This window comes from Staurois parvus, unplaced genomic scaffold (assembly GCF_062004578.1).
Source record: "Staurois parvus isolate SC_StPar_1 unplaced genomic scaffold, SC_StPar_1.0 ptg001422l, whole genome shotgun sequence".
In the NCBI taxonomy this organism is placed as follows: Eukaryota; Metazoa; Chordata; class Amphibia; order Anura; family Ranidae; genus Staurois; species Staurois parvus.
Genome location: NW_028319218.1, coordinates 683,502 through 964,209, shown reverse-complemented (window position 1 = coordinate 964,209; position 280,708 = coordinate 683,502). Strand labels below are relative to the sequence as shown.

The following is a 280,708-nucleotide window of genomic DNA, read 5'->3' as shown; positions in this document are numbered from 1 at the left end:
GGGGTATGGCGGTGATCAGGACGCCGGTATGGCGGTGATCAGGACGCCGGTATGGCGGTGATCAGGACGCCGGTATGGCGGTGATCAGGACGCCGGTATGGCGGTGATCAGGACGCCGGTATGGCGGTGATCAGGACGCCGGTATGGGGGTGATCAGGACGCCGGTATGGGGGTGATCAGGACGCCGGTATGGGGGTGATCAGGACGCCGGTATGGGGGTGATCAGGACGCCGGTATGGGGGTGATCAGGACGCCGGTATGGGGGTGATCAGGACGCCGGTATGGCGGTGATCAGGACGCCGGTATGGGGGTGATCAGGACGCCGGTATGGGGGTGATCAGGACGCCGGTATGGCGGTGATCAGGACGCTGGTATGGCGGTGATCAGGACGCTGGTATGGGGTATGGTGGTGATCAGGATATTATGCGAGGTTCTGTGTAAGCTCCACCCACTGACACCACAGTAGCATGACAAAACATGACTTAGTACTTGGTGGCAAATCCCTTGTTGGCAATCAGAGGTCAGACGTTTCCTGGAGTTGGCCCCCAGGTTCGCACACTTCTCAGGAGGGATTTTGGCCCACTCCTCTTGGCAGATCCTCTCCAAGTCATTAAGGTTTGGTGGATGACGTTTGGCAACTCGAACTCTCAGCTCCCTCCACAGATTTTCAATCGGATGAAGGTCTGTAGACTGGCTAGGCCACTCCAGGACCTTCATGTGCTTCTTCTTGAGCCGCTCCTTTGTTGCCTTGGCTGTGTGTTTTGGGTCATTGTCATGCTGGAACACCCATCCACCACCCATTTTCAATGCCCTGGCTGGGGGAAGAAGGTTCTCACCCAAGATTTGATGGTACATTGCCCCGTCCATCGTCCCTTTGATGCGGTGCAGTTGTCCTGTCTCCTTAGCAGAAAAACACCCCAAAGCAGAATGTTTCCACCACCATGTTTCACAGTTGGGATGGTGTTCTTGGGGTCATAGGCAGCATTCCTCCTCCTCCAATACGGCGAGTTGAGTTGATGCCAAAGAGCTGGATTTTGGTCTCATCTGACCACAACACTTCCCACCAGTCCTCCTCTGCATCATTCAGATGTTCAGTGGCAGACTTCAGACGGGCCTGGACATGTGCTTTCTTGAGCAGAGGGACCGTGCGGGCACTGCAGGATTTCAGTCCTTGTCGGCGTAGTGTGTTACCAATTGTTTTCTTGGTGACTGTGGTCCCAGCTGCCTGGAGATCATTGACAAGATCCTCACGCGTAGTTCTGGGATGATTCCTCACTGTTCTCATGATCATTGACACTCCACGAGGTGAGATCTTGCATGGTGCACCAGACCTAGGGAGACTGACACTTGTTTTGTGTTTCTTCCATTTGTGAATGATTGCACCAACTGTTGTCACCTTCTCACCAAGCTGCTTGGCCATAGTTTGGTAGCCCAGTCCAGCCTTGTGTAGGTCTGCCATCTTGTCCCTGACATCCTTGGACGGCTCTTTGGTCTTTGCCATGGTGGAGAGTTTGGAATCTGATGGTTTGATTGCTCCTGTGGACAGGTGTCTTTTATACAGGTAACACAATGAGATTAGCAGCACTCCCTTTAAGAGACTGCTTCTAATCTCAGCTTGTTACCTGTATGAAAGACACCTGGGAGCCAGAAATCCTGCTGAATGATAGGGATCAAATCCTTCTTTCCCTCATGAACATGCAGATCCGTCATCATTTGTTAGACGCATTTCTGCTGAATTTGTTGTTGTATTCTGTCTCTCAGTGTTACAATACACCGAACATTCGATCTTTATGATTTCTTTGTGAGGGGCGAACATTCAACATCAGCAGGGGAGCAAATACGCATTTCCTTCACTGTATACTCACACATAGTGCTTAAGCAAAAAAAAAAAAAAGGGACCATAAAGCACATCACTTGAAATCAACATGTCCCAGAAATGTGCCATCAATCAGAAGGAATCAATATGAATTACAGATCCCTACACTCTGCCAAAGAACAAACGGAGGGGAGGGCTGTCTGAAATCAGCAATTAGGAAGAACATATCATTCAGGACCAACGACAGCAATCAGAAAGTACTGTAATTACCTTCCATTAGAGCCCGGTATTTCTCTCCCTACCAGCGATGACATGTCTGCTCTCAGCTCGGTTTTATGTCCAAAAAGGTCATTTTTATCCTCTTACGTTAGGAAACCTTTTTAATCGTATTGCGCTTTGTAAATAATACCAATTGCTGGAGCACGGTGGAGGCAGCGATTTCGGAGGATGAGAACGTTCTCCGGGACTGAAAACAGCAACACTGCCAAGGTACAGAGACGTTCTACATATGGTCTTCATGGGAACACAGCCCAGTAACCCAACAAGAATTGGTGAAGTCATAGAGGCACAGATGTTCCTTGCAGACGGAATGGAGGCCTCATGGACATTAGAGCAGCTAACAAAACGGTTGCCTCCACAGTTGGGGTAGAGTTACTAGAACTGGAGCCCTCAGAAGCTGATTGGCTACCGTGCGCAGGTGCCCCAGGTTCCACCAGGTTCCACCGTGCGCAGGTGCCCCAGGTTCCACCGTGCGCAGGTGCCCCAGGTTCCACCAGGTTCCACCGTGGACAGATGCACCAGGTTCCACCGTGGACAGATGCACCAGGTTCCACCGTGGACAGATGCACCAGGTTCCACCGTGGACAGATGCACCAGGTTCCACCGTGGACAGATGCACCAGGTTCCACCGTGGACAGATGCACCAGGTTCTACCGTGGACAGATGCACCAGGTTCTACCATGGACAAATGCACCAGGTTCTACCGTGCACAGATGCCCCAGGTTCTAACCAGCTATTTCAGTGAAGCTTTGACAATAAAACCTGGAAGCTGATTGGTTTCTATGTAGAGATGATTTAGTACTCTCCAGTTTTAGTAAATAACCTCGTGTGCTAAACGCATGACTACATCTATGGGGCAACCATGCTGTTTATTTGCTGCCTGGTGACCGTGAAAACGTTCCCAATGGGTTCCACATCCTCCGTGCACAGTCATTAGGTCAGGAATACATGCACAAAACATGAAACCCCCAAAAAAAAGATATCTGTGTGCATGTCAAACCATTTCCTCAAACGTATTCTCCCCAAAACGGAGCACCTTCCACCGTACTCCCAACCCTGACCTTTCATTGAAGATCACTGGCACACCCATCAGTCACCTCCACTCATGCCAGGGTGTTGGGTGCAACCCTAGACTCCTATCTCTCCTTCCGGAACCACATCTAATCACGGTCCCTCTTCACCAACGATACCACCGAGCTACTAATTCACTTCCTTCTGATCTCTCACCTCGACTATTACAACTTCTTCCTCGTTGGCCTCCTGCTACACAGGATAGTTTACCTTTGGTCTATCAAGAATACTGCCCGTGTCCCCCAACCGTCTCTGCAAATCCCTCCACTGACCTCCACCCCTCTCTGCCAATCCCTCCACTGACCTCCACTCAGTGTCCTCCACCCCTCTCTGCCAATCCCTCCACTGACCTCCACTCAGTGTCCTCCACCCTTCTCTGCCAATCCCTCCACTGACCTCCACCCCTCTCGGTCAATCCCTCCACTCACCTTGCTCAGTGTCCTCCACCCCTCTCTGCCATTACCTCCACTGATCTGTGCTCAATGTCCGCCACCCCTTTCTGCCAATCCCTTCATGGACCTCCGCTCAGTGACCTCCACTGGCTTCCACTCAAGTGTCCTCCACCCCTCTCTGACGATCGCTCCACTGACCTCCATTCCTCTCCGCCAATCCCTCCACTGACCTCCACCCCTCTCTATCAATCCCTCCACTCACCTTGCTCAGTGTTCTCCACCCCTCTCTGCCATTACCTCCACCTTTCTGCCAATCCCTTCATGGACCTCCGCTCAGTGTCCTCCACCCCTCTCTGCCAGTCCCTCCACCCTCTCCGCCAATCCCTCCACTGATCTCCACCCTCTCCGCCAATCCCTCCATTGACCTCTGCTCAGTGTCCTCCACCCCTCTCTGTCAATCCCTCCACTGCTTTGCATTAGGCCAACACACAAAAAAAAAAAACCCTCAAAATACTAACATACAAAGCCATCCACAACCCTGCCTCAAGCTACACCACCAACCTCATCTCAAAATACCACCCACACAGCCCTCTCTGCTGCTCCCAAGACCATCCTGCTTTCGTACTCCCTCATCAACTCCAACCATGCTCGCCTCTAGGACTTCTCCAGAGCCTCTTCCACCATCTCTGCTTCTCCCAAGACCTCCTGCTCTCTAAAAGGTCCATCATCACCTCCTCCCATGCTCCCGCCCAAGTCTTCTCTACAGCCTCTTCCATCCTCTGGAACTCCCTACACAAACCTTCTGGATCTCTCCTACTCTATCCATCTTTAAGTGAACCCTGAAAACTCATCTCTTCAGAGAAGCCTATCCCGTCTCTACCAAACAATGAACTTTTACTTTCTACATCAGCTCATCCTTCCTGAAATCCACACTGAAATTTGTCCACCCTTGTGTTAAGGCCCTAAATCAATTCTAAAAGGTTTATATTTTTTTTTTGTAAAATAATAAACATGTTTATACTTCTCTGTGTGCAGTGGTTATGCACAGAGCCGACTGGATCCTTCCCTTCTCGGGTCCCCTGCAGGCTTTCCTGGCTCCTCCTGTCTGTTGGGTGCCTCCACAGCAAGCAGCTTACAATGGGGGCACTTGCTGCTCCATGTGTGGCCCTGCCCCCTCTCCTCATTGGCTGACTCGCTGTGATTCACAAGCTCCAAGCCTCGGCCAGTAAGCTTTCCCGATGCTTTACAGATATTAGATCTTTGGTTGAAGGGACTTCTAAAAGACTTCCAGACATCCGAGAACATTCTCCTAATCCAGCCTCATATGGTTAGAGAAGGGAACAGTGGCTGATGTCCATGGGTACCCAGTCTATGGGTACCCCTCCCCCAGTCTATGGGTACCCAGTCTATGGGTACCCCTCCCCCAGTCTATGGGTACCCAGTCTATGGGTACCCCTCCCCCAGTCTATGGGTACCCCTCCCCCAGTCTATGGGTACCCAGTCTATGGGTACCCAGTCTATGGGTACCCCTCCCCCAGTCTATGGGTACCCAGTCTATGGGTACCCAGTCTATGGGTACCCCTCCCCCAGTCTATGGGTACCCAGTCTATGGGTACCCCTCCCCCAGTCTATGGGTACCCCTCCCCCAGTCTATGGGTACCCCTCCCCCAGTCTATGGGTACCCCTCCCCTCCCTCCATAGGCACAGGCCTGCACAGTCTTGCTGCCATGTTTGTACAACGATCTTTCATTCAGAAGATCGGTATCAGGCAAGGTCTGGCAATCAAAACGTTAAAACTGATCACACCGACCTGAAATTGCCAACTTGCTGCGTGCCGGATAAAAAAAAAAAAAAAAAAAAAAAAAGAAATTTACGGCTCTTTGACTAATGAAATTGGCAGCATTACTGGAAAATCTGAGCCATTGGAGGCCAAGTCCAGATAAATGTGCGCACCGAGTTTACACTTCAAGTAGCTCTCATTCAGATGGATTTGAGGGTTTATAAATCGCAGTAACAGTTTAGAGAAGTAAAATGTAAAAGCGGAGCGCCAATGATGGACTTCAGGCACCAGACACCCATTCCTGACAGTCACAGCCGCGCAGGGTGGAGCTTCAGTCCCGTGTTTCGGCGAGAGATGGCCACGCCTGAAAGGAAATACTGCTGTGCTGACTCTTTAGCTAACTCACGGGGCTCCATTATTTATTTCAGGTCCTTATATATCGCCGTCAATGTACGCAGCACTTTACATATATAGTGTACATTCACATCAGTCCCCGCCCCCGAGGAGCGTACAATCTAAGGTCCCTAACTCACATTCATACATACACATACTAGGGCCAATTTAGACAGGAGCCAATTAACCTCCCAGCACGTCTCTGGAGTGTGGGAGGAAACCGGTGTACCCGGAGGAAACCCACGCAGGCACAGGGAGAACATGCAAAGTCCAGGCAGATGTTGCTGTGGTTGGGATTCGAACCGATGACCCTAGTCACTAACCCTCAAGGGGCGTACAATCTAAGGTCCCTAACTCACACACACACACACTAGGGACAATTTAGACAGGAGCCAATTCACCTTTCTTGTCTTTGGAGTGTGGAAGGAAACTGGAGTACACGGAGGAAACCCACACAGGCACAGGGAGAACATGCAAACTCCAGGCAGGTGGTGCTGTGGTTGGGATTCGAACCAATGATCCTAGTCCCTAACCCTCAAGGGGTGTACAATCTAAGGTCCCTAACTCACATTCATACATACACATACTAGGGACAATTTAGACAGGAGACAGTTCATCTACCAGCATGTCTTTGGAGTGTGGGAGGAAACCGGAGTACCCGGAGGATACCCATGCAGACACAGGGAGAACATGCAAACTCCAGGCAGGAGGTGCCATGGTTGGGATTCGAACCAATGACCCCAGTACTGCCAAGCGGAAGTGCTAACGATTAATCCCTTGTTCACATCTATTCAGCCGTGTGGGCCGCGTTTTGCACGGACTTTTGAATGGACTCCCGTGACACGCAGGGAAAGAAGTCCCGGCACTTCTTCTGAAAACGCAGCCGAGGTTCCCAGTACAGTTGCGTTTTCCAGTGCGGGCGGCGTGCCATTAGAACTAATACACCCGCCCGCGGGTCCGCAATTCTCTGTGTGATGGATGCGGATCCGCCGCGGCACCACCCGCATAGATGTGAACCGGGGGTTAGCCACTGTGCTGCCCATAAAAATCATATATCAAGTATTCAAAAAGACTGCTAGGTATGAATATTGTTACATAGTTGCGTATGTCCAGCTTGGAGCAGGCATGCATCCATACCAAGTTTTTTACAGCGATTACCGATACCAAATAATCGATACTCCCTGGCAATGGTTTCGTTCCCACGAAGCCGCGCAGACAGCTGAATGAGTGATCAGTTATAGAGGACACGACAGCCCCGCTCTTTAACCACCTCGACTCATCTGTTCACCCCCCCGATGGACCAGAGCGATATTTACATTTCTGTTATGGACTTGTTTATTCGGTGATGTCATTACTTATGTAAGATATATATATATATATATATTTTATTTTTTTTTTTTTTTAAAGGGCAAAGATCCCTTATCGTGAATAAAAAAGTTAACTAACAAAACAGACAAAAAAAAAAAAAAAAAAAAAGAAAAAAAAAAGGATGACAGTCTATAAATTAGAAGAAAAAAAAAAAAAAAAAAAAAGAAAAAAGAAGAAGGATGACAGTCTATAAATTAGAAAATGGAAAAAAAAAAAAAAAAAAAAAAAAAAAAAAACGAACACAAAAAAAACATCAGCAGGAAAATAATAATTAAATGGAGAATAAGGAGTTAAAGGTTTAATTTAAATTGCTACATTTCAGCCTTTTAGGGCTGTTTATTTCTTCACATGCTTTCTATTTTCGGTATTATTCCACATCTACAGGATTGATGAGTCAGAGAGTAATTATATGGGGTGATCCACTGATTTTGTGGCATTTTTCTATTTATGTATGAAGTTCCGCTTTAAGCCTTTGTCCCCATTAAGGATTGTCACCTTTGGGGAGCGGGGGGTACCCGAATTTGACAAATACCCGCCCCCACTTCCGCTGCGATCGTCTAGCCCAGTGGTCGGCAAGCCGCGGCTCTTTACACGCTTTAATGCGGCTCTTGTGTGCCGGGCGCCCGCTCCCCTCCCTCCTCCTGGGGCGGCAGGGACTCTGCAGCGTGATCCAAAAAAAAAAAACACAGCCAGGGCAGCGCACTCAAATGCAATGATTGGCCAGTCTCGCTGCCACTCACATCCTGATAGCCAGTGATTGGCTGTCAGGATGTGTGTAGGCGGGGCAGCGTGACGAACGTGAGAGGAGCTAGGCTCCTCTCTCACAGTCCGCCCTGAAGACCGGAACGGCGCGGGAACACGGCGAGAGGAACGCGCGGAGCAAAGGTAAGTGAATTGACACAGGGGGGACTTGGCTTACTACTTGCTACTTATTACTACTACTATATGAGGGATGAATTACTATAGGGGGGATGAATTACTATAGGGGGGATGAATTACTATAGGGGGGATGAATTACTATAGGGGGAATGAATTACTATAGGGGGGATGAATTACTATAGGGGGGATGAATTACTATAGGGGGGATGAATTACTATATGGGGGATGAATTACTATATGGGGGATGAATTACTATATGGGGGATGAATTAATATATGGGGGATGAATTACTATAGGGTGGATGAATTACTATAGGGGGGATGAATTACTATAGGGGGGATGAATTACCGTATTTTTCGCTCCATAAGACGCACTTTTTTCCCCCCAAAAAAGGGGGGAAAATGTCAGTGCGTCTTATGGAGCGAATATAGAGCGGCCGGTCCAGTATTTCCACCGCCGCCGTGTCAGAATACCGGGCCGGCCGCTCAGCTCTGCAGCGGGACCTTATGGAGAGGACTGCTGACCTTTGGGGAGGTGGGGAGCGGGTACCTGAATTGGACAGGTACCCACTCTTACTTCTTTGTTCTTACCTGTTCCTCTATCCAGCGGCGCGCTGTCTTCCCGGCTTCTGTAGTGTGGGCATGACAGCCGGGTGCCAAGTGCACATGCGCAAGAAGCGGTGCTTTTTGTGATTGGTAAGGCGGTACCTGGGACACACGACAGATCCCAGAAGCCGCCGGACCAATCACAAAGCGCAAGTGCTTCTCGCTCATGCGCACTGGTCACCTGGCTGTCATGCCGAGCGCCATTACAGAAGCCGGGAAGACAGCGCGCGGCAGGATCGAGGAACAGGTAAGATCAAACAAAAACTCTGCAGAAGTAAGAGTGGGTACCTGTCAAATTCAGGTACCCACTCCCCACCTCCCCAAAGGTCAGCAGTCATCTGTGCTGTCCGCAGTCTCTGGTCATCCCTGTGCTGTCCGCAGTCTCTGGTCATCTCCTGTACTATGTCTGCAGTCCATTAGTTCAGAATTTTTTTTTTCCTGTTTTCTGCCTCTAAAACCTAGGTGCGTCTTATGGAGCAAAAAATACGGTACTATATGGGGGATGAATTACTATAAAAACTTATTGAAACTAAAAACAGTGTACCATCCTATGTATTTTCAGTTTTAAAAATGTGGCTCTCAAAATAAATTTCAATCGTGGTTTTGGCGAGATTTGGCTCAGTTGAAAAAAAAAGGTTGCCCACCACTGGTCTAGGCGATTGGAAGCGGATGTTGTCCTCCCCCCCCATAGTCTTCTAGGACACGTGACAGGTCTCAGAAGACTATGGGGCCATTCACAAGGCGCAGCACTTCTCACGCATGCGCAGAGGGCACCCGACTGTGAAGCCGCAAGCCATCACAACCGGGTGCCCACACTGAAGATGCCGGCGCCGGGGAGAGAAGACGGCCGGTGAAATCAGCCATGGTGAGGACAAAGCCGAACCGAGGGACAGGTAAGTGGCTGTATTTTAAAATCAACAGCTACAGTTTTTGTAGCTGCTGACTTTTATTTATTATTATACAGGATTTATATTATTATTATTATACAGGATTTATATTATTATTATACAGGATTTATATTATTATTATTATACAGGATTTATATTATTATTATACAGGATTTATATTATTATTATTATACAGGATTTATATTATTATTATACAGGATTTATATTATTATTATACAGGATTTATATTATTATTATTATACAGGATTTATATTATTATTATTATACAGGATTTATATTATTATTATACAGGATTTATATTATTATACAGGATTTATATTATTATTATACAGGAATTATATTATTATACAGGATTTATATTATTATTATACAGGAATTATATTATTATACAGGATTTATATTATTATTATACAGGATTTATATTATTATTATTATGCAGGATTTATATTATTATTATTATGCAGGATTTATATTATTATACAGGATTTATATTATTATTATTATACAGGATTTATATTATTATACAGGATTTATATTATTATTATACAGGATTTATATTATTATACAGGATTTATATTATTATTATTATACAGGATTTATGGCACCAACAGTTTGCTCAGCACTTTACAATATAACGGGAGATAATACAGTCACAATACAGTTCAATACAAGAGGGTTAGGAGGGCCCTGATCCTGGGAGCTTATAATATATTTTATTTTTTTTTTCAGCTGAAACTCTGCTTTAAAAATACCACCAAAAGAAAGCTTTATTTGTGTGGAAAAAAATGATAAAAATGTCATTTCGGGTACAATGTCGCATGACATGAAAGTGCGACAGCGCTGAAAGCTGAGAAAATTGGCCTGGGCAGGAAGGGAGGAAAGTGCGTGGTAGACGAGTTCTGTGCGGTGTTTCCCAAGAACATGCCATATCAAGACTTGATATTGAGGTGCGTTAAAAAAAAAAAAAAAAAAAAAAAGCCCACAAAATCTCATCTCTTTATCTCATCTATTTTACAAAAAAAAAAAAAAAATTATAGGAGATTATATTTTGCTTGTATGCAGCATTAGTTTGAGTGTAACACACACACACACGTTTTACTTTTTAATCCGGTATATTCTACCAGTCCTTACAACCACCAATCAGCTTCACTTGTTGACTTCTGGTCCTAAATTTTATTTCCCCCTCATTTTAAAATATGAATATTTGAGGGATGCGTGTGTGTATATTAAGAAACAAAAATACAGATGTGGCATAAAAAAAAAAAAAGAAAAAAAAATAGCAAATGATAGAGATAAATATATATACATATATATATACACATACATACATATATATAAACACACACACACACATAATAAAAAACAGTGTATTTTATTTTTGTGAAAACAGAGGACCTGTAGATTAAAATTGTGCATATATATATATATATATATATATATATATATATATATATATATATATATATATATATATATATATATGTATATTCATCACCATTTTATTCCACATTTCCTCTGTTTTCACAAAAATAATAAAATATAATAAAAAAAGTGTGTATGTATATATTATTATTATACAGGATTTATATAGCGCCAACAGTTTGCTCAGCACTATATATATTTTATTTTTTTTGTGAAAACAGAGGACCTGTGGATTAAAATGGTGCTTTTATTATTTTTTTTTATCATCACCATTTCAATTACATTTCCTCTGTTTTCACAAAAATAAAAGAAAAGTGTGTATCTCTCCCTCTCTCTCTCTCCCTCTCTCTCTCTCTCTCCCCCCCTCTCTCTCCCTCTCTCTCTCCCTCTCTCTCCCCATCATAGATAGAGAGAGATCCATCATCCATCTCTATCATTTGCTATTTTTTTTTTTTATGCCACATCTGTATTTTTGTTTCTATATACACACACACGCATCCCTCAAAAATTCATATTTTAAAATGGGGGGGGAGGGGGAAATAAAACTTAAGACCAGAAGTGAACGCGTGAAGCTGATTGGTGGTTGTAAGGACTGGTAGAATATACCGGATTAAAAAGTAAAAACAAATTTTAAAGCGCTCGCTAAAATCATTAAAAAAAAAACAAACAAAACAAACCTACGCCATTTAAGAGAAGAAATGAAGCGTTGGATTGGCCCGATTGGCCGCGGGCGATGAAACGCGGAGAATACGGCAAGGTCAGAGTCTCCAGCTACTTGTGGAAGGGAGGAGCTGTCAATCAAACGTTGGCGTGTGTCAGCCGGCGACCTCCTTCAATTACTCAGACGGCTCATTTCCATAATAGATGGCTGGAGAGCATGCTGATCATTTCCCTGCGAATGGAAGGATGAATAATTATCTCATCGCTGGGACATGATACGCGGCTGGTTTTATGGTGCGCCATCCGCTGGAATCGGGGTGAAAGGTGCGCCGTAAAAAGGCCGTCACCGACTTGAAAGGGGCTGATGAACATTAAAGCTGAACTCCGGGCAAACCGCTAATTACACACATAAAAATACATAGAGGGGAGCCGATTGGCCTGTTAAAGGGTTAAGAATCTCTCCACATCCAGTCCTGAGATTTACACAGCTCTGCCACATAGCACAGCCCTGCCTGGCAAGAGGAAGGACCTGATCTTTCCATACTGCAGTTTCACTTTCACTTACAGGTTCCCACCCCATACCTGTGACTGAAGAAATGAGTGCATCTCTCCATCACTCTGCTCTCTCCTCCTATTAGCATGCTCTTTGCACTTTGACACACCTGATTGGCTCTTTGCTCTGCTTCTCCCTCCCTGAGCTCTGCTGTACAGGGGACCTTGAGAGGCTGACACCAGGTCCAGTTTGGAAGTGGGGGGGGGGGGGGTTCTCTTCCCTAGCATGTGCACTACTGAGCTCAGAAATTTAAGGGCGGGACGACCACAGCTCCCCTAATCAGGGCACAGCACCACGGCAGCAGGTTCTACTACGCATGCGCCCCCTGCTGCACACGTGCCCCCTGAGCAAGACAACAGGAGGCGGGAGTGAGCACACCGGGGTGACACCGGACAGGCACTGGAGACACCCTATAGGTCACAGGTGTCAAACTGCATCGCGCCAGCTGTTGAACTACAAGTCCCATCATGCCTCTGCATTTGGGAGCCATGCTTGTAACGGTCTGCCTTGCAACGCCTCGTGGGATTTGTCATTCTGCAACAGTTGTCAGGCTGCAGTACAACACCCTTCCTATAGGTGGAAATGCAACATCGGGTGATCCAGCCAGCCAAGTCTGTATTTCAAAAGCCCAAGCTCTCCGGCGGAATGTCTCAGTTTACAGGGATGAGACAAACCATTTACCACTGGCAGGGGTGCTCACAGTCATCAGCTTTTATTTATTCAGGCAAAACCTTTATTCCAAAAGAGATAAAAAAAAAAAAAAAAACCCAAAACCAAAAAAAAAACCCAAAAACTAAAAAAAAAAAAAAAAAAAAAAAAAAACAAACAAGAAAACAAAATAAAAAAACACAAAACAAAAAAAAACCAACAAAACCAAAAAAAAACCCCAAAAAAGAACCAAAAAAAAAAAAAAAAAAAACAGATCAGAAGGTGTTAGCTGGAGCTTGGTTTCAATTTGTTAGTGTATCTAAATCTGCAAGTCATCGAATACTCCCCTCCCCCCCAGTAGGTTGACATTGCTGATGTGCCTCCTGTGCTCCTTCATCCAGAGTGGGGGCGCTCTAATGCAGGATGTGTGTTACTGGCCAGATCACCGGGTGAAAACCGAGGGGGGAGGGGAAGCCTAAGGGTTGGTTCACACCATAGAAACGCAGTCCAGACGCGCTCCAGATGCGTTTCCGCATGCGCATTTTTGACAAGTTCCGTTGTGTTTTTTATGCTTTCTAGTTCCCCCCCCTCTCTTTTTCTTCAATTCAAATAGGGACATGTGTGTTCCGGTGCATTTTTGGTGCGTTTTACTGCATTCCAGTGCAGCTCTGTGCAGGAAAAATGCAGCCTGTTTTTTTTTTTTTTTCTGCACCCGGAACCCACTGGAACTGCAAGCACTGATGAGAACGATGACTCCGACACCCAGATCACCGACTTTCTGTGCGTTTTGGATGCAGAAAAAAAAAAAAACCCAAAAAAACAACTGAAACACATGGAGTGTGAATGGACCTTAAAAAAAAGAAAACTAATGCAGCCACATCTGATGATTAGTAAGCTGCGACGTTTGTTGGGTTGAAGACCGCTTTGATAGAATCCTCTCTGGGCTGTAAAGTCAGCCGCGCTACAATGAGAAGCAGAATATCTGGCGAAATGGATGGTTGGGGCTGAGAAGAAAACTAATGCAGGCGGCGGCTCCTCTGCTTCCCTACAAACCGAGACGTACGTCCCCCTCCCCCACCCAGACTGGGAATACAGAGCTCCATAGCAGAGGAGGCGTGAGACATGGAAGGATTCCAACAATCGCTCCATTCACTGCGCTCAGCGTGTCGCCCCCGGATCACATGACCAGACTGTCACGCCCGGATCACATGGCCACACTGTCGCCCCCGGATCACATGACCAGACTGTCGCGCCCGGATCACATGGCCACACTGTCGCCACCGGATCACATGGCCACACTGTCGCCACCGGATCACATGGCCAGATTGTCGCCCCCCGATCACATGACCAGATTGTCACACCCCCCCCCGATCACATGACCAGATTGTCACCCCCCCCCCCGATCACATGACCAGATTGTCACCCCCCCCCCGATCACATGACCAGATTGTCACCCAGATCACATAACCAACAAACCTCTCCTGGGCTATAGCCGGCTAAAAGGGAGATCAGGCGGCCAATCACGTCATACATTACAACTAGGGATGCACCCGCATATCGGCCAAAACTAGCGCCATCAGCATTTTACTGATGGGGGAAAAAGCCGAAAACGAGCGATTTTACCACGTTTAGGGTGCGTTTTTCATAGGCCATGTGATGCAAACGCATCAAAAAACACAACACGTGTGCGTTTTTGATGGCTTTTCAATGCATTTCAGGCCTGGTTCGCACCAACGCAGGTTGTGTTTTTGCACCTGTGGAGGGGATTGGAGCCCCTGAACCACATGATGGGGAGGGGATTGGAGCCCCTGAACCACATGATGGGGAGGGGATTGGAGCCCCTGAACCACATGATGGGGAGGGGATTGGAGCCCCTGAACCACATGATGGGGAGGGGATTGGAGCCCCTGAACCACATGATGGGGAGGGGATTGGAGCCCCTGAACCACATGATGGGGAGGGGATTGGAGCCCCTGAACCACATGATGGGGAGGGGATTGGAGCCCCTGAACCACATGATGGGGAGGGGATTGGAGCCCCTGAACCACATGATGGGGAGGGGATTGGAGCCCCTGAACCACATGATGGGGAGGGGATTGGAGCCCCTGAACCACATGATGGGGAGGGGATTGGAGCCCCTGAACCACATGATGGGGAGGGGATTGGAGCCCCTGAACCACATGATGGGGAGGGGATTGGAGCCCCTGAACCACATGATGGGGAGGGGATTGGAGCCCCTGAACCACATGATGGGGAGGGGATTGGAGCACCTGAACCACAGGATGTGGAGGGGATTGGAGCACCTGAACCACAGGATGTGGAGGGGATTGGAGCACCTGAACCACAGGATGTGGAGGGGATTGGAGCACCTGAACCACAGGATGTGGAGGGGATTGGAGCACCTGAACCACATGATGTGGAGGGGATTGGAGCACCTGAACCACATGATGTGGAGGGGATTGGAGCACCTGAACCACATGATGTGGAGGGGATTGGAGCACCTGAACCACATGATGTGGAGGGGATTGGAGCACCTGAACCACATGATATGGAGGGGATTGGAACACCTGAATCACATGATTGGGAGGGGATTGGAACACCTGAATCACATGATTGGGAGGGGATTGGAACACCTGAATCACATGATTGGGAGGGGATTGGAACACCTGAATCACATAAATTTGAAGGGCGGGGCCAATACTTTTGGCAATATCGTGTATATTAATCTGGCTTATGCAGGCCATACACGGGTCGAATTCCGAACAAATTTTCTTTAGAAAATAAAAAATTTTATGCGTTTTGTAATCCGATGGCGCCACCATTAATTTAGAAATTCAACCAATCAAGCCTTCAATTCCCCCCCATGTTGCTACAGAAAAGAATTTTCGTGACCAAGAATTTTCTTTTGTTTCCAGGTCGCGGCTCATTTAGTTTTCGTTTATATTTCCCGCACGATTCTCCCATCATGCATTCGAAATGTGTTCGTTTTCAAACAAATTTCCAACATGTCCAATCACTCAAATTCGATGGTCACACAAAAATCGGCCGTTTATGTGATCCACTAATGATGGTCACGCAAGAACTACTTTAAAAATCGCACCGCAGCAAATCGCACGTGTAGACACCGACATTCACATTCATTAGATGTGATTTCAAGGTTTTTTTGGGGGGGGGGGGCATCAGTATTCTCTCCCTGCAGGCTCCTGAGATGTAAACCCGGCCCTGGGAGTATCACAGAAGTAACCGAATTCCATCCTTTATTATCCCGGGCAGAATCCAGCTCGCCTCGCAGTCTATGGGTCTGACATCGCCCATCAATGGGCCCTCCTGTCTGCGGCCGCTCTTCATATTTACATTTCTCACACACATAGAAAAATGAATCCAACAAAAGCCGCCTGTTCAGCGGAGGGTCCCGGGGACATGAGGAGCTTCAGAAAGCCGCCTAGGGAGGCCACAACAGTATAAATATTGCTGAAAACCAGAGCCCCCCCCCGAACTGATCCTTAAACATCCTAACACAAAATAAATATTTTTATTATTATTTTTGTTCAAATTTGAGTGTTTATTATTTTATCATTATTATTAATAATAATTTATTTTAGTGTTAGGGGTTATAATTGATTTATTATTACTTATTCATTTATGGATATTTTTATGTGTGTATTTATTTTATATTTATCATCATTGTTATTACTATTATTAATTTTAGCGTTAGGGGTTATAATTTTTTTTATTACTTATTCATTTATGAATATTTTTATTTTACATTTATCATCATTACTATTATCATCATTATTATTATTAATAAATTTATTTTAGGGTTAGGGGTTATAATTTATTTATGATTTTTATGTGTGTATTTATTTTACATTTATCATCGTTATTTCTATCATTATTATTATTATTATTATTATTATTATTAATAATAATAAATTAATTTTAGCGTTAGGGGTTATAATTTTTTTATTACTTATTCATTTATGAATATTTTTATTTTACATTTATCATCATTACTATTATCATCATTATTATTATTAATAATTTATTTATTTTAGGGTTAGGGGTTATAATTTATTTATGATTTTTATGTGTGTATTTATTTTACATTTATCATCGTTCTTTCTATCATTATTATTATTATTATTAATAATAAATTTATTTTAGTGTTAGGGGTTATAATTTTTTTTATTACTTATTCATTTATGAATATTTTTATTTTACATTTATCATCATTACTATTATCATCATTATTATTATTATTATTATTATTATTATTAATAATTTATTTATTTTAGGGTTAGGGGTTATAATTTATTTATGTTTTTTATGTGTGTATTTATTTTACATTTATCATTGTTATTTCTATCATTATTATTATTAATAAATTTATTTTAGTGTTAGGGGTTATAATTTATTTATTACTTATTCATTTCTGAATATTTTTGTGTATTTATTTTACATTTATCATCATTACTATTATTATTAATAATAATAATAATTTATTCATTTTAACGTTAGGGGTTATACATTTGTTATTAATTTATTCATGAATATTTTTATGCGTGTATTTATTTTACATTTATTTGTTCGTATCTTATTACAATTTTTTTTTTTTATATACACGGTTTCATTTGAGCCAAAAAAAAAACATAAATCATGCATTTTGATCAATTTTTATGGAAATAAAAATGCTCAAAAACACGCAAATCTGCCCGATTTGAGTGATAACAAAAAAAGCTCCAGAACTTGTTTGCGCTTCAGGCAACTTCTCCATGGAGAATGATTATTTTTCTCCTAAGGCATTTCGAGGTACAAGCCGCCCGGGTGAGAATGGGGCCCTAGAGCCGGTTCACACCACATGCAGCGAGATGCATTTCTGGCTGCACTCCAACTGCACAGACCGCCCATAACCCGGGCTCTGTGATTGGCCCCAGTGCAGCACGCCGCACCTTTCTGCACAGAACACTCCAATGGATTGCAGCCCAACGCAGCGCAAATAAAAGGCCAACGAAGGAGGAAGACGGACCGGAGCGCAAAGGAAACGGCAAACTTAGGAATAATCTGCTGCAAATGCGTGTCGCTGCCCGAGCAAAAAACACGCAGTGAGTGCGCAGATTGTGGTGTGAATGGGCTCCTCATGTCACACGGCTCGTCATACGAGGTGGCGGGGGATTATTCTGCCTATCTATGTACCAAACGCAGCCGGATATCACCCCCCCCTACAAAGAAGAAAGCTGCGGGGAGACTTGTGAAGACAAGCCAGAGCCCCAACCAGACCAACCACCTGATCCCACATACTGTGTACTCTGCAGGTTCTGACAAGTGCTGATCCGATCCGAGAGGACAAACACCACCGACTGCTGACACACGTCTACTGAGATCAGTCATATTACACATCATACAAAGCATGACATCACAGCCGACATATAGAAAAGGGGCGTCACCAATGTACAGTGATGACATCACAGCCGACATATAGAAAAGGGGCGTCACCAATGTACAGTGATGACATCACAGCCGACATATAGAAAAGGGGCGTCCCCAATGTACAGTGATGACATCACAGCCGACATATAGAAAAGGGGCGTCACCAATGTACAGTGATGACATCACAGCCGACATAGAAAAGGGGCGTCACCAATGTACAGTGATGACATCACAGCCGACATATAGAAAAGGGGCGTCACCAATGTACAGTGATGACATCACAGCCGACATATAGAAAAGGGGCGTCACCAATGTACAGTGATGACATCACACCCAGTATTTAGAAAAGGGGAGTCACCGATTATGCGCAGTGATGACATCACACCTCAATCAATCATCCGGAGAAACCCAGAACTAGATCTCAAACATTCCTTCATCACCTCTGACCTTTAGAATCGTCACAACAGAACCCCTCCCCCATCCATACTGGGCAAACCATGTCTCCCATACACAGCCGGGATCACCACCAATCATGGACTTCACTGTACAACCAGATCCTGCAGAACACACTGACCTCAGATCTCTACTGGAACCCACCACTCAGCACCTGCCCCACAGGATCCCTACTGGAACTCAGCCCCCGCCCCACAGGATCCCTACTGGAACTCAGCCCCCGCCCCACAGGATCCCTACTGGAACTCAGCCCCCGCCCCACAGGATCCCTACTGGAACTCAGCTCCCGCCCCACAGGATCCCTACTGGAACTCAGCCCCCGCCCCACAGGATCCCTACTGGAACTCAGCCCCCGCCCCACAGGATCCCTACTGGAACTCAGCACCCGCCCCACAGGATCCCTACCGGAACCCACCACTCAGCCCCCTACCGGAACCCACCCTCCCGCTACCGGATCCCTACTGGAACCCACCACACATCGCCCCCTACAGGATCCCTACTGGTACCAGCAACCCATTCCCCCCCTCCCCAGGACCACTACTGGAACCCACCACCCATCCCCCTACAGGACCCCTACAGGAACCCACCACCCTACAGGACCCCTACTGGAATCCATCACCCATCCCCCTACAGGACCCCTACAGGAACCCATCACCCATCCCCTACAGGACCCTTACGGGAACCCATCCCCCTACAGGACCCCATCACCCATCCCCCTACAGGACCCCATCACCCTACAGGACCCCATCACCCATCCCCCTACAGGAACCCATCACCCTACAGGACCCCATCACCCATCCCCCTACAGGAACCCATCACCCAGCCCCCTACAGGACCCCATCACCCAGCCCCCTACAGGAACCCATCACCCAGCCCCCTACAGGACCCCATCACCCAGCCCCCTACAGGAACCCATCACCCAGCCCCCTACAGGAACCCATCACCCAGCCCCCTACAGGAACCCATCCCTTTACAGGACCCCTACTGGAACCCATCCCCCTACTGGAACCCATCACCCATCCCCCTACTGGAACCCATCACCCATCCCCCTACAGGACCCCTACGGGAACCCATCAACCATCCCCCTACAGGACCCCTACTGGAAGTCAATAAATCCCCCCACAGCAGGATCCCTACCGGAACACCACCCATCCCCCCTACAGGATCCCTACCATCCTCTGATCTCACCCCACCTCCACCTGTAGAAGTTTGCGGATCTCCATCCGGACACAACCCTCCGCAGATCAGGGTGGGGCCACACACATCACTGAGGGGCCGACTCCAGTAACAGATCATTTTGGGTTCCCCAGCCAATATCCTTCAAAGATTACAGAGGGGGTCCCCAACCAACCCCCTTCCCCCCCGCCAGTCTCTTTACTGATCACTACGGGGTGCACAGTCATTTCCCCGGGGTGCACAGTCATTTCCCCTCCCCCCTTCACAGAGCAGTGTGGACCCCATTAACCCCCAATACTTTTGCAGCATACAGGGGGGTCCCCAACCAATGACCTTCAAAGATTACAGAGGGGTCCCCAACCCCCCCCCGTCTCCCTTTACAGATCACTGTAGAGTCCCCAGACAACACAACACTCCCCTTTACCAAACTAATGCAGGGTCCATTCAGAGACAGGGGCCCCTAGCTATTACCCTTCACAGATCCCTGTGGGGCCCCCCAGCCAGATAATCTAGGGGGCCCCCCAATCATTCATTTTCACAAGTCACCGGGGGACCCCTCAGACACTTCACTGTGGGACCCCCTTCACAGGTCACTGCAGGGCCCCCAGCCTTTCCCATTTACAGGTCACTGAGGGGCCCCTCAAACCACCATCACGGGTCACCGCGGGGACCCGAGTTATTCCAATCATAGATCTCCATGGGGACCCCAGACATTCCCCTTCACAGATCCCTCTGGGGCCCCCCAGGCAGCCCCCTTCATAGGTCACCACAAACCCCTCAGACACTATTAAAAGATCACTGAAGGGCCCCTCAAACCCCCTTCACAGGTCACCAGGGGTCCCCAGTCATTCATCTTCACAAGTCACCAGGGGGCCCCTTAGCCACTCCTCTTAACAGGTCACAGAGGGGCCCCTCAAAACATCTTCACAGGTCACTGCAGGGACTCAAGCCATTCCGATCATAGATCTCCAAGGGGCCCCCAGACATTCTCCTTGACAGGTCACCAGGGGGCCCCCCAGACAGCCCCCTTCACAGGTCACCAGGGGGCCCCCCAGACAGCCCCCTTCACAGGTCACCAGGGGGCCCCCCAGACAGCCCCCTTCACAGGTCACCAGGGGGCCCCCCAGACAGCCCCCTTCACAGGTCACCAGGGGGCCCCCCAGACAGCCCCCTTCACAGGTCACCAGGGGGCCCCTTAGACACTTAACACGTCGCTGTGGGGGTCCCCAAACCCCCTTCACAAATCATCGTCGGGGACCCCGAACCCCCTTCACAGATCATCGTCGGGGCCCCCAGCCATTCCCCTTCACAAGTCGCCAGGGGCCCCCAAACCTCATTTACAGATAAACAGGGGCCCCCAGCCATTCCCCTTCTCAGGTCGCCAAGGGCCCCCAAACCCCCTTGACAGTTTTTCAGGGGCCCCTCAAACCCCCTCTACAAGCCACCGAGGGGCCCCCGCTCCGCCCCCTCCCCATCGGACACCTGTGGCTGGGAACGGATCTCCGTCCAGCCCGCCGTCCCCGGTGCTCACCTCCGTCCCCGCTCCGCTCTCTCCGCCGGCTTCTCCTCCCTCTGTCTCTCTCTCTCCCTCTCTCTCGGGCCTCGGATCCCAGAAGCAACCGCACTCCTCCCGGGGGAACCCGCCAACCAATCACACAGCCGCCTCCCTTCTACAAAGAAGAAGTCCGTCCAATCGGCTAACAGAACGAAAAAAACGTCTAGAGCCAATGGGCGGACGGAACCGTCGTTCACGTGGGGGAGGTGTCTCACCTACGTGCTCAGCCAATAGCAAGGCGACAAAGACACCTGTTAGAGACACTAACCGCAAAGCCCCGCCCTCCGAAGCCGGAGAAGAGACCAAAGAGAGGCTTGGCCCGCAAACCGGAAGCGCGAAGTGAGAACCGGGCTCTGCTGACCCCTGTGCGCCGCACGGCCCGTGTCCGGGCTTGTCTGCGGATCATGTTCAGCTCCACCCGAGTGGAATTTAAATTTCTGCTGATGTGTATGGAAGGGAAGAGCGTGCAGAGACTTGTGTCAACTGTCACTGAACACGTCATCAATAAAGTTTAACATTTCTCACAATAAAATCCACATTCCCCAGTGAACTTTATTAACCACCTCAGCTCCAGAAGATTTGAACCACTTCATGACCCGGCCATTTATTTGCTATTCGGCACTGCGCTACATTATCCAGCTCCAGTCCGGGCGTTTCTGCAGTGTTTTGTTCACATTTAATATTTATTTCAGGCACTTAACCCCTCGCCCTCCAGAGGATTCCCCCCTCCAAAGGATTCCCCCCCTCTAGAGGATACCCCCCTTGCCTTCCAGAGGATTCCCCCTTCGCCCTCCAGAGGATTCCACTCGCCCTCCAGAGGATTCCCCCCTCGCCCTCCAGAGGATTCCCCTCACCCTCCTGAGGATTCCCCCCTCCAAAGGATTCCCCCCCTCTAGAGGATACCCTTCTTGCCTTCCAGAGGATTCCCCCTTCGCCCTCCAGAGGATTCCACTCGCCCTCCAGAGGATTCCCCCCCTCGCCCTCCAGAGGATTCCCCTCACCCTCCTGAGGATTCCCCCCTCCAAAGGATTCCCCCCCCTCGCCTTCCAGAGGATTCCCCCCATTGCCCTCCAGAGGATCCCCCCCTTGCTCTCCAGAGGATTCCCCCCTCCTCGCCCGCCAGAGGATTCCCCTCACCCTCCTGAGGATTCCCCCCTCCAAAGGATTCCCCCCCTCCAGAGGGTTCCCCCTTCGCCCTCCAGAGTATTCCACTCGCCCTCCTGAGGATTCCCCCCACCTAGAGGATACCCCCCTCGCCCTCCAGAGGATTCCCCCCCCCCTCGCTCTCCAGAGGATTCCCCCTTTGCCCTCCAGAGGATTCCACTGCCCCTCGCCCTCCAGAGGATTCCCCCACCCCTCGCCCTCCAGAGGATTCCCCCACCCCTCGCCCTCCAGAGGATTCCCCCCCTCGCCCTCCAGAGGATTCCCCCCCCTCGCCCTCCAGAGGATTCCCCCCTCGCCCTCCAGAGGATTCCCCCCCCCTCACTCTCCAGAGGATCCCCCCTCGCTATCCAGAGGATTCCCCCTCGCTCTCCAGAGGAATCCCCCTTCGCCCTCCAGAGGATTCCACTGCCCCTCGCCCTCCAGAGGATTCCCTCCTCGCCCTCCAGAGGATTCCCCCCCCTCGCCTTCCAGAGGATTCCCCCCTCACCCTCCAGAGGATTCCCCCCTCGCCCTCTAGAGGATCCACCCCCGCCCTCCAGAGGATTCCCCCCTCACCCTCCAGAGGATTCCCTCCTCGCCTTCCAGAGGATTCCCCCCCACCCTCCAGAGGATTCCCCACTCGCTCTCCAGAGGATTCCCCCCTTGCCCTCTAGAGGATTCCCCCTCTTCGCCCTCCAGAGGATTCCCCCCTCGCCTTCCAGAGGATTCCCCCCCACCCTGCAGAGGATTCCCCCCTCTCGCCCTCCAGAGGATTCCCCCCTCTCGCCCTCCAGAGGATTCCCCCCTCTCGCCCTCCAGAGGATTCCCCCCTTCACCCTCCAGAGGATTCCCCTTCCATCACCCTCCAGAGGATTCCCCCCTCGCCCTCCAGAGGATTCCCCCACAAGTCTCAGCAATTGGAACTGTCAAGTAAAAAAAAAACAAAAAACAGCCTGACAATGTTTATCAACAACACTGCTCAGCCAAACCAGGAAGATACAAAATGAAACAATGTTTCTTTTTATTTTTAACCCATTTCCCTCCAGACGATTCGGCCAAAATGTATTCTGCTCCGTGTCTTTGCTATAAACAAATCCCAGTACGTGTAAATGAATTGGTTTATGGGAAAGTTATAGCGTCTACAAATGGCGGTATAGATACTGGGATTTTTTTTTTTCATTTTTACTAGTAATGGCGGCGATCAGCGACTTATAGCAGGACTGCGGCGGGCATTCTGACACTGGGGGGGGGGGGGGAACTGACTTGGTGTCACTGATATCCCCAGTAACACTAATACAGTGATCAGTGCTAATAAAAAGCCCTGACACTGTACTAATGGCACTGGGCAGGAAGGGGTTAACAGCTGAGGTGATCAAAGGGTTAACTGTGTGCTGGGTGTGTTTCACTGTACGCATGCTGCTATGCAGAGCCATACAAAGCAATGTGCAGGAGCTGACAGGGGAGAGATCTGTATTGTTTACATACAGGTCTCTCCCCCATCGGAAATCCTTGGAGATCATCGGGTGCCAACGGGAAATCACCAGCCAGGACCTAGTGATTGACGGCCGAGGCCCTGAATGGTGGCGCAGGTAGTCAGGGGCGTCCCTAGGGTTGGTGTCACCCAGTTTGGTAACACTTGGTGACACCCCCTCCGACGATCCCCGCTGAATGGATCGGATCTGCGGATTAAGCATAATGGATCGGACTCCGATCCATTATGCTCCCCAATCCGCAGATCCGATCCATCCTGCGGGGATCGTTGGCTTGCTTTACAACTTACCTTCTCGTGGAGCGGGTCCGGTGTCACCCCGTATAGGTTGCATGTCGACCATTCCCGCAGGATGGATCGGATCTGCGGTTTGAGCATAATGGATCAGAGTCCGATCCATTATGCTCCCCAATCCGCAGATCCGATCCACCTGACTCTGAAATCGTGCGACTTCACTGTAAATCGTACGATTTCAAAATCAGCTTTGATGTGACTCGGGGTGTTATGGTGCTAAAGTGCAGAGCCTTTCTGGATGGGCCGGGAACGCATAGCTCCCAACTAGACAGGTGCAGAACAAAAGAAAATTTGTTTTGTTTTGTTATTTAAATAATTTTGTTTAGTTAAATTCATTTTCTAAATTCGTTTCCTTTATTCGAATTCCAATTTTCCAAATTCAGCTGAACTGAAATCAATTTGACCAAATTCTAATAAATTTGAGTTGGCAGTCGAATTCATGTTCATTCTATTCAAAATTCGAATTTCAAAAGACAGTTATATTCTTTCTATTTTAATCTATTCTATTGTTTTTTTTCTATTCTATTTTATTATTTTCTATTCTATGCTATTGTGTTCTTTTCCATTCTTTTCTTTTCTATTCTATTCTATTTTATTCTGTTCGAATTCAAATTTATTCTATTCAAAATTAGAATTCCGGAAGACAGTTATATTCTTTCTATTTTATTCCATTCTGTTCTTTTGCTTTTGCTACTCTATTCATTTTTATTCTTTTCTGTTCTATTCTAATAATCTTTTCTATTCAAATTCAAATTTATTCTATTTGAAATTAGAATTTCAGAAGATTGTTATATTTTTTCTATTCTATTCTTTTCTTTTTTATTCAATTCTATTCTATTTTATTCAACTCTATTCTATTCTATTTTTTTCTTTTTTATTCTATTTTATTATTTCCAAAATTCAAATGGCCAATCAGTGATCTCATGAATCGGGACCTTACACAGAGGTCCCGTACAGCGATCTGTGTTCCACCGGATACAGCGGGCACAGATCATGGTACTGCACGCTCCCAGGCAGCGCGCGCAGGCAATGGATGTGGGGGGACATTTAGAAACGCCACCACGCATCGGCAGCGTTCCTGTCCAACCGTTTATTGGCGTGCGCCGGAAGGGAAGAGGTTAATACTCCTTTAAGGGGGTGTGGCAGGGGGGTGTCCTATGCCTACATACTTTTGCTAATTGGGAGATACGTATGGGGGCACCCGTACATGCGCTCCCGAGAAGGGCTGTGTGCATCCATTGACTCACACAGCGCTGGTAAGCCACGCCCCTGCTCCCTCCTCACAGGAGTTTGACAGCAGCAGGAGCCAATGGCTTTCAGTGTGTCCTGTGAGACTGGGAAGAGAGTAGTGCGGTGCTACAGCTGGGACAGCGCTGGAGCCAATGTATGTCTCTGGTCAGTGGTTGTCAGTGGAAAAAGAATACCTTAGAATTGGTGGTCAGTGAAAAACAGAATGCCCCAGGATTGTCAGGCGGTGAGAAGAGAATCACCCCAGTATTGGTGGTCAGTGGAAAGAAGAATGCCCTAGAACTGGTGGTCAGAAGAATGTCCCAGCATTAGTGGTTAGTGGGTGGAATAATGCCCCAGTATTAGTGGTCAATGGAAAGAGAAATGCCTCAGTATTGGCAGTGAGAAGAATTCCTCAGCACTAATGGTAAGTGAGAGGAAGAATGCCCCCACATTGGTGGTCAGTGGAAAGAAAAATGCCCTAGACTTGTTGGTCAATGAAAAACAGAATGCCTAACACTGGCCCAATGTTGGTTGCAAGTGGAAAGAAGAATACCCCAGTATTGGTGATCAATGGGAGGAAAAATGCCTCAGCATTAGTGGTTTGTGGGTGGAAGAACACCCCAGTATTGGTGGCCAGTCTAAGGATGAATGTCTCAGAATTGGTGGTCAGTGGAAAGAAGAATGCCTCAGCCCTATTAGTCAGTGAGAGGAGAACTGCTCCAGCAATGGTGGTCAGTGAAAAGAAGAATACATAGAATTGGTGCTCAATGGGAGGAAGAATGCCCCAGTATTAGTGGTCAGGGAGGTAGAATGTCCCAGCATTAGTGGTCAGGGAGGAAGAATGTCCCAGCATTAGTGGTCAGGGAGGAAGAATGTGCCAGCATTAGTGGTCAGGGAGGAAGAATGTCCCAGCATTAGTGGTCAGGGAGGAAGAATGTCCCAGCATTAGTAGTCAGGCAACAAGAATGTCCCAGTATTAGTGGTCAGGGAGGTAGAATGTCCCAGAATTAGTAGTCAGGCAAGACGAATGTCCCTGTATTAGTGGGCAGGGAGGAAGAATGTCCCAGCATTAGTGGCCAGGGAGGTAGAATGTTCCAGTATTAGTAGTCGGGGAGGGGGGTAGAATGTCCCAGTATTAGTAGTCAGGGAGGAAGAATGTGCCAGCATTAGTGGTCAGGGAGGAAGAATGTCCCAGTATTAGTGGTCACGGAGGTAGAATGTCCAAGTATTAGTGGTCAGGGAGGTAGAATGTCCCAGTATTAGTAGTCAGGGAGGTAGAATGTCCCAGTATTAGTAATCAGGGAGGTAGAATGTGCCAGCATTAGTGGTCAGGGAGGAAGAATGTCCCAGTATTAGTGGTCAGGGAGGTAGAATGTCCCAGTATTAGTGGTCACGGAGGTAGAATGTCCAAGTATTAGTGGTCATGAAGGTAGAATGTCCCAGAATTAGTTGTCAGGCAAGAAGTATGTCTCAGTATTAGTGGTCAGGGAGGAAGAATGTTCTAGCATTAGTGGTGAGGGAGGAAGAATATCCTAGTATTAGTGATCAGGCAGGAAGAATGTCTAAGTATTAGTAGTCAGGCAAGAAGAATGTCCCAGCAGTAGTGGTCAGGGAGGAAGAATGTCCTAGCAATAGTGGTCAAGGAGGTAGAATATCCCAGTATTAGTAGTCAGGGAGGAAGAATGTGCCAGTATTAGTGGTCAGGGAGATAGCATGTCCCAGCATTAGTGGTCAGGGAGGAAGAATGTCCCAGCATTAGTGGTCAGGGAGGTAGAATGTCCCAGCATTAGTAGTCAGGGAGGTAGAATGTCCCAGTATTAGTGGTCAGGGAGGAAGAATGTCCCAGTATTAGTGGTCAAGGAGGTAGAATGTGCCAGTATTAGTGGTCAAGGAGGTAGAATGTCCCAGTATTACTAGTCAGGGAGGTAGAATGTCCCAGTATTAGTGGTCAAGGAGGTAGAATGTCCCAGTATTAGTAGTCAGGGAGGTAGAATGTCCCAGTATTAGTAGTCAGGGAGGTAGAATGTCCCAGTATTAGTGGCCAAGGAGGTAGAATGTCCCAGTATTAGTGGTCAGGGAGGTAGAATGTCCCAGTATTAGTAATCAGGGAGGTAGAATGTCCCAGTATTGTGTGGTCAGTGGAAATAGGAAAGCCCCAGCATTGGTGGTCAATGTAAAAAAGAAGGTGCCAACATTGGTGGTCCACATCCTGCTCTTCTAGCTTGGCTTATTGACATCAGCGCCGGACGTAAGCAGGGTAGCCACCACCAGTTTGACCTGAATTCCAGCCGGTGAAGCTGAACTGCTGCAGGTGTCCAGATCCATCGACCTTCCCGGATCTAGACTAGGGCCAACCAGGTGATCCTCCAGTTCTTTGGTCATCTGACCCTTCCTACAGGTACAGCAAGGCATCTGCACTCCTCTACCGATATACATTGATAGGATAGGTTGGAAATTCCCTTTAGAAAACATTTTCAATATTCAACATCTTTTTTTCCTCCTCCGTGGTCTTCTTCGCTGATCTGGTCGTACCATTCATCTGTTTCACCGTTTTTCCTAATTAATTGAATAATATTCGTTCACAATAAAACGAACATTGGTGCTCAGAAGCCCAGACCCCAGACTATTGTGTGTTTATCCCGTTACTTGCCTCCAAATAAATGTTTCATGTCTCGGTACACGGAGGTGACAATCTTTCAAGACGTATAGGTCGCGTCACCATGGAGACGGGTACGCACCTACCCTCTTCTGCCTACATATCTGACAGGTTAATAAGCGGGCCTCCTCGGCGGCAGCGCTCAGGTTATAATTATGTCCGTCTCCCCTGTGAGCTTCCCAAGCTGCTGAAATCATCGGGATCATCCGCCAGCGCAGCTGTCATCGCGGAGGTGGCCTAGGCACGGGCTGCCTTCCCATATGGAAGAAAAATATATTTGAAATATATACTTTAAAAATATTCTTCCCAAATATATTGCCATATATTTGAAATGCTACAATTTTGGCCGTATTCAACATATTTCAAAATATATATTTATTGAAATATATTGAATGTATATAGATTTGCATTTTTAAAGACATACAGTATATTTGAAAAGGATTTTAAAAAATATTTTTCATAAATTTTGTAATAAAACGCATTTTCAACATGCAGTATATATATATAAATACTGCGTGTTGAAAATGCGTTTTATTACTAAATATATATATATATATATATATATACATATATATATACACATATACATATATATACACACACATATCGGCCGATTTTCGCACCGTTAATGGGTTAATTGGTCGGCCATTTTTCTGGATTTTCTCAGATTTTTCGATCAGTAAAGTTGGAAAAAAATCGGCCGATTTTGCCGATCGGACGATTTTCGCAGCAATGATGGGCAAATCAGCCGATCTTTTTACTGATAAAAAATCTGCACATGAGCCGTGACCTGCAAGAAAAAGAAGAAGAAGAAGAAAAAGAAGAAGAAGAAGAAAAAAAAATAAGAAGAGAAAGAAGAGGAAGAGAAAGAAGCAGAAGAGAAAGAAGAAGAGGAAGAAGAAGAAGAGAAAGAAGTAGATGAAAAGAAAGAAGCAGAAGAAGAGAAAGAAGAAGAGAAAGAAGAAGAAGAGAAAGAAGAGAAGAAGAGAAAGAAGAATTCCAGTCCGCTATTATATTTGACATTAAAAAGTATTGCGGTTGCAACAATGTATCTAGTTGTATCCGAAAAACATCTGTATCCGAAATGGATACAAATAGATACAATGTTGCAACCGCAATACTTTTTAATGTAAAATATAATAGCGGAGCTCTCTGCAGAGTCAGAAGTAATTAAATGCCGGCCGTAGACGGGAAGAAATCGGACGATTTTTTTTACGGTTGGTGGTAACGTCGGCCTATTGAACGACCGATTTTTCGTCCAGTTTTCTCCCCATCTATGGCCTCAATCTGTCTGGTTCAGTAGGAATCACAATCATGGGAAAGACTGCTGACCTGACACCATCACTGACACCCTCCATAAGGAGGGAAAGCCTCAAAAGGTAATTGCAGAAGAAGTTGGATGTTCCCAAAGTGCCGTATCAAAGCACATTTATAGAAAGTTATGTGGAAGGGAAAAGTGTGGAAGAAAAAGGTGCACAAGCAGCAGGGATGACCGCAGCCTGGAGAGGATTGTCAGAAAAAGGCCATTCAAAAGTGTTGGGGACTTTCACAAGCAGTGGACTGAGGCTGGAGTCAGTGCATCAAGAGCCACCAAACACAGACGGATCCTGGACATGGGCTTCAAATGTCGTATTCCTCTTGTCAAGCCGCTCCTGAACAACAAACAACGTCAGAAGCGTCCTACCTGGGCTAAAGAAAAACAGACCTGGTCTGTTGCTCAGTGGTCCAAAGTCCTCTTTTCTGATGAGAGCAACTTTTGCATCTCATTTGGAAACCAAGGACCCTGAGTATGGAGGAAGAATGGAGAGGCCCAAGGACCCCGAGTATGGAGGAAGAATGGAGAGGCACAAGGACCCCGAGTATGGAGGAAGAATGGAGAGGCCCAAGGACCCCGAGTATGGAGGAAGAATGGAGAGGCCCAAGGACCCCGAGTATGGAAGAAGAATGGAGAGGCCCAAGGACCCCGAGTATGGAGGAAGAATGGAGAGGCCCAAGGACCCCGAGTATGGAGGAAGAATGGAGAGGCCCAAGGACCCCGAGTATGGAGGAAGAATGGAGAGGCCCAAGGACCCCGAGTATGGAGGAAGAATGGAGAGGGACAAGGACCCCGAGTATGGAGGAAGAATGGAGAGGCCCAAGGACCCCGAGTATGGAGGAAGAATGGAGAGGCCCAAGGACCCCGAGTATGGAGGAAGAATGGAGAGGCCCAAGGACCCCGAGTATGGAGGAAGAATGGAGAGGCACAAGGACCCGGAGTATGGAGGAAGAATGGAGAGGCCCAAGGACCCCGTGTATGGAGGAAGAATGGAGAGGCCCAAGAACCCTGAGTATGGAGGAAGAATGGAGAGGCACAAGGACCCCGAGTATGGAGGAAGAATGGAGAGGGACAAGGACCCCGAGTATGAAGGAAGAATGGAGAGGCACAGACTGCAAGATGCATGAAGTCCAGTGTGAAGTATCCACAGTCTGTGTTGATTTGGGGAGCCATGTCATCTGCTGGTGTTGGCCCACTGTGCTTCATTAAGTCCAGGGTCACCGCAGCCGTCTACCAGGAGATTTTGGAGCACTTCATGCTTCCTTCCGCAGACGAGCTTTATGGGGATGCTGACTTCTGACTTTTCCAGCAGGACTTGGCACCTCCCACACTGCCAAAAGCACCAAAACCTGGTTCAATGACCGTGGGATTACTGTGCTTGATTGGCCAGCAAACTCGCCTGACCTGAACCCCATAGAGAATCTATGGGGCATTGCCAAGAGAAAGATGAGAGACATGAGACCGAACAATGCAGAAGAGCTGAAGGCCGCTATTGAAGCATCCTGGTCTTCCATAACACCTCAGCAGTGCCACAGGCTGATAGCTTCCATGCCACACCGCACTGAGGCAGTAATTGCTGCAAAAGGGGCCCAAACCAAGTACTGAGTACATATGCAGCTTCTACTTTTCAGAGGTGCGATATTGTTCTATGTACAATCCGTGTTTTATTGATTGCATGGAATATTCTCATTTTCTGAGATTGTGGATTTGGGGTTTTCATGAGCTGTAAGCCATAATCATCACAATGATGACAAATCACGGCTGGAACTATCTTGCTTTGCATGGAATGAGTCTCATATATTAGTTTCACCTTTTAAGTTGCTGCACTGAAATCAATGAATGAATGCACCAGATTCTCATTTTTCGAGTTTCACCTGTATATATATACTGTGTATATATATATATATATATGTGTTTATATATATATATATGTGTGTGTGTATATGTGTATATATATATATATATATATATAAAAATATTTTTCATATATTTTGTAATAAAATGCATATTCAACATGCAGTATATATATATATTATTATTATTATACAGTATTTATATAGCGCCAGAAAGGTTTGCTCAGCGCTGTACATTATAGTGGGGGACAGAACATGAGACAAGACAGTAACAAAACAAAAAACGAGGGATTCAATGGCCCTGCTCTTTCGAGCTTACAATCTAGGAGATATATATATAAATATATTTCTTTTAAATATATTGTTTAGTTTTTATAACATATAAAAAAGTCAGTTTTACTTATATTTTTACATTTTTAAATACATTACAATTTAAAAAAAAAATACTTTTCAATTATACTGTATGTCTTTAAAAATACAAATCTATATACATTCAATATAATTCAACATATATATATATATTGAAATGTATTGAATACGGCCAAAACTGTAGCAGTTCAAATATATTTTTCTTCCATGTGGGATTGTTCACGTACAGACTAATAAAGTTGTACTAGGATATTCAAAAGGAATAACATCGATTAAAATACTTTAAAATAACGATCTTTACCCTTAGGGGGTCTATTTGTAAAAAAAAAAAAAAAAAATAGCTTTGGAAAGGTCTCATCATTCGAGCAAAAGTAATTCAATCGATATTAATAATGATTCAAGCCAATACTAGCTATAATGTAGCAATCTGTGTGTAATAAGTAAATAAATGTCACTTTCTGTTTCCCGCCTCTTGCGGGGCGAATGTAACACCCCCTAACGTTCGATCCGAAGAGAAAAAAAAGCCTTAAGAATATTCGTCTAGAAACAAATGAAGGTGCGGTGTTCTCGCTGGGGTTTTTCAGAAAACGATGCTGTGTTTTGTGGGGGGAACACAGTTCCGGCACCTCCAGCACTGAATGTACGTCATGGCAAGGGGCGCTGGGGTGTGCTGGCTACTGGGAGATCTAATGTCGCTGGGATGGGGGATCTATTGTTGCTGGGGGGACTTTTGTTGTTGGGAGTGATCTACTGTACAGAGATGGGTCCATTGTTGCTGGCGGTTGGGTGGTCTATTGATGTTGGCTGCCGGGAGATCTATTGTTTCTGGGTAGTATGTTGTTGATGAGAGGATCTATTGTTGCTGGGAGGATCTATTGTTGCTGGGAGGATAGTTTGTTGCTGGGAGGTCTATTGTTGGTTGCTGTGGAGGAGGATTGTGTTGCTGGGAGGGACTTTTGTTGTTGGGAGTGATCTACTGTCTATTGTTTCTGCCTGTTGGAGGGACTATTGATGTTGGCTGCCGGGAGATCTATGGTTACCGGGGGGTATTTTGTTGCAAGGGGGGTATCTAATGTTGCTGGGAAGTATAATTGTTGCTGGGGGGACTTATGTTGTTGGGAATGGTCTACTGTAGAGAGAGGGGTCTATTGTTGATGGCTGTTGGAGGGTCTATTGATGTTGGCTGCTGGGAGATCTATTGTTACTGGGTGGTATGTTGTTCATGGGGAGATCTGTTGTTGCTGGGGGATTTATTGTTACTGGGGGGGATCTTTTGTTGTTGGAGGCAGGGGCGGAATGACAACTCATAGGGGATCATGGGGCCCCTGTGTCCTTGCCCAAACTCAAAAAAGCCTATGATAAAGGTACCAGGGGCATCTCATGGGGCCCCCTACTGACCCCGGGCCCTCGGGCAGTGCCCGAGTTTCCAAATGGTCAGTCCGCCCCTGGTTGGAAGTGATTTACTGAGTGAGGGGTCTATTGTTGTTGGCTGTTGGAGGGGATATTGATGCTGGCTGCTGGGAGATCTATCGTTATGGGGGGTCTGTTTTTGCTTGGGGGGATCTATTGCTGCAGAGAAGTCTGTTGTTGCTGGGAGGGTCCTTTGTTGCTGGGGATGCTTTTGTTGTTGGGAATGGTCTATTTTTGTTGGCTGTTGAAGGGTCTATTGATGTTAGCTGCTTGGAGATCTATTGTTACTGGGGGGTATGTGGTTGATGTGAGGATCTATTGTTGCTGGGGTGTCTATTGTTGCTGGGGAGGAGGATTGTGTTGCTTGGAGGGTCTGATGTTGTTGATAGTGATCTACTCTAGAGAGAGGGGTCTATTGTTGCTGGCTGCTGGAAGATCTATTGTTACTGGGGGTATTTTGTTGTAGGGGATGCTGTTGTTGCTGGGGGAATCTATTGTTGCTGGAGGTATCTTTTGTTGCTGGGAGGATCTTTGGTTGCTGGGGTAATCTATTGTTGCTGGAGGTATCTTTTGTTGCTGGGAGGATCTTTTGTTGCTGGGGAGATCTACTGTTGCTTGAAGCGGTCTTATGTTGCTGGCAGTCATCTAGTGTAGAGAGAGGGGTCTATTGTTGCTGGCTGCTAGGAGATCTGTTGTTACTGGGGGTATTTTGTTGCAGGGGGTCTGTTGTTGCTGGGGGGATCTATTGTTGCTGGGAGGGTCTGTTGCTGTTGGGAGTGATCTACTGTAGAGTGATCCCTTTCATGAATTTATTTCTTATAATCATCAGCACCATCTAGTGGCCATAAGGCGGCATCTTCCTGATTGAGGTGTGTCAGAAAATTACCGCAATATGGCCACTAGATGGCGATGATGATCATTGGAAACACATATCAGCAGATTGATGGGCGGGCGGATTGATGGGCGGAAGGATTGATGGGCGGGAGGATTGATGGGCGGGAGGATTGATGGGCGGGAGGATTGATGGGCGGGCGGATTGATGGGCGGGAGGATTGATGGGCAGGAGGATTGATGGGCAGGCAGATTGATGGGCGGGCAGATTGATGGGCGGGCCGATTGATGGGTGTGAGGATTGATGGGCGGGAGGATTGATGGGCGGGAGGATTGATGGGCGGGAGGATTGATGGGCGGGCAGATTGATGGACGGAAGGATTGATGGGCGGAAGGATTGATGGGCGGGAGGATTGATGGGCGGGAGGATTGATGGGTGTGAGGATTGATGGGCAGGAGGATTGATGGGCAGGCAGATTGATGGGCAGGCAGATTGATGGGCGGGCCGATTGATGGGCGGGAGGATTGATGGGCGGGCAGATTGATGGGCGGGAGAATTGATGGGCGGGCAGACTGATGGGCGGGCGGATTGATTGGCGGGCAGACTGATGGGCGGGCGGATTGATGGGCGGGCGGATTGATAGGCGGGAGGATTGATGGGCGGAAGGATTGATGGGTGGAAGGATTGATGGGCGGGCAGATTGATGGGCGGGAGGATTGATGGGCGAGCAGATTGATGGGCGGGAGGATTGATGGGCAGGAGGATTGATGGGCAGGCAGATTGATGGGCGGGCCGATTGATGGGTGGGAGGATTGATGGGCGGGAGGATTGATGGGCGGGCCGATTGATGGGTGTGAGGATTGATGGGTGGGAGGATTGAAGGGCAGGAGGATTGATGGGCGGGAGGATTGATGGGCGGGAGGATTGATGGGTGGGTGGGTTTTTTTTCCCTCATATGACGTCCACCTGGTCAGGCCGCTCTCGTCCCTCAGACACAATGACGTTGGCCCTTTTCCATGTGATCAGCTGTGTCCAATCACATCTGGTCACATGTAAACAAATGCTGGTTATCGCCAATTTCTTTCCTCAGCGATAACCGACTTTCCTGTGACACGGGACATTTACACTGATAATGGGGGCACTGATCATCAGCGCCCATCAGTGCAGAATATCAATGCAGCCCTATCAGTGCCCATCAGTGCAGCATAAAAGTTCCCATTAGTGCCTCTTCATCGGTGCCCATCAGTGCTGCCCTATCAGTGCAGCCCTATCAGTACCAATCTATGTCCATCAGTGCAGCATATCAGTGCCCATTAGTACCTCTTCATCAGTGCCCATCAGTGCAGAATATGAGTGCAGCCCTATCAGTGCCCATCAGTGCAGAATATCAGTGCCGCCCTATCAGTGCCCATCAGTGCAGAATATAAGTGCAACATATAGGTGCCCATCGGTGCCACCTTGTAAGTGAAGCCTCATTAGTGCAGCTTATCAGTGCCCATCTGTGCAGCTTATCAGTGCCCATCTGTGCAGCTTATCAGTGCCCATCTGTGCAGCTTATCAGTGCCCATCTGTGCAGCTTATCAGTGCCCATCTGTGCAGCTTATCAGTGCCCATCAGTGCTGCTTCGTCAGTCCGCATCAGTGCCAATTCATGTCCATCAAGCATCATATCAGTGCAACATATAGGCTCAAGTGAAGCCTCATCAGTGCCTCTTCATCAGTGCCCATCAGTGCAGCATATCAGTGCAGCCTATCAGTGTCCATCAGTGAAGAAGAAAATTTAGCTATTTGCTAATTTTTACAGCAGAAACTAAACATTTTTGGTCTTTTTTTTCGTTTGTTTAGCAAAAAGTAACGGATCGATTTGTTAACTTGTTTTGTTTTGTAACATTTGTAACAAAAATTAGTTTTGTTGAGATTAGTTTCTTCATTTTCCACCGGACTGAAAATTTACCAATGGATTCAAAGCAATCGAACCGAATTCAAATCCAAACTATCGAATCAATCCGAATTCATTGCTGGTTCTATTCTATTCAAACTTCGAATTTCCGAAGACGGCTAGATTCTGTTCTTTTTTTCTAATCTATTTCCTTCTTTTCTGTTTAATTCTATTTTATTCTATTCTATTCTTTTTGAAATTCAAATATCAGAAAATGGCTATAGTCTATTCTTTTCATTTCTATTTTATTCTTACCTATCCTATTAAATTCCCCTGTTTTATTCTATTTCATTATTTTCTGTTCAATTCTATTCTACTCTTTTTAAAATTCAAATTTCAGAAGATGGCTATATTCTATTCTATTCATTTCTATTTTATTCTTACCTATCCTATTAAATTCCCCTGTTTTATTCTATTTCATTATTTTCTGTTCAATTCTATTTTATTCTATTCTATTCTTTTTTAAATTCAAATTTCAGAAGATGGCTATATTCTATTCTATTCTATTCATTTCTATTTTATTCTTACCTATCCTATTAAATTCCCCTGTTTTATTCTATTTCATTATTTTCTGTTCAATTCTATTTTATTCTATTCTATTCTTTTTTAAATTCAAATTTCAGAAGATGGCTATAGTCTATTCTTTTCTGTTCTATTCTATTCTTTTCATTTCTATTTTATTCTCACCTATCCTCTTCAATTTCTTTTTTCTATTCTATTTCATTCTTTTCTGTTCAATTCTATTTTATTCTATTCTTTTTGAAATTCAAATTTCAGAAGATGGCTATATTCTATTCTTTTCATTTCTATTTTATTCTTACTTATCCTCTTCAATTTCTTTTTTTCTATTCTATTTCATTCGTTTCTGTTCAATTCTATTTTATTCTATTCTATTCTTTTTGAAATTCAAATTTCAAATGATGGCTATTTTCTATTCTTTTCTGTTCTATTCTATTCTTTTCATTTCTACAGTATTTTGTTCTTACCTATCCTCTTCAATTTCTTTTTTTTCTATTCTATTTCATTATTTTTTGTTCATTTCTATTTTATTATATTCTATTCTTTTTAAAATTCAAATATCAGAACATGGCTATATTCTATTCTTTTCTGTTCTATTCTTTTCATTTATAGTTTATTCTTACCTATCCCTTTAAATTACCCTGTTCTATTCTATTTCATTATTTAATGTTCAATTCTATTCTATTCTTTTTAAAATGCAAATTTCAGAAGATGTCTCTATTGTGTCCTATTCTATGCCTTTATTTTCTATTTTATTTTTTTCTATTCTATTCTGTTCTATTTTACTATATTCTTTTCAAAATTCACATTTTAGAAGATGGCTATATTCTATTCTTTTCTGTTCTATTCTATTGTTTTCTATTCTTTTAGTTTCTATTTTTTTCCTATCCTATTCTATTCCTTTTTTTCTATTCTATTTCATTCTTTTCTAATCTATGTTTTACGATATTCTTTTCTGTTCAAATCTATTTTATTCTATTCTATTCTTTTTGAAATTTGAATTTCCGAAGATGGCTATATTCTTTCTATTCAAATTATTAAATTTTTTTCTCTGTTGTGTTCTATTCTATTCCTTTATTTTCTATTCTATTTTATTGTATTCTTTTATTTTTCTGTTCTATTCTGTTCTGTTGTACTCTGTTCTTTTCACAATTCAAATTTAATAAGTTGGCTATATTCTATTTTATTCTTTTCTGTTCTATTCTATTCTTTTATTTTCTGTTCTATTCTTTCCAATCCTATTATATTCCTTTTTTTTATATTGAATTTCATTCTATTCTGTTCTGTTTTATGGTATTCTTTTCTGTTCTGTTCGATTCTGTTTTATTTTATTCTATTCTTTTCTATTCTATGCCTTTATATTCTATTCTATTTTGTTCTATTTTATTTTTTATCCTATTCTATACCTTTTTTTCTATTCTATTTGATTATTTTCTTTTCTGTTCTATCCTATTATATTCTTTTTGAAATTTGAATTTCAGAAGACGGCTGTATTCTTCCTATTAAATTTTTTTCTCTATTCTATTTTATTATATTCTTTTAATATTCCATTCTATTGTATTCTGTTTTATACTTTTTTTTCTAAATTTGTTTTTCGTAAGACAGTTATATTCTTTCTATTTTATTTTATTCTGTTCTATTTTTTCTATTCTATTGAATTCTTTTTTATGCTATTATTTTATTTTCTGTTCTATTATTTTCCAATCTATTCTATTCTCTTATAGTCTAATTTGGATTCCGGAATACAGCTATACTAATTCTATTCTATTCTTTTCTGTTTTATTCTTTTCTATTCTATTTTTTCTCTGTTGCTCTTTTCTATTCTATTCTTTTCAAAATTCGGATTTCAGAAGACGGCTATATTCTTTTCTATTCTATTCTTTTCTATTCTATTCTTTTCTATTCTATTCAAATATATTCTATTTCTTCTCTGTTGTATTCTTTTCTATTCTATTCTTTTCTAAATTGGAATTTTGGAAGATGGCTATATTCCAACACTATTACACACAGTCTTTGAAGGAAATCGGCAATATGTTTATATTTTGAATTTGTTTTCATATTCGATTTAATTTATGAATTTGATTCAAATTTCGGACAAAATTAATTTACTTAATTTATTTAAATTCATTACTATTGTAATTTGGAAATTTGTATACATCCAAATCTCCGAATGACAAAAATTTTGTCCGAATTTTGATTTGTAACGAAAAAAACGCACGTCTACTCCTAACCGCACTTCACACATCACATGGAAGCGAGCCCAGCAACTGCAACAAGGGCCGGTTCACACCATAGAAATGCAGTCCAGATGTGTTCCGTGTGCATTTCCACATGTGCATTTTTGATGCGTTTTTTGAACGTGCTCCGGTGCGTTTTAGATACTTTCCGGTTCAGTTTTCACCCCCTCTCTCTTTTTCTTCAATTTAAATAGGGACATGTTCATCCCAGTGCGTTTTTTATGCATTTTTTTGATGCGTTCCGGTTTATTTTTCCCCCCCTCTCATTTTCTTCAATTTAAATATGGACATGTTCATCCCAGTGCGTTTTGGTGCATTTTATTATGCGTTTTTTGACGCGTTCTGGTGAGTTTTTGATACTTTCCGGTTCAGTTTTCCCCCCTCTCTCTTTATCTTCAATTTAAATAGGGACACGTTAATTCCAGTGTGTTTTTGGTGCGTTTTTATGCGATCCAATTCTACACATCGCACTGCGTTTTGTGGACCGCTTTCAGGGTGTTGTTAACCACTTCAAGTCCGGACACTTTCCCCCCTTCCAGTCCGGACGCTTTCCCCCCCCCTTCCAGTCCGGACGCTTTCCCCCCCCTTCCAGTCCGGACACTTTCGCCCCCCCCTTCCAGTCCGGACACTTTCCCCCTCTTCCAGTCCGGACACTTTCCCCCCTTCCAATCTGAACACTTTCCCCCCTTCCAGTCCAGGCCAAATTTCATCTTTCAGCGCTATCACACTTTGAATGACAATTGCGCGGTCATGCAACACTGTACCCATATGAATTTTTTAGCATTTTTTGAGACAGATAACGTTTTATTTTGGTGGTATTTATTCACCGCTGGGATTTTAATTTTTTTTTTTGCTATATAAATGAAAAAGTCCAAACATTTTGAAAAAAAGTGTTTTTCTTATAAAATTTTGCAAATAAATAATCGTTCTTCATAAATCTTGCCCAAAATTTATTCCGTTATCTTTTTAGTAAAAAAAAAAATACAACCCAAATTAGTTTATAACCAAAATTATAATTTTTCTAACTTTTTTTTTTACATTTTTATTTTATTTTATATTATTATGTGTGTGGTTTTTTTTTTTACACTGATTGCTTTTACACCCATAAAGGCTGTAAAAGCAATCATTTCTCCTTCTCTCTGGCTGCATTCTTGCAGCCATTGAGAACTACTGTGTGAACTGTGATTGGTCACAGCTTGTCACATGGTACAAGGCTGTTGTGAATGGCCCTGTACCATGAGATCTCTGATCATTCACAGATTTCACACGTAGTAAGCAATGATGGCAGAAGTGACATCTTGCTTACTACTGTTCATGTGATCACTGATTGGCCAATCAGTGATCACATGATAGGGACCTCGCACAGAGGTCCCGTGCAGCAATCGGTGTTTGCGGTGCCGCACGCTCCCAGGGAGCATGCATAGTCCAAAATGGTGGCCGCCATTTATGAACAGCAACCCGCTCCTGCATTGCCACCATCCGGGCGTTTATATACGTGGGCCGGACGGGAAGCGGTTAACTTAACATACTGCAGCGGTTCACATGAATAGGGTGCGATTTTGATGCGGTGCGGAATTCGCACTGAAAACACTGCGAATTCCGCATCACATCAGTCTGAACCCGGGATAAAAGATAATAAACATTTTTTTTTTACTTGTCATGAAAAATGTATTTTACACAAAGCAGAGAAGTACACAATCAATCAGCGAGGACGGTATGTCTGCTGTACAGTTGTCCTTTTATTCGGCTCGTCACAATCGTGTTTGTAGTTGTCATTGTCACAATCAGCGGTCATACAGAATGCATAAAACAAGAACTGCTAACCAATTCGTTCACTGAAATCTCCTACCTACCTCATCACACCCTTTAGGGTCACCCACAACTCTGTCTCCGCCTGTCAGGACCCGGATCTGAACCTGCAACCTCTGCTGTGCCTGGCAGTATCTCTTATTGCTGAGCCGACTGAGATACTGGACAACTCCTTGGACCTTGTTTCTGGTGAACCTTGAACCTCCTCCTCCAAACTTCCTATTTTAGCCATTCCTTTGCACATCTTGTTGGCTAAATTATTGTGCCCTCTCCAGCCAATATCCTGTCACTCCTCCTGCTATCCGTATCTTCGCTAACGCTCATTACCGACCTTTGGCTTGTTCGTTGACTATGCTTCTGCTTGATCCCAACCTGCTATGCTGTATCTGCTACTAGACCCCAACTTGCTCACCTCCTGGTAGGGTGACCCTGAGGACCGTTACCTGGTGCTAACACACCGTAAAAACTCTCCACCATCAGGAGCTCTGGTGAATACGGGTTAGTGCTTAGACCAGGGGCGGACTGACAACTCATGGGGCCCCCGGCAATAGGGGATCATGGGGCCCCTGTGTCCTTGCCCAAACTCAAAAAAGCCTATGAAAAAGGTACCAGGAGCATCTCATGGGGACCCCTACTGACCCCGGGCCCTCGGGCAGTGCCCGAGTTTCCAAATAGTCAGTCTGCCCCTGGCTTAGACCCTGCACCTCTGGTGAGCCTGTGTCATCCGCCAGGGCGACCTTCCTGTATAGTTTGGTTGGTGGGAACCTCTCTACTGTTATAGCTATTGGTCTCCAAGCCTGGGGTACGTGACACCTCTGCTTCTCTATATCTTTCTGTTGAGGTTCCCCAAGGCTCTGTTCTTGGTCTCCATCTATTCTCTCTCTGCACCTCTTCCCTGGACCAGTTCATAGCCTCCCATGGCTTTCAATACCATCACTATACTAATGACACTCAAATCTATCGCTCTGCTCCTCAACTTACCCCTTCAATTTCCTCACACATCACTATCTCTGCCAACCTCTCCATTGGCTTCCACTCACCCAACGTATAGAATTCAGAACACTAACCACGGCATACAAAACCATCCACAACCCTACCTCAAGCTACATCACCAACCTCTTCTCATCTCACCAATCTCATCTCAGCTACATCACCAACCTCATCTCATCTCAGCTACATCACCAACCTCATCTCATCTCAGCTACATCACCAACTTCTTCTCATCTCACCAATCTCATCTCAGCTACATCACCAACCTCATCTCATCTCAGCTACATCACCAACTTCTTCTCATCTCACCAATCTCATCTCAGCTACATCACCAACCTCATCTCATCTCAGCTACATCACCAACCTCATCTCATCTCAGCTACATCACCAACTTCTTCTCATCTCACCAATCTCATCTCAGTTACATCACCAACCTCATCTCATCTCAGCTACATCACCAACTTCTTCTCATCTCACCAATCTCATCTCAGCTACATCACCAACCTCATCTCATCTCAGCTACATCACCAACCTCATCTCATCTCAGCTACATCACCAACCTCATCTCACCAATCTCATCTCAGCTACATCACCAACCTCATCTCACCAACCTCTTCTCATCTCATCTCAGCTACATCAGCAACCACATCGCATCTCACCAACCTCATCTCATCTCAACTACATCACCAACCTCATCTCATCTCACCAACCTCTTCTCATTTCATCTCAGCTACATCAGCAACCACATCTCATCTCACCAACCTCATCTCATCTCAGCTACATCACTAACCTCCTCTCATCTCACCAACCTCCTCTCATCTCACCAACCTCCTCTCATCTCACCAACCTCTTCTCATCTCAGCTACATTACCAACCTCATCTCATCTCACCAACCTCATCTCATCCCAGCTACATCACCAAGCTCATCTCATCTCACCAACCTCATCTCACCAACCTCTTCTCATCTCATCTCAGCTACATCAGCAACCACATCTCATCTCACCAACCTCATCTCATCTCAACTACATCACCAATCTCATCTCATCTCACCAACCTCATCTCATCAAAGCTACATCACCAACCTCATCTCATCTCACCAACCTCATCTCATCTCACCAACCTAATCTCAGCTACATCACCAACCTCATCTCATCTCACCAACCTCATCTCATCTCACCAACCTAATCTCAGCTACATCACCAACCTCATCTCATCTCACCAACCTCATCTTATCTCAGCTACATTAGCAACCTCATCTCATCTCACGAACCTTATCTCATCTCATCTCAGCTACATCTCCAACCTCATCTCATCTCACCAACCTCATCTCATCTCAGCTACATCACCAACCTCATTTCATCTCACCAATCTCATCTCATATCATCTACATTACCAACCTCATCTCATCTCGCTAACCTCATCTCAGCTACATCATCAACCTCATCTCACCTCATCTCAGCTACATCACCAACCTAAGCTACATCACCGACCTCATCTCATCTCATCTCTTAGATTGTAAGCTCCAAGGAGCAGGGCCTACCCCTCTTGTATTGAACTGTATTGTTGCTGCATTGTCTCCCATTATATTGTAAAGCGCTGAGCAAACTGTTGGCGCCATATAAATCCAATCTCATCTCATCTCACCAACCTCATCTCATCTCTTTTAAACCCCTGATGTCTCATTAAAGAGAACCCGTCACCAAAAAAAAATTAGAGGAAATTTTTTAACTCTTTCTCATGAAAAAAAAAGTCATACCGAAGCACAACTTGTACCAAGTACCATGCTATTTGGACGTGTCCCGAGATCAAACGTTTTTGGCACTCAGTAGTGCTCTAGCAGACTTGGTAAACTACCTCCACCCTTAACCCCCGAATGGACCCGTTTTGGTTTAATCAATATCCAAGGTATCAAATTATCGAGAGGCTTCAAACAACATTCTATTGTTATGACCTTTGTGGCACAGAATGCTTTATCTTCATCAGTGGATTTACCTGGACCCCCCTCCCCCCACCAGTTCTCTGTTCATGGCTACATTATCTTATGTTTTCCGCATGGAATGGCTGGAGACCTCCTTAAGTAAGGACTACTGGTCCAAATCCTTTAATTGAAACTTTCCCTTAGTACAATGTTTCCAATACATCCAGTGGTACCAAACTATTAACCCCCCCTCCCCCCCCCACTTAACCCATAATATGTTTTCTAATCTATTGACTGAGGACTCCCCAATTTTCTTCTACCGGTTGCCGTCCGTCCAAGTACTTCTTACCGTTCACCCCGGACCCAGTGCTGCTATCTCCTCACCAAGCTGTACATTGTTATCTTGTTTTATTGCCCAAATGTTGAGGCCTCTCTTAATTTCCATTGGATTCTCGCATTAAAAATAATTTTTAAAAAGTCACACTAAAGCACTGAAAACCCCCCAACCCCATAAAGATGTATGTAGGAACGTAGATACACGCGTCGGGAGGGCCTGCGCAAAAAAAAAGTCGATTGAGCTACATGTGTTACATATTGTTGCGCACACTGGAGTGAGTGATAATTATTGGCCCGATATTCAAGGTTAACTCTAAACTGATGACCCGTAGGGGCCCCTAAAGCGTAGCTTTGGAAAATATAGGGTAGTGAAGTTTGTTGCAATTTTAAGGCTTGACTTGTTGGGTATCTATTCACTCGGTGCAACCTCATCCTTTATATTTTACTTATATTATATCTTATATTTACATACACTCAGGGGCGGACTGACCATTTGGAAACTCGGGCACTGCCCGAGGGCTTGGGGTTAGTTGGGGGCCCCATGAGATGCCCCTGGTACCTTTTTCATAGGCTTTTTTGAGTTTGGGCAAGGACACAGGGGCCCCATGATCCCCTATTGCCCGGGGGCCCCATGAGTTGTCAGTCCGCCCCTGCATACACTATATTGCCCCAAGTATTGGGCCGCCGGCCTTCCCACGCACATGACCTATAATGGCCTCCCAGCCTTAGTCCGTAGGGTTCAATATTGAGTTGGCCCCGCCCTTTCCACGCACATGACCTATAATGGCCTCCCAGTCTTAGTCCGTAGGGTTCAATATTGAGTTGGCCCCGCCCTTTCCGCGCGCATGACCTATAATGGCCTCCCAGTCTTAGTCAGTAGGGTTCAATATTGAGTTGGCCCCGCCCTTTCCACGCACATGACCTATAATGACCCCCCAGTCTTAGTCCGTAGGGTTCAATATTGAGTTGGCCCCGCCCTTTCCACGCACATGACCTATAATGGCCTCCCAGTCTTAGGCCGTAGGGTTCAATATTGAGTTGGCCCCGCCCTTTCCACGCACATGACCTATAATGGCCTCCCAGTCTTAGTCCGTAGGGTTCAATATTGAGTTGGCCCCGCCCTTTCCACGCACATGAGCTATAATGGCCTCCCAGTCTTAGTCCGTAGGGTTCAATATTGAGTTGGCCCCGCCCTTTGCAGCTATAACAGCTTCAACTCTTCTGGGAAGGCCGTCCACAAGGTTTAGGAGGGAAGGTGCAGAATTTGCAGCGGATTTCGCACCGCATCAGAATCACACCCCGTTCACGCGAACCACTGCGGGTGTGTATGTTAGAAACACCCCAAAAGCGGTCTGCAAAACGCGTTGCGATGTGCAGAATCGGATCTCATAGGTGTGAATAGCCATGCGATCCGATTCTAGTGTGGACCCAAAAAAAGGGTCCTGCATGTTTTTGGTGCGGTGCGATTAGAGTCATACAGAGTGTACAGCTCCGATCGCACCGCACACAGATCACGTGATCTGCTCAGTAATGCAGTGCGGTTCCGGTGCGCATCACATGCGATATACCGCACCGCATGTATGTGAGCCCAGGCTTACATTGAAGTCGCACGATTTCAAAGACGGGGACGTGCCGATTTGAGGGGCGATTTGCATAGAAATCAGACGCAGATGTCTATGCAAATCGCAGGAAAAGTAGCGCATGGACTACTTTGGATATCGGTGCAGATCCGACCAAGTCAGAACCGCACTGATATGATCGCTCTGATTGCGGACAATCGGGTGAGACTTGGCAAGTCGCAGAGCATGTAAATCGCATGCCAAGTCGCACCCGATGTGACCGGGGTGTTAAGGACAACTCTTACCAAAGGCGCAGTTGTCCTTCAAAAACAAACCTTCCTTATGCAGGCCATACATGGTTTGAATTCCAAACGATTTGAAAATTGAAAGTGTTGTTCGCTCGGTAATCCGATGGTTGCCATCAATGATTTTGAAAATCGGCCAACCATTTTTCACAAATTTTCCAACATGCCTGATCACTGAAGAGGGGAGGAACCATGAAAATCAGCCGGTGCCATTGACCCCACTGACAGAGCGAAAAGCAGCCGAAAAATCGGTCAAATTTTGACTCGCATATCGCCGGCCTTCATGGTTTGAATTCCGAATGATTTTTTTGTCTGAAAATCAAAATTGTCGTTCGCTCGGTAATCCGATGGTGCCATCGATGATTACAGAGTGGTGCAAAAACGAAAAACGCAATGCAGAAAAACATTTGTGTTTTAAATCTGCCTAGCAACAAGAAACATGTAAAAAAAAATTTCGAAAATCGGCCGACCGAGTCATAAATTTCACCCCATATAACAGATGACACTTCTGTTCCTTCCAGGTCACGGCTCATGGCACATATTATATTCGAAAAAACGATCGTACGATTTGACCGTCATTGAGTCGAAAATTGGTTGTTTTTCACAAATTATCCAACATGCCCGATCACCGAAAAGGGGAGGAACCATGAAAATCAGCCGGTGCCACTGACCCAACTAACAGAGCGAAAATCAGCTGATTTTTGACCCATGTATGGCTGGCCTTGATGTGACCATCCTCTAATATTTGCAGCTTCTCATCGAACAAAAGACTAATGCAGGCCATGGACGGGTCCAAAATAGGCCAATTTCCGCACCGTTAGTGGGTTAATTGGTCGGCCATTTTTTCGGGGTTTTGGCACTTTTTTTTTAATCGGTAAAGTTGGAAAAAAAATTGGTCAATTTTCCCAGCAATGATGGGCAAATCGGCTGATCGTTTTACCGATAAAAAATCTGCGCATGAGCCGTGACCTGGAAAAAGAAGAAGAAGAAAAAGAAAAGAAGAAAAAGAAGAGGAAAAAGAAAAGAAGAAGAAGAGGAAAAAGAAAAGAAGAAGAAGAGGAATAAGAAAAGAAGAAGAAGAGGAAAAAGAAAAGAAGAAGAGGAAGAGGAAAAAGAAGAAGAGGAAAAAGAAAAGAAGAAGAAGAAGAGGAAAAAGAAAAGAAGAAGTAGAAGAGGAAAAAGAAGAAGAGGAAAAAGAAGAAAAAGAAGAGAAGAAGAGGAAAAAGAAGAAAAAGAAGAGAAGAAGAAGAAGAGGAAAAAGAAGAAGAAAAGAAGAAGAAGAGGAACAAGAAGAAGAGGAAAAAGAGAAGTAAAGAAGAAGTAGAAGAAAAAGAAGAAGAGGAAAAAGAAAAGAAGAAGTAGAAGAGGAAAAAGAAAAGAAGAAAAAGAAGCAGAAGTAGAAGAAAAAGAAAAGAGGAAAAAGAAAAGAAGAAGAAGAAGAAGAGAAAAAAGAAGAAGAAGAGGAAAAAGAAGAAGAAGTAGAAGAGGAAAAAGAAGAAGAAGTAGAAGAGGAAAAAGAAGAAGAAGAAGAAGAAAAAGAAGAAGTAAAAGGAGAAGTAGAAGAAAAGAAGAAGAAAAAGAAGAAGAAAAAGAAGAAAAAGAAGAAGAAAAAGAAGAAAAAGCAAAAGAAGAAGAAAAAGAAGAAGAAGGAGGAGAAGGAGAAGAAAAGAATTCCAGTCCGCTATTATATTTTACATGAAAAGTCTTGAGGTTGCAACAATGTATCTATTTGTATCCAAATATAAACATCTATATCTGAAATGGATACATTGTTGCAACCACAATACTTTTCATGTAAAATATAATAGCGGAGCTCTCTGCAGGGACAGAAGTCATTAAATGCCGGCCGTAGACGGGACGAAAATTGGCCGATTTTTTTTACCGTTGGTGGTAACGTCGGACGATCGAACGACTGATTTTTCATTTTTTTTTATATGGCCTACATAAACAACTAGAAATTTTCCTTAAAGAATTTGAAGTTGAACTCTTCGCAGCGCGCCTTGATGACTTTGGCCAGCACCGGGGACCCGCAGAAGAACACTTGCACCTTTCCTTTCTTCTCCCGCTCAATCTTCTGGAACACCTGAAACCAAGAATACAAATTGTGAATTGATTTTCGACATTCTCTGTAAGTCGACCCGGAAAAATTCGTCTGTGGCTGAGGGCCTTGCCTTGTTCCAGTCTGGCCGCCCCGGCTGAGTCCGAGTCCTCAGGCCTGTGATGGAGTCTTTTTCTTCCTTTTTGGCCAGAAGGTCCAGAGCCATCTGCAGCCCGATGGCCTTCATGTCGTTCTTGCTGAGGGCGGAGGTCATGTACATGTGCATCTCCAGGAGTCGGCCTGCCATACAGAAACGCATTGCTCAGCAAATTCAGAACGATCGTATTGGAGTCAGATTTAGCTGTTTCCCTATTTGCAATTTTTGCGCTTTTTAAAAGGGGCGGGGACTTTTTTGAACGCAAAAAAGTAGCTTTTTTGGTTCTATAGACTTCAATGGAAATGCTGCAGAAAATCATGTTGTGCGTTTATGCTGCATTTTAAATCTGCCTAGCAACAAGAAAAAAAAGCAAATCGCATCAAAAACAGGTGGAAAACGCACGTGCAAAAACACAAAAGCATGTATTGCATTTTTGATGCGTTTTGCATTTTAACTCTGCCAAGCAACAAGAAAAAAAATTGAAAAAAAAAAAGCAAAAATGCATCAAAAACATTTTAAATCTGCCTAGCAACAAGAGAAAAAAAACGCATAAAAAACGTAGGTGCAAAAAAACGCAAAACACAATGCAGAAACGGTTCAAACGCAACCTGCATAGGTGTGATGCTAGCCTTAGACCAACGGTTCCCAACCTCAAATTTCCTTCACCCCGGGTTCACACCCAAGTGTTTTCCACTGCGTTTTGCAGAAACGCACAGCAGTCCATTTGATTTCCTATGGAACACGTTCACATCTCCGCGTTTTCACCCGGTGCGGTTTTTTGGGAAGGGTCAGGGACTTATTTGAAAGCAAAAAGTTGCGTTTTGGGTTCTATAGACTTCAATGGAAACGCTGCAGAAAAGCATGTATTGCGTTTCTGCTGCATTTTAAATCTGCCTAGCAACAAGAAAAAAAACAAACCGCATCAAAAATGTGTCAAAAACACAGGTGCAAAAAAGCCAAGCAAAACGCTCAAACACAAACGTCATAGGTGTGAACCCGGCCTTACACCCCGGTCACATTGGGTGCGACTTGGCATGCGATTTGTATGCCATGCGACTTACAAATGGGCACCCTATTGTCCGCTATCAGAGCCGTCATATCGGCGCGGTTCCAATTTGGTCAAAGTCGCACTGATTTCTAAAGTAGTCCATGCGCTACTTTTGGTGCGATTTGCGTAGACGTCTGTGTCAGATGTGTTGCAAATCGCACCTGAAATCGCGCGTCACCCGATTTTGGAATCATGTGACTTCACTGTAAGTCGCACGATTTCAAGATTGGCTTTGATGTGACCGGGGGCCTATTCGGCATCTTCCCGGCTGGGTAAATGCTCTGACCACCTGATACCAAGCGGCGTACAGCTTCTTTTTTTCTTTTCTTCAAACATTTTTCTGTGGGGCCCCTTACACCTTCTGGGGGCCCGGGGGAAATTGAACGGTCTTTTCGGCAGCACAAATGTATTTCCCGGCCGGGTCTCCTGAGCCCGCTATGTGAGCGATCGGCGACTGACAGCGACCCTGGAATCCATGATTAGGATATGTGAGAGCGAGAGTCGTCATTAATCACTGACAGTTTCCCGCACAACGCACGCCTCTGACTGCGCACTGCGCGCTCCGGGAGCGCATAGACAGGAAACGCGGCGTTCCGCAATCATCACAGGGAAAGGAGTGTTAAGGCTTCTGCAGAGAGGAGAAGATTGCCGACAAATCGCATCTCTGCCTCCACCATAGAGTGTTACTGAACCCGCAACTGGAAAATCAGTCTGTAGATGCAGTAAAGCATGCTGGTTATACTCACTGTGGAACCTAAGGGGTTAATCCTCTGCATGGTGTAAAAAAGGCTGATTGATCCTGTCTTCTCTGATCCTCCCCTTCTTTTACTGTCCCCAATCCATCTGCTGATAGTACAGAGCTCTAGGAATCACTCTGTACATGCTCAGTTTGGTGTGTATTGCTATAATTTTTTTTTTTATTATTTGGGAGAGTGCATGTGATCAGCACAGTCCAGACAGAGGGTCAGGGGTCCTGCAGCCTCATAGGACAATCAGAGGAGACTGATAACTCCTCTTACAAGATTAACCAGTGCTCTGCCGGAAACTGATAGAAGTCACAAGACTGCTCTATACTGCTGATGGGAAAAGGTATTTAGCAGTTTATATTTACAAAAATAATTAAATTTCCATGTTCTGTGTACTGTGAGAGACCAGATATAGTGAATGCGGGGTCCGGGGAGAGCGGATATAGTGAATGCGGGGTCCGGGGAGAGCGGATATACTGAATGCGGGGTCCGGGGAGAGCGGATATACTGAATGCGGGGTCCGGGGAGAGCGGATATAGTGAATGCGGGGTCCGGGGAGAGCGGATATAGTGAATGTAGGGTTCGGAGAGAGCGGATTTAGCGAATGCGGGGTCCGGGGAGAGGGGATATAGTGAATGCGGGGTCCGGGGAGAGCGGATATAGTGAATGCGGGGTCCGGGGAGAGCGGATATAGTGAATGCGGGGTCCGGGGAGAGCGGATATAGTGAATGCGGGGTCCGGGGAGAGCGGATATACTGAATGCGGGGTCCGGGGAGAGCGGATATAGTGAATGCGGGGTCCGGGGAGAGCGGATATAGTGAATGTGGGGTTCGGAGAGAGCGGATTTAGAGAATGCGGGGTCCGGGGAGAGCGGATATACTGAATGCGGGGTCCGGGGAGAGCGGATATAGTGAATGCGGGGTCCGGGGAGGGCGGATATAGTGAATGTGGGGTTCGGAGAGAGCGGATTTAGAGAATGCGGGGTCCGGGGAGAGCGGATATAGTGAATGCGGGGTCCGGGGAGAACGGATATAGTGAATGCGGGGTCCGGGGAGAGCGGATATAGTGAATGCGGGATCCGGGGAGAGCAGATATAGTGAATGCGGGGTCCGGGGAGAGCGGATATAGTGAATGCGGGGTCCGGGGAGAGCGGATATAGTGAATGCGGGGTCCGGGGAGAGCGGATATAGTAAATGCGGGGTCCAGGGAGAGCGAATATAGTGAATGTGAGGCCCGGGAAGAGCGAGTATAGTGAATGCGGGGTCCGGGGAGAGCGGATATAGTGAATGCGGGGTCCGGGGAGAGCGAATATAGTGAATGTGGGGTCCGGGGAGAGCGGATATAGTGAATGCGGGGTCCAGGGAGAGCGAATATAGTGAATGCGGGGTCCGGGGAGAGCGGATATAGTGAATGCGGGGTCCGGGGAGAGCGTATATAGTGAATGCGGGGTCCGGGGAGAGCGGATATAGTGAATACGGGGTCCGGGGAGAGCGTATATAGTGAATGCGGGGTCCGGGGAGAGCGGATATAGTGAATGTGGGGTCCGGGGAGAGTGGATATAGTGAATGCGGGGTCTGGGGAGAGCGGATATAGTGAATGCGGGGTCTGGGGAGAGCGGATATAGTGAATGCGGGGTCCGGGGAGAGCGGATATAGTGAATGCGGGGTCCGGGGAGAGCGTATATAGTGAATGCGGGGTCTGGGGAGAGCGGATATAGTGAATGCGGGGTCCGGGGAAAGCGGATATAGTGAATGCGGGGTCCGGGGAGAGCGGATATAGTGAATGCAGGGTCTGGGGAGAGCGGATATAGTGAATGCGGGGTCCGGGGAGAGCGGATATAGTGAATGCGGGGTCCGGGGAGAGCGGATATAGTGACCATTGAACCTCTCTTGCAGCTGCAGCACCCCCCCCCCCTTATCTCTGCCTCCCCCTCTTCCCATCTCAGCAGTCGGCAGCAGAGAGGAGGACAGAACTCCTCCACCAGATCCTACATGGTGCTGCAGATAGACTTGTCTCTGATCCCCCCTGTCTCAGCAGTTAGTAACAGAGATGGTGGCAGAACTCCTCCTGCAGATCCTGCTCCTCTCTGTTCAGCCGCAGCATCCCCCCCTCATCTCCCCCTCCCCTGGTCTCAGCATTCAGCAGACTTTTTGCAGCTGACTCCAGCCCTCCTCTGGTCCTCCTCCAGACTCCGCACTTTCTGCTTCCCAGCTTTTTTCCAAGCAGCAGCACAAGGTAAGTCTTGGTTCACACCTAGGCAGGTTGCGTTTGAGCCGTTTCTGCATTGCGTTTTTGCACTTGAAATTTTGATTCTTTTTTTTTCTTCTTGTTGCTAGGCAGATTTAAAATGCATAGCACACCAATAATGCATCAAAAGCACAATACATGCTTTTCTTCAGCGTTTCCATCGAAGCTTATAGTTTGTGTTTGAGCCGTTTCTGCATCGCGTTTTGCATTTTTTGCATTTGAGTTTTTGACGTGTTTTTGATGCGTTTCGCGTTTTTTTTCCTTGTTGCTAGGGGGATTTAAAATGCAAAAACACTGCAAAAATGCAGCAAAAACATACTACATGCTTTTCTGCAGCATCTACATTGAAATCTATAGAACCAAAAATTCAACTTTTTGCGTTGACAAAAGTCCCCGACCCTCTCCAAAAAAACGCACCGGGTGAAAACGCAGAGATGTGAAACCTGTCCCATAGCAAATCATGTTACATGGACTGCTGTGCGTTTCTGCAAAACAGAAAAAGTGTGAACCCCCTGGTATGGGGGGGGGGGTGCACTGTGATGTAAGGGAGGGTGGAAGACGCTTGACATCTGATGTAAGGAGAGGGGGGGTTTAGCCGCGTTTACGCACATCAAGCTGCTCCACCCTGGCCCAGGGGCCCCTGTGCAAGGTGAAGGGAATCCTAAAAACATGACCTGTTGGAGGTACCGGAGGGGCGAGGTTGGGAGTAGATATGTGCAGAACGGAAAAATGAGTTTCATTTCACTTCGGGTTATGTGACTTTTGTTCCTAATTTCATTGTGTTATTCATTTTCAGAATTCGTTTGGTTTCATTCCGTTTATTCATTTTCAAACGAATTTCAAATTTTTGGAACAATTAGAGTTCGAATCAGTCAAAAATTGATCGACTGATCCGAATTGTATTTGAAGAATAGCTAGGTGTTAAGGAGTGGGCTTGGAAGCCAGCCGCCGCGTCCTTAACAACGACTCCTCAGCCGTCTGTAGATAAGAAATACTATTGGCGGTAAAAAATCCTTAAAAAAAAAGAACTCTGCTACTAACGAAGGCTTCCGCTGTCTGATGGGGCACTATTCCTCCCACTGACACCAATGATGGGGCACTATTCCTCCCACTGACACCAAGGATGGGGCACTATTCCTCCCACTGACACCAATGATGGGGCACTATTCCTCCCACTGACACCAAGGATGGGGCACTATTCCTCCCACTGACACCAATGATGGGGCACTATTCCTCCCACTGACACCAAGGATGGGGCACTATTCCTCTCACTGACACCAATGATGGGGCACTATTCCTCCCACTGACACCAATGATGGGGCACTATTCCTGCCACTGACACCAATGATGGGGCACTATTCCTCCCACTGACACCAATGATGGGGCACTATTCCTCCCACTGACACCAATGATGGGGCACTATTCCTCCCACTGACACCAATGATGGAGCACTATTCCTCCCACTGATACCAATGATGGGGCACTATTCCTCCCACTGACACCAAGGATGGGGCACTATTCCTCCCACTGACACCAATGATGGGGCACTATTCCTCCCACTGACACCAATGATGGGGCACTATTCATCCCACTGACACCAATGATGGGGCACTATTCCTCCCACTGACACCAATGATGGGGCACTATTCATCCCACTGACACCAATGATGGGGCACTATTCCTCCCACTGACACCAATGATGGGGCACTATTCCTCCCACTGATACCAATGATGGGGCACTATTCATCCCACTGACACCAATGATGGGGCACTATTCCTCCCACTGATACCAATGATGGGGCACTATTCCTCCCACTGACACCAATGATGGGGCACTATTCCTCCCACTGACACCAATGATGGGGCATGATTCCTCCTACTGATACCAATGATGGGGCACTATTCCTCCTGCTGATACCAATGATGGGGCACTATTCCTCCCACTGACACCAATGATGGGGCACTATTCCTCCCACTGACACCAATGATGGGGCACTATTCCTCCCACTGATACCAATGATGGGGCACTATTCCTCCCACTGACACCAATGATGGGGCACTATTCCTCCCACTGATACCAATGATGGGGCACTATTCCTCCCACTGATACCAATGATGGGGCACTATTCCTCCCACTGACACCAATGATGGGGCACTATTCCTCCCACTGACACCAATGATGGGGCACTATTCCTCCCACTGACACCAATGATGGGGCACTATTCCTCCCACTGATACCAATGATGGGGCACTATTCCTCCCACTGATACCAATGATGGGGCACTATTCCTCCCACTGACACCAATGATGGGGCACTATTCCTTCCACTGACACCAATGATGGGGTACTATTCCTCCCACTGACACCAATGATGGGGCACTATTCCTCCCACTGACACCAATGATGGGGCACTATTCCTCCCACTGACACCAATGATGGGTCACTATTCCTCCCACTGACACCAATGATGGGGCACTATTCCTCCCACTGACACCAATGATGGGGCACTATTCCTCCCACTGACACCAATGATGGGTCACTATTCCTCCCACTGACACCAATGATGGGGCACTATTCCTCCCACTGACACCAATGATGGGGCACTATTCCTCCCACTGACACCAATGATGGGGCATGATTCCTCCTACTGATACCAATGATGGGGCACTATTCCTCCTGCTGATACCAATGATGGGGCACTATTCCTCCCACTGACACCAATGATGGGGCACTATTCCTCCCACTGACACCAATGATGGGGCACTATTCCTCCCACTGATACCAATGATGGGGCACTATTCCTCCCACTGATACCAATGATGGGGCACTATTCCTCCCACTGACACCAATGATGGGGCACTATTCCTCCCACTGACACCAATGATGGGGCACTATTCCTCCCACTGACACCAATGATGGGGCACTATTCCTCCCACTGACACCAATGATGGGGCACTATTCCTCCCACTGATACCAATGATGGGGCACTATTCCTCCCACTGACACCAATGATGGGGCACTATTCCTCCCACTGATACCAATGATGGGGCACTATTCCTTCCACTGACACCAATGATGGGGTACTATTCCTTCCACTGACACCAATGATGGGGCACTATTCCTCCCACTGACACCAATGATGGGGCACTATTCCTCCCACTGACACCAATGATGGGGCACTATTCCTCCCACTGACACCAATGATGGGACACTATTCCTCCCACTGACACCAATGATGGGGCACTATTCCTCCCACTGACACCAATGATGGGGCACTATTCCTCCCACTGATACCAATGATGGGGCACGATTCTTCCCACTGATACCAATGATGGGACACTATTCCTCCCACTGACACCAATGATGGGGCACTATTCCTCCCACTGACACCAATGATGGGGACTATTCCTCCCACTGACACCAATGATGGGGCACTATTCCTCCCACTGATACCAATGATGGGGCACTATTCCTCCCACTGACACCAATGATGGGGACTATTCCTCCCACTGACACCAATGATGGGGACTATTCCTCCCACGGATACAAATGATGGGGCACTATTCCTCCCCCTAACACCAAATACTCCTTCTTTACTCCCTCTGATGCCAGGACAATTTCTATTCCTGATGACCACAGTCCGGCCCCCCTAAAACATGAAGGACAGTAAATTGTCCCTTTGTTTAAAAGGTTTGGAGACCCCTGCTATAGACAATAGGTCAAAAAATGTATGTTCCCAGCACTCGCCTCCAACGGACTTTTCTCAAGCATTCCATAGACATTAAGGGATTGATTCACTAAAGCTGGTTCACTCAGAATCTGCTGCAGCTGTGCATGGGAGCCAATCAGCTTCTAACTTCAGTTTGTTCAATGAAGCTTTGACCATAAACCCTGGAAGCTGATTGGTTCCTAGGCAGAGCTGCACCGGATTTTGCACCCTCCAGTTATAGTAAACCAACTCCAATGTGCGTTGGCTGGCACTGGCGGCAGGCACCCCACACTGGCGGCAGGCACCCCACACTGGCGGCAGGCACCCCACACTGGCGGAAGGCACCCCACACTGGCGGAAGGCACCCCACACTGGCGGCAGGTACCCCACATTGACGGCAGATATCCCACACTGGCAGCAGGTACCCTACATTGACGGCCGGCACCCCACACTGGCGGCAGGTACCCCACACTGGGACCCTATTCCGGAGACCTTTCTGTATTGTCTATTGGAAACCCCGCATACCTTCCGGCTCCTCGTCGGCCTGCTCCATCTCCAGCTTGGTCAACAAACTGACAAACCACTCAAAAAACTTCTGGTCTCGGTTTATCCAGATAAAGTCCACCTGGAACATAATAAAATGGCGGAAGTTCAGTTATTACTTTAAAATCGTTTTGAAAAAAGGTGTGGGGGGGGGGGGTATACAGTCCCGTACGATCTATCAGTGTCTCATGTGCTGGATGGATGACAGGAGGGAGAGCCCAGAGAACACAACACAGCTCACCTCCTTCTGGCTCTTTCCTCCCCACATTTTTTCTAGGAAGTGTAATGTAGATTTTGGGAAGGGGGGTGGTATTTGCTAGAAGGAATGGGAGGAATATGTGCTAGTAGGGGAGAGAGGGAAAAGAGAGAGGGAAAAGAGAGAGAAGAGAGGAGAGAGGTTGAGAGAGGAAGAGAGATAGAGAGAGAGAAGAGAGAGAGAGAGGAGGGGGAGAGAAAAAGAGAGAGAGGGGGGAGGGGAGAGGGAGAGAGAGGGGGGGGAGAGGGAGAGAGAAGGGGGGGAGAGAGGGGGAGAGAGAGAGAGGGGGGGGGAGAGAGGGGGGGGAGAGAGAGGGGGGGAGAGAGAGGGGGGGAGGGGGGGAGAGGGGGGGGGGAGAGAGAGGGGGGAGGGGGGGAGAGAGGGGGGGAGAGAGGGGGGAGAGGGGGGGGGAGAGGGGGGGGGAGAGAGAGAGGGGGGAGAGAGAGGGGGGGAGAGAGGGAGGGGGAGAGAGAGGGGGGGAGAGAGGGGGGGAGAGGGGGGGGAGAGGGGGGGAGAGAGAGGAGGGGGGGAGAGGGAGGGAAGAGAGAGGGAGAGAGGGGGGAGAGAAGGGGGAGAGAGAGGTGGAGGAGAGAGAAATAGAGAGAGGGGGAAGAGAGGGGGGGAGAGAGAGGAAGAGAGGGGGGAGAGAGAGGGGGAGAGAGGGGGGGAGAGGGGGGAGGGAGGGAGAGAGAGGAGAGAGAGAGGGGGCAGAAAGAGGGAGGGAGAGAGATGGGGGAGAAAGAGGGAGGGAGGGAGATGGGGGAGAGAGAGGAAAAGACAGAGATAGAGGGAGGGAGAGGGGGGGAGAGGGGGGAGAGAGAGAAGGAAAGGGGGGGGGAGAGAGAGAGGGAAGAACAGAGATAGAGGGAGGGAGAGAGATAGAGGGAGGGAGAGAGATAGAGGGAGGGAGAGGGGGGAGAGAGAGAGAGCAGACAGCTGTCGGAAAGGTCTGTCCGTTCTGCTGTGAGTAAAGCCTTAAAGCCTCGCTCCGGGCAAAAAAAGTTTTGGGTGTGGGACTACATGGGTCAATTGCTCGTTTTTCCCTAGGGGATTGGAGAACGAAGATATACTTCCCTGATCCACCAATCCTTCCCGCACAAGACTGGTCCCTGCGGCTCCTAACTGAACCCCCCATTCCCACAGTCTAGTGGTCTTGTGCGGTGGACTGCTCCTGACGTCATCAATCCCATAGCCCTGCTCTGGCGCTGGATCCTCCAGCAGCGGATAAACAGGTACACCTTATGTAGGAGGAATTGTTTCATCTCTGTGTACTGGCCAGTCACTTCACTGGGGATATGGAGGGGTTTGCACCCACTTTAAATGACCATGTTTCATGCTGTATTTTGTGATCTGAAGCGCATCCCTCTGTAGTGTGTTCTTGCCTCATTCCAGAGCACTGAGTGTCATTTCTGTCTGCTGCCTCCTTCCTCTTCTATCAGCATGAGTCACTTCTAACAAGCTTTCCTGACACCAAGAGAAAAATGGTGACAGCGGAGGGAGCTCCAGCAGACTGACAGCCTCCTGTGTGGAGGAGGGGGTGTCTCTTCCCTCCAATCAGCTCTCAGAGCTCTCCTCACTGCAAAGTGTAACATAAGCTCCCTGCCCCCTTCTTTCCCACACTCTCATACAAGCTGTATAAAATTCAGCCTTTTGAACAGATGTAGAGACGAGGCAGATAAACAGGTACAACTTATGTAGGAGGATTTGTTTCACCTCTGTGGGTTTGCACCCACTTTCACTGACCATGTGGCATGCAGTATTTTGTGATCTGTAGCCGGTCCCCATTGTCCTCACCTTCCTGAGCGTCATCTCGCCGTCCTTCACAGCCTCACACCAGGAGTAGCTGCAATTCGGACAATTCTGTTTCTGCATTCGATACCTGAAGGACATACAAAAAAATTCCCAGATATTTCCTGTGCTGGATTTTTATTGGTTCCCGAAAAGAATGCCTCTACACACATACCGGACACTAAGGGGTGTATTTGCAAAAAAAATTTGCAAAACTGCCATACGAGTCGAGCAAAAATCAAATGTTCCCAAGCTATAGCTTCTGCAAGTCGAATGTGCGACTGCAGAAATACCACATGATGGTCACTAGATGGAGCTGAGGAGCACATGTGTTTTCTATGTCCGCGCCATCTAGTGGCCATGATGCGGTACTGACATTTATCTCCAGATCAGGAAGTGAGGGGAAATCTTTCAGTGGGGTCATCTGACTTCATTTGATTTCACATTCACTTCCTGATGTATCTCTGGGGACAGGAAGTGAATGAAGATCTCTAAAGGGACACAGGAAAAAAAAAATGGCATTCCTTACACGTGGCTATAAATACACATTAATGGACGTGACTAATACTGATGAAAATGAGCTAAATTTAGGGATGTAAAAAACAACAACTGCTGAGCTATTCATCCCGCAGAATTGTACGGACGATCCTTCTGTGCGAATGGTGCAAAATCAACGTATCCAAGGCCTTTTTGTCCACACAGGTCGGATGGCATTCATTCATGAGAATCAGGAAAATACCCCAGTGTGGCCACTAGATGGAGCTGATGATAAGAAATCCATATTTACTAGGATCTTCAGCTCCATCTAGTGGCCATAATGGGGTATTTTCCCGATTCACACTATATCAATGAACGAATAACAGCCGACCTGGAGAGCCTAATAAGATTCGATGTTGCGGTATTTGCAGAGAAAAGATGTACACGCGGTTTTACAGATGGAAAGCTCTGCTAATTTTTTTGATCAATACACTCCACGGAGTTGAAGCACATATATCTTAGGTATATTAGACGGGACACATTATTATAAATCCTGTATAATAATAATAAAAATAATAATAATAATAAAAAAGTTGTAATATTACTAATAATATTAATAATAGTAGTAGTAATATTATTTACCATTTTGTTATTATTACTATTATTATTATTATTATTTATCTTCGATTGTAAGCTCCCAGGATCAGGGCCCTCCTATCCCTCTTGTATTGATCTGTATTGTTGTTGTATTGTCTCTCTTTATTTTGTAAAGTGCTGAGCAAACTGTTGGCGCCATAAATCCTGTATAATAATAATAATATATAAATCCTGTATAATAATAATAATATAAATCCTGTATAATAATAATAACTAGACAATCTACAATTTCTGGGGAAATTGTGTAAAGTGTTCTTGCCGCAACCTTTACCAAATGATTGATGAAATGTAAGCAGGGCACATTGCAAGCCTGATAGTGAGAAATGCATTTCAGCTTGAATTTTGAAGCTCACAGTCCAGCCTCGTGAGTCATCTGCCTCTTGAGTGACCTTTGGTTGCTGCACCTGGAGAGGGCGGAGTAGGCTCACTGTGCTGAGACAGCTGGGTTGCTATGACAACTCACTCTGAGAGGAATGTCAGCATGACTGTTCTAAACAGGCTTTTTAAACTTGCCAAGTTCAATTGCGTGCTAAAATTAGTATTAATTAAATATTAAAGAAAAGAAACATAGTGTCTTATCCGGGATATCAATTATTTATTTTTATTTTTATTTTAATTTTTTTTTTATTTTAATATTAATTTTAATTTTTATTTTATTTTATTTTTAATTTTATTTTAATTTTAATTTAATTTTAATTTTATGTTAATTTTATTTTTATTTTAATTTTATGTTAATTTTAATTTTATGTTAATTTTAATTTTATGTTAATTTTAATTTTATTTTTATTTTATTTTATTTTTAATTTTATTTTTATTTTAATTTTAATTTTATTTTTATTTTATGTTATTTTAATTTTATTTTTATTTTAATTTTATGTTAATTTTATTTTTATTTAATTTTTTTTTTTTAATTTTAATTTTAATTTTATTTTTATTTTAATTTTTATTTTATTTTATTTTTAATTTTATTTTTATTTTAATTTAATTTTAATTTTATGTTAATTTTAATTTTATTTTTATTTTTATTTTAATTTTATTTTTATTTTAATTTTATGTTAATTTTAATTTTATGTTAATTTTAATTTTATTTTTATTTTATTTTTTTTTTTATTTTATTTTTATTTTTATTTTTATTTTAATTTTATTTTTATTTTTATTTTATGTTATTTTAATTTTATTTTTATTTTAATTTTATGTTAATTTTATTTTTATTTAATTTTTATTTTTATTTTTAATTTTATTTTAATTTTATTTTTTTTTTATTTTAATTTAATTTTTATTTTATTTTTATTTTTATCCAGACTGAATAATAATACCATCTCATTTATACAGAAGGAACTGTCATTCCCACTGCAAATATTTTTTATTTATTTTAATTTTAATTTTAATTTAATTTTTATTTTATTTTTCATTTTATTTTTATTTTAATTTTAATTTTTAATTTTATTTTTATTTTAATTTTATTTTATTTTTATCCAGACTGAATAATAACACCATCTCATTTATACAGAAGGAACTGTCATTCCCACTGCAAATATTTTTTATTTTTTATTTATATTTTTCATTCATAGTTTTTGTTTTTTCACATTGATAAATTAATTTATTTTATATATTTACACAAATCATATATTTAAGTAAAATTAATTGATGTAATTATTTGATTATCGGTGGTACACTTATGAATTCATTATATCACATAAGGTAGAATATATTGGAGCGCGGTACACTACTGGCATTCGTGAACATTTTTAGTGACAGCAGGGTTAGCTGAACGTTTTGATATAAGATATGTGTAGGTGGGCTTGATAATGACATAGTGATGGCAGTTTACAAATCATGTTCTGATTTTTCCTTTCACACTGCAGCTTTCTCACTCTAATGTGACTCAGCTGCCCCCTGAGTGACCTTTGCTTGCACCTGTTACCTCAGTCAGTCACAGGTGTGTGATGAGCTCTGCTCTAAACAGGCTATTTAAACTTGCCAAGTTCACTGGCGATTGCCATTTTCAAACGCTTGTAGTTTTAAAAGTATAAATGCTACCGTGAAAAGGTTTATACTGTGACAATCACAAGAAAAAGACCTAAATTTTGATGTATAGTATGTCTCTGAAAGATAAAAAATGAAGGCACAGTCGCAGTTTAAAAACGTCCCTTAAAATTTCTTGTGTCTAAAGTGGAGTTTCAATGAAAGTCAATGGGAGGGATGAGGTCCAAACAAATGGTCATATTCTGAAAACTATCAGGAGTATGTCCTAGCCGTGAACATTTTTAGTGACAGCAGGGTTAGCTGAACGTTTTGATATAAGATATGTGTAGGTGGGCTTGAAAATGGCAGAGTGATGGCAGTTTACAAATCATGTTCTGATTTTTCCTTTGCACACTCTAGCTGTGCTCTGCTGCCACTCTAGATGCACCATTCATTCCTATGGGAAAATTTTGCCGCAAAAACCGCGATATTTCTTGAACGATTCGGCGAAACGTTCCACAAAGTAATAGCAATCCGATCGGGAACAATCCGCACGTTTTGATATATTACTTGTCTTTGTAGTGTAAAAACTGTGGGAGGAGTTAGTGTGGCAAATTTGGCTATAATAATAAGAATAAGAACTAGACAATCTACAATTTCTGGGGAAATTGTGTAAAGTGTTCTTGCCGCAACCTTTACCAAATGATTGATGAAATGTAAGCAGTGCACATTGCAAGCCTGATAGTGAGAAATGCATTTCAGCTTGTATTTTGAAGCTCACAGTCCAGCCTCGTGAGTCATCTGCCTCTTGAGTGACCTTTGGTTGCTGCACCTGGAGAGGGCGGAGTAGGCTCACTGTGCTGAGACAGCTGGGTTGCTATGACAACTCACTCTGAGAGGAATGTCAGCATGCCTGTTCTAAACAGGCTTTTTAAACTTGCCAAGTTCAATTGCGTGCTAAAATTAGTATTAATTGAATATTAAAGAAAAGAAACATAGTGTCTTATCCGGGATATCAATTATTTATTTTTATTTTTATTTTAATTTTTTTTTTATTTTAATTTTAATTTAATTTTAATTTTATGTTAATTTTAATTTTATTTTTATTTTAATTTTATGTTAATTTTAATTTAATTTTTATTTTATTTTTATTTTTATCCAGACTGAATAATAATACCATCTCATTTATACAGAAGGAACTGTCATTCCCACTGCAAATATTTTTTATTTATTTTAATTTTAATTTAATTTTTATTTTATTTTATTTTTTATTTTATTTTTATTTTAATTTTAATTTTTAATTTTATTTTTATTTTAATTTTATTTTATTTTTTTATTTTAATTTTAATTTTATTTTATTTTTATCCAGACTGAATAATAACACCATCTCATTTATACAGAAGGAACTGTCATTCCCACTGCAAATATTTTTTATTTTTTATTTATATTTTTCATTCATAGTTTTTGTTTTTTCACATTGATAAATTATTTTATTTTATATATTTACACAAATCATATATTTAAGTATAATTAATTGATGTAATTATTTGATTATCGGTGGTACACTTATGAATTCATTATATCACATAAGGTAGAATATATTGGAGCGCGGTACACTACTGGCATTCGTGAACATTTTTAGTGACAGCAGGGTTAGCGGAACGTTTTGATATAAGATTTGTGTAGGTGGGCTTGAAAATGAAAGAGTGATGGCAGTTTACAAATCATGTTCTGATTTTTCTGATTTTTCCTTTGCACACTCTAGCTGTGCTGTGCTGCTCAATGCGTTCCTATGGGAAAATTTCGCCGCAAAAACCGCGATATTTCTTGAACGATTTGGCGAAACGTTCTACAAAGTAATAGCAATCCGATCGGGATCAATGCGCACGTTTTGATATATTACTTGTCTTTGTAGTGTAAAAACTGTGGGAGGAGTTAGCGTGGCAAATATGGCTATAATAAGAATAAGAATTAGATTTCAAATATGGCAGAGAAGAGCGGTTAAAAACAAACTGCTTCAAATTGCTTACTTCACTGGCGTCTTCACAATTTCTGTGGAAATTGTGTGGTGTTCTGGCCTCCACACAACTGGAGTGGGCAGGTTAGCTTTTGTCTCTCTGCTTCCTGCTCACACAGCTGGGTTCCTATGGCAACTCCCTCCACACCAAGGGCAGAGTCATGGTTATAAACAAACTGCTCCAAGTTGCTGACATCACTGGCGATTGCCATCTTCAAACGGTTGTAGATTTAAAAGTATAAATGCTACCGTGAAAAGGCTTATATTGTGACAATCACAAGAAACAGACCTAAATTTTGATATATAGTATGTCTCTGCAATATTAAAAATGAAGGCACAGTCGCAGTTTAAAAACGTCCCTTAAAATTTCTTGTGTCTAAAGTGGAGTTTCAATGAAAGTCAATGGGAGGAGTGAGGTGCAAACAAATGGTCATATTCTGAAAACTATCAGGAGTATGTCCTAGCCGTGAACATTTTTAGTGACAGCAGGGATAGCTGAACGTTTTGATATAAGATATGTGTAGGTGGGCTTGAAAATGACATAGTGATGGCAGTTTACAAATCATGTTCTGATTTTTCCTTTCACACTGCAGCTTTCTCACTCTAATGTGACTCAGCTGCCCCCTGAGTGACCTTTGCTTGCACCTGTTACCTCAGTCAGTCACAGGTGTGTGAGGAGCTGTGCTCTAAACAGGATGTTTAAACTTGCCAAATTCACTGGCGATTGCCATCTTCAAACGCTTGTAGTTTTAAAAGTATAAATGCTACCATGAAAAGGCTTATATTGTGACAATCACAAGAAACAGACCTAAATTTTGATGTATAGTATGTCTCTGAAAGATAACAAATGAAGGCACAGTCGCAGTTTAAAAACGTCCCTTAAAATGTCTGGTGTCTAGAGTGGAGTTTCAATGAAAGTCAATGGGAGGGATGAGGTCCAAACAAATGGTCATATTCTGAAAACTATCAGGAATATGGCTTAGCTGTGAACATTTTTAGTGACAGCAGGGTTAGCTGAACGTTTTGATATAAGATATGTGTAGGTGGGCTTGAAAATGAAAGAGTGATGGCAGTTTACAAATCATGTTCTGATTTTTCCCTTGCACACTCTAGCTGTGCTCTGCTGCCACTCTAGATGCACCATTCATTCCTATGGGAAAATTTCGCCACAAAAACCGCGATATTTCTTGAACGATTCGGCGAAACGTTCCACAAAGTAATAGCAATCCGATCGGGAACAATCCGCACGTTTTGATATATTACTTGTCTTTGTAGTGTAAAAACTGTGGGAGGAGTTAGCGTGGCAAATTTGGCTATAATAATAAGAATAAGAACTAGACAATCTACAATTTCTGGGGAAATTGTGTAAAGTGTTCTTGCCGCAACCTTTACCAAATGATTGATGAAATGTAAGCAGGGCACATTGCAAGCCTGATAGTGAGAAATGCATTTCAGCTTGTATTTTGAAGCTCACAGTCCAGCCTCGTGAGTCATCTGCCTCTTGAGTGACCTTTGGTTGCTGCACCTGGAGAGGGCGGAGTAGGCTCACTGTGCTGAGACAGCTGGGTTGCTATGACAACTCACTCTGAGAGGAATGTCAGCATGACTGTTCTAAACAGGCTTTTTAAACTTGCCAAGTTCAATTGCGTGCTAAAATTAGTATTAATTAAATATTAAAGAAAAGAAACATAGTGTCTTATCCGGGATATCAATTATTTATTTTTATTTTTATTTTTTTTTATTTTAATTTTAATTTTTATTTTATTTTATTTTTAATTTTATTTTTATTTTAATTTATTTTAATTTTATTTTTATTTTAATTTTATTTTTATTTTAATTTTATGTTAATTTTTATTTTATTTTTAATTTTATTTTTATTTTAATTTAATTTAAATTTTATGTTAATTTTAATTTTATTTTTATTTTAATTTTATGTTAATTTTAATTTTATGTTAATTTTAATTTTATTTTTATTTTATTTTAATTTTATTTTATTTTTAATTTTATTTTATGTTATTTTTATTTTATGTTATTTTAATTTTATGTTAATTTTATTTTTATTTAATTTTTTTTTTAATTTTAATTTTATTTTATTTTTTAATTTTTATTTTTATTTTATTTTAATTTTATTTTAATTTAATTTTTATTTTATTTTTATTTTTATCCAGACTGAATAATAATACCATCTCATTTATACAGAAGGAACTGTCATTCCCACTGCAAATATTTTTTATTTATTTTAATTTTAATTTTAATTTAATTTTTATTTTATTTTTCATTTTATTTTTGTTTTAATTTTAATTTTTAATTTTATTTTTATTTTAATTTTATTTTATTTTTTTATTTTAATTTTAATTTTATTTTATTTTTATCCAGACTGAATAATAACACCATCTCATTTATACAGAAGGAACTGTCATTCCCACTGCAAATATTTTTTATTTTTATTTATATTTTTCATTCATAGTTTTTGTTTTTTCACATTGATAAATTAATTTATTTTATATATTTACACAAATCATATATTTAAGTATAATTAATTGATGTAATTATTTGATTATCGGTGGTACACTTATGAATTCATTATATCACATAAGGTAGAATATATTGGAGCGCGGTACACTACTGGTATTCGTGAACATTTTTAGTGACAGCAGGGTTAGCTGAACGTTTTGATATAAGATATGTGTAGGTGGGCTTGAAAATGGCAGAGTGATGGCAGTTTACAAATCATGTTCTGATTTTTCTGATTTTTCCTTTGCACACTCTAGCTGTGCTGTGCTGCTCAATGCATTCCTATGGGAAAATTTCGCCGCAAAAACCGCGATATTTCTTGAACGATTCGGCGAAACGTTCTACAAAGTAATAGCAATCCGATCGGGATCAATGCGCACGTTTTGATATATTACTTGTCTTTGTAGTGTAAAAACTGTGGGAGGAGTTAGCGTGGCAAATATGGCTATAATAAGAAAAAGAATTAGATTTCAAATATGGCAGAGAAGAGCGGTTAAAAACAAACTGCTTCAAATTGCTTACTTCACTGGCGTCTTCACAATTTCTGTGGAAATTGTGTGGTGTTCTGGCCTCCACACAACTGGAGTGGGCAGCTTAGCTTTTGTCTCTCTGCTTCCTGCTCACACAGCTGGGTTCCTATGGCAACTCCCTCCACACCAAGGGCAGAGTCATGGTTATAAACAAACTGCTCCAAGTTGCTGACATCACTGGCGATTGCCATCTTCAAACGGTTGTAGTTTTAAAAATATAAATGGTACCGTGAAAAGGCTTATATTGTGACAATCACAAGAAACAGACCTAAATTTTGATGTATAGTATGTCTCTGCAATATTAAAAATGAAGGCACAGTCGCAGTTTAAAAACGTCCCTTAAAATTTCTTGTGTCTAAAGTGGAGTTTCAATGAAAGTCAATGGGAGGAGTGAGGTGCAAACAAATGGTCATATTCTGAAAACTATCAGGAGTATGTCCTAGCCGTGAACATTTTTAGTGACAGCAGGGTTAGCTGAACGTTTTGATATAAGATATGTGTAGGTGGGCTTGAAAATGACATAGTTATGGCAGTTTACAAATCATGTTCTGATTTTTCCTTCCACATTGCAGCTTTCTCACTCTAATGTGACTCAGCTGCCCTCTGAGTGACCTTTGGTTGCACCTGTTACCTCAGTCAGTCACAGGTGTGTGAGGAGCTGTGCTCTAAACAGGCTATTTAAACTTGCCAAATTCACTGGCGATTGCCATCTTCAAACGCTTGTAGTTTTAAAAGTATAAATGCTACCGTGAAAAGGTTTATATTGTGACAATCACAAGAAAAAGACCTACAGTTTGATGTATAGTATGTCTCTGAAAGATAACAAATGAAGGCACAGTCGCAGTTTAAAAACGTCCCTTAAAATGTCTGGTGTCTAGAGTGGAGTTTCAATGAAAGTCAATGGGAGGTGTGAGGTCCAAACAAATGGTCATATTGTGAAAACTATCAGGAATATGGCTTAGCCGTGAACATTTTTAGTGACAGCAGGGTTAGCTGAACGTTTTGATATAAGATATGTGTAGGTGGGCTTGAAAATGAAAGAGTGATGGCAGTTTACAAATCATGTTCTGATTTTTCTGATTTTTCCTTTGCACACTCTAGCTGTGCTGTGCTGCTCAATGCATTCCTATGGGAAAATTTCGCCGCAAAAACCGCGATATTTCTTGAACGATTCGGCGAAACGTTCTACAAAGTAATAGCAATCCGATTGGGATCAATGCGCACATTTTGATATATTACTTGTCTTTGTAGTGTAAAAACTGTGGGAGGAGTTAGCGTGGCAAATATGGCTATAATAAGAATAAGAATAAGAATATATATGTGAGATAACAATAAGTGTTCCTTGCTATGCAAGAACACTTAATAAGAATAAGAATATACTTGTGAGATAACAATAAGTGTTCCTTGCTATGCAAGAACACTTAACTAGACAATCTACAATTTCTGGGGAAATTGTGTAAAGTGTTCTTGCCGCAACCTTTACCAAATGATTGATGAAATGTAAGCAGTGCACATTGCAAGCCTGATAGTGAGAAATGCATTTCAGCTTGTATTTTGAAGCTCACAGTCCAGCCTCGTGAGTCATCTGCCTCTTGAGTGACCTTTGGTTGCTGCACCTGGAGAGGGCGGAGTAGGCTCACTGTGCTGAGACAGCTGGGTTGCTATGACAACTCACTCTGAGAGGAATGTCAGCATGCCTGTTCTAAACAGGCTTTTTAAACTTGCCAAGTTCAATTGCGTGCTAAAATTAGTATTAATTAAATATTAAAGAAAAGAAACATAGTGTCTTATCCGGGATATCAATTATTTATTTTTATTTTTATTTTAATTTTTTTTTTATTTTAATTTTAATTTTTATTTTATTTTTAATTTTATTTTTATTTTAATTTAATTTAATTTTTATTTTATTTTAATTTTATTTTATTTTTAATTTTATTTTTATTTTTATTTTTATTTTAATTTTATTTTATTTTAATTTTATTTTATTTTAATTTTATTTTATTTTTAATTTTATTTTTATTTTTATTTTATGTTATTTTAATTTTATTTTTATTTTAATTTTATGTTAATTTTATTTTTATTTAATTTTTTTTTTTAATTTTAATTTTATTTTTATTTTTATTTTTAATTTTATTTTATATTTAATTTTATTTTATTTTATTTTTATTTTAATTTTTATTTTATTTTTATTTTTATCCAGACTGAATAATATTACCATCTCATTTATACAGAAGGAACTGTCATTCCCACTGCAAATATTTTTTATTTTTTATTTATATTTTTCATTCATAGTTTTTGTTTTTTTACATTGATAAATTAATTTATTTTATATATTTACACAAATCATATATTTAAGTATAATTAATTGATGTAATTATTTGATTATCGGTGGTACACTTATGAATTCATTATATCACATAAGGTAGAATATATTGGAGCGCGGTACACTACTGGCATTCGTGAACATTTTTAGTGACAGCAGGGTTAGCTGAACGTTTTGATATAAGATATGTGTAGGTGGGCTTGAAAATGACACAGTTATGGCAGTTTACAAATCATGTTCTGATTTTTCCTTTCACACTGCAGCTTTCTCACTTCTCACTCTAATGTGACTCAGCTGCCCCCTGAGTGACCTCTGCTTGCACCCCAGACTCAGTCAGTCACAGGTGTGTGAGAAGCTCTGCTCTAAACAGGCTGTTTAAACTTGCCAAGTTCACTGGCGATTGCCATTTTCAAACGCTTGTAGTTTTAAAAGTATAAATGCTACCGTGAAAAGGTTTATATTGTGACAATCACAAGAAAAAGACCTAAATTTTGATATATAGTATATCTCTGCAATATTAAAAATGAAGGCACAGTCGCAGTTTAAAAACGTCCCTTAAAATGTCAGGTATCTAGAGTGGAGTTTCAATGAAAGTCAATGGGAGGGGTGAGGTGAAAACACATGGTCATATTCTGAAAACTATCAGTAGTATGTCCTAGCTGTGAACATTTTTAGTGACAGCAGGGATAGCTGAACGTTTTGATATAAGATATGTGTAGGTGGGCTTGAAAATGACATAGTGATGGCAGTTTACAAATCATGTTCTGATTTTTCCTTCCACACTGCAGCTTTATCACTCTAATGTGACTCAGCTGCCCCCTGAGTGACCTTTGCTTGCACCTGTTACCTCAGTCAGTCACAGGTGTGTGAGAAGGTCTGCTCTAAACAGGCTGTTTAAACTTGCCAAGTTCACTGGTGATTGCCATTTTCAAACGCTTGTAGTTTTAAAAGTATAAATGCTACCATGAAAAGGCTTATATTGTGACAATCACAAGAAACAGACCTAAATTTTGATGTATAGTATGTCTCTGAAAGATAAAAAATGAAGGCACAGTCGCAGTTTAAAAACGTCCCTTAAAATTTCTTGTGTCTAAAGTGGAGTTTCAATGAAAGTCAATGGGAGGGATGAGGTCCAAACAAATGGTCATATTCTGAAAACTATCAGGAGTATGTCCTAGCCGTGAACATTTTTAGTGACAGCAGGGTTAGCTGAACGTTTTGATATAAGATATGTGTAGGTGGGCTTGAAAATGGCAGAGTGATGGCAGTTTACAAATCATGTTCTGATTTTTCCTTTGCACACTCTAGCTGTGCTCTGCTGCCACTCTAGATGCACCATTCATTCCTATGGGAAAATTTCGCCACAAAAACCGCGATATTTCTTGAACGATTCGGCGAAACGTTCCACAAAGTAATAGCAATCCGATCGGGAACAATCCGCACGTTTTGATATATTACTTGTCTTTGTAGTGTAAAAACTGTGGGAGGAGTTAGCGTGGCAAATTTGGCTATAAGAATAAGAATAAGAATAAGAATATACTTGTGAGATAACAATAAGTGTTCCTTGCTATGCAAGAACACTTAATAAAAACTAGACAATCTACAATTTCTGGGGAAATTGTGTAAAGTGTTCTTGCCGCAACCTTTACCAAATGATTGATGAAATGTAAGCAGTGCACATTGCAAGCCTGATAGTGAGAAATGCATTTCAGCTTGTATTTTGAAGCTCACAGTCCAGCCTGGTGAGTCATCTGCCTCTTGAGTGACCTTTGGTTGCTGCACCTGGAGAGGGCGGAGTAGGCTCACTGTGCTGAGACAGCTGGGTTGCTATGACAACTCACTCTGAGAGGAATGTCAGCATGTGTGTTCTAAACAGGCTTTTTAAACTTGCCAAGTTCAATTGCGTGCTAAAATTAGTATTAATTAAATATTAAAGAAAAGAAACATAGTGTCTTATCCGGGATATCAATTATTTATTTTTATTTTTATTTTATTTTTTTTTTTATTTTAATTTTATTTTAATTTTAATTTTTATTATTTTATTTTATTTTTATTTTATTTTAATTTTATGTTTATTTTTATTTTAATTTTAATTTTATTTTAATTTTATTTTTATTTTAATTTTATGTTAATTTTAATTTTATTTTTATTTTAATTTTAATTTAATTTTATTTTTAATTTTATTTTTATTTTTAATTTTATTTTTATTTTAATTTTATTTTTATTTTAATTTTATGTTAATTTTAATTTTATTTTTATTTTAATTTTATTTTATTTTTAATTTTATTTTTATTTTTAATTTTATTTTTATTTTTATTTTAATTTTAATTTTATTTTTATTTTAATTTTATGTTAATTTAATTTTGATTTTAATTTTTTTTTAAATTTTATTTTTATTTTAATTTTATGTTAATTTTATTTTGATTTTAATTTTTTTTTAAATTTAATTTTATTTTTATTTTAATTTTTATTTTTATTTTATTTTTAATTATATTTTAATTTTAATTTTTTTTTTTTTTATTTTAATTAAATTTTTATTTTATTTTTATTTTTATCCAGACTGAATAAGAATACCATCTCATTTATACAGAAGGAACTGTCATTCCCACTGCAAATATTTTTTATTTATTTAAATTTTTATTTAATTTTTATTTAATTTTTAATTTTTATTTTGTTTTAATTTTAATTTTTAATTTTATTTTTATTTTAATTTTATTTTATTTTTATTTTTATCCAGACTGAATAATAACACCATCTCATTTATACAGAAGGAACTGTCATTCCCACTGCAAATATTTTTTATTTTTTATTTATATTTTTCATTCATAGTTTTTGTTTTTTCACATTGATAAATTAATTTATTTTATATATTTACACAAATCATATATTTAAGTATAATTAATTGATGTAATTATTTGATTATCGGTGGTACACTTATGAATTCATTATATCACATAAGGTAGAATATATTGGAGCGCGGTACACTACTGGTATTCGTGAACATTTTTAGTGACAGCAGGGTTAGCTGAACGTTTTGATATAAGATATGTGTAGGTGGGCTTGAAAATGAAAGAGTGATGGCAGTTTACAAATCATGTTCTGATTTTTCTGATTTTTCCTTTGCACACTCTAGCTGTGCTGTGCTGCTCAATGCATTCCTATGGGAAAATTTCGCCGCAAAAACCGCGATATTTCTTGAACGATTCGGCGAAACGTTCTACAAAGTAATAGCAATCCGATCGGGATCAATGCGCACGTTTTGATATATTACTTGTCTTTGTAGTGTAAAAACTGTGGGAGGAGTTAGCGTGGCAAATATGGCTATAATAAGAAAAAGAATTAGATTTCAAATATGGCAGAGAAGAGCGGTTAAAAACAAACTGCTTCAAATTGCTCACTTCACTGGCGTCTTCACAATTTCTGTGGAAATTGTGTGGTGTTCTGGCCTCCACACAACTGGAGTGGGCAGGTTAGCTTTTGTCTCTCTGCTTCCTGCTCACCCAGCTGGGTTCCTATGGCAACTCCCTCCACACCAAGGGCAGAGTCATGGTTATAAACAAACTGCTCCAAGTTGCTGACATCAGTGGCGATTGCCATCTTCAAACGGTTGTAGTTTTAAAAGTATAAATGCTACCGTGAAAAGGCTTATATTGTGACAATCACAAGAAACAGACCTAAATTTTGATATATAGTATGTCTCTGCAATATTAAAAATGAAGGCACAGTCGCAGTTTAAAAACGTCCCTTAAAATTTCTTGTGTCTAAAGTGGAGTTTCAATGAAAGTCAATGGGAGGAGTGAGGTGCAAACAAATGGTCATATTCTGAAAACTATCAGGAGTATGTCCTAGCCGTGAACATTTTTAGTGACAGCAGGGTTAGCTGAACGTTTTGATATAAGATATGTGTAGGTGGGCTTGAAAATGACATAGTTATGGCAGTTTACAAATCATGTTCTGATTTTTCCTTCCACATTGCAGCTTTCTCACTCTAATGTGACTCAGCTGCCCCCTGAGTGACCTTTGCTTGCACCTGTTACCTCAGTCAGTCACAGGTGTGAGAGGAGCTGTGCTCTAAACAGGCTATTTAAACTTGCCAAATTCACTGGCGATTGCCATCTTCAAACGCTTGTAGTTTTAAAAGTATAAATGCTACCGTGAAAAGGTTTATATTGTGACAATCACAAGAAAAAGACCTACAGTTTGATGTATAGTATGTCTCTGAAAGATAACAAATGAAGGCACAGTCGCAGTTTAAAAACGTCCCTTAAAATGTCTGGTGTCTAGAGTGGAGTTTCAATGAAAGTCAATGGGAGGGGTGATGTGCAAACAAATGGTCATATTCTGAAAACTATCAGGAGTATGTCCTAGCCGTGAACATTTTTAGTGACAGCAGGGTTAGCTGAACGTTTTGATATAAGATATGTGTAGGTGGGCTTGAAAATGGCAGAGTGATGGCAGTTTACAAATCATGTTCTGATTTTTCCTTTGCACACTCTAGCTGTGCTCTGCTGCCACTCTAGATGCACCATTCATTCCTATGGGAAAATTTCGCCGCAAAAACCGCGATATTTCTTGAACGATTCGGCGAAACGTTCCACAAAGTAATAGCAATCCGATCGGGAACAATCCGCACGTTTTGATATATTACTTGTCTTTGTAGTGTAAAAACTGTGGGAGGAGTTAGCGTGGCAAATTTGGCTATAATAATAAGAATAAGAACTAGACAATCTACAATTTCTGGGGAAACTGTGTAAAGTGTTCTTGCCGCAACCTTTACCAAATGATTGATGAAATGTAAGCAGTGCACATTGCAAGCCTGATAGTGAGAAATGCATTTCAGCTTGTATTTTGAAGCTCACAGTCCAGCCTCGTGAGTCATCTGCCTCTTGAGTGACCTTTGGTTGCTGCACCTGGAGAGGGCGGAGTAGGCTCACTGTGCTGAGACAGCTGGGTTGCTATGACAACTCACTCTGAGAGGAATGTCAGCATGCCTGTTCTAAACAGGCTTTTTAAACTTGCCAAGTTCAATTGCGTGCTAAAATTAGTATTAATTAAATATTAAAGAAAAGAAACATAGTGTCTTATCCGGGATATCAATTATTTATTTTTATTTTTATTTTAATTTTTTTTTATTTTAATTTTAATTTTTATTTTATTTTATTTTTAATTTTATTTTTATTTTTATTTTAATTTAATTTTAATTTTATGTTAATTTTAATTTTATTTTAATTTTATTTTTATTTTAATTTTAATTTTAATTTTAATTTTATTTTATGTTATTTTAATTTTATTTTTATTTTAATTTTATGTTAATTTTTTTTTAATTTAATTTTTTTTTTAATTTTATTTTATTTTAATTTTTATTTTTAATTTTATTTTAATTTTAATTTTATTTTTTTTTTTTTTAATTTAATTTTTATTTTATTTTTATTTTTATCCAGACTGAATAATAATACCATCTCATTTATACAGAAGGAACTGTCATTCCCACTGCAAATATTTTTTATTTATTTTAATTTTAATTTAATTTTTATTTTATTTTTCATTTTATTTTTATTTTAATTTTAATTTTTAATTTTATTTTTATTTTAATTTTATTTTTTTATTTTAATTTTAATTTTATTTTATTTTTATCCAGACTGAATAATAACACCATCTCATTTATACAGAAGGAACTGTCATTCCCACTGCAAATATTTTTTATTTTTTATTTATATTTTTCATTCATAGTTTTTGTTTTTTCACATTGATAAATTAATTTATTTGATATATTTACACAAATCATATATTTAAGTATAATTAATTGATGTAATTATTTGATTATCGGTGGTACACTTATGAATTCATTATATCACATAAGGTAGAATATATTGGAGCGCGGTACACTACTGGCATTCGTGAACATTTTTAGTGACAGCAGGGTTAGCTGAACGTTTTGATATAAGATATGTGTAGGTGGGCTTGAAAATGACATAGTTATGGCAGTTTACAAATCATGTTCTGATTTTTCCTTCCACACTGCAGCTTTCTCACTCTAATGTGACTCAGCTGCCCCCTGAGTGACCTTTGGTTGCACCTGTTACCTCAGTCAGTCACAGGTGTGTGACAAGCTCTGCTCTAAACAGGCTGTTTAAACTTGCCAAGTTCACTGGCGATTGCCATTTTCAAACGCTTGTAGTTTTAAAAGTATAAATGCTACCGTGAAAAGGTTTATATTGTGACAATCACAAGAAAAAGACCTAAATTTTGATATATAGTATGTCTCTGCAATATTAAAAATGAAGGCACAGTCGCAGTTTAAAAACGTCCCTTAAAATGTCAGGTATCTAGAGTGGAGTTTCAATGAAAGTCAATGGGAGGGGTGAGGTGCAAACACATGGTCATATTCTGAAAACTATCAGGAGTATGTCCTAGCCGTGAACATTTTTAGTGACAGCAGGGTTAGCTGAACGTTTTGATATAAGATATGTGTAGGTGGGCTTGATAATGACATAGTTATGGCAGTTTACAAATCATGTTCTGATTTTTCCTTTCACACTGCAGCTTTCTCACTCTAATGTGACTCAGCTGCCCCCTGAGTGACCTTTGCTTGCACCTGTTACCTCAGTCAGTCACAGGTGTGTGACAAGTTCTGCTCTAAACAGGCTATTTAAACTTGCCAAGTTCACTGGCGATTGCCATTTTCAAACGCTTGTAGTTTTAAAAGTATAAATGCTACCGTGAAAAGGTTTATATTGTGACAATCACAAGAAAAAGACCTACAGTTTGATGTATAGTATGTCTCTGAAAGATAAAAAATGAAGGCACAGTCGCAGTTTAAAAACGTCCCTTAAAATGTCTGGTGTCTAGAGTGGAGTTTCAATGAAAGTCAATGGGAGGGATGAGGTCCAAACAAATGGTCATATTCTGAAAACTATCAGGAATATGGCTTAGCTGTGAACATTTTTAGTGACAGCAGGGTTAGCTGAACGTTTTGATATAAGATATGTGTAGGTGGGCTTGAAAATGAAAGAGTGATGGCAGTTTACAAATCATGTTCTGATTTTTCTGATTTTTCCTTTGCACACTCTAGCTGTGCTGTGCTGCTCAATGCATTCCTATGGGAAAATTTCACCACAAAAACCGCGATATTTCTTGAACGATTCGGCGAAACGTTCCACAAAGTAATAGCAATCCGATCGGGAACAATCCGCACGTTTTGATATATTACTTGTCTTTGTAGTGTAAAAACTGTGGGAGGAGTTAGCGTGGCAAATTTGGCTATAAGAATAAGAATAAGAATATACTTGTGAGATAACAATAAGTGTTCCTTGCTATGCAAGAACACTTAACTAGACAATCTACAATTTCTGGGGAAATTGTGTAAAGTGTTCTTGCCGCAACCTTTACCAAATGATTGATGAAATGTAAGCAGTGCACATTGCAAGCCTGATAGTGAGAAATGCATTTCAGCTTGTATTTTGAAGCTCACAGTCCAGCCTCGTGAGTCATCTGCCTCTTGAGTGACCTTTGGTTGCTGCACCTGGAGAGGGCGGAGTAGGCTCACTGTGCTGAGACAGCTGGGTTGCTATGACAACTCACTCTGAGAGGAATGTCAGCATGCCTGTTCTAAACAGGCTTTTTAAACTTGCCAAGTTCAATTGCGTGCTAAAATTAGTATTAATTAAATATTAAAGAAAAGAAACATAGTGTCTTATCCGGGATATCAATTATTTATTTTTATTTTTATTTTAATTTTTTTTTTATTTTAATTTTAATTTTTATTTTATTTTTAATTTTATTTTTATTTTAATTTAATTTAATTTTTATTTTATTTTAATTTTATTTTATTTTTAATTTTATTTTTATTTTTATTTTTATTTTAATTTTATTTTATTTTAATTTTATTTTATTTTAATTTTATTTTATTTTTAATTTTATTTTTATTTTTATTTTATGTTATTTTAATTTTATTTTTATTTTAATTTTATGTTAATTTTATTTTTATTTAATTTTTTTTTTTAATTTTAATTTTATTTTTATTTTTATTTTTAATTTTATTTTATATTTAATTTTATTTTATTTTATTTTTATTTTAATTTTTATTTTATTTTTATTTTTATCCAGACTGAATAATATTACCATCTCATTTATACAGAAGGAACTGTCATTCCCACTGCAAATATTTTTTATTTTTTATTTATATTTTTCATTCATAGTTTTTGTTTTTTTACATTGATAAATTAATTTATTTTATATATTTACACAAATCATATATTTAAGTATAATTAATTGATGTAATTATTTGATTATCGGTGGTACACTTATGAATTCATTATATCACATAAGGTAGAATATATTGGAGCGCGGTACACTACTGGCATTCGTGAACATTTTTAGTGACAGCAGGGTTAGCTGAACGTTTTGATATAAGATATGTGTAGGTGGGCTTGAAAATGACACAGTTATGGCAGTTTACAAATCATGTTCTGATTTTTCCTTTCACACTGCAGCTTTCTCACTTCTCACTCTAATGTGACTCAGCTGCCCCCTGAGTGACCTCTGCTTGCACCCCAGACTCAGTCAGTCACAGGTGTGTGAGAAGCTCTGCTCTAAACAGGCTGTTTAAACTTGCCAAGTTCACTGGCGATTGCCATTTTCAAACGCTTGTAGTTTTAAAAGTATAAATGCTACCGTGAAAAGGTTTATATTGTGACAATCACAAGAAAAAGACCTAAATTTTGATATATAGTATATCTCTGCAATATTAAAAATGAAGGCACAGTCGCAGTTTAAAAACGTCCCTTAAAATGTCAGGTATCTAGAGTGGAGTTTCAATGAAAGTCAATGGGAGGGGTGAGGTGAAAACACATGGTCATATTCTGAAAACTATCAGTAGTATGTCCTAGCTGTGAACATTTTTAGTGACAGCAGGGATAGCTGAACGTTTTGATATAAGATATGTGTAGGTGGGCTTGAAAATGACATAGTGATGGCAGTTTACAAATCATGTTCTGATTTTTCCTTCCACACTGCAGCTTTATCACTCTAATGTGACTCAGCTGCCCCCTGAGTGACCTTTGCTTGCACCTGTTACCTCAGTCAGTCACAGGTGTGTGAGAAGGTCTGCTCTAAACAGGCTGTTTAAACTTGCCAAGTTCACTGGTGATTGCCATTTTCAAACGCTTGTAGTTTTAAAAGTATAAATGCTACCATGAAAAGGCTTATATTGTGACAATCACAAGAAACAGACCTAAATTTTGATGTATAGTATGTCTCTGAAAGATAAAAAATGAAGGCACAGTCGCAGTTTAAAAACGTCCCTTAAAATTTCTTGTGTCTAAAGTGGAGTTTCAATGAAAGTCAATGGGAGGGATGAGGTCCAAACAAATGGTCATATTCTGAAAACTATCAGGAGTATGTCCTAGCCGTGAACATTTTTAGTGACAGCAGGGTTAGCTGAACGTTTTGATATAAGATATGTGTAGGTGGGCTTGAAAATGGCAGAGTGATGGCAGTTTACAAATCATGTTCTGATTTTTCCTTTGCACACTCTAGCTGTGCTCTGCTGCCACTCTAGATGCACCATTCATTCCTATGGGAAAATTTCGCCACAAAAACCGCGATATTTCTTGAACGATTCGGCGAAACGTTCCACAAAGTAATAGCAATCCGATCGGGAACAATCCGCACGTTTTGATATATTACTTGTCTTTGTAGTGTAAAAACTGTGGGAGGAGTTAGCGTGGCAAATTTGGCTATAAGAATAAGAATAAGAACTAGACAATCTACAATTTCTGGGGAAATTGTGTAAAGTGTTCTTGCCGCAACCTTTACCAAATGATTGATGAAATGTAAGCAGTGCACATTGCAAGCCTGATAGTGAGAAATGCATTTCAGCTTGTATTTTGAAGCTCACAGTCCAGCCTGGTGAGTCATCTGCCTCTTGAGTGACCTTTGGTTGCTGCACCTGGAGAGGGCGGAGTAGGCTCACTGTGCTGAGACAGCTGGGTTGCTATGACAACTCACTCTGAGAGGAATGTCAGCATGTGTGTTCTAAACAGGCTTTTTAAACTTGCCAAGTTCAATTGCGTGCTAAAATTAGTATTAATTAAATATTAAAGAAAAGAAACATAGTGTCTTATCCGGGATATCAATTATTTATTTTTGTTTTTATTTTAATTTTTTTTTATTTTAATTTTATTTTAATTTTAATTTTTATTATTTTATTTTATTTTTAATTTTATTTTTATTTTATTTTAATTTTATATTTATTTTTATTTTAATTTTAATTGTATTTTAATTTTATTTTTATTTTAATTTTATGTTAATTTTAATTTTATTTTTATTTTAATTTTAATTTTATTTTATTTTTAATTTTATTTTTATTTTTAATTTTACTTTTATTTTTATTTAAATTTTATGTTAATTTAATTTTATTTTAATTTTTATTTTAATTTTATTTTTATTTTAATTTTATGTTAATTTTATTTTGATTTTAATTTTTTTTTAATTTTAATTTTATTTTTATTTTAATTTTTATTTTTATTTTATTTTAATTAAATTTTTATTTTATTTTTTTTTTTTATCCAGACTGAATAATAATACCATCTCATTTATACAGAAGGAACTGTCATTCCCACTGCAAATATTTTTTATTTATTTTAATTTTTATTTAATTTTAATTTTATTTTAATTTTATTTTTATTTTAATTTTATGTTAATTTTAATTTTATTTTTATTTTAATTTTAATTTTATTTTTAATTTTATTTTTATTTTTAATTTTATTTTAATTTTAATTTTTAATTTTATTTTTATTTTAATTTTATTTTATTTTTATTTTTATCCAGACTGAATAATAACACCATCTCATTTATACAGAAGGAACTGTCATTCCCACTGCAAATATTTTTTATTTTTTATTTATATTTTTCATTCATAGTTTTTGTTTTTTCACATTGATAAATTAATTTATTTTATATATTTACACAAATCATATATTTAAGTATAATTAATTGATGTAATTATTTGATTATCGGTGGTACACTTATGAATTCATTATATCACATAAGGTAGAATATATTGGAGCGCGGTACACTACTGGCATTCGTGAACATTTTTAGTGACAGCAGGGTTAGCTGAACGTTTTGATATAAGATATGCGTAGGTGGGCTTGAAAATGGCAGAGTGATGGCAGTTTACAAATCATGTTCTGATTTTTCTGATTTTTCCTTTGCACACTCTAGCTGTGCTGTGCTGCTCAATGCATTCCTATGGGAAAATTTCGCCGCAAAAACCGCGATATTTCTTGAACGATTCGGCGAAACGTTCTACAAAGTAATAGCAATCCGATCGGGATCAATGCGCACGTTTTGATATATTACTTGTCTTTGTAGTGTAAAAACTGTGGGAGGAGTTAGCGTGGCAAATATGGCTATAATAAGAATAAGAATTAGATTTCAAATATGGCAGAGAAGAGCGGTTAAAAACAAACTGCTTCAAATTGCTTACTTCACTGGCGTCTTCACAATTTCTGTGGAAATTGTGTGGTGTTCTGGCCTCCACACAACTGGAGTGGGCAGGTTAGCTTTTGTCTCTCTGCTTCCTGCTCACACAGCTGGGTTCCTATGGCAACTCCCTCCACACCAAGGGCAGAGTCATGGTTATAAACAAACTGCTCCAAGTTGCTGACATCACTGGCGATTGCCATCTTCAAACGGTTGTAGTTTTAAAAGTATAAATGCTACCGTAAAAAGGCTTATATTGTGACAATCACAAGAAACAGACCTAAATTTTGATGTATAGTATGTCTCTGCAATATTAAAAATGAAGGCACAGTCGCAGTTTAAAAACGTCCCTTAAAATTTCTTGTGTCTAAAGTGGAGTTTCAATGAAAGTCAATGGGAGGAGTGAGGTGCAAACAAATGGTCATATTCTGAAAACTATCAGGAGTATGTCCTAGCCGTGAACATTTTTAGTGACAGCAGGGTTAGCTGAACGTTTTGATATAAGATATGTGTAGGTGGGCTTGAAAATGACATAGTTATGGCAGTTTACAAATCATGTTCTGATTTTTCCTTTCACACTGTAGATTTCTCACTCTAATGTGACTCAGCTGCCCCCTGAGTGACCTTTGCTTGCACCTGTTACCTCAGTCAGTCACAGGTGTGTGAGAAGCTCTGCTGAAAACAGGCTGTTTAAACTTGCCAAGTTCACTGGCGATTGCCATTTTCAAACACTTGTAGTTTTAAAAGTATACATGCTACCGTGAAAAGGTTTATATTGTGACAATCACAAGAAAAAGACCTAAATTTTGATATATAGTATGTCTCCGCAATATTAAAAATGAAGGCACAGTCGCAGTTTAAAAACGTCCCTTAAAATTTCTTGTGTCTAAAGTGGAGTTTCAATGAAAGTCAATGGGAGGGGTGAGGTCCAAACAAATGGTCATATTGTGAAAACTATCAGGAGTATGTCCTAGCCGTGAACATTTTTAGTGACAGCAGGGTTAGCTGAACGTTTTGATATAAGATATGTGTAGGTGGGCTTGAAAATGACATAGTGATGGCAGTTTACAAATCATGTTCTGATTTTTCCTTTGCACACTCTAGCTGTGCTCTGCTGCCACTCTAGATGCACCATTCATTCCTATGGGAAAATTTTGCCGCAAAAACCGCGATATTTCTTGAACGATTCGGCGAAACGTTCCACAAAGTAATAGCAATCCGATCGGGAACAATCCGCACGTTTTGATATATTACTTGTCTTTGTAGTGTAAAAACTGTGGGAGGAGTTAGCGTGGCAAATTTGGCTATAATAATAAGAATAAGAATAAAAATAAGAACTAGACAATCTACAATTTCTGGGGAAATTGTGTAAAGTGTTCTTGCCGCAACCTTTACCAAATGATTGATGAAATGTAAGCAGTGCACATTGCAAGCCTGATAGTGAGAAATGCATTTCAGCTTGTATTTTGAAGCTCACAGTCCAGCCTGGTGAGTCATCTGCCTCTTGAGTGACCTTTGGTTGCTGCACCTGGAGAGGGCGGAGTAGGCTCACTGTGCTGAGACAGCTGGGTTGCTATGACAACTCACTCTGAGAGGAATGTCAGCATGTGTGTTCTAAACAGGCTTTTTAAACTTGCCAAGTTCAATTGCGTGCTAAAATTAGTATTAATTAAATATTAAAGAAAAGAAACATAGTGTCTTATCCGGGATATCAATTATTTATTTATTTTTTTATTTTAATTTTTTTTTATTTTAATTTAATTTTAATTTTTATTATTTTATTTTATTTTTAATTTTATTTTTATTTTATTTTAATTTTATATTTATTTTTATTTTAATTTTATTTTAATTTTATTTTAATTTTATTTTTATTTTAATTTTAATTTTATTTTATTTTTAATTTTATTTTTATTTTTAATTTTATTTTTATTTTTATTTTTATTTTAATTTTATGTTAATTTAATTTTATTTTAATTTTTATTTTAATTTTATTTTTATTTTAATTTTATGTTAATTTTATTTTGATTTTAATTTTTTTTTAATTTTAATTTTATTTTTATTTTAATTTTTATTTTTATTTTATTTTTAATTTTATTTTAATTTTAATTTTATTTTTTTTTTATTTTAATAAATTTTTATTTTATTTTTTTTTTTATCCAGACTGAATAATAATACCATCTCATTTATACAGAAGGAACTGTCATTCCCACTGCAAATATTTTTTATTTATTTTAATTTTTATTTAATTTTAATTTTATTTTAATTTTATTTTTATTTTAATTTTATGTTAATTTTAATTTTATTTTTATTTTAATTTTATTTTATTTTTAATTTTATTTTTATTTTTAATTTTATTTTAATTTTAATTTTTAATTTTATTTTTATTTTAATTTTATTTTATTTTTATTTTTATCCAGACTGAATAATAACACCATCTCATTTATACAGAAGGAACTGTCATTCCCACTGCAAATATTTTTTATTTTTTATTTATATTTTTCATTCATAGTTTTTGTTTTTTCACATTGATAAATTAATTTATTTTATATATTTACACAAATCATATATTTAAGTATAATTAATTGATGTAATTATTTGATTATCGGTGGTACACTTATGAATTCATTATATCACATAAGGTAGAATATATTGGAGCGCGGTACACTACTGGCATTCGTGAACATTTTTAGTGACAGCAGGGTTAGCTGAACGTTTTGATATAAGATTTGTGTAGGTGGGCTTGAAAATGGCAGAGTGATGGCAGTTTACAAATCATGTTCTGATTTTTCTGATTTTTCCTTTGCACACTCTAGCTGTGCTGTGCTGCTCAATGCATTCCTATGGGAAAATTTCGCCGCAAAAACCGCGATATTTCTTGAACGATTCGGCGAAACGTTCTACAAAGTAATAGCAATCCGATCGGGATCAATGCGCACGTTTTGATATATTACTTGTCTTTGTAGTGTAAAAACTGTGGGAGGAGTTAGCGTGGCAAATATGGCTATAATAAGAATAAGAATTAGATTTCAAATATGGCAGAGAAGAGCGGTTAAAAACAAACTGCTTCAAATTGCTTACTTCACTGGCATCTTCACAATTTCTGTGGAAATTGTGTGGTGTTCTGGTCTCCACACAACTGGAGTGGGCAGGTTAGCTTTTGTCTCTCTGCTTCCTGCTCACACAGCTGGGTTCCTATGGCAACTCCCTCCACACCAAGGGCAGAGTCATGGTTATAAACAAACTGCTCCAAGTTGCTGACATCACTGGTGATTGCCATCTTCAAACGGTTGTAGTTTTAAAAGTATAAATGCTACCGTGAAAAGGCTTATATTGTGACAATCACAACAAACAGACCTAAATTTTGATATATAGTATGTCTCTGCAATATTAAAAATGAAGGCACAGTCGCAGTTTAAAAACGTCCCTTAAAATTTCTTGTGTCTAAAGTGGAGTTTCAATGAAAGTCAATGGGAGGAGTGAGGTGCAAACAAATGGTCATATTCTGAAAACTATCAGGAGTATGTCCTAGCCGTGAACATTTTTAGTGACAGCAGGGTTAGCTGAACGTTTTGATATAAGATATGTGTAGGTGGGCTTGATAATGACATAGTTATGGCAGTTTACAAATCATGTTCTGATTTTTCCTTTCACACTGCAGCTTTCTCACTCTAATGTGACTCAGCTGCCCCCTGAGTGACCTTTGCTTGCACCTGTTACCTCAGTCAGTCACAGGTGTGTGAGGAGCTGTGCTCTAAACAGGCTGTTTAAACTTGCCAAATTCACTGGCGATTGCCATCTTCAAACGCTTGTAGTTTTAAAAGTATAAATGCTACCGTGAAAAGGTTTATATTGTGACAATCACAAGAAAAAGACCTACAGTTTGATGTATAGTATGTCTCTGAAAGATAACAAATGAAGGCACAGTCGCAGTTTAAAAACGTCCCTTAAAATGTCTGGTGTCTAGAGTGGAGTTTCAATGAAAGTCAATGGGAGGGGTGATGTGCAAACAAATGGTCATATTCTGAAAACTATCAGGAGTATGTCCTAGCCGTGAACATTTTTAGTGACAGCAGGGTTAGCTGAACGTTTTGATATAAGATATGTGTAGGTGGGCTTGAAAATGGCAGAGTGATGGCAGTTTACAAATCATGTTCTGATTTTTCCTTCTACACTCTAGATTTGTCACTTCTCACTCTAGTTGCTCAATGCATTTCTATGGGAAAATGTCGCCACAAAAACCGCGATATTTCGTGAACGATTCGGCGAAACGTTCCACAAAGTAATAGCAATCCGATCGGGAACAATCCGCACGTTTTGATATATTACTTGTTTTTGTAGTGTAAAAACTGTGGGAGGAGTTAGCGTGGCAAATATGGCTATAATAAGAATAAGAATAAGAATAAGAATATATATGTGAGATAACAATAAGTGTTCCTTGCTATGCAAGAACACTTAATAAGAATATACTTGTGAGATAACAATAAGTGTTCCTTGCTATGCAAGAACACTTAACTAGACAATCTACAATTTCTGGGGAAATTGTGTAAAGTGTTCTTGCCGCAACCTTTACCAAATGATTGATGAAATGTAAGCAGTGCACATTGCAAGCCTGATAGTGAGAAATGCATTTCAGCTTGTATTTTGAAGCTCACAGTCCAGCCTGGTGAGTCATCTGCCTCTTGAGTGACCTTTGGTTGCTGCACCTGGAGAGGGCGGAGTAGGCTCACTGTGCTGAGACAGCTGGGTTGCTATGACAACTCACTCTGAGAGGAATGTCAGCATGTGTGTTCTAAACAGGCTTTTTAAACTTGCCAAGTTCAATTGCGTGCTAAAATTAGTATTAATTAAATATTAAAGAAAAGAAACATAGTGTCTTATCCGGGATATCAATTATTTATTTTTATTTTTATTTTATTTTTTTTTTTATTTTAATTTTATTTTAATTTTAATTTTTATTATTTTATTTTATTTTTATTTTATTTTAATTTTATGTTTATTTTTATTTTAATTTTAATTTTATTTTAATTTTATTTTTATTTTAATTTTATGTTAATTTTAATTTTATTTTTATTTTAATTTTAATTTAATTTTATTTTTAATTTTATTTTTATTTTTAATTTTATTTTTATTTTAATTTTATTTTTATTTTAATTTTATGTTAATTTTAATTTTATTTTTATTTTAATTTTATTTTATTTTTAATTTTATTTTTATTTTTAATTTTATTTTTATTTTTATTTTAATTTTAATTTTATTTTTATTTTAATTTTATGTTAATTTAATTTTGATTTTAATTTTTTTTTAAATTTTATTTTTATTTTAATTTTATGTTAATTTTATTTTGATTTTAATTTTTTTTTAAATTTAATTTTATTTTTATTTTAATTTTTATTTTTATTTTATTTTTAATTATATTTTAATTTTAATTTTTTTTTTTTTTATTTTAATTAAATTTTTATTTTATTTTTATTTTTATCCAGACTGAATAAGAATACCATCTCATTTATACAGAAGGAACTGTCATTCCCACTGCAAATATTTTTTATTTATTTAAATTTTTATTTAATTTTTATTTAATTTTTAATTTTTATTTTGTTTTAATTTTAATTTTTAATTTTATTTTTATTTTAATTTTATTTTATTTTTATTTTTATCCAGACTGAATAATAACACCATCTCATTTATACAGAAGGAACTGTCATTCCCACTGCAAATATTTTTTATTTTTTATTTATATTTTTCATTCATAGTTTTTGTTTTTTCACATTGATAAATTAATTTATTTTATATATTTACACAAATCATATATTTAAGTATAATTAATTGATGTAATTATTTGATTATCGGTGGTACACTTATGAATTCATTATATCACATAAGGTAGAATATATTGGAGCGCGGTACACTACTGGTATTCGTGAACATTTTTAGTGACAGCAGGGTTAGCTGAACGTTTTGATATAAGATATGTGTAGGTGGGCTTGAAAATGAAAGAGTGATGGCAGTTTACAAATCATGTTCTGATTTTTCTGATTTTTCCTTTGCACACTCTAGCTGTGCTGTGCTGCTCAATGCATTCCTATGGGAAAATTTCGCCGCAAAAACCGCGATATTTCTTGAACGATTCGGCGAAACGTTCTACAAAGTAATAGCAATCCGATCGGGATCAATGCGCACGTTTTGATATATTACTTGTCTTTGTAGTGTAAAAACTGTGGGAGGAGTTAGCGTGGCAAATATGGCTATAATAAGAAAAAGAATTAGATTTCAAATATGGCAGAGAAGAGCGGTTAAAAACAAACTGCTTCAAATTGCTCACTTCACTGGCGTCTTCACAATTTCTGTGGAAATTGTGTGGTGTTCTGGCCTCCACACAACTGGAGTGGGCAGGTTAGCTTTTGTCTCTCTGCTTCCTGCTCACCCAGCTGGGTTCCTATGGCAACTCCCTCCACACCAAGGGCAGAGTCATGGTTATAAACAAACTGCTCCAAGTTGCTGACATCAGTGGCGATTGCCATCTTCAAACGGTTGTAGTTTTAAAAGTATAAATGCTACCGTGAAAAGGCTTATATTGTGACAATCACAAGAAACAGACCTAAATTTTGATATATAGTATGTCTCTGCAATATTAAAAATGAAGGCACAGTCGCAGTTTAAAAACGTCCCTTAAAATTTCTTGTGTCTAAAGTGGAGTTTCAATGAAAGTCAATGGGAGGAGTGAGGTGCAAACAAATGGTCATATTCTGAAAACTATCAGGAGTATGTCCTAGCCGTGAACATTTTTAGTGACAGCAGGGTTAGCTGAACGTTTTGATATAAGATATGTGTAGGTGGGCTTGAAAATGACATAGTTATGGCAGTTTACAAATCATGTTCTGATTTTTCCTTCCACATTGCAGCTTTCTCACTCTAATGTGACTCAGCTGCCCCCTGAGTGACCTTTGCTTGCACCTGTTACCTCAGTCAGTCACAGGTGTGAGAGGAGCTGTGCTCTAAACAGGCTATTTAAACTTGCCAAATTCACTGGCGATTGCCATCTTCAAACGCTTGTAGTTTTAAAAGTATAAATGCTACCGTGAAAAGGTTTATATTGTGACAATCACAAGAAAAAGACCTACAGTTTGATGTATAGTATGTCTCTGAAAGATAACAAATGAAGGCACAGTCGCAGTTTAAAAACGTCCCTTAAAATGTCTGGTGTCTAGAGTGGAGTTTCAATGAAAGTCAATGGGAGGGGTGATGTGCAAACAAATGGTCATATTCTGAAAACTATCAGGAGTATGTCCTAGCCGTGAACATTTTTAGTGACAGCAGGGTTAGCTGAACGTTTTGATATAAGATATGTGTAGGTGGGCTTGAAAATGGCAGAGTGATGGCAGTTTACAAATCATGTTCTGATTTTTCCTTTGCACACTCTAGCTGTGCTCTGCTGCCACTCTAGATGCACCATTCATTCCTATGGGAAAATTTCGCCGCAAAAACCGCGATATTTCTTGAACGATTCGGCGAAACGTTCCACAAAGTAATAGCAATCCGATCGGGAACAATCCGCACGTTTTGATATATTACTTGTCTTTGTAGTGTAAAAACTGTGGGAGGAGTTAGCGTGGCAAATTTGGCTATAATAATAAGAATAAGAACTAGACAATCTACAATTTCTGGGGAAATTGTGTAAAGTGTTCTTGCCGCAACCTTTACCAAATGATTGATGAAATGTAAGCAGTGCACATTGCAAGCCTGATAGTGAGAAATGCATTTCAGCTTGTATTTTGAAGCTCACAGTCCAGCCTCGTGAGTCATCTGCCTCTTGAGTGACCTTTGGTTGCTGCACCTGGAGAGGGCGGAGTAGGCTCACTGTGCTGAGACAGCTGGGTTGCTATGACAACTCACTCTGAGAGGAATGTCAGCATGCCTGTTCTAAACAGGCTTTTTAAACTTGCCAAGTTCAATTGCGTGCTAAAATTAGTATTAATTGAATATTAAAGAAAAGAAACATAGTGTCTTATCCGGGATATCAATTATTTATTTTTATTTTTATTTTAATTTTTTTTTTATTTTAATTTTAATTTAATTTTAATTTTATGTTAATTTTAATTTTATTTTTATTTTAATTTTATGTTAATTTTAATTTAATTTTTATTTTATTTTTATTTTTATCCAGACTGAATAATAATACCATCTCATTTATACAGAAGGAACTGTCATTCCCACTGCAAATATTTTTTATTTATTTTAATTTTAATTTAATTTTTATTTTATTTTATTTTTTATTTTATTTTTATTTTAATTTTAATTTTTAATTTTATTTTTATTTTAATTTTATTTTATTTTTTTATTTTAATTTTAATTTTATTTTATTTTTATCCAGACTGAATAATAACACCATCTCATTTATACAGAAGGAACTGTCATTCCCACTGCAAATATTTTTTATTTTTTATTTATATTTTTCATTCATAGTTTTTGTTTTTTCACATTGATAAATTATTTTATTTTATATATTTACACAAATCATATATTTAAGTATAATTAATTGATGTAATTATTTGATTATCGGTGGTACACTTATGAATTCATTATATCACATAAGGTAGAATATATTGGAGCGCGGTACACTACTGGCATTCGTGAACATTTTTAGTGACAGCAGGGTTAGCGGAACGTTTTGATATAAGATTTGTGTAGGTGGGCTTGAAAATGAAAGAGTGATGGCAGTTTACAAATCATGTTCTGATTTTTCTGATTTTTCCTTTGCACACTCTAGCTGTGCTGTGCTGCTCAATGCGTTCCTATGGGAAAATTTCGCCGCAAAAACCGCGATATTTCTTGAACGATTTGGCGAAACGTTCTACAAAGTAATAGCAATCCGATCGGGATCAATGCGCACGTTTTGATATATTACTTGTCTTTGTAGTGTAAAAACTGTGGGAGGAGTTAGCGTGGCAAATATGGCTATAATAAGAATAAGAATTAGATTTCAAATATGGCAGAGAAGAGCGGTTAAAAACAAACTGCTTCAAATTGCTTACTTCACTGGCGTCTTCACAATTTCTGTGGAAATTGTGTGGTGTTCTGGCCTCCACACAACTGGAGTGGGCAGGTTAGCTTTTGTCTCTCTGCTTCCTGCTCACACAGCTGGGTTCCTATGGCAACTCCCTCCACACCAAGGGCAGAGTCATGGTTATAAACAAACTGCTCCAAGTTGCTGACATCACTGGCGATTGCCATCTTCAAACGGTTGTAGATTTAAAAGTATAAATGCTACCGTGAAAAGGCTTATATTGTGACAATCACAAGAAACAGACCTAAATTTTGATATATAGTATGTCTCTGCAATATTAAAAATGAAGGCACAGTCGCAGTTTAAAAACGTCCCTTAAAATTTCTTGTGTCTAAAGTGGAGTTTCAATGAAAGTCAATGGGAGGAGTGAGGTGCAAACAAATGGTCATATTCTGAAAACTATCAGGAGTATGTCCTAGCCGTGAACATTTTTAGTGACAGCAGGGATAGCTGAACGTTTTGATATAAGATATGTGTAGGTGGGCTTGAAAATGACATAGTGATGGCAGTTTACAAATCATGTTCTGATTTTTCCTTTCACACTGCAGCTTTCTCACTCTAATGTGACTCAGCTGCCCCCTGAGTGACCTTTGCTTGCACCTGTTACCTCAGTCAGTCACAGGTGTGTGAGGAGCTGTGCTCTAAACAGGATGTTTAAACTTGCCAAATTCACTGGCGATTGCCATCTTCAAACGCTTGTAGTTTTAAAAGTATAAATGCTACCATGAAAAGGCTTATATTGTGACAATCACAAGAAACAGACCTAAATTTTGATGTATAGTATGTCTCTGAAAGATAACAAATGAAGGCACAGTCGCAGTTTAAAAACGTCCCTTAAAATGTCTGGTGTCTAGAGTGGAGTTTCAATGAAAGTCAATGGGAGGGATGAGGTCCAAACAAATGGTCATATTCTGAAAACTATCAGGAATATGGCTTAGCTGTGAACATTTTTAGTGACAGCAGGGTTAGCTGAACGTTTTGATATAAGATATGTGTAGGTGGGCTTGAAAATGAAAGAGTGATGGCAGTTTACAAATCATGTTCTGATTTTTCCCTTGCACACTCTAGCTGTGCTCTGCTGCCACTCTAGATGCACCATTCATTCCTATGGGAAAATTTCGCCACAAAAACCGCGATATTTCTTGAACGATTCGGCGAAACGTTCCACAAAGTAATAGCAATCCGATCGGGAACAATCCGCACGTTTTGATATATTACTTGTCTTTGTAGTGTAAAAACTGTGGGAGGAGTTAGCGTGGCAAATTTGGCTATAATAATAAGAATAAGAACTAGACAATCTACAATTTCTGGGGAAATTGTGTAAAGTGTTCTTGCCGCAACCTTTACCAAATGATTGATGAAATGTAAGCAGGGCACATTGCAAGCCTGATAGTGAGAAATGCATTTCAGCTTGTATTTTGAAGCTCACAGTCCAGCCTCGTGAGTCATCTGCCTCTTGAGTGACCTTTGGTTGCTGCACCTGGAGAGGGCGGAGTAGGCTCACTGTGCTGAGACAGCTGGGTTGCTATGACAACTCACTCTGAGAGGAATGTCAGCATGACTGTTCTAAACAGGCTTTTTAAACTTGCCAAGTTCAATTGCGTGCTAAAATTAGTATTAATTAAATATTAAAGAAAAGAAACATAGTGTCTTATCCGGGATATCAATTATTTATTTTTATTTTTATTTTTTTTTATTTTAATTTTAATTTTTATTTTATTTTATTTTTAATTTTATTTTTATTTTAATTTATTTTAATTTTATTTTTATTTTAATTTTATTTTTATTTTAATTTTATGTTAATTTTTATTTTATTTTTAATTTTATTTTTATTTTAATTTAATTTAAATTTTATGTTAATTTTAATTTTATTTTTATTTTAATTTTATGTTAATTTTAATTTTATGTTAATTTTAATTTTATTTTTATTTTATTTTAATTTTATTTTATTTTTAATTTTATTTTATGTTATTTTTATTTTATGTTATTTTAATTTTATGTTAATTTTATTTTTATTTAATTTTTTTTTTAATTTTAATTTTATTTTATTTTTTAATTTTTATTTTTATTTTATTTTAATTTTATTTTAATTTAATTTTTATTTTATTTTTATTTTTATCCAGACTGAATAATAATACCATCTCATTTATACAGAAGGAACTGTCATTCCCACTGCAAATATTTTTTATTTATTTTAATTTTAATTTTAATTTAATTTTTATTTTATTTTTCATTTTATTTTTGTTTTAATTTTAATTTTTAATTTTATTTTTATTTTAATTTTATTTTATTTTTTTATTTTAATTTTAATTTTATTTTATTTTTATCCAGACTGAATAATAACACCATCTCATTTATACAGAAGGAACTGTCATTCCCACTGCAAATATTTTTTATTTTTATTTATATTTTTCATTCATAGTTTTTGTTTTTTCACATTGATAAATTAATTTATTTTATATATTTACACAAATCATATATTTAAGTATAATTAATTGATGTAATTATTTGATTATCGGTGGTACACTTATGAATTCATTATATCACATAAGGTAGAATATATTGGAGCGCGGTACACTACTGGTATTCGTGAACATTTTTAGTGACAGCAGGGTTAGCTGAACGTTTTGATATAAGATATGTGTAGGTGGGCTTGAAAATGGCAGAGTGATGGCAGTTTACAAATCATGTTCTGATTTTTCTGATTTTTCCTTTGCACACTCTAGCTGTGCTGTGCTGCTCAATGCATTCCTATGGGAAAATTTCGCCGCAAAAACCGCGATATTTCTTGAACGATTCGGCGAAACGTTCTACAAAGTAATAGCAATCCGATCGGGATCAATGCGCACGTTTTGATATATTACTTGTCTTTGTAGTGTAAAAACTGTGGGAGGAGTTAGCGTGGCAAATATGGCTATAATAAGAAAAAGAATTAGATTTCAAATATGGCAGAGAAGAGCGGTTAAAAACAAACTGCTTCAAATTGCTTACTTCACTGGCGTCTTCACAATTTCTGTGGAAATTGTGTGGTGTTCTGGCCTCCACACAACTGGAGTGGGCAGCTTAGCTTTTGTCTCTCTGCTTCCTGCTCACACAGCTGGGTTCCTATGGCAACTCCCTCCACACCAAGGGCAGAGTCATGGTTATAAACAAACTGCTCCAAGTTGCTGACATCACTGGCGATTGCCATCTTCAAACGGTTGTAGTTTTAAAAATATAAATGGTACCGTGAAAAGGCTTATATTGTGACAATCACAAGAAACAGACCTAAATTTTGATGTATAGTATGTCTCTGCAATATTAAAAATGAAGGCACAGTCGCAGTTTAAAAACGTCCCTTAAAATTTCTTGTGTCTAAAGTGGAGTTTCAATGAAAGTCAATGGGAGGAGTGAGGTGCAAACAAATGGTCATATTCTGAAAACTATCAGGAGTATGTCCTAGCCGTGAACATTTTTAGTGACAGCAGGGTTAGCTGAACGTTTTGATATAAGATATGTGTAGGTGGGCTTGAAAATGACATAGTTATGGCAGTTTACAAATCATGTTCTGATTTTTCCTTCCACATTGCAGCTTTCTCACTCTAATGTGACTCAGCTGCCCTCTGAGTGACCTTTGGTTGCACCTGTTACCTCAGTCAGTCACAGGTGTGTGAGGAGCTGTGCTCTAAACAGGCTATTTAAACTTGCCAAATTCACTGGCGATTGCCATCTTCAAACGCTTGTAGTTTTAAAAGTATAAATGCTACCGTGAAAAGGTTTATATTGTGACAATCACAAGAAAAAGACCTACAGTTTGATGTATAGTATGTCTCTGAAAGATAACAAATGAAGGCACAGTCGCAGTTTAAAAACGTCCCTTAAAATGTCTGGTGTCTAGAGTGGAGTTTCAATGAAAGTCAATGGGAGGTGTGAGGTCCAAACAAATGGTCATATTGTGAAAACTATCAGGAATATGGCTTAGCCGTGAACATTTTTAGTGACAGCAGGGTTAGCTGAACGTTTTGATATAAGATATGTGTAGGTGGGCTTGAAAATGAAAGAGTGATGGCAGTTTACAAATCATGTTCTGATTTTTCTGATTTTTCCTTTGCACACTCTAGCTGTGCTGTGCTGCTCAATGCATTCCTATGGGAAAATTTCGCCGCAAAAACCGCGATATTTCTTGAACGATTCGGCGAAACGTTCTACAAAGTAATAGCAATCCGATTGGGATCAATGCGCACATTTTGATATATTACTTGTCTTTGTAGTGTAAAAACTGTGGGAGGAGTTAGCGTGGCAAATATGGCTATAATAAGAATAAGAATAAGAATATATATGTGAGATAACAATAAGTGTTCCTTGCTATGCAAGAACACTTAACTAGACAATCTACAATTTCTGGGGAAATTGTGTAAAGTGTTCTTGCCGCAACCTTTACCAAATGATTGATGAAATGTAAGCAGTGCACATTGCAAGCCTGATAGTGAGAAATGCATTTCAGCTTGTATTTTGAAGCTCACAGTCCAGCCTCGTGAGTCATCTGCCTCTTGAGTGACCTTTGGTTGCTGCACCTGGAGAGGGCGGAGTAGGCTCACTGTGCTGAGACAGCTGGGTTGCTATGACAACTCACTCTGAGAGGAATGTCAGCATGCCTGTTCTAAACAGGCTTTTTAAACTTGCCAAGTTCAATTGCGTGCTAAAATTAGTATTAATTAAATATTAAAGAAAAGAAACATAGTGTCTTATCCGGGATATCAATTATTTATTTTTATTTTTATTTTAATTTTAATTTTAATTTTATTTTTAATTTTATTTTTATTTTAATTTAATTTTATTTTTATTTAATTTTATTTTATTTTTAATTTTATTTTTATTTTAATTTTAATTTTATTTTATTTTAATTTTATTTTATTTTATTTTAATTTTATTTTTTTTAATTTTATTTTTATTTTTATTTTATGTTTTTTAATTTTATTTTTATTTAATTTTTTTTTTTAATTTTAATTTTATTTTTATTTATTTTTAATTTTATTTTAATTTTATTTTATTTTTATTTTAATTTTTATTTTATTTTTATTTTTATCCAGACTGAATAATATTACCATCTCATTTATACAGAAGGAACTGTCATTCCCACTGCAAATATTTTTTATTTATATTTTTCATTCATAGTTTTTGTTTTTTTACATTGATAAATTAATTTATTTTATATATTTACACAAATCATATATTTAAGTATAATTAATTGATGTAATTATTTGATTATCGGTGGTACACTTATGAATTCATTATATCACATAAGGTAGAATATATTGGAGCGCGGTACACTACTGGCATTCGTGAACATTTTTAGTGACAGCAGGGTTAGCTGAACGTTTTGATATAAGATATGTGTAGGTGGGCTTGAAAATGACACAGTTATGGCAGTTTACAAATCATGTTCTGATTTTTCCTTTCACACTGCAGCTTTCTCACTTCTCACTCTAATGTGACTCAGCTGCCCCCTGAGTGACCTCTGCTTGCACCTGTGACTCAGTCAGTCACAGGTGTGTGAGAAGCTCTGCTCTAAACAGGCTGTTTAAACTTGCCAAGTTCACTGGCGATTGCCATTTTCAAACGCTTGTAGTTTTAAAAGTATAAATGCTACCGTGAAAAGGTTTATATTGTGACAATCACAAGAAAAAGACCTAAATTTTGATATATAGTATATCTCTGCAATATTAAAAATGAAGGCACAGTCGCAGTTTAAAAACGTCCCTTAAAATGTCAGGTATCTAGAGTGGAGTTTCAATGAAAGTCAATGGGAGGGGTGAGGTGAAAACACATGGTCATATTCTGAAAACTATCAGTAGTATGTCTTAGCCGTGAACATTTTTAGTGACAGCAGGGTTAGCTGAACGTTTTGATATAAGATATGTGTAGGTGGGCTTGAAAATGACATAGTTATGGCAGTTTACAAATCATGTTCTGATTTTTCCTTTCACACTGCAGCTTTATCACTCTAATGTGACTCAGCTGCCCCCTGAGTGACCTTTGCTTGCACCTGTTACCTCAGTCAGTCACAGGTGTGTGAGAAGGTCTGCTCTAAACAGGCTGTTTAAACTTGCCAAGTTCACTGGCGATTGCCATTTTCAAACGCTTGTAGTTTTAAAAGTATAAATGCTACCATGAAAAGGCTTATATTGTGACAATCACAAGAAACAGACCTAAATTTTGATGTATAGTATGTCTCTGAAAGATAAAAAATGAAGGCACAGTCGCAGTTTAAAAACGTCCCTTAAAATTTCTTGTGTCTAAAGTGGAGTTTCAATGAAAGTCAATGGGAGGTGTGAGGTCCAAACAAATGGTCATATTCTGAAAACTATCAGGAGTATGTCCTAGCCGTGAACATTTTTAGTGACAGCAGGGTTAGCTGAACGTTTTGATATAAGAAATGTGTAGGTGGGCTTGAAAATGGCAGAGTGATGGCAGTTTACAAATCATGTTCTGATTTTTCCTTACACCCTGTAGCTTTGTCATTTCTCACTCTAGTTGCTCAATGCATTCCTATGGGAAAATTTTGGCACAAAAACCGCGATATTTTGTGAACGATTTGGCGAAACGTTCCACAAAGTAATAGCAATCCGATCGGGAACAATCCGCACGTTTTGATATATTACTTGTCTTTGTAGTGTAAAAACTGTGGGAGGAGTTAGCGTGGCAAATTCGCTATAATAATAAGAATAAGAATAAGAACTAGACAATCTACAATTTCTGGGGAAATTGTGTAAAGTGTTCTTGCCGCAACCTTTACCAAATGATTGATGAAATGTAAGCAGTGCACATTGCAAGCCTGATAGTGAGAAATGCATTTCAGCTTGTATTTTGAAGCTCACAGTCCAGCCTGGTGAGTCATCTGCCTCTTGAGTGACCTTTGGTTGCTGCACCTGGAGAGGGCGGAGTAGGCTCACTGTGCTGAGACAGCTGGGTTGCTATGACAACTCACTCTGAGAGGAATGTCAGCATGTGTGTTCTAAACAGGCTTTTTAAACTTGCCAAGTTCAATTGCGTGCTAAAATTAGTATTAATTAAATATTAAAGAAAAGAAACATAGTGTCTTATCCGGGATATCAATTATTTATTTTTATTTTTATTTTAATTTTTTTTTTATTTTAATTTTATTTTAATTTTAATTTTTATTATTTTATTTTATTTTTAATTTTATTTTTATTTTATTTTAATTTTATATTTATTTTTATTTTAATTTTATATTTATTTTTATTTTAATTTTAATTTTATTTTAATTTTATTTTTATTTTAATTTTATGTTAATTTTAATTTTATTTTTATTTTTATTTTAATTTTATTTTTATTTTAATTTTATGTTAATTTTATTTTGATTTTAATTTTTTTTTAATTTTTATTTTATTTTTATTTTAATTTTTATTTTTATTTTATTTTTAATTTTATTTTAATTTTAATTTTATTTTTTTTTTATTTTAATTAAATTTTTATTTTATTTTTTTTTTTATCCAGACTGAATAATAATACCATCTCATTTATACAGAAGGAACTGTCATTCCCACTGCAAATATTTTTTATTTATTTTAATTTTTATTTAATTTTAATTTTATTTTAATTTTATTTTTATTTTAATTTTATGTTAATTTTAATTTTATTTTTATTTTAATTTTAATTTTATTTTATTTTTAATTTTATTTTTATTTTTAATTTTATTTTTATTTTAATTTTATTTTATTTTTATTTTTATCCAGACTGAATAATAACACCATCTCATTTATACAGAAGGAACTGTCATTCCCACTGCAAATATTTTTTATTTTTTATTTATATTTTTCATTCATAGTTTTTGTTTTTTCACATTGATAAATTAATTTATTTTATATATTTACACAAATCATATATTTAAGTATAATTAATTGATGTAATTATTTGATTATCGGTGGTACACTTATGAATTCATTATATCACATAAGGTAGAATATATTGGAGCGCGGTACACTACTGGCATTCGTGAACATTTTTAGTGACAGCAGGGTTAGCTGAACGTTTTGATATAAGATATGTGTAGGTGGGCTTGAAAATGAAAGAGTGATGGCAGTTTACAAATCATGTTCTGATTTTTCTGATTTTTCCTTTGCACACTCTAGCTGTGCTGTGCTGCTCAATGCATTCCTATGGGAAAATTTTGCCGCAAAAACCGCGATATTTCTTGAACGATTCGGCGAAACGTTCTACAAAGTAATAGCAATCCGATCGGGATCAATGCGCACGTTTTGATATATTACTTGTCTTTGTAGTGTAAAAACTGTGGGAGGAGTTAGCGTGGCAAATATGGCTATAATAAGAATAAGAATTAGATTTCAAATATGGCAGAGAAGAGCGGTTAAAAACAAACTGCTTCAAATTGCTCACTTCACTGGCGTCTTCACAATTTCTGTGGAAATTGTGTGGTGTTCTGGCCTCCACACAACTGGAGTGGGCAGGTTAGCTTTTGTCTCTCTGCTTCCTGCTCACACAGCTGGGTTCCTATGGCAACTCCCTCCACACCAAGGGCAGAGTCATGGTTATAAACAAACTGCTCCAAGTTGCTGACATCACTGGCGATTGCCATCTTCAAACGGTTGTAGATTTAAAAGTATAAATGCTACCGTGAAAAGGCTTATATTGTGACAATCACAAGAAACAGACCTAAATTTTGATATATAGTATGTCTCTGCAATATTAAAAATGAAGGCACAGTTGCAGTTTAAAAACGTCCCTTAAAATTTCTTGTGTCTAAAGTGGAGTTTCAATGAAAGTCAATGGGAGGAGTGAGGTGCAAACAAATGGTCATATTCTGAAAACTATCAGGAGTATGTCCTAGCCGTGAACATTTTTAGTGACAGCAGGGTTAGCTGAACGTTTTGATATAAGATATGTGTAGGTGGGCTTGAAAATGACACAGTTATGGCAGTTTACAAATCATGTTCTGATTTTTCCTTTCACACTGCAGCTTTCTCACTCTAATGTGACTCAGCTGCCCCCTGAGTGACCTTTGCTTGCACCTGTTACCTCAGTCAGTCACAGGTGTGTGAGGAGCTGTGCTCTAAACAGGCTGTTTAAACTTGCCAAATTCACTGGCGATTGCCATCTTCAAACGCTTGTAGTTTTAAAAGTATAAATGCTACCGTGAAAAGGTTTATATTGTGACAATCACAAGAAAAAGACCTACAGTTTGATGTATAGTATGTCTCTGAAAGATAACAAATGAAGGCACAGTCGCAGTTTAAAAACGTCCCTTAAAATGTCTGGTGTCTAGAGTGGAGTTTCAATGAAAGTCAATGGGAGGGGTGATGTGCAAACAAATGGTCATATTCTGAAAACTATCAGGAGTATGTCCTAGCCGTGAACATTTTTAGTGACAGCAGGGTTAGCTGAACGTTTTGATATAAGATATGTGTAGGTGGGCTTGAAAATGGCAGAGTGATGGCAGTTTACAAATCATGTTCTGATTTTTCCTTTGCACACTCTAGCTGTGCTCTGCTGCCACTCTAGATGCACCATTCATTCCTATGGGAAAATTTCGCCACAAAAACCGCGATATTTCTTGAACGATTCGGCGAAACGTTCCACAAAGTAATAGCAATCCGATCGGGAACAATCCGCACGTTTTGATATATTACTTGTCTTTGTAGTGTAAAAACTGTGGGAGGAGTTAGCGTGGCAAATTTGGCTATAATAATAAGAATAAGAATAAGAATAAGAATATACTTGTGAGATAACAATAAGTGTTCCTTGCTATGCAAGAACACTTAATAAGAATATACTTGTGAGATAACAATAAGTGTTCCTTGCTATGCAAGAACACTTAACTAGACAATCTACAATTTCTGGGGAAACTGTGTAAAGTGTTCTTGCCGCAACCTTTACCAAATGATTGATGAAATGTAAGCAGTGCACATTGCAAGCCTGATAGTGAGAAATGCATTTCAGCTTGTATTTTGAAGCTCACAGTCCAGCCTCGTGAGTCATCTGCCTCTTGAGTGACCTTTGGTTGCTGCACCTGGAGAGGGCGGAGTAGGCTCACTGTGCTGAGACAGCTGGGTTGCTATGACAACTCACTCTGAGAGGAATGTCAGCATGCCTGTTCTAAACAGGCTTTTTAAACTTGCCAAGTTCAATTGCGTGCTAAAATTAGTATTAATTAAATATTAAAGAAAAGAAACATAGTGTCTTATCCGGGATATCAATTATTTATTTTTATTTTTATTTTAATTTTTTTTTATTTTAATTTTAATTTTTATTTTATTTTATTTTTAATTTTATTTTTATTTTTATTTTAATTTAATTTTAATTTTATGTTAATTTTAATTTTATTTTAATTTTATTTTTATTTTAATTTTAATTTTAATTTTAATTTTATTTTATGTTATTTTAATTTTATTTTTATTTTAATTTTATGTTAATTTTTTTTTAATTTAATTTTTTTTTTAATTTTATTTTATTTTAATTTTTATTTTTAATTTTATTTTAATTTTAATTTTATTTTTTTTTTTTTTAATTTAATTTTTATTTTATTTTTATTTTTATCCAGACTGAATAATAATACCATCTCATTTATACAGAAGGAACTGTCATTCCCACTGCAAATATTTTTTATTTATTTTAATTTTAATTTAATTTTTATTTTATTTTTCATTTTATTTTTATTTTAATTTTAATTTTTAATTTTATTTTTATTTTAATTTTATTTTTTTATTTTAATTTTAATTTTATTTTATTTTTATCCAGACTGAATAATAACACCATCTCATTTATACAGAAGGAACTGTCATTCCCACTGCAAATATTTTTTATTTTTTATTTATATTTTTCATTCATAGTTTTTGTTTTTTCACATTGATAAATTAATTTATTTGATATATTTACACAAATCATATATTTAAGTATAATTAATTGATGTAATTATTTGATTATCGGTGGTACACTTATGAATTCATTATATCACATAAGGTAGAATATATTGGAGCGCGGTACACTACTGGCATTCGTGAACATTTTTAGTGACAGCAGGGTTAGCTGAACGTTTTGATATAAGATATGTGTAGGTGGGCTTGAAAATGACATAGTTATGGCAGTTTACAAATCATGTTCTGATTTTTCCTTCCACACTGCAGCTTTCTCACTCTAATGTGACTCAGCTGCCCCCTGAGTGACCTTTGGTTGCACCTGTTACCTCAGTCAGTCACAGGTGTGTGACAAGCTCTGCTCTAAACAGGCTGTTTAAACTTGCCAAGTTCACTGGCGATTGCCATTTTCAAACGCTTGTAGTTTTAAAAGTATAAATGCTACCGTGAAAAGGTTTATATTGTGACAATCACAAGAAAAAGACCTAAATTTTTATATATAGTATGTCTCTGCAATATTAAAAATGAAGGCACAGTCGCAGTTTAAAAACGTCCCTTAAAATGTCAGGTATCTAGAGTGGAGTTTCAATGAAAGTCAATGGGAGGGGTGAGGTGCAAACACATGGTCATATTCTGAAAACTATCAGGAGTATGTCCTAGCCGTGAACATTTTTAGTGACAGCAGGGTTAGCTGAACGTTTTGATATAAGATATGTGTAGGTGGGCTTGATAATGACATAGTTATGGCAGTTTACAAATTATGTTCTGATTTTTCCTTCCACACTGCAGCTTTCTCACTCTAATGTGACTCAGCTGCCCCCTGAGTGACCTTTGCTTGCACCTGTTACCTCAGTCAGTCACAGGTGTGTGACAAGTTCTGCTCTAAACAGGCTATTTAAACTTGCCAAGTTCACTGGCGATTGCCATTTTCAAACGCTTGTAGTTTTAAAAGTATAAATGCTACCGTGAAAAGGTTTATATTGTGACAATCACAAGAAAAAGACCTACAGTTTGATGTATAGTATGTCTCTGAAAGATAAAAAATGAAGGCACAGTCGCAGTTTAAAAACGTCCCTTAAAATGTCTGGTGTCTAGAGTGGAGTTTCAATGAAAGTCAATGGGAGGGATGAGGTCCAAACAAATGGTCATATTCTGAAAACTATCAGGAATATGGCTTAGCTGTGAACATTTTTAGTGACAGCAGGGTTAGCTGAACGTTTTGATATAAGATATGTGTAGGTGGGCTTGAAAATGAAAGAGTGATGGCAGTTTACAAATCATGTTCTGATTTTTCTGATTTTTCCTTTGCACACTCTAGCTGTGCTGTGCTGCTCAATGCATTCCTATGGGAAAATTTCGCCACAAAAACCGCGATATTTCTTGAACGATTCGGCGAAACGTTCCACAAAGTAATAGCAATCCGATCGGGAACAATCCGCACGTTTTGATATATTACTTGTCTTTGTAGTGTAAAAACTGTGGGAGGAGTTAGCGTGGCAAATTTGGCTATAAGAATAAGAATAAGAATAAGAATATACTTGTGAGATAACAATAAGTGTTCCTTGCTATGCAAGAACACTTAACTAGACAATCTACAATTTCTGGGGAAATTGTGTAAAGTGTTCTTGCCGCAACCTTTACCAAATGATTGATGAAATGTAAGCAGTGCACATTGCAAGCCTGATAGTGAGAAATGCATTTCAGCTTGTATTTTGAAGCTCACAGTCCAGCCTCGTGAGTCATCTGCCTCTTGAGTGACCTTTGGTTGCTGCACCTGGAGAGGGCGGAGTAGGCTCACTGTGCTGAGACAGCTGGGTTGCTATGACAACTCACTCTGAGAGGAATGTCAGCATGCCTGTTCTAAACAGGCTTTTTAAACTTGCCAAGTTCAATTGCGTGCTAAAATTAGTATTAATTAAATATTAAAGAAAAGAAACATAGTGTCTTATCCGGGATATCAATTATTTATTTTTATTTTTATTTTAATTTTTTTTTATTTTAATTTTAATTTTTATTTTATTTTATTTTTAATTTTATTTTTTTTTTAATTTAATTTTAATTTTATTTTTATTTTTATTTTATTTTTATTTTAATTTTATTTTTATTTTAATTTTATGTTAATTTCAATTTTATTTTTATTTTATTTTAATTTTATTTTATTTTTAATTTTATTTTTATTTTTATTTTATTTTTATTTTTATTTTTATTTTTATTTTATGTTATTTTAATTTTATTTTTATTTTAATTTTTTTTTTATTTTAATTTTAATTTTTATTTTATTTTATTTTTATTTTATTTTTACTTTTATTTTAATTTAATTTTAATTTTATGTTAATTTTAATTTTATTTTTATTTTTATTTTAATTTTATTTTTATTTTAATTTTATTTTTATTTTAATTTTATTTTTATTTTAATTTTATGTTAATTTTAATTTTATGTTAATTTTAATTTTATTTTTATTTTATTTTATTTTAATTTTATTTTTAATCTTATTTTTATTTAATTTTTTATTTTAATTTTAATTTTTTTATTTTAATTTTTATTTTTATTTTTAATTTTATTTTTATTTTAGTTTTATTTTTTTTTTATTTTAATTTAATTTTTATTTTATTTTTATTTTTATCCAGACTGAATAATAATACCATCTCATTTATACAGAAGGAACTGTCATTCCCACTGCAAATATTTTTTATTTATTTTAATTTTAATTTAATTTTAATTTTATTTTTCATTTTATTTTAATTTTAATTTTTAATTTTATTTTTATTTTAATTTTATTTTATTTTTTTATTTTAATTTTATTTTATTTTTATCCAGACTGAATAATAACACCATCTCATTTATACAGAAGGAACTGTCATTCCCAATGCAAATATTTTTTATTTTTTATTTATATTTTTCATTCATAGTTTTTGTTTTTTCACATTGATAAATTAATTTATCTTATATATTTACACAAATCATATATTTAAGTATAATTAATTGATGTGATTATTTGATTATCGGTGGTACACTTATGAATTCATTCTATCACATAAGGTAGAATATATTGGAGCGCGGTACACTACTGGCATTCGTGAACATTTTTAGTGACAGCAGGGTTAGCTGAACGTTTGGATATAAGATATGTGTAGGTGGGCTTGAAAATGAAAGAGTGATGGCAGTTTACAAATCATGTTCTGATTTTTTCCTTTCACACTGCAGCTTTCTCACTCTAATGTGACTCAGCTGCCCCCTGAGTGACCTTTGCTTGCACCTGTTACCTCAGTCAGTCACAGGTGTGTGAGAAGCTCTGCTCAAAACAGGCTATTTAAACTTGCCAAGTTCACTGGCGATTGCCATTTTCAAACGCTTGTAGTTTTAAAAGTATAAATGCTACCGTGAAAAGGTTTATATTGTGACAATCACAAGAAAAAGACCTACAGTTTGATGTATAGTATGTCTCTGAAAGATAACAAATGAAGGCACAGTCGCAGTTTAAAAACGTCCCTTAAAATGTCTGGTGTCTAGAGTGGAGTTTCAATGAAAGTCAATGGGAGGGGTGATGTGCAAACAAATGGTCATATTCTGAAAACTATCAGGAATATGTCCTAGCCGTGAACATTTTTAGTGACAGCAGGGTTAGCTGAACGTTTTGATATAAGATATGTGTAGGTGGGCTTGAAAATGAAAGAGTGATGGCAGTTTACAAATCATGTTCTGATTTTTCTGATTTTTCCTTTGCACACTCTAGCTGTGCTGTGCTGCTCAATGCATTCCTATGGGAAAATTTCGCCGCAAAAACCGCGATATTTCTTGAACGATTTGGCGAAACGTTCCACAAAGTAATAGCAATCCGATCGGGATCAATGCGCACGTTTTGATATATTACTTGTCTTTGTAGTGTAAAAACTGTGGGAGGAGTTAGCGTGGCAAATATGGCTATAATAAGAATAAGAATAAGAATAAGAATATATATGTGAGATAACAATAAGTGTTCCTTGCTATGCAAGAACACTTAATAAAAACTAGACAATCTACAATTTCTGGGGAAATTGTGTAAAGTGTTCTTGCCGCAACCTTTACCAAATGATTGATGAAATGTAAGCAGGGCACATTGCAAGCCTGATAGTGAGAAATGCATTTCAGCTTGTATTTTGAAGCTCACAGTCCAGCCTCGTGAGTCATCTGCCTCTTGAGTGACCTTTGGTTGCTGCACCTGGAGAGGGCGGAGTAGGCTCACTGTGCTGAGACAGCTGGGTTGCTATGACAACTCACTCTGAGAGGAATGTCAGCATGACTGTTCTAAACAGGCTTTTTAAACTTGCCAAGTTCAATTGCGTGCTAAAATTAGTATTAATTAAATATTAAAGAAAAGAAACATAGTGTCTTATCCGGGATATCAATTATTTATTTTTATTTTTATTTTTTTTTATTTTAATTGTAATTTTTATTTTATTTTATTTTTAATTTTATTTTTATTTTAATTTATTTTAATTTTATGTTAATTTTAATTTTATTTTTATTTTAATTTTATTTTTATTTTAATTTTATGTTAATTTTTATTTTATTTTTAATTTTATTTTTATTTTAATTTAATTTAAATTTTATGTTAATTTTAATTTTATTTTTATTTTAATTTTATTTTTATTTTATTTTAATTTTATTTTATTTTTAATTTTATTTTTATTTTATGTTATTTTTATTTTATGTTATTTTAATTTTATGTTAATTTTATTTTTATTTAATTTTTTTTTTAATTTTAATTTTATTTTATTTTTTAATTTTTATTTTTATTTTATTTTAATTTTATTTTAATTTAATTTTTATTTTATTTTTATTTTTATCCAGACTGAATAATAATACCATCTCATTTATACAGAAGGAACTGTCATTCCCACTGCAAATATTTTTTATTTATTTTAATTTTAATTTTAATTTAATTTTTATTTTATTTTTCATTTTATTTTTGTTTTCATTTTAATTTTTAATTTTATTTTTATTTTAATTTTATTTTATTTTTTTTTTTTAATTTTAATTTTATTTTATTTTTATCCAGACTGAATAATAACACCATCTCATTTATACAGAAGGAACTGTCATTCCCACTGCAAATATTTTTTATTTTTATTTATATTTTTCATTCATAGTTTTTGTTTTTTCACATTGATAAATTAATTTATTTTATATATTTACACAAATCATATATTTAAGTATAATTAATTGATGTAATTATTTGATTATCGGTGGTACACTTATGAATTCATTATATCACATAAGGTAGAATATATTGGAGCGCGGTACACTACTGGTATTCGTGAACATTTTTAGTGACAGCAGGGTTAGCGGAACGTTTTGATATAAGATATGTGTAGGTGGGCTTGAAAATGGCAGAGTGATGGCAGTTTACAAATCATGTTCTGATTTTTCTGATTTTTCCTTTGCACACTCTAGCTGTGCTGTGCTGCTCAATGCATTCCTATGGGAAAATTTCGCCGCAAAAACCGCGATATTTCTTGAACGATTCGGCGAAACGTTCTACAAAGTAATAGCAATCCGATCGGGATCAATGCGCACGTTTTGATATATTACTTGTCTTTGTAGTGTAAAAACTGCGGGAGGAGTTAGCGTGGCAAATATGGCTATAATAAGAAAAAGAATTAGATTTCAAATATGGCAGAGAAGAGCGGTTAAAAACAAACTGCTTCAAATTGCTTACTTCACTGGTGTCTTCACAATTTCTGTGGAAATTGTGTGGTGTTCTGGCCTCCACACAACTGGAGTGGGCAGGTTAGCTTTTGTCTCTCTGCTTCCTGCTCACACAGCTGGGTTCCTATGGCAACTCCCTCCACACCAAGGGCAGAGTCATGGTTATAAACAAACTGCTCCAAGTTGCTGACATCACTGGCGATTGCCATCTTCAAACGGTTGTAGTTTTAAAAGTATAAATGGTACCGTGAAAAGGCTTATATTGTGACAATCACAAGAAACAGACCTAAATTTTGATATATAGTATGTCTCTGCAATATTAAAAATGAAGGCACAGTCGCAGTTTAAAAACGTCCCTTAAAATTTCTTGTGTCTAAAGTGGAGTTTCAATGAAAGTCAATGGGAGGAGTGAGGTGCAAACAAATGGTCATATTCTGAAAACTATCAGGAGTATGTCCTAGCCGTGAACATTTTTAGTGACAGCAGGGTTAGCTGAACGTTTTGATATAAGATATGTGTAGGTGGGCTTGATAATGACATAGTTATGGCAGTTTACAAATCATGTTCTGATTTTTCCTTTCACACTGCAGCTTTCTCACTCTAATGTGACTCAGCTGCCCCCTGAGTGACCTTTGCTTGCACCTGTTACCTCAGTCAGTCACAGGTGTTTGAGAAGCTGTGCTCTAAACAGGCTGTTTAAACTTGCCAAATTCACTGGCGATTGCCATCTTCAAACGCTTGTAGTTTTAAAAGTATAAATGCTACCGTGAAAAGGTTTATATTGTGACAATCACAAGAAAAAGACCTACAGTTTGATGTATAGTGTGTCTCTGAAAGATAACAAATGAAGGCACAGTCGCAGTTTAAAAACGTCCCTTAAAATGTCTGGTGTCTAGAGTGGAGTTTCAATGAAAGTCAATGGGAGGTGTGAGGTCCAAACAAATGGTCATATTGTGAAAACTATCAGGAGTATGTCCTAGCCGTGAACATTTTTAGTGACAGCAGGGTTAGCTGAACGTTTTGATATAAGATATGTGTAGGTGGGCTTGAAAATGAAAGAGTGATGGCAGTTTACAAATCATGTTCTGATTTTTCTGATTTTTCCTTTGCACACTCTAGCTGTGCTGTGCTGCTCAATGCATTCCTATGGGAAAATTTCGCCGCAAAAACCGCGATATTTCTTGAACGATTCGGCGAAACGTTCTACAAAGTAATAGCAATCCGATCGGGATCAATGCGCACATTTTGATATATTACTTGTCTTTGTAGTGTAAAAACTGTGGGAGGAGTTAGCGTGGCAAATATGGCTATAATAAGAATAAGAACTAGACAATCTACAATTTCTGGGGAAATTGTGTAAAGTGTTCTTGCCGCAACCTTTACCAAATGATTGATGAAATGTAAGCAGTGCACATTGCAAGCCTGATAGTGAGAAATGCATTTCAGCTTGTATTTTGAAGCTCACAGTCCAGCCTGGTGAGTCATCTGCCTCTTGAGTGACCTTTGGTTGCTGCACCTGGAGAGGGCGGAGTAGGCTCACTGTGCTGAGACAGCTGGGTTGCTATGACAACTCACTCTGAGAGGAATGTCAGCATGTGTGTTCTAAACAGGCTTTTTAAACTTGCCAAGTTCAATTGCGTGCTAAAATTAGTATTAATTAAATATTAAAGAAAAGAAACATAGTGTCTTATCCGGGATATCAATTATTTATTTTTATTTTAATTTTTTTTTTATTTTAATTTTATTTTAATTTTAATTTTTATTATTTTATTTTATTTTATTTTATTTTATTTTTAATTTTATTTTTATTTTATTTTAATTTTAATTTTATGTTTTTTTTTATTTTTATTTTAATTTTATTTTTATTTTAATTTTATGTTAATTTTATTTTTATTTTAATTTTTTTTTAATTTTAATTTTATTTTTATTTTAATTTTTATTTTTATTTTATTTTTAATTTTATTTTAATTTTAATTTTATTTTTTTTTATTTTAATTAAATTTTTATTTTATTTTTATTTTTATCCAGACTGAATAATAATACCATCTCATTTATACAGAAGGAACTGTCATTCCCACTGCAAATATGGCTATAATAAGAATAAGAATTAGATTTCAAATATGGCAGAGAAGAGCGGTTAAAAACAAACTGCTTCAAATTGCTCACTTCACTGGCGTCTTCACAATTTCTGTGGAAATTGTGTGGTGTTCTGGCCTCCACACAACTGGAGTGGGCAGGTTAGCTTTTGTCTCTCTGCTTCCTGCTCACACAGCTGGGTTCCTATGGCAACTCCCTCCACACCAAGGGCAGAGTCATGGTTATAAACAAACTGCTCCAAGTTGCTGACATCACTGGCGATTGCCATCTTCAAACGGTTGTAGTTTTAAAAGTATAAATGCTACCGTGAAAAGGCTTATATTGTGACAATCACAAGAAACAGACCTAAATTTTGATATATAGTATGTCTCTGCAATATTAAAAATGAAGGCACAGTCGCAGTTTAAAAACGTCCCTTAAAATTTCTTGTGTCTAAAGTGGAGTTTCAATGAAAGTCAATGGGAGGAGTGAGGTGCAAACAAATGGTCATATTCTGAAAACTATCAGGAGTATGTCCTAGCCGTGAACATTTTTAGTGACAGCAGGGTTAGCTGAACGTTTTGATATAAGATATGTGTAGGTGGGCTTGAAAATGGCAGAGTGATGGCAGTTTACAAATCATGTTCTGATTTTTCCTTCCACATTGCAGCTTTCTCACTCTAATGTGACTCAGCTGCCCCCTGAGTGACCTTTGCTTGCACCTGTTACCTCAGTCAGTCACAGGTGTGTGACAAGCTCTGCTCTAAACAGGCTGTTTAAACTTGCCAAGTTCACTGGCGATTGCCATTTTCAAACGCTTGTAGTTTTAAAAGTATAAATGCTACCGTGAAAAGGTTTATATTGTGACAATCACAAGAAAAAGACCTAAATTTTGATATATAGTATGTCTCTGCAATATTAAAAATGAAGGCACAGTCGCAGTTTAAAAACGTCCCTTAAAATGTCAGGTATCTAGAGTGGAGTTTCAATGAAAATCAATGGGAGGGGTGAGGTGCAAACACATGGTCATATTCTGAAAACTATCAGGAGTATGTCCTAGCCGTGAACATTTTTAGTGACAGCAGGGTTAGCTGAACGTTTTGATATAAGATATGTGTAGGTGGGCTTGAAAATGACATAGTTATGGCAGTTTACAAATTATGTTCTGATTTTTCCTTCCACACTGCAGCTTTCTCACTCTAATGTGACTCAGCTGCCCCCTGAGTGACCTTTGCTTGCACCTGTTACCTCAGTCAGTCACAGGTGTGTGACAAGTTCTGCTCTAAACAGGCTATTTAAACTTGCCAAGTTCACTGGCGATTGCCATTTTCAAACGCTTGTAGTTTTAAAAGTATAAATGCTACCGTGAAAAGGTTTATATTGTGACAATCACAAGAAAAAGACCTACAGTTTGATGTATAGTATGTCTCTGAAAGATAAAAAATGAAGGCACAGTCGCAGTTTAAAAACGTCCCTTAAAATGTCTGGTGTCTAGAGTGGAGTTTCAATGAAAGTCAATGGGAGGGATGAGGTCCAAACAAATGGTCATATTCTGAAAACTATCAGGAATATGGCTTAGCTGTGAACATTTTTAGTGACAGCAGGGTTAGCTGAACGTTTTGATATAAGATATGTGTAGGTGGGCTTGAAAATGAAAGAGTGATGGCAGTTTACAAATCATGTTCTGATTTTTCTGATTTTTCCTTTGCACACTCTAGCTGTGCTGTGCTGCTCAATGCATTCCTATGGGAAAATTTCGCCACAAAAACCGCGATATTTCTTGAACGATTCGGCGAAACGTTCCACAAAGTAATAGCAATCCGATCGGGAACAATCCGCACGTTTTGATATATTACTTGTCTTTGTAGTGTAAAAACTGTGGGAGGAGTTAGCGTGGCAAATTTGGCTATAAGAATAAGAATAAGAATAAGAATATACTTGTGAGATAACAATAAGTGTTCCTTGCTATGCAAGAACACTTAATAAGAATAAGAATATATATGTGAGATAACAATAAGTGTTCCTTGCTATGCAAGAACACTTAATAAAAACTAGACAATCTACAATTTCTGGGGAAATTGTGTAAAGTGTTCTTGCCGCAACCTTTACCAAATGATTGATGAAATGTAAGCAGGGCACATTGCAAGCCTGATAGTGAGAAATGCATTTCAGCTTGTATTTTGAAGCTCACAGTCCAGCCTCGTGAGTCATCTGCCTCTTGAGTGACCTTTGGTTGCTGCACCTGGAGAGGGCGGAGTAGGCTCACTGTGCTGAGACAGCTGGGTTGCTATGACAACTCACTCTGAGAGGAATGTCAGCATGACTGTTCTAAACAGGCTTTTTAAACTTGCCAAGTTCAATTGCGTGCTAAAATTAGTATTAATTAAATATTAAAGAAAAGAAACATAGTGTCTTATCCGGGATATCAATTATTTATTTTTATTTTTATTTTTTTTTATTTTAATTTTAATTTTTATTTTATTTTATTTTTAATTTTATTTTTATTTTAATTTAATTTTAATTTTATGTTAATTTTATTTTTATTTTAATTTTATTTTTATTTTAATTTTATGTTAATTTTAATTTTATTTTTATTTTATTTTAATTTTATTTTATTTTTAATTTTATTTTTATTTTTATTTTTATTTTAATTTTATTTTTATTTTTATTTTATGTTATTTTAATTTTATTTTTATTTTAATTTTATGTTAATTTTATTTTTATTTATTTTTTTTTTTAATTTTAATTTTATTTTTATTTTAATTTTAATTTTAATTTTATTTTTATTTTTATCCAGACTGAATAATAATACTATCTCATTTATACAGAAGGAACTGTCATTCCCACTGCAAATATTTTTTATTTATTTTAATTTTAATTTAATTTTTATTTTATTTTTCATTTTATTTTAATTTTAATTTTAATTTTTAATTTTATTTTTATTTTAATTTTATTTTATTTTTTTATTTTAATTTTAATTTTATTTTTATCCAGACTGAATAATAACACCATCTCATTTATACAGAAGGAACTGTCATTCCCACTGCAAATATTTTTTATTTTTTATTTATATTTTTCATTCATAGTTTTTGTTTTTTCACATTGATAAATTAATTTATTTTATATATTTACACAAATCATATATTTAAGTATAATTAATTGATGTAATTATTTGATTATCGGTGGTACACTTATGAATTCATTATATCACATAAGGTAGAATATATTGGAGCGCGGTACACTACTGGCATTCGTGAACATTTTTAGTGACAGCAGGGTTAGCTGAACGTTTTGATATAAGATATGTGTAGGTGGGCTTGAAAATGAAAGAGTGATGGCAGTTTACAAATCATGTTCTGATTTTTCTGATTTTTCCTTTGCACACTCTAGCTGTGCTGTGCTGCTCAATGCATTCCTATGGGAAAATTTCGCCGCAAAAACCGCGATATTTCTTGAACGATTTGGCGAAACGTTCTACAAAGTAATAGCAATCCGATCGGGATCAATGCGCACGTTTTGATATATTACTTGTCTTTGTAGTGTAAAAACTGTGGGAGGAGTTAGCGTGGCAAATATGGCTATAATAAGAATAAGAATTAGATTTCAAATATGGCAGAGAAGAGCGGTTAAAAACAAACTGCTTCAAATTGCTCACTTCACTGGCGTCTTCACAATTTCTGTGGAAATTGTGTGGTGTTCTGGCCTCCACACAACTGGAGTGGGCAGGTTAGCTTTTGTCTCTCTGCTTCCTGCTCACCCAGCTGGGTTCCTATGGCAACTCCCTCCACACCAAGGGCAGAGTCATGGTTATAAACAAACTGCTCCAAGTTGCTGACATCACTGGCGATTGCCATCTTCAAACGGTTGTAGTTTTAAAAGTATAAATGCTACCGTGAAAAGGCTTATATTGTGACAATCACAAGAAACAGACCTAAATTTTGATATATAGTATGTCTCTGCAATATTAAAAATGAAGGCACAGTCGCAGTTTAAAAACGTCCCTTAAAATTTCTTGTGTCTAAAGTGGAGTTTCAATGAAAGTCAATGGGAGGAGTGAGGTGCAAACAAATGGTCATATTCTGAAAACTATCAGGAGTATGTCCTAGCCGTGAACATTTTTAGTGACAGCAGGGTTAGCTGAACGTTTTGATATAAGATATGTGTATGTCAGGGATCCCCTCGATCCCCGCCGCGTTGGTCCCGGCGCAGGCGCAGTATGCCGCCCGGCGCAGGGACTCGAGCACTGGTTCCGGGCCGGCCGCGGCGTTCGAGTTCGCGCATGCGCAGTAGAAGCCGCGGCCGCCCGCTGGGCACCAATGGCAGCGCAGGGCGGGATATTTAAACGACCCTGAGCTGTCATTCAGTGCCTTCTGGTCTTTCCTGCATTCTGAATCCTGTGAACCTGTACCCTGTAAGTTATTGACCCGGATTGAACCTGACCTTGCTGTTTTCGCCTGTTCTGACCCTTGCTTTGCCTGACCTCTCTCCTGAATGCCCCCTATTGGATTTGACCTGCTGTTGCTGACCTGGCGTGTGACCCGACCATTCTATGCCCGCTGCCTTGTACCTTGCCGCCCTCTCTGTTACCGACCCGGCCCGTCTGACCCTGCTCATCCATCCATCCATCCCGTGCAGTGGGGTCTTCTGACCTCCTCACATCAGACTCTTCCCCGTGGGAGCCCCTTGCGCATACTACTACCACTGACGGACGCACCCGGTAGTCACGACCTGGTCTCAGGGAGCTCCAAGTCCATCCCCACCATCAGGGGCCCTGGTGAACAAGCACCCTGGGACTTAGACTCCGTGCGCTGGGGACGCCTATTCAGTGGAGTGCTAGTAGTACCGCCGGGCGGTCCCTTACAGTACCAGAAGGCCATGACTGAGTCTAGAGGAGGTCCCTCGCCGCTGGAGGAGATCTGCAGGCACCTATCCAATTTGACACAGGCCGTATCGGCCCTGCAGGATAGATGTCAGCAGATTGAAACTCAATTCCAGGCCTGCACTATATCCGTTCCTGCCCCACAGGCCGCGGTCCCCACACCTCCAGCAGCCCCTGTGCTGGTGTCTGGGGCACTCGCACCACTCCCGGCGGCCGACCCCCGAGTACCCTTACCAGAACGTTTCCACGGGGACCGCACACGGTTCAGAGCATTCCGCGAGTCCTGCCTCCTCTATTTTGAGCTACAACCCCGAACCTTCGTGACTGAATCCGTGAAGGTGGGGTTCGTCATATCCCTCCTGCAGGGTGAACCCCAAGACTGGGCCCATCGATTACGGGGAAAAAATGACCCTCACCTTGGTTCGGTTGACAGTTTTTTTGATGCTATGGCCATCCTTTATGATGACCCGCAGCGGGCAGCTTCTGCTGAAGCTACTCTGTACACACTCCGGCAAGGCCGCCGAGCGGCGGAGGAGTACGCATCTGAATTTAGGCGGTGGATGGGGGATACTCGCTGGAACGAGTTCGCACTCCTGCATCAGTTCCGTGTTGGCCTATCAGACGGCCTGAAAGACGAGCTCGCCCGGGTGGAGGTACCTGAGACTTTAGAGGACCTAATAGCACTGACCATTAAAATTGACCGTAGACTGCGGGAACGCAGGTTTGAGAGGTCCGGCCAGGGTCATGGAAATCCCTGGGGATCATTTCAGGGTCCCAGTCAAACACCTAGGCCAGTCATCCAAAACCGGCCACCTGGAGACAACCCCGAACCCATGCAGCTCGGCCTGGCACGGCCTAAACTATCCCCAGAGGAACATCTGCGCAGACGATCCCAGAACCTGTGCCTCTATTGTGGAGAAGCTGGTCATATGGCGCGTTCCTGCCCGCAGAAACTGAGTAAGTGCACCTCTTCTTCCTTATCCCTTGGCAATGTTGGTCCATCACAATACTTAGTGGTGCCCCTTTCCTTTCAGCTTCCAGAAAGGACCGTGGAAGTATCGGCCATAATTGACTCTGGGGCATGCAGCTGCTTCGTGGATATTAATTTTGCTCACCAGCAGGGTATTCCCCTTCAATTGAAACAAAAGGGGTTCAATATTTATTTGGCCGACGGTTCCCGAATAAAATCGGGGGTAGTGAACCAGGAAACCCCCTCCATCACCACTGTCATTGCCGGCCAGCACCAGGAACTCCTCCGCCTGGATGCTATAGCTTCACCCCTCTTCCCAGTCATTCTGGGGCTCCCATGGTTACGGGCCCATAACCCCCAGATTGACTGGGAAACCGGAGTAATCACGTTCCCTTCCCCATACTGTCGGATATACTGCCGCACTTCGGGCCCGGGGACCCCCCAAATCCTCCTGTGCTCTGAGGTGGAAGCTGAATTAAAACAAGTAATCCCTGCGGCCTACCATGGGTTTCTAGATGTGTTCAGCAAACGGGGAGCTGATACTCTACCCCCCCACCGCCCTTATGACTGCCCCATTGACCTGTTACCCGGCTCAGAAATTCCTTTTGGGCGAATCTTTCCCCTTTCAGAGCCCGAATTGGGGGCCCTAAAGGAATATATCGAGGACAGCCTCCAGAAGGGGTTCATCCGCCACTCCACTTCACCGGCGGGGGCGGGAATCTTCTTTGTTGAAAAAAAGGACAAAACCTTAAGGCCATGTATCGATTACAGGGAATTGAACAGGGTCACGATAAAAAACCGTTACCCACTACCGTTAGTACCTGAACTGTTCCAAAGTTTAAAGTCAGCAGTAGTTTTTACCAAGCTGGATCTGAGGGGGGCGTACAACTTGATTCGCATAAGGGAGGGGGACGAGTGGAAGACGGCCTTCCGCACCCGCTTCGGTCATTTTGAATATCTGGTCATGCCGTTCGGGTTGTGTAATGCTCCGGCCACGTTTCAACATTTTGTAAACGATATTTTTAGAGATTTTCTGGATGTCTTTGTGATCGTTTATTTAGACGACATTCTGATTTTTTCCCCGTCTCTGGGGGAACACAGAATACATGTAGCAAAAGTATTGGGGCGGCTGCGGCAGCATGGGTTGTACGCCAAGGCAGAAAAATGTTGTTTTGAACAATCCAGCATTGCCTTCTTGGGCCTGATTATCTCCACCGCGGGGGTCGCGATGGATCCCCAGAAGGTCGCTGCAATACTGGATTGGCCTGAACCCACAGACAGGAAAGGCGTCCAGCGATTCATCGGCTTTGCAAATTTTTACCGGAAGTTCATCAAGAACTTCTCGGGTCTGGTCTCCCCCATTACTCAGCTAACCAAGCTGGGGACCCGATTCAGATGGACACCAGAAGCGCAGGAAGCTTTCGATGCCTTAAAGAAGCTGTTCACTTCGGCACCCATTTTGGGTCACCCAGACGCCGCTCTGCCCTACATCTTGGAGGTAGATGCATCGGAGAATGCGGTAGGCTCCATCCTCTCCCAACGAAAAGGCACCAAGGAACTGCTCCACCCGGTAGCGTTCTTCTCACGGAAACTGACCCCAGCGGAGAGGAACTATGATATCGGTGACCGTGAGCTACTAGCGATCAAAACGGCGTTAGAGGAATGGAGGTACCTGCTGGAAGGTGCGGTGCACCCCATCTTAATATTTACTGACCATAAGAACTTAGAGTATCTGAGAACTGCCAAGCGTCTACGCCCGCGACAGGCGAGATGGGCACTATTCTTTTCAAGATTCAACTTCCATATTACGTACCGGCCGGGATCAAAGAACACTAAGCCGGATGCGTTATCACGGATGTACGAAGACGCCAAGGAGACCCCAGTACCTGACACCATCCTATCCTCGGGTAACTTCTTGGTCCTTCAGTCGGACCTTCGTTCCAGGCTAATGGAGGCATCCACAAACTTCTCTACCCCAGGCGGAGGGCCACTCCAGAACAAGGGGGGACTCCTATGGAGGGAAGATCGAATTGTGGTGCCGGAAGAAGCTCGAACCCTGGTCTTGGGGCATTGCCACGACCACCCAATGGCGGGGCACTTTGGCCCAGAAAAGACCCTGGAACTTCTCCGACGCTCATTCTGGTGGCCAGACATGGCTAAAGATTGTAAGGGCTATGTCAGGTCCTGTGTCACCTGCCAGAAGAACAAGCCCTCAAGAAACAAGGTTTGGGGTCTGCTGCGACCCTTACCTATTCCTGAACGGCCTTGGCAAAAGATCTCACTAGACTTTATAGTCGAGCTTCCGCCATCCCGAGACCACACGGCAATCCTGGTAGTCGTGGACCGCTTGTCCAAGATGGCCCACTTCATCCCGTTGAAGAAGACCCCCTCGGCGGCCGAGACCGCGCGAGTCTTCATTCGTGAGGTAGTCAGGTTGCATGGGGTCCCCGAAGACATTGTCTCGGACCGAGGGGTCCAGTTCACGTCCAGATTCTGGAGAGCACTGTGCAAAGCCCTGGACATCAAATTATCTCTCTCTTCTGCGTTCCACCCTCAAACTAACGGTCAAACCGAAAGGACCAATCAGACCTTAGAGCAATATTTGAGATGCTATACCTCATTTACTCAAGATGACTGGCTGCCACTTCTTCCTTTAGCGGAATTTGCGTATAACAACGCCCGCCACTCAGCAACAGGGCAGTCCCCGTTCTTCGCCAACTATGGCTTTCACCCAGTCTTCCTCCCGGATTTGGTGTCGGAATGCCCAGTACCAGCAACACAAGATGTGGTAACGTTCTTCGCTGCGAACAATGAGAAGCTTCAAGTGGCCATCAGTCGGGCCCAGGAAGACTACAGGAAAGCATTCAACAGGAAACGGAGAGGAGATCTGGTATTGCGGCCTGGGGAGAAGGTTTGGCTGGCGACGTCCAATCTAAAGATGCTTTGCCCATCGAAGAAATTGGGACCCAAATTTATAGGCCCCTTCTGCATTAAACGGATGGTTAACGAAGTAGCCTATGAACTCGCCCTCCCTGACACGCTCAAGATCCACCCGGTCTTTCATGTGTCCCTTCTGAAGCCTGTGGTCCCAGATGCCTTCCCTGACCGGGAATCTAGACCCCCGGAAGCGGTAACGGTCGAAGGAGAAGAAGAATTTGAGGTTGAAACAATCCTGAAGTGTCGAAGGAGGGGAGGCCAGACCCAATTCCTTATCAAATGGAAGGGCTATGGTCCTGAGGACAATTCTTGGGAACCAGCCCATAATGTCCATGCACCCAGACTTGTCCGGAGGTTCTTTCGCGATCACCCGTGGTGGAGAGATCGGATGGGCATCCGGAGGTTGCCCGTAGGGGGGGGGCAATGTCAGGGATCCCCTCGATCCCCGCCGCGTTGGTCCCGGCGCAGGCGCAGTATGCCGCCCGGCGCAGGGACTCGAGCACTGGTTCCGGGCCGGCCGCGGCGTTCGAGTTCGCGCATGCGCAGTAGAAGCCGCGGCCGCCCGCTGGGCACCAATGGCAGCGCAGGGCGGGATATTTAAACGACCCTGAGCTGTCATTCAGTGCCTTCTGGTCTTTCCTGCATTCTGAATCCTGTGAACCTGTACCCTGTAAGTTATTGACCCGGATTGAACCTGACCTTGCTGTTTTCGCCTGTTCTGACCCTTGCTTTGCCTGACCTCTCTCCTGAATGCCCCCTATTGGATTTGACCTGCTGTTGCTGACCTGGCGTGTGACCCGACCATTCTATGCCCGCTGCCTTGTACCTTGCCGCCCTCTCTGTTACCGACCCGGCCCGTCTGACCCTGCTCATCCATCCATCCATCCCGTGCAGTGGGGTCTTCTGACCTCCTCACATCAGACTCTTCCCCGTGGGAGCCCCTTGCGCATACTACTACCACTGACGGACGCACCCGGTAGTCACGACCTGGTCTCAGGGAGCTCCAAGTCCATCCCCACCATCAGGGGCCCTGGTGAACAAGCACCCTGGGACTTAGACTCCGTGCGCTGGGGACGCCTATTCAGTGGAGTGCTAGTAGTACCGCCGGGCGGTCCCTTACAGTGTAGGTGGGCTTGAAAATGACATAGTTATGGCAGTTTACAAATCATGTTCTGATTTTTCCTTCCACACTGCAGCTTTCTCACTCTAATGTGACTCAGCTGCCCCCTGAGTGACCTTTGCTTGCACCTGTTACCTCAGTCAGTCACAGGTGTGTGAGGAGCTGTGCTCTAAACAGTCTGTTTAAACTTGCCAAATTCACTGGCGATTGCCATCTTCAAACGCTTGTAGTTTTAAAAGTATAAATGCTACCGTGAAAAGGTTTATATTGTGACAATCACAAGAAAAAGACCTACAGTTTGATGTATAGTATGTCTCTGAAAGATAACAAATGAAGGCACAGTCGCAGTTTAAAAACGTCCCTTAAAATGTCTGGTGTCTAGAGTGGAGTTTCAATGAAAGTCAATGGGAGGGGTGATGTGCAAACAAATGGTCATATTCTGAAAACTATCAGGAGTATGTCCTAGCCGTGAACATTTTTAGTGACAGCAGGGTTAGCTGAACGTTTTGATATAAGATATGTGTAGGTGGGCTTGAAAATGGCAGAGTGATGGCAGTTTACAAATCATGTTCTGATTTTTCCTTTGCACACTCTAGCTGTGCTCTGCTGCCACTCTAGATGCACCATTCATTCCTATGGGAAAATTTCGCCACAAAAACCGCGATATTTCTTGAACGATTCGGCGAAACGTTCCACAAAGTAATAGCAATCCGATCGGGAACAATCCGCACGTTTTGATATATTACTTGTCTTTGTAGTGTAAAAACTGTGGGAGGAGTTAGCGTGGCAAATATGGCTATAATAATAAGAATAAGAACTAGACAATCTACAATTTCTGGTGAAATTGTGTAAAGTGTTCTTGCCGCAACCTTTACCAAATGATTGATGAAATGTAAGCATTGCACATTGCAAGCCTGATAGTGAGAAATGCATTTCAGCTTGTATTTTGAAGCTCACAGTCCAGCCTGGTGACTCATCTGCCTCTTGAGTGACCTTTGGTTGCTGCACCTGGAGAGGGCGGAGTAGGCTCACTGTGCTGAGACAGCTGGGTTGCTATGACAACTCACTCTGAGAGGAATGTCAGCATGCCTGTTCTAAACAGGCTTTTTAAACTTGCCAAGTTCAATTGCGTGCTAAAATTAGTATTAATTAAATATTAAAGAAAAGAAACATAGTGTCTTATCCGGGATATCAATTATTTATTTTTATTTTAATTTTTTTTTTATTTTAATTTTAATTTTTATTTTATTTTAATTTAATTTTATTTTTATTTTAATTTTATTTTATTTTTAATTTTATTTTTATTTTAATTTTATTTTATTTTAATTTTATTTTATTTTAATTTTATTTTATTTTTAATTTTATTTTATTTTTAATTTTATTTTTATTTTTATTTTTATTTTATGTTATTTTAATTTTATTTTTATTTTAATTTTATGTTAATTTTATTTTTATTTAATTTTTTTTTTTCAATTTTAATTTTATTTTTATTTTTATTTTTAATTTTATTTTATATTTAATTTTGTTTTATTTTATTTTTATTTTAATTTTTATTTTATTTTTATTTTTATCCAGACTGAATAATATTACCATCTCATTTATACAGAAGGAACTGTCATTCCCACTGCAAATATTTTTTATTTTTTATTTATATTTTTCATTCATAGTTTTTGTTTTTTTACATTGATAAATTAATTTATTTTATATATTTACACAAATCATATATTTAAGTATAATTAATTGATGTAATTATTTGATTATCGGTGGTACACTTATGAATTCATTATATCACATAAGGTAGAATATATTGGAGCGCGGTACACTACTGGCATTCGTGAACATTTTTAGTGACAGCAGGGTTAGCTGAACGTTTTGATATAAGATATGTGTAGGTGGGCTTGAAAATGACACAGTTATGGCAGTTTACAAATCATGTTCTGATTTTTCCTTTCACACTGCAGCTTTCTCACTTCTCACTCTAATGTGACTCAGCTGCCCCCTGAGTGACCTCTGCTTGCACCCCAGACTCAGTCAGTCACAGGTGTGTGAGAAGCTCTGCTCTAAACAGGCTGTTTAAACTTGCCAAGTTCACTGGCGATTGCCATTTTCAAACGCTTGTAGTTTTAAAAGTATAAATGCTACCGTGAAAAGGTTTATATTGTGACAATCACAAGAAAAAGACCTAAATTTTGATATATAGTATATCTCTGCAATATTAAAAATGAAGGCACAGTCGCAGTTTAAAAACGTCCCTTAAAATGTCAGGTATCTAGAGTGGAGTTTCAATGAAAGTCAATGGGAGGGGTGAGGTGAAAACACATGGTCATATTCTGAAAACTATCAGTAGTATGTCCTAGCTGTGAACATTTTTAGTGACAGCAGGGATAGCTGAACGTTTTGATATAAGATATGTGTAGGTGGGCTTGAAAATGACATAGTTATGGCAGTTTACAAATCATGTTCTGATTTTTCCTTTCACACTGCAGCTTTATCACTCTAATGTGACTCAGCTGCCCTCTGAGTGACCTTTGCTTGCACCTGTTACCTCAGTCAGTCACAGGTGTGTGAGAAGGTCTGCTCTAAACAGGCTGTTTAAACTTGCCAAGTTCACTGGCGATTGCCATTTTCAAACGCTTGTAGTTTTAAAAGTATAAATGCTACCATGAAAAGGCTTATATTGTGACAATCACAAGAAACAGACCTAAATTTTGATGTATAGTATGTCTCTGAAAGATAAAAAATGAAGGCACAGTCGCAGTTTAAAAACGTCCCTTAAAATTTCTTGTGTCTAAAGTGGAGTTTCAATGAAAGTCAATGGGAGGTGTGAGGTCCAAACAAATGGTCATATTCTGAAAACTATCAGGAGTATGTCCTAGCCGTGAACATTTTTAGTGACAGCAGGGTTAGCTGAACGTTTTGATATAAGATATGTGTAGGTGGGCTTGAAAATGGCAGAGTGATGGCAGTTTACAAATCATGTTCTGATTTTTCCTTTGCACACTCTAGCTGTGCTCTGCTGCCACTCTAGATGCACCATTCATTCCTATGGGAAAATTTCGCCACAAAAACCGCGATATTTCTTGAACGATTCGGCGAAACGTTCCACAAAGTAATAGCAATCCGATCGGGAACAATCCGCACGTTTTGATATATTACTTGTCTTTGTAGTGTAAAAACTGTGGGAGGAGTTAGCGTGGCAAATATGGCTATAATAATAAGAATAAGAACTAGACAATCTACAATTTCTGGTGAAATTGTGTAAAGTGTTCTTGCCGCAACCTTTACCAAATGATTGATGAAATGTAAGCATTGCACATTGCAAGCCTGATAGTGAGAAATGCATTTCAGCTTGTATTTTGAAGCTCACAGTCCAGCCTGGTGACTCATCTGCCTCTTGAGTGACCTTTGGTTGCTGCACCTGGAGAGGGCGGAGTAGGCTCACTGTGCTGAGACAGCTGGGTTGCTATGACAACTCACTCTGAGAGGAATGTCAGCATGCCTGTTCTAAACAGGCTTTTTAAACTTGCCAAGTTCAATTGCGTGCTAAAATTAGTATTAATTAAATATTAAAGAAAAGAAACATAGTGTCTTATCCGGGATATCAATTATTTATTTTTATTTTAATTTTTTTTTTATTTTAATTTTAATTTTTATTTTATTTTAATTTAATTTTATTTTTATTTTAATTTTATTTTATTTTTAATTTTATTTTTATTTTAATTTTATTTTATTTTAATTTTATTTTATTTTAATTTTATTTTATTTTTAATTTTATTTTATTTTTAATTTTATTTTTATTTTTATTTTATGTTATTTTAATTTTATTTTTATTTTAATTTTATGTTAATTTTATTTTTATTTAATTTTTTTTTTTCAATTTTAATTTTATTTTTATTTTTATTTTTAATTTTATTTTATATTTAATTTTGTTTTATTTTATTTTTATTTTAATTTTTATTTTATTTTTATTTTTATCCAGACTGAATAATATTACCATCTCATTTATACAGAAGGAACTGTCATTCCCACTGCAAATATTTTTTATTTTTTATTTATATTTTTCATTCATAGTTTTTGTTTTTTTACATTGATAAATTAATTTATTTTATATATTTACACAAATCATATATTTAAGTATAATTAATTGATGTAATTATTTGATTATCGGTGGTACACTTATGAATTCATTATATCACATAAGGTAGAATATATTGGAGCGCGGTACACTACTGGCATTCGTGAACATTTTTAGTGACAGCAGGGTTAGCTGAACGTTTTGATATAAGATATGTGTAGGTGGGCTTGAAAATGACACAGTTATGGCAGTTTACAAATCATGTTCTGATTTTTCCTTTCACACTGCAGCTTTCTCACTTCTCACTCTAATGTGACTCAGCTGCCCCCTGAGTGACCTCTGCTTGCACCCCAGACTCAGTCAGTCACAGGTGTGTGAGAAGCTCTGCTCTAAACAGGCTGTTTAAACTTGCCAAGTTCACTGGCGATTGCCATTTTCAAACGCTTGTAGTTTTAAAAGTATAAATGCTACCGTGAAAAGGTTTATATTGTGACAATCACAAGAAAAAGACCTAAATTTTGATATATAGTATATCTCTGCAATATTAAAAATGAAGGCACAGTCGCAGTTTAAAAACGTCCCTTAAAATGTCAGGTATCTAGAGTGGAGTTTCAATGAAAGTCAATGGGAGGGGTGAGGTGAAAACACATGGTCATATTCTGAAAACTATCAGTAGTATGTCCTAGCTGTGAACATTTTTAGTGACAGCAGGGATAGCTGAACGTTTTGATATAAGATATGTGTAGGTGGGCTTGAAAATGACATAGTGATGGCAGTTTACAAATCATGTTCTGATTTTTCCTTCCACACTGCAGCTTTATCACTCTAATGTGACTCAGCTGCCCCCTGAGTGACCTTTGCTTGCACCTGTTACCTCAGTCAGTCACAGGTGTGTGAGAAGGTCTGCTCTAAACAGGCTGTTTAAACTTGCCAAGTTCACTGGTGATTGCCATTTTCAAACGCTTGTAGTTTTAAAAGTATAAATGCTACCATGAAAAGGCTTATATTGTGACAATCACAAGAAACAGACCTAAATTTTGATGTATAGTATGTCTCTGAAAGATAAAAAATGAAGGCACAGTCGCAGTTTAAAAACGTCCCTTAAAATTTCTTGTGTCTAAAGTGGAGTTTCAATGAAAGTCAATGGGAGGGATGAGGTCCAAACAAATGGTCATATTCTGAAAACTATCAGGAGTATGTCCTAGCCGTGAACATTTTTAGTGACAGCAGGGTTAGCTGAACGTTTTGATATAAGATATGTGTAGGTGGGCTTGAAAATGGCAGAGTGATGGCAGTTTACAAATCATGTTCTGATTTTTCCTTTGCACACTCTAGCTGTGCTCTGCTGCCACTCTAGATGCACCATTCATTCCTATGGGAAAATTTCGCCACAAAAACCGCGATATTTCTTGAACGATTCGGCGAAACGTTCCACAAAGTAATAGCAATCCGATCGGGAACAATCCGCACGTTTTGATATATTACTTGTCTTTGTAGTGTAAAAACTGTGGGAGGAGTTAGCGTGGCAAATTTGGCTATAAGAATAAGAATAAGAATAAGAATATACTTGTGAGATAACAATAAGTGTTCCTTGCTATGCAAGAACACTTAACTAGACAATCTACAATTTCTGGGGAAATTGTGTAAAGTGTTCTTGCCGCAACCTTTACCAAATGATTGATGAAATGTAAGCAGTGCACATTGCAAGCCTGATAGTGAGAAATGCATTTCAGCTTGTATTTTGAAGCTCACAGTCCAGCCTGGTGAGTCATCTGCCTCTTGAGTGACCTTTGGTTGCTGCACCTGGAGAGGGCGGAGTAGGCTCACTGTGCTGAGACAGCTGGGTTGCTATGACAACTCACTCTGAGAGGAATGTCAGCATGTGTGTTCTAAACAGGCTTTTTAAACTTGCCAAGTTCAATTGCGTGCTAAAATTAGTATTAATTAAATATTAAAGAAAAGAAACATAGTGTCTTATCCGGGATATCAATTATTTATTTTTTTTTTTATTTTAATTTTTTTTTATTTTAATTTTATTTTAATTTTAATTTTTATTATTTTATTTTATTTTTAATTTTATATTTATTTTTATTTTAATTTTAATTTTATTTTAATTTTATTTTTATTTTAATTTTATGTTAATTTTAATTTTATTTTTATTTTAATTTTAATTTTATTTTATTTTTAATTTTATTTTTATTTTTAATTTTATTTTTATTTTTATTTTAATTTTAATTTTATTTTAATTTTAATTTTATTTTTTTTTTATTTTAATTAAATTTTTATTTTATTTTTTTTTTTTATCCAGACTGAATAATAATACCATCTCATTTATACAGAAGGAACTGTCATTCCCACTGCAAATATTTTTTATTTTTTTTAATTTTTATTTAATTTTAATTTTATGTTAATTTTAATTTTATTTTTATTTTAATTTTAATTTTATTTTATTTTTAATTTTATTTTTATTTTTAATTTTATTTTAATTTTAATTTTTAATTTTATTTTTATTTTAATTTTATTTTATTTTTATTTTTATCCAGACTGAATAATAACACCATCTCATTTATACAGAAGGAACTGTCATTCCCACTGCAAATATTTTTTGTATTTTTTATTTATATTTTTCATTCATAGTTTTTGTTTTTTCACATTGATAAATTAATTTATTTTATATATTTACACAAATCATATATTTAAGTATAATTAATTGATGTAATTATTTGATTATCGGTGGTACACTTATGAATTCATTATATCACATAAGGTAGAATATATTGGAGCGCGGTACACTACTGGCATTCGTGAACATTTTTAGTGACAGCAGGGTTAGCTGAACGTTTTGATATAAGATATGTGTAGGTGGGCTTGAAAATGGCAGAGTGATGGCAGTTTACAAATCATGTTCTGATTTTTCTGATTTTTCCTTTGCACACTCTAGCTGTGCTGTGCTGCTCAATGCATTCCTATGGGAAAATTTCGCCGCAAAAACCGCGATATTTCTTGAACGATTCGGCGAAACGTTCTACAAAGTAATAGCAATCCGATCAATGCGGGATCAATGCGCACGTTTTGATATATTACTTGTCTTTGTAGTGTAAAAACTGTGGGAGGAGTTAGCGTGGCAAATATGGCTATAATAAGAAAAAGAATTAGATTTCAAATATGGCAGAGAAGAGCGGTTAAAAACAAACTGCTTCAAATTGCTCACTTCACTGGCGTCTTCACAATTTCTGTGGAAATTGTGTGGTGTTCTGGCCTCCACACAACTGGAGTGGGCAGGTTAGCTTTTGTCTCTCTGCTTCCTGCTCACCCAGCTGGGTTCCTATGGCAACTCCCTCCACACCAAGGGCAGAGTCATGGTTATAAACAAACTGCTCCAAGTTGCTGACATCACTGGCGATTGCCATCTTCAAACGGTTGTAGTTTTAAAAGTATAAATGCTACCGTGAAAAGGCTTATATTGTGACAATCACAAGAAACAGACCTAAATTTTGATATATAGTATGTCTCTGCAATATTAAAAATGAAGGCACAGTCGCAGTTTAAAAACGTCCCTTAAAATTTCTTGTGTCTAAAGTGGAGTTTCAATGAAAGTCAATGGGAGGAGTGAGGTGCAAACAAATGGTCATATTCTGAAAACTATCAGGAGTATGTCCTAGCCGTGAACATTTTTAGTGACAGCAGGGTTAGCTGAACGTTTTGATATAAGATATGTGTAGGTGGGCTTGAAAATGAAAGAGTGATGGCAGTTTACAAATCATGTTCTGATTTTTCCTTTCACACTGCAGCTTTCTCACTCTAATGTGACTCAGCTGCCCCCTGAGTGACCTTTGCTTGCACCTGTTACCTCAGTCAGTCACAGGTGTGTGAGGAGCTGTGCTCTAAACAGGCTGTTTAAACTTGCCAAATTCACTGGCGATTGCCATCTTCAAACGCTTGTAGTTTTAAAAGTATAAATGCTACCGTGAAAAGGTTTATATTGTGACAATCACAAGAAAAAGACCTACAGTTTGATGTATAGTATGTCTCTGAAAGATAACAAATGAAGGCACAGTCGCAGTTTAAAAACGTCCCTTAAAATGTCTGGTGTCTAGAGTGGAGTTTCAATGAAAGTCAATGGGAGGGGTGATGTGCAAACAAATGGTCATATTGTGAAAACTATCAGGAGTATGTCCTAGCCGTGAACATTTTTAGTGACAGCAGGGTTAGCTGAACGTTTTGATATAAGATATGTGTAGGTGGGCTTGAAAATGGCAGAGTGATGGCAGTTTACAAATCATGTTCTGATTTTTCCTTTGCACACTCTAGCTGTGCACTGCTGCCACTCTACATGCACCATTCATTCCTATGGGAAAATTTCGCCACAAAAACCGCGATATTTCTTGATCGATTTGGCGAAACGTTCCACAAAGTAATAGCAATCCGATCGGGAACAATCCGCACGTTTTGATATATTACTTGTCTTTGTAGTGTAAAAACTGTGGGAGGAGTTAGCGTGGCAAATTTGGCTATAATAATAAGAATAAGAATAAAAATAAGAATAAGAACTAGACAATCTACAATTTCTGGGGAAATTGTGTAAAGTGTTCTTGCCGCAACCTTTACCAAATGATTGATGAAATGTAAGCAGTGCACATTGCAAGCCTGATAGTGAGAAATGCATTTCAGCTTGTATTTTGAAGCTCACAGTCCAGCCTCGTGAGTCATCTGCCTCGTGAGTGACCTTTGGTTGCTGCACCTGGAGAGGGCGGAGTAGGCTCACTGTGCTGAGACAGCTGGGTTGCTATGACAACTCACTCTGAGAGCAATGTCAGCATGCCTGTTCTAAACAGGCTTTTTAAACTTGCCAAGTTCAATTGCGTGCTAAAATTAGTATTAATTAAATATTAAAGAAAAGAAACATAGTGTCTTATCCGGGATATCAATTATTTATTTTTATTTTAATTTTATTTTAATTTTAATTTTTATTTTATTTTATTTTATTTTAATTTTAATTTTAATTTTAATTTTATTTTATTTTTAATTTTAATTTTAATTTTAATTTTATTTTAATTTTATTTTTTTTTTAATTTTATTTTTATTTTTATTTTTTTTTTATTTTAATTTTATGTTAATTTTATTTTTATTTTAATTTTAATTTTATTTTATTTTTAATTTTATTTTTTTTTTATTTTAATTTAATTTTTATTTTATTTTTATCCAGACTGAATAATAATACCATCTCATTTATACAGAAGGAACTGTCATTCCCACTGCAAATATTTTTTATTTTTTATTTATATTTTTCATTCATAGTTTTTGTTTTTTCACATTGATAAATTAATTTATTTTATATATTTACACAAATCATATATTTAAGTATAATTAATTGATGTAATTATTTGATTATCGGTGGTACACTTATGAATTCATTATATCACATAAGGTAGAATATATTGGAGCGCGGTACAGTACTGGCATTCGTGAACATTTTTAGTGACAGCAGGGTTAGCTGAACATTTTGATATAAGATATGTGTAGGTGGGCTTGAAAATGACATAGTGATGGCAGTTTACAAATCATGTTCTGATTTTTCCTTTCACACTGCAGCTTTCTCACTTCTCACTCTAATGTGACTCAGCTGCCCCCTGAGTGACCTTTGCTTGCACCTGTTACCTCAGTCAGTCACAGGTGTGTGACAAGTTCTGCTCTAAACAGGCTGTTTAAACTTGCCAAGTTCACTGGCGATTGCCATTTTCAAACGCTTGTAGTTTTAAAAGTATAAATGCTACCATGAAAAGGTTTATATTGTGACAATCACAAGAAAAAGACCTAAATTTTGATATATAGTATGTCTCTGCAATATTAAAAATGAAGGCACAGTCGCAGTTTAAAAACGTCCCTTAAAATGTCAGGTATCTAGAGTGGAGTTTCAATGAAAGTCAATAGGAGGGGTGAGGTGCAAACACATGGTCATATTCTGAAAACTATCAGGAGTATGTCCTAGCCGTGAACATTTTTAGTGACAGCAGGGTTAGCTGAACGTTTTGATATAAGATATGTGTAGGTGGGCTTGAAAATGACACAGTGATGGCAGTTTACAAATCATGTTCTGATTTTTCCTTCCTCACTGCAGCTTTCTCACTCTAATGTGACTCAGCTGCCCCCTGAGTGACCTTTGCTTGCACCTGTTACCTCAGTCAGTCACAGGTGTGTGACAGCTCTGCTCTAAACAGGCTATTTAAACTTGCCAAGTTCACTGGCGATTGCCATTTTCAAACGCTTGTAGTTTTAAAAGTATAAATGCTACCGTGAAAAGGTTTATATTGTGACAATCACAAGAAAAAGACCTACAGTTTGATGTATAGTATGTCTCTGAAAGATAAAAAATGAAGGCCCAGTCGCAGTTTAAAAACGTCCCTTAAAATGTCTGGTGTCTAGAGTGGAGTTTCAATGAAAGTCAATGGGAGGGATGAGGTCCAAACAAATGGTCATATTCTGAAAACTATCAGGAATATGGCTTAGCTGTGAACATTTTTAGTGACAGCAGGGTTAGCTGAACGTTTTGATATAAGATATGTGTAGGTGGGCTTGAAAATGGCAGAGTGATGGCAGTTTACAAATCATGTTCTGATTTTTCTGATTTTTCCTTTGCACACTCTAGCTGTGCTGTGCTGCTCAATGCATTCCTATGGGAAAATTTCGCCACAAAAACCGCGATATTTCTTGAACGATTCGGCGAAACGTTCCACAAAGTAATAGCAATCCGATCGGGAACAATCCGCACGTTTTGATATATTACTTGTCTTTGTAGTGTAAAAACTGTGGGAGGAGTTAGCGTGGCAAATTTGGCTATAAGAATAAGAATAAGAACTAGACAATCTACAATTTCTGGGGAAATTGTGTAAAGTGTTCTTGCCGCAACCTTTACCAAATGATTGATGAAATGTAAGCAGTGCACATTGCAAGCCTGATAGTGAGAAATGCATTTCAGCTTGTATTTTGAAGCTCACAGTCCAGCCTGGTGAGTCATCTGCCTCTTGAGTGACCTTTGGTTGCTGCACCTGGAGAGGGCGGAGTAGGCTCACTGTGCTGAGACAGCTGGGTTGCTATGACAACTCACTCTGAGAGGAATGTCAGCATGTGTGTTCTAAACAGGCTTTTTAAACTTGCCAAGTTCAATTGCGTGCTAAAATTAGTATTAATTAAATATTAAAGAAAAGAAACATAGTGTCTTATCCGGGATATCAATTATTTATTTTTATTTTTATTTTAATTTTTATTTTATTTTAATTTTATTTTAATTGTAATTTTTATTATTTTATTTTATTTTATTTTTAATTTCATTTTTATTTTTATTTTATTTTAATTTTAATTTTATGTTTATTTTTATTTTATTTTAATTTTATTTTTATTTTAATTTTATGTTAATTTTAATTTTATTTTTATTTTAATTTTATTTTATTTTTAATTTTATTTTTAATTGTATTTTTATTTTTATTTTAATTTTAATTTTATTTTTATTTTAATTTTATGTTAATTTTATTTTTATTTTAATTTTAATTTTATTTTTATTTTTATTTTAATTTTATGTTAATTTTATTTTTATTTTAATTTTTATTTTTATTTTATTTTTAATTTTATTTTAATTTTAATTTTATTTTTTTTTAATTTTAATTAAATTTTTATTTTATTTTTATTTTTATCCAGACTGAATAATAATACCATCTCATTTATACAGAAGGAACTGTCATTCCCACTGCAAATATTTTTTATTTATTTTAATTTTTATTTAATTTTTAATTTTATTTTTATTTTAATTTTATTTTATTTTTATTTTTATCCAGACTGAATAATATTACCATCTCATTTATACAGAAGGAACTGTCATTCCCACTGCAAATATTTTTTATTTTTTATTTATATTTTTCATTCATAGTTTTTGTTTTTTTACATTGATAAATTAATTTATTTTATATATTTACACAAATCATATATTTAAGTATAATTAATTGATGTAATTATTTGATTATCGGTGGTACACTTATGAATTCATTATATCACATAAGGTAGAATATATTGGAGCGCGGTACACTACTGGCATTCGTGAACATTTTTAGTGACAGCAGGGTTAGCTGAACGTTTTGATATAAGATATGTGTAGGTGGGCTTGAAAATGACACAGTTATGGCAGTTTACAAATCATGTTCTGATTTTTCCTTTCACACTGCAGCTTTCTCACTTCTCACTCTAATGTGACTCAGCTGCCCCCTGAGTGACCTCTGCTTGCACCCCAGACTCAGTCAGTCACAGGTGTGTGAGAAGCTCTGCTCTAAACAGGCTGTTTAAACTTGCCAAGTTCACTGGCGATTGCCATTTTCAAACGCTTGTAGTTTTAAAAGTATAAATGCTACCGTGAAAAGGTTTATATTGTGACAATCACAAGAAAAAGACCTAAATTTTGATATATAGTATATCTCTGCAATATTAAAAATGAAGGCACAGTCGCAGTTTAAAAACGTCCCTTAAAATGTCAGGTATCTAGAGTGGAGTTTCAATGAAAGTCAATGGGAGGGGTGAGGTGAAAACACATGGTCATATTCTGAAAACTATCAGTAGTATGTCCTAGCTGTGAACATTTTTAGTGACAGCAGGGATAGCTGAACGTTTTGATATAAGATATGTGTAGGTGGGCTTGAAAATGACATAGTGATGGCAGTTTACAAATCATGTTCTGATTTTTCCTTCCTCACTGCAGCTTTCTCACTCTAATGTGACTCAGCTGCCCCCTGAGTGACCTTTGCTTGCACCTGTTACCTCAGTCAGTCACAGGTGTGTGACAGCTCTGCTCTAAACAGGCTATTTAAACTTGCCAAGTTCACTGGCGATTGCCATTTTCAAACGCTTGTAGTTTTAAAAGTATAAATGCTACCGTGAAAAGGTTTATATTGTGACAATCACAAGAAAAAGACCTACAGTTTGATGTATAGTATGTCTCTGAAAGATAAAAAATGAAGGCCCAGTCGCAGTTTAAAAACGTCCCTTAAAATGTCTGGTGTCTAGAGTGGAGTTTCAATGAAAGTCAATGGGAGGGATGAGGTCCAAACAAATGGTCATATTCTGAAAACTATCAGGAATATGGCTTAGCTGTGAACATTTTTAGTGACAGCAGGGTTAGCTGAACGTTTTGATATAAGATATGTGTAGGTGGGCTTGAAAATGGCAGAGTGATGGCAGTTTACAAATCATGTTCTGATTTTTCTGATTTTTCCTTTGCACACTCTAGCTGTGCTGTGCTGCTCAATGCATTCCTATGGGAAAATTTCGCCACAAAAACCGCGATATTTCTTGAACGATTCGGCGAAACGTTCCACAAAGTAATAGCAATCCGATCGGGAACAATCCGCACGTTTTGATATATTACTTGTCTTTGTAGTGTAAAAACTGTGGGAGGAGTTAGCGTGGCAAATTTGGCTATAAGAATAAGAATAAGAACTAGACAATCTACAATTTCTGGGGAAATTGTGTAAAGTGTTCTTGCCGCAACCTTTACCAAATGATTGATGAAATGTAAGCAGTGCACATTGCAAGCCTGATAGTGAGAAATGCATTTCAGCTTGTATTTTGAAGCTCACAGTCCAGCCTGGTGAGTCATCTGCCTCTTGAGTGACCTTTGGTTGCTGCACCTGGAGAGGGCGGAGTAGGCTCACTGTGCTGAGACAGCTGGGTTGCTATGACAACTCACTCTGAGAGGAATGTCAGCATGTGTGTTCTAAACAGGCTTTTTAAACTTGCCAAGTTCAATTGCGTGCTAAAATTAGTATTAATTAAATATTAAAGAAAAGAAACATAGTGTCTTATCCGGGATATCAATTATTTATTTTTATTTTTATTTTAATTTTTATTTTATTTTAATTTTATTTTAATTGTAATTTTTATTATTTTATTTTATTTTATTTTTAATTTCATTTTTATTTTTATTTTATTTTAATTTTAATTTTATGTTTATTTTTATTTTATTTTAATTTTATTTTTATTTTAATTTTATGTTAATTTTAATTTTATTTTTATTTTAATTTTATTTTATTTTTAATTTTATTTTTAATTGTATTTTTATTTTTATTTTAATTTTAATTTTATTTTAATTTTATGTTAATTTTATTTTTATTTTAATTTTAATTTTATTTTTATTTTTATTTTAATTTTATGTTAATTTTATTTTTATTTTAATTTTTATTTTTATTTTATTTTTAATTTTATTTTAATTTTAATTTTATTTTTTTTTAATTTTAATTAAATTTTTATTTTATTTTTATTTTTATCCAGACTGAATAATAATACCATCTCATTTATACAGAAGGAACTGTCATTTTCACTGCAAATATTTTTTATTTATTTTAATTTTTATTTAATTTTTAATTTTATTTTTATTTTAATTTTATTTTATTTTTATTTTTATCCAGACTGAATAATAACACCATCTCATTTATACAGAAGGAACTGTCATTCCCACTGCAAATATTTTTTATTTTTTATTTATATTTTTCATTCATAGTTTTTGTTTTTTCACATTGATAAATTAATTTATTTTATATATTTACACAAATCATATATTTAAGTATAATTAATTGATGTAATTATTTGATTATCGGTGGTACACTTATGAATTCATTATATCACATAAGGTAGAATATATTGGAGCGCGGTACACTACTGGTATTCGTGAACATTTTTAGTGACAGCAGGGTTAGCTGAACGTTTTGATATAAGATATGTGTAGGTGGGCTTGAAAATGGCAGAGTGATGGCAGTTTACAAATCATGTTCTGATTTTTCTGATTTTTCCTTTGCACACTCTAGCTGTGCTGTGCTGCTCAATGCATTCCTATGGGAAAATTTCGCCGCAAAAACCGCGATATTTCTTGAACGATTTGGCGAAACGTTCTACAAAGTAATAGCAATCCGATCGGGATCAATGCGCACGTTTTGATATATTACTTGTCTTTGTAGTGTAAAAACTGTGGGAGGAGTTAGCGTGGCAAATATGGCTATAATAAGAATAAGAATTAGATTTCAAATATGGCAGAGAAGAGCGGTTAAAAACAAACTGCTTCAAATTGCTCACTTCACTGGCGTCTTCACAATTTCTGTGGAAATTGTGTGGTGTTCTGGCCTCCACACACTGGAGTGGGCAGGTTAGCTTTTGTCTCTCTGCTTCCTGCTCACACAGCTGGGTTCCTATGGCAACTCCCTCCACACCAAGGGCAGAGTCATGGTTATAAACAAACTGCTCCAAGTTGCTGACATCACTGGCGATTGCCATCTTCAAACGGTTGTAGTTTTAAAAGTATAAATGGTACCGTGAAAAGGCTTATATTGTGACAATCACAAGAAACAGACCTAAATTTTGATATATAGTATGTCTCTGCAATATTAAAAATGAAGGCACAGTCGCAGTTTAAAAACGTCCCTTAAAATTTCTTGTGTCTAAAGTGGAGTTTCAATGAAAGTCAATGGGAGGAGTGAGGTGCAAACAAATGGTCATATTCTGAAAACTATCAGGAGTATGTCCTAGCCGTGAACATGTTTAGTGACAGCAGGGTTAGCTGAACGTTTTGATATAAGATATGTGTAGGTGGGCTTGAAAATGACATAGTTATGGCAGTTTACAAATCATGTTCTGATTTTTCCTTCCACATTGCAGCTTTCTCACTCTAATGTGACTCAGCTGCCCCCTGAGTGACCTTTGCTTGCACCTGTTACCTCAGTCAGTCACAGGTGTGTGAGGAGCTGTGCTCTAAACAGGCTATTTAAACTTGCCAAATTCACTGGCGATTGCCATCTTCAAACGCTTGTAGTTTTAAAAGTATAAATGCTACCGTGAAAAGGTTTATATTGTGACAATCACAAGAAAAAGACCTACAGTTTGATGTATAGTGTGTCTCTGAAAGATAACAAATGAAGGCACAGTCGCAGTTTAAAAACGTCCCTTAAAATGTCTGGTGTCTAGAGTGGAGTTTCAATGAAAGTCAATGGGAGGTGTGAGGTCCAAACAAATGGTCATATTGTGAAAACTATCAGGAGTATGTCCTAGCCGTGAACATTTTTAGTGACAGCAGGGTTAGCTGAACGTTTTGATATAAGATATGTGTAGGTGGGCTTGAAAATGAAAGAGTGATGGCAGTTTACAAATCATGTTCTGATTTTTCTGATTTTTCCTTTGCACACTCTAGCTGTGCTGTGCTGCTCAATGCATTCCTATGGGAAAATTTCGCCGCAAAAACCGCGATATTTCTTGAACGATTCGGCGAAACGTTCTACAAAGTAATAGCAATCCGATCGGGATCAATGCGCACATTTTGATATATTACTTGTCTTTGTAGTGTAAAAACTGTGGGAGGAGTTAGCGTGGCAAATATGGCTATAATAAGAATAAGAATAAGAACTAGACAATCTACAATTTCTGGGGAAATTGTGTAAAGTGTTCTTGCCGCAACCTTTACCAAATGATTGATGAAATGTAAGCAGTGCACATTGCAAGCCTGATAGTGAGAAATGCATTTCAGCTTGTATTTTGAAGCTCACAGTCCAGCCTGGTGAGTCATCTGCCTCTTGAGTGACCTTTGGTTGCTGCACCTGGAGAGGGCGGAGTAGGCTCACTGTGCTGAGACAGCTGGGTTGCTATGACAACTCACTCTGAGAGGAATGTCAGCATGTGTGTTCTAAACAGGCTTTTTAAACTTGCCAAGTTCAATTGCGTGCTAAAATTAGTATTAATTAAATATTAAAGAAAAGAAACATAGTGTCTTATCCGGGATATCAATTATTTTTTTTTTTTTTTATTTTAATTTTTTTTTATTTTAATTTTATTTTAATTTTAATTTTTATTATTTTATTTTATTTTTAATTTTATTTTTATTTTATTTTAATTTTATATTTATTTTTATTTTAATTTTATATTTATTTTTATTTTAATTTTAATTTTATTTTAATTTTATTTTTATTTTAATTTTATGTTAATTTTAATTTTATTTTTATTTTTATTTTAATTTTATGTTAATTTAATTTTATTTTAATTTTTATTTTAATTTTATTTTTATTTTAATTTTATGTTAATTTTATTTTGATTTTAATTTTTTTTTAATTTTTATTTTATTTTTATTTTAATTTTTATTTTTATTTTATTTTTAATTTTATTTTAATTTTAATTTTATTTTTTTTTTATTTTAATTAAATTTTTATTTTATTTTTTTTTTTTATCCAGACTGAATAATAATACCATCTCATTTATACAGAAGGAACTGTCATTCCCACTGCAAATATTTTTTATTTATTTTAATTTTTATTTAATTTTAATTTTATTTTAATTTTATTTTTATTTTAATTTTATGTTAATTTTAATATTTATTTTTATTTTAATTTTAATTTTATTTTATTTTTAATTTTATTTTAATTTTAATTTTTAATTTTATTTTTATTTTTATCCAGACTGAATAATAACACCATCTCATTTATACAGAAGGAACTGTCATTCCCACTGCAAATATTTTTTATTTTTTATTTATATTTTTCATTCATAGTTTTTGTTTTTTCACATTGATAAATTAATTTATTTTATATATTTACACAAATCATATATTTAAGTATAATTAATTGATGTAATTATTTGATTATCGGTGGTACACTTATGAATTCATTATATCACATAAGGTAGAATATATTGGAGCGCGGTACACTACTGGCATTCGTGAACATTTTTAGTGACAGCAGGGTTAGCTGAACGTTTTGATATAAGATATGTGTAGGTGGGCTTGAAAATGGCAGAGTGATGGCAGTTTACAAATCATGTTCTGATTTTTCTGATTTTTCCTTTGCACACTCTAGCTGTGCTGTGCTGCTCAATGCATTCCTATGGGAAAATTTCGCCGCAAAAACCGCGATATTTCTTGAACGATTCGGCGAAACGTTCTACAAAGTAATAGCAATCCGATCGGGATCAATGCGCACGTTTTGATATATTACTTGTCTTTGTAGTGTAAAAACTGTGGGAGGAGTTAGCGTGGCAAATATGGCTATAATAAGAATAAGAATTAGATTTCAAATATGGCAGAGAAGAGCGGTTAAAAACAAACTGCTTCAAATTGCTTACTTCACTGGTGTCTTCACAATTTCTGTGGAAATTGTGTGGTGTTCTGGCCTCCACACACTGGAGTGGGCAGGTTAGCTTTTGTCTCTCTGCTTCCTGCTCACACAGCTGGGTTCCTATGGCAACTCCCTCCACACCAAGGGCAGAGTCATGGTTATAAACAAACTGCTCCAAGTTGCTGACATCACTGGCGATTGCCATCTTCAAACGGTTGTAGTTTTAAAAGTATAAATGCTACCGTGAAAAGGCTTATATTGTGACAATCACAAGAAACAGACCTAAATTTTGATATATAGTATGTCTCTGCAATATTAAAAATGAAGGCACAGTCGCAGTTTAAAAACGTCCCTTAAAATTTCTTGTGTCTAAAGTGGAGTTTCAATGAAAGTCAATGGGAGGAGTGAGGTGCAAACACATGGTCATATTCTGAAAACTATCAGGAGTATGTCCTAGCCGTGAACATTTTTAGTGACAGCAGGGTTAGCTGAACGTTTTGATATAAGATATGTGTAGGTGGGCTTGAAAATGACATAGTGATGGCAGTTTACAAATCATGTTCTGATTTTTCCTTTCACACTGCAGCTTTCTCACTCTAATGTGACTCAGCTGCCCTCTGAGTGACCTTTGCTTGCACCTGTTACCTCAGTCAGTCACAGGTGTGTGAGGAGCTGTGCTCTAAACAGGCTGTTTAAACTTGCCAAATTCACTGGCGATTGCCATCTTCAAACGCTTGTAGTTTTAAAAGTATAAATGCTACCGTGAAAAGGTTTATATTGTGACAATCACAAGAAAAAGACCTACAGTTTGATGTATAGTATGTCTCTGAAAGATAACAAATGAAGGCACAGTCGCAGTTTAAAAATGTCCCTTAAAATGTCTGGTGTCTAGAGTGGAGTTTCAATGAAAGTCAATGGGAGGGGTGATGTGCAAACAAATGGTCATATTCTGAAAACTATCAGGAGTATGTCCTAGCCGTGAACATTTTTAGTGACAGCAGGGTTAGCTGAACGTTTTGATATAAGATATGTGTAGGTGGGCTTGAAAATGGCAGAGTGATGGCAGTTTACAAATCATGTTCTGATTTTTCCTTTGCACACTCTAGCTGTGCACTGCTGCCACTCTACATGCACCATTCATTCCTATGGGAAAATTTCGCCACAAAAACCGCGATATTTCTTGAACGATTCGGCGAAACGTTCCACAAAGTAATAGCAATCCGATCGGGAACAATCCGCACGTTTTGATATATTACTTGTCTTTGTAGTGTAAAAACTGTGGGAGGAGTTAGCGTGGCAAATTTGGCTATAATAATAAGAATAAGAATAAAAATAAGAATAAGAATAAGAACTAGACAATCTACAATTTCTGGGGAAATTGTGTAAAGTGTTCTTGCCGCAACCTTTACCAAATGATTGATGAAATGTAAGCAGGGCACATTGCAAGCCTGATAGTGAGAAATGCATTTCAGCTTGTATTTTGAAGCTCACAGTCCAGCCTCGTGAGTCATCTGCCTCTTGAGTGACCTTTGGTTGCTGCACCTGGAGAGGGCGGAGTAGGCTCACTGTGCTGAGACAGCTGGGTTGCTATGACAACTCACTCTGAGAGGAATGTCAGCATGACTGTTCTAAACAGGCTTTTTAAACTTGCCAAGTTCAATTGCGTGCTAAAATTAGTATTAATTAAATATTAAAGAAAAGAAACATAGTGTCTTATCCGGGATATCAATTATTTATTTTTATTTTTATTTTTTTTTATTTTAATTTTAATTTTTATTTTATTTTATTTTTAATTTTATTTTTATTTTAATTTATTTTAATTTTATGTTAATTTTAATTTTATTTTTATTTTAATTTTATTTTTATTTTAATTTTATGTTAATTTTTATTTTATTTTTAATTTTATTTTTATTTTAATTTAATTTTAATTTTATGTTAATTTTAATTTTATTTTTATTTTATTTTAATTTTATTTTATTTTTAATTTTATTTTTATTTTATGTTATTTTTATTTTATGTTATTTTAATTTTATGTTAATTTTATTTTTATTTAATTTTTTTTTTAATTTTAATTTTATTTTATTTTTTAATTTTTATTTTTATTTTATTTTAATTTTATTTTAATTTAATTTTTATTTTATTTTTATTTTTATCCAGACTGAATAATAATACCATCTCATTTATACAGAAGGAACTGTCATTCCCACTGCAAATATTTTTTATTTATTTTAATTTTAATTTTAATTTAATTTTTATTTTATTTTTCATTTTATTTTTGTTTTAATTTTAATTTTTAATTTTATTTTTATTTTAATTTTATTTTATTTTTTTATTTTAATTTTAATTTTATTTTATTTTTATCCAGACTGAATAATAACACCATCTCATTTATACAGAAGGAACTGTCATTCCCACTGCAAATATTTTTTATTTTTATTTATATTTTTCATTCATAGTTTTTGTTTTTTCACATTGATAAATTAATTTATTTTATATATTTACACAAATCATATATTTAAGTATAATTAATTGATGTAATTATTTGATTATCGGTGGTACACTTATGAATTCATTATATCACATAAGGTAGAATATATTGGAGCGCGGTACACTACTGGCATTCGTGAACATTTTTAGTGACAGCAGGGTTAGCGGAACGTTTTGATATAAGATATGTGTAGGTGGGCTTGAAAATGGCAGAGTGATGGCAGTTTACAAATCATGTTCTGATTTTTCTGATTTTTCCTTTGCACACTCTAGCTGTGCTGTGCTGCTCAATGCATTCCTATGGGAAAATTTCGCCGCAAAAACCGCGATATTTCTTGAACGATTCGGCGAAACGTTCTACAAAGTAATAGCAATCCGATCGGGATCAATGCGCACGTTTTGATATATTACTTGTCTTTGTAGTGTAAAAACTGTGGGAGGAGTTAGCGTGGCAAATATGGCTATAATAAGAATAAGAATTAGATTTCAAATATGGCAGAGAAGAGCGGTTAAAAACAAACTGCTTCAAATTGCTTACTTCACTGGCGTCTTCACAATTTCTGTGGAAATTGTGTGGTGTTCTGGCCTCCACACAACTGGAGTGGGCAGGTTAGCTTTTGTCTCTCTGCTTCCTGCTCACACAGCTGGGTTCCTATGGCAACTCCCTCCACACCAAGGGCAGAGTCATGGTTATAAACAAACTGCTCCAAGTTGCTGACATCACTGGCGATTGCCATCTTCAAACGGTTGTAGTTTTAAAAGTATAAATGGTACCGTGAAAAGGCTTATATTGTGACAATCACAAGAAACAGACCTAAATTTTGATATATAGTATGTCTCTGCAATATTAAAAATGAAGGCACAGTCGCAGTTTAAAAACGTCCCTTAAAATTTCTTGTGTCTAAAGTGGAGTTTCAATGAAAGTCAATGAGTGAGGTGCAAACAAATGGTCATATTCTGAAAACTATCAGGAGTATGTCCTAGCCATGAACATTTTTAGTGACAGCAGGGTTAGCTGAACGTTTTGATATAAGATATGTGTAGGTGGGCTTGATAATGACATAGTTATGGCAGTTTACAAATCATGTTCTGATTTTTCCTTTCACACTGCAGCTTTCTCACTCTAATGTGACTCAGCTGCCCCCTGAGTGACCTTTGGTTGCACCTGTTACCTCAGTCAGTCACAGGTGTTTGAGAAGCTGTGCTCTAAACAGGCTATTTAAACTTGCCAAATTCACTGGCGATTGCCATCTTCAAACGCTTGTAGTTTTAAAAGTATAAATGCTACCGTGAAAAGGTTTATATTGTGACAATCACAAGAAAAAGACCTACAGTTTGATGTATAGTGTGTCTCTGAAAGATAACAAATGAAGGCACAGTCGCAGTTTAAAAACGTCCCTTAAAATGTCTGGTGTCTAGAGTGGAGTTTCAATGAAAGTCAATGGGAGGTGTGAGGTCCAAACAAATGGTCATATTGTGAAAACTATCAGGAGTATGTCCTAGCCGTGAACTTTTTTAGTGACAGCAGGGTTAGCTGAACGTTTTGATATAAGATATGTGTAGGTGGGCTTGAAAATGAAAGAGTGATGGCAGTTTACAAATCATGTTCTGATTTTTCTGATTTTTCCTTTGCACACTCTAGCTGTGCTGTGCTGCTCAATGCATTCCTATGGGAAAATTTCGCCGCAAAAACCGCGATATTTCTTGAACGATTCGGCGAAACGTTCTACAAAGTAATAGCAATCCGATCGGGATCAATGCGCACATTTTGATATATTACTTGTCTTTGTAGTGTAAAAACTGTGGGAGGAGTTAGCGTGGCAAATATGGCTATAATAAGAATAAGAATAAGAATATATATGTGAGATAACAATAAGTGTTCCTTGCTATGCAAGAACACTTAATAAGAATATATTTGTGAGATAACAATAAGTGTTCCTTGCTATGCAAGAACACTTAAAAATAAGAATATATTTGTGAGATAACAATAAGTGTTCCTTGCTATGCAAGAACACTTAATTAGATTTCAAATATGGCAGAGAAGAGCGGTTAAAAACAAACTGCTTCAAATTGCTTACTTCACTGGCGTCTTCACAATTTCTGTGGAAATTGTGTGGTGTTCTGGCCTCCACACAACTGGAGTGGGCAGGTTAGCTTTTGTCTCTCTGCTTCCTGCTCACACAGCTGGGTTCCTATGGCAACTCCCTCCACACCAAGGGCAGAGTCATGGTTATAAACAAACTGCTCCAAGTTGCTGACATCACTGGCAATTGCCATCTTCAAACGCTTGTAGATTTAAAAGTATAAATGCTACCGTGAAAAGGCTTATATTGTGACAATCACAAGAAACAGACCTAAATTTTGATGTATAGTATGTCTCTGCAATATTAAAAATGAAGGCACAGTCGCAGTTTAAAAACGTCCCTTAAAATTTCTTGTGTCTAAAGTGGAGTTTCAATGAAAGTCAATGGGAGGAGTGAGGTGCAAACAAATGGTCATATTCTGAAAACTATCAGGAGTATGTCCTAGCCGTGAACATTTTTAGTGACAGCAGGGTTAGCTGAACGTTTTGATATAAGATATGTGTAGGTGGGCTTGATAATGACATAGTTATGGCAGTTTACAAATCATGTTCTGATTTTTCCTTTCACACTGTAGATTTCTCACTCTAATGTGACTCAGCTGCCCCCTGAGTGACCTTTGCTTGCACCTGTTACCTCAGTCAGTCACAGGTGTGTGAGAAGCTCTGCTGAAAACAGGCTGTTTAAACTTGCCAAGTTCACTGGCGATTGCCATTTTCAAACACTTGTAGTTTTAAAAGTATACATGCTACCGTGAAAAGGTTTATATTGTGACAATCACAAGAAAAAGACCTAAATTTTGATGTATAGTATGTCTCTGAAAGATAAAAAATGAAGGCACAGTCGCAGTTTAAAAACGTCCCTTAAAATTTCTTGTGTCTAAAGTGGAGTTTCAATGAAAGTCAATGGGAGGGGTGAGGTCCAAACAAATGGTCATATTGTGAAAACTATCAGGAGTATGTCCTAGCCGTGAACATTTTTAGTGACAGCAGGGTTAGCTGAACGTTTTGATATAAGATATGTGTAGGTGGGCTTGAAAATGGCAGAGTGATGGCAGTTTACAAATCATGTTCTGATTTTTCCTTTGCACACTCTAGCTGTGCTCTGCTGCCACTCTAGATGCACCATTCATTCCTATGGGAAAATTTTGCCGCAAAAACCGCGATATTTCTTGAACGATTCGGCGAAACGTTCCACAAAGTAATAGCAATCCGATCGGGAACAATCCGCACGTTTTGATATATTACTTGTCTTTGTAGTGTAAAAACTGTGGGAGGAGTTAGCGTGGCAAATTTGGCTATAATAATAAGAATAAGAATAAAAATAAGAATAAGAATATATTTGTGAGATAACAATAAGTGTTCCTTGCTATGCAAGAACACTTAATAAGAATATATATGTGAGATAACAATAAGTGTTCCTTGCTATGCAAGAACACTTAATAAGAATAAGAATATATTTGTGAGATAACAATAAGTGTTCCTTGCTATGCAAGAACACTTAAATAAGAATAAGAATAAGAACTAGACAATCTACAATTTCTGGGGAAATTGTGTAAAGTGTTCTTGCCGCAACCTTTACCAAATGATTGATGAAATGTAAGCAGTGCACATTGCAAGCCTTATAGTGAGAAATGCATTTCAGCTTGTATTTTGAAGCTCACAGTCCAGCCTCGTGAGTCATCTGCCTCTTGAGTGACCTTTGGTTGCTGCACCTGGAGAGGGCGGAGTAGGCTAACTGTGCTGAGACAGCTGGGTTGCTATGACAACTCACTCTGAGAGGAATGTCAGCATGCCTGTTCTAAACAGGCTTTTTAAACTTGCCAAGTTCAATTGCGTGCTAAAATTAGTATTAATTAAATATTAAAGAAAAGAAACATAGTGTCTTATCCGGGATATCAATTATTTATTTTTATTTTTATTTTAATTTTTTTTTAATTTTAATTTTAATTTTTATTTTATTTTATTTTATTTTTAATTTTATTTTTATTTTAATTTTATGTTAATTTTAATTTTATTTTTATTTTATTTTAATTTTATTTTTATTTTAATTTTATGTTAATTTTAATTTTATTTTAATTTTAATTTAATTTTATTTTTAATTTAATTTTTATTTTTATTTTAATTTTATGTTAATTTTAATTTTATTTTTATTTTAATTTTATGTTAATTTTATTTTTATTTTAATTTTTTTTTTAATTTAATTTTATTTTTATTTTAATTTTTATTTTTATTTTATTTTTAATTTTATTTTAATTTTAATTTAATTTTAATTTAATTTTTATTTTTATCCAGACTGAATAATAATACCATCTCATTTATACAGAAGGAACTGTCATTCCCACTGCAAATATTTTTTATTTATTTTAATTTTAATTTTATTTTTATTTTAATTTTAATTTTATTTTATTTTATTTTTTTAATTTTAATTTTATTTTATTTTTATCCAGACTGAATAATAACACCATCTCATTTATACAGAAGGAACTGTCATTCCCACTGCAAATATTTTTTATTTTTTATTTATATTTTTCATTCATAGTTTTTGTTTTTTCACATTGATAAATTAATTTATTTTATATATTTACACAAATCATATATTTAAGTATAATTAATTGATGTAATTATTTGATTATCGGTGGTACACTTATGAATTCATTATATCACATAAGGTAGAATATATTGGAGCGCGGTACACTACTGGCATTCGTGAACATTTTTAGTGACAGCAGGGTTAGCTGAACGTTTTGATATAAGATATGTGTAGGTGGGCTTGAAAATGAAAGAATGATGGCAGTTTACAAATCATGTTCTGATTTTTCCTTCCACACTGCAGCTTTCTCACTTCTCACTCTAATGTGACTCAGCTGCCCCCTGAGTGACCTTTGGTGCACCTGTGACTCAGTCAGTCACAGGTGTGTGACAAGCTCTGCTCTAAACACAGTGCTCAAACTTGCCAAATTCACTGGCGATTGCCATCTTCAAACGCTTGTAGTTTTAAAAGTATAAATGCTACCGTGAAAAGGTTTATACTGTGACAATCACAAGAAAAAGACCTAAATTTTGATGTATAGTATGTCTCTGCAATATTAAAAATGAAGGCACAGTCGCAGTTTAAAAACGTCCCTTAACATTTCAGGTGGCTGTGAGTGAAGTTTCAATGAAAGTCAATGGGAGGGGTTATTTGCAAACAAATGGTCATATTGTGAAAACTATCAGGAGTATGTCCTAGCCGTGAACATTTTTAGTGACAGCAGGGTTAGCTGAACGTTTTGATATAAGATATGTGTAGGTGGGCTTGATAATGACATAGTGATGGCAGTTTACAAATCATGTTCTGATTTTTCCTTTCACATTGCAGCTTTCTCACTCTAATGTGACTCAGCTGCCCCCTGAGTGACCTTTGCTTGCACCTGTTACCTCAGTCAGTCACAGGTGTGTGAGAAGCTCTGCTCTGAACAGGCTTTTTAAACTTGCCAAGTTCACTGGCGATTGCCATCTTCAAACGCTTGTAGTTTTAAAAGTATAAAAGCTACCGTGAAAAGGTTTATATTGTGACAATCACAAGAAACAGACCTAAATTTTGATGTATAATATGTCTCTGAAAGATAAAAAATGAAGGCACAGTCGCAGTTTAAAAACGTCCCTTAAAATTTCTTGTGTCTAAAGTGGAGTTTCAATGAAAGTCAATGGGAGGGGTGAGGTCCAAACAAATGGTCATATTTTGAAAACTATCAGGAGTATATCCTAGCCGTGAACATTTTTAGTGACAGCAGGGTTAGCTGAACGTTTTGATATAAGATATGTGTAGGTGGGCTTGAAAATGAAAGAGTGATGGCAGTTTACAAATCATGTTCTGATTTTTCCTTTGCACACTCTAGCTGTGCTCTGCTGCCACTCTAGATGCACCATTCATTCCTATGGGAAAATTTCGCCACAAAAACCGCGATATTTCTTGAACGATTCGGCGAAACGTTCCACAAAGTAATAGCAATCCGATCGGGAACAATCCGCACGTTTTGATATATTACTTGTCTTTGTAGTGTAAAAACTGTGGGAGGAGTTAGCGTGGCAAATTCGCTATAATAATAAGAATAAGAATAAGAATAAGAATATACTTGTGAGATAACAATAAGTGTTCCTTGCTATGCAAGAACACTTAACTAGACAATCTACAATTTCTGGGGAAATTGTGTAAAGTGTTCTTGCCGCAACCTTTACCAAATGATTGATGAAATGTAAGCAGGGCACATTGCAAGCCTGATAGTGAGAAATGCATTTCAGCTTGTATTTTGAAGCTCACAGTCCAGCCTCGTGAGTCATCTGCCTCTTGAGTGACCTTTGGTTGCTGCACCTGGAGAGGGCGGAGTAGGCTCACTGTGCTGAGACAGCTGGGTTGCTATGACAACTCACTCTGAGAGGAATGTCAGCATGACTGTTCTAAACAGGCTTTTTAAACTTGCCAAGTTCAATTGCGTGCTAAAATTAGTATTAATTAAATATTAAAGAAAAGAAACATAGTGTCTTATCCGGGATATCAATTATTTATTTTTATTTTTATTTTTTTTTATTTTAATTTTAATTTTTATTTTATTTTATTTTTAATTTTATTTTTATTTTAATTTATTTTAATTTTATGTTAATTTTAATTTTATTTTTATTTTAATTTTATTTTTATTTTAATTTTATGTTAATTTTTATTTTATTTTTAATTTTATTTTTATTTTAATTTAATTTAAATTTTATGTTAATTTTAATTTTATTTTTATTTTAATTTTATTTTTATTTTATTTTAATTTTATTTTATTTTTAATTTTATTTTTATTTTATGTTATTTTTATTTTATGTTATTTTAATTTTATGTTAATTTTATTTTTATTTAATTTTTTTTTTAATTTTAATTTTATTTTATTTTTTAATTTTTATTTTTATTTTATTTTAATTTTATTTTAATTTAATTTTTATTTTATTTTTATTTTTATCCAGACTGAATAATAATACCATCTCATTTATACAGAAGGAACTGTCATTCCCACTGCAAATATTTTTTATTTATTTTAATTTTAATTTTAATTTAATTTTTATTTTATTTTTCATTTTATTTTTGTTTTCATTTTAATTTTTAATTTTATTTTTATTTTAATTTTATTTTATTTTTTTATTTTAATTTTAATTTTATTTTATTTTTATCCAGACTGAATAATAACACCATCTCATTTATACAGAAGGAACTGTCATTCCCACTGCAAATATTTTTTATTTTTATTTATATTTTTCATTCATAGTTTTTGTTTTTTCACATTGATAAATTAATTTATTTTATATATTTACACAAATCATATATTTAAGTATAATTAATTGATGTAATTATTTGATTATCGGTGGTACACTTATGAATTCATTATATCACATAAGGTAGAATATATTGGAGCGCGGTACACTACTGGTATTCGTGAACATTTTTAGTGACAGCAGGGTTAGCGGAACGTTTTGATATAAGATATGTGTAGGTGGGCTTGAAAATGGCAGAGTGATGGCAGTTTACAAATCATGTTCTGATTTTTCTGATTTTTCCTTTGCACACTCTAGCTGTGCTGTGCTGCTCAATGCATTCCTATGGGAAAATTTCGCCGCAAAAACCGCGATATTTCTTGAACGATTCGGCGAAACGTTCTACAAAGTAATAGCAATCCGATCGGGATCAATGCGCACGTTTTGATATATTACTTGTCTTTGTAGTGTAAAAACTGCGGGAGGAGTTAGCGTGGCAAATATGGCTATAATAAGAAAAAGAATTAGATTTCAAATATGGCAGAGAAGAGCGGTTAAAAACAAACTGCTTCAAATTGCTTACTTCACTGGTGTCTTCACAATTTCTGTGGAAATTGTGTGGTGTTCTGGCCTCCACACAACTGGAGTGGGCAGGTTAGCTTTTGTCTCTCTGCTTCCTGCTCACACAGCTGGGTTCCTATGGCAACTCCCTCCACACCAAGGGCAGAGTCATGGTTATAAACAAACTGCTCCAAGTTGCTGACATCACTGGCGATTGCCATCTTCAAACGGTTGTAGTTTTAAAAGTATAAATGGTACCGTGAAAAGGCTTATATTGTGACAATCACAAGAAACAGACCTAAATTTTGATATATAGTATGTCTCTGCAATATTAAAAATGAAGGCACAGTCGCAGTTTAAAAACGTCCCTTAAAATTTCTTGTGTCTAAAGTGGAGTTTCAATGAAAGTCAATGGGAGGAGTGAGGTGCAAACAAATGGTCATATTCTGAAAACTATCAGGAGTATGTCCTAGCCGTGAACATTTTTAGTGACAGCAGGGTTAGCTGAACGTTTTGATATAAGATATGTGTAGGTGGGCTTGATAATGACATAGTTATGGCAGTTTACAAATCATGTTCTGATTTTTCCTTTCACACTGCAGCTTTCTCACTCTAATGTGACTCAGCTGCCCCCTGAGTGACCTTTGCTTGCACCTGTTACCTCAGTCAGTCACAGGTGTTTGAGAAGCTGTGCTCTAAACAGGCTATTTAAACTTGCCAAATTCACTGGCGATTGCCATCTTCAAACGCTTGTAGTTTTAAAAGTATAAATGCTACCGTGAAAAGGTTTATATTGTGACAATCACAAGAAAAAGACCTACAGTTTGATGTATAGTGTGTCTCTGAAAGATAACAAATGAAGGCACAGTCGCAGTTTAAAAACGTCCCTTAAAATGTCTGGTGTCTAGAGTGGAGTTTCAATGAAAGTCAATGGGAGGTGTGAGGTCCAAACAAATGGTCATATTGTGAAAACTATCAGGAGTATGTCCTAGCCGTGAACATTTTTAGTGACAGCAGGGTTAGCTGAACGTTTTGATATAAGATATGTGTAGGTGGGCTTGAAAATGAAAGAGTGATGGCAGTTTACAAATCATGTTCTGATTTTTCTGATTTTTCCTTTGCACACTCTAGCTGTGCTGTGCTGCTCAATGCATTCCTATGGGAAAATTTCGCCGCAAAAACCGCGATATTTCTTGAACGATTCGGCGAAACGTTCTACAAAGTAATAGCAATCCGATCGGGATCAATGCGCACATTTTGATATATTACTTGTCTTTGTAGTGTAAAAACTGTGGGAGGAGTTAGCGTGGCAAATATGGCTATAATAAGAATAAGAATAAGAACTAGACAATCTACAATTTCTGGGGAAATTGTGTAAAGTGTTCTTGCCGCAACCTTTACCAAATGATTGATGAAATGTAAGCAGTGCACATTGCAAGCCTTATAGTGAGAAATGCATTTCAGCTTGTATTTTGAAGCTCACAGTCCAGCCTCGTGAGTCATCTGCCTCTTGAGTGACCTATGGTTGCTGCACCTGGAGAGGGCGGAGTAGGCTAACTGTGCTGAGACAGCTGGGTTGCTATGACAACTCACTCTGAGAGGAATGTCAGCATGCCTGTTCTAAACAGGCTTTTTAAACTTGTCAAGTTCAATTGCGTGCTAAAATTAGTATTAATTAAATATTAAAGAAAAGAAACATAGTGTCTTATCCGGGATATCAATTATTTATTTTTATTTTTATTTTAATTTTTTTTTAATTTTAATTTTAATTTTTATTTTATTTTATTTTATTTTTAATTTTATTTTTATTTTAATTTTATGTTAATTTTAATTTTATTTTTATTTTATTTTAATTTTATTTTTATTTTAATTTTATGTTAATTTTAATTTTATTTTAATTTTAATTTAATTTTATTTTTAATTTAATTTTTATTTTTATTTTAATTTTATGTTAATTTTAATTTTATTTTTATTTTAATTTTATGTTAATTTTATTTTTATTTTAATTTTTTTTTTTAATTTAATTTTATTTTTATTTTAATTTTTATTTTTATTTTATTTTTAATTTTATTTTAATTTTAATTTAATTTTAATTTAATTTTTATTTTTATCCAGACTGAATAATAATACCATCTCATTTATACAGAAGGAACTGTCATTCCCACTGCAAATATTTTTTATTTATTTTAATTTTAATTTTATTTTTATTTTAATTTTAATTTTATTTTATTTTATTTTTTTAATTTTAATTTTATTTTATTTTTATCCAGACTGAATAATAACACCATCTCATTTATACAGAAGGAACTGTCATTCCCACTGCAAATATTTTTTATTTTTTATTTATATTTTTCATTCATAGTTTTTGTTTTTTCACATTGATAAATTAATTTATTTTATATATTTACACAAATCATATATTTAAGTATAATTAATTGATGTAATTATTTGATTATCGGTGGTACACTTATGAATTCATTATATCACATAAGGTAGAATATATTGGAGCGCGGTACACTACTGGCATTCGTGAACATTTTTAGTGACAGCAGGGTTAGCTGAACGTTTTGATATAAGATATGTGTAGGTGGGCTTGAAAATGAAAGAATGATGGCAGTTTACAAATCATGTTCTGATTTTTCCTTCCACACTGCAGCTTTCTCACTTCTCACTCTAATGTGACTCAGCTGCCCCCTGAGTGACCTTTGGTGCACCTGTGACTCAGTCAGTCACAGGTGTGTGACAAGCTCTGCTCTAAACACAGTGCTCAAACTTGCCAAATTCACTGGCGATTGCCATCTTCAAACGCTTGTAGTTTTAAAAGTATAAATGCTACCGTGAAAAGGTTTATACTGTGACAATCACAAGAAAAAGACCTAAATTTTGATGTATAGTATGTCTCTGCAATATTAAAAATGAAGGCACAGTCGCAGTTTAAAAACGTCCCTTAACATTTCAGGTGGCTGTGAGTGAAGTTTCAATGAAAGTCAATGGGAGGGGTTATTTGCAAACAAATGGTCATATTGTGAAAACTATCAGGAGTATGTCCTAGCCGTGAACATTTTTAGTGACAGCAGGGTTAGCTGAACGTTTTGATATAAGATATGTGTAGGTGGGCTTGATAATGACATAGTGATGGCAGTTTACAAATCATGTTCTGATTTTTCCTTTCACATTGCAGCTTTCTCACTCTAATGTGACTCAGCTGCCCCCTGAGTGACCTTTGCTTGCACCTGTTACCTCAGTCAGTCACAGGTGTGTGAGAAGCTCTGCTCTGAACAGGCTTTTTAAACTTGCCAAGTTCACTGGCGATTGCCATCTTCAAACGCTTGTAGTTTTAAAAGTATAAAAGCTACCGTGAAAAGGTTTATATTGTGACAATCACAAGAAACAGACCTAAATTTTGATGTATAATATGTCTCTGAAAGATAAAAAATGAAGGCACAGTCGCAGTTTAAAAACGTCCCTTAAAATTTCTTGTGTCTAAAGTGGAGTTTCAATGAAAGTCAATGGGAGGGGTGAGGTCCAAACAAATGGTCATATTTTGAAAACTATCAGGAGTATATCCTAGCCGTGAACATTTTTAGTGACAGCAGGGTTAGCTGAACGTTTTGATATAAGATATGTGTAGGTGGGCTTGAAAATGAAAGAGTGATGGCAGTTTACAAATCATGTTCTGATTTTTCCTTTGCACACTCTAGCTGTGCTCTGCTGCCACTCTAGATGCACCATTCATTCCTATGGGAAAATTTCGCCACAAAAACCGCGATATTTCTTGAACGATTCGGCGAAACGTTCCACAAAGTAATAGCAATCCGATCGGGAACAATCCGCACGTTTTGATATATTACTTGTCTTTGTAGTGTAAAAACTGTGGGAGGAGTTAGCGTGGCAAATTCGCTATAATAATAAGAATAAGAATAAGAATAAGAATATACTTGTGAGATAACAATAAGTGTTCCTTGCTATGCAAGAACACTTAATAAGAATATATATGTGAGATAACAATAAGTGTTCCTTGCTATGCAAGAACACTTAATAAGAATAAGAATATACTTGTGAGATAACAATAAGTGTTCCTTGCTATGCAAGAACACTTAATAAGAATATATTTGTGAGATAACAATAAGTGTTCCTTGCTATGCAAGAACACTTAACTAGACAATCTACAATTTCTGGGGAAATTGTGTAAAGTGTTCTTGCCGCAACCTTTACCAAATGATTGATGAAATGTAAGCAGTGCACATTGCAAGCCTGATAGTGAGAAATGCATTTCAGCTTGTATTTTGAAGCTCACAGTCCAGCCTCGTGAGTCATCTGCCTCTTGAGTGACCTTTGGTTGCTGCACCTGGAGAGGGCGGAGTAGGCTCACTGTGCTGAGACAGCTGGGTTGCTATGACAACTCACTCTGAGAGGAATGTCAGCATGTGTGTTCTAAACAGGCTTTTTAAACTTGCCAAGTTCAATTGCGTGCTAAAATTAGTATTAATTAAATATTAAAGAAAAGAAACATAGTGTCTTATCCGGGATATCAATTATTTATTTTTATTTTTATTTTAATTTTTTTTTTATTTTAATTTTAATTTTAATTTTTATTTTATTTTTATTTTAATTTAATTTTAATTTTATGTTAATTTTAATTTTATTTTTATGTTAATTTTATTTTTATTTTTATTTTATTTTAATTTTATTTTATTTTAAATTTTATTTTTATTTTTATTTTTATTTTAATTTTATTTTTATTTTATGTTATTTTAATTTTATTTTTATTTTAATTTTTTTTTTATTTTAATTTTAATTTTTATTTTATTTTATTTTTATTTTATTTTTACTTTTATTTTAATTTAATTTTAATTTTATGTTAATTTTAATTTTATTTTTATTTTATTTTAATTTAATTTTATTTTTAATTTTTTTTTTAATTTTATCCAGACTGAATAATAATACCATCTCATTTATACAGAAGGAACTGTCATTCCCACTGCAAATATTTTTTATTTATTTTAATTTTAATTTTAATTTAATTTTTATTTTATTTTTCATTTTATTTTTATTTTAATTTTAATTTTTAATTTTATTTTTATTTTAATTTTATTTTATTTTATTTTATTTTTTTATTTTAATTTAAATTTTTTTTTATTTTTATCCAGACTGAATAATAACACCATCTCATTTATACAGAAGGAACTGTCATTCCCACTGCAAATATTTTTTATTTTTTATTTATATTTTTCATTCATAGTTTTTGTTTTTTCACATTGATAAATTAATTTATTTTATATATTTACACAAATCATAGTCGCAGTTTAGGTTTATATTGTGACTAGAGATGAGCGAAGAAATGAAAAATTCGATTCGACTGATTCGGCGAATTCGTGGACAATATTCGATTCGAGTCGAATAAATTCGCTGTGAATTTAACTTAAAAAAGGGTGTTTCTAGGCTTCAGAGAGACTTAATATTAGTGCAGAACACTGTACCTTTAATTTAAATGCCCTTGGAGTCTGCTGGGGAAGAGAAATAATACTGTCTGTCAGTATGACATGCAGATGAGTGCCGTCGATCTTAGAATCACTGCACACTTCACTCCTTTGGCCAGTCACGGGGCCAAAACCAGTGTTTGGAGCCACAGTGTGGCGGTGGAGGCAGCAGCAATGGGAGGCCATACAGCAACCTATGACAAAATGGAAACCAGCAGGAGCGTGAGGAGACCTGAAAGTGGCACATGGCAGAGTGGGAGCAATGGGAGGCGGTACAGGGACCCAGGTCACACTGTGGGCCCAGCAGCAGCGTGACCAGGCGGTACGGGGGCCCATGGCCGATATGGGGCTTGGTGGCACCTATGGAAGGCCTGTAATCTGCCAGCAACCTATGACAAAATGGACAACCGCAGGAGTGTGAGGAGATTTCAAAGTGGCACATGGCAGAGTGGAAGCAATGGGAGGCCGTACAGGGACCCAGGTCACACTGTGGGACCAGCATCAGCGTGAACAGGCGGTACGGGGGCCCATGGCCGATTTGACCTCATTCATCCCATAGTCCTGCCGACTCACGAATAGCGTGGCCTCCTCAAAGGGCCTGAGCAAGCGCAGGTGTCACACATGAGCTGACAATGGCTGACATCTAAGTTACACAGGGAGTACCTTTATCCGCTTTTAACATCAGGAAATCTGTGATGGCCTTTAGCTGTTCGTAAAGGCGGTCTAACATATGTAGGGTTGAATTACACCTTGTTGCAACGTCACAGCATGAGGAGTCGGTACGGGGGCCCATGGCAGATTACATGTCTGGCAGCAGCAATGGGAGGCCCGTAATCTGCCAGCACCCTATGTCAAAAAATTTAACACACCAGCAGTGTGAAGAGACCTGAAAGTGGCACATGGCAGCAGAGTGTGGCGATGGAGACAGCAGCAATGGGAGGCCGTACAGGGACCCATGACAGACTCTAGACTTGGCAGCAGCATGAGGAGGCGGTATATAGGGGCCCATGGCAGATTAGGGGCCTGGCAGCAGCTATGTGAGGCCCGTAATCTGCCTGCACCCTATGTCAAAAAATTTAACACACCAGCAGTGTGAAGAGACCTGAAAGTGGCACATGGCAGCAGAGTGTGGCGATGGAGACAGCAGCAATGGGAGGCCGTACAGGGACCCATGACAGACTCTGGACTTGGCAGCAGCATGAGGAGGCGGTATATAGGGGCCCATGGCAGATTAGGGGCCTGGCAGCAGCTATGTGAGGCCCGTAATCTGCCTGCACCCTATGTCAAAAAATTAAACACACCAGCAGTGTGAAGAGACCTGAAAGTGGCACATGGCAGAGTGTGGCGATGGAGACAGCAGCAATGGGAGGCCGTACAGGGACCCATGACAGACTCTAGACTTGGCAGCAGCATGAGGAGGCGGTATATAGGGGCCCATGGCAGATTAGGGGCCTGGCAGCAGCTATGTGAGGCCCGTAATCTGCCTGCACCCTATGTCAAAAAATTTAACACACCAGCAGTGTGAAGAGACCTGAAAGTGGCACATGGCAGCAGAGTGTGGCGATGGAGACAGCAGCAATGGGAGGCCGTACAGGGACCCATGACAGACTCTGGACTTGGCAGCAGCATGAGGAGGCGGTATATAGGGGCCCATGGCAGATTAGGGGCCTGGCAGCAGCTATGTGAGGCCCGTAATCTGCCTGCACCCTATGTCAAAAAATTAAACACACCAGCAGTGTGAAGAGACCTGAAAGTGGCACATGGCAGAGTGTGGCGATGGAGACAGCAGCAATGGGAGGCCGTACAGGGACCCATGACAGACTCTAGACTTGGCAGCAGCATGAGGAGGCGGTATATAGGGGCCCATGGCAGATTAGGGGCCTGGCAGCAGCTATGTGAGGCCCGTAATCTGCCTGCACCCTATGTCAAAAAATTTAACACACCAGCAGTGTGAAGAGACCTGAAAGTGGCACATGGCAGCAGAGTGTGGCGATGGAGACAGCAGCAATGGGAGGCCGTACAGGGACCCATGAGAGACTCTGGACTTGGCAGCAGCATGAGGAGGCGGTATATAGGGGCCCATGGCAGATTAGGGGCCTGGCAGCAGCTATGTGAGGCCCGTAATCTGCCTGCACCCTATGTCAAAAAATTTAACACACCAGCAGTGTGAAGAGACCTGAAAGTGGCACATGGCAGCAGAGTGTGGCGATGGAGACAGCAGCAATGGGAGGCCGTACAGGGACCCATGACAGACTCTAGACTTGGCAGCAGCATGAGGAGGCGGTATATAGGGGCCCATGGCAGATTAGGGGCCTGGCAGCAGCTATGTGAGGCCCGTAATCTGCCTGCACCCTATGTCAAAAAATTTAACACACCAGCAGTGTGAAGAGACCTGAAAGTGGCACATGGCAGCAGAGTGTGGCGATGGAGACAGCAGCAATGGGAGGCCGTACAGGGACCCATGAGAGACTCTGGACTTGGCAGCAGCATGAGGAGGCGGTATATAGGGGCCCATGGCAGATTAGGGGCCTGGCAGCAGCTATGTGAGGCCCGTAATCTGCCTGCACCCTATGTCAAAAAATTTAACACACCAGCAGTGTGAAGAGACCTGAAAGTGGCACATGGCAGCAGAGTGTGGCGATGGAGACAGCAGCAATGGGAGGCCGTACAGGGACCCATGAGAGACTCTGGACTTGGCAGCAGCATGAGGAGGCGGTATATAGGGGCCCATGGCAGATTAGGGGCCTGGCAGCAGCTATGTGAGGCCCGTAATCTGCCTGCACCCTATGTCAAAAAATTTAACACACCAGCAGTGTGAAGAGACCTGAAAGTGGCACATGGCAGCAGAGTGTGGCGATGGAGACAGCAGCAATGGGAGGCCGTACAGGGACCCATGACAGACTCTAGACTTGGCAGCAGCATGAGGAGGCGGTATATAGGGGCCCATGGCAGATTAGGGGCCTGGCAGCAGCTATGTGAGGCCCGTAATCTGCCTGCACCCTATGTCAAAAAATTTAACACACCAGCAGTGTGAAGAGACCTGAAAGTGGCACATGGCAGCAGAGTGTGGCGATGGAGACAGCAGCAATGGGAGGCCGTACAGGGACCCATGAGAGACTCTGGACTTGGCAGCAGCATGAGGAGGCGGTATATAGGGGCCCATGGCAGATTAGGGGCCTGGCAGCAGCTATGTGAGGCCCGTAATCTGCCTGCACCCTATGTCAAAAAATTTAACACACCAGCAGTGTGAAGAGACCTGAAAGTGGCACATGGCAGCAGAGTGTGGCGATGGAGACAGCAGCAATGGGAGGCCGTACAGGGACCCATGACAGACTCTAGACTTGGCAGCAGCATGAGGAGGCGGTATATAGGGGCCCATGGCAGATTAGGGGCCTGGCAGCAGCTATGTGAGGCCCGTAATCTGCCTGCACCCTATGTCAAAAAATTTAACACACCAGCAGTGTGAAGAGACCTGAAAGTGGCACATGGCAGCAGAGTGTGGCGATGGAGACAGCAGCAATGGGAGGCCGTACAGGGACCCATGAGAGACTCTGGACTTGGCAGCAGCATGAGGAGGCGGTATATAGGGGCCCATGGCAGATTAGGGGCCTGGCAGCAGCTATGTGAGGCCCGTAATCTGCCTGCACCCTATGTCAAAAAATTTAACACACCAGCAGTGTGAAGAGACCTGAAAGTGGCACATGGCAGCAGAGTGTGGCGATGGAGACAGCAGCAATGGGAGGCCGTACAGGGACCCATGAGAGACTCTGGACTTGGCAGCAGCATGAGGAGGCGGTATATAGGGGCCCATGGCAGATTAGGGGCCTGGCAGCAGCTATGTGAGGCCCGTAATCTGCCTGCACCCTATGTCAAAAAATTTAACACACCAGCAGTGTGAAGAGACCTGAAAGTGGCACATGGCAGCAGAGTGTGGCGATGGAGACAGCAGCAATGGGAGGCCGTACAGGGACCCATGACAGACTCTAGACTTGGCAGCAGCATGAGGAGGCGGTATATAGGGGCCCATGGCAGATTAGGGGCCTGGCAGCAGCTATGTGAGGCCCGTAATCTGCCTGCACCCTATGTCAAAAAATTAAACACACCAGCAGTGTGAAGAGACCTGAAAGTGGCACATGGCAGAGTGTGGCGATGGAGACAGCAGCAATGGGAGGCCGTACAGGGACCCATGACAGACTCTAGACTTGGCAGCAGCATGAGGAGGCGGTATATAGGGGCCCATGGCAGATTAGGGGCCTGGCAGCAGCTATGTGAGGCCCGTAATCTGCCTGCACCCTATGTCAAAAAATTTAACACACCAGCAGTGTGAAGAGACCTGAAAGTGGCACATGGCAGCAGAGTGTGGCGATGGAGACAGCAGCAATGGGAGGCCGTACAGGGACCCATGAGAGACTCTGGACTTGGCAGCAGCATGAGGAGGCGGTATATAGGGGCCCATGGCAGATTAGGGGCCTGGCAGCAGCTATGTGAGGCCCGTAATCTGCCTGCACCCTATGTCAAAAAATTTAACACACCAGCAGTGTGAAGAGACCTGAAAGTGGCACATGGCAGCAGAGTGTGGCGATGGAGACAGCAGCAATGGGAGGCCGTACAGGGACCCATGACAGACTCTAGACTTGGCAGCAGCATGAGGAGGCGGTATATAGGGGCCCATGGCAGATTAGGGGCCTGGCAGCAGCTATGTGAGGCCCGTAATCTGCCTGCACCCTATGTCAAAAAAATTTAACACACCAGCAGTGTGAAGAGACCTGAAAGTGGCACATGGCAGCAGAGTGTGGCGATGGAGACAGCAGCAATGGGAGGCCGTACAGGGACCCATGAGAGACTCTGGACTTGGCAGCAGCATGAGGAGGCGGTATATAGGGGCCCATGGCAGATTAGGGGCCTGGCAGCAGCTATGTGAGGCCCGTAATCTGCCTGCACCCTATGTCAAAAAATTAAACACACCAGCAGTGTGAAGAGACCTGAAAGTGGCACATGGCAGAGTGTGGCGATGGAGACAGCAGCAATGGGAGGCCGTACAGGGACCCATGACAGACTCTAGACTTGGCAGCAGCATGAGGAGGCGGTATATAGGGGCCCATGGCAGATTAGGGGCCTGGCAGCAGCTATGTGAGGCCCGTAATCTGCCTGCACCCTATGTCAAAAAATTTAACACACCAGCAGTGTGAAGAGACCTGAAAGTGGCACATGGCAGCAGAGTGTGGCGATGGAGACAGCAGCAATGGGAGGCCGTACAGGGACCCATGACAGACTCTGGACTTGGCAGCAGCATGAGGAGGCGGTATATAGGGGCCCATGGCAGATTAGGGGCCTGGCAGCAGCTATGTGAGGCCCGTAATCTGCCTGCACCCTATGTCAAAAAATTTAACACACCAGCAGTGTGAAGAGACCTGAAAGTGGCACATGGCAGCAGAGTGTGGCGATGGAGACAGCAGCAATGGGAGGCCGTACAGGGACCCATGACAGACTCTGGACTTGGCAGCAGCATGAGGAGGCGGTATATAGGGGCCCATGGCAGATTAGGGGCCTGGCAGCAGCTATGTGAGGCCCGTAATCTGCCTGCACCCTATGTCAAAAAATTTAACACACCAGCAGTGTGAAGAGACCTGAAAGTGGCACATGGCAGCAGAGTGTGGCGATGGAGACAGCAGCAATGGGAGGCCGTACAGGGACCCATGACAGACTCTGGACTTGGCAGCAGCATGAGGAGGCGGTATATAGGGGCCCATGGCAGATTAGGGGCCTGGCAGCAGCTATGTGAGGCCCGTAATCTGCCTGCACCCTATGTCAAAAAATTTAACACACCAGCAGTGTGAAGAGACCTGAAAGTGGCACATGGCAGCAGAGTGTGGCGATGGAGACAGCAGCAATGGGAGGCCGTACAGGGACCCATGACAGACTCTAGACTTGGCAGCAGCATGAGGAGGCGGTATATAGGGGCCCATGGCAGATTAGGGGCCTGGCAGCAGCTATGTGAGGCCCGTAATCTGCCTGCACCCTATGTCAAAAAATTTAACACACCAGCAGTGTGAAGAGACCTGAAAGTGGCACATGGCAGCAGAGTGTGGCGATGGAGACAGCAGCAATGGGAGGCCGTACAGGGACCCATGAGAGACTCTGGACTTGGCAGCAGCATGAGGAGGCGGTATATAGGGGCCCATGGCAGATTAGGGGCCTGGCAGCAGCTATGTGAGGCCCGTAATCTGCCTGCACCCTATGTCAAAAAATTAAACACACCAGCAGTGTGAAGAGACCTGAAAGTGGCACATGGCAGAGTGTGGCGATGGAGACAGCAGCAATGGGAGGCCGTACAGGGACCTATGACAGACTCTAGACTTGGCAGCAGCATGAGGAGGCGGTATATAGGGGCCCATGGCAGATTAGGGGCCTGGCAGCAGCTATGTGAGGCCCGTAATCTGCCTGCACCCTATGTCAAAAAATTAAACACACCAGCAGTGTGAAGAGACCTGAAAGTGGCACATGGCAGAGTGTGGCGATGGAGACAGCAGCAATGGGAGGCCGTACAGGGACCTATGACAGACTCTAGACTTGGCAGCAGCATGAGGAGGCGGTATATAGGGGCCCATGGCAGATTAGGGGCCTGGCAGCAGCTATGTGAGGCCCGTAATCTGCCTGCACCCTATGTCAAAAAATTAAACACACCAGCAGTGTGAAGAGACCTGAAAGTGGCACATGGCAGCAGAGTGTGGCGATGGAGACAGCAGCAATGGGAGGCCGTACAGGGACCCATGAGAGACTCTGGACCTAGCAGCAGCATGAGGAGGCGGTATATAGGGGCCTATGGCAGATTAGGGGCCTGGCAGCAGCTATAGGAGGCCCGTAATCTGCCAGCACCCTATGTCAAAAAATTAAACACACCAGCAGTGTGAGGAGACCTGAAAGTGGCACATGTTTGAGGCATGATTCATGGCGGATTTAGTCAGTTGTGTCAGGAACTGGTGGTTTGAAATCCAGACTAATCCACGCCTGATTCATTTTCACAAACGTGAGTCTCTCCACACTTTGGGTGGACAGTCGTGTCCTCCGCGGAGTTACAATACCTCCTGCCGCACTAAACACGCGCTCCGATGCCACGCTACTGGCCGGGCATGACAGCCTTTCAAGGGCAAATTCAGCTAGTTGGGGCCAAAGGTCAAGTTTCGTTGCCCAGTAGTCAAGGGGATTGTCTACCTCGGTTGGCAGGGTGCTGTCCAAGTAGGCCCAAGCCTGTTGTTTGAGCTCCTGCTCCAGGTCCACCTGATGCTGCTGCTGCTGCTGCGGCTGGTTAGTAGTTTCCTCACTGCGCTGGTGAAGAAAGCTACTCATCATCGACTGCAGACTGAGGCAGCCACTGCTGGTGGAGCTGCCACTGCTCCTACCACCCCACCCCTCCCCTGCTGCCATGCCAGCGGAACGCGAGCGCACAGGGCCCACAGTGTCTGAGGATGGACGTTGGCGCACAAAGGCAGAGACCAACTGACTACATAGGTGGTTTTTATAGTACGTAATTTTGGCCTCCCTCTCAGCAGGTGTGAAAAAGGCCACCATTTTGGACCGGTAGCGAGGGTCCAACAAGGTGGACAGCCAAAAGTCATCCCTCTGTCTGATGGTTATTATTCGGCTGTCGCTACGCAAGCAACCGAGCATGCTATGGGCCATTTGTGCCAAGGAATGCGAGGGACTCCCTGCCTCCATCTCCACAGCATACTGCCACGGTGCGTCTGGGTCCTCTGTCTCCTCCTCCTCCTCCTCTACCAGATGCTCCTGCTCCTCCACTCCTGTCCGCTGAGTGGAAAAACCACCCATTTCACTCAATAATTCCTGAGCACAAATGTCCTCCTCTACCTCCTCCTCTTCTTCCTGTCCTGCCCCCACAGGGGTCATGTGGCGTTGAGATCTGTGCGCCACGTCTACCGCACCCTGACCAGCCATTGTTAACAGCATTTGTTCCAGGACGTGCAACAGAGGAATGACGTCGTTCATCCCATAGTCCTGCCGACTCACGAATAGCGTGGCCTCCTCAAAGGGCCTGAGCAAGCGGCAGGTGTCACGCATGAGCTGCCAATGGCTGACATCTAAGTTACACAGGGGAGTACCTTTATCCGCTTGTAACATCAGGAAATCGGTGATGGCCTTTCGCTGCTCGTAAAGGCGGTCTAACATGTGTAGGGTTGAATTCCACCTTGTTGCAACGTCGCAGATCAGGCGATGCTGTGGAATTCCGTTCTGCCGCTGCAGCTCAATGAGGGTGTTCTTTGCGGTGTAGGAATGGCTGAAATGCATGCACAGTTTACGTGACATTTTAAGGATGTCTTGCAGTGGGATGGTGGATTTTAGGAACCGCTTGACAACCAGATTGAACACGTGAGCCATGCATGGCGCATGGCACAACCTTCCTTGACGCAGAGCAGACACCATGTTCTTTCCATTGTCAGTCAACATGGTTCCGATTTTTAGTTTGCGCGGAGACAGCCATCTGTCGATTTCTCTGTTCATTACACTCAGCAGTTCCTCCCCTGTGTGACTACGTTCGCCAAGGCATACCAGGTGCAGCACAGCGTGACACCGTTGCGCCCTGCACATGTGATATGCCGGTCGGGTAATGGGACTTGGCACGGGGGTGGCGGCTGAGGACACGGCGGAAAAAGAGGTGGTAGAGGCGGACATGCTTGCTGGACCAAGGACGTGCAAACGTGGAGGCAAAAGCGTCGTGACCTGTCCAAGTTGCTGGTGCGGCTGTGCCGGCACCACGTTCACCCAGTGGGCCGTAAATGACATGTACTGTCCCTGACCGTAGTTACAGCTCCACACGTCGGCGCTGCCGTGCACTTTGGCAGAGACCGACATGCTCAAAGACTGGCCCACCATCTCTTCTACATGTGAATGCAGGGCTGGCACTGCCTTTTGGGCAAAGAAATGACGGCTTGGCACTCTCCACCGCGGCGCGGCACAAGCCATCATTTCTCGGAAAGGTGCTGAGTCCACCAGTTGGAAAGGGAGGGACTGCAGCACCAGCAACTTGGACAGGAGGACGTTCAGCTTTTGCACCGTCGGGTGCGTGCTCGCAAACTGTTGTCTCTTGGATACGGATTCCAAGAAAGACTGTTGACGGAATCCGAGAAGAGGAGTAGCAGGAGAAGGAGCATCTGAACGAGTGGAAGATGCCAATGAGCGACAACTCCCCTCAGCAGAGGTGTTGGAGCCTTGACTGGCTGATAGAGGGCGATTGACGACGTCGGGTGACGGAGCAAGTAACGGAGCGGGTGATGGAGCGGGGGCTGGGGCAGGCAGAACCGCCGTATGTTTATCACGGTTTTCCCAGGCCACCGAATGGTGACGCTGCATATGCTGACGCAACGCTGTAGTCCCAACATGGGCCCCCTGGCCACGCTTGCATTTCTGGCCACATAGTCGACATACGGCTACGTTTACTTCCTCGGGCGGCTTGAGGAAAAATTGCCACACCACCGAGTAGGAAACTTTGCCCCCGCTACTCTTCACTGGCTGACTGCTACTTCCTCCGTGCGCACCGGCACCACTACTGGCCGTGGTGGTAGGCTGCAGTGGAGCTGGTGCTCTACTCCGTGGACGTTTGGCTCCACTGACACTGATGCGACCCTGCTGCTGTCTCCTGGGCAACCCACCGACTGTTTTGCTCGCTGCCAAGCTGCCACCCTCTTCTCCTGATGATGCGGAAGAAATTGCCTGATGACGACGAGGCTGCCAAGTGCGATCAACCTCCTCATCATCAAGTAGGGTCTCCGCCTCACTACTAGCCCCCTCGGCTGCGTCTGGGTCAGGAGACAGACCTGTCTCTAGACCGGCTACCGAGCCACTCTCCTCGCCAGTACTTGTTCGCTTGGCTGCTGAAAAGGCCGATGTCTCCCCCCGTTCCTGACCGCCCTCTGTTAGCTCTTCCTCACTGTACAGTGGGGCTGAGCCCACAGCATGCGATACTTCGCTTGGTGAGGGAACAGCAAAGGACAGGGGCAGGTAGAGGACACGTGATTTCAGTGGGCTTGCTCCCGGGCCATGCCAACTAACGGTTGTGTCTGACGTACCCACCGACCGTTGGCTGTAGGTGTCAGAGGTGACCTGGGAAGAGGAAGACGACCGAGCCAACCAATCAATGACGGCAGGGTTGTCGGTGGAGACACGACCGCTGGATGACACCGGGAGCACTGGCCTCTGGCTGCGAATACTGCTGCCTCGACCCCTTCCTCTGCTGCCACGTCTGCTCGCTCCTAAAACATTGCCTCCTCTGCCACTCCTCTGCATGTTGTCTGACATACTATTTAATTCAACGATTAGGTGTCCCTGAGTAACAATTCTCTGGCACTCAGTAACAATTCTGTCTGTCCCTGAGTATGAATTCTGTGGCCCTGAGTAACAATTCTGTGTCTGTGCGAGTAACAATTCTGTGTCTGTGCGAGTAACAATTCTGTGTCTGTGCAAGTAACAATTTTGTGTCTGTGCGAGTAACAATTCTCTGGCACTCAGTAACAATTCTGTCTGTCCCTGAGTAACAATTCTCTGGCACTCAGTAACAATTCTGTCTGTCCCTGAGTAACAATTCTCTGGCACTCAGTAACAATTCTGTCTGTCCCTGAGTATGAATTCTGTGGCCCTGAGTAACAATTCTGTGTCTGTGCGAGTAACAATTCTGTGTCTGTGCAAGTAACAATTTTGTGTCTGTGCGAGTAACAATTCTCTGGCACTCAGTAACAATTCTGTCTGTCCCTGAGTAACAATTCTCTGGCACTCAGTAACAATTCTGTCTGTCCCTGAGTAACAATTCTCTGGCACTCAGTAACAATTCTGTCTGTCCCTGAGTATGAATTCTGTGGCCCTGAGTAACAATTCTGTGTCTGTGCGAGTAACAATTCTGTGTCTGTGCAAGTAACAATTTTGTGTCTGTGCGAGTAACAATTCTCTGGCACTCAGTAACAATTCTGTCTGTCCCTGAGTAACAATTCTCTGGCACTCAGTAACAATCCTGTCTGTCCCTAAGTAACAATTCTCTGGCACTCAGTAACAATTCTGTCTGTCCCTGAGTATGAATTCTGTGGCCCTGAGTAACAATTCTGTGTCTGTGCGAGTAACAATTCTGTGTCTGTGCAAGTAACAATTTTGTGTCTGTGCGAGTAACAATTCTCTGGCACTCAGTAACAATTCTGTCTGTCCCTGAGTAACAATTCTCTGGCACTCAGTAACAATTCTGTCTGTCCCTAAGTAACAATTCTCTGGCACTCAGTAACAATTCTGTCTGTCCCTGAGTATGAATTCTGTGGCCCTGAGTAACAATTCTGTGTCTGTGCGAGTAACAATTCTGTGTCTGTGCAAGTAACAATTTTGTGTCTGTGCGAGTAACAATTCTCTGGCACTCAGTAACAATTCTGTCTGTCCCTGAGTAACAATTCTCTGGCACTCAGTAACAATTCTGTCTGTCCCTGAGTAACAATTCTCTGGCACTCAGTAACAATTCTGTCTGTCCCTGAGTATGAATTCTGTGGCCCTGAGTAACAATTCTGTGTCTGTGCGAGTAACAATTCTGTGTCTGTGCAAGTAACAATTTTGTGTCTGTGCGAGTAACAATTCTCTGGCACTCAGTAACAATTCTGTCTGTCCCTGAGTAACAATTCTCTGGCACTCAGTAACAATTCTGTCTGTCCCTGAGTAACAATTCTCTGGCACTCAGTAACAATTCTGTCTGTCCCTGAGTAACAATTCTCTGGCACTCAGTAACAATTCTGTCTGTCCCTGAGTATGAATTCTGTGGCCCTGAGTAACAATTCTGTGTCTGTGCGAGTAACAATTCTGTGTCTGTGCAAGTAACAATTTTGTGTCTGTGCGAGTAACAATTCTCTGGCACTCAGTAACAATTCTGTCTGTCCCTGAGTAACAATTCTCTGGCACTCAGTAACAATTCTGTCTGTCCCTAAGTAACAATTCTCTGGCACTCAGTAACAATTCTGTCTGTCCCTGAGTATGAATTCTGTGGCCCTGAGTAACAATTCTGTGTCTGTGCGAGTAACAATTCTGTGTCTGTGCAAGTAACAATTTTGTGTCTGTGCGAGTAACAATTCTCTGGCACTCAGTAACAATTCTGTCTGTCCCTGAGTAACAATTCTCTGGCACTCAGTAACAATTCTGTCTGTCCCTGAGTAACAATTCTCTGGCACTCAGTAACAATTCTGTCTGTCCCTGAGTATGAATTCTGTGGCCCTGAGTAACAATTCTGTGTCTGTGCGAGTAACAATTCTGTGTCTGTGCAAGTAACAATTTTGTGTCTGTGCGAGTAACAATTCTCTGGCACTCAGTAACAATTCTGTCTGTCCCTGAGTAACAATTCTCTGGCACTCAGTAACAATTCTGTCTGTCCCTGAGTAACAATTCTCTGGCACTCAGTAACAATTCTGTCTGTCCCTGAGTAACAATTCTCTGGCACTCAGTAACAATTCTGTCTGTCCCTGAGTAACAATTCTCTGGCACTCAGTAACAATTCTGTCTGTCCCTGAGTAACAATTCTCTGGCACTCAGTAACAATTCTGTCTGTCCCTGAGTAACAATTCTGTCTGTCCCTGAGTATGAATTCTGTGGCCCTGAGTAAGAATTCTCTGGCACTCAGTAACAATTCTGTCTGTCCCTGAGTAACAATTCTCTGGCACTCAGTAACAATTCTGTCTGTCCCTGAGTAAAAATTCTGTGGCCCTAATAACGTTTCTGTGGCCCTAAGTAACAATTCTCTGGCACTGAGTGAAAATTCTGTCTGTCCCTGAGTATGAATTCTGTGGCCCTAACTAGCGTTTCTTTGTCCCTAAATAACGATTCTGTGGCCCTCATTAACAAGTCTGTGTCCCTGAGTAATGGTTCTCTGTCCCTAAGTAACTTCTCTCTGTCCCCAATTCTCGTTTCTGTGGCCCTAACTCTGTCCCTGTCCCTAGTACAGAGCGGTCTGCCTCTGTTCAATGACTGCAGGCAAATGAAGATTTCCAAAATGGCCGCTATATATACCTCGACCATTACACAGTGCTGGCTGGCTGGCTGCTGATTGGCTGATGCGATCACATGTCGTTGAGGAATGCATTATGGGGCAGCGCGCCTTGTCTGCGCGCCTTCCCCGACATCCCCGCTCCGTCGCCGCACATGTCAGCCGCCATTTTCGGAAAAATTTCGATTCGCGCGTCCGAATTAGGCTGTTTTTCGGATTCGGCACGAATCGAAATTTTTCCGATATTCGACTCGAATTCCACTTCGGATACTTCGATTCGCTCATCTCTAATTGTGACAATCACAAAAAACAGACCTAAATTTTGATATATAGCATGTCTCTGCAATATTAAAAATGAAGGCACAGTCGCAGTTTAAAAACGTCCCTTAAAATGTCAGGTATCTAGAGTGGAGTTTCAATGAAAGTCAATGGGAGGGTTGAGGTGCAAACAAATGGTCATATTCTGAAAACTATCAGGAGTATGTCCTAGCCGTGAACATTTTTAGTGACAGCAGGGTTAGCTGAACGTTTTGATATAAGATATGTGTAGGTGGGCTTGAAAATGACATAGTGATGGCAGTTTACAAATCATGTTCTGATTTTTCCTTTCACACTGTAGCTTTCTCACTCTAATGTGACTCAGCTGCCCCCTGAGTGACCTTTGGTTGCACCTGTTACCTCAGTCAGTCACAGGTGTGTGAGAAGCTCTGCTCTAAACAGGCTATTTGAAAATGGCAATCGCCAGTGAACTTGGCAAGTTTAAACGCTTGTAGTTTTAAAAGTATAAATGCTACCGTGAAAAGGTTTATACTGTGACAATCACAAGAAACAGACCTAAATTTTGATATATAGTATGTCTCTGAAAGATAAAAAATGAAGGCACAGTCGCAATTTAAAAACGTCCCTTAAAATTTCTTGTGTCTAAAGTGGAGTTTCAATGAAAGTCAATGGGAGGGGTGAGGTCCAAACAAATGGTCATATTGTGAAAACTATCAGGAGTATGTCCTAGCCGTGAACATTTTTAGTGACAGCAGGGTTAGCTGAACGTTTTGATATAAGATATGTGTAGGTGGGCTTGAAAATGGCAGAGTGATGGCAGTTTACAAATCATGTTCTGATTTTTCCTTTGCACACTCTAGCTGTGCTCTGCTGCCACTCTAGATGCACCATTCATTCCTATGGGAAAATTTCGCCACAAAAACCGCGATATTTCTTGAACGATTCGGCGAAACGTTCCACAAAGTAATAGCAATCCGATCGGGAACAATCCGCACGTTTTGATATATTACTTGTCTTTCTAGTGTAAAAACTGTGGGAGGAGTTAGCGTGGCAAATTTGGCTATAATAATAAGAATAAGAACTAGACAATCTACAATTTCTGGGGAAATTGTGTAAAGTGTTCTTGCCGCAACCTTTACCAAATGATTGATGAAATGTAAGCAGTGCACATTGCAGGCCTTATAGTGAGAAATGCATTTCAGCTTGTATTTTGAAGCTCACAGTCCAGCCTCGTGAGTCATCTGCCTCTTGAGTGACCTTTGGTTGCTGCACCTGGAGAGGGCTGAGTAGGCTAACTGTGCTGAGACAGCTGGGTTGCTATGACAACTCACTCTGAGAGGAATGTCAGCATGCCTGTTCTAAACAGGCTTTTTAAACTTGCCAAGTTCAATTGCGTGCTAAAATTAGTATTAATTAAATATTAAAGAAAAGAAACATAGTGTCTTATCCGGGATATCAATTATTTATTTTTATTTTTATTTTAATTTTTTTTTAATTTTAATTTTAATTTTAATTTTATTTTATTTTTAATTTTATTTTTATTTTAATTTTATGTTAATTTTAATTTTATTTTTATTTTATTTTAATTTTATTTTTATTTTAATTTAATTTTATTTTTAATTTAATTTTTATTTTTATTTTAATTTTATGTTAATTTTAATTTTATTTTTATTTTTTTTTTAATTTTATTTTAATTTTAATTTTATGTTAATTTTATTTTTATTTTAATTTTTTTTTTTAATTTAATTTTATTTTTATTTTAATTTTTATTTTAATTTTATTTTTAATTTTATTTTAATTTTAATTTAATTTTAATTTAATTTTTATTTTTATCCAGACTGAATAATAATACCATCTCATTTATACAGAAGGAACTGTCATTCCCACTGCAAATATTTTTTATTTATTTTAATTTTAATTTTATTTTTATTTTAATTTTATTTTATTTTTTTATTTTAATTTTAATTTTAATTTTATTTTATTTTTATCCAGACTGAATAATAACACCATCTCATTTATACAGAAGGAACTGTCATTCCCACTGCAAATATTTTTTATTTTTTATTTATATTTTTCATTCATAGTTTTTGTTTTTTCACATTGATAAATTAATTTATTTGATATATTTACACAAATTATATATTTAAGTATAATTAATTGATGTAATTATTTGATTATCGGTGGTACACTTATGAATTCATTATATCACATAAGGTAGAATATATTGGAGCGCGGTACACTACTGGCATTCGTGAACATTTTTAGTGACAGCAGGGTTAGCTGAACGTTTTGATATAAGATATGTGTAGGTGGGCTTGAAAATGACATAGTTATGGCAGTTTACAAATCATGTTCTGATTTTTCCTTCCACACTGCAGCTTTCTCACTCTAATGTGACTCAGCTGCCCCCTGAGTGACCTTTGCTTGCACCTGTTACCTCAGTCAGTCACAGGTGTGTGACAAGCTCTGCTCTAAACAGGCTGTTAAAACTTGCCAAGTTCACTGGCGATTGCCATTTTCAAACGCTTGTAGTTTTAAAAGTATAAATGCTACCGTGAAAAGGTTTATATTGTGTCAATCACAAGAAAAAGACCTAAATTTTGATATATAGTATGTCTCTGCAATATTAAAAATGAAGGCACAGTCGCAGTTTAAAAACGTCCCTTAAAATGTCAGGTATCTAGAGTGGAGTTTCAATGAAAGTCAATGGGAGGGGTGAGGTGCAAACACATGGTCATATTCTGAAAACTATCAGGAGTATGTCCTAGCCGTGAACATTTTTAGTGACAGCAGGGTTAGCTGAACGTTTTGATATAAGATATGTGTAGGTGGGCTTGAAAATGACATAGTTATGGCAGTTTACAAATTATGTTCTGATTTTTCCTTCCACACTGCAGCTTTCTCACTCTAATGTGACTCAGCTGCCCCCTGAGTGACCTTTGCTTGCACCTGTTACCTCAGTCAGTCACAGGTGTGTGACAAGTTCTGCTCTAAACAGGCTATTTAAACTTGCCAAGTTCACTGGCGATTGCCATTTTCAAACGCTTGTAGTTTTAAAAGTATAAATGCTACCGTGAAAAGGTTTATATTGTGACAATCACAAGAAAAAGACCTACAGTTTGATGTATAGTATGTCTCTGAAAGATAAAAAATGAAGGCACAGTCGCAGTTTAAAAACGTCCCTTAAAATGTCTGGTGTCTAGAGTGGAGTTTCAATGAAAGTCAATGGGAGGGATGAGGTCCAAACAAATGGTCATATTCTGAAAACTATCAGGAATATGGCTTAGCTGTGAACATTTTTAGTGACAGCAGGGTTAGCTGAACGTTTTGATATAAGATATGTGTAGGTGGGCTTGAAAATGAAAGAGTGATGGCAGTTTACAAATCATGTTCTGATTTTTCTGATTTTTCCTTTACACACTCTAGCTGTGCTCTGCTTCTCAATGCATTCCTATGGGAAAATTTCGCCGCAAAAACCGCGATATTTCTTGAACGATTCGGCGAAACGTTCCACAAAGTAATAGCAATCCGATCGGGAACAATGCGCACGTTTTGATATATTACTTGTATTTGTAGTGTAAAAACTGTGGGAGGAGTTAGCGTGGCAAATATGGCTATAATAAGAATAAGAATAAGAACTAGACAATCTACAATTTCTGGGGAAATTGTGTAAAGTGTTCTTGCCGCAACCTTTACCAAATGATTGATGAAATGTAAGCAGTGCACATTGCAAGCCTGATAGTGAGAAATGCATTTCAGCTTGTATTTTGAAGCTCACAGTCCAGCCTGGTGAGTCATCTGCCTCTTGAGTGACCTTTGGTTGCTGCACCTGGAGAGGGCGGAGTAGGCTCACTGTGCTGAGACAGCTGGGTTGCTATGACAACTCACTCTGAGAGGAATGTCAGCATGCCTGTTCTAAACAGGCTTTTTAAACTTGCCAAGTTCAATTGCGTGCTAAAATTAGTGTTAATTAAATATTAAAGAAAAGAAACATAGTGTCTTATCCGGGATATCAATTATTTATTTTTATTTTAATTTTTTTTTAATTTTAATTTTTATTTTATTTTAATTTAATTTTAATTTTATGTTAATTTTAATTTTATTTTTATTTTAATTTTATTTTTATTTTAATTTTATTTTTATTTTAATTTTATGCTAATTTTAATTTTATGTTAATTTTAATTTTATGTTAATTTTAATTTTAATTTTATGTTAATTTTAATTTTAATTTTATGTTAATTTTATTTTAATTTTATTTTATTTTTAATTTTATTTTAATTTTAATTTTATTTTTATTTTATGTTATTTTAATTTTATTTTTATTTTTTTTTTAATTTTAATTTTATTTTTATTTTTAATTTTATTTTAATTTAATTTTATTTTTTTTTATTTTAATTTAATTTTTATTTTATTTTTATTTTTATCCAGACTGAATAATAACACCATCTCATTTATACAGAAGGAACTGTCATTCCCACTGCAAATATTTTTTATTTTTTATTTATATTTTTCATTCATAGTTTTTGTTTTTTCACATTGATAAATTAATTTATTTTATATATTTACACAAATCATATATTTAAGTATAATTAATTGATGTAATTATTTGATTATCGGTGGTACACTTATGAATTCATTATATCACATAAGGTAGAATATATTGGAGCGCGGTACACTACTGGTATTCGTGAACATTTTTAGTGACAGCAGGGTTAGCGGAACGTTTTGATATAAGATATGTGTAGGTGGGCTTGAAAATGGCAGAGTGATGGCAGTTTACAAATCATGTTCTGATTTTTCTGATTTTTCCTTTGCACACTCTAGCTGTGCTGTGCTGCTCAATGCATTCCTATGGGAAAATTTCGCCGCAAAAACCGCGATATTTCTTGAACGATTCGGCGAAACGTTCTACAAAGTAATAGCAATCCGATCGGGATCAATGCGCACGTTTTGATATATTACTTGTCTTTGTAGTGTAAAAACTGTGGGAGGAGTTAGCGTGGCAAATATGGCTATAATAAGAAAAAGAATTAGATTTCAAATATGGCAGAGAAGAGCGGTTAAAAACAAACTGCTTCAAATTGCTCACTTCACTGGCGTCTTCACAATTTCTGTGGAAATTGTGTGGTGTTCTGGCCTCCACACAACTGGAGTGGGCAGGTTAGCTTTTGTCTCTCTGCTTCCTGCTCACACAGCTGGGTTCCTATGGCAACTCCCTCCACACCAAGGGCAGAGTCATGGTTATAAACAAACTGCTCCAAGTTGCTGACATCACTGGCGATTGCCATCTTCAAACGGTTGTAGTTTTAAAAGTATAAATGGTACCGTGAAAAGGCTTATATTGTGACAATCACAAGAAACAGACCTAAATTTTGATATATAGTATGTCTCTGCAATATTAAAAATGAAGGCACAGTCGCAGTTTAAAAACGTCCCTTAAAATTTCTTGTGTCTAAAGTGGAGTTTCAATGAAAGTCAATGGGAGGAGTGAGGTGCAAACAAATGGTCATATTCTGAAAACTCTCAGGAGTATGTCCTAGCCGTGAACATTTTTAGTGACAGCAGGGTTAGCTGAACGTTTTGATATAAGATATGTGTAGGTGGGCTTGATAATGACATAGTTATGGCAGTTTACAAATCATGTTCTGATTTTTCCTTTCACATTGTAGCATTCTCACTCTAATGTGACTCAGCTGCCCTCTGAGTGACCTTTGGTGCACCTGTTACCTCAGTCAGTCACAGGTGTTTGAGAAGCTGTGCTCTAAACAGGCTATTTAAACTTGCCAAATTCACTGGCGATTGCCATCTTCAAACGCTTGTAGTTTTAAAAGTATAAATGCTACCGTGAAAAGGTTTATATTGTGACAATCACAAGAAAAAGACCTACAGTTTGATGTATAGTGTGTCTCTGAAAGATAACAAATGAAGGCACAGTCGCAGTTTAAAAACGTCCCTTAAAATGTCTGGTGTCTAGAGTGGAGTTTCAATGAAAGTCAATGGGAGGTGTGAGGTCCAAACAAATGGTCATATTGTGAAAACTATCAGGAGTATGTCCTAGCCGTGAACATTTTTAGTGACAGCAGGGTTAGCTGAACGTTTTGATATAAGATATGTGTAGGTGGGCTTGAAAATGAAAGAGTGATGGCAGTTTACAAATCATGTTCTGATTTTTCCTTTGCACACTCTAGCTGTGCTGTGCTGCTCAATGCATTCCTATGGGAAAATTTCGCCGCAAAAACCGCGATATTTCTTGAACGATTCGGCGAAACGTTCTACAAAGTAATAGCAATCCGATCGGGATCAATGCGCACATTTTGATATATTACTTGTCTTTGTAGTGTAAAAACTGTGGGAGGAGTTAGCGTGGCAAATATGGCTATAATAAGAATAAGAATAAGAATATATATGTGAGATAACAATAAGTGTTCCTTGCTATGCAAGAACACTTAATAAGAACTAGAAAATCTACAATTTCTGGGGAAATTGTGTAAAGTGTTCTTGCCGCAACCTTTACCAAATGATTGATGAAATGTAAGCAGTGCACATTGCAAGCCTCATAGTGAGAAATGCATTTCAGCTTGTATTTTGAAGCTCACAGTCCAGCCTGGTGAGTCATCTGCCTCTTGAGTGACCTTTGGTTGCTGCACCTGGAGAGGGCGGAGTAGGCTCACTGTGCTGAGACAGCTGGGTTGCTATGACAACTCACTCTGAGAGGAATGTCAGCATGCCTGTTCTAAACAGGCTTTTTAAACTTGCCAAGTTCAATTGCGTGCTAAAATTAGTATTAATTAAATATTAAAGAAAAGAAACATGGTGTCTTATCCGGGAGATCAATTATTTATTTTTAATTTTATTTTTATTTTCATTTTTATTTTTATTTTTATTTTTATTATTTTTATTTTTATTGTCTTTTTCATTTTCATTTTATTTTAATTTTAATTTTTATTTAATTTTAATTTTAATTTTAATTTTATTTTATGTTTACTTTAATTTTAATTTTATTTTTATGTTTATTTATTTTTTTTTTTATTTTTTTTTTATTTTAATTTTATTTTAATTTTAATTTTATTTTAATTTTTATTTTTATTTTTATTTTATTTTTATTTTCTTTTTTATTTTCATTTTCATTTTTTTTTTTTTTTATTTTTATTTTATTTTTATTTTATTTTAATTTTATTTTAATTTTATTTTTATTTTTATCCAGACTGAATAATAACACCATCTCATTTATACAGAAGGAACTGTCATTCCCACTGCAAATATTTTTTTTTTTTTATTTATATTTTTCATTCATAGTTTTTGTTTTTTCACATTGATAAATTAATTTATTTTATATATTTACACAAATCATATATTTAAGTATAATTAATTGATGTAATTATTTGATTATCGGTGGTACACTTATGAATTCATTATATCACATAAGGTAGAATATATTGGAGCGCGGTACACTACTGGCATTCGTGAACATTTTTAGTGACAGCAGGGTTAGCTGAACGTTTTGATATAAGATATGTGTAGGTGGGCTTGATAATGACATAGTTATGGCAGTTTACAAATCATGTTCTGATTTTTCCTTCCACACTGCAGCTTTCTCACTCTAATGTGACTCAGCTGCCCCCTGAGTGACCTTTGGTGCACCTGTTACCTCAGTCAGTCACAGGTGTGTGAGGAGCTCTGCTCTTAACAGGCTGTTTAAACTTGCCAAGTTCACTGGCGATTGCCATCTTCAAACGCTTGTAGTTTTAAAAGTATAAATGCTACCGTGAAAAGGTTTATATTGTGACAATCACAAGAAACAGACCTAAATTTTGATGTATAGTATGTCTCTGAAAGATAAAAAATGAAGGCACAATCGCAGTTTAAAAACGTCCCTTAAAATTTCTTGTGTCTAAAGTGGAGTTTCAATGAAAGTCAATGGGAGGGATGAGGTGCAAACAAATAGTCATATTCTGAAAACTATCAGGAGTATGTCCTAGCCGTGAACATTTTTAGTGACAGCAGGGTTAGCTGAACGTTTTGATATAAGATATGTGTAGGTGGGCTTGAAAATGACAGAGTGATGGCAGTTTACAAATCATGTTCTGATTTTTCCTTTCACACTGCAGCTTTCTCACTCTAATGTGACTCAGCTGCCCCCTGAGTGACCTTTGCTTGCACCTGTTACCTCAGTCAGTCACAGGTGTGTGAGAAGCTCTGCTGAAAACAGGCTGTTTAAACTTACCAAGTTCACTGGCGATTGCCATTTTCAAACGCTTGTAGTTTTAAAAGTAAAAATGCTACCGTGAAAAGGTTTATATTGTGACAATCACAAGAAACAGACCTAAATTTTGATGTATAGTATGTCTCTGAAAGATAAAAAATGAAGGCACAGTCGCAGTTTAAAAACGTCCCTTAAAATTTCTTGTGTCTAAAGTGGAGTTTCAATGAAAGTCAATGGGAGGGGTGAGGTCCAAACAAATGGTCATATTGTGAAAACTATCAGGAGTATGTCCTAGCTGTGAACATTTTTAGTGACAGCAGGGTTAGCTGAACGTTTTGATATAAGATATGTGTAGGTGGGCTTGAAAATGGCAGAGTGATGGCAGTTTACAAATCATGTTCTGATTTTTCTGATTTTTCCTTTACACACTCTAGCTGTGCTCTGCTTCTCAATGCATTCCTATGGGAAAATTTCGCCGCAAAAACCGCGATATTTCTTGAACGATTCGGCGAAACGTTCCACAAAGTAATAGCAATCCGATCGGGAACAATCCGCACGTTTTGATATATTACTTGTATTTGTAGTGTAAAAACTGTGGGAGGAGTTAGCGTGGCAAATATGGCTATAATAAGAATAAGAATAAAAATAAGAATAAGAATATATATGTGAGATAACAATAAGTGTTCCTTGCTATGCAAGAACACTTAATAAGAATATATATGTGAGATAACAATAAGTGTTCCTTGCTATGCAAGAACACTTAACTAGACAATCTACAATTTCTGGGGAAATTGTGTAAAGTGTTCTTGCCGCAACCTTTACCAAATGATTGATGAAATGTAAGCAGTGCACATTGCAAGCCTGATAGTGAGAAATGCATTTCAGCTTGTATTTTGAAGCTCACAGTCCAGCCTCGTGAGTCATCTGCCTCTTGAGTGACCTTTGGTTGCTGCACCTGGAGAGGGCGGAGTAGGCTCACTGTGCTGAGACAGCTGGGTTGCTATGACAACTCACTCTGAGAGGAATGTCAGCATGCCTGTTCTAAACAGGCTTTTTAAACTTGCCAAGTTCAATTGCGTGCTAAAATTAGTATTAATTAAATATTAAAGAAAAGAAACATAGTGTCTTATCCGGGATATCAATTATTTATTTTTATTTTTTTTTATTTTAATTTTAATTTTTATTTTATTTTATTTTTAATTTTATTTTAATTTTATTTTTATTTTATTTTAATTTAATTTTATTTTTATTTTTATTTTAATTTTAATTTTATTTTTATTTTTATTTTATGTTATTTTAATTTTATTTTTATTTTAATTTTATGTTAATTTTATTTTTATTTAATTTTTTTTTTAATTTTATTTTTAATTTTATTTTAATTTTAATTTTATTTTTTTTTTATTTTAATTTAATTTTTATTTTATTTTTATTTTTATCCAGACTGAATAATAATACCATCTCATTTATACAGAAGGAACTGTCATTCCCACTGCAAATATTTTTTATTTATTTTAATTTTAATTTAATTTTTATTTTATTTTTCATTTTATTTTTATTTTAATTTTAATTTTTAATTTTATTTTTATTTTAATTTTATTTTATTTTTTTATTTTAATTTTAATTTTATTTTATTTTTATCCAGACTGAATAATAACACCATCTCATTTATACAGAAGGAACTGTCATTCCCACTGCAAATATTTTTTATTTTTTATTTATATTTTTCATTCATAGTTTTTGTTTTTTCACATTGATAAATTAATTTATTTTATATATTTACACAAATCATATATTTAAGTATAATTAATTGATGTAATTATTTGATTATCGGTGGCACACTTATGAATTCATTATATCACATAAGGTAGAATATATTGGAGCGCGGTACACTACTGGCATTCGTGAACATTTTTAGTGACAGCAGGGTTAGCTGAACGTTTTGATATAAGATATGTGTAGGTGGGCTTGAAAATGACATAGTGATGGCAGTTTACAAATCATGTTCTGATTTTTCCTTTCACTCTGCAGCTTTCTCACTCTAATGTGACTCAGCTGCCCCCTGAGTGACCTTTGCTTGCACCTGTTACCTCAGTCAGTCACAGGTGTGTGAGGAGCTCTGCTCTAAACAGGCTATTTAAACTTGCCAAGTTCACTGGCGATTGCCATTTTCAAACGCTTGTAGTTTTAAAAGTATAAATGCTACAGTGAAAAGGTTTATACTGTGACAATCACAAGAAACAGACCTAAATTTTGATGTATAGTATGTCTCTGAAAGATAAAAAATGAAGGCACAGTCGCAGTTTAAAAACGTCCCTTAAAATTTCTTGTGTCTAAAGTGGAGTTTCAATGAAAGTCAATGGGAGGGGTGAGGTCCAAACAAATGGTCATATTGTGAAAACTATCAGGAGTATGTCCTAGCCGTGGACATTTTTAGTGACAGCAGGGTTAGCTGAACGTTTTGATATAAGATATGTGTAGGTGGGCTTGAAAATGACATAGTTATGGCAGTTTACAAATCATGTTCTGATTTTTCCTTTCACACTGCAGCTTTCTTACTCTAATGTGACTCAGCTGCCCCCTGAGTGACCTTTGGTTGCACCTGTTACCTCAGTCAGTCACAGGTGTGTGACAAATTCTGCTCTAAACAGGCTGTTTAAACTTGCCAAGTTCACTGGCGATTGCCATTTTCAAACGCTTGTAGTTTTAAAAGTATAAATGCTACCGTGAAAAGGTTTATATTGCGACAATCACAAGAAAAAGACCTAAATTTTGATGTATAGTATGTCTCTGCAATATTAAAAATGAAGGCACAGTCGCAGTTTAAAAACGTCCCTTAAAATGTCTGGTGTCTAGAGTGGAGTTTCAATGAAAGTCAATGGGAGGGGTGATGTGCAAACAAATGGTCATATTCTGAAAACTATCAGGACTATGTCCTAGCCGTGAACATTTTTAGTGACAGCAGGGTTAGCTGAACGTTTTGATATAAGATATGTGTAGGTGGGCTTGAAAATGGCAGAGTGATGGCAGTTTACAAATCATGTTCTGATTTTTCTGATTTTTCCTTTGCACACTCTAGCTGTGCTGTGCTGCTCAATGCATTCCTATGGGAAAATTTCGCCGCAAAAACCGCGATATTTCTTGAACGATTTGGCGAAACGTTCCACAAAGTAATAGCAATCCGATCGGGATCAATGCGCACGTTTTGATATATTACTTGTCTTTGTAGTTTAAAAACTGTGGGAGGAGTTAGCGTGGCAAATATGGCTATAATAAGAATAAGAATAAGAATATATATGTGAGATAACAATAAGTGTTCCTTGCTATGCAAGAACACTTAACTAGACAATCTACAATTTCTGGGGAAATTGTGTAAAGTGTTCTTGCCGCAACCTTTACCAAATGATTGATGAAATGTAAGCAGGGCACATTGCAAGCCTGATAGTGAGAAATGCATTTCAGCTTGTATTTTGAAGCTCACAGTCCAGCCTCGTGAGTCATCTGCCTCTTGAGTGACCTTTGGTTGCTGCACCTGGAGAGGGCGGAGTAGGCTCACTGTGCTGAGACAGCTGGGTTGCTATGACAACTCACTCTGAGAGGAATGTCAGCATGCCTGTTCTAAACAGGCTTTTTAAACTTGCCAAGTTCAATTGCGTGCTAAAATTAGTATTAATTAAATATTAAAGAAAAGAAACATAGTGTCTTATCCGGGATATCAATTATTTATTTTTATTTTTATTTTAATTTTTTTTTTATTTTAATTTTAATTTTTATTTTATTTTATTTTTAATTTTATTTTTATTTTAATTTAATTTTAATTTTATGTTAATTTTAATTTTATGTTAATTTTAATTTTATTTTTATTTTATTTTAATTTTATTTTTATTTTAATTTTAATTTTATTTTTATTTTTATTTTATGTTATTTTAATTTTATTTTTATTTTAATTTTATGTTAATTTTATTTTTATTTAATTTTTTTTTTTAATTTTAATTTTATTTTTATTTTAATTTTAATTTTTATTTTTAATTTTATTTTAATTTTAATTTTATTTTTTTTTATTTTAATTTAATTTTTATTTTATTTTTATTTTTATCCAGACTGAATAATAATACCATCTCATTTATACAGAAGGAACTGTCATTCCCACTGCAAATATTTTTTATTTATTTTAATTTTAATTTTAATTTAATTTTTATTTTATTTTTCATTTTATTTTTGTTTTAATTTTAATTTTTAATTTTATTTTTATTTTAATTTTATTTTATTTTTTTATTTTAATTTTAATTTTATTTTATTTTTATCCAGACTGAATAATAACACCATGTCATTTATACAGAAGGAACTGTCATTCCCACTGCAAATATTTTTTATTTTTATTTATATTTTTCATTCATAGTTTTTGTTTTTTCACATTGATAAATTAATTTATTTTATATATTTACACAAATCATATATTTAAGTATAATTAATTGATGTAATTATTTGATTATCGGTGGTACACTTATGAATTCATTATATCACATAAGGTAGAATATATTGGAGCGCGGTACACTACTGGTATTCGTGAACATTTTTAGTGACAGCAGGGTTAGCGGAACGTTTTGATATAAGATATGTGTAGGTGGGCTTGAAAATGGCAGAGTGATGGCAGTTTACAAATCATGTTCTGATTTTTCTGATTTTTCCTTTGCACACTCTAGCTGTGCTGTGCTGCTCAATGCATTCCTATGGGAAAATTTCGCCGCAAAAACCGCGATATTTCTTGAACGATTCGGCGAAACGTTCTACAAAGTAATAGCAATCCGATCGGGATCAATGCGCACGTTTTGATATATTACTTGTCTTTGTAGTGTAAAAACTGTGGGAGGAGTTAGCGTGGCAAATATGGCTATAATAAGGAAAAGAATTAGATTTCAAATATGGCAGAGAAGAGCGGTTAAAAACAAACTGCTTCAAATTGCTCACTTCACTGGCGTCTTCACAATTTCTGTGGAAATTGTGTGGTGTTCTGGCCTCCACACAACTGGAGTGGGCAGGTTAGCTTTTGTCTCTCTGCTTCCTGCTCACACAGCTGGGTTCCTATGGCAACTCCCTCCACACCAAGGGCAGAGTCATGGTTATAAACAAACTGCTCCAAGTTGCTGACATCACTGGCGATTGCCATCTTCAAACGGTTGTAGTTTTAAAAGTATAAATGCTACCGTGAAAAGGCTTATATTGTGACAATCACAAGAAACAGACCTAAATTTTGATATATAGTATGTCTCTGCAATATTAAAAATGAAGGCACAGTCGCAGTTTAAAAACGTCCCTTAAAATTTCTTGTGTCTAAAGTGGAGTTTCAATGAAAGTCAATGGGAGGAGTGAGGTGCAAACAAATGGTCATATTCTGAAAACTATCAGGAGTATGTCCTAGCCGTGAACATTTTTAGTGACAGCAGGGTTAGCTGAACGTTTTGATATAAGATATGTGTAGGTGGGCTTGATAATGACATAGTTATGGCAGTTTACAAATCATGTTCTGATTTTTCCTTTCACATTGTAGCATTCTCACTCTAATGTGACTCAGCTGCCCCCTGAGTGACCTTTGCTTGCACCTGTTACCTCAGTCAGTCACAGGTGTGTGAGAAGCTGTGCTCTAAACAGGCTATTTAAACTTGCCAAATTCACTGGCCATTGCCATCTTCAAACGCTTGTAGTTTTAAAAGTATAAATGCTACCGTGAAAAGGTTTATATTGTGACAATCACAAGAAAAAGACCTACAGTTTGATGTATAGTGTGTCTCTGAAAGATAACAAATGAAGGCACAGTCGCAGTTTAAAAACGTCCCTTAAAATGTCTGGTGTCTAGAGTGGAGTTTCAATGAAAGTCAATGGGAGGTGTGAGGTCCAAACAAATGGTCATATTGTGAAAACTATCAGGAGTATGTCCTAGCCGTGAACATTTTTAGTGACAGCAGGGTTAGCTGAACGTTTTGATATAAGATATGTGTAGGTGGGCTTGAAAATGAAAGAGTGATGGCAGTTTACAAATCATGTTCTGATTTTTCTGATTTTTCCTTTGCACACTCTAGCTGTGCTGTGCTGCTCAATGCATTCCTATGGGAAAATTTCGCCGCAAAAACCGCGATATTTCTTGAACGATTCGGCGAAACGTTCTACAAAGTAATAGCAATCCGATCGGGATCAATGCGCACATTTTGATATATTACTTGTCTTTGTAGTGTAAAAACTGTGGGAGGAGTTAGCGTGGCAAATATGGCTATAATAAGAATAAGAATAAGAATATATATGTGAGATAACAATAAGTGTTCCTTGCTATGCAAGAACACTTAAATATAAATCCTGTATAATAATAATAATATATAAATCCTGTATAATAATAATAATAATAATATAAATCCTGTATAATAATAATAATATAAATCCTGTATAATAATAATAATAATAATAATAATAATATTGTCTTCTATGCCTAAGAATTTGTCATTCCTTGTAGCTGATTTTGTGATTCATACACCCCAGTCAGGTAGGTGACACTTATTTCTTGGATTAGCACTAGAGATGAGCGAATTATTCAAAAATTCGATTCGGCTGATTCGCCGAATTTGCGGGAGAAATTCGATTCGATGCGAATTTATTCGCTGCGAATTTAACTTATTAAAAGGGTTTCTAGGCTTCAGAGAGCCTTTATATTAGTGCAGAACACTGTACCTTTAATTTAAATGCCCTTGGAGTCTGCTGGGGAAGAGAAATAATACTGTCAGTCAGTATGACATGCAGATGAGTGCCGTCGATCTTAGAATCACCGCACACTTCACTCATTTGGGCAGTCACGGGGCACGACGAAGAAGAAGAAGAAGAAGAATGAAAAGAAGAATGAAAAGAAGAAGAAGAATGAAAAGAAGAAGAAGAATGAAAAGAAGAAGAATGAAAAGAAGAATGAGAAGAATGAAAAGAAGAAGAAGAAGAATGAAAAGAAGAATGAGAAGAATGAAAAGAAGAAGAAGAAGAATGAAAAGAAGAATGAGAAGAAGAATGAAAAGAAGAATGAAAAGAAGAATGAGAAGAATGAAAAGAAGAATGAAAAGAAGAAGAAGAAGAAGAATGAAAAGAAGAAGAAGAAGAATGAAAAGAAGAAGAATGAAAAGAAGAATGAAAAGAAGAAGAATGAAAAGAAGAAGAAGAAGAATGAAAAGAAGAAGAAGAATGAAAAGTAGGAGAAGAAGAATGAAAAGAAGAAGGAAAAGAAGAATGAGAAGAATGAAAAGAAGAAGAAGAAGAAGAAGAATGAAAAGAAGAAGAAGAAGAATCAAAAGAAGAATGAAAAGAAGAAGAAGAAGAATGAAAAGGAGAAGAAGAAGAATGAAAAGAAGAATGAAAAGAAGAAGAAGAAGAATGAAAAGAAGAAGAAGAAGAATGAAAAGAAGAATGAAAAGAAGAATGAGAAGAATGAAAAGAAGAATGAAAAGAAGAAGAATGAAAAGAAGAAAAAGAAGAATGAAAAGAAGAAGAAGAAGAAGAATGAAAAGAAGAAGAAGAAGAATGAAAAGAAGAATGAGAAGAAGAATGAAAAGAAGAATGAGAAGAATGAAAAGAAGAATGAAAAGAAGAATGAAAAGAAGAATGAAAAGAATGAAAAGAAGAATGAAAAGAAGAAGAAGAAGAATGAAAAGAAGAAGAATGAAAAGAAGAATGAAAAGAAGAAGAATGAAAAGAAGAATGAAAAGAAGAAGAAGAATGAAAAGAAGAAGAAGAATGAAAAGAAGAAGAATGAAAAGAAGAATGAAAAGAAGAAGAAGAATGAAAAGAAGAATGAAAAGAAGAAGAAGAAGAATGAAAAGAAGAAGAAGAAGAAGAATGAAAAGAAGAAGAAGAAGAATGAAAAGAAGAATGAGAAGAAGAATGAAAAGAAGAATGAGAAGAATGAAAAGAAGAATGAAAAGAAGAAGAAGAAGAATGAAAAGAAGAATGAAAAGAAGAAGAATGAAAAGAAGAATGAAAAGAAGAAGAAGAAGAATGAAAAGAAGAAGAATGAAAAGAAGAAGAATGAAAAGAAGAAGAAGAAGAATGAAAAGAAGAATGAGAAGAAGAATGAAAAGAAGAATGAGAAGAATGAAAAGAAGAATGAAAAGAAGAAGAATGAAAAGAAGAATGAAAAGAAGAAGGAAAAGAAGAAGGAAAAGAAGAAGAAGAAGAATGAAAAGAAGAAGAAGAAGAATGAAAAGAAGAAGAAGAATGAAAAGAAGAAGAAGAAGAATGAAAAGAAGAAGAATGAAAAGAAGAAGAAGAATGAAAAGAAGAAGAAGAAGAATGAAAAGAAGAAGTATTCCAGTACAGCAAAAAGTGTATCTGCAGAGAGCTCCGCTATTTCTGACAGTTCTCTGACAGTTCCTTCACATTTACAGCAGTTGAAACATTGTATCTATTTGTTTCCGAATAAAAACATCTGTATCCTAAATGGAAACAAATAGATACAATGTTTCAACTGCTGTAAATGTGAAGGAACTGTCAGAGAACTGTCAGAAATAGCGGAGCTCTCTGCAGGGACACTTTTTGCCGGCTGATCGGGGAAAATTCGATTCGTGCATCCGAAGTTTGCTAAAATTTGGATTCGGTGCGAATCGAATTTTTCCTAATATTCTAAACGAATTCCACTTCGCCAAGTTCGATTCGCTCATCTCTAATTAGCACCTTCCTCTGTCACCTCTCTGGTCTGACCTGGGAAGGTGTAGCGTTGCACCCGGAAGTAGTGTGAACCTCTCTCCAGCATGGCTACAAATCTTTTTAACAGATAAAAAGTATAAACTGGTATGTATTTAGCTGATTGGCTGAACTTACATGATGGGGGTGTGCTTGAAGAAAAACAAATGTGCATAGCAATGTGCCCAGTGAAAGTTCGTGTACATTCGTTCTGCGCAAATGGGGCAAATGAATATTATTAGGCTATTTCCTGCTCTGGTCGAATGTTTTTCATTTTAATTGAACACAGAAAATACCGCATTTGGCCACTAGATGGTGCTAAAGTTTCATAGGAAATGTAACACCATCTAGTGGCCGAATGCGGTATTTTCTGTTTTATGTCGAAAACCATTCGACCTGCATAGGGAACAGCCTAATAACACTCATTGTTTTTTTCTTAACCGCTTCCGCACTGCCCTATAACAGAAATACTGCTACAGGGCGGCACGGGTGCGCAAAATCACATATATATATATTTCTGCAGTTCCAGGTAGAGGGAGCGCTTTCATGACCTCAGCTGTCAATCACCAGTTCCTGGCCAGTGATTCCCTACCGGCATCCGACGATCGGAGAGTATCACCAACAGGGGAGAGACCTGTGTATAAACAACACTGTCAGCTCCTGCACACTGCTTTGTATGGCTCCGCATAGCAGCATGCTCACAGTGAAACACACCCAGCACACAGCTAACCCTTTGATTGCCCCAGATGTTAACCCCTTCCTGCCCAGTGCCATTAGTACAGTGTCAGGGCTTTTTATTAGCACTGATCATTGTATTAGTGTCACTGGGGATGTCAGTGACACCAAGTCAGTCCCCCCCGGTGTCAGAATATCCTCCGCAGTCCCACTATAAGTCGCTGATCGCCGCCATTACTAGTATAAAAAAATCCCAGTATCTATACCGCCATTTGTAGACGCTATAACTTTCACATAAACCAATTAATTTACATGTATTGGGATTTTTTTCACCGAAGACATGGAGTAGAATACATTTTGGCCGAAATATATGACGAAATTTGATTTTTAACGTTTTTTACTGGACTAGTTTAATAGCAAAAAGTCAAAAATATTGTTTTTTTTTCTAAATTGTTGGTCTAGAAAAAAAGAAAAAAACCCACAGAGGAGATTGAATACCACCGAAAGAAAGCTCTATTCGTGGGGAAAAATGACGTAAATTTAATTTGGGTGCACGTTGCACGACCGCGCAATTGTCAGTTAATGTAACGCAGTGCTGTACCGAAAAAAATGGCCTGGTCAGGAAGGGGGGGGGGGGGGGGGAATCCTCTGGAGGGCGAGGGCAGGGGGAATCCTCGGGAGCATGAGGGGGGTGGGGAAATCCTCTGGAGTGGGGGGAATCCTCTGGAGGGGGGGTGAATCCTCCAGAGGGGGGGGGGAATCCTCTGGAGGGCGAGGGGAGGGAATCCTCTGGAGGGCAAGGGGGTGAATCCTCTAGAAGGTGAGGGGGGGAATCCTCTAGAAGGTGAGGGGGGGAATCCTCCGGAGGGGGAGGGAGGAATCCTCTGGAGGGCGAGGGGGGAATCCTCCAGAGGGCGAGGGGGGGGGATCTTCCAGAGGGTGAGGGGGGGGGGAAATCCTCTGGAGGGGGAGGGGGGTAATCCTCTGGAGGGGGATGGGGGGTGAATTCTCCGGAGGGGGAGGGGGGGAATCCTCCAAAGGGTGAAGGGGGGGAAATCTACTGGAGGGGGAGGGGGGTAATCCTCTGGAGGGGGATGGGGGGGTGAATTCTCCAGGGGGGAGGGGGAAATCCTCCAGAGGGGGAGGGGGGAATCCTCTGGAGGGGGGAATCCTCCAGAGGGGGAGGGGGAATCCTCTGGAGGGGGGAATCCTCCAGAGGGGGAGGGGGGAATCTTCTGGAGGGGGATGGGGGGATGAATTCTAAGGGGGGAGGGAGGAATCCTCCAGAGGGGGAGGGGGTAATCCTCTGGAGGGGAAGGGGGGAATCTTCCAGAGGGGGAGGGGTTAAAGTAATAAAATAACCCTTTACAATGATAAATGAATGGAGCTCGCGGTGTGTGGGAGGAGATGGAAGGCTTCCCCTGTTTGGTGTCATTTGCTGGGTGCGCCTTTCCTTCTCTCTGGAGATGCTGGGATTTGTAGTTGTTGGGATTCCCCCGAGCCGCGTGTCATACACACCTGTACATGATACTTTGCAGGATTGAAGCGAAGGGTGTGATGCCGATTCCCGCACCAATCAGCACGGCGTGATCGGAGGTAAAAATGCGTCGGCTGGGAGTTCCGAAGGGCCCATCGATGTAACACTGCAGACGAGGGGGAGACAAGAAATGATTACAGATCCCACAGAACGATTACAGGGGGCGGGGGATGGGAGGACTCTGGAGATGGGGATGGAAATCATCGGCACAGAACAGATTCACTTCTATAAGCAATCGTAATGTGTAAAAAAAATAAAATAAAATACAATTAAAAATAAATAAATATAAATGAAACATTGCACTACTCTGGGGACATGATCAGTATTTATTGTGTATATATATATATCGATATAAAATAATTACTGATCACCAGAGGCGTCCCTAGTGTTGGTGACACCCGGTGCGGTAACACTTGGTGACACCACCATACTTTACTGTTGGCACAAGACACTCGAGGTGGTAAGCTTGGGATGGTGTTGGCCACACGTAAAAAACATCCATTGGTTGGGAACAGTGTGAAGCTCAATTCATCCAACCATATTACAGTCTTCCATCGATCGATAGTCCACGATTTATGGGTGTTGCAGCACTCTCTCCTCTTCTGAGCATTAATATCGGTCACTAGTGGTTTGGTAATTGCAGCTCACCCATGAAGGTTCTACTTATGGAGTTCCCTCCGTGTGGACACGGGCTTTGGAAGACCAATGGTGGGAGCGCGCGCTCTCAGCACATATGTGTTTTTTTATTAGAACGCAAATGTCCGGCCGCTCGGCGTCTAGGCCCAGACACCGGGAGGCCACACATTTGCGTTCGGCCGGCGCCAAGAGGTTAAAATACTTTTTTCAAGCAAGAACTCATCTATGTGCTCTTTTATTTAACCTTCAAAAGGTCATCTGACCGAAAGAGACAAATGGACATTGCACAGGATTGTGACCCGGAACGAGAACACATCTGCTGCAAAATTGACCGCAGAGCTCAATCTCAGTCTTCCAAAGCCCATGTCCACAAACACTGTGTGGAGGGAACTCCATAAGCAGAACATTCACGGGTGAGCTGCAATTGCCAAACCACTAGTGACCGATATTAATGCTCAGAAGAGGAGAGAGCGGTGCAACACCCATAAACTGTGGACTATCGATCGATGGAAGACTGTAATATAGTTGGATGAATGGAGCTTCACACTATTCCCAACCACCGGACGTTTTTTACTTGTGGCCAACACCATCCCAAGCTTACCACCAGGACTGTCTTGTGCCAATGGTAAAGCATGGTGGTGACACTGTGGTGGTGGAGCTGAAATTGCCAAACCACTAGTGACCGATATTAATGCTCAGAAGAGGAGAGAGCGGTGCAACACCCATAAATCGTGGACTGTCGATCGATGGAAGACTGTAATATGGTTGGATGAATGGAGCTTCACACTGTTCCCAACCAACGGACGTTTTTTACGTGCGGCCAACACCATCCCAAGCTTACCACCATGACTGTCTTGTGCCAACGGTAAGGCATGGGGGTGGCACTGTGGTGGTGGAGCTGAAATTGCCAAACCACTAGTGACCGATATTAATGGTCAGAAGAGGAGGGAGCGGGGGGCGGAGCCTAAACATGGCGGCGTCGGAGAGCACGATGTGAGTGCTCTCCGATAAACCTCCAAAACCAACCTCCCGAGACCCTCATGGAGTGAAGCCCTACCTGCTTGAGGAGGGCTCCAAGCGGGGAGAGACTGGCGCGGGGAGAGGAGAGCGGGCACGGACCTCCGGAAGGTGATTTCGCTGCGGAGACCCCAGTGCAGCTGTCGGGTTGCCGGGGAGACGAAGCAGGGCGGAGTGAGCACGCTGCTCGCCGCAAGGCATCACTGGGAGGCAGAGACGCCGGCCGGCTCCCTGTCAGAGCGGCAGCGACATGACGGCTCCCCCTGTGCTACAGGACTGGAAAGCCGTGCGGCCAGTGGAGGAGTGAAGCAGGAGAAAGGGACCAGCTGAGGAGGACCTCGGAGGGAAAGAGGAGGCTGATTGGTGCTTTAATTAAATAAAGTGCTGCCGGCTTATAGTTGCCTGCATCCCCCTGGCCGGCTGTTTGATCCTGGGTCAGGGAGACCCATAAATATCAGGACATTTACTCTTCTTCCCCAAGACCATCCCCAAGGAGAGAGAAAGGAGGTGGAAAGAAGGAAATAAAGTATCGGATACCCCGAGGAATCCCCCCCAGGACTGAGCAGCAGTGAAGGCCCTCCACATAAGCCTGGAACCACCGTCCTGAGAAGGGAAGGGTGAGTGAAAACTGTTGGGGGCTTATTGCATGGTGAACCCCTGAGTGATACAGGTGTCCAAGGGGTCAAAGAGGGGAGGATTCCCAGGGGATAGAAGAGAAGAAGAAAGGAGGCCCAGGTGTCCCAGGAGAGTAAAGGATATAGGAAAAATTGCAAGGCTATCAAGATATATAGAAGATATGAAGAACAAAGGTCCCAAGGGAGCAGGGCCCAAAGGGGCCCAAACAGGAACAATAAAGAAATTTACATCATATGGAAATACTACGCCAGAAAGGGCCCAAGGTGCAAAGGGGGAAATGGACACTAGTTCAGGAAATAGCCCTAGATTATCATGGAGCACGAACAGCAGCGGTAGCCAACAAATAGTGGAGGGCTTGGGAAAAAAAGAATTAGAAGGTGAACTACAATTACCAAATAAGAAGGAGATGGCAGAAATGTTTCAAAATCTGGAAAAAACGATAAAACATGAAATGACAGCTATTCGAAATGATTTAGGTCACCTTCTATTAAGAATGGAAGAAACGGAGGAGAAAGTTAAAATCCAGGCCCAGAAAATAGATAATTTAAGGGAAAGAATAAGCCAATTAGAAAATAACCAGAAAAAAATGATCTTTAGGATGGAAGTTCAAGAAAATAAAGAAAGAAGGAGTAATCTTAGAATACGAGGAATCCCAGAGACTGCTAAAGGGGAAATACTATATGAACTAGTTAAAAAAACCCTAAACTCCATAAGAGATAAACCGGAATCTGATGGGATCGATTTGGACGGAGTGATTAGGGTAGGAAAGTTCAAACGGGCTAATGAGAAGGAAAGACCGAGGGACATAATTGTCCAGTTCCAAAATTTTGGGGCCAAAGACGAGATCTGGAAGAAGATCAAGGGAAGATCATTAATTAAGTGTGGAGACTTGACTATCCAAATCTATGCGGACTTAACAGTAGAGACCCTAAGGAGAAGGAGATCCCTGAAACCCCTGTTGGAGCAAATGAGAAAACAGAATGTGCAGTATAGATGGGGTACCTCAGCATTTCTGATTGGCTGGAAAAATGGGGTCACAGCGTATCTGAGATTTCCGGATGAATTAAGAGATTTCTGTGATAGACTGGACTTGCAAAGAATGGAGATACCTGGGTGGGAAGAAGAAAAAGAAGATATAGGAAACATAAATGTTATAAGAAAAGAGGACTGGCAACAGGTCGGGCTGAGGGAGGCCCCGGGGGTGGAGGGGGAGGAGAGGGAGAATTAAGTGGAAAATGAAATTTTTTTTTTTTTTTTTTTCCTCTTACTTCTCTCTCTCGCCTCTGGCCTTCCCCCTCCGGATGCTGAGACCTGCTTGGAGGCTCCGATTAAGGCAGGGAGGTAAAGAGTAAAGACTCTTGTTGAATCTAGATGACAGAGAGAGGGAATCGGGGTGGCTGGAGGAGAGGTGAACCGTACATAGGTGGAGCTGACGCCCCAAATTTTAAATCAATGGTGGAAATAGATCCACAAATGATTTGTAGGCAGTTTATAGGCCTAAAAACGGGTAGGGGAAAAAGAAGGGAGGATGAGAGGGGTGGTGGGGGGGGGGGAGGGAGGGAGTGGGGGGGGGATGAGAGTTGGGTGGGAGGAAGGGAGGGGAGGAGGTATTGGGTCAATACTCTGCAGGACAGAAGGGATAAAGAGGAAGAGGCAATCTGGAAGAGAGATGGACTTAATTGGGAAAGATGGAAGAATTACAGTTTATAACCTATAATGTGAACGGGCTGAGTTGTCCAGGGAAGAGATTTAGGTTGTTTAATGAGTTACATCATAGGGCTACGTCAGTGGTATTTTTACAGGAGACGCATTTTGAGATAGAGGCAAACGTGAAATTGAAATCCAAATACTATCCAACATGGTACTATGCAGATTCTCCAATTAAAAGGGCAAAAGGGGTTGCAATAGGTTTGGCAAAGAACATGAGATTTGAGTTGGAGGATAGAAGAACCGACCCGGAGGGGAGGTTCTTATTTTTAAAAGGTAGACTTCAGGGGATTGAGTGTACTTTAGCCAATATATATTGTCTTAATAAAAACTCGGAGAAGTATATGAAGGGCTTGTTGAAAAAATTAATGGACTTTAAAAAAGGGCGCTTGATAGTAGCTGGAGACCTAAACTTTTGTATGGACCCACAAAAGGATAATACCTCTCCTGTGCAAAGAGAGGGGAGTAGGTCTCTGAGAGCTTTGAAAAAAGTGATGCATGAATATCAACTAGTGGATACCTGGAGAATAATGCATATGAAAGACAGAGACTATACCTTCTTCTCTAATGCACATGAGATATACTCGAGATTAGATTACATCTTAATAGAACATCAAATAATAGATCATCTGGTAAAAATCGACATAGAGACAAGGACGTTCTCGGATCACGCTCCGGTCGTGATGAAGTTGAGATGGGGAAGAAGGTGGACGGGAGGATTAGGGTGGAGGTTAAATGAGGTTCTTCTTCTGGATGAGGATGTAGCTCAGAAAATTGAGAAAGAGATTAAGGTATACTTTAAGGAGAACGAAACAGAGGAAGTATCGATAGCTACAGTCTGGGAAAGTCATAAGGTATTCATAAGAGGAATCTTGATTGCGGCTGGAGCAAGGAAGAAAAAGGAAAGAAGAGAGAGGGTCAGTGGGCTCTTAAAAGAAATATTGGACTTGGAGCAGATCCATAAGAAGAAAATAACAAAAGATACGAGACAGAACTTACTGGATAAAAAAGAGGAGCTAGAGAGGTTGATGGATGAGGAGAAGAGAAGAGTATATAACAGGGTTTTGAACGAGAGGTATAGATGGGGAGACAGACCAGGAAGATATCTAATGAGAGCTTTGAATAAAAAGAAAAATAGGAATTATATAGAAAAGATAAAAAGTTCAAAGGGGGAGCTGGTACACTCAAATAAAGAGATTATTAAAGTGTTTACGGAGTATTACAAAAAGTTATATAATATTAGCCCCCAAGACCCTCTAAAAGAAGCCCAAGAGGGAATTAAGAAAAAAAAGAAGACATACTTAAAAAATGCGGGATTACCAAAACTAAGTGAAGCACAGTTGAACTCCCTAGACGTAGAAATCTCCCAGGAAGAAATTAAAATAGCATTAAGAAGTACAGGAGGAGGAAAAAGCCCAGGTCCGGATGGCTATACAGTTAGGTACTATAAGAAATTTAGTGAAGTATTGTTACCCAAGCTGGAGAAATATATGAATGCTCTGGGAGGTGGGATGGAAGTGAGGAGAGAATCCCTACAGGCACATGTAGTACTTATTCACAAGGAGGGTAAGGACCCATCGCAGTGCTCCAGCTATAGACCTATCTCACTATTGAACACAGACACTAAACTGTATGCAAAGGTGTTAGCAAACAGGTTGAGAGATCTGATGCCTGAATGGATCCACGGAGATCAGGTGGGCTTTGTACCGGGGAGAGAAGGTAGAGATAACGGCTTGAGAACCCTGATGCTTATTCAGAAGAGTAGAAGAGGGAAAGCCCCGGTGGTGCTCTTGTCAATTGATGCGGAGAAGGCATTTGATAGAGTGGACTGGGGCTTTATGATGGATAACTTAAAAGTGTTGGGGATAGGAGATAGAATGCGAGAGTGGATAAGTAAACTATATAGGGAGCCTACTGCAATCATCACGGTAAATGGGGAGAGATCAGAACCCATTGGAATGTCAAATGGTACAAGACAGGGCTGCCCTCTGTCCCCCCTGCTATATGTATTGTCACTCGAACCTCTGTTGTCAATAATAAGAAATAGTGGATCGGTAAAGGGAATTCAGATAGAATCCATAGAACATAGAGTAGCGGCCTTTGCGGACGACTTATTGTTCTACGTGGGGAATCCCCGAATAACTCTCCCAAATATAATGAAGATTCTGAAGGAGTACGGTGAACTATCAAATTTAAAAATTAATCCAACGAAAACAGAGATCCTGAATATTAATATATCAAAGAATGAAAAAGAAAAATTACAAAAAGAATTCCCCTTTATATGGAGAGAAAAAGAGATAAAATACCTAGGAATAAAACTCACTACCTCATCTAAGCATTTGTATAGATTAAACTATATCTCTTTGATAAATGAGATCAGGGAAGATTTAAAAAGACTAGAAGGAGGAAATCCATCCTGGATAGGACGTATAAACTTAGTCAAAATGGTAATTATGCCTAAAATACTGTATAGATTTCAAATGGTACCAATTAAAATTCCAGAAGCCTTCTTTAAGATAATGAAAAAAATGTTAACAAGATACATATGGAAGAATAAAAAACCTAGAATAGCATATGAAACATTGAGTAGGACTAAAGAGAAAGGGGGATTGGGTTTACCAGATGTCAAGAGATACTATAAAGCAGTGGTTTTGGCAAGAATATATGACTGGACATTTAACCATAAGGGGAAAAGTTGGGTAACAATTGAAAATGATCTTAGTGGCATTAGATTGAGTCAGATGATATGGGTCCCACCACAGTTCAGGGGAACCAAAGAAAGCACAAGTATTTACACTTTAAATGTTTTTAGGGTATGGGACAATTTACATAAAAATATGAAATGGGAATTTAATTCAATATTAATGCCTCTCACGAATTCTGAGTACTTTCCTCCGGGAAAGAACAAGATATCGGGGAGATGGTTTAGAAAGGAGGATACCCAACTGAGAGATGTATTGGTGGAGGGGGAATTGAGATCACTTAAAGAGTTAATAGAGAAGAAGGGAGACATTTTTATTAGAATGGATGAGTGGAAATACCATCAATTGAAAAGTTTTATTGGAAAACTACCGAAACCCCTGAGAATAAAACAGGAGTGGAATATGTTTGAAAGGTTGTTGGAGACACGAAGGGATGGGAAGCACGGTATTTCAAAAGTGTATAGAATACTCACAGAATTAGACACAAACACAAAGTTAAACTTTATGACAAAATGGGAAAGAGATATGGGAGTTGGGTTTGATGAAGATAGACAGAGAAAGATGTTTAGATTGATACACGATAATGTTAGTATGAGAGAGGTGGAGGTTAATTATAAGTGTGTGACACGATGGCACATCACACCGAGTGTAGAACACAAGATGAATGGGGAAAGTTCAAATATGTGTTGGAGAGGATGTGGAGATATAGGCACGGTGTTTCACATATGGTGGGAATGTCCGAAAATCCAGGCTTTTTGGAAGACAATAGTCAAGTTGATTAAAGAAATAACAGAAATTGACATAGGATTAGACCCAATGACGTGTCTCCTACACAATGTGGAGACATCTGTAAATAAATATAAAGATTCAGGTATTTGGTACTTCTTGAATGCGGCGAAAGGGCTGATACCCAAGTTTTGGCGGAAAGTCGAGGTACCGAAGGAGGTGGACTGGATTAACAGAGTAAACCAGATAGGTAGAATGGAAAGATCATATCATATACAGGAAGATAGAATGAGAGTTTATCTCAGGAGATGGGAAAAGTGGGAAAGAGCAGGATTGAAAGAGAAATATAGGAAAACATGAACTACGATGTTAACAAAAAATTAAAAAGCCTCAAGAGAATAGAATGGGTTAGAGTCTGCAGAGGGGGAGGAGGGGTGGGAAGGAGGGGTGGTCGGATGGGAAAGAAAAGAGTTTTTAGTAAGGGAAAGGCAGAAATGTTATAAATGTCTATCTGTATGAGAATTCATTCCCTTTTTGAGTTTTTGTATTAACATGAAAAATTTAATAAATATTTAAATTAAAAAAAAAAAAAAAAAAAAGAGGAGGGAGCGGTGCAACACCCATAAATCGTGGACGATCAATCAATGGAAGACTGTAATATGGTTGGATGAATCGAGCTACACACCCAACCACCAGACGTGTTTATGTGTGGCCAATACCATCCCAAGATTATGACCAGGACTGTCTTGTGCCAATGGTAAGGCATAGTGGTGGTGCAATCATGGTTTGGGCAGCCATATCTTGGTATCCTGCAGGTCCCATCATCACCTTGAAGGTAAAGTCACTGACAATGACTATGTACAAATTTTGGCCGACCATGTGCAGTCCATGGTGCAGACATGGATTCCTGAAGACAGCGGCATTTACCAAGACATTGCTCTGATTCACACAGCTGGTGTTATCAAACCTTGGTTGGACGAGCATGCAGACGAAGTCTCGCACCTTCCCAGGGCACAAAAGTACCTGGACCCCATATAGGTCAATTATGGAGAACAAAGTTTGAGGTTGTTTTCCACCTCCGGCATCTCCACGAGAACTGGAATGATGTTTGGATGAAGAGTGATATCAGATTCCATTATCCTCCATCCAAGACTTATGCAGGCCATAGACGGGTCGAAAATCAATTTTTGCACCATTAGTGGGTTAATTGGTCGGCCATTTTTCGGGGTTTTGGAACATTTTGTTTTTTATTGGTAGTGTTGGAAAAAAATCGGCCGATTTTGCCGATTGGCAGATTTTCCCAGCAATGATGGGCAAATCGTCCGATCGTTTTACCGATAAAAAATCTGCGCATGAGCCGTGACCTACAAGAAGTAGAAAAAGAAGAAGAAGAATACCAGTCCGCTATTATATTTTATGTGAAAGTCTTGTGGTTGCAACAATGTATCCATTTGTATCCGAATAAAACCATCTGTATCCGAAATGGATACAAATGGATACAAATGGATACAATGTTGCAACCGCAAGACTTTTTCATGTCAAATACAATAGTGGAGCTCTCTGCAGGGACAGAAGTAATGAAATGCCAGCCGCAGACGGGACGAAAATCGGCTGCTTTTTTTACCGTTGGTGGTAACGTCGGGCGATCAAACTACCAATTTTTATTTTTTTTGTATAAAAAAATGGCCGGTTTTCGTCTATGGCCTGCATTATATTTGTCAGTTCCCAGGAGAATTCAGGCCGTCTTGGATGCCAAAGGCGGCCCAACATCATATTAGCTAACAAAATGTATTCATTTACCTGGTGTTTCCATAACTTTGTCCAACCCCTTTATATCATCTATATTTCGATCTCAGCTGGAAGCAAAACTATTACTGGAATAAAATTCATTCTGATTTCAGACGCTCACCTTTATATTACACAAAATGTGATTTTCGTTCACTTCAAAGGAAATCTGAAAGACAGAATAGCAAGTAAAATGTTTCCAGAGTTTTCAGATTCAGCAAGCTTTTCATAGTGCTTCTAGGCCTAATGCAGGCTGTACATGGTTTGAATTCCGAACGATTTTTCGTCCGAAAATTGAAAAAATCGTTCGCTCTGTAATCTGATGGTGTCATCAATGATTTCGAAAACCGGCCAACCAAGTCATAAAGTTCACCCGATATCAGGGGCGGACTGACAACTCATGGGGCCCCCGGGCAATAGGTGATCATGGGGTCCCTGTGTCCTTGCCCAAACTCAAAAAAGCCTATGAAAAAGGTACCAGGGGCATCTCATGAGGCCCCCTACTGACCCAGGGCCCTCGGACAGTGCCCAAGTTTCCAAATGGTCAGTCCGCCCCTGCCCCATACAACAGGCAAAACTTCTGTTCCTTCCAGGTCACGGCTCATATTCTTTTTTGGAAAAACGATCGTACAATTTGACCATCATTGAGTCGTTTTTCCCAAATTTTCCAACATGCCCAATCACCGAAAAGGGGAGGAACCACGAAAATCGGCTGGTGCCATTGACTCACTAACAGAGCGAAAATTGGCTGATTATTCTTAGGTCCGATTTTTGGACGAAAAATCAGTCGAATTTCGACCCACGTATGGCCGGCATTAGGCCTGGTTCACACCTGCGTGTTTTTTAGTGCATTTTGCCTTTTTGCAGAAACCATTTAACATGGTTTCCTATGGGACCCGTTCACATTTATGCTTTTTTCAGCTTGCGTTGATGTAAAAGGTCGGGGACTTCTTTTAAGCGCAGCACGGTGCATTTATGGTTGAATAGACTTCAATGGAAGCGCGGCAGAAATGTATGTAGTGCGTTTTTGATGTGTTTTGCATTTTTAACCCGCATAACAGCAAAAAAAAAAGAAAACCGAATTAAAAAACCCATGAAAAATGCGCGTGCAAAAACGCGAAAGGCATTGCAGAAACAGATGAAACGCAAACGACATAGGTGTGAACCAGGCCTTAGTCAAATGTTCTGTGTTGTGCAACCTCCCTCTCTTGCACCAATGTGTGCAATCAAGGCTAAAGCGGCGCAGACAGGAGACAGGTACTAGGTCTAGGAACAGACTGAGGCAGGGGCGGACTGACTATTTGGGCACCCGGGCACTGCCCGAGGGCCCGGGGTCAGTAGGGGGCCCCATGAGATGCTCCTGGCACCTTTCATAGGCTTTTTTGGGTGTAGTTTGAGTGTGCGCGAGGACACAGGGGCCCCATGATTTCCTATTGCCCGGGGGGCCCATGAGTTGTCAGTCTGCCGCTGGACTGAGTTTGATTTACTAAAGGCAAATAGACGGTGCACTCTGCAAGTGCAGTTGCTCCAGAGCTCAGTAAATGAGGGAAAGCTCTGCTGACTTCCAACGTCCAATCATGTGCAGGCAAAAATGCTGTTTTTTATTTTCCTTGTATGTGATTGGGTATTCTTTGCAAAGTGAAGCTTCCCCTCATTTACTAAGCTCTGGAGCAACCGCACTTGCAAAGTGCGCCGTCTATTTTAGTAAATCCACCCCATTGGCTAATTCTATAAGGTGGACATCTAGTCTCGGAATTCACGTAGCTCAGCTTGTCGATGCAAATCACGAATAATGGTCAACATTGCTCAAAGTGTGCCGAACCCCCCACAGTACAATCAGTCTGTAGGTGCAGTGAAGCATGCTGGTTATACTCACCGTGGAACCTAAGGGGTTAATCCTCTGCATTGTGTAAAAAAGGCTGTTTGATCCTGTTTTCTCTGATCCTCCTCTTGGTCAAATGTCCACGCTGATAAGACAGACTGAACCCGCAGCCCTTCTGCACATGCTCAGTTTAGTGTACATTGCTAGAGAGGTTTTTTTTTCCTGGGAGAGTGCATGTGATCAGCACAGGGCCAATCAGCGCTGTCCAGACAGAGGTCAGGGGTTCTGCATCCTAGAGCAGAATGAAAACTCCTCCTACCAGCTTTAACCTGTGCTCTGCTGGACACTGATAGAAGGCACAAGACTGCTCTATACTGCTGATGAGGAAAGGTATTTAGAAGTTTATATTTACTACAATAATTGCATTTCCATGTTCTGTGTACTGAGGTAGAGCAGATACAGTGAATGCGGGGTCCGGGGAGAGCGGATATAGTGAATGCGGGGTCCGGGGAGAGCGGATATAGTGAATGCCGGGTCCGGGGAGAGCGGATATAGTGAATGCAGGGTCCGGGGAGAGCGGATATAGTGAATGCAGGGTCCAGGGAGAGCGGATATAGGGAATGCGGGGTCCGGGGAGAGCAGATATAGGGAATGCAGGGTCTGGGGAGAGCGGATATAGTGAATGCGGGGTCCAGGGAGAGCGGGTGTAGTGAATGAGGGGTCCTAGGGGACAGGATATAGTGAATGCAGGGTCCAGGGAGAGCGGATATAGTGAATGAGGGGTCCTAGGGGACAGGATATAGTGAATGCAGGGTCCAGGGAGACGAGATATAGTGAATGCGGGGTCTGGGGAGAGCGGATATAGTGAATGCGGGGTCCGGGGAGAGCGGATATAGTCAATGCGGGGTCCGGGGAGAGCGGGTATAGTGAATGCGGGGTCCGGGGAGAGCGGATATAGTGAATGCAGGGTCCGGGGAGAGCGGATATAGTGAATGCGGTGTCCGGGGAGAGCGGATATAGTGAATGCGGGGTCCGGGGCAAACGGATATAGTGAATGCGGGGTCCGGGGAGAGCGGATATAGTGAATGCGGGGTCCAGGGAGAGCGGATATAATGAATGCGGGGTCCGGGGAGAGCGGATACGGTGAATGCGGGGTCCGGGGCAAACGGATATAGTGAATGCGGGGTCCGGGGGGAGCGGATATAGTGAATGCGGGGTCCGGGGAGAGCGGATATAGTGAATGCGGGGTCCGGGGAGAGCAGATACGGTGAATGCGGGTTCCAGGGTTTAGTAACACTTTAATGCTCATCCCTCACCAGACGTGGCTGACTATGTGATTGGCTGATACGGATTGCATGACGGATCGAACATGAATAAAGCTGCCCTCAACAAATTCGCCAAAATTCACCCTTGCAGTGGACCAATCTCTTTCCTCCTCATCCACCTCATCACTCCAATTTCTTGCCCCCATAACTCCCCCCTGACCCCCTCCCCCCCCCCCGGCACTGCAAGGGTGTAATGCTCATTAAGTCTAAGGGGGGGGGGGGAATGCAGAGGATTGTGGGCTGCCCCTCGGTGTCATCATGTGTACATGAAGGTGGCAAGAGTGAGACCACGGTCAGAGCTTCTTAGGGCTCATTTACATGAGTGGCACTCTCTACCACCAATGGGTCCACGTTGGATCAGTAATGACTTCCAGGCAGTCAGGATTCAATACAACTTCCTCCTGAATGCCCTTTTATTTCCAGCTAAAGGGGGATTTTTTAGTAGAATATGGGGTGGCAACTGTGAGCCCCACTTACCTGAATGGGCCAGATTTGTTGCAAATAGAACAGGCGGTATAACTTCTACAACTATGGCGAAGTGTACTAACAGGGCTGCTGGCCATTTGGCCATTTTTATGCCGCCCATGTAAAAGAGGCATTTGAGAGGAGGCAGCGATGGACGGACCGCATGGATCCGGCCGGGTAGACGGAGATTGCTTGGAGCCACCCAGGAGAGGATATCAAAGAGGGTTTGGCATGCTCTGTCCCCCCCCCCCACCACACCCCAAGATTTATGAGCATTATGTGTCAGCAAAAATCTCCCTTCAAAAAAAAATCTCTGCATGCATATTTCCTAAGCATAAATTCCCCCCCCCCCTCCCAGGTCAAATCCTCCTTCTCCCAAAATCCCCCCAACACAACCCCTACCCCCCCCCCAAAGAAAAAAAATCACTGCTCCTAGCACAAATTCTCTACCCCTAAAATTTCCCCTCTGAGTACACATCCTCTCCCTCCACTTCATATCCCCCCTCCCAGCATGGATTCCCTGCCCAATCCCCCCTCCTAGCACAAATCCACCCCCCCCCATGTTTCCCCTCCTAGCACAAATATCTCTGAATCATCCCAACTAGCACAGATCCTCCCCCTCCCAAAAAAAAATTCCCCTCCTAGCACAAATCCCCTCCCCCTCTCATTTAAAAAATATTCTTCCCCCCCATGCACTTGTAAGGTGGGGTCTTCAGCTTCTGTCCACGTGGTTAACACTCACAGCTGGGTCCCACCTACCCACATGGAAGAAATATTTTACAAATATTCTTCCCAAATATATTGACATATATTTGAAATACTACAATTTTGGCCGTATTCAATATATTTAAAAAATAAAATAAAATAAATATATATACACACTGTACGTTGAAATGTATTTTTTATATGTTACAAAATATGTGTAAAATAGTTTTTAAAATATATATTTTTTATTAAATATGATCTTCAGATTTCAACATATATTTTGTAATATATTTGTAAACGCATTCCAAAAATGTAGATTAAATGTATTTTTAAAGACATACGGTATATCTATATAATAATTAACCCCTCGCCCTCCTGAGGATTTACCTCCCTTAATGACCACGCCTTTTTTTTGCTGTTTGGCGCTGCACTAATTCAAATGATAATTGCGCGGTCATGCAAAGCTGTACGCAAACAAAATTTACGTCCTTTTTTTTCACACAAATAGAGCTTTCTTTTGGTGGTATTTTATCACCTGTGCGCTTTTTATTTTTTGCGCTATAAACAAAAAAAACACGAAAATTTTGAAAAAAAACAATATTTTCTACTTTCAGCTATAAAAAATATATAGTAAACTCAAAGTTAGTCATATATTTAGGCCAAAATGTATTCTGCTCCATGTTTTTGGTAAAAAAAATCCCAATAAGTGTATATTGATTGCTTTGTGTGGAAGTTATAGCGTCTACAAACTATGGTATAGATAATGCAATTTACCCCATTTTTCTGCTATACAGCGCTGCGCTAGTTTAACGGACAATTGCGCGGTCATGCAATACGGTACATACCGTATATACTCGAGTATAAGCCGACCCAAATATAAGCCGAGGTACCTAATTTTACCACAAAAAACTGGGAAAAACTATTGACTCGAGTATAAGCCGAGGGGGGAGGAATAGTGCCCCATCATTGGTGTCAGTGGGAGGAATAGTGCCCCATCATTGGTGTCAGTGGAAGGAATAGTGCCCCATCATTGGTGTCAGTGTGGGAGGAATAGTGTCCCATCATTGGTGTCAGTGGGAGGAATAGTGCCCCGTCATCGGTGTCAGTGTGGGAGGAATAGTGCCCCATCATTGGTGTCAGTGGGGGGAGGAATAGTGTTCCATCGTTGGTATCAGTGGGAGGAATAGTGCCCCATCGTTGGTGTCAGTGTGGGAGGAATAGTGCCCCATCGTTGGTGTCAGTGGGGGGAGGAATAGTGCCCTATCGTTGGTGTCAGTGGGGGGAGGAATAGTGCCCCATCGTTGGTGTCAGTGTGGGAGGAATAGTGCCCCATCGTTGGTGTCAGTGGGGGAGGAATAGTGCCCCATCGTTGGTGTCAGTGGGGGGAGGAATAGTGCCCCATCGTTGGTGTCAGTGGGGGGAGGAATAGTGCCCCATCGTTGGTGTCAGTGGGGGGAGGAATAGTGCCCCATCGTTGGTGTCAGTGGGGGGAGGAATAGTGCCCCATCGTTGGTGTCAGTGGGGGGAGGAATAGTGCCCCATCGTTGGTGTCAGTGGGGGGAGGAATAGTGCCCCATCGTTGGTGTCAGTGGGGGGAGGAATAGTGCCCCATCGTTGGTGTCAGTGGGGGGAGGAATAGTGCCCCATCGTTGGTGTCAGTGGGGGGAGGAATAGTGCCCCATCGTTGGTGTCAGTGGGGGGAGGAATAGTGCCCCATCGTTGGTGTCAGTGAGAGGAATAGTGCCCCATCGTTGGTGTCAGTGAGAGGAATAGTGCCCCATCATTGGTGTCAGTGGGAGGAATAGTGCCCCATCATTGGTATCAGTGGGAGGAATAGTGTCCCATCATTGGTGTCAGTGGGAGGAATAGTTTCCCATCGTTGGTGTCAGTGGGGGGAGGAATAGTGCCCCATCGTTGGTGTCAGTGGGGGGAGGAATAGTGCCCCATCGTTGGTGACCCCTGCTCCAGCCTGGGCTCGCTCGCTCCCTCCCTCTTCCCATGGTACACACTTACCGGTCAGATGTCTTCCTTCTCCGGCCGCTCTCCTCCTCTTCACTCGCTCGATCTTCGCGGTGCCGCTCGGCTCCTCCTCTCCAAGCTCCACCTCCTCGCCGGTGATTGGGCGCCTGTGTTCTGGCGGCCAAGGACCGGCGAGGATTGATCCCGGGGGTGTGTCCAGATGACAGGGACGGCATGTCATCTGCAGACGTTGACTCGAGTATAAGCCGAGGGGGCCGTTTTTCAGCACAAAAAATGTGCTGAAAAACTCGGCTTATACTCGAGTATATACGGTAAATGAAATTTACCTCCTTTTTTTCCCCACAAATTGAGCTTTCTTTCAGTGGTATTTCATCACCTGTGCGGTTATTATTTTTTACGCTATAAAAAAAAAGGCTGACAATTTTGAGGAAAAAAACAATATTTTGGACTTTTTGCTATAAAACATGTCCAGTAAAAAAAAAATTTAAAAATCAAATTTAGTCATAAATTTCTGCCAAAATGTATTCTGCGACATGTCTTTGCTAAAAAAAAAACCCAATATGTGTAAATTAATTGGTTTACGTGAAAGTTATCGGGAGAGTGAAACTCTTCAGTCCCGATCAGCGTGTCAGGAGCTGTCAGGGAAGTGACAGAAAGCACAGCTACTGCAGCTGTGCTCTCTGTCACTGATTGCCGCCGATCCCCAGGAGATAGGCGGTAAGGACCGGCTGTGACCCGGCGGCTGACATCCGCGGCTGTGATTGGCGGGACAGGTAGGGCGGCGGCGCACTTCGCGCGCGCCCCCTACCTGTTTACAAAACACACGTTTTAAAACGTGGTTTTGCCTGCCCGTGCCGCCCAGCCGCCGTATTTATACAGTGCCTGGGCAGCAAGTGGTTAAGTGTTCTTGCAAGAACACTTATTGTTATCTCACAAATATATTTATATATATATATATATATATATATGTAGGTCTGGGTCTTGTGATTCTCACAATATAAAGCTCTTCACTGTATTTATACTTTTAAAACTACAACTGTTTGAAGATGGAAACTGCCAGTGAAGTGAGCAAGTTGGAGCAGTTTGTTTATAAAAGTTCCTCTCAGCTTGCACTAGAGTGAGTTGCCATAGCAACCCAGCTGTGTCAGCAGCCAGCAGAGTGACCAAAGCTACTCCGCCCACTCCAATTGTAGACTACTGCTGCAGGCAAGAACACTTCACACAATTTCCCCAGAAATTATAGATTTTCTAGTTATTATTATTATACAGGATTTATGGCGCCCTGAAGAAGTGAGTTTTCAAAGATTGCCTAAAGGCAGACAGGGTGGGGGTTCACTGGACATGTTGTGGTAGGGAGTTCCAGAGGATGGGAGAGGCTCAGATACATAAACATATATTCAATCTACATTTTTGACATGCATTTACAAATATATGTAAAAATATATGTTGAAATTACTTTTTTTTATGTAAAAAAAATTCTGAAGATCATATTTAAAAAAATATATATTTTTAAATATTTTTCACATATTTTGTAATGCATAAAAAATGCATGTCAACGTACAGTATATATACACAAACACACACAGGTGAAACTTGAAAAATTAGAGTATCGTGCAAAAGTTCATTTATTTCAGTGCAGCAACTTAAAAGGTGAAACTAATATATGAGATTCATTACATGCAAAGCAAGATAGTTCCAGCCGTGATTTGTCATCATTGTGATGATTATGGCTTACAGCTCATGAAAACCCCAAATCCACAATCTCAGAAAATGAGAATATTGTGAAAAGGTGGAATAATCTCGGCTCAAAGTGTCCCACTCTAATCAGCTCATTCAGCCATAACACCTGCAAAGGGTTCCTGAACCTTTAAATGGTCTCTCAGTCTGGTTCAGTAGGAATCCCAATCATGGGAAAGACTGCTGACCTGACACCATCACTGACACCCTCCATAAGGAGGGAAAGCCTCAAAAGGTAATTGCAGAAGAAGTTGGATGTTCCCAAAGTGCCGTATCAAAGCACATTAATAGAAAGTTATGTGGAAGGGAAAAGTGTGGAAGAAAAAGGTGCACAAGCAGCAGGGATGACTGCAGCCTGGAGAGGATTGTCAGGAAAAGGCCATTCAAAAGTGTTGGGGTCTTTCACAAGGAGTGGACTGAGGCTGGAGTCAGTGCATCAAGAGCCACCACACACAGACGGATCCTGGACATGGGCTTCAAATGTCATAATCCTCTTGTCAAGCCGCTCCTGAACAACAAACAACGTCAGAAGCGTCTTACCTGGGCTAAAGAAAAACAGACCTGGTCTGTGCTCAGTGGTCCAAAGTCCTCTTTTCTGATGAGAGCAACTTTTGCATCTCATTTGGAAACCAAGGACCCCGAGTATGGAGGAAGAATGGAGAGGCCCAATGACCCCGAGTATGGAGGAAGAATCGAAAGGCACAAGGACCCCGAGTATGGAGGAAGAATGGAGAGGCCCAAGGGCCCCGAGCATGGAGGAAGAATGGAGAGGCCCAAGGACCCTGAGTATGGAGGAAGAATGGAGAGGCACAAGGACCCGAGTATGGAGGAAGAATGGAGAGGCCCAAGGACCCTGAGTATGGAGGAAGAATGGAGAGGCACAAGGACCCGAGTATGGAGGAAGAATGGAGAGGGACAAGGACCCCGAGTATGGAGGAAGAATGGAGAGGCCCAAGGACCCCGAGTATGGAGGAAGAATGGAGAGGCACAAGGACCCCGAGTATGGAGGAAGAATGGAGAGGGACAAGGACCCCAAGTATGGAGGAAGAATGGAGAGGCCCAAGGACCCTCAGTATGGAGGAAGAATGGAGAGGCCCAAGGACCCCGAGTATGGAGGAAGAATGGAGAGGCCCAAGGACCCCCAGTATGGAGGAAGAATGGAGAGGCCCAAGGACCCCGAGTATGGAGGAAGAATGGAGAGGGACAAGGACCCTGAGTATGGAGGAAGAATGGAGAGGCCCAAGGACCCCGAGTATGGAGGAAGAATGGAGAGGCACAAGGACCCCGAGTATGGAGGAAGAATGGAGAGGCCCAAGGACCCCGAGTATGGAGGAAGAATGGAGAGGCACAAGGACCCCGAGTATGGAGGAAGAATGGAGAGGCCCAAGGACCCCGAGTATGGAGGAAGAATGGAGAGGCCCAAGGACCCCAAGTATGGAGGAAGAATGGAGAGGCCCAAGAACCCCAAGTATGGAGGAAGAATAGAGAGGCACAAGGACCCCGAGTATGAAGGAAGAATGGAGAGGCCCAAGGACCCCAAGTATGGAGGAAGAATGGAGAGGCCCAAGGACCCCGAGTATGGAGGAAGAATGGAGAGGCCCAAGGACCCCGAGTATGAAGGAAGAATGGAGAGGCCCAAGGACCCCGAGTATGAAGGAAGAATGGAGAGGCACAAGGACCCCGAGTATGGAGGAAGAATGGAGAGGCACACACTGCAAGATGCTTGAAGTCCAGTGTGAAGTTTCCACAGTCTGTGTTGATTTGGGGAGCCATGTCATCTGCTGGTGTTGGTCCACTGTGCTTCATTAAGTCCAGGGACAACACAGCCGTCTACCAGGAGATTTTGGAGCACTTCATGCTTCCTTCCACAGATGAGCTTTATGGGGACGCTGACTTCATTTTCTAGCAGGACTTGGCACCTCCCACACTGCCAAAAGCACCAAAACCTGGTTCAATGACCATGGGATTACTGTGCTTGATTGGCCAGCAAACTCGCCTGACCTGAACCCCATAGAAAATCTATGGGGCATTGCCAAGAGAAAGATGAGAGACATGAGACCGAACAATGCAGAAGAGCTGAAGGCCGCTATTGAAGCATCCTGGTCTTCCATAACACCTCAGCAGTGCCACAGGCTGATAGCTTCCATGCCACGCCGCATTGAGGCAGTAATTGCTGCAAAAGGGGCCCAAACCAAGTACTGAGTACATATGCAGCTTCTACTTTTCAGAGGTGCGATATTGTTCTATGTACAATCCGTGTTTTATTGATTGCATGGAATATTCTCATTTTGAGATTGTGGATTTGGGGTTTTCATGAGCTGTAAGCCATAATCATCACAATGATGACAAATCACGGCTGGAACTATCTTGCTTTGCATGGAATGAGTCTCATATATTAGTTTCACCTTTTAAGTTGCTGCACTGAAATCAATGAATGAATGCACCAGATTCTCATTTTTCGAGTTTCACCTGTATGTATACAGTATATTGAATACGGCCAAATATGTCAATATATTTGGGTAGAATATTTTTAAAAAATATTTAAAATATATATTTTTCTTCCATGTGGGTAGTAGGGACCCAGCTGTGAGTGTCGACCACGTGGACAGAAGCTAAAGACCCTACCTTACAAGTGCATGGGGGGCGGGGGCACTACATTGGTAGATATGGCTCATTCCTGGAGTTCAGCTTTACATCTATGTAGTAATACACCTAAAAACCATAATCAGGGAATTTCTGGTTTTCCTGCATCACACTTTCTCCCCACCTCTGTACACTGGGCCATGAGCTGTTATCTTACTTCTCGGCTCTGTGAGGTTTCTCCTCCCCCATCCACGCCGACATGGACTTCTTCGCCAAGCGGATTCTTTCGTGGTCGGTATGACGTCAGTTCAATCTGTGCGTCCGCATTGCTGGCGATAACTCCAGCGGAGCTGAAAAGATGTTCCTGCAATGATAAAAAAAAAAAAGAATCAGAAATTCATAGACGCCTGCGACGAGATGATTGCATTGGCAATAAAAAATGGTAAACGAATAAATGCGTGGAAGATGTGAGAGCGCAATGTCAGCAAATACCTCCATGTGTAGCGTAGTAGATGGAAAATTGTGTTTAGTTTCGGGTATATATTTATTATGTTACTAATTTAGTTTTATTTGTTTTCGGAATTCGTTTAATTTCGTTTCGTTTATACATTTTTCTAACGAATTTAAAATTTTTGTAATGATTAGGATTCGAATCGGTTGAAAATTGATTGACCGATCCAAATTCTATTTGAAGAATAGCTGGTTGCTAAGGAGTGGGCCAGCAAGCTGGCCGTCGCATCCTTAACAACCGATGACTCGTCAGTTGTCGGTGGGATTCCCCGCTGACAGCTGAATGAGGAAAAAAAAAACAATTGCCGGCAAATAAAAAATTCTAAAAAAAAGCTGCGTGGGGGTCCCCATCTATCCATACCAAGGCCCTTTGGGTCTGGTATGGACTGTAAGGGGAACCTCACACATCACATTTTTTTAAAATGCCCCCCCCCCCCCAAATCCATAGCAGACCCTTAGCCGAGCATACAGCCCGGCAGTCCAGGAAAGGGGAAGATGAACGAGCCCCCCCCCCCTTCCTGAAGCATACCAGGCCAAGCGCCCTCAACATGGGGGGGTGCTTTGGGGTAGGGGGGATCCCCACTAAAAGCACTTTGTCCCCATATTGATGAGGACAAGGGCCTCTTCCCCACTACCCTGGCCCGATAGTTGTGGGGGTGTGTGGGGGGGAGACTTATTGGAATCTGGAAGCCCCCATTAACAAGGGGTCCCCCAGATCCCAGCCCCCCTCTATGTGAATATGGGGTAGTAGTGCCGCTACCAGGGGCGGACTGACAACTCATGGGGCCCCCAGGCAATAGGGGGTGTATATGCAGTGATTCCTGTACTGCCTCCGCCTCTTGAAAACTCCTGTCAGCACCCCTGTAGTTCAGAAGGCAGCCTCTGTGTATCTACTCACAGGGTATGACTAAGGTTCTTCCTTGCAGTAGGCCTCATTGAAGGCTAGGGTTCAGATCATCCTGATGTCTGTGGTTGCTAAGGAAGCAGTGGGTGCTGACACCCCCTGCATCCCTGACAACTGCCCACCACCATCACCGGAAGATGGTGGGGAATCCATGGCCACGTCAGCAAAGTGGTGAGGATAGCAGTGACATCACTGTTCAAATATGGTCACATTTGGTCAATGATGTCACTACTATCCCCGATTCTTCCTTTATGTAGCTGATGTCAGCTAGGGGATCTGTCATTTGGTGAGCACTACCGTTGGGATCGATCATGCATGCCGGTCCACTGGGTTTATACAGTAATTTTGGTGAGTCAACGGGCAGCGAACGTGAAGATGGGTTTACGTGAGACATTTTTGAGAAATTTAAAAGAAATTTTTTTATAAAGGATATGGCAAACATTTGAGTGCCTTCATTTCTAGGCTACCTTTTTTTTGTGAATGAGTAGGAGTACTATGTGATCCCTACTTATTCATGTAGGAAGGGGGACCAGTATCTGGAGGCCCTCACTTATTTTTAAAGAGGTCTTCCAGATTCTGATAGGCCCCTGCCCTTAGACCCCCACAACCACCGCGCCAGGGTTGTGGTGAAGAAGCCCTATGCAGACCATAGATGGGTCGAAAATCGGCCGATTTTTGCACCGTTAGTGGGTTAATTGGTCGCCTGTTTTTCGGGGTTTTGGCACATTTTTTTTTATCGGTCAAGTTGAAAAATTTGTGGCCGATTTTGACAATCGGCCGATTTTGCCGACAATGATGAACAAATCGGCCGATTGTTTTACCGATAAAAAATCGGCGCCTGAGCCGTGACCTGCAAAAAGAGGAAAAAGAGGAAAAAGAAAAAAAGAAGAAGAAGAAAAAGAAAAAGAAAAAAGGAGAAGAAAAAGAAGAAGAAAAAAAGAAAAAAATAGAAGAAGAAAAAGAAGTAAAAGAAAAAGAAGAAAAGAAAAAAAAAAGAAAAAGAAGAAGAGGAAAAAGAAGAAGAATTCCAGTCCGCTATTATATTTTATATTAAAAGTCTTGCGGTTGCAACAATGTATCCATTTGTATCTGAATAAAAACATCTGTATCTGAAATGGATACAAATGGATACATTGTTGCAACTGCAATACTTTTTCATGTAAAATATAATAGTGGAGCTCTCTGCAGGGACAGAAGTTATTAAATGCCGGCGTAGACGGGACGAAAATCAGCCGATTTTTATACCGTGGTGGTAACGTCGGATGATCGAACGACCGATTTTTATTTATTTTTTTTATAAAAAAAGGCCGGTTTTCGACCCGTCTATGGCCTGCACTAGTCTTCATCAACATGGGGACAAGGTGCCTTTCCTGGTACCTGTTCCCCAGGGCAGCGGCCACTTTTGCCATGCTAATTTTTACAACCTTTACCTATTTGCCCAGAAAATGGGCATTTTTTTATTTGACAGATTCAGCTCCCATTGATTTCAACAGGGTTTGGGTGTCAAAACTTTATTGGAGTTCACCAAACCCCTCTCACACCGGACCCAGGGCAGTTTGGCTCATCCCTAGTAATAATCGTATGAAACACAAAGAGAACATTGTGACATTCCCATCACCTGGCTTTGGTAGACTTTGTTCTTCGAATTCTGGGCCGGTTTCTTTTTTTCTTGCTTCTTGGCAGCCTCTGGAAGACGGAAATATTCATACAGACGGTTTGTCCACTGTCCAAGCGAGCGGATGTGTACCCAGAGAGTGTCTGCAGGGAAAGGAGACTCATCAGAGCCCCATCGGTAGGCCTGGACCTGGATTTCGGTTGGAGGTTTTAGCTCTTGGGGGTACGAAGTTGGGGAATTTTCTTACCTGCCTGCTCAGGGGCACTGCTGATAGTAAATGGGTGCCATTCATACTTGGCAATGGCCGGTATGTTCAGGTATACGTAGTCACCGGGCTTGTATTGGAATGATGGCGGCCTCTTAATGACAAGATGTGTCACCTTCATTGCGAGGACATAAAAAATACAAAACGTTACATATACAATAATCAATTTAAAGGGGAACTAAAGCAAAAACTTGATTTCATTTTTCATTTTTGGAGAGAGTAAGGCCCCTTTCACACAGGCGTTCTGTATGTCCATTTTTCATTGTCTGTTTATGGATGAAAAAACGGACACCCCATGTATTTCTATGGACTAGCGCAGCCTTTCTCAACCAGGGTGCCCAGGCCCCCCCGGGAGTGCCTTGGAAAAATGTCTAAAAATTGCCCAAAATGTGTTTACAAGCCAACGGGTGGAACAAGCCTGCCTTTTAGTTACACAAAGCCACAGGTTTTCATGGTGCGCCATTACGACCTTCTAGCCGCTGGAGTCCTGACAACTAATGACGTCATCAGTTGATAAAGAGGATGCCAGTTGTCTGTAGAGCCTCCTTGGTTGACCCTCCCCTGCCCCTCTCCATCAGCAGGGGGGTCACATTAGCTCATTGATGGAGAAAAAACTGAGGGAGAAGAGAAATATTGGAATACTAGTCTGTACCAGTGTGCAAAGGTGTACTTTCTTTGAAAGAATAAATCCCCTCTAATGTTGGATGTCCTACGTGTGTGGATTAGAATATTGGAATTGTTTTTCACATTTTAGAATGGGGTGCCGCAAAACTGTCCATAATTTATAGTGTGCCTTGACTGAAAAAGGGTTGAGAATCACTGGACTAGCGGATGTAAACGAATGATCATCTGTTTACATCCGTTAATATCCGCATCCGTTAACATCCCTTTTTCTGAACGGAAGAAAACACTATTTTTCTTCCATTAACAAAAACGGAACATTCTGTTTCCAATTTGTCTACTCAATTGTCTGAAAATGATGGCTAATTCACTGTTATGCACTGACATTGTATGTACCTATATGCCTCTCATCTGTGAGTCTGTTACTTTGTTCTTTCATTGCCTTATGATTGTTTTTTCACAATTCTATGCAACTCTGTTTGTTAAAAATTAATAAAAAAGTAAATTATAAAAAAAACAAAAAACACGGAACGGATGAAAGATGTAAGTGGATGAAAAACAGATGTAAATGGACAAAAACTGATGAAAAATGGACGTAAACAGACAAAAAAACTGATGTAAACAGATCAAAAACAGATGTTAACAGACAAACACGGATGAAAAACAGATGTAAACGGACAAAAATTGATGTAAACAGACAAAAAAAAAGGATGTAAACGGATGAAAAACAGATGTAAACTTATGAAAAATGGATGAAAACTGACGTAAACTGTTGAAAAAATGATGTGCACTGATGAAAAACTGATGTGCACTGATCCATTCTTTCTTGGAAAAAACGTGACTGAACTGATTAAAAAAACTGAACACCCATGTGAAAGGGGCCTATTTTTCTTCCGTTAAAAAAACCTGGAATGGACAAAAAATGGATGTAAACTGACGAAAAGGGGATGAAAAACGGATGTAAACTGATGAAAAGGGGGATGAAAAACGGATGTAAACTGATGAAAAATGGATGTAAACTGATGAAAAGGGGATGAAAAATGGATGTAAACTGATGAAAAGGGGATGAAAAACGGATGTATACTGATGAAAAATGGATGTAAACTGATGAAAAGGGGATGAAAAACGGATGTAAACCAATGAAAAGGGGATGAAAAATGGATGTAAACTGATGAAAAGGGGATGAAAAACGGATGTAAACTGATGAAAAGGGGATGAAAAACGGATGTAAACCAATGAAAAGGGGATGAAAAATGGATGTAAACTGATGAAAACCTGATGTGAACTGATCCTTTTTTTCTTGGAAAAAATGTGATGGAACTGATTAAAAAAACTGAACGCCCTTGTGAAAGGGGCCTATTTTTCTTCCGTTAAAAAAACCTGGAATGGACAAAAAATGGATGTAAAGGGACAAAAAATGGATGTAAACTGACGAAAAGGGGATGTAAAACAGATGTAAACTGATGAAAAGGGGATGAAAAATGGATGTAAACTGATGAAAAGGGGATGAAAAACGGATGTAAACCAATGAAAAGGGGATGAAAAATGGATGTAAACTGATGAAAACCTGATGTGAACTGATCCTTTTTTTCTTGGAAAAAATGTGATGGAACTGATTAAAAAAACTGAACGCCCTTGTGAAAGGGGCCTATTTTTCTTCCGTTAAAAAAACTTGGAATGGACAAAAAATGGATGTAAAGGGACAAAAAATGGATGTAAACTGACGAAAAGGGGATGTAAAACAGATGTAAACTGATGAAAAGGGGATGAAAAATGGATGTAAACTGACAAAAAGGGGATGAAAAATGGATGTAAACTGATCAAAACCTGATGTGAACTGATCATTTTTTTCTTGGAAAAAATGTGACGGAACTGATGAAAAAAACGGAACACCCGTGTGAAAGAGGCCTATGGGAGGATTATAACCCCTGTCAGTTATTTTGTCATCTGTGTCTCATTGGAGAGATTTATCTTTACTTCCTCTCCCATACAGAACAGGAAGTGAGGTAATCTCTGGTTGCCATCAGAATTAGTGTCCCTACTGGAAGATTTCCCCTGGTTTCCTGTTCTGGGGACAATCCAAAATCTGGGAATTTCTTACTTTCACTGTCGGTGATAGCAGTAAGCAGTACAGATAGAAAGGGTAATGCAGGCCATAGACAGGTTGAAAATCGGCTGATTTTTCAGATGGAAGAAAAAAAAACTCGGTTGATTTTCGCACCGTTAGCGGGTTAATTGGTCGGCCGTTTTTCGGGGTTTTGCCATATTTTTTTAATCGGTAAAGTTGGAAAAAAAAAATTGGCTGATTGGCTGATTTTCCCGGAAATGATGGGCAAATCGGCTGATCGTTTTACCGATAAAAAATCTGCGCATGAGCCATGACCTGCAAGAAGAAAATAAGAAGAAGAAGAAGAAGAAGAAAAAGAAGAAGAAAAAGTAAAGAAAAAGAAAAAGAAGAATTCCAGTCCGCTATTATATTTTATATGAAAAAGTCTTGCGGTTGCAACAATGTATCTATTTGTATCGGAATAAAAACATCTGTATCCGAAATGGATACAAATGGATACAAATGGATACATTGTTGCAACCGCAAGACTTTTCATATAAAATATAATAGCTCTCTGCAGGGACAGAAGTAATTAAATGCCGGCCGTAGACGGGATGAAAATTGCCCAATTTTTTTTTTACCATTGGTGGTAACTAGAGATGAGCGAATCGAAGTATCCGAAGTGGAATTCGAGTCGAATATCGGAAAAATTTCGATTCGTGCCGAATCCGAAAAACAGCCTAATTCGGACGCGCGAATCGAAATTTTTCCGAAAATGGCGGCTGACATGTGCGGCGACGGAGCGGGGATGTCGGGGAAGGCGCGCAGACAAGGCGCGCTGCCCCATAATGCATTCCTCAACGACATGTGATCGCATCAGCCAATCAGCAGCCAGCCAGCCAGCACTGTGTAATGGTCGAGGTATATATAGCGGCCATTTTGGAAATCTTCATTTGCCTGCAGTCATTGAACAGAGGCAGACCGCTCTGTACTAGGGACAGGGACAGAGTTAGGGCCACAGAAACGAGAATTGGGGACAGAGAGAAGTTACTTAGGGACAGAGAACCATTACTCAGGGACACAGACTTGTTAATGAGGGCCACAGAATCGTTATTTAGGGACAAAGAAACGCTAGTTAGGGCCACAGAATTCATACTCAGGGACAGACAGAATTTTCACTCAGTGCCAGAGAATTGTTACTTAGGGCCACAGAAACGTTATTAGGGCCACAGAATTTTTACTCAGGGACAGACAGAATTGTTACTGAGTGCCAGAGAATTGTTACTCAGGGACAGACAGAATTGTTACTGAGTGCCAGAGAATTCTTACTCAGGGCCACAGAATTCATACTCAGGGACAGACAGAATTGTTACTCAGGGACAGACAGAATTGTTACTGAGTGCCAGAGAATTGTTACTCAGGGACAGACAGAATTGTTACTGAGTGCCAGAGAATTGTTACTCAGGGACAGACAGAATTGTTACTGAGTGCCAGAGAATTGTTACTCAGGGACAGACAGAATTGTTACTGAGTGCCAGAGAATTGTTACTCGCACAGACACAAAATTGTTACTTGCACAGACACAGAATTGTTACTCGCACAGACAGAATTGTTACTCAGGGCCACAGAATTCATACTCAGGGACAGACAGAATTGTTACTGAGTGCCAGAGAATTGTTACTCAGGGACAGACAGAATTGTTACTGAGTGCCAGAGAATTGTTACTCAGGGGACAGACAGAATTGTTACTGAGTGCCAGAGAATTGTTACTCAGGGACAGACAGAATTGTTACTGAGTGCCAGAGAATTGTTACTCGCACAGACACAAAATTGTTACTTGCACAGACACAGAATTGTTACTCGCACAGACACAGAATTGTTACTCAGGGCCACAGAATTCATACTCAGGGACAGACAGAATTGTTACTGAGTGCCAGAGAATTGTTACTCAGGGACAGACAGAATTGTTACTGAGTGCCAGAGAATTGTTACTCAGGGACAGACAGAATTGTTACTGAGTGCCAGAGAATTGTTACTCGCACAGACACAAAATTGTTACTTGCACAGACACAGAATTGTTACTCGCACAGACACAGAATTGTTACTCAGGGCCACAGAATTCATACTCAGGGACAGACAGAATTGTTACTGAGTGCCAGAGAATTGTTACTCAGGGACAGACAGAATTGTTACTGAGTGCCAGAGAATTGTTACTCAGGGACAGACAGAATTGTTACTGAGTGCCAGAGAATTGTTACTCAGGGACAGACAGAATTGTTACTGAGTGCCAGAGAATTGTTACTCGCACAGACACAAAATTGTTACTTGCACAGACACAGAATTGTTACTCGCACAGACACAGAATTGTTACTCAGGGCCACAGAATTCATACTCAGGGACAGACAGAATTGTTACTGAGTGCCAGAGAATTGTTACTCAGGGACAGACAGAATTGTTACTGAGTGCCAGAGAATTGTTACTCGCACAGACACAAAATTGTTACTTGCACAGACACAGAATTGTTACTCGCACAGACACAGAATTGTTACTCAGGGCCACAGAATTCATACTCAGGGACAGACAGAATTGTTACTGAGTGCCAGAGAATTGTTACTTAGGGACAGACAGAATTGTTACTGAGTGCCAGAGAATTGTTACTCAGGGACAGACAGAATTGTTACTGAGTGCCAGAGAATTGTTACTCGCACAGACACAAAATTGTTACTTGCACAGACACAGAATTGTTACTCGCACAGACACAGAATTGTTACTCAGGGCCACAGAATTCATACTCAGGGACAGACAGAATTGTTACTGAGTGCCAGAGAATTGTTACTCAGGGACAGACAGAATTGTTACTGAGTGCCAGAGAATTGTTACTCAGGGACAGACAGAATTGTTACTGAGTGCCAGAGAATTGTTACTCAGGGACAGACAGAATTGTTACTGAGTGCCAGAGAATTGTTACTCAGGGACAGACAGAATTGTTACTGAATGCCAGAGAATTGTTACTCGCACAGACACAAAATTGTTACTTGCACAGACACAGAATTGTTACTCGCACAGACACAGAATTGTTACTGAGTGCCAGAGAATTGTTACTCAGGGACAGACAGAATTGTTACTGAGTGCCAGAGAATTGTTACTCAGGGACAGACAGAATTGTTACTGAGTGCCAGAGAATTGTTACTCAGGGACAGACAGAATTGTTACTGAGTGCCAGAGAATTGTTACTCGCACAGACACAAAATTGTTACTTGCACAGACACAGAATTGTTACTCGCACAGACACAGAATTGTTACTCAGGGCCACAGAATTCATACTCAGGGACAGACAGAATTGTTACTGAGTGCCAGAGAATTGTTACTCAGGGACAGACAGAATTGTTACTGAGTGCCAGAGAATTGTTACTCGCACAGACACAAAAATTGTTACTTGCACAGACACAGAATTGTTACTCGCACAGACACAGAATTGTTACTCAGGGCCACAGAATTCATACTCAGGGACAGACAGAATTGTTACTGAGTGCCAGAGAATTGTTACTCAGGGACAGACAGAATTGTTACTGAGTGCCAGAGAATTGTTACTCAGGGACAGACAGAATTGTTACTGAGTGCCAGAGAATTGTTACTCGCACAGACACAAAATTGTTACTTGCACAGACACAGAATTGTTACTCGCACAGACACAGAATTGTTACTCGCACAGACACAGAATTGTTACTCAGGGCCACAGAATTCATACTCAGGGACAGACAGAATTGTTACTGAGTGCCAGAGAATTGTTACTCAGGGACACCTAATCGTTGAATTAAATAGTATGTCAGACAACATGCAGAGGAGTGCAGAGGAGGCAATGTTTTAGGAGCGAGCAGACGTGGCAGCAGAGGAAGGGGTCGAGGCAGCAGTATTCGCAGCCAGAGGCCAGTGCTCCCGGTGTCATCCAGCGGTCGTGTCTCCACCGACAACCCTGCCGTCATTGATTGGTTGGCTCGGTCGTCTTCCTCTTCCCAGGTCACCTCTGACACCTACAGCCAACGGTCGGTGGGTACGTCAGACACAACCGTTAGTTGGCATGGCCCGGGACCAAGCCCACTGAAATCACGTGTCCTCTACCTGCCCCTGTCCTTTGCTGTTCCTCACCAAGCGAAGTATCGCATGCTGTGGGCTCAGCCCCACTGTACAGTGAGGAAGAGCTAACAGAGGGCGGTCAGGAACGGGGGGAGACATCGGCCTTTTCAGCAGCCAAGCGAACAAGTACTGGCGAGGAGAGTGGCTCGGTAGCCGGTCTAGAGACAGGTCTGTCTCCTGACCCAGACGCAGCCGAGGGGGCTAGTAGTGAGGCGGAGACCCTACTTGATGATGAGGAGGTTGATCGCACTTGGCAGCCTCGTCGTCATCAGGCAATTTCTTCCGCATCATCAGGAGAAGAGGGTGGCAGCTTGGCAGCGAGCAAAACAGTCGGTGGGTTGCCCAGGAGACAGCAGCAGGGTCGCATCAGTGTCAGTGGAGCCAAACGTCCACGGAGTAGAGCACCAGCTCCACTGCAGCCTACCACCACGGCCAGTAGTGGTGCCGGTGCGCACGGAGGAAGTAGCAGTCAGCCAGTGAAGAGTAGCGGGGGCAAAGTTTCCTACTCGGTGGTGTGGCAATTTTTCCTCAAGCCGCCCGAGGAAGTAAACGTAGCCGTATGTCGACTATGTGGCCAGAAATGCAAGCGTGGCCAGGGGCCCATGTTGGGACTACAGCGTTGCGTCAGCATATGCAGCGTCACCATTCGGTGGCCTGGGAAAACCGTGATAAACATACGGCGGTTCTGCCTGCCCCAGCCCCCGCTCCATCACCCGCTCCGTTACTTGCTCCGTCACCCGACGTCGTCAATCGCCCTCTATCAGCCAGTCAAGGCTCCAACACCTCTGCTGAGGGGAGTTGTCGCTCATTGGCATCTTCCGCTCGTTCAGATGCTCCTTCTCCTGCTACTCCTCTTCTCGGATTCCGTCAACAGTCTTTCTTGGAATCCGTATCCAAGAGACAACAGTTTGCGAGCACGCACCCGACGGTGCAAAAGCTGAACGTCCTCCTGTCCAAGTTGCTGGTGCTGCAGTCCCTCCCTTTCCAACTGGTGGACTCAGCACCTTTCCGAGAAATGATGGCTTGTGCCGCGCCGCGGTGGAGAGTGCCAAGCCGTCATTTCTTTGCCCAAAAGGCAGTGCCAGCCCTGCATTCACATGTAGAAGAGATGGTGGGCCAGTCTTTGAGCATGTCGGTCTCTGCCAAAGTGCACGGCAGCGCCGACGTGTGGAGCTGTAACTACGGTCAGGGACAGTACATGTCATTTACGGCCCACTGGGTGAACGTGGTGCCGGCACAGCCGCACCAGCAACTTGGACAGGTCACGACGCTTTTGCCTCCACGTTTGCACGTCCTTGGTCCAGCAAGCATGTCCGCCTCTACCACCTCTTTTTCCGCCGTGTCCTCAGCCGCCACCCCCGTGCCAAGTCCCATTACCCGACCGGCATATCACATGTGCAGGGCGCAACGGTGTCACGCTGTGCTGCACCTGGTATGCCTTGGCGAACGTAGTCACACAGGGGAGGAACTGCTGAGTGTAATGAACAGAGAAATCGACAGATGGCTGTCTCCGCGCAAACTAAAAATCGGAACCATGTTGACTGACAACGGAAAGAACATGGTGTCTGCTCTGCGTCAAGGAAGGTTGTGCCATGCGCCATGCATGGCTCACGTGTTCAATCTGGTTGTCAAGCGGTTCCTAAAATCCACCATCCCACTGCAAGACATCCTTAAAATGTCACGTAAACTTTGCATGCATTTCAGCCATTCCTACACCGCAAAGAACACCCTCATTGAGCTGCAGCGGCAGAACGGAATTCCACAGCATCGCCTGATCTGCGACGTTGCAACAAGGTGGAATTCAACCCTACACATGTTAGACCGCCTTTACGAGCAGCGAAAGGCCATCACCGATTTCCTGATGTTACAAGCGGATAAAGGTACTCCCCTGTGTAACTTAGATGTCAGCCATTGGCAGCTCATGCGTGACACCTGCCGCTTGCTCAGGCCCTTTGAGGAGGCCACGCTATTCGTGAGTCGGCAGGACTATGGGATGAACGACGTCATTCCTCTGTTGCACGTCCTGGAACAAATGCTGTTAACAATGGCTGGTCAGGGTGCGGTAGACGTGGCGCACAGATCTCAACGCCACATGACCCCTGTGGGGGCAGGACAGGAAGAAGAGGAGGAGGTAGAGGAGGACATTTGTGCTCAGGAATTATTGAGTGAAATGGGTGGTTTTTCCACTCAGCGGACAGGAGTGGAGGAGCAGGAGCATCTGGTAGAGGAGGAGGAGGAGGAGACAGAGGACCCAGACGCACCGTGGCAGTATGCTGTGGAGATGGAGGCAGGGAGTCCCTCGCATTCCTTGGCACAAATGGCCCATAGCATGCTCGGTTGCTTGCGTAGCGACAGCCGAATAATAACCATCAGACAGAGGGATGACTTTTGGCTGTCCACCTTGTTGGACCCTCGCTACCGGTCCAAAATGGTGGCCTTTTTCACACCTGCTGAGAGGGAGGCCAAAATTACGTACTATAAAAACCACCTATGTAGTCAGTTGGTCTCTGCCTTTGTGCGCCAACGTCCATCCTCAGACACTGTGGGCCCTGTGCGCTCGCGTTCCGCTGGCATGGCAGCAGGGGAGGGGTGGGGTGGTAGGAGCAGTGGCAGCTCCACCAGCAGTGGCTGCCTCAGTCTGCAGTCGATGATGAGTAGCTTTCTTCACCAGCGCAGTGAGGAAACTACTAACCAGCCGCAGCAGCAGCAGCAGCATCAGGTGGACCTGGAGCAGGAGCTCAAACAACAGGCTTGGGCCTACTTGGACAGCACCCTGCCAACCGAGGTAGACAATCCCCTTGACTACTGGGCAACGAAACTTGACCTTTGGCCCCAACTAGCTGAATTTGCCCTTGAAAGGCTGTCATGCCCGGCCAGTAGCGTGGCATCGGAGCGCGTGTTTAGTGCGGCAGGAGGTATTGTAACTCCGCGGAGGACACGACTGTCCACCCAAAGTGTGGAGAGACTCACGTTTGTGAAAATGAATCAGGCGTGGATTAGTCTGGATTTCAAACCACCAGTTCCTGACACAACTGACTAAATCCGCCATGAATCATGCCTCAAACATGTGCCACTTTCAGGTCTCCTCACACTGCTGGTGTGTTAAATTTTTTGACATAGGGTGCAGGCAGATTACGGGCCTCACATAGCTGCTGCCAGGCCCCTAATCTGCCATGGGCCCCTATATACTGCCTCCTCATGCTGCTGCCAAGTCCAGAGTCTCTCATGGGTCCCTGTACGGCCTCCCATTGCTGCTGTCTCCATCGCCACACTCTGCCATGTGCCACTTTCAGGTCTCTTCACACTGCTGGTGTGTTAAATTTTTTGACATAGGGTGCAGGCAGATTACGGGCCTCACATAGCTGCTGCCAGGCCCCTAATCTGCCATAGGCCCCTATATACCGCCTCCTCATGCTGCTGCCAAGTCCAGAGTCTCTCATGGGTCCCTGTACGGCCTCCCATTGCTGCTGTCTCCATCGCCACACTCTGCTGCCATGTGCCACTTTCAGGTCTCTTCACACTGCTGGTGTGTTTAATTTTTTGACATAGGGTGCAGGCAGATTACGGGCCTCACATAGCTGCTGCCAGGCCCCTAATCTGCCATGGGCCCCTATATACCGCCTCCTCATGCTGCTGCCAAGTCCAGAGTCTCTCATGGGTCCCTGTACGGCCTCCCATTGCTGCTGTCTCCATCGCCACACTCTGCTGCCATGTGCCACTTTCAGGTCTCTTCACACTGCTGGTGTGTTTAATTTTTTGACATAGGGTGCAGGCAGATTACGGGCCTCACATAGCTGCTGCCAGGCCCCTAATCTGCCATGGGCCCCTATATACCGCCTCCTCATGCTGCTGCCAAGTCCAGAGTCTCTCATGGGTCCCTGTACGGCCTCCCATTGCTGCTGTCTCCATCGCCACACTCTGCTGCCATGTGCCACTTTCAGGTCTCCTCACACTGCTGGTGTGTTAAATTTTTTGACATAGGGTGCAGGCAGATTACGGGCCTCACATAGCTGCTGCCAGGCCCCTAATCTGCCATGGGCCCCTATATACCGCCTCCTCATGCTGCTGCCAAGTCTAGAGTCTCTCATGGGTTCCTGTACGGCCTCCCATTGCTGCTGTCTCCATCGCCACACTCTGCTGCCATGTGCCACTTTCAGGTCTCTTCACACTGCTGGTGTGTTAAATTTTTTGACATAGGGTGCAGGCAGATTACGGGCCTCACATAGCTGCTGCCAGGCCCCTAATCTGCCATGGGCCCCTATATACCGCCTCCTCATGCTGCTGCCAAGTCCAGAGTCTCTCATGGGTCCCTGTACGGCCTCCCATTGCTGCTGTCTCCATCGCCACACTCTGCTGCCATGTGCCACTTTCAGGTCTCTTCACACTGCTGGTGTGTTAAATTTTTTGACATAGGGTGCAGGCAGATTACGGGCCTCACATAGCTGCTGCCAGGCCCCTAATCTGCCATGGGCCCCTATATACCGCCTCCTCATGCTGCTGCCAAGTCCAGAGTCTCTCATGGGTCCCTGTACGGCCTCCCATTGCTGCTGTCTCCATCGCCACACTCTGCTGCCATGTGCCACTTTCAGGTCTCCTCACACTGCTGGTGTGTTAAATTTTTTGACATAGGGTGCAGGCAGATTACGGGCCTCACATAGCTGCTGCCAGGCCCCTAATCTGCCATGGGCCCCTATATACCGCCTCCTCATGCTGCTGCCAAGTCTAGAGTCTCTCATGGGTCCCTGTACGGCCTCCCATTGCTGCTGTCTCCATCGCCACACTCTGCTGCCATGTGCCACTTTCAGGTCTCTTCACACTGCTGGTGTGTTAAATTTTTTGACATAGGGTGCAGGCAGATTACGGGCCTCACATAGCTGCTGCCAGGCCCCTAATCTGCCATGGGCCCCTATATACCGCCTCCTCATGCTGCTGCCAAGTCTAGAGTCTGTCATGGGTCCCTGTACGGCCTCCCATTGCTGCTGTCTCCATCGCCACACTCTGCCATGTGCCACTTTCAGGTCTCTTCACACTGCTGGTGTGTTAAATTTTTTGACATAGGGTGCAGGCAGATTACGGGCCTCACATAGCTGCTGCCAGGCCCCTAATCTGCCATGGGCCCCTATATACCGCCTCCTCATGCTGCTGCCAAGTCTAGAGTCTGTCATGGGTCCCTGTACGGCCTCCCATTGCTGCTGTCTCCATCGCCACACTCTGCCATGTGCCACTTTCAGGTCTCTTCACACTGCTGGTGTGTTAAATTTTTTGACATAGGGTGCAGGCAGATTACGGGCCTCACATAGCTGCTGCCAGGCCCCTAATCTGCCATAGGCCCCTATATACCGCCTCCTCATGCTGCTGCCAAGTCCAGAGTCTCTCATGGGTCCCTGTACGGCCTCCCATTGCTGCTGTCTCCATCGCCACACTCTGCTGCCATGTGCCACTTTCAGGTCTCTTCACACTGCTGGTGTGTTAAATTTTTTGACATAGGGTGCAGGCAGATTACGGGCCTCACATAGCTGCTGCCAGGCCCCTAATCTGCCATGGGCCCCTATATACCGCCTCCTCATGCTGCTGCCAAGTCCAGAGTCTCTCATGGGTCCCTGTACGGCCTCCCATTGCTGCTGTCTCCATCGCCACACTCTGCTGCCATGTGCCACTTTCAGGTCTCTTCACACTGCTGGTGTGTTTAATTTTTTGACATAGGGTGCAGGCAGATTACGGGCCTCACATAGCTGCTGCCAGGCCCCTAATCTGCCATGGGCCCCTATATACCGCCTCCTCATGCTGCTGCCAAGTCCAGAGTCTCTCATGGGTCCCTGTACGGCCTCCCATTGCTGCTGTCTCCATCGCCACACTCTGCTGCCATGTGCCACTTTCAGGTCTCCTCACACTGCTGGTGTGTTAAATTTTTTGACATAGGGTGCAGGCAGATTACGGGCCTCACATAGCTGCTGCCAGGCCCCTAATCTGCCATGGGCCCCTATATACCGCCTCCTCATGCTGCTGCCAAGTCTAGAGTCTCTCATGGGTCCCTGTACGGCCTCCCATTGCTGCTGTCTCCATCGCCACACTCTGCTGCCATGTGCCACTTTCAGGTCTCTTCACACTGCTGGTGTGTTAAATTTTTTGACATAGGGTGCAGGCAGATTACGGGCCTCACATAGCTGCTGCCAGGCCCCTAATCTGCCATGGGCCCCTATATACCGCCTCCTCATGCTGCTGCCAAGTCTAGAGTCTGTCATGGGTCCCTGTACGGCCTCCCATTGCTGCTGTCTCCATCGCCACACTCTGCCATGTGCCACTTTCAGGTCTCTTCACACTGCTGGTGTGTTAAATTTTTTGACATAGGGTGCAGGCAGATTACGGGCCTCACATAGCTGCTGCCAGGCCCCTAATCTGCCATAGGCCCCTATATACCGCCTCCTCATGCTGCTGCCAAGTCCAGAGTCTCTCATGGGTCCCTGTACGGCCTCCCATTGCTGCTGTCTCCATCGCCACACTCTGCTGCCATGTGCCACTTTCAGGTCTCTTCACACTGCTGGTGTGTTAAATTTTTTGACATAGGGTGCAGGCAGATTACGGGCCTCACATAGCTGCTGCCAGGCCCCTAATCTGCCATGGGCCCCTATATACCGCCTCCTCATGCTGCTGCCAAGTCTAGAGTCTGTCATGGGTCCCTGTACGGCCTCCCATTGCTGCTGTCTCCATCGCCACACTCTGCTGCCATGTGCCACTTTCAGGTCTCTTCACACTGCTGGTGTGTTAAATTTTTTGACATAGGGTGCAGGCAGATTACGGGCCTCACATAGCTGCTGCCAGGCCCCTAATCTGCCATGGGCCCCTATATACCGCCTCCTCATGCTGCTGCCAAGTCTAGAGTCTGTCATGGGTCCCTGTACGGCCTCCCATTGCTGCTGTCTCCATCGCCACACTCTGCCATGTGCCACTTTCAGGTCTCTTCACACTGCTGGTGTGTTAAATTTTTTGACATAGGGTGCAGGCAGATTACGGGCCTCACATAGCTGCTGCCAGGCCCCTAATCTGCCATAGGCCCCTATATACCGCCTCCTCATGCTGCTGCCAAGTCCAGAGTCTCTCATGGGTCCCTGTACGGCCTCCCATTGCTGCTGTCTCCATCGCCACACTCTGCTGCCATGTGCCACTTTCAGGTCTCTTCACACTGCTGGTGTGTTAAATTTTTTGACATAGGGTGCAGGCAGATTACGGGCCTCACATAGCTGCTGCCAGGCCCCTAATCTGCCATGGGCCCCTATATACCGCCTCCTCATGCTGCTGCCAAGTCTAGAGTCTGTCATGGGTCCCTGTACGGCCTCCCATTGCTGCTGTCTCCATCGCCACACTCTGCTGCCATGTGCCACTTTCAGGTCTCTTCACACTGCTGGTGTGTTAAATTTTTTGACATAGGGTGCAGGCAGATTACGGGCCTCACATAGCTGCTGCCAGGCCCCTAATCTGCCATGGGCCCCTATATACCGCCTCCTCATGCTGCTGCCAAGTCCAGAGTCTCTCATGGGTCCCTGTACGGCCTCCCATTGCTGCTATCTCCATCGCCACACTCTGCTGCCATGTGCCACTTTCAGGTCTCTTCACACTGCTGGTGTGTTAAAGTTTTTGACATAGGGTGCAGGCAGATTACGGGCCTCACATAGCTGCTGCCAGGCCCCTAATCTGCCATGGGCCCCTATATACCGCCTCCTCATGCTGCTGCCAAGTCCAGAGTCTGTCATGGGTCCCTGTACGGCCTCCCATTGCTGCTGTCTCCATCGCCACACTCTGCCATGTGCCACTTTCAGGTCTCTTCACACTGCTGGTGTGTTAAATTTTTTGACATAGGGTGCAGGCAGATTACGGGCCTCACATAGCTGCTGCCAGGCCCCTAATCTGCCATGGGCCCCTATATACCGCCTCCTCATGCTGCTGCCAAGTCTAGAGTCTGTCATGGGTCCCTGTACGGCCTCCCATTGCTGCTGTCTCCATCGCCACACTCTGCTGCCATGTGCCACTTTCAGGTCTCTTCACACTGCTGGTGTGTTAAATTTTTTGACATAGGGTGCAGGCAGATTACGGGCCTCACATAGCTGCTGCCAGGCCCCTAATCTGCCATAGGCCCCTATATACCGCCTCCTCATGCTGCTGCCAAGTCCAGAGTCTCTCATGGGTCCCTGTACGGCCTCCCATTGCTGCTGTCTCCATCGCCACACTCTGCTGCCATGTGCCACTTTCAGGTCTCTTCACACTGCTGGTGTGTTTAATTTTTTGACATAGGGTGCAGGCAGATTACGGGCCTCACATAGCTGCTGCCAGGCCCCTAATCTGCCATGGGCCCCTATATACCGCCTCCTCATGCTGCTGCCAAGTCCAGAGTCTCTCATGGGTCCCTGTACGGCCTCCCATTGCTGCTGTCTCCATCGCCACACTCTGCTGCCATGTGCCACTTTCAGGTCTCTTCACACTGCTGGTGTGTTTAATTTTTTGACATAGGGTGCAGGCAGATTACGGGCCTCACATAGCTGCTGCCAGGCCCCTAATCTGCCATGGGCCCCTATATACCGCCTCCTCATGCTGCTGCCAAGTCCAGAGTCTCTCATGGGTCCCTGTACGGCCTCCCATTGCTGCTGTCTCCATCGCCACACTCTGCTGCCATGTGCCACTTTCAGGTCTCCTCACACTGCTGGTGTGTTAAATTTTTTGACATAGGGTGCAGGCAGATTACGGGCCTCACATAGCTGCTGCCAGGCCCCTAATCTGCCATGGGCCCCTATATACCGCCTCCTCATGCTGCTGCCAAGTCTAGAGTCTCTCATGGGTCCCTGTACGGCCTCCCATTGCTGCTGTCTCCATCGCCACACTCTGCTGCCATGTGCCACTTTCAGGTCTCTTCACACTGCTGGTGTGTTAAATTTTTTGACATAGGGTGCAGGCAGATTACGGGCCTCACATAGCTGCTGCCAGGCCCCTAATCTGCCATGGGCCCCTATATACCGCCTCCTCATGCTGCTGCCAAGTCTAGAGTCTGTCATGGGTCCCTGTACGGCCTCCCATTGCTGCTGTCTCCATCGCCACACTCTGCCATGTGCCACTTTCAGGTCTCTTCACACTGCTGGTGTGTTAAATTTTTTGACATAGGGTGCAGGCAGATTACGGGCCTCACATAGCTGCTGCCAGGCCCCTAATCTGCCATGGGCCCCTATATACCGCCTCCTCATGCTGCTGCCAAGTCTAGAGTCTGTCATGGGTCCCTGTACGGCCTCCCATTGCTGCTGTCTCCATCGCCACACTCTGCTGCCATGTGCCACTTTCAGGTCTCTTCACACTGCTGGTGTGTTAAATTTTTTGACATAGGGTGCAGGCAGATTACGGGCCTCACATAGCTGCTGCCAGGCCCCTAATCTGCCATAGGCCCCTATATACCGCCTCCTCATGCTGCTGCCAAGTCCAGAGTCTCTCATGGGTCCCTGTACGGCCTCCCATTGCTGCTGTCTCCATCGCCACACTCTGCTGCCATGTGCCACTTTCAGGTCTCTTCACACTGCTGGTGTGTTAAATTTTTTGACATAGGGTGCAGGCAGATTACGGGCCTCACATAGCTGCTGCCAGGCCCCTAATCTGCCATGGGCCCCTATATACCGCCTCCTCATGCTGCTGCCAAGTCTAGAGTCTGTCATGGGTCCCTGTACGGCCTCCCATTGCTGCTGTCTCCATCGCCACACTCTGCTGCCATGTGCCACTTTCAGGTCTCTTCACACTGCTGGTGTGTTAAATTTTTTGACATAGGGTGCAGGCAGATTACGGGCCTCACATAGCTGCTGCCAGGCCCCTAATCTGCCATGGGCCCCTATATACCGCCTCCTCATGCTGCTGCCAAGTCCAGAGTCTCTCATGGGTCCCTGTACGGCCTCCCATTGCTGCTGTCTCCATCGCCACACTCTGCTGCCATGTGCCACTTTCAGGTCTCTTCACACTGCTGGTGTGTTAAATTTTTTGACATAGGGTGCAGGCAGATTACGGGCCTCACATAGCTGCTGCCAGGCCCCTAATCTGCCATGGGCCCCTATATACCGCCTCCTCATGCTGCTGCCAAGTCTAGAGTCTGTCATGGGTCCCTGTACGGCCTCCCATTGCTGCTGTCTCCATCGCCACACTCTGCCATGTGCCACTTTCAGGTCTCTTCACACTGCTGGTGTGTTTAATTTTTTGACATAGGGTGCAGGCAGATTACGGGCCTCACATAGCTGCTGCCAGGCCCCTAATCTGCCATGGGCCCCTATATACCGCCTCCTCATGCTGCTGCCAAGTCCAGAGTCTCTCATGGGTCCCTGTACGGCCTCCCATTGCTGCTGTCTCCATCGCCACACTCTGCTGCCATGTGCCACTTTCAGGTCTCTTCACACTGCTGGTGTGTTAAATTTTTTGACATAGGGTGCTGGCAGATTACGGGCCTCCCATTGCTGCTGCCAGACATGTAATCTGCCATGGGCCCCCGTACCGACTCCTCATGCTGTGACGTTGCAACAAGGTGTAATTCAACCCTACATATGTTAGACCGCCTTTACGAACAGCTAAAGGCCATCACAGATTTCCTGATGTTAAAAGCGGATAAAGGTACTCCCTGTGTAACTTAGATGTCAGCCATTGTCAGCTCATGTGTGACACCTGCGCTTGCTCAGGCCCTTTGAGGAGGCCACGCTATTCGTGAGTCGGCAGGACTATGGGATGAATGAGGTCAAATCGGCCATGGGCCCCCGTACCGCCTGTTCACGCTGATGCTGGTCCCACAGTGTGACCTGGGTCCCTGTACGGCCTCCCATTGCTTCCACTCTGCCATGTGCCACTTTGAAATCTCCTCACACTCCTGCGGTTGTCCATTTTGTCATAGGTTGCTGGCAGATTACAGGCCTTCCATAGGTGCCACCAAGCCCCATATCGGCCATGGGCCCCCGTACCGCCTGGTCACGCTGCTGCTGGGCCCACAGTGTGACCTGGGTCCCTGTACCGCCTCCCATTGCTCCCACTCTGCCATGTGCCACTTTCAGGTCTCCTCACGCTCCTGCTGGTTTCCATTTTGTCATAGGTTGCTGTATGGCCTCCCATTGCTGCTGCCTCCACCGCCACACTGTGGCTCCAAACACTGGTTTTGGCCCCGTGACTGGCCAAAGGAGTGAAGTGTGCAGTGATTCTAAGATCGACGGCACTCATCTGCATGTCATACTGACAGACAGTATTATTTCTCTTCCCCAGCAGACTCCAAGGGCATTTAAATTAAAGGTACAGTGTTCTGCACTAATATTAAGTCTCTCTGAAGCCTAGAAACACCCTTTTTTAAGTTAAATTCACAGCGAATTTATTCGACTCGAATCGAATATTGTCCACGAATTCGCCGAATCAGTCGAATCGAATTTTTCATTTCTTCGCTCATCTCTAGTGGTAACGTAGGCCTATTAAACGACCGATTTTTTTTTTTTTTTTAAATGGCCAGTTTTCAACCCGACTATGGCCTGCATTAATCTCCATAATGTGAACAACAATAAAAACCTCAGAATCCAGGCAGCCAGGCGTCTCCCTCACGGTGGGTCATCACAGACTCCTGTAACAGGTCCGGGGGATCCCCTTAAGGTAAGCCAGGTGTTCCCTTCTCCAGGAAAAAACCTCCTCTCAGGATGGCAAAAATGCTTTCTCTATGGGAGTGAAAGCTCCAGATAGGAGCCCCAGAAAACAAATGCCCAAAATAGTGTAGTATGTTCAAAATCTCAGGTTTATTCATCAAAATAGCAGCAGGACAGTAAGCATATGGTACATCATGATATGTGAAGTGCATAGAGTAAACAGATGCAGTACTGACCCCCAGTGGTGTAAAACGCCGGGCCTCCTCGTGGCTCCGGCGGGTATATGACGTCACGCTCTGTGCAGTTCCTCCTTAGGCCTTTCGTGCTAAAGGCACATCATCAGAGGGGAGACTGCAGTCTCCCCTCTGATGATGTGCCTTTAGCACGAAAGGCCTAAGGAGGAACTGCACAGAGCGTGACGTCATATACCCGCCGGAGCCACGAGGAGGCCCGGCGTTTTACACCACTGGGGGTCAGTACTGCATCTGTTTACTCTATGCACTTCACATATCATGATGTACCATATGCTTACTGTCCTGCTGCTATTTTGATGAATAAACCTGAGATTTTGAACATACTACACTATTTTGGGCATTTGTTTTCTGGGGCTCCTATCTGGAGCTTTCACTCCCATAGAGAAAGCATTTTTGCCATCCTGAGAGGAGGTTTTTTCCTGGAGAAGGGAACACCTGGCTTACCTTAAGGGGATCCCCCGGACCTGTTACAGGAGTCTGTGATGACCCACCGTGAGGGAGACGCCTGGCTGCCTGGATTCTGATGTTCCCATTGCCCGTGATGCATAATCACACATGCGCATAACCCATGCGTTTCCGGTGAGTGCGCATTTCTGTTACTCTGATAAAGTGGAAGCCGTGGGATTCCGTACCTCTACAGTTTATCATTGTGATACCAGATTATCACTCTATTGACTTTTTATTCTTCTTAGCGCTGCACTTCATTATTTTAGTTTGACTGTTTATATTTAATGCATTATGGTTGCCTAATGTGTTCTAGCTGCTGACATCTATTAGAGCGCTCACTACCTATTTTATATGTAACAATAAAAACCTGATCGGGGTTCTAATCCCTCTTCATTCTGCCTAAAATTTAAGAAGGAAAAAAAATTGGTTGCAGTTGCACTTTAGGTAAATAAAAGCTCAATTTTATTTCACACAAAGTCCTCACACACACGGGACGTTTTACAGCGGCTGTTCTTGCCTTTTGATGTTTTTTTCTACAGCTAGTAAACCCCCCAGCGTGTTCTCCTATGTGTCCATCCCCGGCGTGTTCTCCTATGTGTCCATCCCCCGGCATGTTCTCCTATGTGTCCATCCCCCGGCATGTTCTCCTATGTGTCCATCCCCCGGCATGTTCTCCTATGTGTCCATCCCCCGGCATGTTCTCCTATGTGTCCATCCCCCCATGTTCTCCTATGTGTCCATCCCCCGGCATGTTCTCCTAGGTGTCCATCCCCCAGCATGTTCTCCTATGTGTCCATCCCCCGGCATGTTCTCCTATGTGTCCATCCCCCAGCATGTTCTCCTAGGTGTCCATCCCCCCATGTTCTCCTATGTGTCCATCCCCCCATGTTCTCCTATGTGTCCATCCCCCAGCATGTTCTCCTATGTGTCCATCCCCCCATGTTCTCCTATGTGTCCATCCCCCGGCATGTTCTCCTAGGTGTCCATCCCCCAGCATGTTCTCCTATGTGTCCATCCCCCGGCATGTTCTCCTAGGTGTCCATCCCCCAGCATGTTCTCCTAGGTGTCCATACACACACAGACTGGAATCAACGTTTTTTGGCTGAAAAAAAAAAACAGGACTAGTGAGTTTCTAGAGGAGTTTTTTTAGCAGTAAAAGCGCTCTAATGCCGGAAAATGTGGAAAAATGCAGTAAAACGCCACAAACCGGAGTTTTTGGGCGTTTTCTTAACCAAAAAAAAATTTTTGTAAAAAAAAAAAATGCTAAAAAATGGAAACGTGGGAAAACGCTGCTAAATGCTAATGGGAAATGCTTGTCATGTCATGTTTTTAACATGACTTTACACAGCTAATGTTACCAGCATTATTAACCCCCCCAGTGTGCATGGAGCCAAATAGAGCTTTCTTTTGGTGGTATTTACTCACCGCTGGGGGTTTTATTTGTTGTGCTATAAACAAAAAAAGAGCAAAACATTTGGAAAAAAAAAGTTTCTTTGCTTCTGTTATAATATTTTGCAAACAGGTAATTTTTCTCCTTCGCTGATGTGCGTTTATGAGGCTGTACTGATATGCGGCACTGATGGGCACTGATAGGTGGCACTGATGAGACCGACATCAACTTGTACCAGAGTGATGGGAAGAGAAGAGTATGGAGAAGGAACTGCTCATGATCCTAAGCATACCACCTCATCAGTGATCATGGTGGTGGTAGTGCCATGGCGTGGGCATGTATGGCTGCCAATGGAACTGCTTCTCTTGTATTTATTGATGATGTGACTGCTGACAGAAGCAGCCGGATGAATTGTGAAGTGTTTCGGGAATATTATCGGCTCATATTCAGCCAAATGCTTCACAACTCATTGGACGCTTCACAGTGCAGATGGACAATGACCCAAAGCAGACTGCAAAAGCAACCAAAGAGTTGTTTAAGGGAAAGAAGTGGAATGTTCTGCAATGGCCAAGTCAATCACCTGACCTGAATCCGATTGAGCATTTCACTTGCTGAAGACAAAACTGAAGGGAAAATGCCCCAAGAACAAGCAGGAACTGAAGACAGTTGCAGTAGAGGCCTGGCAGAGCATCACCAGGGATGAAACCCAGCGTCTGGTGATGTCTATGCGTTCCACACTTCAGGCTGTCATTGACTGCAAAGGATTTGCAACCAAGTATTAAAAAGTGAAAGTTTGATTTATGATTATTATTCTGTCCCATTACTTTTGGTCCCTTAACAAGTGGGAGGCACATATGCAAACTGTTGTAATTCCTACACCGTTCACCTGATTTGGATGTAAATACCCTCAAATTAAAGCTGACAGTCTGCAGTTAAAGCGCATCTTGTTCGTTTCATTTCAAATCCATTGTGGTGGTGTATAGAGCCAAAAATGTTAGAATTGTGTCCACGTCCCAATATTTATGGACCTGACTGTATATACATACATACATACATATATATATATATATATATATATATATATATATATATATATATATATATATGTCATGTTTCACATGACTGTCATATGCCTTTAAGTGTTCTCTGTATTTTGTCTCTGCGCCTCCCTTTCCTCTGGTTTAGTTCATGCTGTATAGATAGCCCCACCCCTTTTCCCAGAAAGGCATTTCAGCTTCAAGCCTCATGTCATGAAGCAGATCACATTATGATCTTTTGACCGATCCGATGTTCATTGTTGTAAGATTCTCTCAGTTTATGGAATAAACTTCACAAGATCTACAAGGTGTCATCTGATCGAGTCACTGCCTGTGTCATTCAACTAAGATTGGAGTTGTCGCTATCTCATCACAACTGGAAGTTACAGAGATCACACTTTCAATGCTTAGATTGGAGAGGCAGAACAATATATACACATGATTTCGCACACCCGTGCCGCCCGGTAGCAGAATTTCGGCTATAGGGTGGACGGGACGCGGTTAAAAAAAAGTTCTGGGAGCGGATACCGATTTCTGACAGGTACCCACTCCCACGTCCGCTCTGCTCGCCTAGGCTACTATTCTTTGTCTGAATTGTCACTTTTATGATCGAATTTCGGGAAAAAAAACGAAACATCTATAATGAAAGCACCTTGGAGGGTAGGAGGTTCACCTCCACGATGTACAACCCCCCCATACGGGATGCAGCCACTCCGATGAGCTTCTCCAACAGAAACAGGAGTCCCGGCACCAGGAACCACTTCCAGAATTTGGGGGTGTGAAGATATAGGAGAATCCAGGACCAGATATAGGACAGATGCGTCCAGTAAAACACCTGCAGAGGGAAGAACGATCCCTATTACAGCCTCACCCAGAGACTTTGTAAAATGTTACCATTTCCCCAAATATTCCCCCATCATTTATCAGCAGTGACTTAATGTGAACCTTGACTTGGAAAATAAAGACTTTCCTCACTTTGACCCTCCCCCCCCCCCCCCCCCCCGACTACCACCACTGCAGTAATCCAGGGCCGTCTTAATAGTATCATGGGCTCCTGCACTGGGGCCCCTACCAGCGTGTCCCAATGTACGCACCTACTCTCAAGAGTTAAAGTATAAATAGTTGATAGAATGAAATATGTTTATTAGAAATTTAAATAAAGTTGACTTTAAACAATAAGAAAACACGCGATAAATCAAAGACTAATCAACACAAAGGGCAGAGTACGGGGGGGGGGGGGGGGTATGGGGCAGAAGGGCACAGTACAGGGGGGAGTAAGGAGGGCACAGTACAGGGGGGAGGGAGGAGGGCACAGTACAGGGGGAGTCAGGAGGGCACAGTACAGGGGGGAGTAAGGAGGGCACAGTACAGGGGGGAGTCTGGAGGGCACAGTACAGGAGGAGTCAGGAGGGCACAGTACAGGAGGAGTCAGGAGGGCACAGTATAGGGGGAGTCAGGAGGGCACAGTACAGGAGGAGTCAGGAGGGCACAGTATAGGAGGAGTCAGGAGGGCACAGTATAGGGGGAGTCAGGAGGGCACAGTACAGGAGGAGTCAGGAGGGCACAGTACAGGAGGAGTCAGGAGGGCACAGTACAGGAGGAGTCAGGAGGGCACAGTACAGGGGGGAGTCAGGAGGGCACAGTACAGGAGGAGTCAGGAGGGCACAGTACAGGGGGGAGTCAGGAGGGCACAGTACAGGGGGGAGTCAGGAGGGCACAGTACAGGAGGAGTCAGGAGGGCATAGTACAGGGGGGTCAGGAGGGCACAGTACAGGGAGAGTCAGGAGGGCACAGTACAGGGGGGAGTCAGGAGGGCACAGTACAGGAGGAGTCAGGAGGGCATAGTACAGGGGGGTCAGGAGGGCACAGTACAGGGAGAGTCAGGAGGGCACAGTACAGGAGGAGTCAGGAGGGCACAGTACAGGGGGAGTCAGGAGGGCACAGTACAGGGGGAGTCAGGAGGGCACAGTATAGGGGGAGGCAGGAGGGCACAGTACAGGGGGGAGGGAGGAGGGCACAGTACAGGGGGAGTCAGGAGAGCACAGTATAGGGGGAGGCAGGAGGGCACAGTACAGGGGGGAGGGAGGAGGGCACAGTACAGGGGGGAGTCAGGAGGGCACAGGACTGGGATCAGGAGGGCACAGTACAGGGGGGAGTCAGGAGGGCACAGTACAGGGGGAGTCAGGAGAGCACAGTATAGGGGGAGTCAGGAGGGCACAGTATAGGGGGAGTCAGGAGGGCACAGTATAGGGGGAGTCAGGAGGGCACAGTACAGGGGGAGTCAGGAGGGCACAGTATAGGGGGAGTCAGGAGGGCACAGTATAGGGGGAGTCAGGAGGGCACAGTACAGGGGGAGTCAGGAGGGCACAGTACAGGGGGAGTCAGGACAGCACAGTATAGGGGGAGTCAGGAGAGCACAGTATAGGGGGAGTCAGGAGGGCACAGTACAGGGGGGAGGGAGGAGGGCACAGTACAGGGGGGAGTCAGGAGGGCACAGTACAGGAGGAGTCAGGAGAGCACAGTACAGGGGGAGTCAGGAGAGCACAGTATAGGGGGAGTCAGGAGGGCACAGTACAGGGGGGAGTCTGGGAATTGCACAGGTGGCCACCTATCACAGGACCACGCTTGGAGTCACTGAGCTCCTGAGAGCGACCCATTCTTTCACCAATGTTTGTAGAAGCCGTCTGCATGCCTAGGGGCTTGATTGTTTACACCTGTGTCCATGGAGGGGATTGGAACACCTGAATCACATGATTGGGAGGGCGGGGCCAATACTTTCGGCAATATAGTGTATATCAGCATGCACAGATTTCTATTTCTTTGAGTCGCATGTCAGTAAATCGGCTCATCTCAAGTGACAAACTTTTACTGACCTCAAAGTGCCCCCCTTTCCTGACGAAGGTGCTGGAGCAGACAAGCATCAGGCAGACAAGCAGCTGCAGCAAGATCCCAGTGACGGAGGCGCTCCCATGGATCCATCCAATGCCGGGCCGCAGAGTGAGGAAATACTCCCAGAAGGTGAAGGTACCCGGGTCAATGGAGTTCTTTACTGGGGGGGGGGGCAGATTCCATGGTGAGGTCACATCGCATACATAACATGAGCTATCCTCAGATCATAAAGGCTGCCGTTTCACTACTATATGCCTTTTACACCCATATAAAAGAAAACTATATTTGAATATACTATATTTTATATTTTAAAAATACTTTTCCCAAATATATACTGCATGTTGAAGAAAAAAAAAATTATATATATACACACACACTGAAATGCATTTTTATTCCAAAATATATGAAATTATTTTTTTTTTTTATGTTTAAAAATATATCTTTTTTAAATATATTCTTCAGATTTTTTTTTTAAATATTCTTTCCAAATATATGCTGCATGTTGAAATGCGTTTTTTTATAGAATACAAAATATGTGAAAAATATTTTTAAAAATATATATATTTTTTAAATATATTCTTCAGATTTTTTTCAACATATAAAAAAGTCATTTTCACACATATTTTTACATATATTTGTAAATGCATTCCAAAAATGTAGATTTTCTATTTTTAAAGACATACAGTATATTTGAAATGTATTTTTAAAAATATTTTTAATATATTTTGTAATAAAAATGCATTTCAACATGCAGTTAAAAAAAAAATATATATATATTATATATATATTTATATATATATATATATATATATATATATATATATACATTTTTTAAATTGAAATATATTTTGAAATATATTGAATACGGCCAAAATTGCAGCATTTCAAATATATGTCAATATATTTGGGAAGAATATTTTTAAAATATATTTCAAATGTATTTTTCTTCCGTGTGGGCATAAGTCATACTGTTATCAATACCTTCCTGCCACTTAAATTTTAATTTAAACAGCTTTTTCATACGAGGCGGTATCAAAAAATTTCGAGACTAGTTTTGTAACAAGCCAACAGATGGCAGCACAGGGCTGCAGGCACAGTCACAGGGAGCACCGACCTTCGTAAGTCAGTGTGCCAAAAGACATTGTCCTGTGTACATCGGGAACTGTGCAACTGGTGCTATTCTGACCACGTCTGCCATTTCATCATGGACAGCGAGTTAGAAAAAAGAGCAAACGTGAAATTCTGTGTATAACCGGGCAAATCTGCCGCAGAGACGTTTGACGTGGTTTGGCAAGTTTATGGCGATGCTCCCCTTGTATGTATGACCTTGGCTATGAGTATTTATTTATTTATTTCAGGTACTTATATAGCGCCGTCAATTTACGCAGCACTTTTACACTTACAGTGAAGGAAATGCGTATTTGCTCCTCGGCTGATGTTGAATGTTCGCCCCTCACAAAGAAATGATCGGTCTAAAAATCGAATGTATTATAACACTGAGAGACAGGATAGCAACAACAAATTCAGCAGAAATGCGTCTAACAAATGATGACTGATCTGCATGTTCATGAGGGAAAGAAGGATTTGATCCCCTATCATTCAGCAGGATTTCTGGCTCCCGGGTGTCTTTCATACAGGTAACAAGCTGAGATTAGAAGCAGTCTCTTAACCACTTCCCGTCCACCCGTTGTATATAAATGGCTTCCCCGCCCCCTGCTTGTGCGCGCTCCCTGGGAGCGCGCAGCACCGCGATCCGGTGCCCGCTTTATCCTCCAGACACAGTGGAACGACGATCGCTGTACGGGACCTCTGTGTGAGGTCCCGATCATGTGATCACTGATTGGCCAATCAGTGATCACATGCAGACTAGTAAGCAAGATGTCACTTCTGACATCATTGCTTAATACGTGTGAAATCTGTGAATGATCACAGAGATCACACGGTACAGGGCTATTCACAACTGCCTTGTACCATGTGACAAGCTGTGTCCAATCACAGCTCTCACAGTATTTCTCAATGGCTGCAAGAACGCAGCCTGAGAGAAGGAGAAATGATTGCTTTTACAGCCTTCTTCATCACCCCCCACAAGCAGTACAGTGTTACCACGGTGACACTGTACTGCTAGGGTGACAGTATGTAAGAAAAACCCCCAACAAAATAAATAATAATATAAAAAAATTAAAATGTAAAAAATTTTTAAAACATTTTAATTTTTGGTTATTAGCTAATTTGGGTTATTTTTTTTTTTTAACTAAAAAGATAACTGAATACATTTTGGACAATATTTATGATGAAATATTTATTTGCAAAATTTTATAAGAAAAACACCTTTTTTCAAAATTTTTGGACTTTTTCATTTATATAGCAAAAAAAAAAAAACAAATCCCAGTGGTGAATAAATACCACCAAAATAAAGCTTTATTGGTCTCAAAAAAATGCTAAAATATTCATATGGGTACAGTGTTGCATGACCGCGCAATTGTCATTCAAAGTGTGATAGCGCTGAAAGCTGAAAATTGGCCTGGACTGGAAGGGGGGAAAGGGAGTGCTGCTAATCTCATTGTGTTACCTGTATAAAAGACACCTGTCCACAGGAGCAATCAAACCATCAGATTCCAAACTCTCCACCATGGCAAAGACCAAAGAGCTGTCCAAGGATGTCAGGGACAAGATGGTAGACCTACACAAGGCTGGACTGGGCTACCAAACTATGGCCAAGCAGCTTGGTGAGAAGGTGACAACAGTTGGTGCAATCATTCACAAATGGAAGAAAACACAAAACAAGTGTCAGTCTCCCTAGGTCTGGTGCACCATGCAAGATCTCACCTCATGGAGTGTCAATGATCATGAGAACAGTGAGGAATCATCCCAGAACTACACGTGAGGATCTTGTCAATGATCTCCAGGCAGCTGGGACCACAGTCACCAAGAAAACAATTGGTAACACACTACGCCGACAAGGACTGAAATCCTGCAGTGCCCGCAAGGTCCCTCTGCTCAAGAAAGCCCATGTCCAGGCCTGTCTGAAGTCTGCCACTGAACATCTGAATGATGCAGAGGAGGACTGGTGGGAAGTGTTGTGGTCAGATTAGACCAAAATCCAGCTCTTTGGCATCAACTCGCCATGTTTGGAGGAGGAGGAATGCTGCCTATGATCCCAAGAACACCATCCCAACTGTGAAACATGGTGGTGGAAACATTCTGCTTTGGGGGTGTTTTTCTGCTAAGGGGACAGGACAACTGCACCGCAATGAAGGGACGATGGATGGGGCAATGTACCATCAAATCTTGGGTGAGAACCTTCTTCCCTCTGCCAGGACATTGAAAATGGGTGGTGGATGGGTTTTCCATCATGACAATGACCCAAAACACACGGCCAAGGCAACAAAGGAGCGGCTCAAGAAGAAGCACATTAAGGTCCCGGAGTGGCCTAGCCAGTCTCCAGACCTTCATCCGACTGAAAATCTGTGGAGGGAGCTGAAAGTTCGAGTTGTCAAACGTCATCCACCAAACCTTAATGACTTGGAGAGGATCTGCCAAGAGGAGTGGGCCAATATCCCTCCTGAGATGTGTGTGAACCTGGGGGCCAACTCCAGGAAACATCTGACCTCTGTGATTGCCAACAAGGGATTGGCCACCAAGTACTAAGTCATGTTTTGTGAAGAGGATCAAATCCTTATTTCCCTCATGAACATGCAGATCAGTCATCATTTGTTAGACGCATTTCTGCTGAATTTGTTGTTGCTATTCTGTCTCTCAGTGTTACACCGAACATTCCATTGTTAGACCGATCGTTTCTGTGTGAGGGGCGAACATTCAACATCAGCCGGGGAGCAAATACGCATTTCCTTCACTGTATATATTATACATTCATCAGTCCCCGCCCCCGAGGAGCGTACAATCTAAGGTCCCTAACTCACATTCATACATACACACACTAGGGGCCAATTTAGACAGGAGCCAATTCACCTACCCGCATGTCTTTGGAGTGTGGGAGGAAACCAGAGTCCCCGGAGGAAACCCATGCAGGCACAGGGAGAACATGGAAACTCTAGGCAGGTACACTTCTTATTCATGAATATACTTCCAAATGATGTTGTTTTGCACTTACTGAAATTGATCACGTGGGCAGCTGTGTGGACCCAGGTGAAGACGAATATCACGTATCCAACCAGCTCATGCAGGAAGATATTCTGGTCTAGTGGAAGGAAATGCGATACAAATGTAGCGCGGAGCCACGTCAGGCAGCGGCGGAGCATCAGGACCTGAAAGCAGAAAGGTAGGCGACGTCCTTGTTGGCGATGACAACATTTATCTTTGTCAATATGAATGTTCTCTCACAGGGGCGGACTGACCATTTGGAAACTCAGGCACTGCCCGAGGGCCCGGGGTCAGTAGGGGGCCCCATGAGATGCCCCTGGTACCTTTTTCATAGGCTTTTTTGAGTTTGGGCAAGGACACAGGGACCCCATGTTCCCCTATTGCCCGGGGGCCCCATGAGTTGTCAGTCCGCCCCTGTTCTCTCAGTATCAGAAATACAGTCCCGCCATTTGGTCTGCTCTGCAAATGCTTTATATATCTGACGAAAGTGATCCTTAAAATGTAAAAAAAAAATAAATGCATATATTACTATTTACCAGAAAGTGGTGGCTGCATTAGCTTTCTTTTTTTTTACGCTCTTTTTCGTTTATTTTCAACCGATGATCCTGCCGGTACCACACTTCCTGTCCTAGGGTGACAACGCACTCAGTGTACAGTATCTGTGAAAAGATATTGCTAATCCATCTCCGTTGACTGCCTGGAACTCTGGCTCCACCTCCTGGAACATGTGACTGTGCACATCATCTGAGAAGGGAAGAACTGGGGATGTAGTCTTCCCAGGATGCCTCTCTGCGGCCAGGGCTACATCCCCAGTGCCTCACTCAACCAGGAAATAGAAAAAAAAGGTAAAAGCAAAAAATGACTGTTAGGGTTCATGTACACTGCAGCTGATAAACTCACGTTTAGGAGATGTTCTGCGTTTTTTTTCAGCAGCCCCTGAACTCTCCCTAATGTTCTCCTATGTGTCCGTGTACATATCTTCATTTACAGGCATTTGAGTTTACAGTCATTTTTTTGAACACAGAAAACTTGCGTTCAGCAGTCGATTTTATCAGCGTTTCAAATGCAAAACGCTTGTAAACGCGGCAAATCGTGTTTATAAGTGTTTGCGTTTTAAATTTTTTTCTAACTCTTCTAGTTCCCTATGCTGTCTAGAGCCTTTTTTCATCATGAAAAATGCATGCAAAGTGTTTTCAAAGTACTCAGATGGACAAAACACTGAACACAGGATGTTCCTACCAAGCTTGTCACACATTGTAATTCACATCTCAGACCTCTCCCACCCTTGGAAACAAAAGATATGTTAATGACCATTCACGCCTCAGACCTCTCCCACCCTCGGAAACAAAAGATATGTTAATGACCATTCACGCCTCAGCCCTCTCCCACCCTCAGAAACAAAAGATATGTTAATGACCATTCATGCCTCAGACCTCTCCCACCCTCGGAAACAAAAGATATGTTAATAACCATTCACGCCTCAGACCTCTCCCATCCTTGGAAACAAAAGATATGTTAATGACCATTCACGCCTCAGACCTCTCCCACCCTTGGAAACAAAAGATATGTTAATAACCATTCACGCCTCAGACCTCTCCCACCCTTGGAAACAAAAGTTACAGTATATATATATATATATATATATACTGCACGTTAATGCTTTTTTTTTATTACAAAATATATGAAAAATATTTTTAAAAATACACTTCAAATATACTGTATGTCTTCAAAAATACAAATCTACATTTTTGGAATGCATTTACAAATATATGTAAAAACTATATTTTTTTTATGTAAAAAAAATTTGAAAAATATATTAAAAAAATATATGTTTAAAAGTTTATATTTTTTAAATATATTCTTCGGATTACAAATACAAAAATCATTTTAACATATATTTGTAAATGCATTCCAAAAATGTAGATTTGTATTTTTGAAGACATACAGTATATTTGAAGTGTATTTTTAAAAAATATTTTTCATATATTTTGTAATAGAAATTTCAAAATGCAATATACAGTCATGGCCGAAATTGTTGGCACCCTTGATATTTCTCCAGGAAATCATGTATTTCTCACGAAACGTATTGCATTAACACATGTTTTGCTATACACATGTTTATTCCCTTTGTGTGTATTGGGACAAAACAAAAAAAGGGAGGAAAGAAAGCAAATTCGACATAATGTCACACAAACCTCCAAAAATGGGCTGGACAAAAGTATTGGCACCCTTTCACAACTGCGGATAAATAAGAATGTTACAAGCATGTGATGCTCCTGTAAACTCACCTGGGGCAAGTAACAGGTGTGGGCAATATAGAAATCACACCTGAAAGCAGATAAAAAGGAGAGACGTTCACTTAACCTTTGCATTGTGTGTCTGTCTGTGCCACACTAAGCATGGACAACAGAAAGAGGAGACGAGAACTGTCTGAGGACCTGAGAACCAAAATTGTGGCAAAATATCAACAATCTCAAGGTTACAAGTCCATCTCCAGAGAACTAGATTTGCCTTTGTCCACAGTGCGCAACATTATCAAGAAGTTTGCAACCCATGGCACTGTAGCTAATCTCCCTGGTCGTGGACGGATGAGGAAAATTGATGAAAGATTGCAACGCAGAATAGTCCGGATGGTGGATAAGCAGCCCCAAACATGTTCCAAAGACATTCAAGCTGTCCTGCAGGCTCAGGGAGCATCAGTGTCAGCGCGAACTATCCGTCGACATTTAAATGAAATGAAACGCTATGGCAGGAGACCCAGGAGGACCCCACTGCTGACACAGAGACATAAAAAAGCAAGACTACAGTTTGCCAAAATGTACTTGAGTAAGCCAAAAGCCTTCTGGGAAAACGTCTTGTGGACAGATGAGACCAAGATAGAGCTTTTCGGTAAAGCACATCATTCTACTGTTTACCGAAAACGGAATGAGGCCTACAAAGAACAAAACACAGTACCTACGGTAAAATATGGTGGAGGTTCAATGATGTTTTGGGGTTGTTTTGCTGCCTCTGGCACTGGGTGCCTTGACTGTGTGCAAGGCATCATGAAATCTGAGGATTACCAAAGGATTTTGGGTCGCACTGTAGGGCCCAGTGTCAGAAAGCTGGGTTTGCGTCCAAGATCCTGGGTCTTCCAGCAGGACAATGACCCCAAACATACGTCAAAAAGCACTCAGAAATGGATGGCAAAGAAGCGCTGGAGAGTTCTGAAGTGGCCAGCAATGAGCCCAGATCTAAATCCCATTGAACACCTGTGGAGAGATCTTAAAATTGCTGTTGGGAAAAGGTGTCCTTCCAATAAGAGAGACCTGGAGCTGTTTGCAAAGGAAGAGTGGTCCAAAATTCCGGGTGAGAGGTGTCAGAAGCTTATTGATGGTTATAGGAAGCGACTGATTTCAGTTATGTTTTCCAAAGGGTGTGCAACCAAATATTAAGTTAAGGGTGCCAATACTTTTGTCCAGCCCATTTTTGGGGTTTTGTGTGACATTATGTCATATTTGCTTTTCTGCCTCTGTTTTATATTTGTTCCAATACATACAAAGGGAATAAACATGTGTATAGCAAAACATGTGTTAATGCAATACCTTTTTTGTGTGAAATACTTGATTTTCAGGAAAAATATCAAGGGTGCCAACAATTTCGGCCATGACTGTATATATATATATATATATATATATATATATATATATAGATAGATAGATATAGATATCTATCTATCTATATCTATATTATTATTATTATACAGGATTTATTATTATTATTATTATTGTTATTATTATTATTATTATACGGGATTTTTTATTATTATTATTATTATTATTATACAGGATTTATTATTATTATTATTATTATTATACAGGATTTATGGCGCCAACAGTTTGCTCAGCACTTTACAATATAACGAGAGACAATACAGCAACAATACAGTTCAATACAAGAGGGATAGGAGGGCCCTGATCCTGGGAGCTTACACTCTAGGAGATATCTATCTATCTATCTATTGAAATATATTTGGAAATATATTGAATATGGACAAAATTGTAGCATTTCAAATATATGGCAATATATTTGGGAAGAATATATTTCAAATATATTTTTCTTTCATGTGGGTATAGCTGTGCTTGATGAGCTGCATTGGAGGGCAGGGGAGACATTGGAAGTTTAATAGACCCCTGATGTCTCAATAAAGAGGACCTTTCACCTGCCCAATGCTACTAAATAAGAGGCTTGTTAGCCCCCTGTGATCGCTTTTTTCAGGGTCAATGTGGTGGAATATATTTGGGAAGAATATTTTAAAAATATATTTCAAATATATTTTTCTTCCATATGGGTAGTGGTTGCGGAATGACAACTTTGAACCTGGAAGTGATGTAATACAAGTTGCTTTTGGGTTCATTCTTCGCAGGGGAGATCAGGGAATGGATTTTTTTCCCAATCATCTCCTGCTTCAGCTGTGGGAATCCTTTACTGGGGGGTCCTATGCTCCCTGGAGGAATGGGAGAACCCAGGAATCACCATGAGTTCCAATTGCATTTAGCTATGAAATCAGGTAGTAGATCAAATTTGGGAATCTAAAGTCGGTAGGCAAACCATGTCCTTCTAGTTGAAAAAATATGGACTAAAGTATATTTAGGAGACAAGTAGATTTTCCCTTTTTGGGGTCGAAGTGTTTGTGGTCATAGTGGAATCTATAGTGAGCAGCTACCTACCACAATGAAGGCGTAGTTGAAGTTCAGACACTGACCACAGCCCTTGGCCACCATGATCCATCCTCCGAGGAAGGAATGGTTGACGGCGTTCAAGGTGAAGAGCAGAACGTTGAGGCAGCAGTAGATGCACATGAAGAGGACCTTGCTGCGGTTGTTGTGCCAGTAGGTTGGGGTCAGATAGCGAGGAGTGCGATTCTTCTTTGTTACGGTTGGTGGCCTCAGCCAGTTGGCGGCACTGACAGAAATAAACAAAACATCAAATCTGAACTCCGTGCAGATATAAAAGACACCAATGAATAATAAATAAATTAAATAAATGAATTGCGGCTCTGTATTTATGCATAAATCATTCAATGTGTGTTTTTAATCGCAAGTTGAGTAAATATCTGAGTTTGACTTGGCATCAGCCTCCTGCAATTACTGATACCCTGGGCCTGGAGGTGGATGTGGCCCTTATTATGTAAAGCTCTGGGGAACCCAGGACTCTGTAGCCACGATCTCTTGCAAAGCCAATGATAGCTCTTTCCTCCAGCTCGCTGGATCTCTCGGTCAACAGCCACCTCTGTATGACTGCGGTAGAACAATCCCACTCCCATCATCGCAGCGAGCTCTGGCGACAAGTATAGACTTCAACTCAGCAGTAGCATTCCGACCATCGTCTTCTACTTCCTACGTGACACTGACCCAAGCCCTGGCTTCTCCTTCCTTTTCCTCCTCTCTGCAACACACTGTCCTCCTGGATCTTGTAGACCTATATGGTCTCCTGAGGACTACTTCCCCCACAGTCCCAAGCGGCTCACAGCAGTTTTTACAACTCCCAAATACTGTAGTAGCTGACTTTTAAGAAACAGACACCAGTCCATGGAACTAAGACCTCCTGTGACCCATTTTCAGCTTCTATAGCACGGCTCTCAGCCTCAAAGGTCTCTGAAAACCTCGGAACCACAAAGAACATAAGTAAAGGCTGGTCCCAGGGTAGATCTGCTAAAACATGCAGTCCTTTATAGATAAGGGTGACAAGAAGCCATAAAAAGGACAACACATTTCGGCCTTCAGGTCTTAATTATGACCATGCATGTTTAAGCAGATCTACACTGGGTCCAGTCTTTACTTGTTTATACCAATCCATGGAGTTCAGCGCTGTCTTCCCCCACAGCTGATTCTTCTCAATGATGCCTATCCCTAGAGCCACCATCTTGGATTTGGGAGCCAGTTGTCACTTCCTGGTGTCTCACAGCCAGCTCACCACTGCACATGTGTGGAACTGGTCTTGCAGCCCCCTGGGACAAGTGATGTGTGGTAGTGGGAGAATGCAGATATCCCTACGTGAGACTGACCCAAGCCCTGGCTTCTCCTTCCTTTTCCTCCTCTCTGCAACACACTGTCCTCCTGGATCTTGTAGACCTATATGGTCTCCTGAGGACTACTTTCCCCACAGTCCCAAGTGGCTAACTGGAGGTTTTTACAGCTCCCAAATACTGTAGTAGCTGACTTTTAAGAAACAGACACCAGTCCATGGAACTAAGACCACCCGTGGCTCATTTTCAGCTTCTATAGCACGGCTCTCGGCCTCAAAGGTCTCTGAAAACCTTGGATCCCCAATGGACGTAAGTAAAGGCTGGTCCCAGGGTAGATCTGCTAAAACATGCAGTCCTTTATAGATAAGGGTGACAAAAAGCCATAAAAAGGACAACACATTTCGGCCTTCAGGTCTTAATTATGACCATGCATGTTTAAGCAGATCCACACTGGGTCCAGTCTTTACTTGTTTATACCAATCCATGGAGTTCAGCGCTGTCTTCCCCCACAGCCGATTCTTCTCAATAATGCCTATCCCTACAGCCACCATCTTGGATTTGGGAGCCAGTTGTCACTTCCTGGTGTCTCACAGCCAGCTCACCACTGCACATGTGTGGAACTGGTCCTGCAATCCCCTGGGGCAAGTGATGTGTGGTAGTGGGAGAAGGCAGATATCCCTACGTGAGACTGACCCAAGCCCTGACTTCTTCCTTTTCCTCCTCTCTGCAATACACTGTCCTCCTGAGGACTACTTCCCCCACAGTCCCAAGCGGCTCCCAGCAGTTTTTACAGCTCCCAAATACTGTAGTAGCTGACTTTTAAGAAACAGACACCAGTCCATGGAACTAAGACCTCCCGTGGCTCATTTTCAGCTTCTATAGCACGGCTCTCAGCCTCAAAGGTCTCTGAAAACCTCGGATCTACAATGGACCTAAGTAAAGGCTGGTCCCAGAGTAGATCTGCTAAAACATGCCCGTTTCAACCCTCAGGCCTTAATCATGGCCATGCATGTTTAAGCAGATCTACACTGGGTCCAGTCTTTACTTGTTTATACCAATCCTTGGAGTCCAGCTCTGTCTTCCACCACAGCCAATTCTTCCCAGTGCTGCCTTTCCCTAGAGCCACCATCTTGGATTTGGGAGCCGGTTGTCACTTCCTGGTGTCTCACAGCCAGCTTACCACTGCACATGTGTGGAACTGGTCCTGAAGCCCCCTGGGGCAAGTGATGTGTGGTAGTGGAAGAAGGCAGATATCATGAAAATAGATGAAAAAATGGATGAAAATAGAGGAAGTGGAAGTGGGTACCTGTCCAAAATAGGCACCCCCCCCAAAAAAAAAGTTGAAAATCAGTTAGAGGTTGGGGGGCAAGAAGAGGATTTTTGGGTGAAGGGCCACTTTAAAGTGGTTGTAAACCCTTTCATATACCCAGTGAAGTGACTGGCCTCAAGTGGGGCAGAGAGAGGAAACCAAACCTCCTACATACGTGGTACCTGTTTATCTGCAGTATTCTATTCTCTACATCTGTTCAAAGTCTAGAATTTATAACACTGAAGGGGGTAGGGAGCTGAAGTTACACTCTGCAGAGCTCAGTGAGGAGAGCTCTGAGAGCTCATTGGAGTGAAGAGTCACACCCCCTCCTCCACACAGCACACAGGAACAGAGCTGAGGCTGTGTCTTCCCCTGTCACCTTTTTATCTCTTGGTGTCAGGAACACTTGTCAGAAGTGACCCATGCAGATAGCAGAGGAAGGAGGCAGCAGACAGAAATTAATTAGTGCTCTGGATTGAGACAAGTACACACTAGAGAGGGATATGCTTTGGTCACATTTCATGTCTGAGGATTACAGCCACTTTAATGTTAAGTGTTTAACCAGCTAGATTCCTAAACTATGTTTCCAGTTTTGGATGAAGTCAAATTCCTGTCTGATCTGGTCACATGATCCTGCAACTTTGGCACTCCTGTGTGTCACTGAGCAGCAGCTGCAGGGGAGAGGAGGGAGCACCGACCACAGCTGGATTATGGGACCCTATGTGGTGACTCCATGGCTCCTGGATTGTTGAACACACCAAGACCAGAGCAGATTAAAAACCAGTAAATGTACAGATATTTTTTTACACAGGACAGGAAGTATAGGTAGCAGGAAGGAACATAGTTACCGCACGCATTAATTCCACTTTAAAGTGGAACTTCACTCTCTCAGCACGCACTACTTTTAATCCACTTGGCTACAGCATGGCTCTCCAGTTCTGGGAGGACGTCCATAGATGTCCTCCCACGCACACGTCCCCTGGGGCACGCACCGGGCGCGCTCTGTGACCGCTGTGCCCTTTGGACAGAGCTAATCACAGCTCGTGGTAAAGGGGCAATCACAGCAGCCCTTTACCATGTGATCAGCTGTGAACAATCACAGATGATTACAGGTTATCGGCATTTCCTTTCCTCACATGCTGTCTCTGTGTGAGGATATGGGAGCCAATAACTGGCTCAGTACCTAGTCTACACTGATTATCAATGCAGCCCCATCAGTGCTGGTTATCAGTGCCCATCAGTGCTGCTTCATTAGTGTAGACTTATAGGTGCCTCCTCATCAGTACAGCCTATCAGTGTTCATCAGTGCCCCTCATCAGTCCCCATCAGTGTTGCCTCATTAGTGAAGCCTCAGTTCCCTTCAGTGCATATTAGTGCAGCCTCATCAATGCCCATCAGTGCAGCCTCATCAGTGCCCATCAGTGTATACTCATCAGTGCCCATCTTTTACATCAGTGTAGTCTCATCAATGCCCATCAGTGCAGCCTCATCAATGCCCATCAGTGCAGCCTCATCAGTGCCCATCAGTGCAGCCTCATCAATGCCCATCAGTGCAGTCTCATCATTGCCCATCAGTGCAGTCTCATCATTGCCCATCAGTGCAGCCTCATCAATGCCCATCAGTGCAGTCTCATCAATGCCCATCAGTGCAGCCTCACCAATGCCCATCAGTGCAGCCTCATCATTGCCCATCAGTGCAGCCTCATCAATGCCCATCAGTGTAGTCTCATCAATGCCCATCAGTGCAGTCTCATCATTGCCCATCAGTGCAGCCTCATCAATGCCCATCAGTGTAGTCTCACCAATGCCCATCAGTGCAGTCTCATCATTGCCCATCAGTGCAGTCTCATCAATGCCTATCAGTGCAGCCTCATCAATGACCATCAGTGCAGCCTCACCAATGCCCATCTGTGCAGGCTCATCAGTGCCCATCCTAACATCAGTGCAGCCTCATCGGTCCCCATCAGTGCAGCCTCATCAGCGCTCATCAGTGAAGCAGAAAAATTACTTATTTGCAAAATTTTATAAAAGACACTCTTTTTTTCAATATTTTTGGTCTTTGTTTGTTTAGCAAAAAAATTAAAACCCCAGCGGTGATTAAATACCACCAAAAGAAAGCTCTATTTGTGTGAAAAAAATGCTAATAATTTCATATGGGTACAGTGTTGTATGACCGCACAATTGTCACTCAAAGTGTGATAGCGCTGTGTAAAGCTGGCGTACATTAGTAGAATTTTGTGTGAAATTTTTTCTTTTACGAACATCCATTCAATTTTCTGATCAACTGCTTCCTGTAGCCCCTTGAGGACGTCTTTTGATGACGAAACCTGTCGGGCAGAGCCTCCCTCTGACGTCATATTGGATACGGTTCATGTGAACGCTTTTAATTGTTCTGCAGCTTGGAAGTAGGATCCTATTTGTGCAAATAAATATTTTTTTGATACTGTACGTATTGCACTATCAGAGGCATGTTTTATCTTTCATGATCTTGTCTGGGACTACACTTTGAGTTTTCATTCGAGTTGGAGTCCGGGAAGTTCCATGCTTTGGGGCGTGATACGGGAAGCCTGCCAGTGCTCTACATAAAAAGCTGGTTGGGACCTCCTGTAATTAAGGGGTCCCCATTTCTGGTAAGCCTCCATTGGGTTCTTTGGTAGTGGTGTGCACTCTGGTGACCAGTTGAAGCAAGTTTACCTACATTTGCACTTCCAGCATTGTCTACAATAATACCATCGATTGTGGAATTTTCTTTTCATACTTATGGACTACAGTTTATGTCTATATAGATCAGGGGCGGACCGACAACTCATGGGGCCCCCGGGCAATAGGGGATCATGGGGTGGATATATGGATCAGGGGCGGACCGACAACTCATGGGGCCCCTGGGCAATAGGGGATCATGGGGCAGATATATGGATCAGGGGCGGACCGACAACTCAGGTGGCCCCTGGGCAATAGGGGATCATGGGGCGGATATATGGATCAGGGGCGGACCGACAACTCATGGGGCCCCCGGGCAATAGGGGATCATGGGGCGGATATATGGATCGGGGCGGACCGACAACTCATGGGGCCCCCGGGCAATAGGGGATCATGGGGCGGATATATGGATCAGGGGCGGACCGACAACTCATGGGGCCCCCGGGCAATAGGGGATCATGGGGCGGATATATGGATCAGGGGCGGACCGACAACTCATGGGGCCCCCGGGCAATAGGGGATCATGGGGCGGATATATGGATCAGGGGCGGACCGACAACTCAGGTGGCCCCTGGGCAATAGGGGATCATGGGGCGGATATATGGATCAGGGGCGGACCGACAACTCATGGGGCCCCCGGGCAATAGGGGATCATGGGGCGGATATATGGATCAGGGGCGGACCGACAACTCATGGGGCCCCCGGGCAATAGGGGATCATGGGGCAGATATATGGATCAGGGGCGGACCGACAACTCAGGTGGCCCCTGGGCAATAGGGGATCATGGGGCGGATATATGGATCAGGGGCGGACCGACAACTCATGGGGCCCCCGGGCAATAGGGGATCATGGGGCGGATATATGGATCAGGGGCGGACCGACAACTCAGGTGGCCCCTGGGCAATAGGGGATCATGGGGCGGATATATGGATCAGGGGCGGACCGACAACTCATGGGGCCCCCGGGCAATAGGGGATCATGGGGCGGATATATGGATCAGGGGCGGACCGACAACTCATGGGGCCCCCGGGCAATAGGGGATCATGGGGCGGATATATGGATCAGGGGCGGACCGACAACTCATGGGGCCCCCGGGCAATAGGGGAACATGTGGCGGATATATGGATCAGGGGCGGACCGACAACTCATGGGGCCCCCGGGCAATAGGGGAACATGGGGCGGATATATGGATCAGGGGCGGACTGACAACTCATGGGGCCCCCGGGCAATAGGGGAACATGAGGCGGATATATGGATCAGGGGTGGACTGATAACTCATGGGGCCCCCGGGCAATAGGGGACCATGGGGCGGATATATGGATCAGGGGCGGACTGACAACTCATGGGGCCCCCGGGCAATAGGGGATCATGGGGCGGATATATGGATCAGGGGCGGACCGACAACTCAGGTGGCCCCTGGGCAATAGGGGATCATGGGGCGGATATATGGATCAGGGGCGGACCGACAACTCATGGGGCCCCCGGGCAATAGGGGATCATGGGGCGGATATATGGATCAGGGGCGGACCGACAACTCATGGGGCCCCCGGGCAATAGGGGATCATGGGGCGGATATATGGATCAGGGGCGGACCGACAACTCATGGGGCCCCCGGGCAATAGGGGAACATGTGGCGGATATATGGATCAGGGGCGGACCGACAACTCATGGGGCCCCCGGGCAATAGGGGAACATGGGGCGGATATATGGATCAGGGGCGGACTGACAACTCATGGGGCCCCCGGGCAATAGGGGAACATGAGGCGGATATATGGATCAGGGGCGGACTGATAACTCATGGGGCCCCCGGGCAATAGGGGAACATGGGGCGGATATATGGATCAGGGGCGGACTGACAACTCATGGGGCCCCCGGGCAATAGGGGAACATGAGGCGGATACAGTGGGGCAAAAAAGTATTTAGTCCGCCACCAATGGTGCAAGTTCTCCCACTTACAAAGATGAGAGAGGCCTGTAATTGGCATCATAGGGAGACCTCAACTATGAGAGACAAAATGAGAAAACAAATCCAGACAATCACATTGGCTGATCTGGAAAGAATTTACCGTATTTTCCGGCGTATAAGACGACCCCCTACTTTTCCTGTTAAAATGTAGTGTTTGGGCTATACTCGCCGTATAAGACTACCCCTCTTCCAATGCACACCAGTGGGAAGAATCGTGCCCCATCATTAGTATCAGTGGGAGGAATAGTGCCCGTCATTGGTGTCAGTGGGAGGAATAGCACCCCATCATTGGTGTCAGTGGGAGGAATAGCACCCCATCATTGGTGTCAGTGGGAGGAATAGTGCCCCATCATTAGTATCAGTGGGAGGAATAGTGCCCGTCATTGGTGTCAGTGGGAGGAATAGCACCCCATCATTGGTGTCAGTGGGAGGAATAGCACCCCATCATTGGTGTCAGTGGGAGGAATAGTGCCCCATCATTAGTATCAGTGGGAGGAATAGTGCCCGTCATTGGTGTCAGTGGGAGGAATAGCACCCCATCATTGGTGTCAGTGGGAGGAATAGCACCCCATCATTGGTGTCAGTGGGAGGAATAGTGTCCCATCATTGGTGTCAGTGGGAGGAATAGCACCCCATCATTGGTGTCAGTGGGAGGAATAGCACCCCATCATTGGTGTCAGTGGGAGGAATAGTGTCCCATCATTGGTGTCAGTGGGAGGAATAGCACCCCATCATTGGTGTCAGTGGGAGGAATAGTGTCCCATCATTGGTGTCAGTGGGAGGAATAGTGTCCCATCATTGGTGTCAGTGGGAGGAATAGCACCCCATCATTGGTGTCAGTGGGAGGAATAGCACCCCATCATTGGTGTCAGTGGGAGGAATAGTGTCCCATCATTGGTGTCAGTGGGAGGAATAGCACCCCATCATTGGTGTCAGTGGGAGGAATAGCACCCCATCATTGGTGTCAGTGGGAGGAATAGTGTCCCATCATTGGTGTCAGTGGGAGGAATAGTGTCCCATCATTGGTGTCAGTGGGAGGAATAGCACCCCATCATTGGTGTCAGTGGGAGGAATAGCACCCCATCATTGGCGTCAGTGGGAGGAATAGCGCCCCATCATTGGTGTCAGTGTGAGGAATCGTGCCCCATCATTGGTGTCAGTGGGAGGAATAGTGTCCCATCATTGGTGTCAGTGGGGGGTGGAATAGTGCCCCATCATTGGTGTCAGTGGGGGGGGGAATAGTGTCCCATCGTTGGTGTCAGTGGGAGGGGGGGGGAAGTGCCCCATCGTCGGTGTCAGTGGGAGGAATAATGCCCCATCATTGGTATCAGTGACACCAATGATGGGGCACTATTCCTCCCACTGACACTTGCTGACCCCTGTTCAGTATGGTGCTGCTGCAGCAAGCATATATGGTTGCAGCAGCACCTGTGCACGGCACACTTACCTTCACTTGATTTTCGCGGGGCCGCTCGGCTCCGCCTCCTCCCCGGTGATTGGCCGCCTGTGTGCCTTTCCTGAGCTACAGTTCTGGCGGCCAATCACCAGTGAGGAGGCGGAGCCGAGCAGCCGCACGAACATCCAGTGGCCGAACTGAAGGAAGGAGCAGCCGCGCTTCCGGATCCGGATCGTCGTGGGACCGGAGCCAGGTAAGAAACAGAAGCCCCTGCCCACCCCTGTACTTAGTTTCACTTCCGTTGGAAGGGGGGGGGGCGGCGGCGGCACCGCACCGCCCCCTAAAAAGTGCCAGCATGCCGTATACCGGCGTATAAGACGACCCCCGACTTTTGAGAAGATTTTCAAGGGTCAAAAAGTCGTCTTATACGCCGGAAAATACGGTATTTGCAAATTATGGTGGAAAATAAGTATTTGGTCACCTACAAACAAGCAAGATTTCTGGCTCTCACAGACCTGTACCTTCTTCTTTAAGAGGCTCCTCTGTCCTGCACTCATTACCTGTATCAATGGCACCTGTTTGAACTTATCAGTATAAAAGACACCTGTCCACAACCTCAAACAGTCACACTCCAAACTCCACTATGGTGAAGATCAAAGAGCTGTCGAAGGACACCAGAAACAAAATTGTAGACCTGCACCAGGCTGGGAAGACTGAATCTGCAATAGGCAAGCAGCTTGGTGTGAACAAATCAACTGTGGGAGCAATAATTAGAAAATGGAAGACATACAAGACCACTGATAATCTCCCTCGATCTGGGGCTCCACGCAAGATCTCACCCCGTGGGGTCAAAATGATCACAAGAACGGTGAGCAAAAATCCCAGGACCACACGGGGGGACCTAGTGAATGACCTGCAGAGAGCTGGGACCAACGTAACAAAGCCTACCATCAGTAACACACTACGACACCAGGGACTCAGATCCTGCAGTGCCAGACGTGTCCCCCTGCTTAAGCCAGTACATGTCCGGGGCCCGTCTGAAGTTTGCTAGAGAGCATTTGGATGATCCAGAAGAGGATTGGGAGAATGTCATATGGTCAGATGAAACCAAAATAGAACTGTTTGGTAGAAACACAACTCGTCGTGTTTGAAGGAGAGAGAATGCTCAGTTGCATCCAAAGAACACCATACCTACTGTGAAGCATGGGGGTGGCAACATCATGCTTTGGGGCTGTTTCTCCGCAAAGGGACCAGGACGACTGATCCATGTACAGGACAGAATGAATGGGGCCATGTATCGTGAGATTTTGAGTGCAAACCTCCTTCCATCAACAAGGGCATTGAAGATGAAACGTGGCTGGGTCTTCCAACATGACAATGATCCCAAACATACCGCCCGGGCAATGAAGGAGTGGCTTCGTAAGAAGCATTTCAAGGTCCTGGAGTGGCCTAGCCAGTCTCCAGATCTCAACCCCATAGAAAACCTTTGGAGGGAGTTGAAAGTCCGTGTTGCCCAGCGACAGCCCCAAAACATCACTGCTCTAGAGGAGATCTGCATGGAGGATGGGCCAACATACCAGCAACAGTGTGTACCAACCTTGTGAAGACTTCCAGAAAACGTCTGACCTCTGTCATTGCCAACAAAGGATATATAACAAAGTATTGACATGAACTTTTCATATTCACCAAATACTTATTTTCCACCATAATTTGCAAATAAATTCTTTCCCAATCAGCCAATGTGATTGTCTGGATTTGTTTTCTCATTTTGTCTCTCATAGTTGAGGTCTCCCTATGATGCCAATTACAGGCCTCTCTCATCTTTGTAAGGGGGGGAACTTGTACAATTGGTGGGGACTAAATACTTTTTAGCCCCACTGTATATGGATCAGGGGCGGACTGATAACTCATGGGGCCCCCGGGCAATAGGGGATCATGGGGCGGATATATGGATCAGGGGCGGACTGATAACTCATGGGGCCCCCCCGGCAATAGGGGATCATAGGGCGGATATATGGATCAGGGGCGGACTGACAACTCATGGGGCCCCCGGGCAATAGGGGAACATGGGGCGGATATATGGACCAGGGGCGGACCGACAACTCATTGGGCCCCCGGGCAATAGGGGATCATGGGGCGGATATATGGATCAGGGGCGGACTGACAACTCATGGGGCCCCCGGGCAATAGGGGATCATGGGGCGGATATATGGATCAGGGGCGGACTGACAACTCATGGGGCCCCCGGGCAATAGGGGATCATGGGGCGGATATATGGATCAGGGGCAGACTGACAACTCATGGGGCCCCTGGGCAATAGGGGATCATGGGGCGGATATATGGATCAGGGGCGGACTGACAACTCATGGGGCCCCCGGGCAATAGGGGATCATGGGGCGGATATATGGATCAGGGGCGGACTGACAACTCATGGGGCCCCCGGGCAATAGGGGATCATGGGGCGGATATATGGATCAGGGGCGGACTGACAACTCATGGGGCCCCCGGGCAATAGGGGATCATGGGGCGGATATGGATCAGGGGCGGACTGACAACTCATGGGGCCCCCGGGCAATAGGGGATCATGGGGCAGATATGGATCAGGGGCGGACTGACAACTCATGGGGCCCCCGGGCAATAGGGAATCATGGGGCCCTTGTGTCCTTGCCCACACTCAAAGCACACCCAAAAAAGCCTATAAAAAAGGTACCAGGGGCATTTCATGGGGCCCCCTACTGACCCCGGGCCCTCGGGCAGTGCCCAAGTGCTCGAATGGTCAGTCCACCCCTGATATGGATGTTTTGTTACTGTTTTTTTTTTTAATTTTTCTACTAACCTTTATATATATTTGAGGTGAATTTTTTGCACATTGAGATTTGACCTATCCTCAACCTCGATCACTCTTCAGAGGTGTGGGGGTCTTCATAGGGCTCGTAGATAACGCATTCAATTTTAGGTTCATTTGACCACATATCACGGTTTCTTACACGTATTTATGATTACTGTATCACACTCTTTACGTCTTCCAATCACAGGACGCTTTGTATTCGTGAGAAAATGCAAAGCATGCTCTGACAAACGATTTTTCTGAACCTCCATAGGAGAGTCGAATGAAATTCCATGGCCAGCTGTAGCTATGAAGACTACAAGAGTTACCTGATTGTCAGGTTCTCCATGACCTCCGGGAAATGCTCCAGTTCTTCCTTCAGTTCCTGGAATGTAATGGAACCGCTGTTGTCCTGATCAGCTGACTGGAACAGCACCAAAGTCAAAGCATCCAACTTCTCCTCCGGCAGGGAGATGGCGCTCTCCAGCAGGCAGGACTTCAGCACGGTGCGCAGCTCATCCGGCTCAATGGAACCACTGCCTGCATTGACAAACACACGGTCAGCACAACATGGACTGACCAACGTCTATTGTGATCAGGGGCGGACTGACAACTCATGGGGCCCCCGGGCAATAGGGGATCATGGGGCCCCTGTGTCCTTGCCCAAACTCAAAAAAGCCTATGAAAAAAGGTACCAGGGGCATCTCATGGGGCCCCCTACTGACCTCGGGCCCTCGGGCAGTGCCTGAGCTTCCAAATGGTCAGTCGGCCCCTGATTGTGATTCTGTAGACTTAGACTGAAGCAGTTTATCGTGGCAGCACTTAATGTTGGTTAGTATAGATCTCAGGTCTCCAAACTTTCTAGACTTTCATTTCCTTCAGACTGTAGCGGGGGCTTAATTGTAGCCCCCAGGGAGTAGTTATTGCCCCAGCATCGGTGGGAGATGAGAATGTCTCAGGCATGCTGGTCAGTGGGAGTAAAAACAATTATATGGTGCCTGTGGTCAGTAGGAGGGAAAGTGCAGTCATTGGTGTCAGTGGGAATAATAGTTCCCCTTTGTTGGTATCAGTTGGAGGAATTGTGCATCATCATTGGTATCAGTGGGAGGAATAGTGTCCCATCATTGGTGTCAGTGGGAGGAATAGTGTCCCATCATTGGTATCAGTGGGTGGAATAGTGCCCCATCATTGGTGTCAGTGGGAGGAATAGTGCCCCATCGTTGGTGTCAGTGGGAGGAATAGTGCCCCATCATTGGTGTCAGTGGGAGGAATAGTGCCCCATCATTGGTATCAGTGGGAGGAATAGTGCCCCATCATTGGTATCAGTGGGAGGAATAGTGCTCCATCATTGGTGTCAGTGGGAGGAATAGTGCCCCATCATTGGTATCAGTGGGAGGAATAGTGCCCCATCATTGGTGTCAGTGGGAGGAATAGTGCCCCATCATTGGTGTCAGTGGGAGGAATTGTGCCCCATCATTGGTGTCAGAGGGAGGATAAGTGCCCCATCGTTGGTGTCAGTGGGAGGAATAGTGCCCCATCGTTGGTATCAGTTGGAGGAATCGTGTATCATCAGTGGTGTCATTGGGAGGAATAGTGCCCCATCATTGGTGTCAGTGGGAGGAATCGTGTCCCATCATTGGTGTCAGTGGGAGGAATAGTGCCCCATCATTGGTATTAGTGAGAGGAATAGTGCCCCATCATTGGTATCAGTGGGAGGAATAGTGTCCCCTCATTGGTATCACTGGGATTAATAGTGCCCCATCATTGGTGTCATTGGGAAGAATAGTGCCCCATCGTTTGTGTTATTGGGAGGAATAGTGTCCCATTGTTGGTGTCATTGGCAGAAATAATGCCCCATCAATGATATTAGTTGTAGGAATAGTGCCCCATCACTGGTATCAATGGAATGAATAGTGCCCCATAGTTGGTGTCATTGAGAGGAATAGTACCCCATCATTGGTGCCATTGGGATGAATAATGTGCGTGGTTGGTGTCATTGGGAGGAATAGTTACCCATCATTGGTGTCAGTGAGAGAAATTATGCCCCAATGTTGGTGCAATTGGGAGACATCGTGTCCCATTGTTGGGAAGAATAGTGCACCAACAATGGTGTCAATGGGAGCAAGGAATGGTGCACCATCGTTGGTGTCATTGGGAGGAATAGTGCCCCATTTCTGGTGTCAGTGGGAGGAGTTATGCCCCAACATTGGTGTCAGTTGTGTCATAAGGCTTGGACCCTCACTACCTTCCATCCTCTACTCGCCTAATTTGCAATTTGAAATAATACAGCAGCACCTTGGTACACACTCACTCATTTCTCTAGCCTAGTAAACTGTAAAGAATAGTTGACTGTTGTTGGGTCACCTGAGTGTAAAGCTGGCCATTCACGGTTCCTGTAGGTGGCTCTATCCCACCCAACTGCCTTTTGCTGAAAAAAAACTCAAAGCAGCTGGGTGAATAATTGTCGCCCCAACAATGGCGGCATCCAATCAAATGCAGCCATTGTCAGAATCCCAGCAGAGCGATTTGTTCACCTGCACTGTATAGTGTGGATGGAGGAACCTGATTTTCTGTATGGCCAACCTCACCGTGAGCATCGGATTGTAAGGCCACATGCTATATCCCGATTGATTGTAACGGTTATAACTAATGTGCTGTCGGGGTTACTTTAAAAAACAAAAAAATAAAAAATGAAAGGCTTTATAAATGGGATATTTTCTGCTTCTAGAGCAGCAGAGTGTCAGTTATCAGCCCTGAGCGGCGCACACAGGAGGCAGCCTGACACTGGGCTGCCATTTCTGCTCTGACAGGGAGAGAATACGAGGAAATAGCAGCACACAGCCCTGAATCTGACAGGTAAAGCTGCACTGTTATATAATATACTGTAGGGGGCAAGATTCAAATTGGAACTCAGTTCCGGCACCTCCAGCACTGAATGTGTGTAATGGCAAGAGGTGGGGTGTCCTGGAGGGTCTATTGTCACTGGTTGCTGGGGGATCTATCATCACTAGGGGGGATTTATTGTTGCAGGGGTGGTTTATTGTTGCTGGTGGGGATCTATTATTGCTGAGGGGGTTCGATTGTTACTGGGAGGGATTAACCATTGAGGGAGGGGTCTATTGTTGCTGGCTGCTGGAGATTCTATTAATGTTGGCTGCTGAGAGATCCACTGTTGCTTGTTGGGGTATATTGTTGCTGGGATGGATCTCTTGTTACAGAGGGTGTTTTTTTGTTGTGGGGGTACTGTTGCTAGGTGGATCTATTGTTGCTGGGGGGTCTTGGTGGGATATTCTGTGGGGGTCTATTATTGCTAGAGAGATTTATTGTTGCTTGGGGGGGGTGGCTTGTGCTGTTGTTGCTGGAAATCTATTGTTGTTTTTGGGGGTCTATTGTTGCTGGGGTGGATATATTGTTACTGGGGGATCTATTGCGCCTGGGGGACTGTGGGGATATTTTGTTGAGGGAGGTCTATTTTTGCTGGGGTGGATCTATTGTTACAGGGGATGTTTATTTTGTTGTGGGAAGACTACTGTTGCTGGGGATCTATTGTTGTTTGTGGGGGTCTACTGTTGCTGGGGAGGATATATTGCTACTGGGGGGTATATTCCTCCTAGGCGGCTGGGGGGATTATTTTCTTGTGGGAGGTGTCTATTGTTGCTGGGGTGCATCTGTTGTTATAGGAGGTATTTATTTTGTTGTGGGGAGGCTACTGTTGCTGGGGATCTATTGTTGCTTGTGGGGGTTTATCGTTGCTGGGGTGATTATATTGTTACTGGGGGGGTCTATTGCTCCTGGAGGGCTGGGGGGATATTTTATTTTGGGAGGTGTCTATTGTTGCTCTGGTGGATCGGTTGTTACGGGGGGTTATTTTGTTGTGGGGAGGCTACTGTTGCTGGGGATCTATTGTTTTGTGTGGGGGTCTATTGTTGCTGGGGTGGATATATTGCTACTGGGTGGTCTATTGCTCCTATGGGCTGGGGGATATTTTGTTGTGGGAGGTGTCTATTGTTGCTGGGGTAGATCTATTGTTATAGGGGGTAATGATTTTGTTGTGGGGAGGCTACTGTTGCTGGGGATCTATTGCTGCTTGTGGGGGTCTATTGTTGCGGGAGTGGATATATTTTTACTGGAGGATCTATTGCCCCTGGGGGCTGGGGGATATTTTGTTGTGGGAGGTCTATTGTTGCTGTTGTAGATCTATTGTTACAGGCGGTGGTTATTTTGTTGTGGTGGGGCTGCTGTTGCTGTGGGGATCTATATTTGCTGGGGGGACTTGGTGGGATATTTCTGTTGGGGGGGTCTACTGTTGCTGGGGGTAATCTGTTGTTGCTGGGGGGGTCTATTGTTGCTGCAGAGATGCATTGTTGCTGGGAGGGGGTGTTTGGGCTATTGTTGGGGATCTATTGTTGCTGACTGGAAGAAATCTATTTTCCTGCTTTTTTTTGTTATCATTAACAAAAATTCAATACAAGTTACTCAGCACAAAAAGAATGATACTTGGTTCTGTGTTCTCTAAAAAAGGGACGATGCTCAGAGGTGGGTAGGGGGTGGAAACCAGGGACGGTGCTCAGAGGTGGGTAGGGGGTGGAAACCAGGGACGGTGCTCAGAGGTGGGTAGGGGGTGGAAACCAGGGATGGTGCTCAGAGGTGGGTAGGGGGTGGAAACCAGGGACGGTGCTCAGAGGTGGGTAGGGGGTGGAAACCAGGGATGGTGCTCAGAGGTGGGTAGGGGGTGGAAACCAGGGAGGGTGCTCAGAGGTGGGTAGGGGGTGGAAACCAGGGACGGTGCTCAGAGGTGGGTAGGGGGTGGAAACCAGGGAGGGTGCTCAGAGGTGGGTAGGGGGTGGAAACCAGGGACGGTGCTCAGAGGTGGGTAGGGGGTGGAAACCAGGGACGGTGCTCAGAGGTGGGTAGGGGGTGGAAAGCAGGAAGGATGCTCAGAGGTGGGTAGGGGGTGGAAACCAGGGACGGTGCTCAGAGGTGGGTAGGGGGTGGAAACCAGGAAGGATGCTCAGAGGTGGGTAGGGGGTGGAAACCAGGAAGGATGCTCAGAGGTGGGTAGGGGGTGGAAACCAGGAAGGATGCTCAGAGGTGGGTAGGGGGTGGAAACCAGGGACGGTGCTCAGAGGTGGGTAGGGGGTGGAAACCAGGGAGGGTGCTCAGAGGTGGGTAGGGGGTAGAAACCAGGGAGGGTGCTCAGAGGTGGGTAGGGGGTGGAAACCAGGGAGGGTGCTCAGAGGTGGGTAGGGGGTGGAAACCAGGGACAGTGCTCAGAGGTGGGTAGGGGGCGGAGACAAGGGGGGGACTCAGAAGGGGGGAGTACCTGCACCTGGCTCTTACCATCCACGTCATACACTTGGAAAAGAAAGCCTAGCTTGTCTGCTTCACTGCCATGGATCAGGAGATGGAGAGCCTTCATTAATTCATCCAGCGTGATGGAGCCGCTGCCATCCGAATCGAACAAACCAAAAAAATGCTCTGCAAAAAAAGACTACGAAATAACGACAACATTAGAAATATAAATACGCCGAATATCTACACATTGTATTCTTTATTCCATTGCAGACAGGATACAAAATAACAGCAGCAGTTTCCAAGGTGCCATGACACCCTTATGGGGCTAATTGCCTTGATAACTGTCGCTGTTACTTTGTATCCAATTTGCAGAAGAATAAACCTACAGTCACATGTGCTGCGCATTGGGAACGTGTGCGAAACTGGACGCTTTTCCAACGCACACAGGAACATGCCGCCCATTAGCAGAGGTGCAGCAGTGCCATTAAAGTGTCACCAAACCCCCCACAGTACAATCAGTCTGTAGATGCAGTAAAGCGTGCTTGTTATAATCACTGTGGGACCTAAGGGGTTAATCCTCCGCATTGTGTAAAAAGGCTGTTTGATCCTGTCTTCTCTGATCCTCCTTTTGTTCAAATGTCCATGTCTTATCTCCAGACAAGACATATGGTGTTGATCAGGGGCGGACTGAAAACTCATGGGGCCCCTGTGTCCTTGTACAAACTCAAAAAAGCCTATGAAAAAAGGTACCAGGGGCATCTCATGGCGCCCCCTACTGACCCCGGGCACTTGGGCAGTGCCCGAGTTTCCAAATGGTCAGTCCGCCCCTGGTGTGGAGTCACTCTACACATGTGCAGTTTGGTGTGTATTACTAGAGAGGTTTTGGTTTTTTTTAATCTTGGGAGAGAGCATGTGATCAGCCAATAAGCACTGTCCAGACAGAGGGTCAGGGGTTCTGCATCCTCCTAGAGCAGAAACAAGACTCCTCCTATGAGCTGTAACCAGTGCTCTGCTGGACACTGATATATGAATAGTAAAAAGGTTCGGTCCGAGCATGTAGGCCCTTTACAAAATAATCTAGAGGGGGTGACTGGGGACAATGAAGGCCAATGTATGAAATCCCTTCTTCAGCTCTGTGTATACAAAGGAGCATGGGGGGGGCTCTTGTCCATAATGGGGGGTGGTACTGACACAGCTCCAGATGATCCACATTGGCTCACAATTGATATGATCCAGAAATATTTAGACAGAATAAAGGTGAATAAAGCCCCTGGAACGGATGGCATACACCCACGGGGCCTTAAAGAATTGAGCTCTGTCATCTCACAGCCATTGTTTCTCATTTTTAGGGCCTCTTTAATGACTGGCATAGTACCACTGGACTGGCGTAAGGCCAATGTGGGGCCAATATTTAAAAAGGGGTCAAAATCTTTCCCAAGTAATTATAGAGCTGTTAGTGTAACTTCTATAGTTGGTTTAAACAGACTCAGCAGTAGATACAGCATCAGCTAAAGCAACAGGGACCTGACCAATACAGATTCATCTCTACCATTAATGGCAATGTAATTGCCAAAAGTATTGCCCCCCCCCCCAATCATGTGATTCAGGTGTTCCAATCCCCTCCCAATCATGTGATTCAGGTGTTCCAATCCCCTCCCAATCATGTGATTCAGGTGTTCCAATCCCCTCCATATCATGTGATTCAGGTGTTCCAATCCCCTCCATATCATGTGATTCAGGTGTTCCAATCACCTCCATATCATGTGATTCAGGTGTTCCAATCCCCTCCATATCATGTGATTCAGGTGTTCCAATCCCCTCCATATCATGTGATTCAGGTGTTCCAATCCCCTCCATGGCCACAGGTGTATACAATCAAGCCCCTAGGCATGCAGACTGCTTCTACAAACATTGGTGAAAGACTGGGGGGCCATTAAAGGTCATGAGTGTGGGAAGGCCGGCTGACCAATACTGCGGGAAATATAGTGTATGAATACCCACACAGGCTGCCTGACAGCTTCATACAATTCTGCCATCTTGTGGAATATTAGTGAATACCTTTGTATATTTTAGCTACACTAATATAAATAGTTTTCTTATTTACACATCAGCAGAACATTCCATAGTAGACAATGATGTCTCTTTCTAGGTTATACATTTTATTGATGACAATGAACATATACAGAGAGAAGTCTTAAAGTGAACCTAAATCGTATCCTTTTTGTCCAAGAAAATTCCATAAAGTGCACATTTTTCCATTGTTACGATGTAGAGATGCATCTAGGCATAGATTCTGGTCTGGTCTGACACACAGCGCATTCAGAAAGTATTCAGACCCCCTTCACTTTTTTCAATGCTGTTATGTTGCAGCCTGATACTACAGTTGGTTAAAGCGGACCTTCAGTCTATTTGTCACGTTGGCTCTGTGTGAATGGTCTCCGCCATCTTTAACCGCTTAAGGACCGCCCCATAGTAGATATACTGCTACAGGGTGGCACCTGTGCCCGGGATCCTGTATATATACGTGATTTTGCACTTCCGGGTAGGTGGCGTGTGCAAGCCCTACCCGCTCCATCATTCGTGGCCAGCACCTGGTGATTACCGAGCATCTCCAATGGCGAGGAAGATTGTTTGATTTACAAACAAACAATCTTCCTCCCTGTCAGCTGGGGCACACAGCACAGCCATCCTGATCAGTGTGCTTACAGTGAAGCACACAGACCCCGCCCCCTAGTAAAACACTTTCTGCACATAGTTAACCCTTTGATTGCCCCTCATGTTAACCCTTTTCCTGCCCAGTGCCATTAGTACAGTGTCAGTGCTGTTTTGTAGCACTGATCACTGTATTGGGGTCACTGGGGATGTCAAGTTAGTCCCCCCCCCCCAGTGTCAGAATGTCTGCTGCAGTCCCGCTAAAAGTCGCTGATTGTCACCATTACTAGTAGAAAAAAAAATTCCATTATCTATACCGCCATTTGTAAACGCTATAACTTTCACGTAAACCAATTAATTTACACATATCAAGTTTTTTTATAGCAAAGACACGGAGAAGAATACATTTTGGCCTAAATTTATGACCAAATTTTGTATTTAAAATTTTTTTTACCGGACATGTTTAGTAGCAAAAAGTCGAAAATATAGTTTTGTTTCTCAAAATTGTTGCTTTTTTTAATAGCGCAAAAAATAAAAAATGAACGAACGAAACCAGCGCTCCAGTCTTCATACAACCAAGGCGATGCCAAAATGCCAACCGAAGAGGTGCTGCCCTTTTAAGATCGGGAAATCTGACCACTAGTGGAAAAGAACAAACAAGGGCGCACTCTCATCGTGCATTACCGTGGTATAACACGTATTTATTAAATGAAAAGAGGATATATACTCACAAACCAATGTGATAAAGAGCTCTGAGGAAGGGGGTTTAGCCCCCGAAACGCATTAGCCTATCTGCATCATTAGACACAGATGCATTGTGACTGTCTTTGTGGACTACTTTTACTGCCTTTTATCACGTTGGTTTGTGAGTATATATCCTCTTTTCATTTAATAAAATACGTGTTCTACCACGGTAATGCACGATGAGAGTGCGCCCTTGTTTTTTCTTTTCCAAAAAATAAAAAATGCACAGGTGATCAAATACCACCGAAAGAAATTCAATTCGTGGGAAAAAAAAGGACGTAAATTTCATTTGGGTGCAGCGTTGAATGACCGCGCAATTGTCAGTTAAAATAAGGCAGCACCGTAATGCAAAAAATGGCCTGATCAGGAAGGGGGGGGTGTGAAATCCTCGGGAAGGTGAGGGGGGGAATCCTCTGGAGGGCGAGGGGCGGGGGGAATCCTCTGGAGGGCGAGGGGGCGGGGGAATCCTCTGGAGGGAGAGGGGGCGGGGGGAATCCTCTGGAGGGCGAGGGGGGGGGGGGGGGGAATCCTCCTGGGGCGAGGGGTTAATAGCACTGGAATAAAAAAACACGCTTTTTTTCTATGTGTATATACTTTTTTTTAAGTATGTCTGGTCCTCAGCCAGTGTCATTTGCCTAGGTCAGGGGCAGGGGCGGACTGACCATTTGGAAACTCGGGCACTGCCCGAGGGCCCGGGGTCAGTAGGGGGCCCCATGAGATGCCCCTGGTACCTTTTTCATAGGCTTTTTTCAGTTTGGGCAAGGACACAGGGGCCCCATGATCCCCTATTGCCCGGGGGCCCCATGAGTTGTCAGTCCGCCCCTGGTCAGGGGTGGGCAACTGTGGCCCTCCAGCTGTTGTAGAACTACAAGTCCCATGAGGCATTGCAAAACTGACTGTTACAAGCATGACCCCCAAAAGCAGAGGCATGATGGGACTTGTAGTTCATCAACAGCTGGAGGATCACAGTTGCCCACCCCCGGCCTAGGTGAATGACGTAAGATCCTCTAATCCCCTTGATATCTGGGATATTTTAAATGCTGCGATATTCAGCTACAAGGAGACAGCTGAAGGTGGGCTGGAGGGTGGAGAAGGGGTGGGATAGGTGGAGACAGGCAGAGGAGGCTAAAGACCATTACCCCCGGTTCACATCTATGTGGCCGTGAGGGCCGCGTTTTGCGCAGGCACAAGAGCCCATTCAATTGAATGGACTCCCATGCCCTGTGACACACAGGGAAGAAGTCCCGGCACTTATTTTGAAAACACAGCCGAGGCTCCCAGTACGGTTGTGTTTTCCAGTGCGGACGGCGTGCCGTTACAACTAATGGCGCCCACCCACGGGTCCGCAGTCCTTTGTGCGGGTGGTGCGGCTGCACAGATTTTCGTGTGGATCTGCAGTGGCACCACCCGCACATATGTGAGCCTTACTGCGCATGGGCAGTGCTGAGATCCACGCTGCTGTACCGCACAATCGCGGGTCCCACTGCCATACCGCGCCAGCACAGTTTCCGTTGCTACATTGCGCATGCGCGCCATTTTCCTTTATTAAAGAAGGGGATGCGGCAGTTACCAGGAAGGTGAAAGAGCGCTGGCTTCAGTTGCTCAAAGTTAACATGGCCACAGAGGCATTACAGGACCATTCCACATTGCATTTTTCAATGAAAAAGGCAGATTTTGATCAATGAAGTTGATATATCAAGTTGCCCACTTTGTTACATGGTGCTTGATGTGTTTCCAAAACGTATCAAATTTAATGAAAGTTCCCTTTTTCTTCTCGGTAATCTGCACTCCGTACCCCATAATGACAAAGTGAAAACACAATTTTAGAAATGTTTGCAATTGTATGAAAAGGGAAATACTGAAACCTCACATTGGCAGAAGTATTCAGACCCTTTGCAACACTTGACATTTAGCTCAGGTGCCTCTCATTTCTCTTGATCGTTGCTGAGATGATTCTACACCGAGATTGGAAGCCACTTGGGGTAAAATAACCGCCCTATAGTAGAAATACTGTTACAGGGCGGCAGGGCTGCGCAAAATCACGTATATATATATATGTGATTTGCATTTCCAATTGGCAGCTAGGGATGTCAATCACCGGGGTCCCGAACGGTGATTCCTGACCGGCACTCGGCGATCGATGGGGAAAGCCAACAGGCAGAGGCGTCCCTAGGGTTGGTGTCACCCGGTGTGGTAACACTTGGTGACACCCGCTCCGATGATCCCCGCAGAATGGATGGGATCTGCGGATTGAGCATAATGGATTGGACTCCGATCCATTATGCTTTCCAATCCGCAGATCCAATCCATCCTGCAGGGATCGTCGGCATGCAACCTATACGGGGTGACACCGGACCCGCTCCACGAAAAGGTAAGTTGTAAAGAAAGCCAACGATCCCCGCAGGATGGATCGGATCCATCCTGCGGGGATCGTCGGCTTGCTTTACAACTTACCTTTTTGTGGAGCGGGTCCGGTGTCACCCCATGTGGTCGGTGTCACCCGATGCAGCGCACACTCCCCACACTTGCCTCGGGACGCCACTGCCAACAGGGGAGAGACCTGTGTGTAAACAACAGAGGTCTCTCCCCTGTCAGCAAGGACATGCTGCTTTGTATCTCTCTGCACAGCATGTCTCCCTAATAAATCACACACAGCACACAGTTAACCCTTTGATCACCCCAGGTGTTAACCCCTTCCTGCTCAGTGCCATTAGTACAGTGTCAGTGCTTTTTATTACTGATATCACTGGGGATGTCAGTGGCAGTTAGTTCCCACCCAGCATTAGAATGCCCACTGCAGTCCCACTATAAGTCGCTGATCGCCGCCATTATTAGTATAAAAAATTAAAAACCGCAAAGTGGAGTTGCAGTTTTACCACTCCAGTTTCCACCTCCTTTAGCTGCTGAAGCAGGATTTAAGCCCTCTATTGCTTTGGGGGGGTGCTACTGCCTGCCAATCGTGACCCATTCAAGCAAATGGGGCCACTCTGCAAGCTGCCTACAACTGCATGCTTCTACGGGGTCCGGGGGGTTACAGCAGGATGTGAGAAAGCGACACAACGCTGCCTGCTTTAATGCCTTGTTTGCTGCACAAGGTCGCAGGGCGCTTGCAGAGCAGCCTCATTCAGTTGAATGGGTTATGCATGACAGGTGCTACACCCACCAACCATGACGGGGTGTATAACTCCTGCTGCAACATGTGTACACCCAGGGGCAGACAACTCATGGGGCCCCCGGGCAATAGGGGATCATGGGGTCCCTGTGTCCTTGCCCAAACTCAAAAAAGCCTATGAAAAAGGTACCAGGGGCATCTCATAGGGCCCCCTACTGACCCCGGGCCCTCGGGCAGTGCCCGAGTTTCCAAATGGTCAGTCCTCCCCTTTGTACACCCCTGGCCACTGCAGCTAAAGGGGGTGTGATTGGGGCAGGGGTGGTAAAAACACATCTTAACTATGGGGTTTTTCCACACCCCAAACTGCATATGTAAATGAACCCTTGCTGTTCTGAGCCCCTTATAAGGCTGCTTTCACACTGATGTGCTGCGGTTTACTTGCACAGCGGGTGCAGCACAGTACATCTGCGACTTTCCTGGGCTTTCCTAGACTTCTGTAATATCCTGCGGGTTTGGTGCATTCAGGAGTTTTGGGGTGCTTTTAGAAAGTACACCACACCTGAAGGATATAATAGACGTCTACAGCAAAGAGCAGGAAAGCTGCAGGTACACTGCACTGCACCTGTGGCATGGGTAGGCCGCAGCACATCAGTGTGAAAGCAGCCCTGTACTATTATGCCCAGTGTATTGCTTCAAACTGACCTGAAGATCTCTTCTTTCCTGCTGCTGGGACCACTCTGGAGACCTCTAGCCGGGATAAGAGGTGGAGTGCAGTTGGTGTCACTCGGCATGGGACAGGGAGCCGGCACTACAGAGGAGACATCAGCTTATGCGGCTCCCTATTTCAGCTCCAGCTTTTCAAGTCGTCCCTCTGCATTGCTCTCTGTTTGATGCTCTGGGATGGCGGGCCGGCAAGCCCACACCGCAAACTACCCATCACCTGGCCGCCATCTACTGGTTGCTGACCCCTGCTTTAAAGGATAAGTTCACCTTTCAGAACATGTTACATCCGTATTTAGAGTGTACCATGTTCCAGCTCCTGTCCCCTACCTGCCGTCATGGGGGCAGATGGAACTTGTAGTTTACTCTTTCACAGATTCCTGTTGGGGAAAGGATCCCCTGCCTGCCGCCGTAGTGGAAGGGGGTCAGGGGAGAGCCCTGACCCCCTTCGACTACGGCGGCAGGCAGGGGATCCTTTCCCCAACAGGAATCTGTGAAAGAGTAAACTACAAGTTCCATCTGCCCCCATGACGGCAGGTAGGGGATCCTCTCGAATCCTTGTAATATCTTACTGAGCATTGTGGAGAGACAGTAATGCAGGTCATACACGGGTCGAATTCCGAAGGAATTTTCTTTAGAAAATCAGAAATTTTGTGCGTTTTGTAATCCGATGGCGCCACCATTGATCTCAAAATTCAAGCAACCGAGCCTTCAGTTCCCCCTCATGTTGCTACAGATGACAATTTTCATGGCCAAGAATTTTCTTTTGTTTCCAGGTCCCAGCTCATTTCTTTTTCGTTTATATTTCCTGCACGATTCTCCCATCATTTATTTGAAAATCGTTCATTTTTTAAAAACAATTTCCAACATGCCTGATCACTCGAATTCGATGGTCACACGAAAATTGGCCATTTCTGTGACCCACTAATGGTGCGAAATTCTTAGAAAAGATTTTCAAAAGGAAATTCTTTTGGGATTCGACACGCGTATGGCTGGCTTTATGCAGGCCATAGATGGGTCAAAAATCAGCTGATTTTTCGTCCGAAAAGAAAATCGGCTGATTTTCGCTCGTTAATATGTTAATTAGTCGGCCGTTTTTCTGGATTTTGGCATTTTTTTTGATCGTTAAAGTTGGAAAAAAATCATCCGTTTTTGCCGATCGGCCAATTTTTGCGGCAATGATGGGCAAATCGGCCGATCTTTTTACCGATAAAAAATCTGCGCATGAGCCGTGACCTGCAAGAAGAAGAAGAAAAAAAAAAGAAGAAGAAAAAGAAGAAGATGAAGAATTCCAGTCCGCTATTATATTTTATATGAAAAGTCTTGCGGTTGCAACAAATGTATCTATTTGTATCCGAATTAAAACATCTGTATCCGAAATGGATACAAATAGATAAATTGCTGCAACCGCAAGACTTTTTAATGTCAAATATAATAGCGGAGCTCTCTGCAGGGACAGAAGTCATTAAATGCCGGCCGTAGACGGGATGAAAATTGGCCGATTTTTTTTTTCTGTTGGTGGTAACGTCGGCCTATTGAACAACTGATTTTTAGTTTTTTTGTTTAAAAATGGCCGGTTTTTGACCCGTCTATGGCCTGCATTAGACTCCATATTCTACAGCAAGGTATCTAAAGCCGGCCATACGCGGGTCGAATTCCGAAAGAATTTACTTTTGAAAATGTTTTCTAAGAATTTTTGCTCTAATTTCGCACCATTAGTGGGGCCGCAGCAACGTCCAATTTTTGAGCTATCAAATTTGAGTGATCGGGCATATTGGAAATTTTTGGAAAAATGAACGAATTTCTAATCAATGATAGGAGGATGGTGTGAGACATGCAATCAGAAAGAAACAAGCAGGAGCTGTGACCTGGAAAGAAAAGAAAATTCTTGGCAGTGAAAATTCTTTTCTGTATCAACGTGTAAACTTGAAGGCTTGGTTGGTCAAATTTCAAAAATTAAAGGTGGTGCCATCGGATTACAAAACGCAGGAAATGTCTGATTTTCTAAATTTGGAATTCGACCCGTGTATGGCCTGCATAAGTCCATTCACACTCCCTCCAGTTTCATACTGACAGCCTGTACAGACCTACAGACAGAAAGGGGGAATCTGCGAAAGCCTGACATTGCACCTGAGATCCACTGATGGTGGGTGGAAAGCTATGCAGGCCAATTGAAAAAAAAAATTGCACATTTTTTCCTGCAAATATATATAGAGAACATTTATTATTTTTTTCCTGAAAGGTGACCTTATCCTTTATCTGTGAACTGTTCCTCCTCACCTCTTTGACTTTAAGGGCGGTCTTGAATTCTTGTAGATCGATTTCCTTGTCTTCTCCAGCAATATTCTCAAACTGTTTGGTCACCCATTCCAGCCATTTGGTGTCCTCGTCCGTACTCATGGTTCTGACACTGAACAGAAGAAGCAAACTCCATGTTACTTTCCTTTGGGGGGAAAATCTTTTTAATTTAACTAATTAACGTCCGGTTCCGGCTGTCAATGTTTTTGTGACTTGTGAAAGAAAAGTATCATTTTATCTGTTTTGTCATCAGCAATCTTCCTGCTTATTCTTGTCCAACCATCACTCATTGGCGATCGTTTAATAAAGCAGCAGAAGCCGGTGAATGTTGGTAAACGGCAATTATTTTCTTCTAATGTAGCGCTAGAGAAATTCCCCGACCTATCCAACAGTCCGCTTCTCCTTCTAAGCCCCGGTTCACATCTATGCGGCCGTGCGGGCCACGTTTTTTGCGCGGGCACGAGAGCCCATTCATTTAAAAGGACTCCCTGCACTTCTGAAAATGCGTCCGAGGTTCCCAGTACAGTTGCGTTTTCCAGTGCGGGCGGCGTGCCATTCGAAATAATGGCAGCCGCCCTCAGGTCCGCATTTTTTTGTGCTGGTGGTGCGGCTGCACAGATTTTTGTGTGGATCCGCAGCAGCACCACCCGCTTAACCTCCCTGGCGGTATGATTATTTCAGATTTTTGGTGCTGAAAGCGGTACATTTTTTTGCATGGAAATATGTATTTTTTTTATTGTAGGCTGTAATTTTTAGGAAAAACTCACTGAAATCTGTCCGAACAAGAGTCTAGTAAACATCCCGGGTATGATAAAATTTGAAACACAAAATCATAAATTATAATTTAATAAATAATCATAAAAATAATATAAAAATAATAAAAAATTTAATTCAATAATATAATCAAACCAAAAACACTGAAATGTGAAATAGAGCGCCAAGTTCGCACATTGCTGAGCTCAGTCGCAAAATCGTTTTCAGTTTCTGATGACGAATTTCCCCCACGAATCATTATCACTCAATTCTGCAAGTGGTTCTGATTTACTATCGCTGTTCTCTAGCTGATCTAAACCGCTTTTGACCTAAAGGGACACTTTTTGGACGCCATGGACATTTCTCAGTTTCCAGGCAGAAAGAACAGACAAAATGCAGGCAGGGCGCCGGACAAAGCACTCGGGACAAAATGTATGTGAAATAGGTTGAAACAGCAATGTTTTACTGTGTAAAATGAAAAAAAAAAAAAATGACATTTTTTAAAATTTTTAAATTTCCCGCCGCCGCCGGCGGCGGCGCCCGTACGTCCCGACGTCACAGGGACAGGACACAGAAGCCGGATGCCGGCATCGGCCGGAGGAGATGGCCAGGGACGCTGCAGGGGACACATCGTGGGAGCGCAGGGTAAGGTAAGTGAAGAACACATGCCGGAGCAGAGCCGCATGGTATTCCCGAGTGTAGCTCGGGGTTACCGCTTTTGGTACTGAAATGTTACCCCGAGCTACACTCGGGAATACCGCCAAGGAGGTTAAAGGCAAAAGCTTCCCACGTGGAAGAAAAATATATTTAAAATATATTTTAAAAATATTCTTCCAAATATAATGACATATATTTGAAATACTGCAATTTTGCCCGTATTCAAAATATATTTCAATAAATAAATATATATATACTGTATGTTGAAATGCATTTTACAGGATATATGAATAATATTTTTAAAAATACATTTTCAAATATGCTGTATGTCTTTAAAAATACATTTAATCTACATTTTTGGAATGCATTTACAAATATATTTTAAAAATATTCTTTCCAAATATAATGACATATATTTGAAATACTGCAATTTTGGCCATATTCAGAATATATTTCAATATATATATATATATATATATATATATATGTATATACTGTATGTTGAAATGCATTTTACAAAATATATAAAAAATATTTTTAAAAATACATGTTCAAACATGCTGTATGTCTTTAAAAATACATTTAATCTACATTTTATGTAAAAATATATGTTAAAATTACTTTTTTATATGTTAAAAAAAATCTGAAGGGTATATTTAAAAAAATATATTTTTAAAAATATTTGTAATATATTTTGTAATATATAAAAATGCATTTCAACATGCAATATATATAAATATATATATATATACACACACAAGTGTATTGTATACAGCCAAAATTGTAGTATTTCAAATATATGTCAATATATTTGGGAAGAATATTTTTAAAATACACTTAAAATATATTTTTCTTCCATGTGAGTTACATTACCTCCATTATCAAAAAATGATCTCTAACAGACCGGGAGAACTCATTGGAAATGTTCTTAGGATATCCTGACCCAAGTAAAAAAAAAGCTGTGTTCTCCCTACAGCTGTGCTCAAATGTTCGCATCCCCGGGCAGAAATGGTGAAAATTTGGTATTGATGTTGAGAATATGACTGATCATGCCAAAAAAATGTCTTTTATTTAAGGATAGCATAGCTCCCAACTTTTTTAGATGGGAACGAGGGACACTTATTAGCATCTATATTTAGGCATAGGACACACACCCCTGCCATGCCCCCTTAAAGGAGAATTATTAAAAAAAAAAAAAAAAAGATTAGTTAAACCCAGTACTTTTTTTTCTACAACTACTATTCCTTTATACCGCCTTTTGATGTTTACAAATACAACCACTTGGAAATTGGATGAAAGCTTTATAACTGTGAAACACTTTTTGAGAGATAAATGGTGCATTTTATATACAACTATATAGATCAGACCAAAATGAGGGACAAATGAGGAGGGATGAGGGACAGAGGGACTTTTTTCCAAATCAGGGACAGTTGGGAGGTATGGGATAGTGATCATATGAAGCCATTTATTATCCCATAGTTGGTTGGCTCCTTTTTAAATCCTATTAATAACAGAAATCACTTAAACTTCTTTCTTTTCTTTCTCTTTCTTTCTTTCTTTCTTTCTGGACTGGAGGGGGACATGGGATGGAGGAGATAGGACTGGATGGGGACATGGGATGGAGGAGATGGGGCTGGTAGAGGAGGACATACAGTATGGTGCAGGATATGGGACTGGAGGAGGTGGAGGACATGGAATGGAGGAGATGGGACTAAAGGAGAAGGACATAGGATGGAGTAGATGAGACTGCTGGAGGAGGAGGACTTGGGATGGAGGAGCCGGGAATGGAGAAGGAGGACATGGGATGGAGGAGATGGGAATGGAGAAGGAGGACGTGGGATGGAGGAGATGGGAATGGAGGAGGAAGACGTGGGATGGAGGAGATGGGAATGGAAGATGAGGATGTGGGATGGAGGAGATGGGAATGGAGGTGGAGGATGTGGGATGGAGAAAATGGGAATGGAAGAGGAAGACATGGGATGGAGGAGATGGGAATGGAGGAGGAGGACGTTGGATGGAGGAGATGGTAATGGAGGAGGAGGACGTTGGATGGAGGAGATGGCAATGGAGGAGGAGGACGTTGGATGGAGGAGATGGCAATGGAGGAGGAGGACGTTGGATGGAGGAGATGGTAATGGAGGAGGAGGACGTTGGATGGAGGAGATGGGAACGGAGGAGGAGGACGTTGGATGGAGGAGATGGGAACGGAGGAGGAGGACTTGGGATGGAGGAGATGGGAATGGAGGAGGAGGACGTAGGATGAAGGAGATGGGAAAGGAGGAGGAGGCTGTGGGATGGAGGAGGATGAGATGGGACTAGAGGATAGGGAGGGCATGTGATGAAGGATATATTAAGTTGTAAGAGTGTTAAAATAAAAGTGGGTGCACCGAAGGACTCAGTGGGATGGCCAGCAGGCGGGCCCTGGGGAATGTTGGTGGTCAGGCCCGGGGGGGCCCAGGCCAACAGCTGTGTAAGGGCCCCAGAATTTTCTGATGGCTACCCTGCACATGATTGTTGGTGCATCAGAAAACCTGCAATAAGTTTATCAAGTGCCAAACAAATTCTACACAACATTCCCTGCATTGTATATACTGTATATTACATGATTATTGCCTATCCCTCACTCATTTCTAATGGACATTCCAGCTTGTTCTCATGGATCCGGTACAAGATCTAAGTAGGACTGTCTGTAATCATCGGCCTCACTAATGTATGTAGGGATGATGGAAAGGAAATGGGATCAGGTATCTCCTATGGACACAGCGAGACAATATTTAATTAGGATGACAAATTCAGGACACCTCTATCAATACAGAATCAATTATCAGCAATGTCATTCTTTCAAGGGATGAAGATTCTCGTTAATCTTTAATATACTCCGGCCGGGAGGTTTCATCAGCACCTGTGTGTTCTATGGAGAGTGCCTGCTGTCACTGACAGTCCACAGAGGGGGGCGACGGTGAGACAATGAAGGAGGTTATGTGTGTGCCAACAGGGACAGCTGTTACCCCCAGTGATGTCACCGCCTCATTCTGCATGTAGTAATTATTATTATTATTATACAGGATTTATATAGCGCCAACAGTGTGCTCAGCGCTGTACATTATAAATGACACCCTGACCCCCAAACATCGCTGTTCTGTGACACTGCTGACTTGTTACTGTCCAGGACCTTTTCTCGTAAAAAGACCCTGTCCCTAGAAATGTCCCAACCTTTCTTTCTTCATGACACCCTTTGAAATTATGCAAAATCTTGAGGCACCCCTAAGATGGGGTCCCCTTTTACCTCAGAGTCCCCCATCATATTAGAAGTTCCCCTTTCCCAGAGTCCTTAGCAGCCCCCCTTATAATTCAGAGTACTCAGTTCCCCCCAAATTTCTTATCAGAGTACTCAGCTCCCCCCAAATTTCTTATCAGAGTACTCAGTTCCCCCCAAATTTTTTATCAGAGAACTCAGTTCCCCCCAAATTTCTTATCAGAGAACTCAGTTCCCCCCAAATTTCTTATCAGAGAACTCCGTTGCCCCCCACAGAATACCTTCAGAGGTCTGGTGGAGTCAGTGCCTGCCCTCGATGGGTCAGGGCTGTTTTGGCAGCAATAGGGGGACCTACTCAATACTAGGTGGGCGCTCATAATGTTGTGGCTGATTGGGTACAAATCCGGTATAATAATAATGTGTAAAGCGCTGTGTGATATAAATACCTGTGATAAATAAATAATAAATACAAAGAAATATCTTCAGATCCTGATATTTTGTATGCAGCAAATACAGAGCAGTAACCCAGAAGACACAGCGAATGATATTCTGATACACAGCACAAGGCAGGTAAAGCAGGAATACTTCAATGGGTACAAGTGACAGTCTATAGAATATTCCACAAAGTAACATAAAAAATGGGAGAGTGAGATCTTTACCTTCTCTGGGATCTGTCAGGTCCGCCTGTTTCCTTGTAGATGCTGAGAAGTGTCCGGATTCATCTTTTATTAGAGACAACCGTCCAATCACAGCCATGGGAGACCACAATGTATAGAGCTACAATGTACAGAACTACAATGTATGCAACAACAATGTATAGAGCTACTATCTATAGAACTACAATGTATAGAGCTGCAATGTATAGAACTGCAAATGTAAGAACTACAATGTATAGAGCTACTATCTATAAAAGTACAATGTATAGAGCTACAGTGTATAAAACTTCAATGTATGAGCTGCAACATATAAATCTACAATGTATAGAGCTGCAAAGTATAGAAGTACAATGTATAGAGCTACAATATATAGAACTACTATCTATAGAACTACAATGTATACAACTACAATGTATAGAGCTGCAAAGTATAGAACTACAATGTATAGAGCTGCAAAGTATAGAACTACAATGTATAGAGCTACAATTATTATTATTATTATTATTATTACATTGAGTTTATATAGCACCAAAGGGTTTGCTCAGCGCTGTACAATAGAGGGGGGGACAATACATGAAACAGTACAGCAACAACAAACAGCACACGAGGGGTTAGAGGGCCCTACTCTTTTGAGCTTACAATCTAGGAGATATATAGAAGTATAATGTATAGAACTACAATGGAAGAACTACAATGTATATAGCTACAATGTATAGAACTAAAAACGTACAGAGCTACAATGTATAGAAGTACAATGTCATTCACAACGCCGCCCCAAACTACATAACTGACCTGATACCCAAATACCACCCTACCCGTGCCCTTAGCTCCTCACAGGACCTCCTACTCTCTAGCTCCCTGGTCTTCTCCTCCCACACCCGATTGCAGGATTTCTCCAGGACTTCCCCCATCCTCTGGAATTCCCTACCCCAATCCATCAGACTGTCACCTACCCTCCTCACCTTCAGACGCACCCTGAAGACCCACCTCTTCAGGGAAGCCTACCCCACCCTCACCTAACATCTGACCTCCACTCCTCCTACCACTCCATCCCCAGCAACAACTTCCTCCTGTACCACTACCCCCTCCCTCCTAGATTGTAAGCTCCCAGGATCAGGGCCCTCGATTCCCTCGTGTATTGTATTGTTTCTGTCTTGTCTCATGTTCTGTCCCCCTTGCTACTGTACAGCGCTGAGAAAACCCTTTGGCGCTATATAAATACTGTATAATAATAATAATGTATAGAGCTACAATGTATAGAAGCCTTTTCAGGCATCAAAAAAAATAAAATAAAAAAATCAGGCGTGACAGAGAAATAAAAAGAGTGAGAAAGGACAGAGGTCTGGTTCTGATCCCAGATAGGGGGTTCAAATATCAGAAACCATTCCAAAATGTTGAACTAAGGCTCCATTCACGCCTGACACATGAAGTCGTATGACAAGTCACAGCCCATGTATTTCAATGGAAGCCATTCAAATCTATGTAACTTCAAGTCACAGCAACTTTAAAAAGATTCCTGCACTACTTTGATGCAACTTTCATGCGACTTGAGTACCATAGACTGCAATGTAAACTCTAAAAGTCGGATGAAAGTTTGCATCTTAATTTTATCAGTGTGAAAGTTGTGTAACAGTCAAAGCAAACGTCAACAGCCAAAGTCACATCCAAATCACACCCATCCAAAGTCGCATCAAAGTCGCAGCGGAGTGTGGATGGAGCCTAAGCAAACAAAATTGAAAAGCAATAAAACAAATAAAAACAATCCAACAAATAACAATGAGAAGATCAAACAGGAAAGCATCACCTTGGCCTGCACTGAGTAGAGCAACTCAATACATAGGGGGAGCGCCCTAGAGTAGTCTGGGCTGGTAGATAAATGTCTACCTCCTCTGTAATCAGTGGAGCAGAGGTTGATTGTTCAGACCTGCTCAGTGTTTCACAAGAACAGCCTGAATATTTATGGAACTCCAGCCAATCCCTAGGGGGGTGTGCCCAGTAGGTGGTTGGAGAGCCCATAAATAGCGTGAGACCCCAGGTGGGGGGAATTCCTGGGTCCAGTATTGCTGGAGAAGACCCCTGTGCAGGGGGCTGTGACCATGGGGAAGCAGTGCTGGAGGTGCCATTAGGAAGACATTGGGGCCCCAGCTAAGCCTTAGTTGGAGAGTGTATTTCCACATTTAGACTTGGAGTCAGTTTCAGTCTGGTGGGAGAGTCCAGCTGTCCTATGGTGGTGTCACTCTATATCTCCCTCACAAGGGCCTGGTGAATATTGTAAGGAGGCAACTGATGATCCTGTGGCTGTGTGAGTAAATGACCCCAGAGCTGGAAAGTCCATGACTGCGGGGGGTATTGACTAAAACTGGTTCACACCGATGCGGTGCGGAATTTGCAGCGTTTTCTGTGTGAATAACGCACCACATCAGAATCGCACTCCGTTCATGCGAACCGCTGCGGGGGTGCATGTTAAGTTAACAATACCCCGAAAATGCAGTGCGATGTGCAGAATTCGATCACTAAGGTGTGAATACCCATGCAATCCGATTCTAGTGTGGACCAAAAAAAGGGTCCTGCACCTTTTTGGTGTGGTGCGATTAAAGCCATACAAAATGTACAGCTCAGAACGCACCGCACATAAATCGCATGTGATTTGCACAGGAATGCAGTGCGGTTCCTGCGCAAATCACATGCAATATACCGCACCGCATGTATGTGCACCCGGGCTCAATGTCAAAGCTTAATTGAGCAAGATGAAGTTAGAAACTGCACAGCTGTACCAGATCGTATAGATATGGACAGAACGAAAAAAAATTTGCTTTGATTCAGACGGATTCGCTAGATTAACAGTTTCAATTACCGTATTTTTCGCTCTATAAGACACACCTAGATTTTCGAGTAGGAAAATGAGAAAAAAAATTATTTTGAACCAATGGACACAGTACAGGAGATGACCAGAGACTGCGGACACAGTACAGGGGATGACCAGAGACTGCGGACACAGTACAGGAGATGACCAGAGACTGCGGACACAGTACAGGAGATGACCAGAGACTGCGGACACAGTACAGGAGATGACCAGAGACTGCGGACACAGTACAGGAGATGACCAGAGACTGCGGACACAGTACAGGAGATGACCAGAGACTGCGGACACAGTACAGGAGATGACCAGAGACTGCGGACACAGTACAGGAGATGACCAGAGACTGCGGACACAGTACAGGGGATGACCAGAGACTGCGGACACAGTACAGGAGATGACCAGAGACTGCGGACACAGTACAGGAGATGACCAGAGACTGCGGACATAGTACAGGAGATGACCAGAGACTGCGGACACAGTACAGGAGATGACCAGAGACTGCGGACACAGTACAGGATATGACCAGAGACTGCGGACATAGTACAGGGGATGACCAGAGACTGCGGACACAGTACAGGAGATGACCAGAGACTGCGGACACAGTACAGGAGATGACCAGAGACTGCGGACACAGTACAGGGGATGACCAGAGACTGCGGACACAGTACAGGAGATGACCAGAGACTGCGGACACAGTGCAGGAGATGACCAGAGACTGCGGACACAGTACAGGGGATGACCAGAGACTGCGGACATAGTACAGGAGATGACCAGAGACTGCGGACATAGTACAGGAGATGACCAGAGACTGCGGACACAGTACAGGAGGTGACCAGAGACTGCAGACACGGTACAGGAGATGACCAGAGACTGCGGACACAGTACAGGAGATGACCAGAGACTGCGGACACAGTACAGGGGATGACCAGAGACTGCAGAGACAGTACAGGAGATGACCAGAGACTGCGGACACAGTACAGGAGATGACCAGAGACTGCGGACACAGTACAGGAGATGACCAGACACTGTGGACATATAGTTACATAGTTAGTCTGGCTGAAAAACGACAAAAGTCCATCCAGTTCAACCATAGAAAAAAATAAGCTATAATCCTACACCCACAGTTGGTCCAGAGGAAGGCAAAAAAAACCCAGCAAAGCATGATCCAATTTGCTCCTGCTGGGAAAAACATTCCTCCCTGATCCCCCGAGAGGCAATCGGATATTCCCTGGATCAACTTTCCCTATAAATGTTATATCCAGTTATATTCTGTGTATCCAAGAAAGAATCCAGGACTTTCCTACAGCAATCCACTGAGCTGGCCACACCCAACTCCTGAGGGAGTCTATTCCACATTCTCACAGCTCTTACTGTGAAGAAACCTTTCCGTTTTGGAGATTACATTTCTTTTCCTCCAGACGTAAAGAGCGCCCCCCTTGTCCTCTGTGATGACCTCAGGGGGGGATAACTACACAGAGTTCACTATATGAACCACTGATGTATTATACATGGTGATCATATCCCCCTTATGTATTATACATGGAGATCATATCCCCCCTTATGTATTATACATGGAGATCATACCCCCCCCTTATGTATTATACATGGAGATCATATCCCCCCTTATGTATTATACATGGAGATCATATCCCCCTTATGTATTATACATGGAGATCATATCCCCCCTTATGTATTATACATGGTGATCATATCCCCCCTTATGTATTATACATGGAGATCATATCCCCCCTTATGTATTATACATGGAGATCATATCCCCCCTTATGTATTATACATGGAGATCATATCCCCCCCTTATGTATTATACATGGAGATCATATCCCCCCCTTATGTATTATACATGGAGATCATATCCCCCCCTTATGTATTATACACGGAGATCATATCCCCCTTATGTATTATACACGGAGATCATATCCCCCTTATGTATTATACACGGAGATCATATCCCCCTTATGTATTATACATGGAGATCATATCCCCCCTTATGTATTATACATGGAGATCATATCCCCCCTTATGTATTATACATGGTGATCATATCCCCCCTTATGTATTATACATGGAGATCATATCCCCCCTCATGTATTATACGTGGAGATCATATCCCCCCCTTATGTATTATACATGGAGATCATATTCCCCCCCCCTTATGTATTATACATGGTGATCATATCCCCCCTTATGTATTATACGTGGAGATCATATTCCCCCTTATGTATTATACGTGGAGTTCATATCCCCCTTATGTATTATACATGGAGATCATATCCCCCCTTATGTATTATACGTGGAGATCATATCCCCCCTTATGTATTATACATGGAGATCATATCCCCCTTATGTATTATACATGGAGATCATATCCCCCCTTATGTGTTATACATGGAGATCATATCCCCCCTTATGTATTATACCTGGAGATCATATCCCCCCTCATGTATTATACCTGGAGATCATATCCCCCCTCATGTATTATACATGGAGATCAAATCCCCCCTTATGTATTATACATGGAGATTATATCCCCCTTATGTATTATACATGGAGATCATATCCCCCCTTATGTATTATACATGGAGATCATATCCCCCCTTATGTATTATACATGGAGATCATATCCCCCTTATGTATTATACATGGAGATCATATCCCCCCTTATGTATTATACATGGAGATCATATCCCCCTTATGTATTATACATGGAGATCATATCCCCCCTTATGTATTATACATGGAGATCATATCCCCCCTTATGTATTTTACATGGCGATCATATCCCCCCTTATGTATTATACATGGAGATCGTATCCCTCCCTTATGTATTATACATGGAGATCGTATCCCCCTTATGTATTATACATGGAGATCGTATCCCCCCTTATGTATTATACATGGAGATCATATCCCCCCTTATGTATTATACATGGAGATCATATCCCCCCTTATGTATTATACATGGAGATCATATCCCCCCTTATGTATTATACATAGGGATCATATCCCCCCTTATGTATTATACATTGAGAGCATATCCCCCCTTATGTATTATACATGGAGATCATATCCCCTTATGTATTATACATGGAGATCATATCCCCCCCTTATGTATTATACATGGAGATCATATCCCCCCCTTATGTATTATACATGGAGATCATATCCCCCCTTATGTATTATACATTGAGAGCATATCCCCCCTTATGTATTATACATGGAGATCATATCCCCTTATGTATTATACATGGTGATCATATCCCCCCTTATGCATTATACATGGAGATCATATCCCCCTTATGTATTATACAGTTGTGTCCAAAATTATTCAACCCCCACTGAAATTGAGTGTTTTGGCCAGTTTGACATTGCTTTTGATCATTCAGTCATCTTGCTTACATTTACATTAAAGAGGCACTTGTAGGTCAGACAAATATAACATAACAGTTATAATGAAATAACCACAAATGTCTTTTCTGTGCTCACAGCATTATCAGTTTTATTCAACCCCCAAGTGACATTCAATCTTAGTACTTAGTACAGCATCCTTTTACAGTTATAACAGCTTTTAAACGTGAAGCATAGCTTGACACAAGTGTCTTGCAGCGATCTACGGGTATCTTCGCCCATTCTTCATGGGCAAAGGCCTCCAGTTCAGTCACATTCTTAGGCTTGCGCACTGCAACTGCTTTCTTTAAGTCCCACCAGAGGTTCTCAATCGGATTTAAGTCTGGTGACTGCGATGGCCACTCCAAAATGTTCCAGCCTTTCCTCTGCAACCATGCTCTAGTGGACTTGGAGGTATGCTTGGGATCATTGTCCTGTTGAAAGGTCCAACGTCTCCCAAGCCTCAGGTGTGTGACGGACTGCATCACGTTTCCATCCAATATCTCCTGGTACTGAAGAGAATTCATGGTACCTTGCACACGCTGAAGCTTCCCTGTACCTGCAGAAGCAAAACAGCCCCAAAGCATGATTGACCCTCCACCATGCTTCACAGTAGGCAAGGTGTTCTTTTCATCATAGGCCTTGTTCTTCCTCCTCCAAACATAGCGTTGATCCATGGGCCCAAACAGTTCTAATTTTGTTTCATCAGTCCACAGAACACTATCCCACAACTTTTGTGGTTTGTCCACATGGCTTTTGGCATACTGCAGTCGACTCTTCTTATTCTTTGGAGACAGCAAGGGGGTACGCCTGGGAGTTCTGGCACGGAGGCCTTCATTACGCAGTGTGCGTCTTATTGTCTGGGCTGAAACTTCTGTACCCACATCTGACAAATCTTTTCTCAGTTCCTCAGCAGTCACACGGGGACTTCTCTCCACTCTACGCTTCAGGTAGCGCACAGCAGTCGAAGTCAGCATCTTCTTTCTGCCACGACCAGGTAGCGTTTCAACAGTGCCCTTTGCCTTGAATTTGCGAATGATGCTTCCTAAGGTGTCTCTTGGTATGTTTAACATCTTTGCAATCTTCTTATAGCCATTGCCCTTCCTGTGAAGAGAAATCACCTCTTCTCTTGTCTTCCTGGACCATTCTCTTGCCTTCACCATGTTTGTAACCACACCAGTAAATGTCTAGAAGGAGCTGAGTATCACAGTCATTTTAAAGCTGCCTAATTGGTGCTTATTATGCTTGATTGCTGCTCGGTGACATCCACAGGTGTTTTCAATACCTGATGGAAAGCACCTGTATGAACCTCTGTTCTTCAGAGTGGTAGTCTTTAAGGGGTTGAATAATTGTGGCAATGAAGAAACCACATAAGAACCATTTACTACTGTATTACATAAACAATTGATGTCATTTTAGTTGCATTTGGGTAGTTACAACGTCCTTGTAGGATTTGATTCTGAATACAATTCCAAATGTACACTATAGTCCCTAAACCCCTTTACAGCATTGGGGGTTGAATAATTTTGGACACAACTGTACATGGAGATCATATCCCCCTTATGTATTATACATGGAGATCATACCCCCCCTTATGTATTACACATGGAGATCATATCCCCCCTTATGTATTATACATGGAGATCATATCCCCCTTATGTATTATACATGGAGATCATATCCCCCCTTATGTATTATACATGGAGATCATATCCCCCCTTATGTATTATACATGGAGATCATATCCCCCCTTATGTATTATACATGGAGATCATATCCCCCCTTATGTATTATACATGGAGATCATATCCCCCCCCTTATGTATTATACATGGAGATCATATCCCCCCTTATGTATTATACATGGCGATCATATCCCCCTTATGTATTATACATGGCGATCATATCCCACTGTCAGGTACCGACTGGCAGTGACTCTAGAGATCCACAAGCCGGGGTTCCCCAGGGAGCGGAGTCTAATCCGGCAGGCCGGGTCGGTAACAGTGGAGGCAAACGGTAGAGAGCAGTAAGCAGAGAGTAATCGGGTCACAGGCCAGGTTCAGCAGCAGGAGGTCAGATCATCAGGAACAGGCAGAAGAGAAGTCAAGAGGAGCCAGTGGTCAGGGCAGGAGACGGTCAAGTCAACAGCAATCAGGGTCAGGCTAGGTCGGCAACAAGGCAATCTCAGGAACAGAACAACAGGAACAAGACCATACGGCAATGTGAGCATTGCAAGAGCTGGTTTAAATAGCCCG

General features: G+C 41.5%; 1 protein-coding gene across 1 annotated transcript; it reads right to left on the bottom strand.

Moving 5' to 3' along the window:
• Positions 1-47,372: 47,372 nt before the first annotated feature.
• NOX5 (NADPH oxidase 5) lies at positions 47,373-266,996 on the bottom strand. The gene is made up of 16 exons (XM_089662068.1): positions 266,850-266,996; positions 257,387-257,537; positions 252,376-252,586; positions 240,552-240,786; positions 235,853-236,006; positions 231,726-231,901; positions 229,505-229,687; positions 207,281-207,413; positions 207,037-207,176; positions 204,222-204,368; positions 193,512-193,556; positions 184,160-184,284; positions 58,126-58,210; positions 56,058-56,157; positions 47,759-47,925; positions 47,373-47,670 (listed from the first exon to the last, which is right to left on the bottom strand). The coding sequence occupies exons 1-16, from the start codon at positions 266,967-266,969 to the stop codon at positions 47,539-47,541; spliced, it is 2,304 nt and encodes a 767-aa protein (XP_089518194.1). The 5' UTR covers positions 266,970-266,996; the 3' UTR covers positions 47,373-47,538.
• Positions 266,997-280,708: the final 13,712 nt, after the last annotated feature.

Excerpts from the sequence above, each read along its gene's own strand:
- NOX5 (XM_089662068.1), bottom strand. The coding sequence starts at position 266,969 with ATGAGTACGGACGAGGACACCAAATGGCTGGAATGGGTGACCAAACAG. Across the intron at positions 252,587-257,386 it reads CCAAGTGTATGACGTGGATG|GCAGTGGTTCCATTGAGCCG; the intron begins GTAAGAGCCAGG and ends TTGTCAATGCAG. Across the intron at positions 240,787-252,375 it reads ATGGAGAACCTGACAATCAG|TGCCGCCAACTGGCTGAGGC; the intron begins GTAACTCTTGTA and ends TATTTCTGTCAG.